At 48.4% G+C, this 272,902-nt stretch overlaps 20 protein-coding genes and 2 long non-coding RNA genes across 68 annotated transcripts in view; 11 read left to right on the plus strand and 11 right to left on the minus strand.

The window, feature by feature from the left end:
- Positions 1–18,166: 18,166 nt before the first annotated feature.
- Positions 18,167–40,406, minus strand: F11R (F11 receptor). Of its 2 annotated transcripts, none has more exons than XM_009185003.4 (11): positions 40,388–40,406; positions 39,698–39,800; positions 23,241–23,309; positions 22,963–23,070; positions 22,574–22,720; positions 22,090–22,292; positions 21,818–21,920; positions 21,582–21,689; positions 21,334–21,346; positions 20,980–21,028; positions 18,167–20,843 (listed from the first exon to the last, which is right to left on the minus strand). In XM_009185003.4, the coding sequence occupies exons 2-11, from the start codon at positions 39,759–39,761 to the stop codon at positions 20,808–20,810; spliced, it is 900 nt and encodes a 299-aa protein (XP_009183267.1). In that variant the 5' UTR covers positions 39,762–39,800; positions 40,388–40,406; the 3' UTR covers positions 18,167–20,807. The 2 variants fall into 2 exon arrangements, with proteins under 2 accessions (XP_009183267.1, XP_009183271.1); XM_009185007.4 differs by lacking the exon at positions 40,388–40,406 and adding an exon at positions 40,020–40,038.
- Positions 40,407–55,437: 15,031 nt separating this feature from the next.
- On the minus strand, positions 55,438–57,073 carry TSTD1 (thiosulfate sulfurtransferase like domain containing 1). 3 transcript variants are annotated; one of them, XM_009185011.4, is made up of 4 exons: positions 56,685–57,065; positions 56,356–56,478; positions 55,720–55,882; positions 55,438–55,633 (listed from the first exon to the last, which is right to left on the minus strand). In XM_009185011.4, exons 1-4 carry the CDS (start codon positions 56,758–56,760, stop codon positions 55,582–55,584), a joined length of 414 nt encoding a protein of 137 aa, XP_009183275.1. In that variant the 5' UTR covers positions 56,761–57,065; the 3' UTR covers positions 55,438–55,581. The 3 variants fall into 3 exon arrangements, with proteins under 3 accessions (XP_009183275.1, XP_009183288.1, XP_009183282.1); XM_009185018.4 differs by having other exon boundaries at positions 55,547–55,633; positions 55,710–55,882; positions 56,685–57,073; XM_009185024.2 differs by lacking the exon at positions 56,356–56,478 and having other exon boundaries at positions 56,685–56,807.
- A 29-nt stretch (positions 57,074–57,102) lies between these two features.
- USF1 (upstream transcription factor 1) lies at positions 57,103–64,885 on the minus strand. Of its 5 annotated transcripts, none has more exons than XM_009185042.4 (11): positions 63,920–64,885; positions 61,323–61,444; positions 60,888–60,937; positions 60,610–60,725; positions 60,170–60,271; positions 59,799–59,994; positions 59,472–59,559; positions 58,625–58,683; positions 58,388–58,482; positions 58,014–58,142; positions 57,103–57,823 (listed from the first exon to the last, which is right to left on the minus strand). In XM_009185042.4, the coding sequence occupies exons 1-11, from the start codon at positions 64,001–64,003 to the stop codon at positions 57,734–57,736; spliced, it is 1,131 nt and encodes a 376-aa protein (XP_009183306.1). In that variant the 5' UTR covers positions 64,004–64,885; the 3' UTR covers positions 57,103–57,733. The 5 variants fall into 5 exon arrangements, with proteins under 5 accessions (XP_009183306.1, XP_009183319.1, XP_009183300.1 ...); XM_009185055.3 differs by having other exon boundaries at positions 60,641–60,725; positions 61,323–61,414; positions 63,920–64,042; XM_009185036.4 differs by lacking the exon at positions 63,920–64,885 and adding an exon at positions 63,863–63,884 and having other exon boundaries at positions 61,323–61,414.
- Positions 64,886–65,008: 123 nt separating this feature from the next.
- Positions 65,009–87,157, minus strand: ARHGAP30 (Rho GTPase activating protein 30). 3 transcript variants are annotated; one of them, XM_003892939.5, is made up of 12 exons: positions 86,739–87,157; positions 78,290–78,392; positions 75,181–75,325; positions 73,561–73,643; positions 73,303–73,410; positions 72,212–72,339; positions 71,579–71,750; positions 71,393–71,496; positions 71,239–71,316; positions 70,264–70,665; positions 67,464–67,729; positions 65,009–67,374 (listed from the first exon to the last, which is right to left on the minus strand). In XM_003892939.5, exons 1-12 carry the CDS (start codon positions 86,833–86,835, stop codon positions 65,755–65,757), a joined length of 3,306 nt encoding a protein of 1,101 aa, XP_003892988.1. In that variant the 5' UTR covers positions 86,836–87,157; the 3' UTR covers positions 65,009–65,754. The 3 variants fall into 3 exon arrangements, with proteins under 3 accessions (XP_003892988.1, XP_009183291.1, XP_009183296.1); XM_009185027.4 differs by having other exon boundaries at positions 67,635–67,729; positions 86,739–87,093; XM_009185032.4 differs by lacking the exon at positions 78,290–78,392 and having other exon boundaries at positions 86,739–86,846.
- Positions 87,158–88,195: 1,038 nt separating this feature from the next.
- Positions 88,196–106,867, minus strand: NECTIN4 (nectin cell adhesion molecule 4). Of its 2 annotated transcripts, XM_003892940.4 has the most exons (9): positions 106,776–106,867; positions 97,124–97,483; positions 94,642–94,932; positions 93,546–93,666; positions 91,809–91,957; positions 91,416–91,572; positions 90,919–90,994; positions 90,426–90,500; positions 88,196–90,086 (listed from the first exon to the last, which is right to left on the minus strand). In XM_003892940.4, the coding sequence occupies exons 1-9, from the start codon at positions 106,852–106,854 to the stop codon at positions 89,862–89,864; spliced, it is 1,533 nt and encodes a 510-aa protein (XP_003892989.1). In that variant the 5' UTR covers positions 106,855–106,867; the 3' UTR covers positions 88,196–89,861. The 2 variants fall into 2 exon arrangements, with proteins under 2 accessions (XP_003892989.1, XP_021781624.1); XM_021925932.2 differs by lacking the exons at positions 90,426–90,500; positions 106,776–106,867 and having other exon boundaries at positions 97,124–99,574.
- Positions 106,868–107,106: 239 nt separating this feature from the next.
- On the plus strand, positions 107,107–110,827 carry LOC103877306. The gene is made up of 3 exons (XR_636950.3): positions 107,107–107,143; positions 110,228–110,298; positions 110,693–110,827. It is a non-coding gene; the product is annotated as an uncharacterized LOC103877306 (long non-coding RNA).
- Positions 110,828–115,513: 4,686 nt separating this feature from the next.
- On the plus strand, positions 115,514–117,679 carry KLHDC9 (kelch domain containing 9). Of its 2 annotated transcripts, XR_636986.4 has the most exons (5): positions 115,514–115,745; positions 116,007–116,403; positions 116,677–116,836; positions 116,929–117,127; positions 117,391–117,679. XR_636986.4 is itself a non-coding variant. In XM_003892945.4 (4 exons), exons 1-4 carry the CDS (start codon positions 115,877–115,879, stop codon positions 117,555–117,557), a joined length of 1,053 nt encoding a protein of 350 aa, XP_003892994.1. In that variant the 5' UTR covers positions 115,514–115,876; the 3' UTR covers positions 117,558–117,679. The 2 variants fall into 2 exon arrangements, 1 of the variants encoding a protein (XP_003892994.1); XM_003892945.4 differs by having other exon boundaries at positions 115,514–116,403.
- A 214-nt stretch (positions 117,680–117,893) lies between these two features.
- PFDN2 (prefoldin subunit 2) lies at positions 117,894–135,246 on the minus strand. Of its 3 annotated transcripts, XM_031654809.1 has the most exons (5): positions 134,917–135,239; positions 127,482–127,530; positions 119,618–119,706; positions 119,380–119,503; positions 117,894–118,192 (listed from the first exon to the last, which is right to left on the minus strand). In XM_031654809.1, exons 1-5 carry the CDS (start codon positions 135,222–135,224, stop codon positions 118,016–118,018), a joined length of 747 nt encoding a protein of 248 aa, XP_031510669.1. In that variant the 5' UTR covers positions 135,225–135,239; the 3' UTR covers positions 117,894–118,015. The 3 variants fall into 3 exon arrangements, with proteins under 3 accessions (XP_031510669.1, XP_003893000.2, XP_031510673.1); XM_003892951.4 differs by lacking the exon at positions 127,482–127,530 and having other exon boundaries at positions 134,917–135,064; XM_031654813.1 differs by lacking the exons at positions 117,894–118,192; positions 127,482–127,530 and adding an exon at positions 119,809–119,891 and having other exon boundaries at positions 119,475–119,503; positions 134,917–135,246.
- NIT1 (nitrilase 1) lies at positions 135,043–138,165 on the plus strand. 2 transcript variants are annotated; one of them, XM_003892947.5, is made up of 7 exons: positions 135,043–135,143; positions 135,753–135,848; positions 136,104–136,358; positions 136,479–136,582; positions 136,792–136,925; positions 137,080–137,205; positions 137,473–138,165. In XM_003892947.5, coding segments are annotated over exons 1-7 (984 nt in total). In that variant the 5' UTR covers positions 135,043–135,141; the 3' UTR covers positions 137,740–138,165. The 2 variants fall into 2 exon arrangements, with proteins under 2 accessions (XP_003892996.1, XP_003892997.1); XM_003892948.5 differs by lacking the exons at positions 135,043–135,143; positions 135,753–135,848 and adding an exon at positions 135,336–135,510.
- Positions 137,951–149,431, minus strand: DEDD (death effector domain containing). 7 transcript variants are annotated; one of them, XM_031654799.1, is made up of 6 exons: positions 149,131–149,232; positions 147,562–147,594; positions 140,820–141,208; positions 140,521–140,628; positions 140,058–140,204; positions 137,951–139,500 (listed from the first exon to the last, which is right to left on the minus strand). In XM_031654799.1, the coding sequence occupies exons 3-6, from the start codon at positions 141,142–141,144 to the stop codon at positions 139,124–139,126; spliced, it is 957 nt and encodes a 318-aa protein (XP_031510659.1). In that variant the 5' UTR covers positions 141,145–141,208; positions 147,562–147,594; positions 149,131–149,232; the 3' UTR covers positions 137,951–139,123. The 7 variants fall into 7 exon arrangements, with proteins under 7 accessions (XP_031510659.1, XP_031510662.1, XP_031510664.1 ...); XM_031654802.1 differs by having other exon boundaries at positions 140,820–141,203; positions 149,131–149,223; XM_031654804.1 differs by lacking the exon at positions 149,131–149,232 and adding an exon at positions 147,753–148,961 and having other exon boundaries at positions 140,820–141,203.
- Positions 149,412–170,198, plus strand: UFC1 (ubiquitin-fold modifier conjugating enzyme 1). Of its 2 annotated transcripts, none has more exons than XM_031654814.1 (7): positions 149,412–149,523; positions 165,187–165,469; positions 168,347–168,414; positions 168,651–168,714; positions 168,967–169,043; positions 169,468–169,558; positions 169,759–170,198. In XM_031654814.1, the coding sequence occupies exons 2-7, from the start codon at positions 165,347–165,349 to the stop codon at positions 169,837–169,839; spliced, it is 504 nt and encodes a 167-aa protein (XP_031510674.1). In that variant the 5' UTR covers positions 149,412–149,523; positions 165,187–165,346; the 3' UTR covers positions 169,840–170,198. The 2 variants fall into 2 exon arrangements, with proteins under 2 accessions (XP_031510674.1, XP_031510683.1); XM_031654823.1 differs by having other exon boundaries at positions 149,417–149,523; positions 165,275–165,469.
- Positions 170,199–170,796: 598 nt separating this feature from the next.
- USP21 (ubiquitin specific peptidase 21) lies at positions 170,797–177,072 on the plus strand. Of its 4 annotated transcripts, none has more exons than XM_031654715.1 (14): positions 170,797–171,020; positions 171,707–171,848; positions 171,962–172,582; positions 173,377–173,436; positions 173,609–173,729; positions 173,954–174,065; positions 174,258–174,413; positions 174,895–174,959; positions 175,217–175,320; positions 175,503–175,589; positions 175,879–175,957; positions 176,182–176,289; positions 176,376–176,490; positions 176,703–177,072. In XM_031654715.1, exons 3-14 carry the CDS (start codon positions 171,983–171,985, stop codon positions 176,791–176,793), a joined length of 1,698 nt encoding a protein of 565 aa, XP_031510575.1. In that variant the 5' UTR covers positions 170,797–171,020; positions 171,707–171,848; positions 171,962–171,982; the 3' UTR covers positions 176,794–177,072. The 4 variants fall into 4 exon arrangements, with proteins under 4 accessions (XP_031510575.1, XP_017804136.2, XP_031510579.1 ...); XM_031654720.1 differs by lacking the exon at positions 171,707–171,848 and having other exon boundaries at positions 170,831–171,020; positions 171,962–172,321; positions 172,464–172,582; XM_017948647.3 differs by lacking the exon at positions 171,707–171,848 and having other exon boundaries at positions 170,805–171,020; positions 175,879–175,959; positions 176,184–176,289.
- Positions 177,073–177,119: 47 nt separating this feature from the next.
- Positions 177,120–182,540, plus strand: PPOX (protoporphyrinogen oxidase). 12 transcript variants are annotated; one of them, XM_009185201.4, is made up of 13 exons: positions 177,120–177,236; positions 178,175–178,269; positions 178,437–178,571; positions 178,710–178,825; positions 179,319–179,451; positions 179,759–179,903; positions 180,322–180,512; positions 180,989–181,049; positions 181,235–181,353; positions 181,732–181,842; positions 181,942–182,091; positions 182,229–182,271; positions 182,356–182,540. In XM_009185201.4, the coding sequence occupies exons 2-13, from the start codon at positions 178,183–178,185 to the stop codon at positions 182,496–182,498; spliced, it is 1,434 nt and encodes a 477-aa protein (XP_009183465.2). In that variant the 5' UTR covers positions 177,120–177,236; positions 178,175–178,182; the 3' UTR covers positions 182,499–182,540. The 12 variants fall into 12 exon arrangements, with proteins under 12 accessions (XP_009183465.2, XP_009183482.2, XP_031510615.1 ...); XM_009185218.4 differs by lacking the exon at positions 177,120–177,236 and adding an exon at positions 177,330–177,348; XM_009185210.4 differs by lacking the exon at positions 177,120–177,236 and adding an exon at positions 177,714–178,081.
- Positions 182,541–182,631: 91 nt separating this feature from the next.
- On the minus strand, positions 182,632–189,441 carry B4GALT3 (beta-1,4-galactosyltransferase 3). Of its 2 annotated transcripts, XM_009185172.2 has the most exons (8): positions 189,357–189,441; positions 188,372–188,517; positions 187,739–188,005; positions 186,925–187,160; positions 185,809–185,999; positions 185,555–185,677; positions 183,548–183,652; positions 182,632–183,410 (listed from the first exon to the last, which is right to left on the minus strand). In XM_009185172.2, the coding sequence occupies exons 3-8, from the start codon at positions 187,989–187,991 to the stop codon at positions 183,137–183,139; spliced, it is 1,182 nt and encodes a 393-aa protein (XP_009183436.1). In that variant the 5' UTR covers positions 187,992–188,005; positions 188,372–188,517; positions 189,357–189,441; the 3' UTR covers positions 182,632–183,136. The 2 variants fall into 2 exon arrangements, with proteins under 2 accessions (XP_009183436.1, XP_031510625.1); XM_031654765.1 differs by lacking the exons at positions 188,372–188,517; positions 189,357–189,441 and having other exon boundaries at positions 187,739–188,020.
- LOC110741220 lies at positions 188,515–189,951 on the plus strand. Its single transcript, XR_002517061.2, has 2 exons — positions 188,515–188,895; positions 189,324–189,951. It is a non-coding gene; the product is annotated as an uncharacterized LOC110741220 (long non-coding RNA).
- A 12,411-nt stretch (positions 189,952–202,362) lies between these two features.
- Positions 202,363–211,858, minus strand: ADAMTS4 (ADAM metallopeptidase with thrombospondin type 1 motif 4). The gene is made up of 9 exons (XM_003892956.5): positions 210,649–211,858; positions 209,199–209,522; positions 208,813–208,945; positions 208,109–208,279; positions 206,576–206,862; positions 206,281–206,467; positions 205,858–206,033; positions 204,709–204,884; positions 202,363–204,209 (listed from the first exon to the last, which is right to left on the minus strand). Exons 1-9 carry the CDS (start codon positions 211,279–211,281, stop codon positions 203,783–203,785), a joined length of 2,514 nt encoding a protein of 837 aa, XP_003893005.2. The 5' UTR covers positions 211,282–211,858; the 3' UTR covers positions 202,363–203,782.
- Positions 211,859–214,327: 2,469 nt separating this feature from the next.
- Positions 214,328–227,698, plus strand: NDUFS2 (NADH:ubiquinone oxidoreductase core subunit S2). The gene is made up of 14 exons (XM_003892957.4): positions 214,328–215,129; positions 216,098–216,204; positions 219,082–219,272; positions 222,056–222,176; positions 222,346–222,458; positions 222,718–222,792; positions 222,972–223,049; positions 223,193–223,278; positions 223,480–223,599; positions 225,224–225,353; positions 226,286–226,381; positions 226,941–227,024; positions 227,156–227,213; positions 227,452–227,698. The coding sequence occupies exons 1-14, from the start codon at positions 215,035–215,037 to the stop codon at positions 227,487–227,489; spliced, it is 1,392 nt and encodes a 463-aa protein (XP_003893006.1). The 5' UTR covers positions 214,328–215,034; the 3' UTR covers positions 227,490–227,698.
- Positions 227,699–228,231: 533 nt separating this feature from the next.
- Positions 228,232–232,179, plus strand: FCER1G (Fc fragment of IgE receptor Ig). The gene is made up of 5 exons (XM_003892964.4): positions 228,232–228,365; positions 230,940–231,031; positions 231,196–231,231; positions 231,640–231,660; positions 231,806–232,179. Exons 1-5 carry the CDS (start codon positions 228,317–228,319, stop codon positions 231,866–231,868), a joined length of 261 nt encoding a protein of 86 aa, XP_003893013.1. The 5' UTR covers positions 228,232–228,316; the 3' UTR covers positions 231,869–232,179.
- A 3,419-nt stretch (positions 232,180–235,598) lies between these two features.
- APOA2 (apolipoprotein A2) lies at positions 235,599–236,953 on the minus strand. The gene is made up of 4 exons (XM_003892966.4): positions 236,877–236,953; positions 236,631–236,706; positions 236,225–236,357; positions 235,599–235,829 (listed from the first exon to the last, which is right to left on the minus strand). Exons 2-4 carry the CDS (start codon positions 236,680–236,682, stop codon positions 235,712–235,714), a joined length of 303 nt encoding a protein of 100 aa, XP_003893015.2. The 5' UTR covers positions 236,683–236,706; positions 236,877–236,953; the 3' UTR covers positions 235,599–235,711.
- A 2,273-nt stretch (positions 236,954–239,226) lies between these two features.
- On the plus strand, positions 239,227–243,901 carry TOMM40L (translocase of outer mitochondrial membrane 40 like). 3 transcript variants are annotated; one of them, XM_009185353.3, is made up of 10 exons: positions 239,227–239,419; positions 239,738–239,887; positions 240,171–240,238; positions 240,540–240,632; positions 240,917–241,018; positions 241,163–241,268; positions 241,465–241,587; positions 241,707–241,783; positions 241,995–242,097; positions 242,233–243,894. In XM_009185353.3, exons 2-10 carry the CDS (start codon positions 239,773–239,775, stop codon positions 242,370–242,372), a joined length of 927 nt encoding a protein of 308 aa, XP_009183617.1. In that variant the 5' UTR covers positions 239,227–239,419; positions 239,738–239,772; the 3' UTR covers positions 242,373–243,894. The 3 variants fall into 3 exon arrangements, with proteins under 3 accessions (XP_009183617.1, XP_009183610.1, XP_009183624.1); XM_009185346.2 differs by having other exon boundaries at positions 239,228–239,419; positions 239,638–239,887; positions 242,233–243,901; XM_009185360.4 differs by lacking the exon at positions 240,171–240,238 and having other exon boundaries at positions 239,303–239,419; positions 239,638–239,887.
- NR1I3 (nuclear receptor subfamily 1 group I member 3) lies at positions 242,947–255,196 on the minus strand. 9 transcript variants are annotated; one of them, XM_009185292.4, is made up of 11 exons: positions 254,961–255,196; positions 254,741–254,821; positions 250,933–251,075; positions 249,685–249,824; positions 249,061–249,191; positions 246,472–246,641; positions 246,109–246,248; positions 244,636–244,781; positions 244,424–244,552; positions 244,095–244,215; positions 242,947–243,204 (listed from the first exon to the last, which is right to left on the minus strand). In XM_009185292.4, the coding sequence occupies exons 4-11, from the start codon at positions 249,789–249,791 to the stop codon at positions 243,075–243,077; spliced, it is 1,074 nt and encodes a 357-aa protein (XP_009183556.1). In that variant the 5' UTR covers positions 249,792–249,824; positions 250,933–251,075; positions 254,741–254,821; positions 254,961–255,196; the 3' UTR covers positions 242,947–243,074. The 9 variants fall into 9 exon arrangements, with proteins under 9 accessions (XP_009183556.1, XP_009183552.1, XP_009183566.1 ...); XM_009185288.4 differs by lacking the exon at positions 254,741–254,821; XM_009185302.4 differs by lacking the exons at positions 254,741–254,821; positions 254,961–255,196 and having other exon boundaries at positions 244,095–244,200; positions 250,933–251,265.
- Positions 255,197–271,791: 16,595 nt separating this feature from the next.
- The window catches only part of PCP4L1 (Purkinje cell protein 4 like 1), a 25,165-nt gene continuing 24,054 nt past the window's right edge, over positions 271,792–272,902 (plus strand). Inside the window, exon 1 of the mRNA XM_003892968.3 lies at positions 271,792–272,051. Coding sequence (XP_003893017.1) covers positions 272,043–272,051 — 9 coding nt within the window. The 5' untranslated portion in view covers positions 271,792–272,042. The remainder of the gene's footprint in view (positions 272,052–272,902) is intronic.

Raw genomic sequence — 272,902 nt, forward strand, 5'->3', positions numbered from 1 at the left:
TCCAGTGAATAGCAGGTGGAACTGTTGAAGCTGGGACGGGGTGAGATGGCTGAGACACTTGTGTGTGATGAGATCTGACAGTCGGTGAGAAGAGTAGACTGTGAGAGGATGCCCTAGGGTAAGCTTGAGGGCTTCTTGGGTAAGTTCTGTGGCAGCTTCCAGGGCTCGCAGACAAGGTTGCCAGCCCTGGACTGTGGGATCTAACTGCTTGGAGAGATAGGCCACAGCCTGGTATGTGGATCCAACCGGCTGGGCTAGGAGGCCAGTGGCTACCTTCTGGCGCTCCTTGGTGAATAGATGAAAGGGCCGAAGGGGGTTGGGGAGAGAGAGAGAGCAGGGGCAGAAAGGAGACAGTCCTGAAGCTTCTTGAAAGAGTTGGCAGCCAAGGAGGGGTTGGACAGAGGTCCGGTGGGTGTCTCCTTGGCAGCCTGGTAGAGGGGCTTGGCTAGGACCCCAAAGTTGGGAATCCAATGCCTGAAATACCCTACCAGTCCTAGGAAGGACAAGATCTCTTCCGCATCCTGAGGAGGCTGGAGAGTTTTAATGAGGCTTGTTCTATCTGCCGTAAGGCTTTTTGTAGTGGGTGTGAGTAGTATGCCTAGGTAGGTGACAGAAGGGGTGCAAAGTTAAGCCTTAGCCAGGGTAACCCAATAACCTCAGTCACCTAGAAAATTTAAAAGTGTAGCAGTGTCTGCAAGGGAGCACTCCCAGGAAGGACTACATAGTAATAGATCATCTACGTATTGCAGAAGGGTGCTATGGGTTAGGGGGCAGAGGAAGATGTCCCATGCCAGTGCCTGTCCGAAAAAATGGGGGCTATCTCAGAACCCTTGAGGCAAGACAGTCCAGGTCAGCTGGGAAGAAATATGAGTGTCTGGGTCTTCCCATGTGAAGGCAAACAGAAAGTGGCAGTCTGGGTATAGAGGGATGGTAAAGAAGGCATCTTTCAGGTCAAGGACAGTGAAATGAGTGGTGTCAGGGGGAATGCGTGAGAGGAGTGTATATGGATTTGGAACAACTGGAAAGGTAGGGACTACTGCCTCATTGATGAGGCGTAGGTCCTGCAAGAGGCGATAGGCCCCAAAGCTTTTCCATACAGGCAGGATAGGAGTATTGCATGGTGAGTTGGTGAGAACTAGAATGTGCTGTTGGAGCAGGCGTGTAATGATAGGTTTTAATCCCTGTCAATGTTCCAGGGAGATAGGGAACTGGGGTCTAGAGAGAAAGTTGGAAGGGCCTTTTAGCCGGATGCAGACCGGAGTATGGTGCTGGGCAATGATTGGGGTGGAGGTGTCCCACACTTTAGGGTTAATGGGGACTGGAAACGGGAGTGGGGGGTCAGCCTGGTGAGGTTTGTCAGGTGAGAGGAGGGGGAAGAGGAATGTGAGGTGTGGGGAGGAGTTGGGTCGGAAGTGAACTGAGGCCCCTAGCTTGGAGAGGAGGTCTCATCCTAACAAGGGCACTGGGCATGAAGGAATGATAAGAAATGAGTGTGAGAAGAGGGAGCCATCTAGGCGGCAAGACAGAGGAGGAGTCTGGCGGTAGGTGGAGGGAGTGCTGTCAATTCCCATGACTGTGACAGTGGAGGGGTGGCTGGCGCCACGGAAGGAAGGCAAACAGAGTAGGTAGACCTCGTGTCCATAAGGAAGGATATGGACTTACCCGCTACCTGGAGCATGACCCTGGGCTCGGCGAGAGTGAGAGGGGACCCCAAGTCTGGGCCTCTTCAATCTTCGTCAGTGTCGAGGAGCTGGAAGGTGCCTCCAATACCTGGAGGAGGGTCGTCATGTGGAGGCACAGCGACCATCCTTAGGTTGGGGCAGTCTGACCTCCAGTGGCCCATCTGCCGACAGTTCGGACAGGGGCGAGTTGGCTCCTTTGGGTTAGGGCACTGCCTGGCCCAGTGGCCATCGTTGCCGCACTTGAAGCAGGCATCAGATGGCCCTCGGGGAGTACCTCCTTTCTGGGAGCTCCTGGAGCCGGCCGGCCTCAGGGCTGCTACCAAGGCCTGGGTTTGGGGTTGTACCTTCTGTTTTAGCCTGGCCTGTCGTTGGGCCTCAGCTGCTTCTTCCCTGGAGTTGTAGACCTTGAAGGCCAGTTTGACTAATCCTGGATGGGAGTTTGAGGGCCGTCCTCCGCCTTTTTTAACTTTTTTTGGATATCAGGGGCTGACTGAGAAATGAAATATGAGGCCAAGACAGTCCCCCCTGCGGGGGAGGCAGGGTCAAGGCGGGTGTTCCTCGGTCCAAAGGTGTGGGCTGAGGAAGTCATGCTGAGGGAGGAGGGTAGGGGCTTCTTATAGCCTGAGAGGTAGGGAAGTTGGTTGTGCAAACAGGACCTGGGGGGTCTTGAAACTACTAGAGCAGGAGTCGAGTAAGGGTCACGAGGAAGGGGTCTTTGGAAACTGTTAACCGAAACTGCTGTTTACGAACTTGTGGAATGTAGGTGAGCTGCAGGTCATGGGGGAGTGTGGTTGCCCAGCCGGAACCTCTGACGTATGTAAGTCTGAAGGTGTGTTCAAAGAGGAAGGGAAGTCTCGAACAAAGGGCCTGCTACGCCGAGTGGTGCCACCATGTCGGGTCTAGATCCCTGCCTAACAATACTTATCTTATAGGATTATGAAGATTAATAAGGAATAAGTGAAAATTTAGATAAAAAGCATTCTGCAAATCTAATTATTACCACCTTTGGCATGAACAATTACACTACCATTTCCTCTACTGATAATTCTTCAACTTCGCCAGTCTGCCATATATCCTGCTCTCATTAGCAAATTATTCTTCAAACTCTTTTCTCCCCCAAATCCCTCTTCAAATTAAAAAACCTTTGGCAGCCTCCCTTTGCCTACTCAGCCACAAAAACCTTCAACGACCTGGCTGCAACTTCCCTCTGTTCTCTATGACAGGTCCTGGGGAGAATCCAGGGCCAACCTGGCAGGTACACCAGCCACCAGGGGTGTAAAGTCCCAGGACCATGCTATATTAGGCAAAAGTTCACCCAGAGAAGTCAGAAGCAACAGCATAAAGGGGCAACAGGTGAGGCAAGGAGCCAAACTGTAGAGCTCTAGGAGCATCAATGTCAGGGTTAGAGGCAAAGTAAGGACATAAGCCATGTGTTTTCATCAAGATGGGCTCTGTGTGGCCGGGCACGATGGCTCACACATGTTATCCCAGCACTTTGGGAGGCCAAGGCAAGCAGATCACCTGATGTCAGGAGTTCGAGACCAGCCTGACCAACATGGAGAAATCCCGTCTCTACTAAAAATACAAAATTAGCTGGGCATGGTGGCACATGCCTGTAATCCCAGTTACTCAGGAGGCTGAGGCAGGAGAATCGCTTGAACCCAGGAGGCAGAGGTTGCAGTGAGGCAAGATTGCACCATTGCACTCCAGCCTGGGCAACAAGAGTGAAACTCAGTCGCAAAAAAACAAACAAACAAACAAAAAAAAAGATGGGCTCTGTGATGCTGCCCTAGCCAACAACTTCAAAACTCCAGTGGCTTAACATAACAGAGGTTTATTGGTTGCTTATGCAAACGCTGCTGCAGGTCTGAGTGACTCCCAGGGTAACTGTCTCCCATGGAGCAGCTCAGTAACTTTACCATCAAACCTTTTTGATTTCAGAAGGAGATAATAGATCTGGAAGATTGTGCAGGCTTTTTTTTTTTTTTTTTCTTTACCTTGGAAATGAAATATGTTGCTTTTGCTCACAGCCCATTGTCCAAAACTAGTGAAAGTCTCCGCCTAATTGCAGGAGGAATGGTAAATGTGGATGTAGTAGATAGAATCCAAGGATGTCACCCACAATCTCTCCCCTCCCTAAACACACATACCACTCCTCCCTCCCATCGAGAAGAATCCTGGCCAGTGCCCTGGTTCACGTCTGTAATCCCAACATTTTTGGAGGCTGAGGTGAAAGAATCAATTGAGGACAGGAGTTCAAGACCAACCTGAGCAACATAGTGAGACCTTGACTCTACAAAAAATAAAAATAAACATTAACTGGGCATGGTGGTGCATGCGTGTAGCTCCAGGTACCCAAGAAGCTAAGGCAGGAGGATTGCTTGAGCCCAGGCGGTTGAGGCTGTAGCCTTGGTGACAGAGTGAGACCTAAAAAAAAAATTAAAGAAATGGAGTCCATGCCGCACACAGTGGCTCACGCCTGTAATCCCAGCACTTTGGGATGCCAAGGCAGGCAGGTCACCTGAAGTCAGGAGTTCAAGATCAGCCTACCCAACATGGTGAAACCCATCTCTACTAAAAATACAAAAAGTAGCCTGGCATGGTGGCCCATGCCTGTAATCCCAGGCATTCGGGAGGCTAAGGCAGGAGAATTCCTTGAACCCAGGAGACAGGGGTTGCAGTGAGCGGAGATGGTGCCACTGCACTCCCGCCTGGGAGACAGGGCAAAATTATGTCACTAGATCAATTAATTAATTAAAATAAATAAAAGCATACTCAGCCAGGCAGTGGATCACTCCTGTAATCCCAGCACTTTGGGAGGCTGAGGCAGGAGGATTGTTTGAGCCCAGGAATTCGAGACTGGCCTGGATAACATAGTGAGACCCCCATCTCTGTTTTTTTGAGAAATGAAAAGAAAAAAAAAACAACAAATTAGAGGCCTATTCAATAGGTGTCATCCTTAAGCACAGCTGTATCAGTTCATAACACAACCACAGACTGAGTGGCTTAAAGAACAGGAATGTGTTGTCTCACAGTTCTGGGGGCTAAAAATCCAAGATCAAGGTGTCAGCATGTTTGATTTCTTCTGAGGCCTCTCTCCTTGGCCTGCAGATGGCCACCCTCTTGCCATTTATTCCTCATGCAGTCGACCCTTGGTCTGTATTAGTGTCTTACTCTCTTATAAGAACACCAGTCACATTGGATTCGAGCCCACCATAATGACCTCATTTAACCTTAATTACCTCTTTAAAAGCCCCATGTCCAAATACAGTCACACTCTCAAAGGTACTGGAAGGTTAGAACTTGAACCTAAGAGTTTGAGGGGACAATATTCAGCCCAAAACACCAGTGTTAGTGATAATATTTGTTACAATTCTTGACATTAAAGTGTAAAAGGAGGGATCCTATTGAGAAAAATCACGTTCCTAAAAAGAACAAAATAATTAGAGGGAAAAGGCCGTCTTTACACTGCCTCCCAAAAGACATTGAAAGGGGAGAAATCCTTAATCTTAATAATACTTTTTATAATCCCCTTTCTCTTCTCCATTTTTTCCAATCCCACTCCCCTAACCCACAGAATCCTATTGCGCACCCTAGTCCCCAGTCCCCGGCTCTTTGTAATGTAAATTAAGTCGCCTTCCCTGTAAATACCTTGCGCTGGCCTCTCCCAGCCTTTTCAATTCTGCCCTTTCTGTAATTCTGCATCACAAAAGTTCAGAACTGGTCTGGCCGGGATCTACTCTCCCAGAGATGGGAGGCAGTCTCGCAGTCTCGGTAAGGTATCGGAAATGGGGTCGGGAAGCCTGGCGGCGGGAAGGCGGCACCGCCCCTGCACTAACCCCCACCTCCAAACCCTGCGCAAGGAACATCCCCGCGCGTCTCCGCTGCCCCGGCTTCAAGCCCAGCCCACGGTTTCTCCCCGTGCCTTGAAGATGCCACTGGGCTAAGCCTCCTCGCACAAAGATTTGGAACCCACACCTTCTTAGAATCAAGACCTGGGGATTAAAGCCCCTCCACGATTAGGTCCTCCGCCCGGGAGAGCAAGAAGACCAGCGGCCACTTGGTGTACCCCTGGGCCGCATCCAGCGGGGCTCAGCCAGACCCCGAGGTCCCGGTGTTCGTTCCTCCCTAACTGGGACCGGGCGGCATAGCTGGCTTCGTGACCCCAGCGCTTCCCCTTAGGGCCAGACTGGCCCCGAAGGAAGCAAATTAGCGGGACTTAGTCTCCAGCCCCGAGGCCTTGGCTAGCTCCTTAAGAAGCGATCCCCGCGGGATCTTAAGAACTCCCTCGAATTTACTCGCAGGGACTTCAACGTGTGGAAGCTTCCTCTGTCTTTTGGGACTGGAGCCAGGTCAGGTCTGAGTCTCTCCCAGATCCCAAAGACACCCACAACCCTGGGGTACCTGGGACGGTCTCAAGCTTAAGTAGAAAAAAACCTGCATTTCAATGCATTTTCTACATCCTTCAGGTTCCTTCTTTGAGGTACTGCATTTTAAGTCGTAGCTAATTGATAGTAAATTCTGTGACTTACATAATTTGTATTACTTCCTTTCCCACGCCCCAACGAATTTTTGCCTCCATTTGCAATTCAACATGCTTTCACTCTGCATATAAATTTGTGTTTTTTCTATTCTCCCTTGAATCCCTTATAACATTTACCTGGCTCTCTCATACTGAGAGACAGGACTAGCTGGATTTCATAGGCCGACTAAGAATCCCTAAGCCTAGCTGGGAAGGTGACAGCATCCACCTTTAAACAGGGGGCTTACAACTTAGCTCATACTGGACCAATCAGAGAGCTCACTAAAATGCTAATTAGGCAAAAACGGGAGGTAAAGAAATGGCCAATCATCTACTGCCTGAGAGCACAGCGGGAGGGACAAGGATCCGGATGTAAACCCAGGCATTGGAGGCGGCAAGGGCAACCCCCTCTGGGTCCCCTCTCTTAGTATGGGAGCTCTGTTTTCACTCTGTTTCACTCTATTAAATCTTGCAACTGCACTCTTCTGGTCCAGTGTTTGTTAGGGCTGGAGCTGAGCTTTAGCTTGCCCTCCAAAAACTGCTGTTTGCCACCATGGCAGACCTGCTGCTGACTTCCATCCCTCCGGATCCAGCAGGATGTCAGCTGTGCTCTTGATCCAGCCAGACGCCCCTTGCCACTCCTGATCAGGCTAAAGGCCTGCCATTGTTCCTGCGTGGCTAAGTGCTTGGAGCTGAACACTAGTCACTGGGTTCCATGGTTCTCTTCCGTGACCCACGACTTCTAGTAGAGCTATAACACTCACTGCATGGCCCAAGATTACATTCCTTGGAATCCATGAGGCCAAGAACCCCAGGTCAGAGAACAGGAGGCTCGCCACCCTCTTGGAAGTGGCCTGCCGCCATTTTGGAAGCGGCCGGCCCCCATCTTGGGAGCTCTGGGAGCAAGGACCCCAGGCAAGGTTACAAGTCAAATAAGGTCTTTCACCAGTGTTCATTTTCATATTGCTATTTTATATCATTTTCATTCATGATTTGACTTTTTTCTGAAAATTAATTTTTTAACAATGATTAGAGGCAGAATAATTACGATTTTTTCCCCTTTTTTTTTTTTAAATGTAGGGTGTCTCGCTCTATTGCCCAGTGGTGCAGTGGCAGAGATCATAACTCACTGCAGGCTCGAACTCCTGGGCTTCAGCGGGTCTCCCACTTTGGCCTACCAAAGTGCTGGGATTACAGGTGTGAGCCACCGCCCCAGGGACAATAACTGCAATATTAAAGAAACTGAAGTTTCAGGCCCCTGTCCAAAGTCCTGTACCCAAGTTTGTATTTTTTTCTTAAAGAGATCCTCAGTCGGAGCCGGGCTCAGTGACTTACGCCTGTAATCCCAGCACTTGGGGAGGCAGAAGTGGGCGGATCAGTTGAGGTCAGGAGTTCGAGACCAGTCTGGCCAACGTGGTGAAACCCTGTCTCTACTAAATATACAAGAATTAGCTGGGCGTAGTGGCGCGTGCCTGTAGTCCCAGCTACTCTGGAGGCTGAGACAGGAGAATCACTTGAACCTGGGAGGCGGAAGTTGCAGTGAGCGAAGATCACACCACTGCACTCCAGCCTGGGCAACAGAGCTAGACGGTGTCTTTAAATAAATAAATATATATATATATAAATGAATACATCGATCCTCAATTGAATGAACTTCAGGACTGCCAAACCTGTCTTCTCCCCTGCTGCTGCCTGCTAGCTCTGACAGTTTCCATTAGGTAGTTGAAAGATAATTTGTTTTAAGGTAATATTATTCTCACCACAAAGAAATAATATTTGCTGTGATGTATATGTTAATTGGCTTGGTTTGATCATTCCACAATGTATACATGTATCAACATATCACTTGTACCTCATAAATATATGCAATTAATATTTGTCAATTAAAAATAAGTTGGCTGGGTGCGGTGGCTCACACCTGTAATCCCAGCACTTTGGGAGGCAGAGGCAGGTGGATCACCTGAGGTCAGGTGTTCAAGACCAGCCTGGCCAATATGGAGAAACCCCATCTCTACTAAAAATACAAAAATTAGCCGGACGTGGTGACGTACGCCTGTAGTCCCAGCTACTCGGGAGGCTGAGGCAGGAGAATCGCTTGAACCCAGGAGGCAGAGGTTGCAGCGAGCCAAGGTCACACCATTGTACTCCAGCTTGGGCAACAAGAGCAAAACTCTGTCTCAAAAACATAATAATAAAAATAAAAATGTTACACGTGTCCATATAAGAGACCACCTGAGCAGGCTTAGTGTGAGCAACAAGGCTGTTTATTCACTTGGGTGCAAGTGGGCTGAGTCCGAGAAAGGAGTCAGCGAAGGGTGGTGGGATTATCAATTATCATTGGTTCTTATAGGTTTGGGATAGGCAGTAGAGTCACGAGCAATTTTTTGCAGCCAGGGGATGGATATTACAAAGTACATTCTCAAGGGCAGGGAGGGTGTATTGTCACAAGGCCAGGGAGGATGTATTGTCACAAGAGCGGGGAGGAATGTTACAAAGTACATTCACAAGGATGGGGGAATATCACAAAGTTCATTATCACAAGGGTGGGGGAATGTCACCTCACGGTGGCTTGACCCTGGTGCCACCAGCTCAGAGGACCTTACCAAAAGTTTCATACTTGCGTGTGTTTTCTTGTGGCAAAAAATTAAAACATTTAATTTCTAGGATTTTTTTTTTTTTTTTTTTTTTGAGATGTAGTCTCACTCTGTCACCCAGGCTGGAGTGCAATGGCATGGTCTTGGCTCATTGCAACCTCTGCCTCCCAGGTTCAAGCAATTCTTCTGCCTCACCCTCCAGAGTAGCTGGGATTACAGGTGGCCCAGCTAATTTTTGTATTTTTAGTAGAGACAGGGTTTCGACATATTGGCCAGGCTGATCTCGAACTCCTGACCTCGTGATTTGCCTGCCTCGGCCTCCCAAAGTGCTGGAACTGCAGGGTGAGCCACCACACCTGGCCGGGATCATCATTTTTTTTCTACAGAGAGAAAATCAATTGTATCTCTACCAGACAAAACAATTTGCATTTCTATTAATATGAACAGGGATCATTTGCATCACTGTTAGGCTTCTGCATATTTAACTTTTCTTTCTAGAGTTGCAAAACAGTACAAGACAAGGAAGGATACTGACCTCTAGAGAATCAGAAAACCCCCAGAAGCGCCCTCTCCCCTAGTCTAGACAAATCCTAGTAATCCACTGGAAGGATACCTGTATTTGTCCATTTCAGAAACTGTCACAATTTTTCCTTAACAGCAGGAATTTTGGTAGCAAAAAGTCATATTGTTTATTATCACTGTGGGAGCCAAGGCCTCTGGTTCCCTGAAGTTTTCTGAAAATCACTGACACAAGACAGATTAATAGGAAAAAAGGCATACAAAGCCTTCGGAATGAAGACCCAACCTCCCAATGAGGTGCAGAAGCTTATACACCATCTTGAGGTTACAGAAAGAATGAGAGTTTTGATGCTGCGGGAGAAAAGGAATTCTGTTGATGGGCAGTAAGTGATTACTAGAGAAAATGATTGGATCAGGAAACAAATTGTAAAGAGTTTTCTTTGGAATTTAGATGACTATGAGAAGCAGGCATTAACTTGTGAAAAGGTCTGTTCAGGTGTGGTTACATTTTTGGTCTTACAGGCGGAAAAGAAACCTACTGTTCTCCTTGGAGGGTCTGGATCTTAGGCAAATAAAGGAACTTCAGCTTCTTTGGGAGAGACCGTGTGGAGCGGGGAAGGTCAGAGAGACCTTCAGGTTGCTTCTTTGGTTCAGTATGTCAACGTAGTATATTTGGGGGTATCGATTTCTAAGCCCCAACATTACCTAAGTGTATTGTTCCCGATGAGCCTCCCTCCAATCCCTTTTCCCTTGTATCCCAATGGCCGGCAACTTGTGGAAATTCTTCCCAAGGCCTCTAAAAGTGGCGCTTGCTTTTGCCTGGATGCTGATGCAAGTTGTGAATTGCACGCATGAATCACTATCACTGTCCATCCACCTCTCTCTTGTTCTAAAGCATTGAAACGGCACTGCAGAGAGGTGCCAGGTAACAAAGGCTCTCCTTCACCAGCTCCAGCATGGCTTCTAGCAACTTAAGGCCTTGTCCCTAGGAGGACCTCAGCCCCCCGCTTAAAATGCCTGCCTGAAAAAGCTCATTGATGTCAGAAAAATTTACTGTTCATCCCAGCCCAAATCTAGTAATAGATATAGGCCCCTGAACTTCATCTTAGTGCAATTACTTAGAAAGAAAGCTTGCAATTAAAACATCTTTCTCTGCCTCTTTGAGATGTAAATCTTCTACCCAAAGCTATTTTCACTGGGACCAGAGAGTTTCTTTGAAATGCAAACATTTGAGGAAATAAATCTTGCTCCAGCTCCCAACCAGGTGGGTGCCTTGCTCTAACTTGCACCACTAGCTCCTGTCATAAAAATAGGTGCTTATTTCTCTTCTGAACAAGCACCAATTCACAAATCCAGATTGTCTAGTCACATGGAGCAGCTCTCTATCTTCATGCCTATCCCTTAACACACCCCAGCCTTCAAAAGGCCTCCTGCCTTTTTTTTTTTTTTTTTTTTTTTTTTGAAAGTTGAGTTCAGTTCACCTCGGGCCCTCTTCCCTACTGCGATAGTTACTACTTAAAAAAACCTATCCTAGGCCGGGCAAAGTGGCTCATTCCTGTAATCCCAACACTTTGGGAGGCCAAGGTGGGCAGATCACCTGGGATCAGAAGTTCAAGACCAGCCTGACCAACATGGAGAAACCCTGTCTCTACTAAAAATATAAAAAAATTAGCTGGGGGTGGTGGCACATGCCTGTAATCCCAGCTACTCAGGAGGCTGAGGCAGGAGAATCGCTTGAACCCTGGACACGGAGGTTACGGTGAGCCATTGCCCTCCAGCCTGGGAGACAACAGGGAAACTCTGTCTCAAATAAATAAATAAATAAATACCTATCCTTACTTCTTGTCTAAACTATTGTCTGACTTTATTTAGCTTTGACACAGGCTTTATAAGCCCACAAATAACTTTAGGGCAAAGCCTTATAGATTCATCTGAGGCACTGTCTTGAAGCTCTCTAACATTTCTGTGATATGCTCCAAGCTCACTTCCAGCCTATTCCAAACCTTCTTTTTCGTTTTCTACTTCCAGAGACTTTTTCCTTTGGTTAATCACCTTGTAATTCTTAGGTCTGATTCTCGAGCTAGCACATTTCAGCCCCTACAAATAAATGCCTTCTCCCAAAATGTGCAGCACCTTTGCCATGCTACATTCTATTTGTCTTTCTAGTACTATTTTAATAAATATCATAGCTCAAGCATGATCAACCCTCAACTTCTTTATACAGTTATAGGAGTCTCTGACAAGTCTTAGGACAAGCATGTTGTGCATATTTTTTCTTGTCAACTTTTTTTTAATGTGCAAAACATTAACATGGTTCCAAAAGTCAGAACTAGACAAAATGGTAAGTAAACTCAGAGAAGTAATACTCCATCATGTATCTATTTCATCCAGACCTTACCTGCCTCTTGAAATAACCAATTTAGTTTATTTTCCTTCCTGTGCTTGTTTCTGCAAAAATAAGCAAATATAGTATGCTTTCTTATTTCCCCTCCTTTCTTATAAAAAATGTGGCCTCTTTTAAAAAATTTTCTCATAGAGACAGGGTCTCACTTTGTTGCCCAGGCTAGTCTCAAACTCTTGGCCCCAAGCAATTCTTCTACCTCAGCCTTCCAAAGTGCTTGGATTACAGGTCTGAGCCACCATGCCCAGCCGCTTGTTTTTTTTTTTTTTTTTGACACGGAGTCTTGCTCCCCAGCCTTGTCGCCCAGGCTGGAGTGCAGTGGCGTGATCTCGGCTCACTGCACCCTCCACCTCCCAGGTTCAAGCAATTCTCCTGCCTCAGCCTCCTGAGTAGCTGGGATTACAGGCGTGCACCACCACACCCCGCTAATTCTTGTATTTTTAGTAGAGACAGGATTCACCATGTTGGTCAGGCTGGTCTCGAACTCCTGACCTCGTGATCCACCTGCCTCGGCCTCCCAAAGTGCTGGGATTATAGGCGTGAGCCACCGCACCAGGCGCCATTGTTTTTTTTAAATTGAGCAGCTTCCAGAACCTGCCCAGGCTCAGATAGACTGCCTATCAAGCTTTTGAATTTTTGCCAATCAGATAGGTAAGGTTAACTATTTTTATCCCTTCTTATCTCCAGCGAACCAGGCCTGTTACTTAGCATCACTGTTTAGCGGTTCCATGTCAGGCCGGGCACAGTGGCTCACGCCCGTAATCGTAGCACTTTGGAAGGCCGAGGCGGGCGGATCACTTGAGGTCAGGAGTTCAAAACCAGCCTGGCCAACATGGTGAAGCCCAGTCTCTACTAAAAATACAAAAAAAAATTAGCCGGGTGTGGTGGCGGGTGCCTGTAATTCCAGCTACTCGAGAGGCTGAGGCAGGAGAATTGCTTGAACGGGAGGTGGAGGTTGCAGTGAGCTGAGATCCCGCCACAGCACTCCAGCCTGGGCGACAAGGGCGAGACTCCGTGTCAAAAAACAAAAAAAGTTCCATGCCAGGAGAGTCTAGCTCCACCTAGTGGTAGCATATCTAGTTGCAGAAAAAGTACCTTTTCTTCATAGGTGTGCCTTTGTACTTACTTTTACTTACCTACTAAATTTCCTGTTCTTTCCTCGCTAAATGGAAAAAAAAAAAAAAAAACCTGCATTCTAATCTCTTTCCTATGTGTTGCAGCATGTGTCACACTCTCTGAGGGAGGTTTCTATGTGGTCCTTATTGGGCACTTCAACATCTTAAATCATGAGTTGGGCTCAAAGGTAGGAGGAGTGGTGCTGAACTCTAGGATACACTTCTCAACATACCAGAAACAAGGAAATGAGGCTGGCTTGTTTGTTTGTTTGTTTGCTTGCTAGTTTTTTTGCGTGGTGTCCACACACCAAGAACAAAGTGTTGGTGGTGGTAACTTTCAAAAATTCAGGGCCGACCTGAATGGCTCACGCCTGTAATCCCAGCACTTTAGAAGGCCAAGGCAGGTGGATCACTTGAGGCCAGGAGTTCGAGACCAGCCTGGCCAACATGGTGAAACCCTATCTCTGCTAAAAATACAAAAATTAGCAGGGCAGTAGTGGCATGTCCCTGTAATCCCAGCTACTTGGGAGGCTGAGGCAGGAGAATCGCTTGAGCCTGGGAGGCGAAGGTTGTGATGAGCCGAAGTCTGGCCACTGCACTCCAATCTGGGAGAGAGAATGAGACCCTGTCTCAAAAAAAAAAAAAAAAAAAAAAAAGTTGTTCTAAAATGGGTATGGGTATCCCCACCGGTTACATGGCATCTCCCAACACTTCTCATTGGTTTCTCATTCACCCCTTTGTCTTCATTCCTCATTCTTTTGTGGCTGCTCCCAACCACTCTGCCTTCTGCGTTCCTTTCTCCCCAGGGATGTTACAGACCACGACCAAAGGAATCTGCATTTTACAAGTCTGCATTGAAAAACAAATGAGTCTAGCTACTTTTTAAAAAACAGATTTTCAATCATGGCTAATCGCCAATTACCAACCCATCACCTGTTTTTGCACAGCCTGATATATAAAAACCATTTTTACATTTTTTATTTTTTTGAGACGAAGTCTCACTCTCTCACCCAGTGTCGTACTCTTGGTTCACCGCAACCTCTGCCTCTCAGGTTCAAGTGACTCTCCTGTCTCAGCCTCCCAAGTAGCTGGGATTACAGGCACCTGCCACTGCACCCGGCTAATTTTTTGTATTTTTAGTAGAGACAGGGAGACAGGGTTTCACCATGTTGGCCAGGCTGGTCTTGAACTCCTAACTTGAGGTGATTCACATGCCTTGGCCTCCCAAAGTGCTAGGATTACAAGTGTGAGCCACTGTGCCCAGCTGTTTTTATATTTTTAAATGCTTGAAAAAGATTCGATAATTATTTCATGACACATGAAAATTATATAAAATTCACATTTTAGTGTCCATAAAAGAAGTTTCATTGGAACACAGCCATGATCATTCATTGTCTGTGGGTGCTTTCCCAATACAACTGGAGTGGTATCATTGTATAGAGACCTGCAGAACCTAAAAAATTTATTTTCTGGCCGGGCGCGGTGGCTCACGCCTGTAATCCCAGCATTTCGGGAGTCCGAGGCGGGCGGATCACGAGGTCACGAGATCGAGACCATCCTGGCTAACACGGTGAAACCCCGCCTCTACTAAAAATACAAAAAAATTAGCCGGGCGTGGTGATGTGCGCCTGTAGTCCCAGCTACTTGGAAAGCTGAGGCAGGAGAATGGCGTGAACCCGGGAGGCGGAGCTTGCAGTGAACCGAGATAGCGCCACTGCCCTCTAGCCTAGGCAACAGAGTGAGACTCTGTCGAAAGAAGAAAAGAAAAAAAAAAGGAAAGAAAAGAAAAGAAAGCCAACCCTGACCTAGAATATCCAATTTAAAATTAACCATAGACAGCTCTTAGCTGAGGTGCTGCAAAGTTATTTACAGACCTTGCTACATTACGTTTCCAAACTTTGCAGAATACATATTACCACAATTTTTTAAGTGAGAAAACTAAGGCTGACATAAAACTTTGCCAAGAGTCTGGAATTAAACAAGGTCTGTCTGACTTGGAAACTAGCATTTTTTCCAGTACACAACACCCCCTCCTTAAATCTCTGAGGGGCACTACATTCTGAATTAATACAAGCAGTACCCATCCACTGGTCCTAATTTTCTCCCTTCAGTCCATTAATACAGTGTATCTAGACTATAATTTTGTTTTGCCTGAGTCTTTATTCTCTGGGCTTAATGCTGATTCTTTCAGAAGTTTCTACATGACAAAATTTTAGGTCCCTTCACCCTCCAGATCACTCCTCTGAATATATTCATTTGTTGATAATGCCCTTAAAGTTTGGCACTTAAGGCAGAACTTGATGCAGGGGTAGGGTGCCGTCAGCAGAGTGACCCCTAGTTCTAAAAATTCTACGTCTTCCCTACTTTTCTATGAAGAGTTGACTTTTTGAACCCAAAGGCAGAATCTGACTTATTACTATTGAATTTCAATTCAATAAAATTTAATAAACTGGAGTTTACCATTCCTGATTATTTGAATCCTCATTCTGCACACTGATGATGTTGCAATTCCTACTAACTCCTTGCCATCCACAAATATGATATGCATGCCTTCTGTTTTTCATCCCGGTCACTGGCAAAACTGCATTAAGTTTTATCCTTTACTCCAGAAGGTTGCACTATAGGCCCTCCATTTCATCAAAAGCCTCATACTTAATATGCCTCACTCTGTCCAGAGTCTGTTGGGATAGCAGACTCAAGTGAGATTTGTCACACTTCAGAGGAAACCCCAGGCCAAACATCATCACTTTTTTTTTTTTTTTTTTGAGACTGAGTCTCACTGTCACCCAGGCTAGAGTGCAGTGGCGCCATCTCGGCTCACTGTGATGCCTGCTTCCCAGGTTCAAGCAATTCTCGTGCCTCAGCCTCTCGCATAGCTGCAATTACAGGCACACACTACCACCCCACCCAGCTAATTTTTGGTTTTTTTGTTTTTTGTTTTTTTTGAGACGGAGTCTTGCTCTGTGCCCCAGGCTGGAGTGCAGTGGCACGATCTCGGCTCACTGCAAGCTCCGCCCCCCCGGGTTCACGCCATTCTCCTGCCTCAGCCTCCTGAGTAGCTGGGACTACAGACGCCCGCCACCTCGCCCGGCTAATTTTCTTGTATTTTTAGTAGAGACGGGGTTTCACCGTGTTAGCCAGGATGGTCTCGATCTCCTGACCTCGTGATCCGCCCGTCTCGGCCTCCCAAAGTGCTGGGATTACAGGCTTGAGCCACCGCGCCCGGCAGTTTTTTTGTTTTTTGAGACAGAGTTTCGCTCTTGTTGCCCAGGCTGGAGTGCAATGGCACGATCTTGGCTCACGGCAATCTCTGCCTCCCGGGTTCAAGCGATTCTCCCGCCTCAGCCTCCGGAGTCGCTGGAATTATAGGCATGCACTACCACGCCCAGCTAATTATTGTATGTTTAGTAGAGACAAGGTTTCTCCATGTTGATCAGGCTGGTCTTGAACCCCCAACCTCAAGTGATCCGCCCCCTTGGCCTCCCCCAAAGTGCTGGGATTACAAGTGTGAGCCACCACGCCTGGCAATTTTTATATTTTTCATAAAAATAGGGTTTCACCATGTTGGCCAGGCTGGTCTTGAACTCCTCACCTCAAGTGATCTGCCTGCCTCAGACTCCCAAAGTGCTGGGTTTATAGGTATGAGCCACCGCGTCCGGCCCCAGCATTACTTTTAATGTTCTCTCTCCTCAAACCCACATACCCACCTCTACAAAAAATGTTAACTTCTGTTTCCAGCTCCTCCTCCTGCATTATTTTCCATTCTGGGTCACTGAGCAGGATATAGGTTACCCAACCTCCCCTCCCCAGGATCTTAATCCCAGACCTACCATTTGCCTAGGACTGGTTGTGTGAACTTAGGCAAATTCCTTAGCATTTCTCTGCCTCTCTTCCCATCTGAGAAACAGAGATAGTAATAATACCTAGTAAATAAGTTAGCGGATGATAGTAGTAAGAAAAAATGGGCTGGGCACGATGGCTCATGCCTGTAATCCCAGCACCTTGGAAGGCTGAGGTGGGTGGATCACAAGATCAGGAGTTCAAGACCAGTCTGGCCAACATGGTGAAACCCCATCTCCACTAAAACTACAAAAAAAAATTATCCGGGCGTGGTGGCAGGTGCCTGTAATCCCAGCTGCTCGGGAGGCTGAGGCAGGAGAATCGCTTGAACTCAGAGCGCGAGGCTGCAGTGAGCTGAGATCGTGCCACTGCACTCCAGCCTGGGTGACAGAGTAAGATTCAGTCTAAAAAAAGAAAAAAAAAGTTCCATTTCATATCAGATTTTCATAGCTAGTACCAGAAAAGGGGTAATAAGCTGGAAAAGCTAAAGAATTGGATATTTTTAATGTAAATTGTTTTTCTTCATTTGTCTACCTTATTAAGCTGTCTTCATGTACCAAGAAACATACTGTCCCCTCATTCAGAAACAGACTAACTCCATTTTCCTCCACTATCCCCTCCCCTATCCCTGTCCTTGATCTGTAGATCCTGTTAAGACAGGAAAAACAATGTTGGTCAAAGGGTACACGCTTTCAGTTACAAGATTAACAAGTTCTGAATATGTAAGATAGAACATGGGAGGTGATGTGGCTGGGTGCGGTGACTCATGCCTGTAATCCCAGCACTTTGGGAGGCCGAGGCGGGCGGATCACGAGGTCAAGAGATCGAGATCATCCTGGCCAACACAGTGAAACCCCGTCTCTACTAAAAATACAAAAACTAGCTGGGCATGGTGGCGCATGCCTGTACTCCCAGCTACTCGGGCGGCTGAGGCAAGAGAACTGCTTGAACCCAGGAGGTGGAAGTTGCAGTGAGCCAAGGTCGCACCATTGCACTCCAGCCTGGCAACAGAGCAAGACTCCGTCACGAAAACAAAAACAAAACCAAAACAAACAAACAAAAAAAAACATGGGAGGTGATGTATGTGTTAATCGACCATGGCAATCATTACACAAATGTATATGCATATCAAACCATGTTGTATACGCTGAAGAAAATTTAAAAACGACAGGAACAACAAACACATCCTTAACACTCAATCATTTTATCCCAGAGTATGCTGAGTTCATGTCTCAGGGGAAACACCAAAATCCATGGAACTGCTCTCATTTTCTATCTCCTAAATGTCACTTTAACATAAGAAATGTCCATTTTGGGGTTATTCGCATTCAAACACAGGCCAATGAAAAAAGCTAAATTAAAATGTAATTATCAAGGTAATGGAAAGATATCCTAATCTCTTCATTAACAAGACTATCAGGAATATTTCGAATGTCCAATCACTCTAGGAGTCCCAATTCTCTTCAGGTAAGAACTTCAGGATTTAAACAAACTCAATGTGAAAAATAAACATTTATTACAAAAATTAGTTTTGACATTTTAAAGTGAATACAGACAAGGTGTTTTCCAGTTCAAAAGGTCTGTTGTAAGCTATAGAAGTAAATTCCAAGGCTGGTAATAACTGACTCATATTCTTCACAAGTGACCTAGACAACAAGGAACCATTCACCTCAAATTCACAGAGCCATGAATCACCTCTGCTTCTCCATGACCTTTTCCATATCCCTTCTACTGTCTCTTCCAACCATGACACAGAACTGAAACATACTTTAAAAATCTCATCCTTGGCTATGCACGGTGGCTCACACCTGTAATCCCACCACTTTGGGAGGCCGAGGCAGGTGGATCAAGAGGTCAGGAGTTTGAGACCAGCTGGACCAACATGGTGAAACCCTGTCTCTACTAAAAATACAAAAATTAGCCAGGCATGGTGGCATGCACCTGTAATCCCAGCTACTCAGGAGACTGAGGCAGGAGAATGGCTTGAACCTGGAAGACGGGTGATCACACCACTGCACTCCAGCCCGGGTGACAGAGTGAGACTCCATCTTAAAAAAAACAAAAAACAAAAAAAAAAAACTCATCCTTACTGAACCATTTCATAAGCTCTACTTTGTCTAGTTGGATTTCATTTCTTCTGGAAAATTTATTTTTTATTGGCATGTGACCCTTAACCGATGGCTTCATTAGCATTTTGTTTTTCTTTTTGGATCCTTAATAGAAAACTCAGTTGTTAAGGATTTCCAAATAGGATAGGGCAAAGTGGCACTCAGTATATCCTCCACAGAAAGAAAGAAGCAAAATCAAGCCAAGAGGGCCCTTTATTTGTCCTCTTGCTAAGTTAATAGACTGGTGGGATGGTGGTAGATGCAGAAACAAAAATGTAAGGGCAAAGGGTCCAAATGGGGAGGAGGAAAGCAATGATAGCCAGGCCTGTCCTGCCCATTCGCATTTATTCACATGCAGACCACCCATGATCTGGTCTTCAAATTTCTTCTGAACTCCACCCCACTAAATATAGTAGCAGTTACTACTTTAAACTCCTACTAAAGCACTTGTTCTCCAAATGACCTGAGAAATCTCCCCGCCTCAGCTCTGGGACAGTAGTTCCTACAGCCATAGGGAGGTCTGTTAATGTACCTGGCTGGACAGGAGGTACAAGAGTAAGTACTTTCTCCTCTCACTTGGTGGAAGAGGCCAAGGAGATTCCCCAAGTACAGCATCAGCTTCACTCTGAGTACCTTCCTCCAGCAAAGGAAGGCCTGGCCACAAGAGGGCTCTGGAATGAGGGCCTGAAATTCAGAAGCTCTGCCTTGAGATAAGAACCCAGAAGGGGCAGGACCAGGCACTGGGAACCAGCCCCAGGTTGCTGGGAAGCAAGGCTTTGAGGCATTTTCCTGTTGTACAAAGGAGCCCAGGAACCCTCAAAGACTTTTTCCCCTACTTACTTCCCACAAAAAGAGCCTTGACAAACCAAGGTTTTATTTCCAGCAACATCCAGCTGATAGAAACACATAGAAATACAATCTCACCAAAGAGCTAAGAAGCCCTCCAACACACGCCCAATTTCAGCATACAGCTAAGACCGCACAACACATACACAGGCTCAACAAAGAGCTAAGACCACTACACACATCTCCATAGCACCACGAGCACATCTCAAAAGGGTCTGTCCAATAGTTCCAGCCAAGGGAAGGGTGATGGCCTGAGCCACCAGCTCCAGCTTTCTTTTCTATTCTTTCTTTCCCTTTTTTTTTTTTTTTTTTTTTTTTGAGATAGAGTTTCGCTTTTGTTACCAGGCTCCCGAGCAGCTGGGATTACAGGCATGTACCACCATGCCTGGCTCATTTTGTATTTTTAGTAGGGTTTCTCCATGTTGGTCAGACTGATTTTGAACTCCTGACCTCAGATGATCCACCTGCCTCGGCCTCTGGGATTATAGGCGTGAGCCACCACGCCCAGCCTCCAGTTTTCTTTTCTTTAGAGCAGTGGTTTTAAATATTTTTCACTTCACGTTCTCTGAAAATTTACTATGCTCTCCACAACAAGAGCTCCCATTTTCCACAGACACAGTCAATGTCAGTCGGCTTGTATTCAAGAGAAGGACAGGGCAGAGGGACTTCCCATGGGAAGACAGAACAGAGTGGGCCCCAGAGATGGAAGGACCCCAGTGTCATCACCAAACAACCATTTCAGCTGCTCTAGCCTCTAATCCCTACTCTAGAACAGCTGGCCCCGGTCCTCAGTACACAAGGAAAGAGCCCAGAACCAAGCTCAAGATCCCTATTTAAAGATCCCTGCCGGCCAGGTGGGCAGTTGAGTGCAGATTCCTGGGAGCCCCACCATTTTTGCTGTCTGTTTAGAAGGGAAGTCAATGGCATACCCAGGATTCCTGCCTGATCCCTCATAGAAATGGGGAATAAACACTTTAAACAAGTAGGAAAGGAAGGGAGAGAATGAAGGAGGAAGGGGCACATAGTTGACATTATTAAAAACACATCCGAAGAAGTAGGGGGCCGTGTGGGGTGTAGAAGACAAATAAGGCATCCTGTGAAACTACAGACATCAGGGGCCAGAGTCCGGTAGCACCTGAGTGAGGCAAGTGCAGATGACAGGCGGTGAGCCCGACCAGGCTCACACCAGGAATGACGAGGTCTGTTTGAATTCCCCCTGCAGAAATAAAACATCCGGTCAACTCTCAATAGTCTTCTTTAGCTGATAATCCCCAAAACACATAAACATGGACTAGAAATCTCCTCACTCCAGCCCCAGGTAGCCCACCCCTGCCCAGGGCAGGCATACTCACTTCACTTCGAGCACTAGGCTGGCTGTAAATCACCTTCTTACTCGAAGACCTGTGAACAAGCCAGAAGACAGAGACACTCAGCCACCTAGGTGCTTATTACCTCTCCTTGCCAACTTTAAAGGCCAGAACCGAGAATGCTACAGAAGCACAGAGTGCGCAGCAGAAAGGCATGGGTGGGGGGAAACAGGACAGGCCCAGGGCCAAGGGCACAGAGAAAGGGCTGGATATCCAGATGCCTTCCCTCCAAACTGGTTGCTTCCGCCTTCAACCCATTCCCCCGGGCCCACTACAGCTTCAAACGGCATGCATCCATGCTCTCAAACTTGGAGAACCCCAGGACAGCACCTCACTCACCCTTTCTTTGTTCCTGAAAGAGAAGAAATGGGATCATGAGTGACAGCAGGACAGAAGACAGCATGGCTTGGGAAGATGGAGGGGCAGGCCCCCAGCTCTTGGTGTGTGTTAGATGGGTGATCAGTGTTCCTCAGGGGACAACACCCACACACATGAGCACAGTATCAGGGTCAGTACTCAGATGACACCCATGCCAGGCCCTGGGATGGGGGCAGTACAAAGGAGAGCCTCTGGGGGCAGATGCTTACTGTCAAAGTGGCCTCGGCTATAGGCAAACCAGATGCCAAAAATCAAGATTCCCAGGAGAATCAGGGTTACAAGGACAGCTGCCACGATGACCCCCACATTCCGCTCCACTGTGAGACACAAATGAGAAGTCAAGCACCAGGATACTCACTCACGGTACCAACAGGATCACCAATGGCAGGATGAAAAGCAGACGCCGATCCCCACCCCAGGTCTGGGCTCAAGCCCTAACTCTCACCAGCTTCCATGCGCACAGCATTTGATGTCATGGGTGTCCCATACCCATTCCGTGCCTCACAGCTATATTCTCCAGTATCAGAGGCTGACAGGGGATCAAAGACCTGAGGGAGGAAAACAAATTGGCTTCCTGCTTGAAGAAGCAAAATAGCCATTTTTTAATGTCTCCTGACGCCAATCCCAAGTTCACCCTGCTGCCTGTTCTTCCTCCCACTTTTTGGGGTTCTATAACTGCATGCCCCCACACATCTTTCACCACCACCCCATCCATACCAGCTCTCCTGTTGTGGGATTCAGGACATAGGAAGAGTTGCTGAAGGCACGGGTACTCTTGGGATTCGTAGGCATCACAATCCCATCTTTGAACCAGGTGTATTCAGAAGGTGGGGAACCATCTTTTTCTGAGCATGTCAGCACTGCCCGGTTCCCAATGGTGGCAGAGGAGGGGATGCTAACTGTAGGCTTGGATGGAGGCACTGTGGAAGAGAAAGACAGAAGGTGCTGAGTACAGGGTGGGGGCTGCTTGAGTCTAAGTAACCAACTAGAATGGTACCCCCATCTACTCAGCTCAAGCCTCCCACCCTCACCATGCCCCTGGTTGCCACCTAACCAGGGCTTATCCCCTCTCTGGCAGCTCCGGGACTCTGAATAGCCCCACCTGTGGGCATTCTCACCATCAAAGAGCTCCAAAGCTCAGCAGAGCCTGCTATGGGAAGTAACTAACTCCAGGCCCACCCAGAAGATATGTGGCACATACCAAGCACGATGAGCTTGACCTTGACCTCCGCATAGTTGTTGCCGCCTTCCTCAGAGACCATACAAGTATATGTCCCGGTGTCCTCCCGTGTCACGGACTTGAAGGTGATACCACTTGGCAAGAAGGTCACTCGGTCCTCATAGGAAGCTACCACAAGAGGAGGCAAGGGCGAGGACAGAGTGAACTAGAGAGCTAAGGGAAGCTGATGAAGGGGGCATCCAAGGTACGCAAGTGCTCTCCTCTTCCCTCAGAAAGGGGAGTGGGAAGGCCATGAGGACTTGAGCCCCAGGGTATGCCCTGGGATAAGGGCACAAAGCCTGGATCGTAGAATCCAGGCATGATAACCCCTCCACAACCTAGGCAATCAGGAAGGAGGAGAAGCAACTCACCTGTGATCTTGTTATTATAGCAAACGAGTTTGGTGGTGTCTCCTTGGTCAAACTTCCACTCCACACGGGGAGAAGAAAAGCCCGAGTAGGCACAGGACAACTTCACAGCTGCAGACAGGGTCAAAATGAGCCGGAGAAGGAATCAGCAGCAAATACACGAGATGGGGAACAGCCCTAAACTGCAGGCTGGGCTGGGTGCTCTCTAGGTCCCCAGACGGCCGGCAACTACTCACCCTCACACCCTCCAGAGCCACCCTCCACAGCCCCTCCCAACTCACGATTATTCTCAGGAATTCTGACTTCAGGTTCAGAAGAGTGCACTGTGACACTGCCCAATGCCAGGGAGCCTGAGGAGAAAGAAAGAGGTGGGCCCTGTCAGGAGTGAGCAGAGAAATGCCAGGAAGAGGGAGACACAGACCTAGCAGACAGGGCTTCTCCACTCACAGACCCTAAGCGGAAGGGATTCCAGACTCATGCTCCTCCTGACTCTCACACTTTGTCACCATGATCCTAAATGTCTTCTTTAAGTGCTTTTTGCTACAATTGCAGGCTAATACTTCTTTTACCAATGGAAATCTCTCAAATGCAGCTTCTTTTGCTTCTAATTTTTCTCCCTGTGACTCCCAATAATCTAATTAGATTTCTACTAGTCCAAGGGCAGCTTCCAGAATGACATTTCACCGTTCAGAGAAAGCTTCTCAACAAATGATTGCAGCCACTTGTCAAGACAATCCTGGAAGGAAGCCAGCAGGGCTGGAGGCAAGGGATGGAAGGGAAGGGCAGAGCCATAATGAGGATAATAATAATACTCGACATTTGTGGAGCATGTGGTGCTTTTTAAAGTGTTTTTGCATACATTATGACACGTAGCATCATTTGATCCTGGAAACAAGCATGACAGATTGGCAAGATGTGTATTATTATCCCGAGTTTACATGAGGAATTAAGAGTACAAGAAGTAAATGTGCCTAATGTCATACAGCTGGGGCCAGGCCCGGTGACTCAGGCCTGTAAACCCAGCACTTTGGGAGGCCGAGGCGGGGAGGTTATGAGGTCAGGAGTTCGAGACCAGCCTGGCCAATATGGTGAAACCCCATCTCTACCAATAATACAAAAATTAGCCGGGCGTGGTGGCACGCCTGTAGTCTGTTATTTGGGAGGCTGAGGCAGAAGAATCGCTTGAACCAGGGAGGCAGAGGTTGCAGTGAGCTGAGATCATGCCACTGCCCTCCAGCCTGGGCAACACAGCGAGACTCAATCAAAAAAAAAAAAAAAAATCACACAACTGGTTCTAAGGTGAAGCTGGCACTAGAAGTGGGTTCAGATCACCTCACTAGAATATTCTACTCGCCAAACGGAGAAAGAAAAGGTAGTGTGTGCTGGGTGGAGGGAGGGAGGAGCAAAGAGGCTAATTAAGTAATATGGGGGAGGTGCATCAGGGTTCACGGGAGGGACCCACAAAGGTCAAATTAAGAAGCAGTGACTAGGGATTCTGGGACCACACGGTGCAGCTACAAACCTGCACTTACACAATTATTCTCATTCACGTTTTCAAAGTCAAATTCATGAAATATCCTTTTATTCATAGCTTCAAGTCAGGACCCTGTCTTAGATAAATGTAGAATTCAAACACATTTGTTGAATTCAAGTACATTTTTCCTTTACTTAATTATGCATATAACTGAATATGGTCTCTTGACCTCTGAGATTCCCCTTCCTTTCTGAAATATGAAACAGATGTGCTCTAAAGTCCTTTAGGTTCCTTTTTAATTTTGGCATTGATGTTTAGACAATGTCTGTATACATGTATTTCAATCTGACATAATACTACTATGGGCCGGGCACAGTGGTTCACGCCTGTAATCCCAGCACTTTGGGAGCCCAAGGCAGGTGGATCACGAGGCCAGGAGATCGAGACCATCCTGGCTAACACGGTGAAACCCCATCTCTACCAAAAAAAATACAAAAAATTAGCCGAGCGTGGTGGTGGGCACCTGTGGTTCCAGCTACTCAGGAGGCTGAGGCAAGAGAATGGTGTGAACCCAGGAGGCAGAGCTTGCAGTGAGTCGAGATCACACCACTGCACTCCAGCCTGGGCGACAGAGCCAGACTCTGTCTCAAATAAATAAATAAATAAAACAACTGTATTTTTTAAAAAATAACACTATGAATTAGTCCAGATAAGTATTCTGTCTCCCACTTTATAGATGAGAGACTCAAGATATAGGTTACTCCTATATCCTTTTTTTTCTCTTATTATACTTTTTTTTTTTTTCTAAGACGGAGTTTCACTCCTGTTGCCCAGGCTGGAGTGCAATGGCACTATCTCAGCTCACTGCAGCCTCTGCCTCCCAGGTTCAAGTGATTCTCCTCAGCTTCCCAAACACTGGGATTATAGGCACTTGCCACCACACCGGCTAATTTTTGTACCTTTAGTAGAGATGGGGTTTCGCCATGTTGGCCAGGCTGGTCTCAAACCCCCCCTGCAGCCTCCCAAAGTGCTGGAATTACAGGCGTGAGCCATGGCGACCAGTCTAATTTTTTTTTTTTTTTTTTTTTTTTGGGACAGAATCTCACTCTGTCGCCCTGGCTGGAATGCAGTGGTGCGATCTCGGTTCACTGCAACCTCTGCCTCCCAGGTTCAAGAGATTCTCCTGCCCCAGCCTCCTGAGTAGCTGGGATTACAGGTGCCCACCACTACACCGAGCAAGTTCTAACTAGTTTTTTGTATTATTATTATTTTTTAAGATGGAGTTTCGCTCTAGTTGCCCAGACCAGAGTACAATGGCGTGATCTGGACTCAACACAGCCTCCACCTCCCAGGTTCAGGAGATTCTCCTGCCTCTACCTCCCTAGCAGCTAGGATTACAGGTATGCGCCACCATGCCCGGCTAATTTTGTATTTTTAGTAGAGACGGGGTTTCTCCATGTTGGTCAGGCTGGTCTCGAACTCCTGACCTCTGGTGATCCACCCGCCTTGGCCTCGCAAAATGCTGGGATTACAAGCATGAGCCACCACGCCTGGCAATTTTTTGTATTTTTAGTAGAAACAGGGTTTCACCATGTTGGCCAGGCTGGATTTTTTGTTTTTTTAAGAGCTAGGGTTTTGCTACATTGCCCAGGTTGGTCTAGAAATCCTGGCCTCAAGCAGTTCTCCTGCCTTGGCCTCCCAAAGTGCTGGGATTACAGATGTGAACCATCACGCCTGGCCATATAGCATGATTTTCAAAAAAGAAGGGTATAGGCTGGACACGGTAGGTCACATCTGTAACCCCAGCACTTTGGGAGGCCAAAGAGGGCAGATCACTTGAGGTCAAGAGTTTGAAACCAGCCTGGCCAACATGGTGGCCAGGTGGCACGTGCCACCATGCCTGGCTAATTTTTTGTATTTTTAGTAGAAACAAGATTTCACCATGTTGGCCAGGCTGGTCTCAAACTTCTGACCTCAAGTGATCCACCTGCCTCGGCCTCCCAAAGTGCTGTGATTATAGGCCTGAGCCACCACACCCCACCTGCCCAGCTAACTTTTACAATTTTTTTGTAGAGACCAGGTCCCACTATGTTACCCAGGCTGGTCTCAAATTCCTGAACTCAAGCAACTCTCCTGCCTTGGCCTCCCAAAGTGCTAGGATTACAGGCGTGAGCCACCATGCCTGTGGAAGTCTCTTACTCAACTCTCATTAAGAATGCTATTTGGCTGGGTGTGGCAGCTTAACAGCCTGTAATCCCAGCAGTTTCAGAGGCTGAGGCGAGCAGGTCATAAGGTCAGGAGTTTGAGACCAGTCTGGCCAATACGGCGAAACCCCATCTCTACTAAAAATACAAAAATTATCAGGGCATGGTGGCAGGCACCTGTAATCCCAACTACTCAGGAGGCTGAGGCAGGAGAATCGCTTGAACCTGGGAGGCAGAGGTTGCCGTGAGCCAAGATCGCACCGCTGCACTCCAGCCTGGGTAACACAGCAAGACTTGGTCTCAGAAAAAAAAAAGGGGTGGGGGCACTTCTGTTCCAAAGCTGTCTGTGGGATAGGCTGAAGTCTCACCGGGACTACAACGCAAACTTGGCCTCTCCCTCTGTCCAATCTTGCTTCCTTCCCCTCCTTTCCATGGGCGTGGATCCCAAGTGCACCCCCTAATAAATGTCTTGTATGATTATTGACATCTCAGAGTCAGCTTCCCAAGAACCCAACCTATGGGTTGGGTTATTAGCAGCATCTAATTAGACTAAAAACTAGCCTTTGAAATCAACACACATATACACACAAATCACAACATATGAATTTTATGGTTGTTCCTCCACCACTTCTGGGTTTAGCTAAAGTTCTTTGTTGAGTCCTCTCAGATCATCACATTCACACCACATATATACACAAACACAGTGGGCTACAGGCACATTATCCTTTTCTTCATTAATCCTCACTGCCATCACCTGGTCTGGGCTTCTGTTCTTTTGTTTCGAATACATGAACCTCCGCCTTAGTGTCCTCCCACCCACCTCTGTTGCAGGATTAACTATGTCTGCCTGTGGCCTAACTGTGCCAATTCTCCCAAGGTCTACTGTGATGGCCTATCACATCATGAGTCAAGGCCGGCCTTACCACCATGCCTTTCCCATTCACCAGAGGACACCTCAGCCATTCTGGTCCACATTCCCCTTCTCGTTCTTGAACAGGCCCCTGGAACCAGACTGCCTGCATTCAAATCCCAGCTCTGGGCTGGGCGCAGTGGCTCACGCCTGTAATCCCAGCACTTTGGGAGGCGAAGCAGGTGGATCACCTGAGGTCAGGAGTTCGAGACCAATCTGGCCAATATGGCAAAAATCCATCTCTACTAAAAATATATATATATATATAAATTAGCCGGATGTGGTGGGCATCGCAATCCCAGCTACTTTGGGAGGCTGAGGCAGGAGAATCAGCTGAACCTGGGAAGCAGAGGTTGCATTAAGCTGAGATCGTGCCATTGCACTCCAGCCTGAACAAGAAGAAACTCCGTCTAAAGGCCAGGCGCAGTGGCTCATGCTTGTAATCCCAGCACTTTGGGAGGCCAAGGCGGGTGGATCACCTGAGGTGGGGAGTTCGAGACCGCCTGGACCAACATGGAGAAACCTCTACTAAAAATACAAAATTAGCCACGCGGGTGGCGGCATGCCCGTAATCCCAGCTACTCAGGAGGCTGGGGCAGGAGAATTGCTTGAACCCAGGGCAGAGTTGCAGTGACAAGATCGGCCATTGCACTGAAGCTCACAACAACAGAGAAACTTGTCTTAGAAAAAAGTCATGCCGGGTGGCTCTCAAGCCTGTAATCCCAGCACTTGGGAGGCCGAGGGCGGTGGATCACGAGGTCAGGAGGATCAGGACCATCCTGGCTAATTGACGGTGAAACCCCTGCCTTTACTTCAAAAATACAAAACTAGCCGCATGCAGGTGGTGGCGCCTGTAGTCCCAGCTACCGGAGGCTGAGGCAAGAGAATGGCGCGGAACCTGGGAGCGGGAGCTTGCAGTGAGCCGAGATCGCCACTGCACTCCAGCCTGGGTGACACAGCCGAGACCTCGCCTCAAAAAAAAAAAAAAAAAAAAAATTTCCCAGCTCTGTTACTTACTAGGTTATGTTACCTGAACAAGCCACTTGGCCTCTTCAAATCTCAGTTTACCCATCTGTAAAATGGGGATAATAACAGTTTCTACATCAAAGGGCTGTTTTGAGGACTAACCAAGCTAATACTGTACAAATAAAGTGCTTAGAGCAGTGTCTGAACAGGAAACCCCAAATAAGTATTATATTTTATGATTATCATCTGCTCATAGGCCCTTCTGTACACATACTTCTTTCTGACTTCAATGTTTTCTTCAACAAGACATATAAATAAAGCCTGAAAAGTACCTATTCCAGCCCACCAAACCACATCTGCCCTGTCATTGCAGCTGCCTTGGAAAGGCGGCCCCTTCTCTAGAACCTTCACAGATGGACCAGCAGAGCTAGGAGTTTGCTCTCACTGAATCCAATCTGTATCAGGACACTCACAGTTTCCCTGCCCATCCTCCTCATCTATTTTATATTTTCCCGTGCCTTCTCACAGCCCCCCTTTTGCACTTAACCTTGGGCCCATACATACCATACTGTACACACACATACAAATGTCCTACTGATGTACATGGTAAACCAAAATAGAAGGAAATTCCATCCTTTCCATTGTCAAGTTTAATTTTCTCTAAGTTCACAACAAGAAAAGCCACAAAGTTAAAGGCATCAATAGATTTTTGGCCTGCTCAGGTTTTGGGCCCATGTATAGAAAGTCCATTCTCCGGCCAGGCGCGGTGGCTCACGCCTATAATCCCAGCACTTTGGGGGGCTGAGGCAGGCAGATCACAAGGTCAGGAGATCGAGACCATCCTGGCTAACACAGTAAAACCCCATCTCTACTAAAAATACAAAAAATTAGCCAGGCGTGGTGGCAGGCGCCTGTAGCCCCAGCTACTCGGGAGGCTGAGGCAGGAGAATGTCGTGAACCTGGGAGGTGGAGCTTGCAGTGAGCCAAGATGGCACCACTGTACTTCAGTCTGTGCAACAGAGCGACACCCCTCTCAAAAAACAAAAAGAAAAGGAAAGAAAAAAAGAAAGTCCATTCTCCATCCCATTACTGGATGAAGTGCTAGCATTTATTGAGCACATACTGTATTTGAGGCACTGTTGTAAGCATATTATATGTGATATCATTTAATCCCTGCAACAGCCTTTAGAGTTAGGTGATTCTATTGTTATCACCCATATTTACATGGGGAAACTGAGGCCCAGAGTAGCTAAGTAGCTTGGCCAAGGCCACACAGTAAGTGGTAGTGCAGATTCACACCAATGCGGTCCAACTGCAGAGGCTATACAATGCTACGCTACACTATACAGCCTTCCTAAAAATGCAAATCTGACATGTCCTTTAAGCTTTTGATGATTCTACATTGCTTATATGATAAAATCCAAATTTTTCTGCAAGCTAAGAAAGTTCCGATAATCCCTATATTCTGCCAAACACCCACCTCCCTCTCTCCCTGCTGGAAGTGCTGGAAGAAAGTTCCAGCACTATCTGACCTTTTGATAAGGTTATCATCTTCATCACCCACTCTACTGTTGCAATTTACCCTCTAGCAATACAAAACTACTTAAAATTCCTAGCAAAGACTGGGCTGTTTCACAATCTCTGCCTTTGCTCATGCTATTTCTGCTATGTGGAACACCCTTTTCCCCTCTTTATCTGGGCAGCAGTATTCATCCACATTATTTTCTGGAAAACGACCTCCCACATGCCTAGTCCTCACCATAGCCTCACCTAAGCCTCTTTCCTAGGCTTTAATTATCCCATGCAAAACACTGTCAAAGCAATTCCTACATTATAATGACATCATCTGTGTACAAGTATGTCTCCCATAGTAAACCCCAAGCGAAACGGGACCATGTGTTAATATTCTGAGTATCCCACACTTAGCATAATAAAACTGGTACCAGTTGACATTTAGTAAATGTTTTCTCAGCCTGGGCAACACAGTGAGACCCCTATCTCTACCAAAAAAAAAAAAAATTAACCAGCTGCAGTCACGCATGCCCACGAATACTGAGGACACTGTAGGATGTAATTCCTGTAAATTACTATGTACCTGAATAATAATAATGAAACAACCGTGGCAAATAGTATTTTCCAAAACAGCCACATCTATCTGTATATTTATCTCCTCCCCCATGCTCTACTTACATTGTGACTGAGGTGGAATCTAAGTTAAGTTTCCTCCCCATGGGCCCAGCGCGGTGGCTCACGCCTATAATCCCAGCACTTTGGGAGGCTGATGTGGGTGGATTGCTTGAGGTCAGGAGTTTAAAACCAGCCAGGCCAACATGATAAAAATTACAAAAATTAGCCAGGCATGGCGCATACCTGTAGTCCCAGCTACTTGGGAGGCTGGAGTACCACTTGAGCCCAGGAGGTGGAGGTTGCAGTGAGCTGAGATCGTGCCACTGTATTCCAGTCTGGATGAAAGAGCAAGACTCTGTCTCAAAAAAAAATGTTTCCAGGCCGGGCGCGGTGGCTCAAGCCTGTAATCCCAGCACTTTGGGAGGCCGAGGCGGGTGGATCACGAGGTCAGGAGATCGAGACCATCCTGGCTAACATGGTGAAACCCCGCCTCTACTAAAAAATACAAAAACTAGCCGGGCGTGGGTGGCGGGCGCCTGTAGTCCCAGCTACCGGAGGCTGGCAGGAGAATGGCGCGGAACCTGGGAGGCGGAGCTTGCAGTGAGCCGAGATCGCCGCCACTGCACTCCAGCCTGGTGACACAGCGCCGGTATCTGGCCTCAAAAAAAAAAAAAAAAAAAAAGTTTCCTCCCCATGAATCTGGCAGGGTCTTATGACTGCCAATGGCAAATTATTAAGAAGTGGCAAATTATTAAGGTTGGGCCTTACATGCATCTTCACACTAAATTCTAAAATAAATAAATAAATAAATAAATAAATAAATAAATAACCCTATGAGACAAGTACTATTGAAGTACTATCGTTACCATTTCATTTTACAGATGAATAAACTGAGGCTTAGAACAGTTGACCCAGGCCAGACACAGTGGCTCACACGTGTAATCCCAGAACTTTGAGAGTCCAAGGCGGGCAGATCACGAGGTCAGGAGTTTGAGACCAGCCTGGCCAACGTGGTGAAACCCCATCTCTACTAAAAATACAAAAATTAGCTGGGCATGGTGGCAGGCGCCTGTAATCCCAGTTACCGAGAGGCTAAGGCAGAGAATCACTTGAAGCCGAAAGAGGTGCGGAGGCTGCAGTGACAAGATTAAGCCGCTTGCACTCCCGCCTAGGGTGGACAGGAGTGAGACTGGCTCAAAAAAAAAAAAAAGGCCGGGCGGTGGCTCAAGCCTGTAATCCCAGCACTTTGGGAGTCAGAGACGGGTGGATCACGAGGTCAGGGAGTTCGAGACCATCCTGGCTAACACGTGAAAACCGCCTCTACTAAAAAAAATACAAAAACTAGCCGGCGAGGTGGTGGGCTTCTGTAGTCCCCGGCTACTCGGGAGGCTGAGGCAGGAGAATGGCTTAAACCCGGGAGGCGGAGTTGCAGCATTGAGATCCCGCCACTGCACTCCACCCTCTGAGTCGACACATGAAGGACTCCGCCTCAAAAAAAAAAAGTCCAAACCATATGGCTACAAATAGCAAGGTAGGAATCTTAACCCAACTCTGCCTGATTTTGAGGCTCTAAAACTATTATGCTATATGTAACTTTATTGGACAAGCAAGGAAATCCCATGTATCTTTCAAGATTCTGTTCAAATGTCCATTGATCTATTATACCTTTCCTCAGTCAAAATTAATCTCACCCCAATTTCTAGGCATATAACCTAAGAAAACAATCAAAGGTAGGCACACAGTAGCTCTCATGCCTATAATCCCAGCACTCAGGTTGAGGCGACTGGATCACTTGAGGCTCGTGGACTTTGAGACTTCAACTTGGACTAACATGGTGAAACCCCGCCTGTACCTCAAAGGACACAAAAATTAGCTGGGCATGGTGGGTAAGGACTCTGATCCTGAAGAGCCAGGCAGGCCGAGTGGTGAGAATCACTTGAACCTGGAGGTGGAGGTTGCAGTGAGTTGAGATTACGCCACTGCACTCCAGCCTGGGCGACAGAGTGGGACTCTGTCTTAAAAAAAAAAAAAAAAAATGCATGTACAAGAATATTTTAACGTTATTTAAGTTTTATTGTTTGTTTTTTTGGAAACGGAGTCTTGCTGTGTTGCCCAGGCTGGAGTGCAGTGGTGCGATCACGGCTCACGGCAACCTCCGTCTCCCAGGTTCAAGAGATTCTCCTGCCTCAGCCTCCCAAGTAGCTGAGATTACAGGCACACACTGGGCATGGTATGCCCAGCTAATTTTTATACTTTTGATAGACACGGGGTTTTATCACATTGGCCAGTGATCCTCAAGTGATCGGCTTCAAGTAATCCGTCTGCCTCAGCCTCCCAAGGTGCTAGGATTACAGGCATGAACCACCATGCCCAGCCAATTTAATGTTATTTAGTATAGCAAAGAAAAAAGAGAAATCTAAATGCCCAACAAAAGATGAATAAGTAAATTATGATATAGCCATACTTTAGGAATATTATAGAAAGGACCTTATTTAAAGTATATTTTGGGTCAGGTGCGGTGGCTCACACCTGTAATCCTAACACTTTGGGAGGCCAAGGCAGGTGGTCAGGAGTTCAGGAACAGCCTGGCCAAGATGGTGAAACCCCATCTCTACTAAAAATACAAAAAAATTAGCCAGGTGTGGTGGCGGGCGCCTATAATCCCAGCTACTTAGGAGGCTGAGGCAGAGAATTGCTGGAGCCCAGGAGGTGGAGGTTGCAGTGAGCCAAGATTGTGCCACTCACTGCACTCCAACCTGGGTAACAGAGCGAGATTCCATCTCAAAAAAAAAAAAAAAAAAAAGTATATTTTGTAGGAAATATAGACATATATCACACATTAATTCAAAAAGACTAGCATGAAACACCAGTAATAAGTGTTTATCCCTAGATAATAGAATTACATGTGATTTTATTTTCTCCATAGTCCTTTGCATTTTCCTATTTTTCTACATTGAGCATGTATCACTTTTTTTAACAAAAAGAAAAAACTTATCTTTTTAAAAAGTTACTCTCTTCTCCTCTATGCTCCCCAAACATTCTGTACTTTGTTGACAGCCCGTGGCACACGCTGCTCTGTACTCTACCTAGTCAATATGTGTCTGCAGTTTCTTGAGTTCTGCTTGTATCCTTCCCCAGCTCCCAGCACTACACTTTGCACAGAGGAGGTGCTCCATGAACTGCATCAAAGCACTGCTGACGTGAGAAGATGGTCACAGAAGGCAGAGGCGTCCAGACTCTTAACAGAACCCACCAACAACCATCTCTTGTACATGAAGGGTCAGGTCAGACCCATAACAGAAAAGGACCTACTTCCTTCCACTACTTTACTAAGAAACCTTTAGTTTTTTTCTAGATATCCTGTTAATTATTAGAATTTTCTGGCCAGGTGCAGTGCAGCAGCTTATGCTTACAATCCCAGCACTTTGGAAGGCCAAGGTGGGAGAATCACTTGAGCCCAGGAGTTCAAGACCAGCCTGAGCAACATAGAAAGATCCAATCTCTATGTCTCAGGGATATCAATAACAAAAAATAAAAGAAGAAATACAACATAAAAAAGAATAAAAGAAATTTTAAAAAGAGAGAGGCTCTGATCTCTATAAAAATAAAAGAAAAAAAGAATTTTCTTTGAGTTGCTTGAGTGTTGAGTTTGAATTTATTTATTTATCTATTTATTTATTTATTTTGAGACGGAGTTTTTGCTCTTGTCGCTCAGGGTGGAGTGCAATGGCGTGATCTTGGCTCACTGGAACCTCCACCTCCTGGGTTCAAGCAATTCTCCTGCCTCAGCCTCCTGAGTAACTAGAATTATAGGCACCTACCACCACGCCCAGCTAATTTTTGTATTTTTGGTAGAAATGGGGTTTCACCATGTTGGCCAGGCTGGTCTGGAACTCCTGACCTCAGGTGATCCACCCGCCTCAGCCTCCCAAAGTTCTGGGATTACAGGCGTGAGCCACCGCGCCCAGCCAATTTATTTATTTTGAACTTTAATTTTATGCTCAGGGGTACATGTGCAGGTGTGTTATACAGATGAACTACATGTCATGGAGGTTTGGTATAAAGATTATTTCATTATCCTGCTAATAAGCATAGTACCCAAAAGGTAGTTTTTCTATCCTTACCCTCCTCCCATCCTCTACAACTCAAGTAGGCCCTGGTGTTTGTTGTTCATTTAAAAAAGAAGAAAAAAGAAGAGGAGGGAAGAAAAGAGGGAAAACAGCCAGTCTCTCTGGTTTTCTCTAATAATTCATCCAATCTTCCCTCTGGACATATGAGACTCACAAGACCCTCCAGTTGCCAGGGAGCCAGAGCCCTGCAATATGAAGGATGAGTCAGGGCTTCCTCACCCCACCAGCTATAGCATACCCAGTTTAACTTCATGTTTTCCCCCTAATCTCTAGCACAGTGCTCAGAATATAGTAAACACCAATGTTTGCTGGATTAACAAGTGAATTTCACATTGCAATATAATTAGAACCTGGACCTCCACCCTGGTTTTCCCCTTCCTCCCCACCACTCAGCCTGTAGAGTCTGAAGTAACTCTCATAAGAGTTGGCCTCCTCGTAAAGATCAAGAGGCTCCACTGCGCCAGGGAAGTTTCACAGCTGACAGGGCCTTTCCAGGGGTTGCGGTAGAACAGTTAAGGAATGCGTGGGCAAGAGGAAGGCTCTGTGAGGCCAACAACAGGTGGGCTATGTCTAAACAGCCATCCTTGGCTGCACTTTCAGTGATGTCAATCAGCTGGCTCGGGCCCTCTGAGGATAGCAGAAAGTGGTAATGGCAGGGTAAGACAGGAGCGCTTTCACTCCCTGGCTCCCTCCTGCCCCCTCTGCAGAATTTCCGGTTCTACCTGCTCAGCTCCCCAGCCACCCCATCTTCCCAGTGCAAAGGAAGGTTGAGCCTGCCTACCCAGGACTTACTTCAGGGGCCCGGCATCCACTTCCTGCCAGCCAGCTGCTTCCTCCTGTTCCACCCCTACATTGTGAAACAAATGACGCAGCTGGACTTTAGACAGAAACCCTGCTTATCAGAGAGTCCAGGCAGATGAACTCTGGGTTTTCAATGCCAGGAAAACCCCAGTGTGCGTCTACTCTCACAGTATGTGTTCACTCATACTGCTTTCCACAACCCTCACACAATAGTGAAACCTCATCCTCAATTACGTTGGACGCAAGGTCATCCAGGTCTTTCCTGAATCTCTGAAACAGAAATTGGTTTGAGTTTAGAGATCCCCAGGGTCTCTAGTCAAACCTAACAGATGTGATAAACAAGTCTCATTATTCCTATCACATAAAATGTGCATAGCATTTAAATCTATTTTTGGGTGTGGTGGAAATGTGTGTTGCCCATTTATGTGTCCATAGAACAAGTGCACATTGAACTCAGCTGACTTGGAGGGGGTGGGATGTATCCTAACAGCCAAGGCCACAATCCCTAGAAACCAATATGGGCCAGGTGTGGTGACTCATACCTGTCATTCAGCATTTTGAAAGGCTGAGGCAAAAGGATCCCTTGAAGCCAAGAATTCAAGACCAGCCTGTACAACATAGTGAGACCCTGTCTATACTAAAAAAAATTAAAAATTAGCCAGGTATGGCTTACCACTCATGCTTGCCTATAGCCTCAACTATTCAGGAGGCTAAGACTGGAGGATTGCTTGAACCCAGGAGGTCAAGGCTGCAATGAGGCCAGGCACGGTGGCTCATGACTGTAATCCCAGCACTTGTGGGAGGCCAAGGAAGGTGGATCACTTGAAGTCAGGAATTCAAGACCAGCTTGGCCAAATGGTGAAACCCCATCTCTACTAAAAATACAAAAATTAGCCAGGCCTGGTGGTGCACGCTTGTAGTCCCAGCTACTCGGGAGGCTGAGGCAGGAGAATCACTTGAACCTGGGAGGCAGAGCTTGCAGTGAGACAAGATCGCGCCACTGCACTCCTCCCTGGGCAACACAGCAAGACTTTGTCTCAAAAAAAAAAAAAAAGGCTGCAGTGAGCTATAATCATGCCACTGTACTCCAGCCTGGGCAACAGAGTGAGACCCTGTTTCAAAAAACAACAACAACAAAACGAAACCCCATGATATATATACATATAAGCAAGATGTAGAATATATGTAGTATGCCTCTTTTTGTGTCAGAAAGGGGAGAAAAAACAAGTTTTATTTATATATACTTGTATCTGTAAAATGGAACACTGAAAGAAACATAAGAAACTATTGGGGTTCAGGGGCCGGGCGCGGTGGCTCACGCCTGTAATCCTAGCACTTTGGGAGGCCGAGGTGGGCGGATCGCAAGGCTGGGAGATCGAGACCACCCTGGCTAACACGGTGAAACCCCATCTCTACTAAAAATACAAAAAATTAGCCAGGCATGGTGGCGGGCACCTGTAGTCCCAGCTTCTTGGGAGGCTGAGGCAGGAGAATGGCATGAACTCGGGAGGCGGAGCTTGCAGTAAGCTGAGATGCACCACTGCTCTCCAGCCTGGGTGACAGAGCTAGACTCCGGCTCAAAAAAAAGAAACTATTGGGGTTTGGGGTGAACAGCAGCAATGTGGGAATGAGATACCCCACCGCTTTGATATCATTTTAATTATAACACCGTGTCAATTAACCTCTTCTAAATAAATATTTTTTTAAAAAATCACAGTAGCTCTATCTTGAATCAGAACTGGGCTGGAGACTCCACAAGCCATGATCACAAAGGAACTGAAGAGCAACATCGTGAGGTAAAAGTGGTTTGGAGTGGCCGAGTGCAGGGGTTCACGCCTGTAATCCCAGCACTTTGGAAGGCCTACGCAAGAGGATCACTTGAAGTCAGGAGTTCGAGATCAGCCTGGCCAACATGGTGAAACCCCATCTCTACTAAAAATACAAAAAATTCGCCAGGCATGGTGGTGCCTGCCTGTAGTCCCAGCTGCTGGGGAGGCTAAGGCAGGAGAACCAATTGAATCCGGGAGGTGGAGGTTGCAGTGAGCCAAGGTCATGCTACTGCACTCCAGCCTGGGTAACAGAATGAGCCTCTGTCTCAAAAAAAAAAAAAAAAAAAAAAAAAAAGTGGTCGAGAGCCAGAAGGCAAAGACTAAAGGGCACTGGAATTCCACTGCCACTCTTTTCCTAATTTCAGGTAGAACTAGGAAGTGCCAGTCACCATTTTCTAGTTTGGAGGGAACAATTCACTCCTGGGAGTAGAAGTAGAGGAAAGGAGGAGTAACTCACCAGTCTACAGTTTTGAGGTATGCCTGCCCCTGAAAGGGCAAAGCTAGAAGGGCTTGAGTCAGAAACATCAGTAGGAAACACCGGGACTCAGAGAATGACCCAGATGCAGGGCAATTCTGCCCTGCCCACCCGGAACTCCTCAGTGGTGATACCACACTCATGACAAGGGTGGGACAAGTATTACTCCTGTTTTACAGATGAAAAGACTGAGCTACTGCCTAAGATCACAAACAGGGCAGAGAGAAAGCCAAGCCAGAACGCAGGTGTGGCGGCCCGGCTCCCATTTCCATCCTCATTTGCACTAACCAAATGACTCCCCTCCCCCAATCCCACCCCAGATCTAGCCTGATTTAAAAGTTACAAGGTCAGTTCCTCCATTCCCTGGACATGTCACTTCCCAGGACCCACTGTCCTAACAGGCTAATGCGACATCATCTCAGGTTCCCTCTGCACTACTGTGGCTTGGTTCCCTGAAGACACCTCCAAGCTCAAAATGGTGCTATCACAACCCTTCCAGTGCCAGTATATGATTATTTTAGGATTATCATAAATAATATAGGAAATTAGAAGAAGAAAAAAGAAAGGAAGCAGTGGCAAAGGATAGGGAGGAAGCAGCTCCAGGAAACTTTTAAGCCTGACAAATACTGTCATAGACAAAAACTGTTACAAATACAGTCACTCACCCTGTTTCCTTATCAGTAAAATACAAAGAGGACGAGATATGCCTCTGGTCCAATCTCCCCCAAGGGTTTATGTTGTGATAAGGTACAAAAGAGCAGTCAGTTCATCTAAGGGCAGGGAATCTACAGACACCAGTACTGATTGTAATCATTCATTTATTTAACACTTTCTAAAAAAAGAACCTTGGGGGTGAGGGGAGACTCATGTAGAACACATACTGACACAACTACCCACACAAGGACACGCACACTCAAGAATCAGACAGATAAACACACAGGTGATGCCACAGGTTGACTAACGCACAAACCAACCGACGACACGCTCAGCCCCACACAAACACATCTAGAGACAGAGGCATGCCCTAGCAAGTGAGCCTCATTGTTCCTCAGGAAAGGGAGTTTACAAAGGAAACAAAAACTCTCATACACAGCCAGTGGGAGGGCAGAGCTCTGGCTCTGATGAGAATCAAGCCAACCAACAGATACACTCTCCCCCTGGGAAGAGTCACTCAGTCAACAACACGTATTAAGGACTCCTGTGGTAGTTATTCCAGAAAGGAACTTCGCTGGAACCTCTGCTGCGCTTAGAGAAATTTCAGGTTTCTATTGCATTTCCTCTTTAGACTGTGCACCCAGACATTTTCCCAGAGCAATGGCCGCAATCCAAAGATTCAGAGGAGCCAGAGACTCCTTCAGCAAAAGCTAGGGAAAGAGACTTCCACCCCAGACCACTGCCATTCGATTTTCTCCGAGGACCCTTAAGGAGCCAAGGCTCCCGGTTGCGCAGCGGGGTTCGTGGGTGCGCGTTGGAGGGGCAGGCTAGCCCTTCCCAGGTGCGTGTGGAGCGCGCGCTGGGTAGATGAGTGTGGAAGGGTCCTTGGCCTGACGGCCTTCTGCAGTGAGGACGAGGAGTGTACCTCTGGTGTGTGCAGCGTGAGGGGTACGGTCACAACTCACCAGTGTGGGGGAGGGGAGCCAGCCACTCACCCAGCTGTGAGACTGGTGAAAGAGGGACCAGCCAGGGGTGGAAAAGAGAATTAGGAGAGCGAGGTAGGAAGGTTTCTGAGCTCCTCCCCTCCCGCGGGCTAGGGGCGTGGGGAGAGGCTTCCTCCAACCTCCGACCCGACCGGCCGATTCCTCCCGAAACTCCGGGAACTTACACAACAGGATCGCCAATATGAAGAGGTGCAACAGTTTCCTGTCGGCTTGCGCCTTTGTCCCCATCGCGATCAGGCTCCCGGTACAACAGCCGCCGACGGACTCCTGGGAACAGACACAGCGCCGCAGACTTCAGCGCTGGGACTGAGAGCCAGCCGCCAGGTGGAGCCCCGCCTGGCCCCGCCCTCCACGGCTGATTGGCCAGCTCCCCACCCCGGCGCGTTCCGATTGGAGTAAGGAACCGCCGCTCTTCAGAGCGCGTCACCTCCGCCAGGTGTTACCCTGCCGCCACTCCCCGCCTCGGCGCACTGCGCCTTTCCCCACCTGAGCTGCCTCTGATTGGCCCAGGAGACTGTCGCGTCAGGAGACGAATGCCGCACCTTCAGCAGGTGACGGCCCCCTGATTGGTTGGTGTTCCTGAAGTAGGGACTTCCTGACTGACTGGGTTCTCAGTAGGAGCTGGAGGGCTGAGAAGTACCTCTAAGGAGGAAGTAGGGAAGGCAGTCGTGGTGTGGGATTTATGGAGACGGGCTTGGTTTGTGATTTTGCGTTTGTTTGAATGTAAGTTGCTTGGTGCAACTGCACCTGCAGTTTGGTGCTGCAGAAACTTTGGGCCTGCCTCTTGGCAAGTGAAAACCACATATTAACATGGGAGGGCGGGGGAGAAGACCGGGAGAGAAATGGAATGTTACCTTGACACCATCTCCAAACTGTTCCTCTGTCCACCCCACCGGCAGCATTCACAGGCTTTGAGAGATGAGCTGCGCTGGGAGGAAGAAAGGGAAAAACCAAGGGAAAGGGAGCACTCAATTGGAAAATGGGAGCCTGGTCAGTATAGTCCCAGCTACTTGGGAGGCGGAGGTGGGAGGATGACTTGAGCCCGGAGGCGGTAGTTGCAGTGAGCCTAGATCGCGCCATTGAACTACAGCCTGGGCGATAGAGCCAGACCTTGTCTCAAAAAACAACAAAAAAAAATTTTTTAAACCCACAATAATACGATTTGAGAAAAGCAGAATGACGTTATCTCAAGAAGAAAGTTAAACAGATGTACACAAAACACACCCAGATGATACAAACTGAACTGAACAGGCTCTATAAACATCTTTGGGTGACTGTGGATATGTCCTTTACCCATATTTGATCTGTGAACAGGTCCCTACATTTCAGAATTATTTGTTTTCTCACTGTGACTAATAGTTGTGTGCTGACTAAGCCACCTTTCTTCTATAGACGATGTTGATACTCAAACTTTCTGTTAATATTTATATTGTTACATCATTTTTAATTGACATTCATGCTCAACACCTTTGCTAGTTGTAGTTTCTATTTTACGATGATTTAATTTTAACTGTACTAAGTATATGCAGACTGTGGAAAAAAACTTCCTTAGCATTACCTCATTGCAAGTGAAAAGACCACATTTTTATCCAAAAGAATATTGTTTGACATTTTGCCTTTTTCACCTTTGCTCTCATTCCTTTGTCCCCATCTCTTTGGCCAAAGTTCTGCTTCTGGTTCCATTCAATGTAAACCTGGATGCTTAATAGTCTTGGCCGGGTGCATGGAGCACGCCTGTAATCCCAGCACTTTGGGAGGCCGAGGTGAGTGGATCATCTGAGGTCAGTCTGACTAACATGGTGAAACCTGTCTCTACTAAATACAAAAAAATTAGCCGGGCGTGGTGCACATGCCTGTAATCCAAGCTCTTGGGAGGCGGAGACAGGAAAATCACTTGTACCTGGGAGGCGGAGGTTGCATGAGCTGAAATCATGCTATTGCACTCCAGCCTGGGCATCAAGAGCAAAACTCCATCTCAAAAAAAAAGAAAGAAAGAAAGAAAGAAATTTAAAGTCTTCGAGAAAGGTATATACACTGACAGCTGGGCTCTGTGATATGTGCCTGTAATCCCAGTTACTCAGGAGGCTGAGGCAGAAGGAGAGGATCACTTAAGGCCAGGAGTTTGAAACCAACCAGGGCAACATAGGGAAAAGACTCTGCATCTAAGACATTTTATTTTATTTTATTTTATTATTTACTTATTTATTTTTGAGACGGAGTTTCGCTCTTGTTGCCCAGGCTGAAGTAGCAGACGGGGTTTCTCCATATTGGTCAGGCTGGTCTCAAACTCCCGACCTCAGGTGATCCGCCCGCCTCAGCCTCCCAGACTGCTGGGATTACAGGCATGAGCCACCGTGCCCAGCCTTTATTTATTTATTTTATTTTTGAAACGCTCTTGCTCTGTTGCCCAGGCTAGAGTGCAGTGGTGCAATCATGGCTTGCAGAAACCTCCACCTCCTCGGCTCAAGCAATCCTCCCACCTCAGTCTCCTGAGTAGATGGGACCACAGGCATTGCCACATCCTGCTATTTTTTTTTCTTTCTTTTCCTTCTTTCCTTCCTTCCTTCCTTTCTTTCTTTTCTTTCATTTTTGTTTTGTTTTGTATACACGATGTCTTGCTGTATAGCCCAGGCTAGTCTTGAACTCCTAAGCTCAAGTGATTCTCCCACCTCAGCCTCCCAAAGTGCTGGGATTACAGGCATAAGTCACCGTGCCCAGCCTTTATTTATTTATTTTATTTTTGAAACAGGGTCTTGCTCTGTTGCCCAGGCTAGAGTGCAGTGGTGCAATCATGGCTTGCAGAAGCCTCCACCTCCTGGGCTCAAGCAATCCTCCCACCTCAGTCTCCTGAGTAGATGGGACCACACGCGTTGCCACATCCTGCTATTTTTTTTTCTTTCTTTTCCTTCTTTCCTTCCTTCCTTCCTTTCTTTCTTTTCTTTCATTTTTGTTTTGTTTTGTATACACGATGTCTTGCTGTATAGCCCAGGCTAGTCTTGAACTCCTGAGCTCAAGTGATCCTCCCACCTCAGCCTTCCAAAGTGAAGGGATTATAGGCGTGAACCACCATGCCCAGCCAGAAAATTAAATTTAAAATTTTTTTTAAATAAAAAATTAGCTGGGTATGGTGGTGTAACCTGTAATCCTCTACTCTGGAGGCTGAGACAAGAGAATCACTTGTGCCCAGGAGTTCGAACCTGCAGTAAGCTCTGATTGCACCACTGTACTCCTGCCTGGGCAAAGGAACAAGAAAGACCCTGCCTCTTAAAAATATAAAAATAAATATAAATAAATTTAAAAAGCATGCATTCACAAATATAATAATAGCCATGTTACACTATTGAGTTATATTCCATTTACAGTATACTAAAATGGGTAAACCTTTTATTTTCACCTGAAATACTATTAAATTGGGTCTCCCACATCCTATACTTATGCATTTTTTTTTTTTTTTTTTTTTTTTTTTTTTAGATGGAGTTTTCCTCTTGTTGCCCAGGCTGGAATGAAATGGCGCAATCTTGGCTCACTGCAATCTCTGCCTCCCGGGTTCAAGCGATTCTTCTGCCTCAGCCTCCCAAGTAGCTGGGATTATAGGCAACCATGCCCTGCTAATTTTGTATTTTTAGTAGAGGGGGTTTCTCCATGTTGGCCAAGCTGGTCTCGAACTCCCGACCTCAGGTGATCCACCCGACTCGGCCTCCCAAAGTGCTGGGATTACAGGCGTAAGCCACCGCGCCCAGCCGCATTTCTTTCTTAACCAAAGTACCTTTTTTGTTTATCTCTGTTCAATTTTATATTTTATGTTTTGAAAATATTAATAATGGACAAGTATACATGAAATAATGTTAATAACTAAAATGAAAAAAGTAAATACAAATCGTGTGCACCTCAGTTAATACTATATAAAACATCTGTGTATACATTTACAAAGCATGAAGGTATTTTAGAGCATGCAAGTAATTTGATGTTCATCAGATTCTTTTTCCCATAAAGTTGCTTAAATGTATAATAAATGTTACAATTTCGTTGTCATTGACATTTGTTTTCTTTTTTTTTTTTTTTTTTTTTTTTTTTTTTTTATGGTTTTTTTTGGTTTTGTAGCCCAGGCTGGAGTGCGGTGGCCAGATCTCAGCTCACTGCAAGCTCCGCCTCCCGGGTTCACGCCATTCTTCTGCCTCAGCCTCCCGAGTAGCTGGGACCACAGGCGCCCGCCACTTCGCCCGGCTAGTTTTTTGTATTTTATAGTAGAGACGGGGTTTCACCGTGTTAGCCAGGATGGTCTCGATCTCCTGACCTCGTGATCCGCCCGTCTCGGCCTCCCAAAGTGCTGGGATTACAGGCTTGAACCACCGCGCCCGGCCGACATTTGTTTTCTATAGTCTTTCAAAAAAGCAGATTTGTAAACTACAGACTGATGAGTTTGTCTGCAAAGTAGAAAATTATGGAAGGAATTATTCAACAGCCCCACACACAAAAAAGTAGACTGTGACTATAGACAGTTCAATAGAAATTTTGCAGAGAAGGCCAGCAGAGAAAAGGAGCAACAGCTGTAAGACATGTTGAATAAATGCAGAGTAGGTATTTTGTTTAGATGGAAATGCTTGTATGTTAATAGCAATGATCCAGTAAAGAGCAAGAAATTAATCATGTGTGGAAAAGAGAGGCTAGGCACAGTGGCTCATGCCTATAATCCCAGTGCTTTGGGAGGCCAAGGCAGGTGTATCACTTGAGCCCAGGAGTTCTAGACCAGCCTGGGCAACAGAGAGAGACCCCTGTCTCTACAAAAAAAATAAAAATTAAAAAATTAGCTGGGCATGGCAGTGCCTGTGGTCCCAGCTACTCCAGAGGTTGAGGTGGGAGCCTGGGAGGTGGAGGTTGCAGTGAGCCTCCACTGCATTCCAGCCTGGGTGACAAAGCAAGACCTTCTCTCAAAAAGCGGGTGGGGGAAGAACAGTTGTGGTATCAAGTAATAGAGGAGAGAAGAGATGGCATCCTGAGCTCAAGCTGAGGGTTAAAGCAGAGAAAACCACCTATCATAACAAGAGAAGCATGTGGTACAGCTTGTAGATTTGTTGGTGAGAAGATAATGGCAATTTCTTTGATTTCTTCAGAGGTAAACTCATTAGCTAAGAGTGCAGAGGGAAAAAGAAGTTTAGGAAATCTAGAGAGTAGGGAGAAGTGGAGACTGAAGGTACACACTAGTGGCTGGGCTCAGTGGTTCACACCTATAATCGCAGCACTTTGGGAGGCCAGGCCAAGCGGATCACCTGAATTCAAGACCAGCCTGACCAACAAGGTGAAACCCCCTCTCTACTAAAAATATATAATTAGCTGGGCGTGGTAGCTCACGCCTGTAATCTCAGCTACTCGGGAGGCTGAGGCACAAGAATCACTTGAACCCGGGAGACGGAGGTTACAGTAAGCAGAGATAGCACCACTACACTCCAGCCTGGGTTACAGAGTGACAATTTGTCTCAAAAAAAAAAGGATATACACTGGGGAATTGTATTTAGAGGCCGGGCGGTGGCTCCATGCAACCCCAGCACTTTGGGAGGCGAGGCAGGCCCGAATCCACAACATCAGGAGTTCGAGACCAGCCTGGCCAATATATAAGGCCCCTGAAACCCTCTCTACTAAAAGTACAAAGAAACTTAGCCAGGCATAGTGGTGGGCGCCTGTAGTCCAAGGTACTTTAGGCTGAGGCGGGAGAATCACTTGAACCTGGGAGGAGGAGGTTGCAGTGAGCTGGTGTGCCCTGCACTCCAGCCTGGAGTGACAGAGGAGACTCTGTCTCAGGAGAAAAAAAAAGTGCATATCTCTTGGCCTACCAAGTGACACAAGGCATCTCCTGGAGTTAAGAGCCAGTTGTGTCGAGGTGCAGTGGCTCAGCGCCTGTGAATCCTGGCACTTTGGGAGGCAGAGGCAGGTGGATCACCTGAGGTCAGGAGTTCGGGGACCAGCCCTGGCCAACATATAGTAAAACCCTCTCTCTACTAAAAACTACAAAAATTAGCTGGGCATGGTGGTGCATGCCTGTAGTTCCAGCTACTTGAGAAGCTGAGGCAGGAGAATCGCTTGAACCCGGGAGGTGGAGGTTGCAGTGAGCCAAGATCGTGCCACTGCGCTCCAGCCCAGGTGACAGAGCAAGACTGTCTCTCCAAAAAAAAAAAAAAAAGACCCAGTTGTATTCTGTGAATTGTCCCTTCATATGCTTTGCTCATTTTTTAATTAGGATAGTTGTTTTTTCCTGATCCATTTGTACATGTTCTTTATATATCCAAGGAATTAGCTATTTGCGTATGCTCTGAATTGATTTCCCCAGTTTGTTGTTTCTCTTTTGGCTTGACTTCTGTGGACGTGTGTTTCCCATGCAGAAGGCTTTGGCTTGTTTGTTTTGTTCTTTATCAGCCTTTTATGGCTTTTAAATTTTGAGTCATAGTTAGAAATATTTTCACCACTTTAAGGTAATGAAAGAGTTTGTACTAGTTTGTTCTCATGCTGCTAATAAAGACATACCTGAGATTGGGTAATTTATAAAGGAAAGAGGTTTAATTGACTCACAGTTCCACATGGCTGGGGAAGTCTCACAATCATGGCAGAAAGCGAATGAGGAACAAAGTCACATCTTACATGGCAACAGGCAAGAGAGCTTGTGTAGGCAAACTACACTTTATAAAAGCATCAGATCTTGTAAGACATATTCACTATCATGAGAATAGCATAGGAAAGACCTGTCCCCATGATTCAATTTTCTCCCACCAGGTCCCTCTTACAACATGTGGTAATTATGGGAGCTACAATTCAACACGAGATTTTGGTGGCAACACAGCCAAACCATCCATACCAGAGGTCTTCTTCTTAATAGTTTACATTTTTTGCTTTTTTTTTTTTTTTTTTGAGATGGAGTCTCACTCTGTTGCCCAGGCTGGAGTGCAGTGGCACGGTCTCAGCTCACTGCAAGCTCCGCCTCCCAGGTTCATGCCATTCTCCTGCCTCAGCCTCCCAAGTAGCTGGGACTACAGGTGCCCACCACCACGCCTGGCTTTTTTTTTTTTTTTTTTTTTTTTGAGACAGAGTCTCATTCTGTCACCCAGGCTGGAGTGCAGTGGTGGGATATCAGCTCACTGCAATCTCCACCTCCCAGGTTCAAGCAATTCTCCTGCCTCAGGCTCCCAAGTAGCTAGGATTACAGGCGTGCACCACCATGCTCGGATAAATTTTCTATTTTTAGTAGAGACCGAGTTTCACCATGTTTTCCAGGATAGTCTCGATCTCCTGACCTCGTGATCCACCTGCTTCAACCTCCCAAAGTGCTGGGATTACAGGCCTGAGCCACTGTGCCCAGCCAACACCTGGCTAATTTTCTGTATTTTTAGTAGAGATGGGGTTTCACCATGTTAGCCAGGATGGTCTCAACCTCCTGACCTCATAATCCACCCATCTCAGCCTCCCAAAGTGCATAAGCCACCGCACCTGGCTTTTTTTTTTTTTTTTTTTTTTTTTTTTGAGACGAAGTTTTGCTCTTGTTGCCCAGGCTGGAGTGCAATGGTGCGATCTCGGCCCACCCCTCCACCTCCCGGGTTCAAGCAATTCTCCTGCTTCAACTTCCTGAGTAGATGGGATTACAGGCATAAGCCACCACCCCCAGCTAATTTTGTATTTTTTTAGTAGAGACAAAGTTTCTCCATGTTGGTCAGGCTGGTCTCGAACTCCTGACTTCAGGTGATCCGCCCACCTCGGCCTCCCAAAGTGCTGAGATTACAGGCATGAGCCACCATGCCCAGCTGACATTTTTTACTTTCAATCTTCCATCCATTTGAAATTTATCTTAGTATACAGTATGGGGTACAAAACCCATCTGTATATCCATTCACATTGTTTTAATTACTAAGAATTTATTTCATTTCATTCATTTATTTATTTAGAGGCATTCATTTATTTATTTATTCATTTATTTATTTATCTCATTACATTGTCCAGGCAAGCCTCAAACTCCCGGTCCCAAGCAATCCTCCCACCTCAGCCTTCTGAGTAACTGGGACTAGAGTGGTGTACCACGAAGTCCAGCTAATGAATCATATATTCAGGGGAGTCAAATCTTTTGGCTTCCCTGGGCCACACTGGAAGAAGAATTGTCTTGGGCTACACATAAAATACACTAACACCAGCTGGGCGCAGTGGCTCATGCCTGTGATCCCAGCATTCTGGGAGGCCAAGGCAGGTGGATTATTTGAGGTCAGGAGTTTGAGACCAGTTTGGCCAAAATGGAGAAACCTTGTCCCTACTAAAATACAAAAATTAGCTGGGCATTGTGGCAAGTGCCTGGAGTCCCAGCTATTCGGGAGGCTGAAGCAGGAGAATCACTTGAATCCAAGGAACAGAGGTTGCAATGAGCCAAGATTGTGCCACTGCACTCCAGCCTGGGTGACAGAGTGAGACTGTCTCAAAACACATACACACACACACACACACACAAATCTTATAATGTTTTAAGAAAGTTTATGAATTTGTGTTGGGCTGTATTCAAAGCTGTCCCGGGCCACGTGTGGCCCACAGGCCGTGGGTTGGACAAGCTTGATATATATGAATAGCTGGTGGGGCTTGCTGCCCCTCGTTGATGTTCTTTTTCAAGCTTTTCTGGTTATTCTTGTTTTCAACTAAACATCATGATATATTTACAAAGTTGAGTTTTCCTATCCAAGAACCTTTTTTTTCTTTTTTTTGAGATAGAGTCTCGCTTTGTCACCCAGGCTGGAGTGTAGTGGCACGATCTCAGGTCACTGCAACCTCCGCCTCCTGGGTTCAAGCAATTCTTTTGCCTCAGCCTCCCTAGTAGCTGGGATTACAGACATGCACCACCACGACTGGCCAATTTTTGTATTTTCAGTAGAGACAGGGTTTCACCATGTTGGCCAGGCTGGTCTTGAACTCCTGACCTCAAGTGATCCAACCGCCTCAGCCTCCCAGAGTGCTGGGATTACAGGCATGAGCCACCGCACCCAGCCAAGTCTTTTCATTTTTACAAGTCTAATTTTAGGTCTTTTTATTGTATTTTTACCATTTTCTTCATACAGGTCTTGAACTTTCTTGATAAGTATATTCCTAGTTATGCAAAGGAACGATGACAATTACGAATCATGTATAGAGTCTAAACTGAATTAGGAGGAAAATATGGGCATGAGGAAAGTAATAAGTTGTAAAAATTTGGTAAGGTAAATTAATTGAAGGACTTGATAGGTTCAAGAATATGATTAGGAATAGAAATGCTAGCAGAATGAGCTGGGAGGATTTCTTATTGGGAAATACCATCAGACCTAGTTTCTTAGGACTTTCTATTTTCTTGGCTTATCTTCACTTTAAAGTCTCTGGCCATGAGCTCAACATGTATTTTCTTTGAATTTTAAAAATCTGTTTTCCTGTAGTCTACTTCTTGTGTCTAACTGTGCTTAGTGTTTTTTTCTTTTTCCTTTGGTTAATATGAATTTCAAGGAGGCATGATCTATTATTTCTCATGTAAATACTAACCAAAATTGAAGTGGTATAGTTGTACTAATATCAGATAAAATGGATTTGAAGGTAGGAAGCATCCCCAGGGATAAAGAGGGACACAGTGAGAAAGGGATCAATCCAGGAGGGAAGCATAACAATTCTAAATTTGTATACATCAAATAACATAGTCTCCAAAATATGTAAAGTAAAACCGGCAGAACTAAAAAGAAAAATGGACAAATCCAAATCATAGTGAGAGATTTAAATACACCTCTGTAAGTAACTGATAGAACAAGCAGAAAAAAACAGTAGAGATATAGATTTGGGCCAGGTGCAGTGGCTCATGCCTGTAATCCCAACACTTTGGGAGGCCGAGACGGGTGGATCACGACGTCAGGAGATCGAGACCATCCTGGCTAACACGGTGAAACCCCGTCTCTACTAAAAAATACAAAAAAAAAACTAGCCGGGCAAGTTGGTGGGTGCCTGTAGTCCCAGCTACTTGGGAGGCGGAGGCAGGAGAATGGCGTGAACCTGGGAGGCGGAGCTTGCAGTGAGCTGAGATCTGGCCACTGCTCCCCAGCCTGGGTGACAAAGTGAGACTCCGTCTCAAAAAAAAAAAAAAAAAGAGAAACAAAGAAAAAGGGAAGAAAAGGGAAGGTGAGGGGAGGAGAGGGAAGAGAGAAGGAAGGCAAAAAAAAAAAAAAAGGAGAGATAGATTTGAACAACATAACTAGTAAATTGGACCTAACTGACATATATAGAACACTGCACCCAAAAGCTGCAGAATACATCTTCTTTTCAAGTGTTCAGTGACTATTTACAAAAACTGGCCATAAAGCAAATTTCAACACATTTTAAATGATTCAAATCATACAGTATATATTTTCCTACTACTCATATGAAGGTACTCACCTTTCATATGCCAGGTTATAGTTTCACTGTTGTCCATACAATAATAAACAGTCCATCCTCTTAGAGAGCTCAGGCTATTTTGCTCCCCCTCACCCCACTCCCCACCCACTTCAATAAGCTGGTCTAGAAAGCTTAGTCTACAGTGGGAAGAGCCATGCAATGTGGTAAGTGCTACAACAGAGGTACATACTTTATTTTTCCCATGTCTTATGTCCTTCACGGAATTCAGTTATATAATTTTATCTCGTTATTGTTCTCCCCTCTCCTTCAGTTTAAAAGCCATCTTGATGAGAACAACAAGTCTTATGCCAAAAACCTTCTTCTAATTCTTGTGAAATTCAGAATGGTACAAAGGAGACTGGAAACTTCCCAAACAGGGAAAATGGCACGTAAAGGCCAGCGTCAGGAAGGAGTAAGGCCTACTTAGGACACGAAGAAAACCAGCTTGTGGGGAGCAGCCACTGGAAGATAAGTTTGGAAAGGCAAAGTGGCACCAGATCTAGACTACAGATTGCTCAAAAGGCCAGGCTGAGACAAGTGCTTGAGCCACTAGACAACAAGGACCTATTATAAATGATCAATTCTGACTGATAAGATAAAAATGTTATTTTAAGATCAGGCAGGCAGTGATTCTTCAGAAACGCTGAAATTAGAAGATTCTGAAGGTCGGAAGGCTAGTGAGGCTCAGCAGACACCTACTGAGAAGTCATGTTTGAGGCACTGGAGGTAAGAAAGTGAAAGCCAGGCCCTGCCTTTGAGACGCTCACAATCAATTAGTAGAGACAAACAAACGAACAACAAAAATGTGGTGTAATAAAAATGATGACACAAGTTTGTGGTAAATATAAACCTGGGATAGACAACATAGGATGAAAGGGCAGAGTTTAATTTAATATGAAAAGGAAGGTGTAAGGCAAGAGAAGTGCATATAGCTGGTAAACTCCAGGACTTCAACCTCACCTGCTGAAATAGTTGTGAGGAAAGGGAAAGAGAATTTTAAAGGGCAAGGTAATCACTTGGAACAGCCTATCAGGGTTATGAACCAAACAGCTAATGAAGGAGAAAGAGGAATGTTCTCTTAACGTTGATCAAGCCAGAGGGCATAGTTATGTAATGAGCCAGGTCTGTTTATTTCCAGGATTCTCTCTAAACCTCATCAGTTATAAAACTGAAGAAAGCAGCCGGGCGTGGTGGCTCACGCCTGTAATCCCAGCACTTTGGGAGACCAAGGCAGGTGGATCACAAGGTCAGGAGTTCGAAACCAGTCTGGCCAATATGGTGAAACCCCATCACTACTAAAAATACAAAAATCAGCTGGGCGTGGTGGTGGGCATCTGTAGTCCCAGCTACTCAGGAGACTGAGGCAGGAGAATAACTCGAACCCGGGAGGCAGAGCTTGCAGTGAGCCGAGATTGTACCACAGCACTCCAGCCTGGGTGACAGAGCCAGACTTGGTCTCAAAAAAAAAAAAAAAAAAAGGAAACAAACAAACAAAAGAAAAACTGAAGAAAGCAAATGGTCTAAGTTGACAGGCCAAGAAGGGGGCTTGAGAGCTACCTTTTTTTTTTTTTTTTGAGACAGGATCTCACTCTGTCACACAAGCTGGAGTGTAGTGCATAATCATGGCTCACTGCAGTCTCAACCTCCCAGTCTCAAGCAAGCCTCCTGCCTCAGCCTCCTAAGTAGCTGGGACTACAGGTGTGCACCACCACACCCAGCTAATTTTTGTATTTTTTGTAGAGACAAGGTCACACTATGTTACCCAGGCTGGTCTTGAACTATTTGCTTCAGGCAATCCTCTTGCATCAGCCTCCCGAAGTGCTGGTATTATAGGCATGAGCCACCACACCTGGCGAAAAAACCACTTTATGGTGATAAAAGATAAAGTGGTTACCTAGAAAGAGGGTAGGGTGGGATTGACTAGAAAAGGCCACCTAGAGATATTCTGGGGATTTCGGTGTTTGAGATCGTGTTTAGGGTGATGGTTACAAGTGAGTATACTCAAAATTCAGTGAATTGAATGCTTAAGAATTGTGCATTTCGGCTGGGCACGGTGGCTCACGCCTGTAATCCCAGCACTTTGGGAGGCCAAGGCGGGCAGATCACCTGAGGTCCGGAGTTCAAGACCAGCCTGGCCAGCATGGAGAAAACCCATCTCTATTAAAGATACAAAATTAGCCAGGTGTGGTGGTGCATGCCCATAATCCCAGCTACTTGGGAGGCTGAGGCAGGAGAATCACTTGAACCCGGGAGGCAGAGGTTGTGGTGAGCTGAGATCGTGCGATTGCACTCCAGCCTGGGCAACAAGAGTGAAACTCATAAATAAATAAATAAATAAATAAATAAATAAATAAAATAAAGACTATTCCAGTCGGGTGCAGTGGCTCACGACTATAATCCCAGCACTTTGAGAGGCTGAGGTGGGCAGATTACCTGAGGTTGGGAGTTCGAGACCAGCCTGACCAACACAGAGAAATCCAATCTCTACTAAAAATACAAAATTAGCAGGGCGTGGTGACACATGCCTGTAATCCCAACTACTCGGGAAGCTGAGGCAGGAGAATCACTTGAACCCGGGAGGTAGAGGCTGCAGTGAGCTGAGATCGCCCCATTGCACTCCAGCCTGGGCAACAAGAGCGAAACTCTGTCTCAAAAAAAAAAAAGACAATTCCAACTGGCCCACTATCCTACAAGTGTACCTTAATGGCGAGTTTGTGGGGGGCTGTGACATTCTTATGCATATGCACTAGAATGGGTACCTGATGGAAGAACTGAAAAAGTTGGGGATCCATTCTGCCCTTTTAGATGAAAGGCCAAGACTCCAAGTGAGGGCGCCTGGGCCTCACTGAACAGAGAGAGAGCCTGTTCATGTCAGAGACTCCCTGCCAGAAAAGCCTTACCGATTTTGGTTTTCATTACTGAGACAACAACTGCTTGCACTGATCATTTCAGTTCATGAGCAGTCTGGTGATTTTAGTTTGTCTGGTGTTTGGGTTAAGAATATTTTACTGTGAATTTAAGTACAACCACTGCATTGTAATTAATGCTATATTATGATATTATTGTAAACAAAATTCATTCTTATATTGTCATTTATTCTTTGTCCGATTCAGGAGTTAAACTAGGAGCTTTGAAATCATTATTATTCATGACCCCTCTGCAAATGTGTCAGTCTGCAAAGACAGTATCTCCCCCTAAATTTTGTGTAGCTTCTTTTGTCATGGAAAATGGACTAAAAAGAAACTGTGATAACTGGGGAGTTATTTTTCTAAAATAAACTGCTAACCACAGGTTAAAAAAAAAAAGAAAAAAGAAAAAAAAAGAATTGTGCATTTTATTTTATTTTTTTATTTTTTTTATTTTTGAGACAGAGTCTCGCTCTGTCACCCAGGCTGGAGTACAGTGACGTGATCTCGGTTCACTGCAACTTCTGCCTCCTGGGTTCAAGCAATTCTCATGCCTATGCCTCAGCCACCAGAGTAGCTGGGACTACAGGCGAACACCACCATGCCCAGCAAATTTTTGTATTTTTAGTAGAGACAGGGTTTCCCCATGTTGGCCAGGCTGGCCTTGAACTCCTGGCCTCAAGAGACCCGCCCACCTCAGCTTCCCAAAGTGCTAGGATTACAGGCATGAACCACCAAGCTGGGCCAAGCAAGAATTGTGCATTTTATTATAAGTAAATTATGCCTCAATAATAATAAAATGCTATAACCAAATTATAATAAAGAGCTGGGGAGGGGAAAACATAAGACTAAAAGAGTTAAGACAAAACAAAGAAGGAAATAAGGCCCCAGAAGAAACTTCCCAACCTTTCTGAAAACCAAAACATTTTCGGTATTTGGGGAAAGGGTAATTGACACTATTTGCCAGACTCTCGGTTAGACTCTTTCATATATTTCAACTTTATCTCCAAACTCAACAATGTCTGGCTAAACTCATACAGTAATGTGGCAAGATGAGCCCAGGGAGAAAGTAGGATAGCTGTGTGACAGGGAAGCTGGACAGCCCAGATGAATAGCAGATTTCATTGTGTATGGAGTGCCTACTATGAGATAAAAGATGTAGGAGGGGCCAGGTGCAGTGGCTCACTCCTGTAATCTCAGTACTTTGGGAGGCAGAGGCAGGCGGATCACCTAAGTTCAAGACCAGCCTGACCAACATGGTGAAACCTCGTCTCTACTAAAAATACAAAATTAGCTAGGTATGGTGGCGCATGCCTGTAATCCCAGGATGGATTACAAGAGCGAAACTCCATCTCAAAAATGAATGAATAAATGAATGAATGAGGGCTGGGTATAGTGGAGAAGGCAGATGGGAAGAAAAGGACGTGAGAGAAAGGCAAGGAATGCAGGAAATGTGTGAAAGTTCTTCAGAGGCATGAAAACTCAGAAACCTGGATTCATTTCTGACTCAATCTTCTCTTCCACAGATTAAGGAATACATTTTCCAAAAATCAAACTTAAGAGGTAAAAACTCTGCCACAAAAATATTTAAAATGTATTGTGCATCAAACTATACACTATATTAGAAGGAAGTCGTATACCTACTGTGTAGTGCTGAATTTTGTTTCAGTAAGCGTGCATAATTTCATCTTTTTAACCAATTAAATTTTGTTTTTTTTGAGACCAAGTCTGTCTCTGTCACCCAGGCTGGAGTGCAGTGGCGTGATCTCGGCTCACTGCAACCTCCACCTCCTGGGTTCAGGCAATTCTCCTGCCTCAGCCTCCCAAGTAGCTGAGACTACAGGTGTGCACTACCACACCCGGACACTTTTTTAATTTTTGGTAGAGATGGGGTTTCACCATGTTGGGCAGGCTGGTCTTGAACTCCTGACCTCAGGTGATCTGCCACCTCGGCCTCCTAAAGTGCTGGGATTACAGGCCTTAGCCACTGCACCTGGTCAACCAATTAAATTTGTTAAATCCAGTATAAGAGATCAGTGTTGATAAAAACCGAAACCTGGTTTTGGTGGCACAGGAAAGGCTCCTCATGCCTGTAATCTGTGCATGACACATCAGTAGGGATGAAGGGTGCTATCCATTCCCTCACCCAAAGGCCTGGGATTGCCCTTTCACCTCCTCAATCCATAGACAAAGCAGCCATAGACAATAACCAAAGTTCACAGCAGCCAGCCAGTTGGGGCCATAGTTTGCTGACCTCTAAAGCAGTGGTACCTGCTTCTGGCTGCATATAAGAATCACCCCAGGGGCCCATAAAGCCACTAATGCTCCGGCTCCACCCTCCATATTCTGAATTAAAAAATAAAACAAACAAACAAAAAAAACTTGCTGATTCTGATGTGCATTCTGGGTTGAAAACAGCTATTCTAGAAGTACTGTACATTGTAGCCTCTCAGGAAACTGCTAGAATTTTGCATGTGGGGAGTGCTAGGGGAAGCAGATGAATGCTGAGAAATGATGATCCAGGACTGAATTGAGGTCTAGATAAAGATTAGAACTGTTTTCAGTCCACCTGACACATTAAGTGCTTCCAATACTTTGATTAAATGTTCTTTATTTGATGCTTTTGTGTACACAACACTATAAGGAGTTGCCCAACTCACCAAGTCAGCCCCTTCACACCCTTAGTTAAGGTGGCCATTAAGGGGCCAGGGGGTGGCAATCAGTAAGCTGCCTCCTGCCTAACCCTCTTTCTCCAACCATTCTCTATAGGCCCCAGCGTAGTTGCGAGCCCTGTGGAGATAAAGAAGGGTGAGAGACGGACAGGAATGACAGGTAGTCCCCATCACCTCCCAGCTAGCAGCCATACCTCCCCGTACCCAGTGTATCCAAGACTCCGGGCCAGTTGCATGGCCTGGAGGCCCCGCTTGCCCATCTGACAGAAGAAAATGAGATGCTCATCTTCCAGCTTTGGCTTCTCAGCAGAGTACAAAGCCTGGAAGGCAGCTGGCTCCATCTGCAGAGCACTCTCCAACTCGGACACTGGAGGAGTGGAGAGGGTAGAAGGGAAAGCCGGCAGTTTGGCACTCAGGTTCGGAAGCTGGGCCTGGAAAGGCTGGGTCCCGGGGGCCCCCAAACAACATATGATAGCCATCCCCTACCCCCACCCCAATTTCAAGAACCAGAAACTAACGACTTTTGAATGCGAGCCACTCCCCAAGCCGTGAGGAGGCGGGGCGGGATGCTCCCTCAGGCGTCCAGACTTGGGGAAGTCAAGAGAAGCTGGTCTGCCCCTCTCCTCTCCACCTGCTGTCTTCTCAAACTGGATGGGCCAGTTCCGATGCCAGGATCCGCCTCCTATCAGTCCTTCCTAGGAAGCTGAGGGCTGGCTCCCGGGAATGCAGGACCCCCATAATCAGTGCCTTCCCCATTCCATCCTAAATGAGGTCCCACTGGCAAAGACCCTCCTGAACAGCTCTATTCCACCACCTGGGCGTCCCCTCTCCACCCTATACCCGGGATGTTGAGCGCCCCTGGGATGGTCCCAGCTGCCGCCTCCTCCCGAGAGCGCACGTCGAAGAGTCGGGCCCGGCCGGAGGCTAGGAGTGAACGGAGTTCAGGGAGCGAGACCGTGGGCGCTGAGGAAGGGGCGCGACAGCCTTCAGGAGAAGGGGCCTAGGAGTCATGGCCGCCACGGTATCCCCTCACCTGGCAGCGCCCCTCCCTGGTAGGGTATGCACCAAGACCCCTCAACCACGCCCCTTCGCTCCCCCACCCCACTCCCTGCCACACCTCAACTCAGGGGGCCAAGAGGACCGCGGTCCCAGGCATCCCCCGCAGGTACCTCCAGCCATGGTGCGCGCAGCAACTGCGAGTCTCCGGAGTGCGGCCCCGGCCCGCCCTCTCGTAGCCTGCAGCATCTCCCACTCGCTCCCGGAGCTGAGACCGGATCCGGAAGCGAGGGCACCGCCTCCCGCACCGCCCCCCGCACCGCCCCCGCAGCACCTGTTCACGGCGCCTCTAGCACCAGTCTACTGCAGAAGCCCTTAACATTCTCTAGCGTGGGCCAAAAACGACAGACCTGTCTGGCCCAGGTACCAGGTCTCCGGGTAATAAGTGCAGGAGCAGCACCCCACCCTGAACTTAGCACAGCCCTTACTGGTCAAAGAGCAATGCCCCTCCCTTCCAGCCTGTGGCCCCACAAAAGGAAGAAAAACAGACAACTGTGGCTTTGAACAAACCCCCACCCCAATTTCAAGAAAAAAAAAAGGAAAAGGAAAGAAAAAAAAAAAAAGACCCCCATAAGGGGGAAGGCCCCAAGTGGACCCCTGCCTGTTGTTCTCTCTGGCTTCAGAGACGTCTGCATAGGCCTCAGCTTCTCGCTGGCCAATCTCCTCTTCATGGGCACCAGCCACTGCTAAACACCCTTCCCCCACTTCTTGTGTAAGCTTGCTCCCCTGAGCCACAGGGTGCACCTCTAAACCTCAGCTCCAGGGAAAGGAAGAACCAATGGAAGTGCCAGAGTCCTGGGGCAAGCCAGAGCATCACCTGTCAGCAGACCTCTGCCGGGCACTCTAAGCAAGTACAGGACAAGCCCCCCAGTTTAGTGTGTCCAGTATCCAGCATGGAGGCAGCACATGCATTGTGCGAGAGGAGCACAAGGGCCCAGGGGTTGCATGGTGGGGGTGGGCAAGGCTGTCAGTGCACCTCCACATTGTGTGTTTCACACCACTGCAGGCTGCCATATCACAGGGCCTCAGTTCAAGGACACACCTTCTGAACTTCCCCCTGTCCCATGCCAGAAGTGGGCAGTGAAGGAAAGGGGCACAGGATTAGGCTGTTGCTCCTGGGCTATCTGCAGTTCTTGGGCCCAAAGCCCCTGAATCCCCATAGTTAGTTGCTGTCATTCTTGATGACGACCTCTAATCCGTGGTGCCGCAACTGAGCTCGAAGCAGCAGATTCTTGTTTTTAAGATCTTCCACCTGACAAGGGAAGGAGGCAGTAAAGGAATGGGTAGTAAAGTTGGCACTACCAAGCCCCTGAATGTATTCAGACATCCACTGGTAAGGGGAAAAGATGAAGCCCTCTCCATGGAGAACAAAGTAGAGGGTGTCAAACTGGGTCAGTGGCTAGCAGAGCTGAGAAGGGCTGCACTGGGGGTAGGAGTCTGACCTGTTGTCGAAGCACGTCATTGTCCAGCTGCAGTTGGTCAAGCCCCTGCAGTTCTTCAGACAAGCGGTGGTTACTCTGCCGAAGCTCCTGGATATAATCACAAGCTTTGGATAGAATCCCACCTTTACTCTGCAAGATAAGGTCAACAAAATCAGGACTAGGATTTCAGATACCCAGCTTGCTTTCCAAAAGTAGGTTCCTACTTCGGACCTCATTTTCCTCTAAGGAAGGTGGTATAATATCTCCCAGAGATACAGGAACCTCAGGGAGAGATAAGACTACCGTCATGTGTGCCCCTCTTTCTACCATTTCTGGAAACAATACCAGGTGACAGAATTCAGGCATCCTGCCCACTACCAGGGTCTTTCCATGACCTGGCCAGACTTGGTGCTCTCCATGGAGCAGTCTGGGATTATCTTGGAGAGCTGCACGATCCAGTTGTTGATCTTGTCTCGGCGGCGGCGCTCCACTGTGGGGCAAAGTGGAGGACAAGGTGACTCAGTGAAAACTCGCCACAAGTCCCGGGGTAAAATTACCTAACCCTCCACCCCTCAGACATCACTGCTGAGATCACACCAGACAGCTCCTAGCTCCACCCAGATCATACCTACCTTCATTATGCTGAGCCCTGCGTTTCTCATCCCGAGTCGTCCGGGGAGCTTCTGACTTCCTGACAACAGAGCCCAGGGTGGCCAGAGTAAGAAGACAAAAGTACATGATTGGAGTTTGGGGTTAAGGAATTATACAAGATTTAGCAGGTACTAGGACCACTTATGGGTAGCTGGGTGTGTTGTCTTACACCTGTAATCCCAGCATTTTGGGAGGCCGAGGCAGGCGGATTGAGGTGAGGAGTTTGAGACCAGCCTGGCCAACATGATAAAACCCTGTCTCTACTAAAGATACAAAAATCAGGCCGGGTGCGGTGGCTCAAGCCTGTAATCCCAGCACTTTGGGAGGCCGAGACGGGTGGATCACGAGGTCAGGAGATCGAGACCATCCTGGCTAACACGGTGAAACCCCGTCTCTACTAAAAAATACACACACAAAAAAAAACCTAGCCGGGTGAGTTGGCGGGCACCTGTAATCCCAGCTACGCGGGAGGCTGAGGCAGGAGAATGGCGTAAACCCAGGAGGCGAAGCTTGCAGTGAGCTGAGATCCGGCCACTGCACTCCAGCCCGGGCGACAGAGCGAGACTCCGTCTCAAAAAAAAAAAAAAAAAAAAAAAAACAAAAACAGATACAAAAATTAGCCAGGGGTGGTGGTACACATCTGTAGTTCCAGCTACTTGGGAGGCTGAGGCATGAGAAACGCTTGAACCCTGGAGGCAGATGTTGTGTGAGCTGAGATCACGCCACTGCACTCCAGCCTGGGTGACAGAGCGAGACTCTGTCTCAGAAAAAAAAACAAAAAACAAAAAAAACACTTACGAAATTTGAGAAGAAACAAGTGTCACTCACGGGGAATAAGGGTGAGTCCTAGGGGCAATTGAGCGCTGGCTTCCTCCCTGCAGTACTTCTTGTGGTGACATCATCACAAAGAATTGACCTGCGAAGATGCAGGGTAGGTTCTGTCAGGACATGGGTAGGAACCTCACCAAGCCCTGAGGTGAAGACCCTGGGCCCCTCCTCTAAAAAGAACACGTTAATAGAAGAGCAGCCCCGGACTCACTGCCTGCCCAGATCTTAATGATCACTAAGAGTCATGAGTGAAGGCTCACTGCCTACCAGTCATGTCCCACAGCCTATTCTAGCCCTTTCAGCCAGCATCCTCATGCAGTATCTCACCAGTGCCAGGAGGGGTCGCCTGCCCCAGCAGTGCCTCTGAGCCCTGGGTAGTAACAACAGCAGCTGTACTCCCCGATGTGGTACCCCCTGCCCCATCTCCCACTGCCGTGCTGGGGAAGTAAGTATAGTGCGTCTCAGCAGCTGTCCCCTCCGTGTCAACTGCATCATCACTGGTGAAAGCACCCTGGATCACCGCCTGAGAGAGAGAGAGAGAGAGAGAGAGAGAAACATCCAGGAAAGGAGAGCCTAGTGCTTTGGGACAAGGCAGCCCTAGACGCCTCACTGTTTCTAGCTTCACCCCCATCCTACTAATACCCTTCCTCATCTTACTTCTCAGAACTCTAGTCACCTCCCCAGCCCATACCCTGTACCTGGGTCATGGATTGAGTGGCAGGGTAGCCACTGATGGCACCAGTTCCCTCAGTTTGGCCATCCAGCTGCCCCTCAGACACCTGGATCACCCTGTACATCACCTAGAAGTGTAGAGGAAGGCAGAGGAAGGGAAAGAGAGAATAAAAGATTAAGTGTTGGGAATCCTAGGGCCCCTCATAAAGCTTCCCTTGGATAGGGCCCCAAAACAAAGTCCTTCAGAGACACGGATTGAGCCATTCTCCCTTCTCTCCCCACACAGAGGTTTCAGCATACACCTAACCTCACACCAGTCTCTACTGCAGTATCAGCACCCCCCTCCCCTGAAACAGTCCACTCTTTCAACTCATCCTCCAAGCCAGGTCTCCCCAAGACATGTTCAATTACCTCCCTCAATCCCAATCCCAAATAACACCTGCAGCCACCTGGCCCCCTCCCTTACCTGGCCCCCATTCTCAGTTCGGAAGACGTACTTGACGTTGGGGTCAGGGAAGGTGGCAGCTGACTGGATGCTGGCAATAGCCACACTGGTTGGGTCTTCCCCAGTAGCCACTGCACCTGAATTAAAAGAACAAAAGAAAAGTCTGTGAGTTAACTGGCTTTCTATCCCCGTTCCACGTGCATGTCACTGAAGGAGGAGGATGCACAGGAGATGGTCTGGTGGGGGAGGAAGGGAGGCCATGATGGGTTCTTAGTCTTGGTTCCGTCTCTAGCACTCACCTTCCTGAATCTGCACTGTCCCCTCTTCCGTTTCAGCTGTTTTCTGCTGCCTGTTTGTGGTGAAAGGACAAAAGGAAGAGTATGGGAAGAAGTCAATGAGAAGCTCACCGGCCCAGTAACATATGGCTGCAAACTCATTGGCATTCCCAACAGAAGCTGAGTTAGGTTAGAATAACAACTAGTGTTTGCTGTTTACTATGTACATAAGCACTAAGCTAAGTACATCACATGTACTCTTATTTAATATTAAAAACAACACCATGAGATAGATAGCACTACTTCCATTTTATAGATGAAGAAACCAAATCACACAGTAAGTGATAGAGTAGAACCTGAATCCAGGTCTGCCTGACTCCAGAGGCAGTGCTCTTGGCCATTTTGCATTCTTCCAGGCCACCCATCTTTCATCCCAGACCCTACCCCTTCTTCACTCACCCCTTCATCTCTCTGTGAGGGGGCACATCCGAGGAACTGGTCCTTTTTTGGAAGTCTTTGTATCTCCTATTCACAGGCCTGAGTGCTAAGTCCTGGTAGAAATCATGAAGTTTGCAGTGAGTCTAGGAAACAGAACAGTATCTCCGGTTCTAGAACTTAGGTTCCATGAACACACAGCCAGGAAAATAACCCAGTCATCTGCAGGGGACAATCAGCCTCCACCATACTGATGTTGAGGACTGGCCTACAGTGACTGAAAAAGCAACTCTACAAATAGTGTTCCTCGTCCCTCCATTATCACTCCAACTCCTGGTAGAGAGGGGATAATTATACTGGAAGACAGAAACAACGCTTTTTTTCGAGACAGAGTCTCGCTCTGTCACCCAGGCTGGAGTGTAGTGGCGCGATCTCAGCTCACTGCAACCTCTGTCTCCCGGGTTCAAGTGATTCTCCTGCCTCAGCCTCCCAAGTAGCTGGGATTACAGGTGCACACCACCACGCCTGGCTAATATTTGTATTTTTAGTAGAGACGGGGTTTCTACTAAACCATGTTGGCCCGGCTGGTCTCGAACTCCTGACCTCGTGATCTATCCACCTCGGCCTCCCAAAGTGCTGGGATTACAGGTGTGAGCCACCGCACCTGGCTGAAACAACACATTTATCTTTTTTTTTTTTTTTTTTTTTTTGAGACAGTCTTGCTCTGTTGCCCAGGCTGGAGTGCAGTGGCACAATCTCGGCTTACAACCTCCGTCTCCTGGGTTCAAGCGATTCTCCTGCCTCAGCCTCCTGAATAGCTGGGATTATACACGCCCACCACCATGCCCGGCTAATTTTTGTATTTTTCAGTAGAGATGGGGTTTCACCATGTTGGCCAGGTTGGTCTGGAACTCCTGACCTCAGGTGATCCGCCTGCCTCAGCCTCCCAAAGTGCTGGGATTACAGGCATGAGCCACCGCACCCAGCCAACAACACATTTCTAAATGGATCACTATTAAAGCTATTATGACCTGCCATGATGGCAGCCTCATGGGAATCAGGAAGGGCCATGTATTGGCCCCACCATCAAAAAATACCGTGTCATGGACACTGATACTTCTTCCAGTTTCTCAGCCACATATTGTCCACCAAGACATTTCTGTTCTCAAACCTAGGAAGAGGAAATCTCAAGCCTACTACCACTGGAAGAATGTCCCTGACCACAAAGACTAGACTTGGCCTTTGGGCCCCATTCTACTGACAGGATTCTTGTTTTGGGGTATTCCGATTTATATAATCTGTTAGAAACCCTAAAGCCCAAGTGGATCCTCTTCAAGCACCCTCTATTTTATTCATCAAGCCTTCCTGTAGAACAACACAGTTGCTAAAATGTTGCTATGACAACTCCAAATCAACTGAGCCTCAGCAAGAAGGGGAAAAAAAAAAAAACTAAAAAACTAAAAAAAAACAGGGTTCTGAAGAAGAGACAAAGGGGGAAGAATCCACCTACAAGCTCTGCCTTAGGACCCTGACACCCAGCCAGAGGGCAGGAAAAACAAAGAGCTGGGCAGACATGCCTCCAGAAAGAAACAGCTACACAGTACAAAGCAATAAGATAATCCCAACACAAAAGGGGCAAGATTTTTAGAAATTCTCTACCCATAAGGTCCTCCAAACCTTTCCTATCCAAGGAAAATTTTCAGTGGATAAGCCTTGGAAAGACCGCGTCCGAGGAAAATGTTGAAAAAGGAACTGAAAGCGAAACCGTCCAGAGGAAGTAACGCTGCAAGGAGATCCCAGTCGATAAGGGGAAGTAACACTAGTGTTTTGGGACCACCTACATTTCCATCTTCAAACCTGAAGAGGAAATGCCCTGCGAAGCTTGCCGCGCTGACTGCAGGGGAAGGCAATGAAATAGAGGGCCCGGCACAGGAGGCATCTCTATTGGCCACAGCTGTCAGCCGGGGCAGTCTCTGAGGACACCCAGCAACGGGGTCAGGGTACTTATTCAAATCTTAGTTGGACATCCGGAAGCATTTCCTAGGCATTAGGGATCTGTGACACGGAAACTGGAATGGGACGTTGTGATGGGCACGCTCAGGCCAGAAGGGCCCAGTAAGAGCCCTTGCTAAGTCTGGACACAAAGGGAAAAAAATCTACTCCCGAAAGAAGTCAGGCGCCTAGACCTTGCCTGAGAATGAGGCGTCTCCCTGCAGGCTCTCCAACCAGAAGGCGCTTAAGGAGCTGAGCGCCCGCCAGGCGCGAGCCCGGGAGCCTGCGCCGTGACCCGCAGCCCCGCAGTCTAGCCCCGCGCCCCAGCTGCTCCGCGGAGGAGGCAGGAAAGGACATCGGGGACTAGGGGGCTCAGACGCCCGGTGCTGGCGGCTGCGGCCCGCAGCTGGACGGCGCAGGAGGGCTGGGACGCTCGCGCTCGGGGGCAGGGAGTTTGGCCCACAAAGCAGGGTAGAAGATAAAGAACCAGCACAACACCCCCCCCCCGCCCAAAACAAAGGCTTCCTCCCCAGCAGTGTTCTCTAACCACAAAAAAGGAAACAAAATCAAACCTGCCCTGCCTTGCCAGTCCACCCAGTTTCCAGACTTCTGCCCGGTCCTACACTCACCGGCCAAGGCCGTCTCAGCCGCCGATTTTCTCCAACTGTGTTCTCCCTCTCCCGACCTAGGTAGCTCCATAGACAGCTGCTCATGCGCACTTGCAGCCCGCAGCCATGTTGGTGAGGGGCGGAAGTGTCGCTCTCGGCCCGCCCACAAACTCAAACTCAGAGCCGCCCCACTTCCGCTCACTCCATCTTGATGAGAGCTGATGTTTGTGGGTTTTCTGTGAAGTCGGGAAGAAGCCGTGTCCTGGAGTATGTAGCTGAAGCCCTGGCCACTTTAGACAAGAACGGGAAAGAGACGACTAACTTGTACTGACATCTTAGTGCTGGCAGGGCATTTTTTCATTCCAGGAAAAAAGAGAGAGAATCCAGCTGAGATGAAGGGAGGGACGTCTGACGGAGGCGCCATCTTTAACAAGGGCTATTTGGGAGGCCATCTTGGCTCAGGGCGTCTTTTTGAAAGATTACCTACCTGCTAGAGATTACGACCTATCAGGGCATGCATAGAACTGGGTATGTTCCTTGTTATTCTCGTCGGCAGTCACTAACCCAAAGACCCCAAAGCTTCTAGTTTTCTAAAGGCTCACACTTTCTGTGACAGGAATCTTGATTCCTGTTCTTCTCAATCAAGACCTACCCTGAATGGATTTGGAGTAGTGTGGTATAATGGGAAAAATTCAAACTTGGGGACGAGGCAGATCCAGGTTTCAAACCCATCTCTGCCACTTCTTACCTCTGAGACCTTTGGCAAACATTTTGACTTAATTGAGCCTTAGTTTCCTCATCTATAAACTGGAGATACTAGCACCAACCTTCCAGACTTATGTGGATTAAATAAAATCAAGGACACAGATTTTACGAGCACAGGATACTTAGTCCAGTTCCTGGCACATAATGAGCATTATGTAAATATAAGTTTCTCTTCCTTATTTCGTGACCACCATGAACCTAGCTCTAGTTTCTAGCCACTAGTCTCCATGACAACAAGTGAGGAAGAGCACCCAAACAACAAGAAGAAAAAGAATGTTTTGCCAAATATATGAAGATATAATAGCTATCACCAAAGACTTTAATAAGAGTAATGAGACTCCACACTACGTGTAAAAATACAGCTTTTATTCTGAGACATTGACCTTCACTAGAGTGGGACCTATGGCCCCAACCTGGCTGGAGAAGCAGTCCCAGGGCCTGAGTGACACCATTTCCCTTTCGTGAAATAGGAAGAAGTTATTCTAAAGGAAAAACGAGAGCCCAGAGACATCTGTACAGGATCTCTCTTGCACATGGTGACTGGAGGCAGAGGGTAGGGAGCTGGAGAGGAGTCCAGTCCCTCCAACAAATACTGAGGGTTTCAAAGAGCTTCCTGAACGTTTCTCTTAATCTGGATCTAAAAAGGACAGAAGGTATCTAAGGGTCCAAGAGCAGAACAGGAATGGGCAACTCTAGAAGTGTTTGTGTATGGAAGGCCCTAACCTGGCCCTGTCCCCCGTCTCTACCTTTGGCTTTCATGAAGAGAGATTCATAGCTCAGAGGAAGGGAGGAACTTCTCCAGTCTTCACTTTAAGAAACTCTTTTAACTTTTCTGCCTACCTTATGTTCCCTTTGGCCAGTAACCCACTCCCTGGGAACAAGATCTTGTTGACTTTCTTGGGAATCTCCTAAGAGATAAGTGCTTTGTGTCTGAGACAAGGCAGTGCCTCCCACAGTCAGAGAAGCTGGAGGGCCAAAGCCTATAGAGTTGGGCACTACAGCTGCTTAGACTGCAGAAGAGACAGCTAGTCAGGAACCCTGGAGATTCAAGACAACTTACTGGTCCCCTTTGCCCAGGGCTGTGGTCCTAATCACAGTCCCTCACCTTTCTCAGGGTTAGCCTGTGTTTCAAATGCATACGATCGGCGCTGAGGGGACAACAGGGTGTCAGGAACTTGGGGTTCTCTGGGGGGCAGACTAAGACGACTCCGAGATCCAGACCCTTCCGTGCCTTCAGGTGAGATCTCCAGGCAGCTAAGGGGCCGAGGAGAATGGGCAGAGATCATGCTACAAGGGGAGTTTCTGGGGATGAGGCAGTAATCTCCACCCTCAGTACAGGTCTGGGTTCGCCGAACTCCCTGAGCCTCAGTCCTTTGGCGGTCCCGGGCTAGGGCCACAGCAGCATCAAAAGAAAGACTACCCCCATTCCTCCAAGAGGATCGAGAAGCTCGGGCCCCCCAAGCCCTTTCTCCAGGAGTCGCATCAAGCCGGCCAGGCCTCGGGCTTGGATTTGCAGGTGCCACATGAATCTTGCTACACATTGCACTGGGCATCTTGGCAAACTGTGGCTTGGGGGGCACCACAGGCACAGAGCGGACCTGTTGGACCTGAACCAGAGTAGAAGCTAGACGCATGCCCACGCCACCCAAGCCAAGGGAACAGGGACATAGACAGCCGTCTGAACTGGGCTGCCCCTCAGACTCCTTCTCCTCTGACTGGGGTGGCTGTGGGGCTGCCTCTTCCATCTCAGAAGAGTGAGGATTGCCCTCTTTGGCACAGTCAACCTCCAGGGACTCTACACCTGAGCCTTCAGAGAGGGTACCCTCTTCTAAATAGTCCCCTCCAGCCCTCTGGTCTCCCTCAGCCTCTCCATCCCCACTCTCCCGTTCCTTGCTGACCTCCCCTGCTTCTCCTTCAGTTGCTGCTTCTGGGCTTCTGCTGTCTTCACCATCTCCTTGGTCTTTTCTTGCTTCATACTCCCCCTTCCCCCTCTGTCCTTTGTCCTCATCCTCTCTGACTCTCTCAGCCTCTTGTTTGTGTACAACTTCCCATTTCTCCTCAGCAACTTGATCTTCCTGGGCCCCTTGCTCCAGGTCCCTTTCAGCTTCTACCTGGGCTTCCTTTCTTTGTTCAGCCTCTTTTCTCTCAATTTCTTTTTCCTTCTCCTCATCTGTATACTGCTCTTCTGGTTCCTCCGCACTTTTAGCCTCCATACTGTCAGCCTTCTTCTGACCTTTGGACTTCTCTTCCTTGGCCTCTGTCTCTTCCCTACTCCCTTCTCTCAATCTGACTTTTGTCTCTTGGCTTCCCCCAGCCTCCCCTGTATCCTCACTGGCCTTTCCAGCCTCCACCTTGGTTTCTGGATTTCCCTCTGCCTCTTCCCTGATGTCTAGCCTGCCACCAGGCTCAGCCTCCTTGTCCTCCCCAACTTCCCAGCATGCCTGCTCTTCCCCAGCCTCTCCCGGAGCCTGCCTTCCACATCCTGCTGCCTCTCCCTCCAGACTCCCTGCACCCTCCCAGATTGGAGATTTAGGTCCCAGAAGGGGACTTAGGTCATCATAGGCACTCAGGAAAACTTCCTCCCCATTTTCCTCCTCAACTTCAGGCCTGGGGCCAGCGGAGTCCAGGGAACAGCAGCTGGGGGCCAAGACAAACTGTGCCTCATCCAGAGACAGGTCATCCAGGGGCGGCTCCACAGAGAACTCCTCCACCTGTAGGCACAGCGTGGTGGCTCAGGACCAGAAGGCCCTGTCCACACTTGACTCCATGCCACCCCCAAACCCAGCACGGCTCTCCTTACCTGAGGCCCAACTCCCAGGAGCTCCTCCAGGTAGCCCATCCCAGGGTCGTCCTCCCCAGGGGAGAAGGCTGCTCCTGCTGATTCTGCCTGGGCCACCTCCCCATCCTCTGCCCCCACCCACTCAGGTTCTGAGCTGCTTGAGTCCTCTAGGAAGGAGAAGGAGTCCTGCACCTCCTGGGACAGGGAATCCTCCAGGGCAGGAGCCAAGTCGTCTGTGCCTGAGTCTGCCAGGGGACTTGAGGCTGGACTTGCTTCCAACTTTTCATCTGTTGGGGGAGAAGTAGTCCCAGGAATACAAAGGTCAAGCCCTGACCCAAATGTGAGTCCTCCTAGCATTGATATAGCAGGGGCCCAGCACTCCCAGCACTGCTACTCTGAATGACTGATCCTCTCAGACCAATGTCCTTAATTATTGGCTTGCTACCTTAATTGAGACCCTGCCAGGTGCCAAGCACTGTGCTATACATTTTACAATGCATTGTCTTATTTTTTCCTCAAAACTATTATGTGGGGTATTGTCCTCATTTTACATATGAGGAAACTGAGGCTCAGAAAAATTAAGCAATTTGTCTAAGGTCATGTAACCAATAAGCAGTACAGCCAAAATTTGAACCCAAGTCTGCTTAACTCTGTAGCCCATGTTCTTACCCACTATCCTATCCTGCCTCAGGACTTCTCATGCGTGACACTTTGGAAACTGGAGGCAGAGCAAGGATTAGATCCTAGCTCTGCTACTTCTACCTAAATAAATAGCAAATTGATTAACCTAAGTCTCAGTTTCCACTGCTGTAACATAAGGATGACAATACCTGTACAATATCCTGTCTCACAGAAGAAACATACGGATTATGAGAAAATGAAACAAGCTAATTCCTGCAATCATAGCACTTTGGAACTTTTTTTAAAATGATCTTACTATGTCTCCCAGGCTGCAGTACAGTGGCACAATCTCAGCTCACTGCAACCTCCACCTCCTGGGTTCAAGCAGTTCTCCTGCCTCAGCCTCCTGAGTCTCTGGAATTACAGGCATGCCTTACCACACATGCCCGGCTAAAGATTTTTTTGTATTTTTTTTTTTGAGGCCAGGTCTGGCTCTGTCGCCCAGGCTGGAGTGCAGGCAGCGATCTCGGCTCACTGCAAGCTCCACCTCCGGGTTCCGCCGCCATTCTCCTGCCTCCAGCCTCGAGAGTAGCTGGGACCCACGAGGCAGCCACAGCAGCGCCCGGCTAATTTTATGGCCCCGTGAGGCGGGGTTTCACGGGTCACCGATCTCGTGAGCTGTGATCCAGCCATGGCAGCCTCCCAAAGTGCTGGGATTACAGGCGTGAGCCACTCACCTTGACCTGTATTTTTTTTAATAATAGGATGGGGTTTCACCATGTTGGCCAGGCTGGTCTCAGACTCCTGACCTCAGTGATCACCCGCCTCAGCCCGAGGTGCTGGGATTACGGCGTGAGCCACGTGCCCGGCCCTAGCGAATTGCGCGAAAATAAACTCTTTTTTTTTCCTTTGAGACAGAGTTTGCTCTTATGCGCCCAGGCTGGAGTGCAGTGGAGTGCGATCTCAGCTCCTGCAACCTCTGCCCCGCCCAGGTACAAAGCGGATTCTCCTGCTCGGCCTCCCAAGGAGCTGGGACCACAGAAGCCTGCCACCACACCCAGCCAATATTTTGCATTTTAAGTAGAAATGGGGTTTCATCGTGTTGGGCAGGCTGGTCTCGAACTCCTGACCTCAGGTGATCCACCCGCCTAGGTCTTGCAAACTGCTGGGATTACAGGCATGAGCCACTATGCCCAGCCAGTACATAATAGAAGCTTTTTTATTTTTGGTTTTGTTTTTTTTGAGACAGAGTCTTGCTCATCACCCAGGCCTAGGTCGCGGTGGCAGGATCTCGGCTCACTGCAAGCTCCGCCCTCCTGGCTTCCCGCCATTCTCTGCCTCCCAGCCTCCCGAGAGTAGCTGGGACTACAGGTGCCGCCACCACAGCTGGCTAATTTTTTGTATTTTTAGTAGAGGCGGGGTTTCACTGTGTTAAGCCAGGATGGTGCCAGGTCTCTGATAGCCAGTGATCGCCCATGCCAGCCTCCCAAAGTGCTGGGATTGCAGGCTTGAGCCACTGCAGCCAGCCTAATAAACTCTTTTTTTTTTTTTTTTGAGACAGAGTCTCACTCTGTCTCCCAGGCTGGAGTGCAGTGGCGGATCTCAGCTCACTGCAAGCTCCGCCTCCAGATTCGCCCATTCCTGCCTCAGCTCCGAGTAAGCTGCAGTTCTGAGGCATCCATGCACCTCACCCGGCTAGTTTTTGTATTTTTTAAAGTAGGAATGGGGTTTCACGTGTGTTATGGGATAGTCTTGTTGATCTCCTGACTGACCTTGCTTGATCCATGCCTTGGCCTCCCAAAGTGCTGGGATTTAGGCTTGAGCCCACAGCGGCCTATAAACTCTTGATAAATGTTAGCTGATAGTATTGATGTTACTGTTGTTATTACCCATCTATCTATTATATATTCCCACATTTGTCTTTAGTAATCCCTGCTGTATGTTTCTCACACAAGCCCCTATTCTTGGGTACATCAATGTTCTGAAGGCTGCTAGCGATCTCCTCTCCATAGATTTCACATAACCTGATAATATTACTGAATTTCCCCAATCCTGAATCTAGGGAGGCAGCTGAAGGTAACCACCCCAAAGCCCAAGGGCTGAGGCCTCTGCCCTTCCTAGGGTGGATCTTCCAGCATCAGAGCTTCAGCCTAGAGTTCTAGTCCTCTTTCCCAGTCTTGATCAATCAATGGGTCCTCACCTGGGGGGCCAGGGCCAAGGCCAGGGCCAGGGCCAGGGCCAGAGGCAGGGCTTGGCCGGTGCTGTAGAGCAGGGCACTCAAGGCCACGGGTGAGCCTGGCCAAGGAAACGTTAGAGATGATGTTCGGGGGCACATTGAGGATAGAGGTGATGTGTAGTGGGAGGTTGACATTGTAGGGGTCTGAGATGTGGACACCAGCACAGCGCTCTGCACGGCTGCTGCCGCCAGCCCGGATGGCTGACCGCCCAGCTCGTGGTGTGCCTGGTTCAGAGTTTGTGCCACCCAATGCTGCTGCCTCAGGTTCCTGTTCACCCTCTGCTGCTTCTATGGAATCGTTCTCCAAGCTCTCAGGCAGCAATGGGCTTGGCCGGGGGCTGCTGGGCCCCACCAGCCCCTCTGGCTCTGTGGAGAAAAAAGAGGGCCAGGTAGGCAATGGCCTAAGCTCCAGGGGCCTAGACATCTCAAGAAGGCTCTGGAGAATGCTCTCTGCTTTCTCAGGCCTGAGAGCAAGGACAGCCTGGAAGGCACCAGGCCCAGCTTCTTTTGATCACTACTGCAAACTTTTCACCCAGCCAGTAGGTCAAAGATCACCTCACCTTCACATACCTAGGAAACTCCCCTCTTTCCCTGCAGATACAGTCACTGGCCATCGTCACCACCACCACCACCACCACCACCACCACCACCACAACCACCACCACCACCACCACCACCACCACCATCACCACCATCACCACACACCCATGCTGTCCCTTCCCATATGAACACTCATCAACAAACCCATAGATTAGACAGTGAGCTCACCATTGTAAACATAGCGTTCAGCTATGTTTACAATGTGACTGATATGTAATAGGTACTCATTAAATATTTTTCGAAATGATTGAACACAGTTGGCTGCATGTTCACACGCACACACAAGCCCATGCTGGTCACATAGCACACACACATACAGAAATGCACCCCTATACTCACCATCACTGGCCCCAGCCGCAGCACTCAGTGAGTCCATGCTTTTGGCTGGCCGCAGTGTCCCCTTGTTGGATTTGTCCTCTGTAAGACAGGGATGTGGGTAGAGCCAGGGCCTTGTGCACCCTCAGCAGAGCTCCCCCCATCTCCCCAGACTTACCCCTGTCCTCAGCCCCCCGTGGAAGTTTACGCTTAGTCTCATGGCCAGAGCGACCTAAATTGAAGATCGACCTCCACTTCCTGACCTTCAGAGACCCCTTCCTCCTACAAAGAATGGAGGGGCATAATTGGAGGTTGGAACATGATGGTCAGTGCTGGGGAGGAAGGCCCAGGAAGGAGGCCTTACTTGTGCTCTGCAATCTCAATGATAGTGTGGTAGGGCCGCATCTGTGGGGGTCCATCACCAGCCTGCAGGATGCTAGGCAGGTGATAAGGCAGGGGCCTGGGCATAAGGTCCTCAGGGCTGCCTGATGCCCGGGTCCCTGGAAGTGATCGCCATCCACTCTCCACCTCACCACCTGGGAAAAGGAAAGGAATTGACCAGTGAGGAACAGAGCCAAGAGAGGGACCTCAGGCACCCAATCCTTCATCACCCCTCACCAACTACCAGGTTAGGGATACATTCAGAAGCCCCTAGAGACAGTACCTCCATGTCCATCACCTCAAAAGAGTACCCTCATGGACAAAGAGGGCCGGGAGATCCCAGGACGTTGGCCTGGTGGGCTGGGGGTGGGTATGAGCGATCACTAGCCTTGGGAGCCAGGATGGTGACTCAGAGGTCAAGCTATGCCCTAGACTGACAGCAGAAGAGGTCTTCTCAAGTCCTGACTGCACCGTTATCTCCCCAGGGTTCTCTCCATGTGACCACTACCAACATCCCTGTATGAGAATCAACTGAACCAGGTGATCTGCAAGGCTGTCTATAACTGACTTGACTCCCCAAACAGTGGCATATGTGGAGGGCAGGAAAGACACTGACCAGAGAGGGCAGCACCCCCAAAGAGCTGGTCCACGTGTGTGAGGATGAACTCCACGACGATGGATTGCACCCGCACCTCCATGAAGGCTGCTGTCCCATTGAAGCCTGAGGCCTCTATGTCCTTAGACCTGTGAAGATGTGGGGTTATTCTCCCCCTCAGCCCCACCAAACTTCCCAATCCAGATTCTCCCTGAAAATACTTTATTCTCTCTCTCTCTCTCTCTCTCTCTCTCTCTGTCTCTCTCGAATGACCTTAACTCCATCTCTACCTCTTAAATTGTATGCATTATTCTTCCAATTCTCAAATGCTACTTGAAGACTTCCAGGAAGGAAGCCTTCTTGGACCCCTCCTCAGGATTAATCTCTATTTCCTTTGCATACCAGGGTGTCTAGTTTATAATGAATTTTATGGTGAATTACAGGACTTCTCATAATCTGTCTTGGACCACAGTAAGTGATATGCACAGTGAGTGCAGCCAACAGACTGCAAGACGTTTTGCTCAACAAACATTTGGCCTGAGACTGGGCACAGTGGCTCACACCTGTAATCCTAGCACTTGCACAGGGAGGAGGTGGGTGGATCACTTGAGGTCAGGAGTTCAAGATCAAGTGAAACCCTGTCTCTCTACTAAAAATACAAAAATTAGCCAGGCATGGTGGCTTATGCCTATAATCCCAGCTACTCAGGAGGCTGAGGCACGAGAATCACTTGAACCTGGGAAGCAGAGTTTGCAGTGAGCTGAGATCACACTGCTGCTCTCCAGCCTGGGTGACAGAGCAAGACTCTGTCTCAAAAACAAACAAAAAAATTGACATGGAACTATTATGTTCCAGTCCCTGAGCTCAGTGACACACTGTAGGAAAACACAAAAGTCCTGCCTTTTAGGGACTTTATTTGATCACAGAGAAGGGACTAAAATGGATGGGGCCCATCTGACCCAACATAATCTTGAACCTCCTTTTCTCACTGGGCTTCGTGAGCCCCACATCCTTCTCCAGTGTACCCATACAGTCACACCTCATCCTGGGAGCAGCCTCCCAGAGGCCAGTGCCTCACAGGATCCCCATATACTGCTCACACAGGCACCTACCTCAGCAGGTTGGGAGCCCACACTATGGCCAGGTTGCGAGCATGCATGTTGGTCTGGGCACTGAATGAGGCCATGTGCACCAAGTGCCTCATGAGGAACTCCAGGGTCCTGCAGAAAGCGGGGGCAGGGATCACACAGGGAATGCACAGGGCAGGCATTAGGGCTGGGACCTGGGAGTCAGTAGGACCCAGTTAAGGCTCCGGGCAGAGAGTGAATGAGTTGTCTCAGGTTGCTGGGCGGATGTGGAGCGCCACATACCTGTAGTTTGGGACAGGGAGTTCTCGAAGCACCTCTAGGATCTTGACCAAGCGCTCAGGTTCCAATTGCACTCCTACAGCCTCCTGATTGAGAAGGGTGCAATAAGCAGGAATCAGTGATCCAGCAATGCCCCTGCTTACTCCCCAGAGCTCCTAACCAAGTTCTCAGGAACAATGAGCACTGGACTCTGTGCTACCCCATCCTACATCATCTGTAGTGCACTGACATGGTAGAGAGAGCTCAGAATTTGAGGTCCACAAAGATGGCAGCTGAATTTTGGTTATGCCACTTAATAGCTTTTGTGAACTTGGCAACTCGCTACCTTATCATCCTCCATCCGTAGAGCTCTGGTACTGGGATACTTCAGTGGTGCCACCTTGTGGATGCCCCAGGGACCACCGAGTTGTTTCAGTGTGTCCAGGAAAGCCGTCTCCCACCCCAACCTAGCCAGTGTGGACTGAGCAGGGTGCTGCTAGCATTTAGGGTCTCTCAGTGCTGTTGTGCTCAATAAAGTGCAACTTATTTTTAAAGTGTTACTCAATTCAAAATAGCATATTTTTCATGTGTTTTCACATTTAAAAGATGTTCAGGCTGGGCACAGTGGCTCACACCTATAACCCCAGCACTTTGGGAGCTGAGTTGGGAGGATTTCTTAAGCTCAGGAGCTTGAGACAAGTCTGGGCAACACAGCAAGACCTTGTCTCTACTAAAAATTTTAAAAATCAGCCAGGCGTGGTGGTACACGCCTGTAGTCCCATCTACTCAGGAGGCTGAGACAGAAGGATCACTTGAGCCTGGGAGATCGAGGCTGCAGTGAGCTGTGATCACACCACTGCACTCCAGCCTGGGTGACAGGAGACCCTGTCTCAAAAAACAAAAAACAAGCTGGGTGCAGTGGCTCACACCCGTAATCCCAGCACTTTGGGAGGCCAAGGAGAGTGAATCACCTGTGGTCAGGGATTCAAGACCAGCCTGGCCAACATGGTGAAACCCTGTCTCTACCAAAAATACAAAAAATCAGCCAGGCATCGTGGCAGGCTCTACAGCTACTCGGGAGGCTGAGGCAGGAGAATCACTTGAACCTGGGAGGCGAAGGTTGCAGTGAGCCAAGATTGCACCACTATACTCCAGCCTGGGTGACAGTGTGAGACTCCATCTCAAAACAAAAAAAAGAAAGAAAAAAGAAAAAAATCAAAGATGTTCAACACACAATTACAGTGAATGGAGAGACATCCTTGAAAAAATTTGACTTCTACAAAGTATTCTCATTCTCTTAAGTGTAGGGAAGCTCTGGTCTATGTGCTTTCCAAGGCCCTTCCAGCTACAACAATCTGGCCTCTACCTCCCCAAGTCTCACCACTGTGCTGTGTGCAATCTGCAGGCCTTAGAAGAAAGAAGGACATAGCAGAGGGGGAGTGAAGAGAAGAGGGATGGGGCAGGACAAAGGTAGTAGGGGCTAGGAGATTTCGGGAGGTGGGGTCTTTTCCCCAGTAAGTTTTTCTGTGGTCTCTTTCATTCAGGATCACTAGGACTCTGGCTGGTATGTGGCACACCTGGGATGTCAAAACCAGGCTGTCCACCCCTAAGCCGTGTCTTCCACCCCCTTGCCTCTCAACTCACAGCAAACTTGTCATACAGCCGGTAAGTGAGTAGGGGATCTGGCAGTTCTCTGAAATAGGCCTTGCACAGGGAGGAGACGCAGTGAATGTCCTGGAGGTAAACATCCCGACGCAGGTCTGGCTTCCGCTCTGACTCAAATTCCTGCCTGGGGAGGCACAGTGTGGTCAGGAGTGGTAGGGGTTGGGGTGATGTGGGGAGAGGTGGGTCCCTGTAGAGATGGGTCCCGGCATGGTTATGGGTCAACATGTATGGGACTTGGAAGGAGAATGTTGGGACACGTACACGTATAAGCTAGTAAGTATAAGGTATTGCATATGTTGACACGTAGATGTGAATGTGAGGATGGGTACATGTACAGGTAAGTGGATCGATGCATGAACAGGGATATGTTAGGGAGGTAGCTGTAGATATGTGTAACAATGCAAGGGTATGTAAGAGTCAATAGGGTATGGTCCTAAATTTGTGCCACTGGGTACGTGTAAATATGGGTGGGTATAACTCTTAGAAAGAAACTTAAGTGTAAATCTTTATGTCCTAGGATTAGGCAACAGTTTCTTAGATATGACACTAAAAGCACAAGCAAACAAAAAAATGGATACATTCAACATCAAAATTAAAAACATTTGTAGCCAGAAGTAACTATTAAAAAAGTGAAGACAACCCACAAAATGGGAGTAATATTTGCAAACAACATATCTGATTGAGGGTCTAGTATTTGTAACATATAAAGAACTCTCATAATTCAATGATTAGAAAGACGAATAAGCTAATTTTTTTTTTTTTTTTTTTTTTTTTTTTTTTTTGAGACAGAGTCTTACTCTGTCATCCAGACTGGAGTGCAGTGGCACGATCTCGGCTCACTGCAGCCTCCGCCTCCCAGGTTCAAGCGATTTTCCTGCCTCAGCCTCCTGAGTAGCTGGAACTACAGGCACCCACCACCATGCCAGGCTAAACAAATAAGCCAAATTTTTAAACAGGCAAAGTTGGCACCATAGGAAAGGGGGAAAAATGGGCAAAAGATTTGAAAAAACACTGCTACTGCTCCAAAGAAGATATGCAAGTAGACAATAAGCACAGGAAAAGATGTTCAACATCAGTACCTATTACAGAAATGCAAATATAGGCCAGGGAGGTGGCTCATGCCTGTAATCCCAACTACTCAGAAGGCTGAGGTAGGAGGATCGCTTGAGCCTAGGAGGTAGAGGTTGCAGTGAGCCATGACCATGCCACTGCACTCTAGCTTGGGTGACAGAGTGAGACCCAGTCTCAGCAAAAGAAAAGAAAAATAAGAAAAGTAACTCAAATATAAATCACATTGAAATATCAGTTTACATTTACAGGGATGGCTATAATAAAAAAAGGTAGGCCAGGTGCGGTGGCTCATACCTGTAATCCCAACACTTTGGGAGGCCGAGCCAGGGGGATCACCTGAGGTCGAGAGTTCGAGACCATCCTGACTAACATAGAGAAAACCCGTCTCTACTAAAAATGCAAAATTAGCCAGGCATGGTGGTGCTAGCCTGTAATCCCAGCTATTCAGCAGCCTGAGGCAGGGAATGCAGCTTGAACCCATAAGGTGGGGTTGTGGTGAGCCAAAATTGTGCCATTGCACTCCAGCCTGGGCAACAAGAGTGAAACTCCATCTCAAAAAAAAAAAAAAAAAAATTAACCAGGCGTGGTGACATATGCCTGTAATCCCAGCTACTCAGGAGGCTGAGGCAGGAGAATCGCTTGAACCCAGGAGGAGGCTGCAGTAAGCCAAAGTCTCACCACTGCACTACAGCCTGGAGGCAGCAGTGCAGGAGGAACTCACATCACCAAAAAAAAAAAAAAAAAATGTCCCACCCAGGCCAGCCCAGGGTGCTTGGTGGCTCCGCCCTGTAATCCCTAGCACTTTGGGAGGCTAAGGCAGGCAGATCACTTGAGGTCAGGAGTTCAAGAGCAGCCTGGCTAACAGAGTGAAACCCCGTCTCTACTAAAGATACAAAAATTAGCTGGGTGTGGTGGTGTATGCCTGTAGTCCCAGTTACTCGGGAGGCTGAGGCAGGAGAATCACTTGAACCCGAGGAGGCCAAGAGGCTGCAGTGAGCCAAGATGTACCACTCCAGCCTGGGCAGCAGAGAACTGTCTTAAAAAAATTGCAAAAAATTAAGACCAGCCTGGCCAACATGGTAGAACCCCCATTTCTACTAAAAATACAAAAATTAGCCAGGCATGGTGGTGTGCACCCATGGTGGTGTAGTCCCAGCTACTCAGGAGGCTAAGGCAGGAGAATCACTTGAACCCAGCAGGCAGAGGTTGCAGCTGAAGCCAAGATTGTGCCACTACCCTCCAGCCTGGGCAGCAAGTGAGACTCTATCTCAAAAAAAAAGTAGAAGTATCCTGGAGTTACGTTGTGATTGTGCCTTTGTCCTATCTAAAGTAAATATACTATGTGACTAGTATGTGAATACACTAAAAACAACTGAATTATACATTTTTATACGGTGAATTTTGTGATATGTAAATTGCATCTAAGTTTTTTGGTTTGTTGTGAGCGAGTCATCTTATCCACCCTAGGCTGAGGTGCAGTGGGGCGCGTCCTTGGCTCTCTTGCGCGGCCTCTGCCTCCTGGAGTTGGGCAATTCTCACTGCACTAAAATCCCAGCTCTTCAGGAATTGAAGTGTGTGCTGCTAAGCTAATTTTGTATTTTTAGTAGAGACAGAGTTTTGCCTTGTTGGCCAGGCTGGTCTTGAACTCCTCACCTCAGGTGATCCACACACCTCAGCCTCCCAGAGTGCTGAGATTATAGGCATGAGCCACTGCGCCCAACCTAAGTTGTTTTTTTGTTTGTTTGTTTGTTTGTTTAAGTCGGGCGTGTGTGTGGGAATGGTGTATATGAGAGTGGAGTTTGTATATGTGTGTGTGTGCTAAGTTGGGGGAGGGACCATTGTCTTCACCTTTCCCGAGGGGTTGTTAGAGACCTCCCTGGGACCTTACCTAGCATCTGTGTTTCCTTCTCCCCACTGCCTCTCACTCCCCGTCTCTGCTGTCCTCAGCAACTCTTACTATGACCTTCTGGCTCCCTGGCCTCCTGGTCACAGAGCCCTCCCACTCTGTTTGACTCACCGAAGCTTCTGGATGTTGGAGGAGACCCCTGAGAGGCGGTAGATCCCATCCACCACTCCATACTCCTCCACAAATTCTGCACAGCTCTTTAGCACCTGGGGCACTGGGGACACAGACGGGGCAGAGACACAGAAATCAAAAAATCTGGGTGGTCAGAGACTGCACTGGGTCTGAGAAATGGAATTTCTCAGAGAAGGGAATTTGGTGAGACCATGGGCAAAGCCCATGGAATAAAAACTCATCAGAAAGATTCTTACAGGTCATCAGCTTCAACCTGCCAACCCCTCTACAGTATCTCTGCTTAGTGGGTCCTAAAGGTCCTGGGAGGTCACTGCCTCTTCAAACTACCCCAGTCAGCCCTTTGTTAGAAAGTTCTGCCTTTGTTAAAGTGAAATTTGTCAGGCTGGGCTCAGTGGCTCACGCCTGTAAGCCCAGCACTTTGAGATGCCAAGGCGGGTGAATTGCTTGAGCCCAGGAGTTCAAGACCAGCCTGAGTAACATGCGGAAACTCTGTCTCTACAAAAAATACAAACATGAGATAGAGGTGTTGTAGTGGTGCATGCACCAGTTCCAGCTACTCAGGAGGCTGACATGGGAGGATCACCTGAGCCCAGGAGGCAAGGGCTGCAAGAAGCCACACTCTGGCCTGCTAGGTGGCAGAGTAGAGATCCTATCACAAAAAGAAAGAAAAGAAAGAAGAGAAGAGAAGTTGTCTTTCTTAGACCATGTCTTGATGGCTCATAATTCTTTCTTTAGGGAGGGGGCTAGAGTGGGGTGGATCACAAGGGTCGGGAGTTGAGACCAGCCTGACCAGCATGGTGAAACCTCTCAAAACAAGAAACTACCAGGCATGGTGGCTGCCTGTAGTCCAACTAAAACTAGGGCAGGAGAATGTGAACCCCAGGGGTGCAGGTTTGGTGAGGTGAGAGATCTTGCTCAAATCTGGGCAACAAAATGAAGAAACTCAGATCTCAAAAAAAAGGAAAAAAGAAAAGAAGCATCTGTAATTACTAGTTATTTTAAAGAGGTAATCTGGATTGGTGAGGGAGAGCAGAGGAGGCCAGAGTCCAGGGACTTTTTTTTTTGGGAGCAGTCTCACTCTGTTGCCCAGGCTGGAGTGCAGTGGCGTGATCTTTGCTTACTGCTGGCCTCCGCCTCCCAATTAGCGATTCCTCCTGCCTTTCTCTTTAGTAGCTGGAATTACTGAGCACCCACCACTATGTCCAGGTAATTTATATTTTAGTAGAGACAGGGTTTTTCACATGTTTGGCGCCAGGCTGATCTGTTCTCCTCATTAGCCACCTCAGCCTCCCAGAGTGCTGGGATACAATTAATGAGCCACTAACCGACTCTTTATATGTATTTCTATCATTTTATCTTAAAAATTAGATATTCTGGATGACAGACCTTTGACAATCAAATACAAGAATATCTGAAAAAAAAAACTTTAAAAATTAGATGTTCTAGTCCCCATTTTACAGATAAGAAAACTGAGGATCAAAGAAGCACAGGCAGGAGAATCACTTGCTAGAGGCAGGACTCTAATCAAGGGTGCAAAAACCTGTACTCTTTCCCAACCCCAGGCCCCCTCCTGTTACTAGACTGTAAGCTTCTTAAGGACAAAATCTAAGTGTGATCCATCTTGTTATTCCTTATATTATCTGACATGGTGTCTCATACATGATAGATCCTCAAAAACCAGGTCAGGCACGGTGGTTCACACCTATAATCCCAGCACTTTGGGAGGCCAAAGTGGGTGGATCACATGAGGTCAGAAGTTTGAGACCAGCCTGGCCAATATGGTAAAACCCCGTCTCTACTAAAAATACAAAAATTAGCTGGGTGTGGCAGCGCACGCCTATAATTCCAGCTACTTGGGAGGCTGAGGCAGGAGAATTGCTTGAACCCAGGAGATGGAGGTTGCAATGAGCCGAGATTGTGCTACTGTACTCCAGCTTTAGTGACAAAGCAAGACTCGACTCAGTCTTTAAAAACAACAACAACAAAAAAAAAACACCATGTGTTGAAACCCATCTCCACAAGGCCATGTAGTTATCTTTCCAAAGCACTTCCCACTTTAGATCCTTTGCCTAGCATACATCCTACTCTGCCCCACATTAATCCCCATTGCTTACCTCACAGATACAAAATAAAATATAAACTCCTCAGCCTGGTATGTAAGACCCTTCACAAATCGGGTCCAGACACCATTTCAGCCACAGCTCTAGACAATTCCTTCACAAATCCTATGATGCAGCCCTTTGCTAGTCCATTAACAAGCCTTGGTACCATTACTCATATTATTCCTTTGCCTGGAATTACCCTCCCTATGACTCTGCCTGGTGAACTTCTATGCATTCCTTAAAACACATCTTGGGCCAGGTGCGGTGGCTCACACCTGTAATCCTAGCACTTTGGTAGACCAAGGTGGGCAGATCACTTGAGGTCTAAAGTTCGAGACCAGCCTGGCCAACATGGCAAAACCCCATCTGTAATAAAAATACAAAAATTAGCCTGGTGTGGTGGCATGCATCTGTAGTCCCAGCTACTTGGGTGGCTGAGGCAGGAGAATTGCTTGAACCTGGGAGGTAGTGGTTGCAGTGAGCTGAGATTATACCACTGCACTCCAGAAACCGGGTGTGATGATGGACCCTGGCCCCAAAAAAACAAAAATAAAAACAAAAAAGTACCATCAGAACATAGTCTCCAATTCTAAACCTTTTTCTTTTTCTTATATCTATATTATAACTCCACTACAGTCTTTGTTCATGTTTTTGTTTTTGTTTGAGCCAGAGCCTGAGCCTGAGATGCAGTTTCACTTGTTGCTCTGGAAGTGGGAGCACGGTAAATCTCTGGCCTACACGCAACCTTCAGCCTGAGGTTCGCCGACGCCTTTGGCCTCAGCCTCCCAGTAGCTGATTACAGGCAGCTGCCACCATGCTCAAACACTTTGTATTTTTAGTAGAGACGGGTTTCTCCTGTCTCAAACCCCCGACCTCAAGATCTGCCTGCCCTGGGTTCCTCCCAGCTGGGATTACAGGCATGTGAGCCACCACACCCAGCTTGTTCATGTTTGTATTTGAGTAGCACTTCCTTATGTTTGTTGCATTAGTTTATTTTATATTTATACCTCCCATGGCACACATTCTCCTAACATCTAGCAATAATGCTTGGAAATAATAGAGCAGCTAAATAAATGTTTGTTAAAATGACTCAGCAATTCAATTCACTATGAGAATCAGCCAACATCCCTTGAGAATTAATGGAGAATATTAAGCAATGAAAACATTGGTCCTATTAATCTAGGACTCATTAGAGAAATGCGCCTCATATATCAGTGTCAGAAAAGCTTTGCGTTTTGGCATGGCAGCTCATGCCTGTAATCCCACAGTTTGGGGAGGCCAAGGCAGGTGGATCACTTGAGGCCAGGAGTTCAAGACCAGCTTGGGCAGCAGCAAGACCTCTCTACAAAAAATAAAAAAATGAGCAGGGTGGCTAACACCTGTAGTCCCAGCCACTCAGGAGGCTAAAGCAGGAGGACTGCTTGAGCCCAGGAGTTTGAGAGACTGCAGTGAGTGATGATGGCACCTTTGTGCACCAGCCTGGTCACCAGGAGGGGCTGCAAAGGAAGGGAGGGGCTGGGAAGGGCTGGGAAGGGGAAAAGAAAGAAAAGAGAAAAAGAGAAAAGAAAGAAAAGCAAAAAGGAGGGAAAGGGAGGAGGGAAATAAAAGAGATATGAGAGAGAGGAAGGGAAGGAAGGGAGGGAAGAGAAAGGGAAAAGTGGGAAAGGGAAAAGAAAGGAAAGGAAAAGGAAAGGAAAGCCGTTTCTCCTCTAAACCTAATTTTTTTTCTTATGGGCCCATTAGTCTTGCACTTGGATTGGTGTTTGTTTATTTACTTTATGCTGAGTTGGGGCTTATCTAGCACCTGTTTCAGTCTCCTGAGTAGCCAGGACATGCAGCCACCATGCCCCGCTAATTTTTGTGGTTTTAGTAGGGATGGGGTCACACCATGCTGGCCAGCCTGGTCTCGAACTCCTGACCACAAGGATCCACCCGCCTCAGCCTCCCAAAGCACAGGGATTACAGGCGCGAGCCACTGGGGCCTGGTCTTATAGTTTACCTCTCTTTTTTGAGACGGGATTCCCGCTTCTGCTTTCCAGGCTGGAGTGCAGTGGCCGGATCTCAGCTCACTGCAAGCCCGGGCCTCCTGGGTTCACGCATTCTCCTGCCTCAGCCTCCCAGTATTGACTATAGGCGCTTCACTCGCTAGTTTTGTATTTTTTAGTAGAGACGGGGTTTCACTGTCAGCCAGGATGGTCTCTGACCTCCTGGATCTCAGGATCCGCCTGCCTCGGCCTCCCAAAGTGCTGGGATTTGAGCCCACTACTCGCTATAGTTTAATTTTTTTAACTACTTCAGGGAAGCCTGTGGTTTCAATTCTCTAAGAACCATATAGGAACTAAGCATATAATATGCATTCCTGTGCTGATCTTTCTCTCTGTTTCTTCAAATCCATTTATTCTAATTTTGTAAAGTTTTAGGGTTTTGAAAGTCATCCAAGCTCTTTGTTGAATAAAGTATGACAGAAATATGGAATGGTGAAAATAATCAGTAAATTCACTAACCCTAATCTTTTCCTTTTTCTTTTTTTCTTTCTTTCTTTTTTTTTTTTTGAGTAATTTGAGTTTCACTCTTTGTTGCCTCCAGGCTGGAGGCAATAGTGCAATCTCTAGTTCATCAGCAACCTCCTCACCTCCCAGGTTCAAGAGATTCTCCTGTCTCTAGCCTCCTAAGTAGCTGGGATTGGTGGTGCCTCACTACCTGCCTGGCCTAATTTTATATTTCTATGAGACAGAGCTCTCCATGCTGGTCAGGCTGGTCCTTAACCCCAACTCAGGCAGTAATCTGTCCACCTTCGCCTCCCAAAGTGCTGGGATTACAGGAGTGAGCCACTGCTACCCAGCCCTTTTATTTTATTTTATTTATTTATTTATTTATTTATTTATTTATTTATTTGAGACAGAGTCTCACTTTGTTGCCCAGGCTGGAATGCAGTGGTGCAATCTTGGCTCACTGCAGCCTCAGCCTCCCGAGTAGCTGGGACTACAGGCGCACACCACCATGCCCAGCTAATTTTTGTATTTTCACTAGAGACAGAGTCTCACCATGTTGGCCAGGCTGGCCTCAAACTCCTGACTAAAAGTGATCCACCTGCCTGGCCTCCCAAAGTGCTGGGATTATATGGAGCCACCAAAGCGCCCCAGCCAACTACAATCTTCAACTCCCTTATACAACCTGGCTTCCAGACCCTTCATCCTCCTGCACACAACAGCCAGGAGTTGGGTGGGATTAGGGAAGCATCTAGTGTGCAAAATTTAAGGAAGCAGTTATTCTCAGGGCCATGCAGATGCCAACCATGCCCATGCACAGTCTTGAGTACCTCCTTGAGAATGAGGCACCTAGCGGCCCAGCGTGGTGATGCCTGCGGCTGTAATCCCAGCACTTTGGGAGGCTGCTGGAGGCAGGTGGATCACCTGAGCCTAGGAGTGCCCAAGACTAGCCTGGGCACATGGCAAAACCCCCGGGGATCTACTAAAAAAAGTATAAAAAATTAGCCAGGCATGTGGTGCGCGGCCTGTAGTCCCAGCTTACCTATGAGGCTGGGAGGTGGCAGAATTGCTTGAACCTCGAGGCTGTTGCAGTGAGCTGAGATGGTGGTGCTGCACTCCAGCTTGGGCAACAGAGCAAGACTGCATCTAAAAAAAAAAAAAAGAGGCACCTAGGGCAATTGTACCACACTGAAAGTGAGTGCTTCCTTAAATTTTGCACCCTAGTCACGTCTCTTGCCTTGTCTTAGTCTCAGCCCTACAGTTCACCATCCATCCTTTCAGTACCTGCTCCCATTTTCTAGGATCCCACTGACTGTGGTTCCTGTGCATTGAATGTGTGTAGAGCAGGGCAGGCCCTCCCTACTTGAACTGCTGCTGTAATCTTGGGTGCCTAATGCTAAACCAACTCTTTTGACTCATAAATAGCCTGCTGTCACTTAAAAGCACATGTGTCTGGAACGGGGCGCTTGAGCCACCGCGCCCGGCTATGTTTACCTCTTTAACCACTAGGAAGCTCAGAGCCCACCTTTAAGAACCATATAGAACCACATAATATGCATTCCTGGGTGCTGATCTTTCTCTTCTTGTTTTTCCTTCAACCATTTATTCTAATTTTTTGTAAAGTTTTAGGTTTTGAAAGTCATCCCAAGCTCTTTGTTGAATAAAGTATGACAGAAATATGGAATGAAAATAATCAGTAAATTCATCAACCCCAATCTTTCCTTTTTCTTTTTTCTTTCTTTTTTTTTTTGAGATGGAGTTTCACTCTTGTTGCCCAGGCTGGAGTGCAACAGTGCAATCTCAGTTCACTGCAACCTCCGCCTCCCAGGTTCAAGAGATTCTCCTGCCTCAGCCTCCCAAGTAGCTGGGATTACAGGTGCTCACTACTCTGCCCGGCTAATTTTTATATTTCTAGCAGAGACAGAGTTTCTCCATGTTGGTCAGGCTGGTCTCGAACTCCCAACCTCAGGTAATCTGTCCACCTCGGCTTCCCAAAGTGTTGGGATTACAGGAGTGAGCAACTGCGCCCAGCCCTTATGGGGGAGACCAACATGATCAGGGAGGATAAATTAACCAAAAACACAGATCTGTCTGCTTTCATTTTTTTGTGGAAGTTAGGTTAAAGAGAGGAACCACACCAGCCTCTCTCTGTCCTTCCTTCCACTTTCCACCTCTCTGTACCGGGAAGACCTGGGGGATAGAAGGGGCCACCACTGCTACTCTGGTGCCCAAGATAAACCCACCCTTGGGTTCAGGTGAGGTTCTGGTCTCCTGCTCTGGGATTCACCTAGGATCAGGACTCAGCAGTCAGATGTCTGTCCCCTCTAGAGAGCATGCCCCTTCCCTGCTAGGAATGCAGGAAGAGGCCAGGAGGGTTATAGGAGCAGGGTCTGGGCTGGCTATGGGTTCAGTGTTTCAAGACAGGGTTGGTTGGTGGGCCACAGGAAAGGGCAGTACCAGGAAAGGCTGAACTGAGGGTTTGCATTGAGCAGGGAGGAGAACATCATCCCCAATTAAATCTCGTGGTCCTTGGCTAAGAATCACAGCTCTTGAGAGGAGTCCCTTAGAAAGGAGTAAGTCCTGCACTGATAGCTGTGCCACCTCCACTCTGCCCAGTGAGAAGAGGAAGGCCAAATAAGCTCGCTTCAGCTGTTTAACACTCTTCCTTGGGGTGTGGGCTTTCCCTTAACCAAGGGCAGTGGGGATAGGGGTCGTCTCGAGGGAGGAGAAAAGGGGAAGGAGGTGTCTGGGGACGCAGGGGTGGGGCTAAGAGCAGGAAATGATCTGGGAACCACCATCACCCTCCCTCCGCTGCAAGCACCACAGCCCAGAGCAGAGGAGGGGACAAAGAGGAAATGACAGATTGGGGTGGGGTGGGATGGGGTGGAGTGGGGAAAGAATTATGCCCTTCTCTAGGAGGAGCTTGAAGTGCCAAAAACAAGCTGGGCTGGGCAGCGAGGATACCTGGGTTCAATTTCAAATTGAATCAAGAAATGATTTTGAGCGACTGCTCCATGCCAGACCCCGTGGTGAACTTGATATTGTCCCTGGTCCTTCTGGCTTCAAAGCCCACTCTAAGCTAACCCAAGGAGGGAGATGGGTGAGCTCCACAGAGAGCTCCACACCCACCCTCCTTTGCACCCTCCACCTCCAGCTTCAAGCCAGGCCTCACGCCCTCTCTTTCATTCTTCCCCATTTCAGCAGCTTCTCCCCTTGCCCCCCACTTTGAACCTGTTTCTCTTTTGCATAGGGAGAACAAGAGAATCACAGAGACTGGAGGCAGAGGCTATTTCCAGCCCCACATCCTCCCCTGCAGCCCAGCAAGGCTGCGGTGGGAACAGAGCCCATGACCTTGTCCTTGGGTGTTCTCCAGCCAGGAAACCACCGGCCTCAAGGGCCATCTTGAGACCCTTCTGGGGCCATTCTCCTGTCTCCTTTCATTCAGACCTAAGGATAATCATTTCCCCTTCAGTCACTCCTCTCCTGACCCTCTCACCTCACCCTCCCTCTCCTGTTCCCAGGCACCTGCCCAATGTTTCATCCACTCCTCCTCGGTTTCCAGTCTCTCCATCCTCCACCTCACTGCTCCCTGGGTGCTCAAATTCTTATCCCCTCAGCCACCCCATCCCCAGAAAGTTACACAAGGGAGCCGCCCTGCCTTCTTCACTGAGACACATTTCCTGTCTTGCCCACTTACAGGTCTCTTGAATGGTGACCCCAGGCCACTGCCCCTTCCCCAGGAGAACCGGAAACTGCTTCTGCCCTTCAGGCTGCATCGGGCTGCAGACACCCAGTGCCTCCCCACCCACCCCGCAGAAGCTGAGCCGGCCTCCTTACCCTCCTGGCCTGAGTGCTGCAGGTGCTCCTGCAAGTCGCACCCAAAAACCCGCTCCTTCGAGCTGCCTTTCTTCTTTCCTTTCTGCCGAGACTTCATGGCCAGAGCCCCAGGGCACTGGCCCGGTCACCTCTGTCCCCCAAGACCTGTGCCCTACCAGTCCCCCATGGGATCCCAGCCAGCTGCTGGGCTTGGCCCGGCCCCAGGGAGGCAGGGCTCCCAACTAGGGGGTGGAGGGTGGCCTGGGCAACGGGCAGCAGCTCCTGCCCCTGGGGCCCCGGCCACACGGAAGTGGCTGTTGAAGAGGAAGCTACCAGGACCCTGGCAAGAAACAGTGTCCTGTGTCTCGTGGCCCAGCCTGGCACTCGCCCTCCTCGCCCCGCTCAGCTTTAGGGGGCAGGAAGCAGTGCAGCTCCTTAACCCACTTCCTGTTAGAGCATCTTTGCAACCACAGGGCCTAGGGTGGGGGAGGTAGCTGACATTCACATCCTCACCCATTGCTTGGACTTCGTTCATTGGTCAGGGAAGGTGATGTCAGAGCCCTGGGGTGGGGTGATGGCGTCTGGGGTGTAAGCAGGTGACTGACTCCCTTAGAGACCAGAATTCTTGGGTCCAAGACCTGGGGCTTGCCTTGGAGCAAGGTGACACAGGGCTGTAAAAAGCACACGCACAAGGGAGGATGCCTGGGTTCTGCCTCTGATGGGTCTAGCACCTCAGTCAAATCACATTACTTCACTGAGCCTCAGTTTCCACACCTAGGAAAACGAAGGGAGAAGACTAGAGGACCTTTAAATGCTCCCACCTCTAAGAGTCTGTACAACTTATTTAACTTGGGTTTCAGTTTCTTTACCTGTAAAAAGGGTACACTGCTGCCTATTTCACATAGCTGTTGTTGAGTCTCCAGTACAATAAGGAATTCAGGCTGGGCTCAGTGGCTCACGCTGTAATCCCAGCACTTTGGGAGGCTGAGGCGGGTGAATCACCTGAGGTCAGGAGTTTGAGATCAGCTTGGCCAACAGGTGAAACCTCGTCTCTACTAAAAATACAAAAATTAACTGAGCGTGGTGGCAGGCGCCTGTAATCCCAGCTACTCGGGAGGCTGAGGTGAGAGAATTGCTTGAACCTGGGAGTCGGAGGTTGCAGTGAACCAAGATCGTGCCACTACACTCCAGCCTGGGCAACAAAGTAAGACTTCATCTCAATAAAAAAAAAAAAATGGAATTTAAAACACTTTGCAAACTAAGGCACTGGCCATCCTCGAAAGGGTTCTTAGCTCCACTCTCCTACCTGGGGACTCTCAGAGATGGCCAAAGGCCTTGTGGAAGCCAATTCTTTCCCTATCCCTCCCAGCTACAGGCATCCTAAGTCCTCCCCTACTTGGGACTACCAGAAGGATGGTACCAAGACAGAGAGTATGTGACTCAGAGCTTACACAGTTCAAGGGGCAAGACAGGAACCAGACAGAACAAGTTTTGTCTGTTTATTTAAAAACAGAATATCATTTTATGTACAAATATGCACATATTTACATAAAATGTACATATTAGGATCTTAGATCTTCAGGCTCCACACTCAAAGTCCTAGGCTGGCTGGGGAATGACGGATGGGAGCCTTTCCTTTATGCCAGAAATCCAGCAGATTTCAGACTAAGAAGAGTTTGGGTACTAAATCTAGGTATTCTGGCTGAGTGTATCTGGGTGTGCCAGCTAAAAATAAACCTCATTGAACTCCAGCCCCCACCCAGAGAAACATCCAGAAGAGCCTTGAATTAGTGATCCAACACCCAGAGGGAAAGGCGACATTCTCACCCCTAGCACCTCCGTCACCTCACCTGAACTCCTACTCTCTCAGTCTGTAATCACTGCTCTCTCTCTCCCCAACACCACCATTGAACAGGAGCCCTTGTCACCAAGTCCAAGCAACTCCCCAAGGTAGCACAAACAACTGTGGATGCAACTTTACCTTACCCAGTAACCACTAGGCTCACATCCCTAATTCCAGACTCCACCAGCTCTCAGGCGCCCTCCCAAGGGGTTGTCTGCATGAAGATGCCTTGGAAGGAGCCCCTTTCACAATCACAGGAATTAACCCCCTGGTGTTGGGGGGGCCTCACTTTAAGCAATCCCAGTAGTAAACATTGGATAAATCTAAAGCCTTTCTTTAATTTTTCTTCTCTTAGTAAAGGATTCAAAGCAGGCACAGTGGTATACACCTAAAGTCCCAGCTACTAGGGAGGCTGAGGCAGGAGGATTGCTTGAGCCCAGGAGTTCAAGGCCAGCCTGAGCAACATAGTGATACCCCATCTCTAAAAAATAAAAATAAAAATAAAAATAAAAATAAAAATAAATAAAAAATACAACTAATGGAAAGGGCAAGAAAAAAAAAAGAAAAAAAATTAAAAATGATTCGGAGCAGTATTCCTGCAAGAAGCTCCCGGCGCATGTTTATTTACAGAAAATATGTACATGCAGCAGGCCCAGAGGCCACCAGAGGGCAGAGGGCTTCTGTAACAGTTCAAGCCTCTGGCTGACCCCGGGACTGGCTGCTTCACACTTGCCCCCATGGCTCCCAAGTGGTAGGAGACAGGTTCCCTCACACCGGAGGCAGATTTCAGGTCCAGCTATGCCCGCACACCTGGGTCTGATCCACAGTCTCCACCTCTCACCTCCAACCTCTGCATCATTAATACTGCTCTGGGGTCTGAGAAAATACCTGCTTTTTCAGGCAGAGGTCACACACAGCCACACGACACACATGCCAAACCCTGACAGTGTTGCCCACGCAGCCACTCAAATCCTGTGGCACATACACCATAGTTCACTTGACTCTGATATGATAGCACAATATACACCACGGACACAGTCACCCCTCCACACACACACAGTCAGTGAACACTCACACAGGCACACATGCACACACACAGTGACCTGCATGCATTTTGGGAGAGATTCAATCAGTGGAGCCCTCCCGATGAACAGAAGGGTTGGAGGTAAAGGTCGAGCAGTCAGTGGGATGGGGAGCATCTTCTGCAAGAAATGGGGGTGTTTAAGGAAGCCCCCAAGATGAGCTAAAATCTCCCATGTCAACAGAAGGAGCCAGGCCTAGGGAAGGGAGGCAGGCCTGGGTCAGACCAGGTGTCCCCGCCCATTGATGTAGATGCCATTGCCTGTGGGCTTGGCCCGTAGGGTCCCATTCTCCTGAACAAAATGGTTCATGGCCTGTTTGATGCCTTCATCCTGATCTTCCTCCTCCTCGGTCCGCCCAGAGCCTGGAGACAGCAGTTCAGTCTGTGTTTCGATCTCCCTCACCGTGGTCAGCGTGGAGTAACTGCGGCCCTCAGGCTCTTCACTCTGGAGACCAAGGGCAGAGGGCAAGTCAGGAACCAAAGCAGGGTGGCTGGACATGCTGGGGCACAGCTGGGTCATGGTGGGATCAGAGGCCAGGCACAAGCAGGGGTAACGGTTGCCTCAGAAGCATAGGGGCCCAGAGATCGGGGACCAGGAACAAGTGTTAGGCATGGGGAGGGGGAGACGGGAGAACAAAGATGTAGCAGAGATGCGGTGCTGGGCTGCATGAGCCAGGGCTAAGGCGAGAGGGACTGGTAAGTGGGCTGCTGACGCACCATATCTGGGACCAGGACAGGGGCCCGAGGAGAGTGGTGGGGACACCGGTGGGGCCGGGGGCCTCACCATCACAGAGCAGCTACTGTTGTCCTTGAGACTATCAGGGTGGCCCTCGGCTCTCAGCCCTACACTCTCCTCCGGCTGCAGGGCCCAGACATGGGGGAGTTAGAACAGGGCTCAGCCTCCTCCCCTCAGCCTCTTCCCCTCTTGTCCTCCACCAGCCTCCTCCCTACTCACCTGTCCCCCAACCCAACAGGTCCATTCTCTTGGAAACAAACATCCTCATTTCCCCACTGCCACCCCAAACCCACCCTGGAAGCAGAACTGATGGTGGCTTCCCAGAGAAGGCCCTAGGCCAATGCTGAAGGGAGCCTTCTGGAGCAGCCCTAGCAGACCCAAAGCAACTACACCCTCTCAACTCTACCCTAGCCAGCCCCAGCTGTGAGTCAGTGGCTGACCCAGCAGAGAGCTGTGCGCCTGGTCTGCAGAGAGGCCCAGGCACAAGCAGACCCCAATGTGACCACACTCCTGCATGCGTGCACCCGAACTTGGCACACACCTGGCTCCTGGGGTCCGTGTGATGGGAATGCAGCCTCCGGATGGAGTTCTCCCTGGTCAGGGTCAGCTCCTCCTCACTGGGAAAGACACACCCTTGTCAGGAGCTGAGGGTAGCGGCAGCCTTCCAAGGTGAGCCTATCCTGGCTGAGCCTAGTGAGATAGGCCTGGAGGGTGTGGGTGCCGTGCTGGCCCTGCAAGTGTGAGTGTGTGGCTGCAGATGGCAGTGCAGCTGAAGAGCATGTGTGTGCTGTGTGCGTGTGCATACTTGGCGACACCCAGGCACATGGATCTGACCCTCACTAAGGTGGAAGGATTGAGTGCTCCATCTGTGCTCCAGACCCTTAGCTCCTCCTCAGCCCTAGAAAGACCCTGCCCACCTCTAGTCTGAAACTCCTCAGTTTTCAGGCCACCCAGTCTCCTCGGTCCTGGCCCACCTCCTGCTATCCTCTTCTTTGTTCTCAGCTTAGTTCTACCCACCCAGGAGTGCCCAGTACTCACTATTTCTGGGTCATCTGCTGGGCCTTGCGCCGATGGTATCGGGACATGAGCACCACCACCACCACCAGAAGGCAGAACAAGAGTGCGGCGATCACACCCACCACCACCACCGAGGCTGACACTAGGTCCACCTGCTTCCCAGAGTCTTCCTGGGGGTCTGCTGGAGACAGGCCACTGTCTGAGGTGGAAGCCTGCAGCCACAACCCACCCCAGACCTCACAGCTCCCCTACAAAACATCTAAAACCACACCTCAGTTTGACTCTCTGCAAAAGACACACAGTCCAGCCCCCACTGAATAAACACTTGCCCAATTCACTGTCTCTGTCTTGCTTCCCGCTGCCCCCACCAAGCCCTTGGCCCAGGTCCCTTGTTTCTTCTGCCCCGGTGCTTACCAAGAACATCCACAGTGACCTGAGAATCCCTCGAGGAGAACTCATTGCTGACATGGCAGACGTAGATGCCACTGTGCTCAGTGGTCAGTGGGGGAAAGCCCAAAGTGTCCCCATCCACTCGTACCCCACTGGGCAGAGGCCCATCCAGCCTGGAAGACAGGGAAGCTGAAGGGTGCCAGCCCGGAAGGGCTGAAGCCACCATCACCCAACGTGTCCAGACAGCTCTCCACCCTCCACCCCCATGACGTCACCCAGAGCCGCCGGCTGTTCCCACGGTGTCCCTCCCTCCACCAGGCAGGTCTAGGCAGAAGTCCTTTCTCCCTGCTGCCCAGCCTGACCTGGGCACCCCCTACACACACCCGGGGAAGATCCACACGTGTGCCATCCCACATGCTTCCACAGGCATCACGTCATCCAACACTGGGTACCAGGTACACATGTTATAAAGTCCACCCAACAGGACACTCCACTCCTAGCTGGGTGTAGAGGCAATTGGAAAATGTGACTGCCTGCTCCAACACCCGTGATGTTGCATGGCAGGATACATGAACATAGCCCCAGGCACAAGGCCACATGCATCGCTCATATGCTTACATGTGAGAACATGCCCGTCATGGGCTCACACACATGTGTACCCAACCTCTCCCTGACTCTCTAGATATTTCAGACCTTGGAAAAAGGCCAAGGATGCCTTGAGGGAACTGGAGGTAGTGGGTGTTTTCGAGGTGCTGGCAATATTGTGGTGGTTATAGGAGTGTTGGCTTAACAACTGCAAAAAGACACAGCTGTCTTGTGCACTTTATGCATTCACATAAATATGCAAAATATTAATATCGAAATATTGTGTTATATTTCACAATTTAAAAGTTAGACAAGGCCAGGCATGGTGGCTCACGCCTATAATCCCAGCACTTTGGGAGGCTGAGGCGGGCGGATTACCTGAGGTCAGGAGTTCAAGACCAGTGTGGTCAACATGGTGAAACCCCGACTCTACTAGAAATACAAAAAACTAGCTGGGCATGCTGACGCACACCTGTAATCCCAGCTACTTGGGAAGCTGAGGCAGGAGAATCTCTTGAACCTGGCAGGCGGAGGTTGCAGTGAGCCAAGATCGTGCCACTGCACTCCAGCCTGGGCAACAGAGTGAAACTCCATCTCAAAAAAAACAAAAATAAAAGACAAGGGCCAGGCATGGTGGTTCACGCCTGTATTCCCAGAACTTTCAGAGGCCAAGGTGGGCAGATCACGAGGTCTTGAGATCGAGACCAGCCTGGCCAACATGGTGAAACACTGTCTCTACTAGAAATACAAAAATTAGCTGGGGGTGGTGGCGGGCGCCTGTAGTCCCAGCTACTCAGGAGGCTGAGGTAGGAGAACCACGTGAACCCAGGAGGTGGAGGTTGCAGTGAGCCGAGATCGCGCCACTGCACTCCAGCCTGGCAACGGAGCGAGACTCTCTCAAAACAAAAATAAAGTAAAAGACAAAAAATTTAAGGGCTTATCCATTTATTCCCTACTAATGACCATGTATCTTAGATTCCCTGGGCAAGCCAATAATATATGGTGACCATGCATATTCTTGCACAATGAGTATAATAATACAAAAGATGTGAACACATACCCCAACTTATTTGGGGGCTCAGAATATATTGTCCCATCCCATAGCGAGTATACCCTGGCCCTGAGAGGGCAGGAACCTAGTCTCAAGTTAGGCCTTCCCCAGGCTCGGGCCCTTACCGTGTCCAGTTGTATGAGGGAGGGGGCTGCCCTTCACTCAAGCACTTGAGCATAGCTCCTTCTCTGCCAACGTGCCACAGATTTTGGTCTTCAAGGCCCCTCACAGAGGCCTCAGCAAGGACTGGAATGGGAGGTGGGAGGAGAAAGAATGGAAATGATGCCTTTGATCATGTGGTACCTCAAAGGGCTCTGCCCCCACCCCACCCTGCCTGAAATACCCTCCCTTGCCCTTCTCCATCCTACTCATCTGCTGCCAAACCTAGCTCAGCCCCACCCTGCTGACAGTTCCTGGCCACACTGTTCCCTCCCCTCTCTAAGCTCAGAGAGTCTATATTGGTTTACCTGTACAATGAGGCCATAAGTCCCTCAAGGTAGTGATCCATCACACATTTTCTGGATGTCCTGTGTTGCCTAGCATAGTGCTAGTCACAGAACAGGTGCTGAATAAATGTTGCCTGATTCTTCAAAAGTGTAACAATCCTACTAGTTCGTTCATTTCTTCAACAAACATTTGTTGAGGACCTACTTTGAGCCAAATGCTGAAAACAGTCTTATCCCCTCCAGAAGCTTGAAATCTAACACTGGGAAAATAGTATCTACCATTTACCAAGCGCCTTCAATGCGCTAAGCACTGTGTGAGTTGCTCTGCGTTCATAATTTCTAATTCCCGTCAAAACCATCTAAAGTTGGTATGAGTTATAAATAATTATACTCATTTTGCTGATAAAGAAAATGAAGCCTAACACAACTGAATAACAGCTGGTAAGTAGAACTAGGGCTTGTCTAAGTTTATCTGTTTCCAAATCCTAAACTAATATTTTAGAAAGTGTTTTCAATTCCATATTTATAGTTGATTCTCCCAACAACCCCGTGAAGCAGGGCAATCTCCTTTCTAAAGATAAGGACACAGAAGCTCAGAGAGGTCTATCCTCTGGGATCGGGCTCCAGGTCTTCCACATTTGGACTAGTGCTCTCTTACACACTGTAGCCTCCAGGACCCAGGTTGACCAGCCCGGCCTGGCTCAGGGACCTATGGCGTCCCACCAATCTGCTCAGAACCCCTTGGGCCTCCCTATCCAAGCATCCAAGTACTTACAGGACACGTGGAGGATGTGGGTGATCCTTTGGTCCTGTAGCAAGCCAGGATGGGACACCACACAAGTCAGTGGCTGCCCATTCATGCTGCGGCTAGGCACCAGGTGGAACTCTGAGGTGACAGCGGCAGAGCGGGAGTGCTTGAAGGAACGGCTGGACGTTGTGCCTTTGACCTCTGTGTCCCAGGTCACGCTGGGGGCTGGGCTGCCCTCAGCTGTGCAGGAGGCTGCCAGGGTCAGGCCCTGGCCCTCTTCTAGTGCTGGCCCAGGATTCAGTGAGGGCAGGGGAGGCACTGAAAATGGGGAAAGGCAGGGGTCACAGGTCTGCACAACCCCCGTTAGGAGGCCCCCACTCATCGCATTTCAGTCTTGTGCAAGTACAAACTTTCAGGCCCCCGGGCCGGGCACGGTGGCTCACACCTGTAATCCCAGCACTTTGGGAGGCCGAGGCAGGCAGATCACGAGGTCAGGAGTTCGAGACCAGCCTGGCCAATATGGTGAAACCCTGTCTCTACCAAAAATATAAAAAATTGGCCGGGCGTTGTGGCGGGTGCCTGTTATCCCAGCTACTCGAGAGGCTGAGGCAGGAGAATCGCTTGAACACGGGAGGTGGAGGTTGCAGTGAGCGGAGATCATGCCACTGCACTCCAGCTTGGGCGACAGAGTGAGACTCCGCCTCAAAAAAACAACAAAAAATACCACAAAACAAGTTTCAGGTCCCCTTTCCTTCTCTTACTTCATGGAGACACAGATGAATGGTAGAAATTGAGGTGACTTTGTATCCTTCCCTACTGTGTGAATTTTTTACAATGAACATAGGTCATTTTAAAAAATAAAAATAATGAAGTAATTAAAAAACTAACCAGATATCATCTACATAATAATAATAACCACCTCCTAGTAAGCACTTACTATGTGTCAACTATTATGCTAAATATTTTATAAATGTTATCTCAAATTCTGTCAACAAACAGTGAGTTAGGTATTATTATCTCTATTTTCCAGATGAGGAAACCAAAGCACAAGGAAGTTAAGTGACTGTCCCAAGTCATCAGCTATTAGGTGACAAAGCCTAGATTTACACTTGGGTTTTTTTTTTTACTCCAAGGCTGATGTTATTAACTTATATGTGAATAAAGGGGAACTATAAAAACCTTTATTGTATTTATTTATTTATATTTATTTATTTACTTTTGAGACTGAGTCTCCCTCTACCGCCCAGGCTGGAGTGCAGTTCCACAATCTCAGCTCACTGCAATCTCCGTCTCCTGGGTTCAAGTGATTCTCCGCCTCAGCCTCCTGAGTAGCTGGGATTACAGGCACGAGCCACCACGCCTGGCTAGTTTTTGTATTTTTAGTAGAGATGGGGTTTCCTCATGTTGGCCAGGCTGGTCTCGAACTCCTGACCTCAGGTGATCTGCCCACCTCAGCCTCCCAAAGTGCTGGGATTACAGTGTGTGAGTCACCTCACCCAGCAAAAAAACCTTTATTTTTATCTTCAAAATATTAACACAGAATGGAAAAGACTTGACCATAAGTCCAGAGTTGACCACAAGTGCCCGCAATATAAAGTGATGGTTTAAAAAGTGATTGTGGCCGGGCGCGGTGGCTCACGCCTGTAATCCCAGCACTTTGGGAGGCCAAGACAAGCGAATCACGAGGTAAGGATATCGAGACCATCCTGGTTTACACGATGAAACCTCGTCTCTACCTAAAATACAAAAAAAAATTAGCTGGTCGTGGTGGCGGCGCCTGTAGTCCCAGCTACTTGGGAGGCTGAGGCAGGAGAATGGCGTGAACCCGGGAGGCGGAGCTTGCAGTGAGCCGAGATCGCGCCACTGCACTCCAGCCTGGGCGGCAGAGCGAGACTTCGTCCGAAAAAAATTAAATTAAATTAAATTAAAAATTTTAAAAAGTGATTGTGATCTCAGACCACATTCACTGAAGGTCCATATCAAGGAAGGTATTAGCCCCACTGGCCGCGTATGGCCACACCATAGCTGGACCTGTGTCCACACTCAGGACCCACATTGTAAAAAGAAAAAAACATGGAGCACAGGATGGTGAGAGAGGCTTTGAAACTGTCTTTGGTGGAACTGTGTCAGGAACCAGTAAGTTTAGCTTGGAGAAGAGTAGATTTGGGTGGGGCATGACAAAGGGCCTCTGCTTTTGGAAAGGTTGTTGTACAGAAAAGAGAATAAACCGTGCCATATTGCCACAGGGCAAAAGTAACAGAGGGAGTTTCATGTCGTCGGAAGGAAGAACTTCCTAATAAATGGAATCTTCCCCAGCTTTTGGGGTTACTTGGAGAGAATTTCTGGATTGGGTACAAGGATAGCTAGCTGGATGAAGCTCCCTCACCTGAACAGGACCCTGTACATTTTATTCCTGTTCTACTTCTGCCCCATTCATCTCTGCAATTCCAATCTCTGCTTCCCCCTGCATCCACAGCAGCTCAGACTATCCCCAGAGAGCCCCACTTACCCAGCACTCGCAGCCGCAGCCGCGCCTGGAAGCTGCCGGCGGGGAAGGTGCTAACCCGGCACTCGTACTCGCCCTCGTCCGCCTGCACTGCGTTGCGCAGGAGCACCGAGCCGTCCAGGGGATTGCGTGGAGGCGGCGGCTGCTCCACGCGGCCCTCGTAAGCCGGGCTCACATGAAGCCCGTATTTGGAGTGCAGTAGCGCTAGTTCCTGGGCGCCTTCGCCCGCGTCCACCCGAGCCCATGCCACTTGCCCCACTTGCTCGCCGGAGTCCCCTCTGTAGAAGCAGGGCAATTTTGCGTCCTGGCCCAGCACCACAGTTACCACGTCTGAGGTCTCCAGCTCACCCGCGGGGCACCGGCCTGCAGGGGGCAGACAGGGACAACCACGATTAAGGGTGCTGCCAGAGCTGGGGGAGCGCATTCATAATGATAATGACAGCAAAGGTGGCCGGAACTCCTGAAGCATTTTGTGCTTGCAAAGCACATTCAGTTCATTACCTTATTAAATCTACAAAACATTCCCAAGAGGTAGGTGTTATTATCACCATTTAACAGATGAGGAAACTGAGACCCAGAGAGAGGAAGTGGCTTGCCTAAGGCCACACAGAGATTTATGGAAGACTCACACCCTCTTGCAGCCTAGGATTGTATCCTGAGCAGTTGCAAGGTGGGAGGTTGTAACAGAACAGGAGACCCAGCCTCTGCCCTCAGGGAGCTCACAGTCATCAGGGAGATGGAATTTATGCACAAAGAAACAGGGAAAGCCATGAACAAACTTTCAGAGGAGGTTCAACCCACCAACCAGGAAAAAGTGGATAGTTTCAGAAAGTGTGGCCGGGAGCCACGGCAAGAATCCAAAACTGTTGGTGTCTGGAATGGGTCACATAGGGTAGGAAGGGTCTATTCAGTAGGCCCTTTGGAACATTCTTTTCATGGCTTGAAGATGAGAGACCTGGATTCCCATAGCTCAGGAAGTGTTCCATGTGGGAGGAAAGGCATGAACCAAGGCTCAGAGGCAGGAATGAGCAAGCCACTAAAGACAGAAAGGGCCCAGGTCAGAGGCCCAGAGAGATGAGATCAGAGCAGGCACACAGCAACGGGGTCAGAATTGTAAGCCAGAATCAGAGGACAAGGGACAAAGGGCTAGTATTCTGCATCTTAATGAAACCCTCAGGAATTCTGGAATCAGAACTATCCATCATGTTACCTTATCTGCAAAGTAAGGATCCACTCCTTGCTCTCATGGGACTTGAGGTCTGCTCAGGAGCAAGAGATACATATGGAGACACATATGGAAACATGTGATGATGGTTTCTGATTTAGTGCTCAGGAGTGTGTTATAGGCCAACTGTGGGATGGGGCAATCACTATGGGACTGAATCATTTGGGAGGGCCCCATGCATGAGTTGGGTAGGATTAGGAGGCAGAGAGGCCTAGAAAGGCATACAAAGTCAGGGACCACGGTGAGCAAACACCAAGGAGATGGAGAAGGTGGCTTGTTCAGGAAGCAAAGAGGAGAGGACTCAGCCTAATACAGGGTGTGTGTGTTGAGCAGGAGTGGAAAATATGGTTGGGGCAGGGTGGGGCCAAATCACCAGGGAACTTCCATACGAGCAACGGAATTCAGACTTGGTCAAGAGGAAATGGGGAGTCACTGAAGGTTCCTTAGCAAGGGAGTGCCATGAGCAAGTGGTGAGGGGCAGTCACTGCAGCCTGGGCACAGTAGTGCTAGGAGGGGATAGGAGGGGATAGTTCCAGGGGGAGATTTGACAGGGATTTGGTCACTGACCAGAAAGAAAGATGAAGGAGAGGAAAGACTCAAAGACAGCTCCTAAATTTCTAGGATGAGTAACTTATGAGGGAGACAGGGCCTGAGGATGTTCATTGTTGGGAAGAAATAAATTTGGAGTCATGGAATCAAAAGTGAAATATGGGGATTGGGGCCTGGGAGCAGAGCAAAGGAACATGCTGGGATGGCAAGAGCTCCTTGCTTTGGAATGCGTGCCCCAGCAATCCCCAACAGTGTGTTGTCCCTGCCTCTGCCCAGCAAGCCACACACCTTGTTGTTCCTCACCTCTGCTCACACAATACCCCCTGCCTGGAATGCCCTCCTCCCTATGTCTGGTAGCGCCTACTCATCATTTAAGACTCTGCTTAGGCATCATTTCCTCCAGGAGTCCTCCCTCCTCCCACCCCCACCTCAGGCAGCATTAGGTGCCCTTCCTCTGTTCTCCTCATCACCCTGCTTTCACTCCTGTCACAGCACTTTATCCCTGTTTTCTGGGCCTCACGTCACATATGGAACCATTGTTTCTGATTTAGTGCTCAGTGGTATGTGGGTTCCATCAACATTTATTGACCGACTGAATGAATGAACAGGTGAATTAATAAATGAGAGAGACAGAAGAAAAGTGTAGAATGAGGAGGAACAGGCTGGGCAGAGTGGCTCACACCTTTAATCCCAGCACTTTGGGAAGCTGAGGCAGGCAGATCACCCAAGCTCAGGAGTTTGAGACCAGCCTGGCCAACATGGTGAAACCCTGTCTCTATTAAAAATACAAAAATCAGCCGGGCGTGGTGGTGGGCGCCTGTAGTCCCAGCTACTCGGGAGGCTGAGGCAGGAGAATTGGTGAACCCAGCAGGTGGAAGTTGCAGTGAGCTAATCATTCCACTGCACTCCAGCGTGGGCAACAAAGTGAGATGCTGTACCAAAAAAAAAGAAAAAGATAAAAAACAAGAATGAGGAGGAACAAGCATTGGGCTGGCCAGGGAGGAGCACACTACATGGTAACCCTGGGGCGGAGGCAGGATAGGCTGGGCTAGCTAGCTAATTGGGTTCACTGGCAAAGGGAGCACCTCCAGACTGGACAGGGGAAAAAAATAGGAATGGAAGGAGGCAGGCATGAAGGGAGGAAATGAAGCTCCACTAGAATGGATCAGAGGGTTTTAGTGAGGCAGCACATAGAGCACAGGAAGGGGTTCCTGTGGCGCTGCTACCAGGAGAGGGAAGAAGGATGCTGTTGGGTGCTAAGAGGTCCCAGATGGGACAGGATAGACCTGCAGGGCCAGATACCAGGGCCCTGACCTGCCTAAGCTAATGTTGGTCCCACCCAGCCCAGCCTGGGAGTCCAGCTAACCACCCGCACCCATCTCAGGCTTCTTCTCCTCCTGGCACTGGAAAGAACAGGGCTGCCAAGGAAGGGCTGCGAGTGAGCTTGGGTAGGGATCTCCAGCACCACATATCCTCTGCTTCAAACGCTGTTGTCTGTGAAGGTCACAGGGATCCCAAGACCTGCCCCCCTGGGATACTCAAACCTTTCTAAAGACTATTTCTGAAACAACATCAGATGGCATATTTTCCAACCCTATTCCTATACTAGTCAACCACCTGCTGCCTCCCCACCACTAATCACCTATATTTCCCTAGGAAAATACAATACCTTCTTAGGGTACAGCAGGCATTAGATATCCAGCGCATGCCTGAATCTCAATCCTCCATGTTCTCACCTGTGAGTCGATGATCCCCACCCCTAGGGGACAAACTGAAGCTTCTCAGACCGAGGAACCCAGTAAAACAGGAAATTCCTTTCTGGGTATCTCCCACAGATCCTCATTGTTCTAAATCCACTATTTAGTAGGAACATCTCAGCCTGAGGCAACACCCTCCTCCAGTTGCATACCCCTCTACCACCCTAGGGTACAAGAGAAGAGAAAATAGAATTTGAGCCCTAGAATCCCTGTCCTTGGCTAAACAGACCCAGGAGTCCAGGCTTCCAGGCCAGGGCAGGCCAGGACTGCCTCCTCCTTCTCTCCTCCACCCAATGTCAGCCTGGCGTCAGCAAGATGATGTCATCAGACCAAAGGAGACACATTGCCTGCCTGGTGAGGTCACCTTGCGGGCATGTGATGGCCAGGCCAGGCCAAGCCCACGGACCCTTCTGTTGCAAATTGTTTGCTAAGGCTGGTGCACTTGGGCTGGTTGGACACTCCTCCCTCTGACCCTCCCACCCCTCCTCCCTGGAGCACCAGGACGCTGGTCAGGAGCCTTGGTGACTCAGAAGCTGCTGCACAGCAGCAAGCCTAGCCACAGCCACCACCACCTTGCGCAAGGGAGAGAACAGGCCCAACTGGCCAGACGGGATCCCTGCCCTTGGCCTCCCCCACCCTGGCCAGGCCCCCACGGGCCTCTTTGGAGCCCAGCCCTTTGTGTACCCCGCCCGCTCCCAGACAGGCCCTCCGTTCCAGGTTTGGGCTGGCTGTTCCCCACCCTATGCCTGGGTCTCAACTTTCCTTTCCATGTGAGCCTGGCCTCTGATCTCAGGAAGGGAAACTGAGGCTGGCACTTGCTGATACCCAGCCATCAAGAGCATCTTTAAGGAAGTAGGTTTTCTTTATGAGGGGCCTTTCTCCATCAGGATCCCCTGCTGGGACTTACAGGTGTGAATGTAGGAGTACTAGAGATGGGTGTCTGAGAAGGAGGGAGTAGGTATGAGTTTTTTGTATATGGGAGCTGTGGCTGAGGGCCTGGCCTGTCTTAGTGCTGGTTCAAAAGCATGTGAGGCTATCTCCTTGCATAAACTGGTGGGTGTTTGGCACATATATGTGTTCATGTCTTATCTTAGGGGCATATATGTACTTACTTGTCTGTGTCCAGAGGGAAGAGCTATGTACCGGTATGTGTGAACGTGTGTGCACACACGATTCCGTGTGCATGTCACACCCTCTGTATGCATGGAGTGCATTCTTGTCTGCGGAACTCTGCACACATAGTAAATATTTTGCTGTCGGTTTATCTTGGCTTCCGCATGTCTCTCTGTCTCAGCTGCCCTTGGTCAGTGGTATGTGGCTCTGAGCCTTTGCCTCTGCATCCTGCCTGGAATGTCACCCCCAGCATCCCTCCCCATCTCACCCCAAGACTTGAGGACAGATTCATCTCAGGCTCAAGGTGGAAGTACCTAGAGATGAGGTCACTGTCCCTCCAGGTGATGGGAACTTGCCATTAAGGACTCCCCAGCAGAACAAAACAAACGTTCCCTTTCCCCTTGCTCCTCAGGTTCCTACTAAAAGGACTCCCACATTTCTCACCACTACCCCCAGCCACTCCCCTGGGTCCCTCAGCAGCTCTGGCCCCCGAAGGAGGCCTCTCCCTGGAAATCTCTGTCAGGGTTCTGCTGCTGCCACTACCAGAAAAACCAGCTCTGGTTCCAGACCTGGGTAAGGGTTGTCTGGTGTGGGTTTGTAGGGAGTGAGGGGAATCCTGCCTGGGGCTAGGGGGAGGGGTCCAGGCTGTCTAGGGTCTCATGCTCCTTTGTTAACTCCTGCCTCCCCTTACAGCAACAACCTCCACCCGAGAGCTGGAGTATGTGGGTGAGTTTGGGGTGAGAAAGGACCTGGGAGGGATGCACCGAAACTCCCCATCCAGGACAGGTGACACAAACAACCCAGCAAACCCCTTTCCATCCACTCTTTTCCCCATAACCTTGGCTTTGGAGTGCTAAGGAACTTTAAAAGCCAGAAGATTCCCTCTCCACCTTCATTCGCCTCCCTCACTTACCCCCCATTGTTCTAAGCCCCCCAGCTTAGTGAGAGCTTCCCAGCCTGGGCAGAACGCCCACCCACAGATTAGTGTCTGGGGAGGGGGGCCACACAATCACAAAGGGAGATGAGAACAATGGGGAGGACAGGCCTTGAGGCAGCCCCGGCTCTGGCCCAGACACAGCTCCCAGCACAGATAAGTCCCCTAAACCCCCCGGAGCCAGAGTCTGAGCCTGGCTGAGTCACCACAACAGCCACACTGTGGGTGGGAGACCCAGGATTCAGCTTCTCCCAAACTCCTGAGATCCTAACCCCTGCTCCACACTGCCCCTCCACCCACCATGGCTTGCTCTGCCCCGTCCCAAATCACAGCCTCAACTCCAGCTCTCAGGACACACCAGATTTAGAGGGAAGGGGGTGGGGGTGGCCAGAAAACTATGAGAAAATCTCCCGAGGCCAGAGGCTACCTGTTCCAGTGAAAGAGTGACCTCAGCCACCTTCTCCACAGCCTTCATTCAGGAGGCATGGCAGATGCCTCCTCAGTTCTGAACTTCACTTCTTTTTTTTTTTTTTTTTTTTTTTTTTTGACACAAAGTCTCACTCTGTCACCCAGGCTGGAGTGTAGTGGTGTGATCACGGCTCACTGCAACGTCAGTCTCCTTGGATTCTGGCAATCCTCCCAAGTAGCTGGGACCACAGGTACACCACCATGCCTGGCTAACTCTTGTATTTTTTGTAGAGACAGAGTTTCGCCAGTTGCCCAGGCTGGTCTCAAACTGCTGGGCTCAAGGGATTCACCTGCTTTTGGCCTCCCAAAGTGCTGGGATTACAGGCGTGAGCCACCACGCCTGGCCCCCTCCTCATTTTAGATTCTCTTCCCAAATTTAGACGCTAGACTCCTCTACTCCCTTCCCTTCTGACTTCATTCCACATATCACCTCCATTGCTTCTCTCTGCCTAGACTTCGGTCAGAGCAAGGACAAATTTTTGGAGGCCAGAACATCCAATCATTCTCTTCTCACTGGGTTTGTGCCCCAAAGTAGCGAATCCCCATTCACTTTGCCTAGAGAACCCCCAGATCCTGAGGCTCTGGTCCACCTGATAGAATCATGAACTCTAACGTCCTCATCACTATCTCTGTAGCTAGGGTCTGCTTGGCCCAGCCTCCTTAAACACTAGGGTGGGAACAAGGTCACTGAGGTCACAGGGCTTCCCTGGGATTCTCCCAGTTCTCACCACCTCCCTTGCTGGCTTTCCCAGGTTTGGGTAGGTCCTACAGGAAAGGGCCTGCCCCCCTCTGTAAACAGGAGTAGAAAAGTAAGGATGGGCCCCTCCCTTTTGAGGAAACTAACCTGAGACAGAAAGCTGATCCTAACCCCCAGAAGGCAGACCTCAGAAGGCAGAGCACCACCACTCACCCTCTGGTCCTGCAGGGCTCCTGAACCCAGACAAAGAGCTAGGGACTAGGATCCTAATGGGGGAAGGGGTGTCTCATGGATTTGGGTCCCTCAGCCCCAGGGCAAGAGATGGGGGAGGGAGAAGGGAGGAGACCTCACCCGGAAACTCAACCCATTAAGGAGAGACAAAGAGCTGTGGTGCTGAGGCGCCTCCCAAGCCTGGGCTCCTTTCCCTGTCAGGGGTGGGGCAGGGCCCTGGGGCTCAGAGCTCTAATGGCCCAGGATTTGGGTGGGGGGTGAATTTGCAGTAGGGCCAGGAAGGCAGTATTCTGGGGAAAGGTACGCTGGTACCCTCTGAGAGATGGGACCAGAACCCCTTTCCTCCTCCTATCTCCACAACTAGATCCAGTGACCTTTCCAACACCGCAGCACCCCACTTCAACCAGGGCTGGAACATCACAGAGTCATCGTATTTGAGCTGGAAGGTCAGTAGAGATGATCTGGTCCTAGCTCTTGGTCTACTGAAGTCTGGTTTCATCACTGCCCAAGGTTACCAAATAGATTAATAGCGGAAACGGGATCTGGACCCAAGACTCCTGACTTCCCAGTCCAAGGATTTTTTTCAGAGACATGAAACATTCCAGATTCCTGGGGGCCATTTAAGAGAGTCTATATACAGAAGAGCCAGAATGGGGGTGGTAGTGGAGGTAGGACCATCTGATCCTCAGGCTAGTAGTCTCCAGCCCCCAGAGCAACCTCAGCTCTGTGCAGCGGAGTGCAGCGGAGTGCAGCGGAGTGGCCTCCTACCAGCTACCAGCTTCCTGGGGCAATCTGGAGCCAAGCTTCCTCCCTTACTGTCAGGGATTGCATGAGGTCTAACTAGAAGGGGGTCTCCTTTCCCCTTCCCTGGGCTTCTCTTAGTAAGAACAGTTTTGCCATCATGGAAAAGGAAGACAAAAACCATGTGATGCAGTCACCATTGCATCTCCAGCATCTAGTATCCAGGCTGTATCCAGTGTGCATTCAAATGTACTATTCTTCAATGAACTTAGAATCAGAACACCAAGACACTAACCCTTGTCATACTCCTAACACTGAGCAGAGATAATCAGGGATTCCAGACATAGTGACCTGGCCTGGGGGGCTGGGAGGGAGCATGAAAGGGAAGGACTACACTGGCTCTTCTGGGGGCACTGCTGGAAGCTGGGGTTGGGAGAGAGAGATTGGCTCCTCAGTTCAGAGTCAAAGGAAAGAGATTGTGTGTGTGTGTGTGTGCGTGTGTGTGTGTGTTAACTCCTAACATTGAGTTATCTTGAAGATCTCACTTGCCTATCTCTCTCAGTTTTTTCATCTGTAAAATGAGAGAGTTGGAGTGGTAATCTCTTTGATCTCTTCCAAGTCCTGAGATGGCATGACTCCACTCTTTAGGTGTGGGTAGATCCCACAGGAAAGTGACTGCTGGTTCCCCGACTCCAGCAACTAGGCTCCACCTTTTTGGCCTAAACAAGTTGAGAAGGATTATCTGGAAAATGGGAATTAAAATACAGGTGGTAGGGGACTGTGAGGAGATGGCAGGGGTAGGAGCTGAGTATCCTACCACTGGAGGCTGAGCCATGACCTATCATAAAATCAGAGTGGGAGCAGCCCATACCTCCACCAATCCACACATCTAGGCCTTATTCCCCTCCTCAAAGCTTCGGCTGGAGATGGAGGTGGGGGAATCACTGCCGGATCTTGCTGGGCAACAGAGGCTCCCTTGCTACTGCTCCTGGGCCCGAGAATCAAACTGTCCTATCCAGATCAGCCCCCATCTTTTGAAGGAGAAAGATTTCTGTTACTCATTACCCTAGGAACAGCCTATGGAATCCCACTGAGTCTCACTGTGCACACACACGCACACACACTCTCCTCTACTCTGAAGATTATACATTCCTATAATTCATATTTGTTGTATATACATTAGACAGACAGGAGGTGAGGAGTAATACAAGGCATCTAGTTAAGAAAATGGGGGAACAGGAGATGAACAAAAGGGGACCACATCCTATCTAGATGGTTCCCTATCTTAGACCCCCCACCCATCTAAACCCCCTTATTACCACCCTGGCACCTAATACTGTGTCCAGGGAAAGGGAGGGGTAAGAGTGACAGGCATTCTCAGTTCTCCTATAGTCCCCAAGAGGTGCCCCAGTCCTGGTGCTCTAGAACATCATGGAGAGAAGAGAAGGAAACAGAAATCCCCCATCCACTCTGTGGGCATCAGGCTTCCAGCACCCTGATGACTGCCGAAACCAGCTGAGCCCTGAGTCAGCCCCAGTTCCAGGCAGCTGTTCTAGAGCCCAGGGGGTAGGCCAAGGCACCTCCAGGAAACCCTGGGGTGAAAAGAATCCTCACAAGTCCCATCTCCCTGCCCACCTGCACTGGGTCTCTATTCCCCAAGACAGCTCAGGCCTAGGCAAGGCTTTGGCAGAGGTGTCAGGGATCCCAGACATAGTGACCTGGCCTGGGGGCTGGGAGGAAACACGAAGGGGAAGGGCTATACTGGCTTTTCTGGGGGCACTGCTGGAAGCTGGGGGTGGGAGAGAGAGACTGGCTCCTCAGTTCAGAGTCAAAGGAAGGAGAATGTGTGTGTGCATGCATGTGTCTATGTGTTTGTGCATGTGTGTCAGTGCCGGGTTGGGCTCAGAAGCAAGTGTCCTGATGGTTCAGGCAAGTCCTACCTGTAAACGATGCCAGCAGTAGCAGCAGCAGCAGCCAGGCCTCAGGCCCCCACATCTCGGCTCCCAGGGACAGGGGCATGGTTGAAAGGCAGACTGCCCAGCGTTTCTGAAGTTCCACTGAGATCTCCCTGGGAGCCAGCTGCAGACGAATAAGGAACTGACCCAGAAGGCAGGAAGCTGCAGAGTTCTTGCCTCTCGTACTTGGGTCTGTACTGGGGGACCCAGCCCCGGCCCCGTTCTACCCACCCAGCCGTAGCTACCCCCAAGAAGCCGTGATCCGGAGCTCCGAGCTCCCCCAGAGCTGCTTCCCACGCTGTGGCCAACAACGACGGCAGAAACCTGGGAACCTGCTCAGCAGGTCAGAACAGGTGCGTCTCTGGGGGCTGGGCCTGGCACGGAGACTCAGCAGCCACCGCCCCCACGGCCTGGGCTAGCTAATGGGCGCCAGGGAGGGAGGGAAGAAGGAAAGGACCTGGGTGGGGGCAGTGGGGTCCCATCCTCAGCTCCAGGCTTTACCTGCGAGTATGTGGAAGGGGCTGTGAAGGGAGAGGCAAGGGCGGGGGCTAAGGGAGGCCCAGGGTACCAGGGCAGGCCGGGATGAACAGGGGCAAGGCCCTTGTGGGTAGAAAGGAACCCAAGCGTCCCACACCCCAGCTAGCCTTGCTACCTCCTGGGGGCCTTGACAAGTTCCCGGATCTCCTGGAGGGTCTCAGCTTTGGAGCCACAGAATCAGAGAAGGCCAGAACTGAGGAGGAAGGAGTCTGTCAGTGCTGGGCTGTATACTTCATTCTTCAGATGAGAAAACCAAGGCCCAGAGAAGGGGAGGGACTTGCCAGAGGACACACAACTTAGTCTCATGGTTTGCTCAGACACCTCTATCCCTGAGGTAGGGAAGTAGTTCAAAGACCCCTGATAAATAACTTACGTAACTCCTCTAATCCCAACTCCATATGGGAGAAGCCAAGGAAGTGGCCAAGGAATTAGCCCTAGGGGTTCCTGGCTTCCCTATCAGGGCCCTCTCTCAGCTTCAACATCTTGTTACCTGGCCAGGAGTCCCAAAAGCGCAGCAGCACAACTTGAATGGAGACAGGTTCCTCTCTAGGCTCTCCATGGTCATTTTACCCAGTGTATTCCTACGTCATTAGACAAGACCACATGTCTGGACTTTGCAAGGACAATCTTAATTTCAACGAGCCCTGTATTCCTATAAGTACACTCATCCTTGTCAGACCACATGTTTCCATTCTGAATGCATAAAAAGTGACCGCCAAGTTACACAAAACCTTACTGGCCTCCCTGGGATAGCCAGAGGAAGAGGGCATATTCTGCGCTCACTGAAAATTTAGTGAAGGGGAGAGGCAAGATCACTTGCAGACTAGGGCTAAAACAAAAACCAGGTAAATATAGAGATAGATGTGGGAGAAGAAAAAAAAATAGGTTAAAGTTTTGCAATAGGACCCTTCCATCTGGAGGAGGCAGAGAGGAGGAATAACGAAGCCGTAAGCAAGAGTTTTTCTATGTAGATTTTCTACCACACCATCCCCACCAACTCTACCTGTCAAACTCTTATTCATCTTTCAAAGCTGACCTCAAATGCCACATCTTCGTGAAGCCTTCTCTGCTCCTCCCACCCCAAATTAATCTTTCTTCTATTCTTCCTCAGCCTTTACTAGTCCTTTTATTATAGCTTATGTGCTCATAATTTGTGCACATCTTATCTCCTTAACTAAATTGTAAGCTTCAAGTCAAAAAAACATTGATTGAGGCCTGCTGTGTGCCAGGGATTCAGTCAATGTATTAAATTGTGGGACAGGGCAAGAGTTGTAGCCTGTGAACTCCTTGAAAGTTGGGCTTATTTTATAATCTTGTCTCAGTCTTCCATGCTAGGACAGGCCACCGCATTTCATGGGAACTGACTACATTTTGGTGGAGGCATGAATTTCTGAATAAATGAGTTGTCCAGATGGAAAGGGTGGTGAAGTAGGATCAGTAAAGCAGAGATCCCGACTAGCTGTGAGTTACTGTCCTGAACTGGGGTTGTAACCTGTACTTTACTCCTGTCACTGGACTATGACCCCAACTCTGGCTCTAGATCCCAACCGTCAGCAATGACCACGGCAGTGACCTCTTCTTCAGGGGCTATTTCCTGCAGGTCAGAGGCTCTTACAGGCCAGGCCAGATGCCAGAATTCCCCAGTTTCTCTCTGCCTCCAACCCCTTCCCCTCTTCAGGTCCCCACCTGTGCCAGGGGAACAGCCCCACCCAGATGCTGCTTTGAGATCCACTGTGGCAGGGGTGGAGTAGGGCCAGCGGGAATGGGAGGGGGAGCATCCTGTGTTATAATTATAATTATCACACCTTGGATCCTATCGCATGCTTTCGGAGGAGCTGCTTTCCTTCCCACGGATTCACCCCTCCAGGTACAGGAAGCCACAGGAGAAACTGAGGCACAGGAGTGGAAAAGCAGTTAGTTCACAAGATGGGTATCCAATCTCCTTCAGCCTGTCCATTCACGGTATACCCCTGTGAAAGTGCTACCAGTCAGGATGTCTCTGAACCCCTGGTTAGGCCCCTTAATCACTCACCCTGAACTCTAGCCATACAGAGCATGGAAGGGAGGCAGAACTGTCCAGAGGTGGAGTTAGGGTATGGCTATATTCATTTTTTCATGGGTATGTTTGGGTCCCAGTAAACACCAGATGCAGCCTTGAAGTAGGCTAAGGGTACCACAGGGCCTAAGAGGGAGTACTAGAGTCTAGCAGCCCAGTCCAGGCCTTTGACGGAGGTAGGGATCTCTCTCTCTCTCCTCATTTCACAAATATCTATCTCAAGTCCCACTGTCTCCTCCCTCCCCTCAGCCCTGTATGTCTCACAAGGGCCATGCTCTCAGAGAATATGCCCTCAAACTTAGGTCTCTCTTACCCTCTCCTAGCATGAAGGCTGGGGAAGGCATATTCTAGGATTGAGGCTGGAAGGAAATATTGGATGAGGAAGATTTTCAAGACCAATGCCTGGTATCCTGGTTCGGTTCTCCCTTCCATATTGAATTCTCATTCCCCACATGCCTCACTCCTACCCTCTTCCTACCCATATTGTGGACCCTAAGAATGAGAACAATTCAAGCCGTGATAGTGTCTTTATCATGTACACGCCTGCACCCATGCATTCCTTCAACAGACATTAAGTGAGTACCACTATGTGTCAGGCTCAAGGGAGGAGACCAAGACACATAACACATAGTCCCTGCCCTCAAGGAGCCCTCAATCGGGAGAGTCAGACACAGAAACAACTGTAATATGCTATATCCCACCATCGTGTGCTCCCTACGTATCTCTGTACATGTACATGCTATGCACATATGTGGAACTGTCTCTGTGTGCACAGCAGTGGATGTTCTTCATGATCTGCATGCATCCAAGCGTCCACTTATACCTGTCTCTGTCCCCATGACAGGCTGCACGCCTCAGCCAAACCGGTTGGAGTGGGTTGTGCTGAAATTTTTGTTTGTGTCAATGGGACTTGAGGTGAGTCAGGGAGGGACAAGGATGGGTGGGGTGGTGTGGGGGAGAAGAATAGTGAGAGTGAGGGTCAGATTGAGTGGGGGAGGGAGGGAGTGGGCCCAGGTGGGAAGGGGTGGGAGTGAGGGTGGGGTGCAGGAGGATGAGTTGGGGGTAGGAGTAGATGAGAGAGCTCCTTGGTGAGTAATATCCTGTCTGTCTGTAGTGAGGTCCCAGGTCAGAGAAGAGTCAGAGGCTGGGGGAGAGTCCCTTGTGCTTAGGGAGAGAGGAGGGTGAAAAATAAATCAGAGTGTAACTAGTTGGAAGCATGAGTGTGGATAAAATATTTATGATCCATTTCTGTACAGCTTTGTCTCTGTGATAAGCTATTCCTGATCTGCTCATTGCAAACTTTCTGCAGTTTGTACAGAAAGGTGTTGGGGAGCTGATGACACAGTGAAAGATTACCAATATGGGCCTTGATCTCGCCCGCCAGGACCGAGGCTTCAAAATCACTCCTCCTGCTCTTCCCTAGGATCACTCCCCCCATCCATGGAGGTATGGGCATACCCCTATACAGAACACAGGGGCTCCAGCAGTTTTTCCACCCCTAGAAAACACCTTTGCTCCCCTCCAGATGGAGCTTCACTATGCTCAATATCAGGATGGTGGCCTTCTGTTTTCTAGGAAATTACATCAAAACATTGCCATGTGCTATGTTGTTCTTTGCCTATCCTGCAGGCCCACCGATTCCCCAATACCCAGCCCCATTCTTTAATGATAACCACATTTCTTGGTTGCCTAACAACCCTTGGAGCTCAGGGGACTGAATTTGCTTGTTCCTCGAGGGCCCTAAAGCTGGAGTGTGCCATCCAGGGGAGGAGGCAGTTGAATGCAAGGCATATTCAGGTCCTGATTCTCAGTAGATCCAGTTGTGTGCAGAGCCCCGTCCTCCTTGCACTCACCCCATGAACTTTCCAAGTTTCCATGAACACACTACCATGAAATCCAGGACCAGAGTATGGGTTAAGACACAAATGTCTTTGTTTCGACACTAAGACCCCACTGTAGGGAAATTCTACTCCCTGGAAAGGCCCTATGTATTGAAGCTCACTCAGGTCCTCATCAAAAATTGAGACCTTATGACTGTGCCTGAGGACCCCAAACTGGTGCTACAGTTCTAGAAAGCAGCCAAAGGGAAGAAGAATGGCCACTTCTGGAAAGTTCTAAAGCTCCTTGCAGGAAACTCAGATGGCTGGCTCTGTCCAGCAGGAAAAAAAGGGCAGTAACCCAGAGAGAGAAAAACGCAAAAGTCGGAACAGTGATAGACAGATCTCAAGACACAGTGAGAAAAATGGAAACTTAGAGACAGAAAAAATACACAAATGCTCCTTGACATTTATGATGGGGTTATGTCCTGATAAGCCCATTGCAAACTGAACATATAACTTGAAAATGTGTTTAATATACCAGTCGCTAGCCCTAGAAAATATCAAAATTCAAAATTCAAGTATGGGTCCTACCGAATACATTATCATTTTTGCATCACTGTAGTTAAAAAATTGTAAGTTGGGTTGGGCACGGTGGCTCACATCTGTAATCCCAGCACTTTGGGAGGCTGAGGCGGGCAGATCATGAGGTCAAGAGATTGAGACCGTCCTGGCCAACATGGTGAAACCTCATCTCTACTAAAAATACAAAAAATTAGCTGGGCTTGGTGGTGCGTGCCTGTAGTCCCAGCTACTCAGGAGGCTGAGGCAGGAGAATCACTTGAACCCAGGAGGCGGAGGTTGCAGTGAGCCGAGATTGTGCCACTGCACTCCAGCCTGGTGACAGAGCAAGACTCCGTCTCAAAAAAAAAGAAAAGAAAAAAAAGAAAAAGAAAAATTGTAAGTTGAACCATCATAAGTCAGGGATTGTATTGGACACATACACACACACACACACACACACACACACACGAGTTATTGAAGGGGGAGAATTCAAAGAGACAAAGTGGCTGAAGTGGCCAAGACAAAATCTGAAACAGAGACAGAAGGACCCGAAGAGAAATTTCTGGTTGCCATGATTACTGAAGTCCTTCTCTCTTCTGCGTCAATTCCCACCACTCAGCAATGACCCAATGATACTTTCCTATTCAACATTGCCTACTCCCTCAACAACATAAGCTCCTCCCCATCCTTATCCCACCTCTCCATCATTCTCTAACTTGGCTGATTACCACTCCCCTCCACCCTAAAGCCTGCTTACAATTTCACCTTTCTCTCAATCTCCTAGCTTACATCCAGTCAAAGGAGCTCTCAAGATCTGACCTCATGCAGTCTCTTTGCCTGATCATTGCTCTGTCCTTTTGTCTATGTCTTTATTCTGGCTGAGTTGAGAGCAAAGAGTCAGAATTGGGGCCAGGATGGCATAGGGCCAGGAAATCAAGCTGTGTGAGAAATAGAGAAGGGTCAGGGGACAGCAGAAGAAGAGTCAAAGAAAGGGCCTGAAGGATGGGGACAGCCTGGGAGACACAGGCAGAGGGAACTGTGGGAGTCTTGAGAGTGCAACTAAGACCCTTTGGTGCAATTGTTGGCTTTCTTTCTTTCTTTCTTTCTTTCTTTCTTTCTTTCTTTCTTTCTTTCTTTCTCTTTCTTTCTTTCTTTCTCTTTCCTTTCTTTCTCTTACTTTCTCTCTCTTTTCTTTCTCTCTCTCTGTCTCTCTTTCTCTCTCACTCAGTCACCCAGGTTGGAGTGCAATGGCACAATCACAGCTCGCTGCAACATAAGCCTCCCAGGTTCAAGCGATTAGCTTGCCTCAGCCTCCAGAGTACCTGGGACTACAGGCATGCACCACCGGCTGGCTAATATTTTTTTATTTTATTTTTATTTTTAGTAGAGATGGGGTTTCCGCCATGTTGGCCAGGCTGGTCTCGAACTCCTGGCCTCAAGTCCACCACCTTGGCTTCCCAAAGTGTTTGGGATTACAGAGGCCGAGCCACCACACCCAGCCGTTGTTGAGGACTCTGTATGTACTGAATAAAATGCCTAAGAGAAGAGAGAGATGGTTCAAGGGTCAAGAAAATGGGGCTAAGGGAGGGAGAAGATAGAGTAAGAGCTTTGTGAAGGTTTGAGGCAAGGGGCCATAGATTTGGGGCTAGGACAGACATCTAAGGCTAGGTAGGAAGCTGGGTGCTTGCTTGCTAGAGATCACATAGACTGTTGGCCAACTGAGACAAAGCCAACATCAGAGGATCACATCAGGATTGTAAGACTTTCAGGATATCCAGTCCCTGCTCTCATTTCTGGACAGAGGTTGTCCCTGGATATTATCAGCAGGTGAAAGCAGGTTTACAGCCCTGGCTGCCTTTTTCCCTGTCTCACAATTTTCTCTCAGTTCTCCCTTTCACTTATCTTAATGCCCTTTCAGTTTGTATCATTGACAAGGTCATTATAGACCACTGCAGATGCTGTCCTGCGGTGTGAAGCATGTGTCATGCAAGTCCAGGTTGGCTGGCTTGCTTTCTTCCTCTCTCTGTTTCTCTCTTTCTGGCTTCTCTTCTCTCTCCTTCAAAATATAGATTTGGTTCAAACTAACCTAAGAAAGTAGGAGTCCTAGGCAGTTCCTCTCCCAGGGTCTTGGGATGGCAAAGTAATGGACAGATGCTTCCAGCTATTAGGAGGAACTGGAAGCATCTAGGTCAGAATTGGAGAGGGTACAGCCAAGGAGTATGTGAGGTTCAAGCTCTATGTCTAACTAAGATGCCTACTGCTAAGGACTCAGAGTCAGAGAGGAAGCTGGGAGAGAGGAGCTGGAAAGGCCCCTGGGGTGGGGAGTTCCCATTTCTATCCAGGAGAGACAGAAAGTAAGTCTGACAGAACAGCCAAGACTTAGGCAAAAGCAAGAGACTAAAATGGACATATAGGCCAATAAGGTTTAAGCAAAATTGCCCCACCCCTAAGGCAAGCCCTTGCCTAATCCTAGGAGTATGACAGATCTGAATCCAGCTGTTGGGAGGTTAGCCAGTGAGAAGCCTGAGGGAAAAGACTGACTTTTAAATTTCAGCCAAGGACAGTAAAAGTCAGTGATTTTTTAGGGATTCTTACCATGATTTTTGGAAAACTGAGAATACTGCCTGTCATACTCAGGGAAAGCTATAGTTGGGAGGGCAGAGACTTTCAAAGCTATTGTTGAATCTTGGCTTTAAGGCACAGGTGGGGAACAGGTCCTGGTAATCTTCCTGTCTCTATAACTGTGCCTTTCCTGCCCATGCCATCCCCATGCTGTGTTCTCTGAGGACCAAGAGTTGGGAAGAGGAGGGGAAAGCCCTGTTGTGCTATCAGACCCTGCATTACATGCCCATCCTCACTGCAGCCCTGGCCACTCTCTCCTTTCTTCCTTTTTTCTTTCTTTCTTTCTTTCGACAGGGTATCGCTATGTTACCCAGGCTGGTCTTGAACTCCTGAACTCCCGGCCTCAAGTGATCCTCCTGCCTGGCCACTCTCTATGGTCTCAGTATCTCAGGGATGATGGGGAGCAAGGTGATGTGTAGAAACCAAAGGCCACAAGTAGCAGTCATCATTCCCACTTACAGCCCAGTCCCAGAGGACACAGATCCTGTTTTTGCCCCACCCCAGCTGTGTTGGGAGGAAAATTCTGTCTGTATTTCCTCCTTCAGCTGAAACCAGTAAGCTTGTATCTGGGCCTCTTCAGTTATCACTTGGTCCTTGGGGACAGAGTTAGTATCTGGAACCTGGCTTAAATAAAAGATATCAGGGAAGGAAGGGTAGGGGTCTGTTTTTCTCATTTTCTCACTTTTCCCCCACTTCACCCTTCTAAGGCTGCGTGGGTTCTCTCTCTCTCTCTCTGTGTGTGTGTGTGTGTGTGTGTGTGTGTCCCCTGAGAGACTGGGTTCTGCTACCCTCTAGTGGCCAGAGCTGAAAGGACTCTCCCACCCAATCAATCGGGACCTTCTTTGGGAATAAACCAACAGCCTATTTGATGAATGACAAACTGAGAAGGCCTAAAGAGAAACAATGCCTTTGAGGGTCGGGGCATAGTCGGGACTAGAACCCAGGTCTCCCGTCTCTCGGGCCAGTGCTCAGTCCACTTTCACCTCCCCCACCCTCTGACTTTTGCTTCTCCTTCCTTGCTCATCCCTGGGGTGGTTAGCCGGAGTAAGAAACCCTGAAGCCAAATGATCCCTTCCGGCCCTAGTGGAGCAGCACCTGCGCCTCAAATGTCATAATCGCAAATCAGTTCACAGCTGAGATCACAAGGGTTTATTCTGAGGAGCCGACTGTCCTCCGACTTTCTGAAGTTAACAATCTTGCAGGATTTTTATTGACCTGGTACAGCTACGGTTCTCGATAGCAACCCAGGTGTCCTGTCTCCACGGTGACTGCTGCTTTGCGACCTTCGGTTTGCAGCGGTCGCACTGCAGCCGCTGCAGTGGTTGCTGGGCGACGGCGGAGAGAAAGCCGGGGCTTGAGGTGGGAACCCCGGCTGGCGTCTGGTAGGGGGAGGTTCCCGGGGAAGCCCGCGGAAGGCGAGGTGCCTGGCCTGCCATGTAGGGGCTCGTTCCAAGCCGCAGACCCCACCGCCCTTCCTCTCCCCGGGGCCCATGGCGGTGGCCGTGCCCCCGGGTCGGGCCGCAGACTCAGGCTGGGCCTGGAGGCCAGTGGCGCGGGACGCGCTTTTGGCTAGGGCCTTCCATTCATGCACCGAACTGCGGGGACGGTTCTATCTCGTAGGTGGTCTCCTAGCAGGAGGAACGAGAGAGCCCAGCAGCGATACGGTGGTCTTCGACCCGGCGAGGGGCCAGGCCGTACGATTGGGATCCCAGGGCAACCCCCCGCGCAGTCACCACGACGCGGCACCCGTGGGCGGGCGTTGGCTCTGCGTGGTGGGCGGCTGGGACGGGTCTCGCCGCCTGGCCACAGTGACCGCGCTGGACACAGAGCGCGGTGTGTGGGAGGCGTGGACAGCGACCCCTGGTGACTGCCCCCCCACCGGCCTCAGTAGTCACACCTGCACCCGCATCTCTGACCGAGAGCTGCAGGTGGCTGGCCGGGAGGGCGGTATCCACACTCAGCGACGCTATGGAAGCATCTACACATTAAGGCTGGACCCCAGCGCCCGCACCTATTGGTATGGCACCCCCTGCCCAAAACCTTTCACTCTCATCTACACTCTGGAAAAACAAAAGCCTAAACATTTCTCAGGCAATTTATCCACGTCCTCACCCTCGCACCCTCCGAACCTACCATGTTTAAGCTAGCTGAGCTCTCTACAGTATTACCCTTCCTCTCATCCCACCTACCGCACTGCCCTATGCCTCTTCTCCATCCATCCTTGGCAAGGGCGGTGGCACTTACATTTTCCAGAAAACCCACTCAGGCCTGAATTTCTGCATGTCCACAGCTACAAGCAAGAAGGCTGCCACATAGCCTCACGCTCAGGTCACTGTGCGGCCCTGCTCCAAACTCCTGGACCCCATCCAGGTCATCAGCTATTGCTCTTCGGAGGTTGCAACTTAGCTGAACCAGAAGTAGCGAGGCATTGGAGTCATGGGAAAATAAAGGTATTAGCTCCCCACACATCTTGTTTAGGATGGGAAGAGGCTGAAATTGTGATGCCCAGGTCTCTTCAGACAGTGCTTTCTTTCTCCCCAAGGAGGAACCACCTGTTGCTCCTCATTTGATGGAACAGCTTGCAAGGCTTGTGAGCAGTGGGCAGGGGTCCCAGAAGGGGCCCCATGGACTACGGCATCACTCATGTTCTGTGGTTGGGCCCTTTGCTGTGCTGTTTGGTGGAGAAACTCTGACCAGAGCTAGAGACACCATCTGCAATGATCTCTACATCTATGATACCCGTGAGAGCCAGACTAATGGCTGAAGGGGGGAAAGGTGGGAAGATGGGGGAAGCTGAAGACTATAGAAAGAGGATGGAGTGATGGGGTAGGGAGGATGAAAAATTAGTTGACAGGAGTTAAAGGAGTACACAGAATATTAAGCATTTGAAGAGGCCTACAAATGAAGTGAGCAGAAAAACAGTGGGCAAGCCCTTGGTCGTGTTGTGTTCTGTGAATGACAAAGTGCTACTGCCTCAATAACCACCCTCTGCCCCATCCAACAGGCACATCTCCTCCTCTGTGGTTCCACTTCCCCTGTGCAGATCGCGGGATGAAACGCGTGGGCCATCGCACCTGCCTTTGGAATGATCAGCTTTACCTGGTTGGGGGTTTTGGTGAGGATGGCAGGACAGCCAGTCCACAGGTGTGCATTCTGGACTTCCTTATCTAAATAGTGCCGAGACACACCACTAAGCCTCGTTTTGTTTTGCTTTGTTGCAGATCTATAAAGCATTATCACCAGAGCTATCTGCTTCACTTCAAATGCTTATTAAATTTCAATCTGAGACTCAAGATTTGTCTCTGAAATTTTTGGGGGGAGGGGGAAAGGCAGTAAATAAGTGGACATACCTTTATTTGCAAGGAAAGGATAAAATAAATATGGGTCCTATTCTCATATTATGAGTCATTAACCTGATGGAAACAAAAACCACAAATCATATGCTGTTCCATGTCTCAAAACAATTTCCACCCCTAAGTGGGAGAAAACTTCAGGCTACAGCTAAGCATTCTGACCAAAACATTTAATTAACAAAAAATATTACAATAGCAGAGAAAATAATAATAATAACAATAAAGAGAAATCAGAAGTGGGAGTCAGGGTAGAAAAAAATGCAAAGGCCTTGGTCCCTAGGAGACCAACACTCCAGCTGAGCTGGCCTTAGCCCCAGCCCCTTCTGAGTTTTCCTTGGCTGCTGGCTTCTCATCTTCTCCCATGAGACGAATGTTGTGCTTTTCCCGGAATTCATTTAGTTCTTTTCCTTTTGCCTGAAGCTGCTGTGTCAATGTCTCAATGATCTTCTGTATCTAGAGGACAAGTGACAGGGATTATATAAGGAATTCAGGACTCCTTTCCCCCACCTGGAATGGACTATGGCTGGAGGAAGTGTTAACACGTTTAACCTTACCTTTAACCAAGTAGAGGAGTCCAGATATTAAAATTATTCCTTTCTTGAAAGCAGTGGTTTATACACTTTAATGTACTTAGAATCACCTGGGCTGTTTATTTTTATTTTTTACAGAGACAAGTTCCCACTATGTTGCCCAGGCTGGTCTCAAACTCCTGCCTCAAGCAATCCTCCTGCCTCAGTCTCCCAAAGCACTGGGAATACAGGCATGAGCTTATTTTTATTTTTTCATTTTTTATTTTTATTTTTTTTTGAGATGCAGTCTCGCTCTGTCGCCCAGGCTGCAGTGCAGTGGCGCAATCTCGGCTCACTGCAAGCTCCGCCTCCCGGGTTCACGCCATTCTCCGGCCTCAGCCTCCCAAGTAGCTGGAACCACAGATGCCCACCACCATGCCCAATTTTTTGTATTTAGTGGAGACGGGGTTTCACCATTCTAGCCAGGATGGTCTCGACCTCCTGACCTCATGATCTGCCTGCCTTGGCCTCCCAAAGTGCTGGGATTACAGGTGTGAGCCACCGCGCCCAGCCTAGCTTATTTTTAAAATGTCACTTCATGGCACTCCCAAAGGTTCTGATCCAGTGGGTTCGGGAAGCGGCATTTATAAATTAGTCCTTCAGGTGATTTTGATTCACATACCAGTGAAACACACTACGAGAAACACTAATCTAACCCCAATCCTCCCACCCCAATTCAGCCAGGTCACAGAGCCCACAGCAGTCAGCAATTCCTCTTGTCTAAGAGTTGGCCTTAGCATAGCATAATGAGCATAGGCTATTTTATGCTGTTGTCCTTTTTTTTTTTTTTTTTTTGAGATAGGGTCTTACTCTGTCACCCAGGCTGGAGTGCAGTGAGGTGATCACAGCTCACTAAAGCCTCGACATTTTAGGCTCAGGTGAGTAGCTGGGACTACAGGCACATGCCACCATACTCAGCTAATTTTTTGTATTTTTTGTAGTGATATGGTTTCACCATGTTGCCGAGGCTGGTCTCGAACTCCTGGACTCAAGGAGTCCACCCACCTTGGCCTCCCAAAGTGCTGGGTTTATAGCCACTGTACCCGATCCTATTCAATGATTCTTGCTTACCTGCTCCTTGTTGTTCTCCAAAGCAGGCAGCACCTCTTTGACAGTTCGCTCCACCAGCACTCCTCCAACCATGCGGTAGCACTTACGAGTTTCATCTACCTCCTTCAGTGTATCGATCACTAGGCTGGGATAGGAGAACAAGGCAGGACCTGAGGATTCAGCCCCACTCTACTACAAATCCCCCTCACGGAGTAGCCCATAGAACTGTCCTACTGTTTGCTGCTCCCTGACTTCTCACCTGTGCTCATTCAACTCCATCTCCAACTCAGCTGCTTTGGATGCCAGGCCTCGCTGTTCCTGCCGAAGGCGGTTGAAGCCAGCAATTACCTAACAAGGTGAGAGAAGAGATGAAAGAGGGGATAGTGGAAATGGCAGAGGGTCCAGATAGCACATAGGGTGGCAGGCTTTAAAGCTGTAGTGGGCACCTACCTTGGAAAAGGAGTAGAACCACAAGTTTGCGATTTCGACCTAAAATTTTTCTGGAATTCCATTCACCAAACACGGAGGGCCTACTGAGGGATATCATAGAATAGATTTGGCCTCTGGCTTCTCATAGCTTATAGTTTGTTGGGAAACAGGCATTTAATATAATGGAGGCCAGCTGCGGTGGCTCACGCCCGTAATCCCAGCACTTTGGGAGGCCAAGGCAGGTGGATCACGAGGTCAAGAGATCGAGACAATCCTGGCCAACATGGCGAAACTCCATCTCTACTAAAAATAGAAAAATTAGTTGGATGTGGTGGTGTGCACCTGTAGTCCCAGTTACTTGGGAGGGTGAGGCAGGAAAATCGTTTGAACCCAGGAGGCAGAGGTTGCAGTGAGCCAAAAGAATGGGGGTGGAGAGCTACTGGAGTACCTACAGGGGAGCCTAGACTTGCAGTGAGGGCTGTCAGGAAGGGCTTTGTAATAAGAAACTCTTGTTTGGGTCTGCTCAGTATTCCATCCATTGGGGAACTGCCCCTCCTTAACTTGGTGTGGTTCTTTTGGGGTTATTAACCACACGACCCCTGACCCAGGGGCAGTGACCTACAGAGTCTCTCTACAGGAATTGGAATTTTGCAGACAAATGGGTACAGAAGACAGCTGGAGTTAAGATTCCTATTGGTTCTATAGAGATGACCTTCCATTCCTATTCCTAGATTCCCTAAAGCTGCCCCAGTTCTTGAACTTTGTTCAGTCTATTTAGCCTTTTTTTTTTCCTGTTCAATTCTGTGAAATACCCACTATTATTCAAAAATAGCCCTTAAAAAAAAAAAAAAAAAGACCCAGGCGCGGTGGCTCACGCCTGTAATCCCAGCACTTTGGAAGGCCGAGGTGGGTGGATCACGAGGTCAGGAGATCAAGATCATCCTGGCCAACATGGTGAAACCCCATCTCTAGTAAAATACAAAAAATTAGCCAGGCATGGTGGCGTGCCTGTAGTCCCAGCTACTCAGGAGGCTGAGGCAGGGGAATTGCTTGAACCCAGGAGGCGGAGGTTGCAGTGAGCCGAAATTGCGCTACCGCACTCCAGCCTGGCGACAGAACAAGACTCCATCTCAAAAAAAAAAAAAAAAAAAAAAAAAAGAAAGCTGGTCAGAGTTGGTTTCTGTATCCTATAAACCCTAACTGATACACGCTTCCTAAGGGATAATGTAATGGTCTTAAATGAAACCTGAAAAATCAGAGTGTGGGGAAAACAAATGAAAAATATGAGGCTCAGAGACAAAAGACCAGGTTTCAGGTTCTGCCTCTGCTACTTTATTGGCTCTATGGCTGGGACAGACATTTAACCCTGTAGTTCTTAACCACGGCTCTATGTTAGAATCACCTGAATCATTTTAAAAACATGAATAGTGGAGCCTCAGAACAACTACACAACTACTGGGGGTAAGGCCCAGGCCTCAGTATTTTTAAAAAGATCTCCCACACAATTCTATTGTGTAGTGTGAACTGAGAACCACTGGATCAACCCCTTTGAGACTTAAGTTTTCTTACCTGCAAAATGCAGATAATGATTCCTACTTCATAAGGTTGTTGTATCATGTGAGCCAATGAGTGTGAAACGTCTTTGTGAACAGTGAAGTATATTAATACTGTCATGGACTTCTCTCCAAGTCCAGAACTGCCCCTTTAGACTCTCCTGGCCATCTGACAACAGTGGACTCAATCCATTCCAACCATTACCAAATCTCTCACTCCTATTTGTAAATATCATCTCCAGTCACACAGCCAGAAACTTTGCCCTAATAAAGATGATTAACCACTTCATCTTTACTAGGGTCCCATCTCTTTCTTTTTTTTTTTTTTTTAAGAAAGGTCGCACTGTGTCACCCAGGCTGGAGTGCAGTGGCGCAGTCACAGCCCACTGCAGCCTCAATCTCCCTGGGGTCTGGTGATCTTTCTGCCTCAGCCTCCCATGCAGCTGGGACTACAGGTGCACACCATCTAATATTTTTGTAGAGACAGGGTCTTCTTATGTTGCTTAGGCTGGTCTCAAACTCCTGGGTTCAAGCGCTCTGCCTGCCTCAGCCTCCCAAAGTGCTGGAATTACAGGCATGAGCCAACATGCCTGGCCTGGCCCCTTAGCTCTAGATCGCCCTCTGCAAGGATCATATACAGCAAATATTATCCAAATGGCTGAACTGCACCACCCTTATATCCCTTCTACTGCCAACAAACCAAGGAATAATACTTCACCAAAAACTTGCCATTCCAGCAACTTCCTCCTTTCTCCCATCTATCACCCCTTCATCTCAATCTACTTTATCCATTCATTTCAACAAATGCCTTGGAAATCTAACTGATCTACAGGCTGTTTTTCCTTAACCTTCATTGCTTATCTCAAAACCATCCCATTTATATTAGCTTTTTCTCTAGAAAAAGCTAATTCCAGATCAAAATAATTCCATCTAAAAAAAAAAATTATGACTAAAGCAGATTCTAGATGTTCCCTTAGCACCCAAATGATCCACTTTTCTGGATGTATGTTGTTAAATACATCAAAGAAATCAGCTTAAGTGTCTAAAATTTCTGATGCCCCAACTTTTAACTCCTGGGCTCAAGTGATCCTTCTGCCTCAGCCTCCCAAGTAGCTGGGACTACAGACAGACATGTGCCACCACAGCAGTTATTTATTTATTTATTTTTTTTGTAGAGATGGTCTCGCCATGTTGCCCAGGCTGATCTTGAACTCCTGGCCTCAAGCAATCCTCCCACCTCAGCCTCCCAAAGAGCTGGGATTACAGGCAGCAGGCTGGTCTCAAACTCCTGACCTCAGGTGATTCACCCACCTCAACCTCCCAAAGTGTTGGGATTACAGGCATAAGCCACTGCACCCAGCTGAGATTTTTTTTTTAATTCCGACTTTTCTTCAACATTCTTGCTAATAACTAATTTCCTCTTGTTCCATTTTATGAACTTTTAATCAAATACCAAACTAAAATCTACTTAAACATGTGAATTATCCACAGTTATTATGGAAAATTTCAGCCATAAGTGCACGTAAAGGAAATGAAATCTCTTAGCAGCTGATATAGTTTATGTGTCCCCTCTAAGTTTCATATTGAAATATAATCCCCAATGTTGGAGGTGGGGCCTGGTGGGAGGTGTTTGGATCATGGGGGTAGATCTCTCATGAATGACCTGGTTGCCATCCCCTTGATGATAAGTCAGTTATTGATCTGAGTTCACATAAGATCTGGTTCTTTAAAAGTATGACACTTACTCCTCTTTATTCCTCCTGCTCCCACCATGCATGAGACACCTGTCCCCTCCCTTTGCTTTTCATTATGATTGGAAGCTTCCTGAGGCCACCCCAGAAGCAGATGCCACATTTCCTGTACAGCCTACAGAACCATGAGCCTATTACACCACTTTTCTTACAAAGTATCCAGTCTCAGGTAATTACAGCAACACAAGAACAGCCTAATACAGCAGCTAACTGCAACTTAACTGTAGACTATATGCAAAATAAGCCAATATTAAGCCATTTCTGGGGGCTGCCAGGTAATGGAAACAGAGAAGTTATCCTCTATTCCCACATTTTTCCTTTTAAAACACAACTTTTCTAATGGTCTTGTCCCCTATGGCTAGGACCTAATTATCCTTCCCTTTCCTTATTCCTTATTCTCTTTAAGTTGTCTGGTGTAAGCACAGATTGACACGTCAGTGTTGCGTCTCCCAACCCTATTAAATCATCATCTATGTACAATTTTTTTCTTTTCTTCTTGAGACAGGGTCTTACTCTGTTGCCCAGATGGAGTGCAGTGGTGCAATCATGACTCATTGCAGCCTTGAACTCCTGGGTTCAAGTGATCCTCCTGCCTCCACTTATACTAGTAGTTGGCATGACAGGCACCCATCACCACTCCTGGCTAGTTTTTTTTTACTTTTTGTAGTGATGGGGTCTCACTCTGTTCCCTAGGCTGGAGTGCAGTGGCATAATCATGGCTCAATGCAGCCTTGAATTCTTGAGCTGAAGCGATCCTCCCACCTCAGCCTCTTGAATGATGGGACCATTGGCATGTGCCACTATGCCCAGCTAATTTTTGTATTTTTCTGTAGAGACAGGGTTTTGCCATATTGCCTAGGTTGGTCTTGAACTCCTGGGCTCAAGCGATCCTCCCATCCTAACCTCCCAAAGTGCTGGGATTACAGGTATGAGCCACCAAGCCCATACCCTATTGATATATTTTTAAAACCTGCTTAACTGAGGCCGGGCGTGATGGCTCATGCCTGTAATCCCAGCACTTTGGGAGGGTGAGGTAGGTGGATCACGAGGTCAGGAGATCCAGACCATCCTGGCTAATACGGTGAAACCCGGTCTTTACTACTAATACAAAAAACTAGCCGGGTGTAGTGGCACGTGCCTGTAGTCCCAGCTACTTGGGAGGCTGAGGCAGGAGAATTGCTTGAACCTGGGAGGCAGAGGTTGCAGGGAGCCGAGATCGTGCTACTGCACTCCATCCTGGGTGACAGAGCGAGACTCTGTTTCAAAAAAAAAAAAAGTTTAACTAATCCTCTGCTGTTGGAACATTTAGGTTGTTTCCAATTTTTCTGTAATAAACAGTACTAATATAAAATCTCTTTGGACAGGCCTGGCACAGTGGCTCATGCCTGTAATCCCAGCAGTTTGGGAGGCCAAGGTGGGCAGATCACTTGAGGTCAGGAGTTCATGACCAGCCTGGCCAACGTGGTGAAACCCTATCTCTACTAAAAATACAAAAATTAGCCAGGCGTAGTAGTGCACACCTGTAGTCCCAGCAACTCGGGAGGGTGAGGCAGGAGAATCGCTTGAACCCGGGAGGTGGCGGTAGCAGTGAGCCTAAGATCGCACCACTGCACTCCAATCTGGGTTACAGACTGAGATTCTGCCTCAAAAAAAAAAAAAAAAAAAAAACAAAGGCTAGGTGTGGTGGCTCATGCCTGTAATCCCCGCACTTTGGGAGGCCGAAGCAGGCGGATCACCTGAGGTCAAGAGTTCGAGACCAGCCTGGTCAACATGGTGAAACCCCATCTCTACTAAAAATACAAAAAAATTAGCTGGGCATGGTGGTGTGCACCTGTAGTCCCAGCTACTTGGGAGGCTGAGGTGGGAGAATCACTTGAACCCAGGAGGCAGAAGTTGCAGTGAGCTGACATCACACCATTGCACTCCAGCCTGGGCAACAGAGCCAGTCTGTCTCAAAAAAAATTAAATAAGAAAAATTAAAAAAAAAAACAAGGCTGGGTGTAATGGCTCACCCCTATAATCCCACCACTTCGGGAGGCCAAAGCCAGTGGATCATTTGAGGTCAGAAGTTCAAGACCAGCCTGGCCAACATGGTGAAACTCTGTCTCTACTAAAAATAATACCAAAAAAATTAGCTGGGTGTGGTGGCACATGCCTGTAATCCCAGTTACTCAGAAGGCTGAGGCAGGAAAATCACTTGAACCCAGGAGGCGGAGGTTGCAGTGAGCTGAGATCATGCCATTGCACTCCAGCCTGGGCGCAAGACCAAAACTCTGTCTCAAAAAAAAAGAAAAAAAAAGGAGAATCACTTGAACCCAGGACATAGAGGTTGCAGTGAGCTGAGATCATGCCACTGCACTCCAGCCTGGGCAACAGAGTGAGACTCCATCTCAAAAAAAAAAAAAAAAAAACCAAACAAACAAAACAAAACCACTTTGGACAAATAGTGCACGATTTATAGCCACTTTTCTTGAATTTCTTGAATGGTATTCAAAAGTAAGGTCAATAAGTAAAAGGGGCATTAGTATTATTACAGCTTCCATTGCATGTCGCTTGAAAGCTCTCCAAGATGACCAGATTAATTTATATTGCTACCAGCAATATCATGATTATATCTCTTACCCTAGAGCCCTAATGGTAGCTTTTATTATTTTTGTTAATTTAATACTTTTTAGAGTTGGAATGTAACTCCAGAAACCTTGGAATCATCCTTGATTCACTATCTATATCAAATTAATTACATCTGTACTACTATACCCTCCTTATTTCTATACTGTCTCCTGATTTGCCCCCTTTAATCCACTCCCCACACTGCAGCATCAGTGACCAAAAATATAAATCTAACCAATTATTCCTATGCCTAAAACCTTCCCAATGCTCACAGGATAAAATCTAAACTCCTCAAAAAGTCCTATAAAGACCAGGTTCCAGCTTACCTCTCCCAATCAGTCATTCCCTCCACATCTTAACTCAGCACTCAGTGTTCTAAGTCACTGGTAGTTTCTCTTAACAGCTGTCTTCAGGCATCTGCATAGAATCTTCACCCTACCTTTGGTGTACTTTCCCAAACCTCTCTCATTCAGTTTTTCTCTGCCTAAGTCTAATTCTTTCTTCAGGTTTCAACTTAGATTCTTCTGGGAAGCAGAAGAATCTGGCCATCTTCCACTCCCATATGTTAACCCTTTCTATGTGCTCACATGTAAATGCATATTAGTTACTTAAATAATTTGACAAAATATTTTCTATGTATATTGTGTTATTTTCCACCATGCAGACTGCCTTCTATTATCTTCTTTTAAAATTTTAAATATACAAATGCAACCTATTTCAAAATATCTATTTCTTTCATAGTCCTACTATAATCTGCCTTCCACAGTCTCAACAGTAAAGGAACACCCATTATATGCCAGGCACTGTGCTAGACTATCTCACTTAATTCTAAAAAACAAAAAAGACTGTAAGACCTGTAGCTTCAATCTGTAAAGGAGGAGACCAAGGCTGGTGGAGTGTTGTATGGTGGTCAAAATAACCTAGTGTGGGTCCAGGCACAGTGGCTCATGCCTGTAATCCCAGCACTTTGGGAGGCAGAGGTGGCCTGATCACTTCAGGCCAGGGGTTTGAGACCAGCCTGGCCAACATGGTGAAACCCTGCAGATCACTTAAGGCCAGGAGTTCCAGACCAGCCTGGCCAACGTGGTGAAACCCTGTCCCTAATAAAAATACAAAAATTGGCTGGGCATGGTGGGGGGTGCCTGTAATCCCAGTTACTCGGGAGGCTGAGGCAGGAGAATCGCTTGAACCTGGGAGGTGGAAGTTGTAGTGAACCCAAATCGTGCCATTACACTCCAGCCTGGGTGACAGAACAAGACTGTGTCTCACAAACACAAAACAAAGCAAAACAGTGTGGGACGGGCGCAGTAGCTCACACCTATAATCCCATCACCTTGGGAGGTTGAGGCAGGCAGATCACTTAAGCTCAGGAGTTCGAGACCAGCCTGGCCAACATGGTGAAACCCCATCTTTACTAAAAATACAAAAAATTGTCGGGTGTGGTAGCTTATGCCTGTAGTCCCAGCTACTCGGGAGGCTGAGGCAAAATAACTGCTTGAACCTGGGAGGCGGGGGTTGCAGTGAGCCTACATCACACCACTGCACTCCAGCCTGGGTGAAAGAGCAAGGCTCCGTCTCAAAAAATAAAAAATAAAATAACCTAGTGAACTGCAGAAATCACATCTGTATCCAGGTTTGTCTAATTCTAAAAATCTATCTCTGTTAATATATTATTCCTGGCTTATCAAATATTAATTTCTTAGCAAATTTATATTCCTGTTTTCTTTTTTGTTTACCATATAGTTTTAATAATTTTAGGAAAAAAATCTATAATCATTACCTTTCTCTCCAAAATGTCCTTGGGTCTTCTTACATGACATTTACTCTTACTGGTTTCAGTGGAATAGAAGAGGTAGAGAATTACCATTGGATGAACCTGGAAAAGCATGATCTGGGATACTGCTCCACTAATAACCTTCTTTTCAGTTCAGTGCCCCCTTTTCTGGAGAACATACTCAACTCTCTGTCAAAGAAAACTTTTTGACCTTATTACTCCATCAAATAATAGTACTCATCCCTTCTCTTCATGAAATTTTTATTTATTAATTTTTGTAGAGATGTGTTTTTTTTGTTTTGTTTTGTTTTTTTTGAGACGGAGTCTCGCTCTGTCGCCCAAGCTGGAGTGCAGTGGCACGATATTGGTTCACCGCAACCTCCACCTCCCGGGTTCAAGCAATTCTCCTGCCTCAGCCTCCTGAGTAGCTGGGACTACAGGTGCTTGCCAACACGAACACACCCGGCTAATTTTTTTTTTTTTTTTCCAGTAGAGACAGGGTTTCACTATGTTAGCCAGGATGGTCTTGATCTCCTGACCTTGTGATCCACCTGCCTCAGTCTCCCAAAGTGCTGGGATTACAGGTGTGAGCCACTGTGCCCGGTCCGAGATGGGGGTCTTACTATGTTGCCCAAGCTGGTTTCAAACTCATGGCTTCAAGAGATCCTCCTGCTTCAGCCTCCCCAAGTACTGGGATCCAAGGAGCAACAGAGTAAAGTGGAAAGAACCCAAACTTCCTATTCTGACCTGGGTTGAAATCCCAGTTTTGCCATTTACTTGCTATATGACTGAGTTACTTTCCTTGTTTCCACATTTATAAAATGGACCTAATATACCACAGGGCAGGATTTCTCAACATTGTCACTACTGACATGTTAGGCCAAATTATTCTTTGCTATAAGGGCTGTCTCAGGCACTATAGGATGTTTAATCCCTGGACTATACCCTCTAAAAGCCAGTAGCAACCCCTTTAACTTGTGACAACCAAAGATGTCTCCAAACATTGCCAAATGTCTCCTAGGAAAAGATCATGCCAGTTGAGAACCACTGCTATAGGGTAACAATGAGAACTAACTGAGATAATAGGTCAAGTGCCCGATACAATGTAGATCTTCAACTCCCCTTTGGTTTCCAGGTCCCTTCAGTTCTCCTTCCTATCTCAAGCCTCCTTCTTTCTCCTTTCTGAAAGTTCTTCCTCTTTCACTCCTACAATGGCCACAGGATCTAAGATTCTATTCACAGCACTTCTTCATTACCTTATATTATTTTTGAAATTATTTTTTATTGATTCATACTCATTCATATTTTCATGGTATATGTGATAATTTGATACATTCATATAATCAAATCAGGGTAATCTATACTATTTCAAGTGGCATTCTTAGCTACTTCTATAGTTCCAGCAATTGCCTTTATTCTAATTGCCTGCAAAACCAGGCCTTTTCAGAAATTTTAGTCCCACATTTACAAGTTAGAAGAAGGAGCTTTTCTGTGCCTGACAGAAATGGCTTAACATCAGACCATGACAAGTTCCTTCTTTTCTGAATGTTTCTTCACCAATGAAATACATATTAATACCTGCCTCACAGAATGCATAAGGATTAGTTACTTCTTTTCTGATGTTTCTTCACCAATAAAATACAGATAATACCTGCCTCACAGAATGTCGTTTAAGGATTAAGTAATTACATCAAGAACTTAGGACAATATCTATCATATAACAAGTTTTCAATAAATAGTAGCTGCTATTACAGATCATCTCCACCTAAATGTCCCATGGATATCTTAAACTCATGTTGTTCAAAGCTGAAGTGATCTTCTTATCTCTTCTATTTCTGCTACTGACATCACTCTAGCCCTCCTGGTAGGAAACCCTAGTTTCATCTTTTGTTTTGTTTTTAAAGATGGGGTCTCCCTATGCTGCTCAGACTGGTGAAACGTGGTTATTCACAGGCATGATTATAGCACACTATAGCTTCAAACTCCCAGACTCAAGTGATCCTCCTGTCTCAGCTTCCTGAGTAGCTGGGACTACAGGCACTTGCCACCATACCCAGGTTCATTTTTTAACATACCATAATCCCATCAACTGCCAAATGTATTGCACTTACTTCAGCAATTTCTCTTAGGCTCACTGACATCACCTTAGTTCAGATGTTCATTACTTTCTTGTCTGAACATTGCAATAGTCTTCTAAATGATCCTATTTTTAGACTCCCCATATCTACTGTACATACTAATTTAATCTTCCTAACACTTACATGACATAGAAAAATGTTCAACATATACTATTAGGCTTAAAAAACAGATTACAAACCAGTACATACTGTAGTATAATCCTAATTTTATAAAATATGTAAAAAAAAAAAAAGCCCTCCTTCCATCCACACATATATACATAAAAAGATAAAAGAGGGGGAAAAAATCTCTCAAAGGATATACTCCAAAATGGCAAGAAAAGTTATCTCTGGATAGTTGGATTACGGGCAATTTATTTCCTGGTTTGAACTTTTTCCTGTATTTTCTACAGTTCCAACAATAAATGTATTATTTTATGTAACAGTTAAACAATTAATAATATAACATATATCCTTCTGTGGCTTCCTCACTGCTTATGTTAAAAGGTCACAAATTCTTTGCCCTGCACTCAAAGACCTCTATGGCCTTACTCAACTACTCTCCTCTTATATTCCCTACTTTCTATTCCCACTGCTACCTGTTCAAATCCATCCACTCCTTCAGGATTCTGCTTAAATATCTCTAATACAATCATGGCATAAGTGGAAAAAATAGGTCTACCTGATTCTTAAGTCCCTCATTTAAAAATCCTGCTCTTCCAGTTACTGACCTTGGGCAAGTTAACTAAAACCTCTGAAATTAAAATGTCCTCACCTATAAATGGAGGACAATACAACCTACTTCAAATGGCAGTAATTAAATAATATAAGGTAAGCCTGAGCGGTGGCTCAGCTCATGCCTATAGTCCTAGCACTTTGGGAGGCCAAGGCAGGTGGACTGCTTGAGCCCAGGAGTTCAAGACCAGCCTGGGCAACATGGCAAAACTCCATCTCTACAAGAAATACAAAAATAAGCTGGGCAGGGTAGCACATGCTTGTAGTCCCAGTAACTTGGGAGGCTGAGGTACAAGAATCACCTGAGCCTTGGGAGGTTGAGGCTGCAGTGAGCTGTGATCACACCACTGTACTCCAGCCTGGGCAACAGAATGAGACTCTGTCTCAATCAGCAACAGAAGGTAAAACAAGTTAAGTGTCTAACACAATGTGTTATTTTCTTCCATCTTGTTTGTAAGGGACATACATGGCTCAAATTTGCAGCAGTGATAAATCTTGCAATGTTTTACCCAGTGTTCTCTCCAGAATAAACAAAGGCAAGAGAATGTTAATCAAGGAACAGCCTCAAAACTCAATTATTACACTTCCTCAGTTTCCTGAGGGAAGTCTAAGAGCTTCTCTTTAGCTCCCCTAAACAGTGGTTCCACTCTTGTTCTACTTATTTTTTCACTTTCTGTACAAACTATGGAAAGTGATCATTTTCATACATAACCATGGCTTTATCATCCATAAACTCAATTCTCAAATCTGTATCTCCAACTCAGATTTCTTTCTGTATCTCAAGATTTAAAAATCAAAGTGTCTACTGAATGTTTAACCTGGTTGTCCCACAAGAAAACTAAACTCAAAATCCTAAAATAAACTTTTATTTCCCTCCAAATTGTCTGTCTTCCTACATTCCCTATGGCACCATTATCCACCAAAGACAGAAACCTGAGAGACATCTTATATTCCTCTTTTATCCCCTTTTCTCCATATTCAAGTTCTGTAATCCATCTCAAACATTAAGTCCCACCTGCATCCCAAACATGCCAGGCAGTCTCATGCCTTAGTGTTTTGGAACACATTATTCCCTCTACCTAGAAAATCTTCCACTTCCTTCTTTGCTTGACTAACTTCTCTCATCCTTCAGAATTGAGCTGAAGGATTTTCTCCTCTAGAAAACAAAAGCCAACTAGCATTTACTAAACACATACTATATTCTAATCACTGTGCAAAACACTTTGCATGCATTGTCTTGCCTAATACTCTAAATTCAGTCACAAGGTAGGTACTGTTATGTTTCTACAGATGGGGGAGGCCAAAATGTAACTCATGGGAGGTCATATATAAATAGTAAATAGTAGAAATGAAATTCAAACTTAGGTCTGACCCTAGTGCATTAAGAATGCTCTTAGCCACCCTACTATACCACAGCTTCCCTTTTCCAGCCCCTACCCCCACAATCCTACAACCTCGTGATTAGTTAGGGGTCTCTCCTTTAGCTGCCATAATGAACGGATTGTGCAACACACTATAAATCTTTAATGTTTGGTTTGTCTTTTCTAAAATAAGTCTGTGAGTAAAGCACTTTGAAGACAAAGTCTATTTCATTTACAATAGTCTCTCATTATCCAGAGTTATCCAATGTCTGAAAATAAATGGAAAATTCCAGAAATAAACAATTCATACTTTTTGTTTGTTTGTTTTTTGAGACAGAGTCTCACTCTGTTGCCCAGGCTGGAATGCAATGGCGCAATCTTCGCTCACTGAAACCTCCGCCTCCCGGATTCAAGCGATTCTCCCTGCCTCAGCCTCTTGGGTAGCTAGGATTACAGGTGCCCGCCACCACACCTGGCTAATTTTTGTATTTTTAGTAGCGATGGGGTTTCGCCATGTTGGCCAAGCTGGTCTCGAACTCCTGACCTCAGATGATCCACCCACCTCGGTATCCCAAAGTGCTAGGATTACAGGCGTGAGCCATGGCACCTGGCCAACAATTCATAAGTTTTAAGTTGCACACTGTTGTCAATTGCGTGATGAAATCCCGAGCCATCCCACTCAGGATGTGAATCATCCTGTTGCCCAGCCTATCCATGCTGTATATGCTACCTGCCCTTTAATCATCAACATCTCCTGCTCAACATTATCATGGCTCAATGATCCAAGATCATCTACAGCAGATGATTCTCCTTCTGACTTATCAATAGTGGCCTAAGGCTATATCACAATGCTGTCATTCACCTTACCTCATCAGGAAGGCAGTTTATCATCTCACATCATCACAAGAAGGGTGACTACAGTATAATAAAATATTTTGAAAAAGAGAGACCACATTCATGTAACCTTTATTATATTGTTATAATTGTTCTATTTTATTAGTTACTGTACCTATTATATAAATTAGACTTTATCATAGGTATGAGAAAAAACAGAGTTCAATACTATTCCAGGTTTCAAGCATCTACTGGGGTCTTGGAATATGTCCCCCTCAGATAAGGGGGAACTACTATATCTGTATCGCTGTACCCAGCAGACTGCTTGGCCCATGGTAGCCTTAAAAAGTATTACGGGGAGCCACACAAGGTGGCTCATACCTGCAATCCCAACACTTTAGGAGACCAAGGTAGGTGGATCACCTGAGGCCAGGAGTTCGAGACCAGCCCGACCAACAAAGTGAGACCCCCCCACCCCATCTCTATCAAAAAAAATTTTTTTAAATTAGCCATTCAAAATGGCTTATTCCTATAGTCCCAGTTTCTCAGAAGGCTGAGTCAGGAGGATGGCTTGATCACCCAGGGATTTTGAGGCTGCAGCAGGCTATCATCACACCACTGCACTCAGCCTGAGCAACGAAGTGAAACTCTGTCTCTAAAAAAAAAAAAAAGTATTGGCCGGGCATTGTGACTCATGCCTGTAATCCCACCACTCTGGGAGGCCAAGGCAGGCGGATCACTTGAGGTCAGGAGTTTGAGATCAGTCTGTCCAACATGGTGAAACCCCGTCTCTACTAAAAATACAACGATTAGCCAGGTGTGGTGGTACACCTGTAATCCCAGCTACTCGGGAGGCTGAGGCATGAGAATCGCTTGAACCTGGGAGGCAAAGGCTGCAGTGTGTCGAGATCACGCCACTGCACTCCAGCCTGGGCAACAGAGACTCCGTCTCAACAACAACAAAAAAGTATTAAAAAGTATTAGGTTCCTTTTCCCTTCCCCCACCTCAAGTCAGAAACTATATTCCATAGCACTTTATGCTTCTCGTAGGACACTTATCTTCCGCCTCATATGAGCATTTTGCTTCCTTATTTATCCCACCAGACTATGCTCTTGGAGACCAGCATGGGCAACATGGTGATATCCTGCCTCTACAAAAATTAACTGGGCGTGGTGGTGCAGGCCTGTAATCCCAGATACTCGGGAGGCTAAGGCAGAATTGCTTCAACCCAGGAGGTGGAGGCTGTGGTGAGCCGACATTCCGCAACTGTACTCCAGCCTGGATGACAGAGCGAGACTGTCTCAGAAAACAAAAAATAAATAAAAATCTTTATGCTGATACATCTGCCTGTATTAATTGTTCAACAAAAACTTAACCTATAATCAAGACAGCTGTAGGCCGGGAGCGGTGGCTTACGTCTGTAATCCCAGTATTTTGGGAGGCCGAGGTGGGCGGATCACTAGGTCAAGAGTTCGAGACCAGCCTGGCCAATATGGTGAAACCCCGTCTCTACTAAAAATACAAAAATTCGCCGGGTGTGGTGGCGCGCGCCTGTAGTCCCAGCTACTCGGGAGGCTGAGGCAGAAGAATAGATTGAACCGGGAGGCGTAGTTTGCAGTAAGGCGAGATCGTGCCACTGCATGCACTCCAGCCTGGGCGACAGAGCAAGACTCCGTCTCGAAAAATAATAATAATAAAAAAACAGCTGTTACCTGTTTTCATTTCTATTGTGTAGATTTCCTCCCAATCCTATTTTTCCACTTAGCAAAACACGGTTCCCAAGGAACAAAGGGTTTTCTGATTAACTTATCAAACGCTTCTCGATGCTAGCCACTGGGGAAAATGCAAACTCGGATTAGAAAGGGATTTCTGGTCTCTAAAGAAATTCGATCTAGTAAAGAACTCTCGAATCAAAATAGTATATAGAACACTAGGCTGTTCGAGTATGAGAGTCACGTGGCTCTGCAGCGTGACGGCGATTGTCAACGTGGGTTCAGGATCACGTAACAGACTACACAGCCAGCCTGTTAACTAATCCTCTGGGGTTAGTTTCGAGCTGTCTTGCCCAGCCATAACCTGTTTGGAGGGGCTGAGGAGAGAGAGAGAAAGCAGCAAACCATCTTCCCTCAGACTTGTGCATCTTCCCAGACCCTGCATGTCAGGGCTTTCCCCTTGCTGAGGCTCACCCAACACCCCAGGGAGGCGTGGCTCTCACCCACCCACCCGTCTACCTCTCCGAAGGGGCTCGGCTAGCTTTTCCGGGGACCCTTCCCTCTCTAGGTGCCACGCACATGTGCTACTGGAGTAAAGGGCTGCACAAGCCACAGGCGCCCCCTTCTCGCCAGTATTCCAGACGCAAGTGGGCACCCTCCTTCGCGTTAGCCACTCCTCACCTGCTCTGCGGACACCGCCCCCTTGCCCGCGCCGCTCCCGCTGCTCTTGCCGGCGCGACCGCTGTTCTCCGCCATCTTCGCCGCCCGCTGGGTTTCCGGCCGGCGCAGCTCAGCCCCCGCCTTGCGTCACGTCCGGCCTGCGAGTTACCGCCCACTCGCCGCGGCGCTTCTGGCTCCAGGCCGGCCTCCGGATCCGATCCTGCTAATGGTTTTGGCCATATCTTCATGTAGGACCTACTCTCTGTCCCGTCGACCGCAGTGAATCCCACCTGCGGTGCTTTAACTTGTGCAACAGAGATGCTGCCCATGGCGGGGAGGGATGGGCCAACTGGAGCGGGCGGCGGGAGGGTGGAGGGCGGGTCGCGGCTTGGGGCTTGGGTTCCTTTGCCCCTTGCCCACCATGGAGGGGTTGGACACGAGGGAGGGCGAACTTTCCCCTGAGAGATTCTGGGGAAAGGGGAAATAAGCTTCGAGTCAGTAAAACTGCGCAAGTGCACAGTCAAGAAGAGAGTCTTGGGAAAACCAAGGATAGTTCCCGGAAATGACTTTTGGACTGCGGAAACGTTTGTCAAAGGAAAGGGGCTTCAGTTTAATGTGAGATCATTGGAAGTTGAACTATTCAGGCGGCGAGCAGAGCCCCTTCCTCCATCTTCCCACTGTATGATCTTGTCCCTTAGTACATAATTTCTTATACAGTAAAGAGCGTTTTGAAGATTAGAAGGGTTTTACTGGGAGGGCCCTGATTCAGGCTAACAGTATAAAGAGAGAAGTCAGAGAATCCTAGAAATTTATTGCTTGAGGAAGGGGTTGGTGTTCTCATTTCTCACCTTCTTCAGGCTGAGCTTCACCACCAGGCCTCCTCACAGATTCCTGTCCCTTCTGTGTCCCGGACTCCGGATACCTCGACTTTCAGTACCTTGTGCTCAGCCCAGGTAACACGTTTTGTTGTGTCCTCAGTGCCTGGCACTTAGATGCTCAAGTTTGTTAAATGGATAGTGGGAGACACAGGAGTGTCAACTATCCACACATTTGATTGGTGAGCCCTACTAGCCCTGGGTCAACGTGCCCTGTAAGAGGATAATCAAAAGGAAGTCCAGCTTTCCTACCTCTCCACTTGAACCTCTTAGCATTAAATTTATGTTCCCCCGTGTTATGAAATCTGAGAATCCTGCCTATGCTATTTACAGGCCCAGAGCCATGGCTATCTCCTCTTCCTCCTGCAAACTGCCCTTGGTGGCTGTGTGCCAGGTAACATCGACGCCAGACAAGCAACAGAACTTTAAAACATGTGCTGAGCTGGTTCGAGAGGCTGCCAGACTGGGTGCCTGCCTGGCTTTCCTGCCTGAGGCATTTGACTTCATTGCACGCGACCCTGCAGAGACGCTACGCCTGTCTGAACCACTGGGTGGGAGACTTTTGGAAGAATACACCCAGCTTGCCAGGTATCAGGGAAAGAGCGAGGGAGAGGTAGAATCTTAGTTGGACAGTGTCCCTGGATTGCCAGATATGAGGGTAGAGCCTTGAGAAGTCAGTAAAGAGTTGTCAGTGTCCCTTCCACCCAGGGAATGTGGACTCTGGCTGTCCTTGGGTGGTTTCCATGAGCGTGGCCAAGACTGGGAGCAGACTCAGAAAATCTACAATTGTCACGTGCTGCTGAACAGCAAAGGTGAGACTTTATAACCCTTTAGCCTGCCTCTTCCCATGCTCTTCTACCTAAACTTAGATTCTCCAGAATTGTTTCTCAACTCTTATTTCCTTGACCCAAGGATTTAGGGGTGTTCCTACTTCAGTTCCTAGCCTATAAACTATCTCCTCGGGAGGAGTAAGCAAGCTTCTAGAACACCAGCACTAAATATTCCTTCTTTCTTACTGTAGGGGCAGTAGTGGCCACTTACAGGAAGACACATCTGTGTGACGTAGAGATTCCAGGGCAGGGGCCTATGTGTGAAAGCAATTCCACCATGCCTGGGCCCAGTCTTGAGTCACCTGTCAGCACACCAGCAGGCAAGGTGGGAGTTGTGAAAGAATGAGGGAGGGGAACAGGAATACTCTGAACTAGCGGTAGAGGATAGAAAGCCCTAAGAAAGGGGGTAATGGAAGTATGACTAGTTGCTGTGACAAACAGAGCAGGAAGACTACTAAGTAGGCTGTTTTTCATTCCAGGTTGGTCTAGCTGTCTGCTATGACATGCGGTTCCCTGAACTCTCTCTGGCATTGGCTCAAGCTGGAGCAGAGATACTTACCTATCCTTCAGCTTTTGGATCGGTTACAGGCCCAGCCCACTGGGAGGTAAGACAACATGTTTTTGAAACATAAGGGCCTTTTAACCTTATCCTCCCTGCTTGGCCCTACCAGTTAAATTCCTTCCCCTTTCCACCTAGTGGGGAAACTCATTCCCCAGATAATTCTCATGTTACAGAATAGTTAAAATAGTAAATCATTCCCAGGCAATTATCAGAATAGTCACAATGGGTAGATTGGTCTGTAATGTCCCTCAACTGTCACTTCCCCACTATTTGCTACATGTACTTATGTGAACACACATTTCATCCCCAGGTGTTGCTGCGGGCCCGTGCTATCGAAACCCAGTGCTATGTCGTGGCAGCGGCACAGTGTGGACGCCACCACGAGAAGAGAGCAAGTTATGGCCACAGCATGGTGGTAGACCCCTGGGGAACAGTGGTGGCCCGCTGCTCTGAGGGGCCAGGCCTCTGCCTTGCCCGGATAGACCTCAGCTATCTGCGACAGTTGCGTCAACACCTGCCTGTGTTCCAGCACCGCAGGCCTGACCTCTATGGCAATCTGGGTCACCCACTGTCTTAAGAGGACTTCTGTGAATTCAGACCCGCCCCCACCAGCCCCCACCCCGCCATTGTGAGCTGGTGCTCATGTGACTTGGAGGCAGGACCCAGGCACAGCTCCCCTCACTTGGAGAACCTTGACTCTCTTGATGGAACACAGGCTTGGCTTCTTAGGAAAGAAACTTTCACCTGAGCTTCACCTGAGGTCAGATTGCAGTTTCAGAAAGGTGGCATTTTATATAGTCATTGTTTATTTCATGAAAACTGAAGTTCTGCTGAGGGCTGAGCAGCACTGGCATTGAAAAATATAATAATCATAAAGTCTATGTCTGGACATCGCCTTTGGGAACTAGAAGGGGAGTTGGTATTGTACCAGCTGGACTAAGCTCCAGTTCTAGACCTGGCTCATTCAACATGCGTCCCTACATAAATAAAAGTGCAACACTCAGTGCATGTCCCAGCCCCATTCTCCCAAGCATGGGAGTGGGCGTAGGAGTGGAGGAGGGGGAAGGAAAAAGGAATTACTTCACTTTCACCTATGATGCCCTTTGCCCAAGCCAGAAGAAAGCAAAGGGGAAAAGGGCTGCAGGGTACATTATTTATTTTCACTTGAACATGGAAAGAAAGTGTCACACTCCCCCTTCCCCTTTATAGGGGGAGTGTATTTTAATCAGCAACCTCTTCTCCATCCACCCTGTCTATGTGTGTACACATATACCACCACAATTGGGAGGCGTGACTCAGCTGACCCAGTCTTCTTATCTGTTCCTCCGTTGAAGAGGGTTTGACAAATGGGTAAAAGGAAGGAGCCACATCAGGCAGAGGTTTCAAGCCACGGAATGGAGGAAAGGCGGCAGAGAGGAGCAGCACCAGAGGCCAGGAGAGAGTGGAAAGGGTCACAGCTTCTTTGTTTTTAAAAAATTCTATAATTTGGAAGAGGGTGGCGATTAATTTTCAAAATACACTTCAGAGTCCCACCTTCCACACAGCTCCCTTACTCACAGCCCTTTGGTTTTTTTAGACAACATTTAAGAGCTCTCATAAAGCCAGAAGTATTGATAACTCCTTAGTGCACCCAAAAGCAGTGTTCACATCAATCCCTTACAAAGACTATGTGCTGTAGACTTCGCTTCTCCCTATACATTTGTCTTACGGCTCAGTGGTAAGGTAGCTGTAGAGACACACATTAGGGGGTAAATGGAAAAGGGAAACAAAGGGGAAGCCCAGGCACATGGGTGCAGGGAGGGGAGGGGAACACTTCCACTTTCGTCTTTTTCTTTAAAAAAAAAAAAAAAAAAAAAGGCAGGGGTGTGATTGGTTGGAAGGGTAGAGAACAAACCCCAGAACAGTGTAAGCTCCAGAGATGGGTGATGGGAACAGTCCCCAAAGTGAGAAGAGGGAAAAGGTCAGGGTAATGCTTGCAGCATCAAGTTCCTCAGGAGTTTCTGTCGGCCCAGCTCATAGTCCTCCTCGTCTACATTTACCAGCAGCTTGATGGCTTCATGGCCCACAGCTTGCTTGAGGGAGTCTGTGATGAAGACACCTTTAAGTGCCTCTAATAAAGAGCCATTGATGTAGTCGCGCCAGAATGCGTCGAGGTAGGTGAGCTCAGAGAACTTGATGTCACAGATGATGGAGCCCAGGTCCCGGGACTTGAGGATGGTGTTAGCCTGGTTAAAGCGCTCAAACTGGCGCTCAAGTGGGTCCTGCTTGTTAGAGAAGACGTTGCCCTGCAGAGCAGTCTCATGCTGGCAGTACTCAGCCCGAACCCGCAGTCTGATGTCTGTTGGAAACAGAAGATAGAGAGCAGAAGAGGTTACAGTAAGGGATGAGTTTACAACCCAAGCTTGAAAACTGAAAAGCACAGCAGAATAAAAAAGTAGGGAATATCACCTGACAGCTTCTCTACCTCTTCCCCAGGACTATTTCTATGTATCTCTGAAACGCTTGCCTGAATGCAGGAGGTTCCCTTAAACTGGACATGCCCAGGTCAGCACTGTTCCCATTACCCACAGGTAGCAACTTGCTTATAGGAGATAGTTTCCTAATTACCAGGCACAGAAGTTCATTTTAATACTCTATCTTGACTTGGTTCATCCTACAATAAGGATGTCATAACAACATCCCTGTGATGTAGTATTAACTAAGAAGAGTTGAAATGTACCCTGCCACAGTCACAAAGAGCAGTTCTTCCACCAGACACCAAACCATTCAGCCTCACTTTGCAATGGCAATCAAAGTGAATCTCACACTGAATAGCATAAACTGGCTAGTGTCCCAGCAGTTCTTTATATTCTGCTTCAAGTCTGCTCCACCTCTGGAACCCTTGAACTTCCTCACCACATGTCTGCTTTTCCTTGGGATCTGGTGTCACTGACTTCCGGCGTTTTCGCTGGCTCCCAAGTGTGGCTCTCCCTCGGGCTGGCCGCTTGCTACACATCTGAGGACCCGAAGTGGGGCAGCACACCACAGGATAGTGGGGAGGCACTGACCAGAAAGTAAAAGGGAAGAAAACACAGTAGGGTAAAGGCAGAAATTCAAACACTTCTCTTGGAATGAGGAAGGAATCATTTAGACTTAGCACTAAAAGCAGTGGAAATAATGTGACTTGAAAAGACATAATGTGAGAGCAAATACAGGACCTAGGAGAAACATCAACACCTCACCTGATTTTTTTTTTTTTTAATGGGGCAAGATGTGGGGCACAGCATCCTTTCATTTAAGCTGGCAAAGCCCAGAATGTGATGGGATCAGTGTCCTTTTACTTGATGATGGAAAGTAGGGGGAGTTAATGTCTTCTCACCTGTTTTAGGGGGCTGGGGAGGCCTTGGTTCTGGATCACTGAGGGCTCTGGGGGTCACATAGCGAATTGATGTCTCCTCCAGATATTTGTCTACAAGATCAGGGCACACTGTAGGAGGAGAAGTAATCATTCAGGAAAATATATACCCTTCCCTTCTGTCAGTCCAAACCCCCAATGGGCCTCACAACTTACTCTAAGTACTCCCCAGGGTCAATGTGTCTTCCCCTTTGGATGCCTATGCTGCTCCTTCCTGGCCTCCCACAACTCTTCCCTGATTCTAGCCCCTAATACATCCTCACCAGCCCGTCTTCTCTTGAGGGTGACATAGGGCAGCAGGTCGTGGCGAGTGATGATGCGCAGCAGCTGCAGCACCTGGCGAAAGTTACTTTCATCACAGCGGCCCTGGCGCTCCAGTGCCAATAAGAAGTCACGTCCATTTCGGATGAGTCCACGCTCGTGGTCATCAATGACATCAACAAAGAGGAAAGAAAGCACGCGAACATCTCTGTGTGTCAGATGAGTGCCCACGATGTCAAACATGCGGTGCAGGCTGTACAGCCCATGTTCCTGCTCACCATGCTCTTCTGGCCACACCTGGCTTGCCCGCCGCTTTAGGCCCGCCATGCTGGGGGCTCAGGTACGCAATGCTTTCCAGAATCCCTGCTCAGCAGCTGCAATCCACACTGTACTGAAAGGGCAGGGAAAGAACCGATGAGATACTCAAGGGCAGGAACTAGTCTTAGGCATTCCCATATTCCCAGTCGCTAATAATGCCTGGCACAGTATAGTGCTTTATACATGTTTATTACATTTTTTAAAGTGTTTGTTTACAAATAAACACTGGCTGGGCACAGGGGCTCACACCTGTAATCCCAGCATTTTGGGAGGCCAAGGCAGGAGGATCACTTGAGCCCAAACATTCAAGACCAGCCTGGGCAACATATGGAGACCCCTGTTTCTACAAAGAAAAAATTAGCTGGGCTTGGTGGTACACGCCTGTAGTCCCAGCTGCACAGGAGGCTGAAGTGGGAGGAAGGCTTGAGGCCAGGAGTTCAAGATCAGCCTGGGCAACATATGGAGACCCCAGTTCCTACAAAAAAGAAAAAATTAGCTGGGCTTGGTGGTACACGCCTATAGTCCCAGCTACTCAGGAGGCTGAGGCAGGAGGATCACTTGAGGCCAGGAGTTCAAGGCTGCAGTGAGCTATAATCCTGCACTGTAGCCTGGGTGACAGAGTGAGACCCCCATCTTGAAAAAAAAAAAAAAAAAGAACTAGTTTAAATTCTGACTGTTCTCACTGAAAAGCTGTGTAGCTGTGTGACCGTAAGCAAGTCACTTAACTCCAAATTCTCAGTGCTGTCATCTGTAATCAGGGATGAATGAATCTATACCTCAGAGTTGTTAAGAATCCAATGAGAAAATACATGCAGAATCACTTGGTAACCCTTACATAAATGGTTGTGAAACAGATTTCAAAGATACAAGCATCCTTGGCCTTTGCAGCCCAGAATCATCCCTCCACATTTTTCCTACAGTCCAACCACATCCAGAAACGATAACTGCTCAGAAAGTTTATCAATATTTACCAAAACTCATGGATTTAAAATAACATTTATTACGTTTCTACAATAAGCATTCTTGTAATTCTGTGCCATTTGTACTCCCTTGATCGTCATACTATTTGGCAATACCAACTTTTTTTTTTTTTTTTTGAGATGCAGTCTCACTGTGTCACCCAGGCTGGAGTGCAGTGGCACAATCTCGGCGCACTGCAACCTCTGCCTCCCGGGTTCAAGCGATTCTCGTGCCTCAGCCTCCCAAATAGCTGGGATTACAGGCAAGCGCCACCATGTCTTGCGAATTTTTGTATTTTTAGTAGACACGGGGTTTTACCATGATGGCCAGGCTGGTCTTGAACTCCTGACCTCAGGTCATCCGCCCGCCTTGGCCTCCCAAAGTGCTGGGATTACAGGCGTGAGCCACTGTACCTGGCCTTTGGCAATACCAACTTCTAAGCTTTCCTCATGGATGTCATTTACCAATCCCCTATCAATGACCAATCACAGCCCCACATTCATTATATAGTTTGGCACTTGATTCACAAAGTTCCTCCATCATTATGGGCTATGGTTAATAATAATGACACAGTCATTAATCAATTTTCAAATTCAACAACTTTCACTCCACTCAAGTCACTCATACTTACTGCTCCACCAGACAGCACCATCCAATACTGTCCACTCTCTGGTCACAATCTCCAATCACACAATCAATTCTAAATTCCTGTTAATGCTACTTCTAGATATTTCGTAAATCTGTCCTACCTTTCCACCTCCACTGCCATGGTTCAGATTACAATAATCTTTCACCTGGACTACTGTTACTTTAAAAGTTCTCTGCAACACCAATTTTAACCTACCTAAATCCATCCACTGCCGCATCCAGTTCAGTAAGCTGTCTAAAGTCCACAACTGACCAAGTCACTTTCCTGCTTCAGACCCATTGTTGATAGCCCCTTCCTTATCTATAAGAACACTGCAAACTCTCTCTTTTTTTTGAGACAGAGTCGCTTTGTTGCCCAGGCTGGAGTGCAGCGGCACAATCTTGGCTCACTGCAACCTCCGCCTCCCCGGTTCAAGTGATTCTCCTGCCTCAGCTTCCCGAGTAGCTGGGACTACAGGCGCACGCCACCACGCCCAGCTAATTTTTGTATTTTTAGTAGAGACGGGGTTTCACCATATTGGCCAGGCTGGTCTCGAACTCCTGACCTTGTGATCTGCCTGCCTCGGCCTCCCAAAGTGCTGGGATTACAGGCGTGAGCCACCACGCCTGGCCGAACACTCCAAATTCTTTACACACACATCAAGCCTTCTAAGATCAGGCCTACCTTCCCAACCTCATCTCCCACCACATCCACTTTTTATTCTCTAACGTTATCAATTTGTTTATAGCTCACATACATCATGCAATTTGTTTCTCTATACCTTTTTCTCTTTGCTTGAATGCCCCTCTCCCTTCTCTATTCCACACCCCCATCACTCTTTTTCAGATGGCTAACTCCTACTCATTCTTTAAGAGTCAGCTCAGATGCCATCTTCAAAATGCATTCTCTACACCCCCATGCTGAGATAAGTAGTCCTCTTCCGTGCTCTTATTGAACACTATGCATATCTCTTTTACACCATTTATCACCATGTACTAAAATTATTTGTGTATTTATTATCCCATTAGATCCTACTCAACTCATAGAGGGGCTATGTCATATTCATCTTTATATCCCTAGTGACTAGTAATGGACAGAGCCTCAAATATAGTAGGAGCAACCCACTGTTGAACTGAACTTAATCTCCAAGAGATCACCTCCAGCAATTCCAATTAAGAAACAAACTCACAAAATTCTGAGAGGACCCCATTAAAAACAGAGATACAGGTAACTCAGTTACCATGCATATATTCTAACTAGCCATAGCCTCCTCTGCAATGTCCAGAACTACCCACACCATACCACACCACACTACCCTACTCAACAATAAGACAGGTTGTTCTGTCCATTTATACAAAAAGGAACTGAGGCTAGACTAAGAAACAATAAAATAATAAGCTGCTTTGGAAAAACAAAGCTGATAGAGACTTGGAAAGCTGAAGAGTAAGTAGGAACTAGTCCTCTCTTCCTCAGATGAGAAACTAAAATGAAAGCACAGAGAAACTCATTCCCTTAAGAAAAGGGGAGGTACACTCTGGGATCACTTAACCCTATACCATGGGTTCTGACATGTAGAAAGGAAATGTAATCCATATATAATTTTGAGAGCCCAGATGCCCCACCCAAAGCATGGAAAATAGCTATTCAACTGTAGACTGGTATTCCTTGTCTCTTCCTCTCGATTCACCTGTTGCTGTCACTGGGTACAAATGAAGGTGCTAAAGGAAAATAAGTTATTGCTCATAGCAGGCAACATGAGAAAACTGAGCCTCCTCAGAGCCCCTGTAACTTCTCCTTGTTCCCTATCCCACCTGTTCCCTTGGGCCAGCTGTTGATTATGAGGATCTCAGATAAAGCAGATGGGTAGGTTTCACATTAAACCAACCAGAAGAGCCAGTTGCTCCCCAGTTCCCAAATTTAAAGTGTGCTTAAACCCGAGGAAATGAAGAAACACTGTCCCCACATACCCTCACAATGGAAAATGAGGCAAAATACAGGAAAGCACTGCGGTCCTAGTTACGCATCTATGGATGTAATTCTATAAGCTTCAATCCCTTGAAGTTAACTCCCTACATTTGAGAGGAAACAGACACACTAGCCACCTTTAAGTCCCAGATCCCAGGCTAGATCATCAATGTACTAGGAATTATAAGAGCTTTTAGGTCAGTGGTTCTCAACCAGGGGCAAATTTGACCCCTGGGGAATATGTCGCAATGTCTGGAGACATTTCTGATTATCATGCCTGGTGGGGAAGGGGACTGCAATCAGCACATAATGAGTAGAAGCCAGGGATATTTAGAAACATCCTATAAGACAGGTGCAGTGACTCACGTCTGTAATCCCTGCACTTTAAGAGGCCAAGGGGGGAGGAACGCTTGAGCCCAGGAGTTTGAGATCAGCTTGGACAACATGGTGAAACCCCATCTCTACAAAAAATAAAAAATTAGCCAGGCGTGGTGGCATGCACCTGTGATCCCAGCTACTTGGGAGGCTAAGGTAGGAGAATCGCTTGAGCCTGGGAGGTCGAAGGTGCAGTGGGATGTGATAGCGCCACTACACTCCAGCCCAGGTGACAGAGACAGACCCTGTCTCAAAAGAAAAAAGAAACATCCTATAATGCACAGAACAGTCTGCCACAACAAAGAATCATCCAGCATAAAATGTCAATAATGCCGAGGATGAGAAACCCTATTCTAGGTGGAGCATGATGAAGGGTCAAAAGAATGCATGTCACTTTCCACACTAGATCTAGAAGAAGCCATTTGGTCCCCCCAATCCAAACCCATCAAACAACATTCCAGAAGAAAAGAAAAGCCTATCGGACATACACATTCATTTAACTCCCAAGTCTAACTGCACTAAGGTGTTTCATGCCATTCCAACCTTGGGTCCTCTGTCACCTGCTGTTGCCATTCAGCTGAAGAACAGGTGGTAGTTCTACACCCACTTCTGCCCCATCCCAGGAGGTCTACTTTGACCTAGTTCAATCTGGAGTTCTGTGGGGATATTAGAAATGTAATCCTCTGCAAGACAGATACAAAGGATCCTGCTCGTAAGCCTCAGGGCCATCTTTAAAGTCTTGAAACTGGATGAGTAGCAGACTCCTTGTTAGGTCACTAATCAGACTTATATTGCTTATTCAGTGAAGCAAAACATAGAAATATGTAAGTTCCTCAAGGCCATGTCCTTGGGAGAAATATGAGGATACTGTCATGCAGGTTAAGGGGCAGCCCTCTTCACTTAATGCAACCCAGATAAGGGTTCCAAGAATCTATCTAACTTTAACATTAAAAGAATGTGATGAGGCCTGGCACGGTGGCTCACACTTGTAATCCCAACACTTCGGGAGACCAAGGCAGGACTGCTTGAGCCCAGGAGTTCGAGACCAGCCTGAGCAACATGGCACAACCCCATCTCTACAAACAATAAACAAAAATTTCCTGGGCATGGTGGGACATACCTGTGGTCCCAGCTACTCTAACGCACCACTGCACTCCAGCCTGGGGTACACAGTGAGACCTTGCCTCAAAAAAAAAAAAAAGGAAAAAGGAAAAAAAATGTGATGAAAGTTCAGCTGATTAGTAAAATTAGAAAAGAAAACATGACCAATTTCTTCTAAAACCAAAATATACTCAGATTTCTGTGGCAGTGAAGCAAGGGAGCTCAACTTAAAACATACAGAGATCCTAGATAACAGGTATCAGAATGGTGAGGAGAATGTAGCCCTCTGAACAGAAGATTAGAACTAACTCAAGTCTTGGTATCTGAAACACTGCCAAATACCAAGAGACAAAACTACAGCACACAGAAAGTCTTGATCCCACTGACTGGTCTGGCTCTATGTGAGACAGTAACACATGAATTCTCCCCTACAGTTTCCCAAGAATAATTGATTCTGAGGAATTGCTGTATTTCCTGGAGTTTTACTTTTTTCTTTAGAGAAGTCCAAGTCAGCCAAGGGCCAACAGACAGTCTATAGGTATCTTCAGGATTTTCTCCGGATTGGTCTTTCTCTACTATGTTTCTACTTCCAAGCAAAGTCTGGTCTCATCCCAACCAGGAATAGCTGTAGTTTTTGAGGTACTTGGCTCTCTCAGAAGCCCTTAGGGGAAAGCCACGTGAAAGAAATAAAAAAGAGTGCTGTCTTGAAATGAAAACGACAGTCATCTTTTCTGAACAGGGATGATATTTGTAATTTCATAGGAGAATTAGAGATATCTGACTCAGAAGTCCTCAGAAGAAAAGTCATTTGTAGTTCTTTTTTGTAGAAGAACTACAAAAAAAGTGGTGTCTTGAAACTTGAAATGAAAACTACACAGAAAATCTTAAAGATGGTTAAGAGTACATTCTTGCTCGTGGAACTAGGAAATGTAATCAAATATCTGGAAGTCAAAATTACACAGTATGTTTTCAAAATAAAGATGCCAGGAACTCCCCAACAGCTAGAAGAGAAAGTGAGAGGAAAAGTTTCCCATGGAAGGAAGGTGTCCCAGCAACCCTCCAAGGGCAAAATTTAGTAGACAATGTACTAGAATACAGCCTTCCATATGTTTGGGAAAAAAAAAAAAGTTTCAGAGCTGACCAAGAAGACTAGACAATAACAAACCAAAGCTGGGGGATTGTCCCAAGACATCTAAATCTCCTTCTCTTTTCCCTCCTATCTCCAATTAACTGAAGTAACAGTGATTACAACAGAGCTCATGCACTCAGATGGGTGAATGAAAACTCATTTTCCCTGGCATTCTCCTCCTCATTAAGGGACCCAACCTCAAAATAACTCTCATGCTATTTCCATTCCCTTCCATTGTTTGAAAACAATAAAAAAGTTCCAGACTTACCTCCGCAAGAAACTTAATTTCCCAGGTCTCTTCCTAGCACAAGTTTCACAGCCAGCAGCAAAACAAAAACAAATAAGGAGAGGAAAATAATTAATTTTCAAGTTTTACTTTGAAACCTCGAAGGCCCATAGAATTAGACAATCTCGTTGCAAAAGTACGCAGACAAGCCTAAAGACATTTAGAGAACTCACCCCCAACAAGTCTCCAGGCTTCCCTAACTCTCTATTAGTCAATTTACAAAAATACCAACTCCAAGAATTTCTAGTCTCAATGGCTTGCGGTAAGAAAGCTCCCAAATTTAAGAACTTCTGGGAAAATCAATTACCCTCTGGCACCTTCTCATCTTCCTCCACAATTCCTTATTCCTATTTTGTTACAATATTAATGTTAACTTTCATCTTCAGAAAAAACTGGGAGGCAAGTGGTTACAACAGACCAGCACTATCCTCCAAATTCTACCTTTGGCCCTTTCCCTTAACTAGCACACAATGAGAACAAAATATCTAATGGCGCAGCATCCACTCATACATCTATGTTTCACCAGGGAAAGTTTTTCTACATACAGTATCCATGTTACCCCCTCCCTTCTAGACTTAAACAGCAAAAGGGTCTGGAAACTACAGCACTCATTTAATTAGCCTGTCTAGATGCCACTCTATCTTTTGTCTTTCCCTCCTCAGACTTCCAGAGCCTCCACCTTAGCATATAGGGTTCCAATATAGCCATGTCTGCTCCCCCACTCTTTTATTGCTAATGCTAAAAACTAGAAAAGTCCTTTGCTCCTCCACACTTGGACGACACCGGCTTCCCCATTTTCCCAAGCAGGAAAAACAAGGGAACAGTAAGCTAGGGAGTCTTTTGGAAAACAAACCCAGTTGAATTCTCATCCAACCCCAATTCTGCAAACCCACATGACCATTCCCTTCTGCCCTTCCCACCCTCTTAAAAGCTAAGGACCTGGCAATTAGAATTGGCTGCAACTGATGCTGCTTAACTCTGTTCTCTCCTCCTCTCCACCGGGGAAAGGGAAACCCCCGAACCTCTATCACCCGTGCAGCTCCACTGTCCTATCTCCCATTCCACTCCTTCTTCCCAAACTTTCTTCCTCCCAGTCTCTCACTTTCTCCATTACCTCCTCCCACCGACACTCTCTCCATTCCCCAAACCTCCGTTCTCTCCTTTTCCACCCAAATTCTCCCCTAGGCCCTTCCCCCTCCCACATCCAATTTAACACTTTCGAAGCCCCTCAGAATCGTCTAAACTCCAATTCTGAGCTTTCCCCACCTCCTCGCAACACCCCTCATCAGAGTCCAGTCCTCCCTCCAACCACATGCCACAGCCCCCTTCCCCTTCACACCCTCAGCCTCTCCCTCCTGCTCCTACCCACTTCAATACGAGCGGATCGCAGCCCCACTCCCCACCTCGGCCTCTCTAATACCCCTGGCTGGGCCCAGACTCAGCCCTTGTTTACGCCCCTCCCCATGCCCTCACTCCTCGGTCTCGACCCCTGCCCTCTCCCGCAGTTGCCATCTCCCCTGCACGCCCCCCTCGGCAGCTCCCCTCCCCCACCTCTCAGCGTCCCGTCACCTCCCTCTCCTGAGGTTCTCAGGCTGGACGTCGCCACCGCCTCCCCCTCCACTTTCCTTCCCCAAGCCCTTTGCGGCCCCGCCCGGCCCCGCCCCGTCCCGCTCGACTCCCTCTCCCCATTCCGGCCGCCCCTCCGCCTCACTCTCGGCTCAGGCTCGGCGCCGCCATATTGGATCCATCCGCGCCGCTCTCCCGGGCCTGTCTCACGGCGCCGCATCCGGGCTCCAGCCGCCGCCGCCGCCGCCGCCGCCGCCGCGGGCGTGGGGGAGGGGAGAGGCGGGCGGGGGTGGCTGCATCCTGAACGGCGCCTCCCGGAACCCGGCCGGTTAGTGGCGGCTTCGAGGCCATAGTGAGACATGAGCCGCAGTAGCCATAGTAAGTGAGGGCAGCCTGGCAACGGCATTAAGCGGGGAGTGGATAGCTTCACTTCGGGAGGAGAGATAGGGATTGGCAGCCATCTTGCTTTGGGGCAAGCTGGCAACGCCGGTTTTTCTTGACGGCTGCTTAGGGCGGTAATAAGGAATGGGAGAGGATAGCGTTCTTGAATGTGGAAACATTGGTGGCGCCACAGCTGGCTGGTGGCCACTGCAAGACCCACTGAAAGGCTGGGATTGGCAGCCATGACTCATAAGGGCGGAATAGCACGGGGATCGGTTTGTCTGGAGAACTTGAGTGAAGGGTCAAGTTCTGGATTTCACCTTTCCTCTGAGCTTCCTGATAACCCGGACGTTCCGTAAACCCGGATCCGGAGCCGAAAGCGCTGCTCAGATCCCGTCTCGGAATTCATTCGTTCAGCATTTACCTTTTGAACGCCAGTTTCCTGTAGCAAGTGTCGCCTAGCTGATCCGTGTAGGGCTGTTGGGAATTGGGGGTGGGGAGGATGGTGCGGGTACGTTCTGGAGCTGCCAACAGCCTGGTGTGGCTTAAGAAAGAGGTAATAGATAGGGGAAGACCAGAGTATGCGAAGCCTTGTAAATTAATTGATTTTTATTCTTAAAACTTTTCATTGTCTTTGAAGAATCTCAACAGAGGTGTGAACAATTTTATGGCATTTTAGATCGCTGCGTGCAGTGTGAAGGATGAATTGAGGGGACAAAATGAGAATCAAGGAGAGCAGTTGTGAGGCTCTTTTCCAGGCGTCTGCCTGTGAAAGGGAGAGTGCGGATGGGGAGATACAGATTGGATTAAGAGGTACCAATGTTGTGACTTGGACAACTGGGGAATAATGATACCATTTTCTTTCTCGTTTAGGGGGAGATAATGAGTTTTAGGTGCCCCTGGGATATTAGCTAATGTGGGTTGGGAACCCAAAAGAAAGGTTTGAGGTCTGTGTGCATGTGCATATAGATGGCTGTTGAAGCCATGAAATGGGCTGGAGAGAAAGATACCTGCATTTGCAGAATAGGTTGAGGGAAGCCGAAAACAGAACACTGAGAAGGGGCAAACCGAAAGGAAAGAAAACCATAGAGAACTATCAAGGAAACTGGTTAAAGCGTTTAGTGTAACAGAGAGAAAGTAAAATGTGAACTAAAATATATCCATCAGGGCCGGGCGTGGTGGCTCACACCTGTAATCCCAGCACTTTGAGAGGCCGAGGTGGGTGGATCACTTGAGGCCAGGAGTTCGAGACCAGCCTGACCAACATGGTGAAACCCTGTCTCTACTAAAAATACAAAAATTAGATGGGTGTGGTTGCACATGCCTGTAATGCCAGCTACTTGGGAGGCTGAAGCATAAGAATTGCTTGAACCCAGGAGGCGGAGGTTGCAGTGAGCTGAGATCGTGCCACTGCACTCCAGCCTGGGCACCAGAGCAAGACCCTGTCTCAAAAAAAATAAAATAGGCCCAGCACTTTGGGAGGCCATGGTGGGCAGATCACTTGAGGTTAGGAGCTGGAGACCAGCCTGGCCAACACGTTGAAACCCCGTCTCTACTAAAAACACAAAAATCAGCCAGGTATGGTAGTGTGTGCCTGTAGTCCCAGCTACTGGGGAGGCTGAGGCACAAGAATCGCTTGAACCTAGGAGGCGAAGGTTGCAGTGAGCTGAGATCGGGCCACTGCATTCCAGTCTGGGTGACAGAGTGAGACTCTGTCTCCAAAAAACTAAAATAAAATAAATAAAATGTATCTATCAGATATTGCAACAAGGGCCAGGCACAGTGGCTCACACCTGTAATCCCAGCACTTTGGGGGGCCTAGGTGGGTGAATCACTTGAGACCAGGAGTTGCAGACCAGTTTGGCCAATGTGGCAAGACACCATCTTTACAAAAAATACAAACATTAGCTGGGCATGGTGGTACACACCTGTGATCCCAGGTACTCTGGAGGCTGAAACACAAGAATCATTTCAACCCAGGAGGCGGAGGTTGCAGTGAGCGGAGATTGCACCACTGCACTCCTGGCAACAGAACAAGACTTTGGTTTTCTTGTAAATAAGTAAATAAATAAATAAAAAGGCTGGGTGTGGTAGCTCACACCTGTAATTCCAGCACTTTGGGGGCCGAGGTGGGCCGATCACCTGAGGTCAGGAGTTCGCGACCAGCCTGGACAACATGGTGGAACTCCCACCTCTACTAAAAATACACAAATTAGCCAGACATGGTGTCGGGCACTTGTAATCCCAGCTACTTGGGAGGCTGAGGTGGGAGAATCGCTTGAACCCAGGAGGCAGAGGTACAGTTAGCCGAAATTGCACCATTGCACTCCAGCGAGACTCTGTCCCCCCAAAAAAGATATTGCAACAAGGAGGTCATTTAGGAAATTTGGAGAAAGCTGTTTTGTAGTTATGGTGGATAGAAACCAGATTGAATTGAGAAAGCACAACATACAAAGACAGTTTTTTCATGGTGTTGATGTAAAAAGGAGACTAATGGTAGGGTATTGCAGGAGGGAGAATTCCAAAGAAAGGAAAGAAGTTTTAGGTATCTGTGAGATAGCTAGATAGATATGTCCTAGTGGCATGTTTAATATACAGATCTAAAACTTAAGAGGAACATATAAGTGGAGGAAAAAAGCAAGCACACAATACATATGACACATTTACACATGCATTAAAAAATTATGAAGAGTGGGCCTAGGAGGGATGAGACATACTTTTCATTGTACATCTATCTTTATTGCTTGAAATTATTTTTCTATGCACATCTTATAGAAAGCTACTTTTTTTTTTTTTTTTGAGACAAAGTCTTACTCTGTCACCCAGAGTGACAGTGGCACGATCTCGGCTCACTGCAACTTCTTTTTTTTTTTTTTTTTGAGACGGAGTCTTGCTCTGTCGCCCAGGCTGGAGTGCTGTGGCCGGATCTCAGCTCACTGCAAGCTCCGCCTCCCGGGTTCCCGCCATTCTCCTGCCTCAGCCTCCCGAGTAGCTGGGACTACAGGCGCCCGCCACCTCGCCCGGCTAGTTTTTTGTATTTTTTAGTAGAGACGGGGTTTCACCGTGTTAGCCAGGATGGTCTCGATCTCCTGACCTCGTGATCCGCCCGTCTCGGCCTCCCAAAGTGCTGGGATTACAGGCTTGAGCCACCGCGCCCGGCCTCACTGCAACTTCTGACTCCCAGGTTCAAGCAATTCTGCTGCCTCAGCCTCTCGAGTAGCTGAGACTACAGGCATATGCCACCATGCCTGGCTAATTTTTTGTATGTTTAGTAGAGACGGGGTTTCATTATGTTGGTCCGGCTTGTCTCAAACTCCTGACCTCATGATCCACCCGCCTCGGCCTCCTAAAGTGCTGGGATTACAGGCATGAGCCATGGTGCCTGGCCAGAAGGCTACTTTTTAGAAAGTCCTATGATCTATAGGCCAGAAATTCTGAAACATCAACCTTTCAGTGATAATTGAAGCCATAGATTTGGATAAGCGCGCCGGAAAAGAGCTGAGGGCTAAGAAGAGTGCCCTGGGAAATTCCAACATTTAAGGCACAAGTAGAAAAAGAGCCCTTGGAGAATCTTTGAAAAGGAACAGTGAGTGAAGAAGAAGAAAACCTGGGCGATAATTATCACAGAATCAAAGGGAAGAGTGTTTCAGGGGGGTGGATGTTGAAAGTGTCAGATGTCCCCAGGAGGCAGCTAATAGGAAAGGTGCTTTTACCTCTGAACCTAGGTTTCTTGGAAGCTTAGCACAAGAGTCAAATCCAGATCTTGAACCTTTCCCCAAGTATCACTGGGCAGTACAACCCCCAGGCTATTCTGCCCTTATGCATCACGGCTGCCAGTCCCAGTCTTTCAGTGAGTCTTCAAGTCAACATCAGCCAGTGCTGGCACCATCAATCTTAGTACACGCAAGAATGCTACCCTGGCTGGGTGTGGTGGCTTACACCTGTAATCCCAATGCTTTGGCCAGGAGTTCAAGATCAGCCTGGGCAACATAGTGAGAGACCCCATCTCTACAGATTTTTTTTTTTTTTTAATTAGCTGGGTGTGCACTTCCCTGTAGTCCCAGCTATTTGGGAGGCTGAGGTGGGAGGATCACCTGAGACTGAGGAGTTTGAGGTTGCAGTGAGCCCTGATGGCACCATTGCACTCCAACCTGAGTGACATAGTGAGACTCTGTTTCAAAAAAAAAAAAAAAGAAGAATGCTACCTTCTTCCAGTCCTTACTATGGCCCTGAAGCTGCCATCAACAAAAACCTGTTTTCCTAGAAAAGGTGAAATTAAGGAATTGAAAGTGGGAGTATTAGTTTGAGTTGGAGGTCAGGAACTAACTGTAGTTTTCATGGGTTTTTCTAAAACCTCCCAGGGTGATAGTAAGAGCTGGCACAAAGAGAGGTTATTTAATAGGTGCTGAAGGCTGGGTTTGGAGGATCACTTGAGCCCAGGAGTCTGAGTCTGCAGTGAGCTGTGATTATGCCACTGCACTCCAAAAAGAAAAAGAAAAAAAAAGGGTGCTAAGGGGCAGTAAAGCCAGATGGCAGAAGCTTCAAAGGGAGAAGAATTTTTGCAAGAGGATGGAAGCACAGTGGTCTGAAAGTAGCAGTGGGTAGCAAAGAGAAAGCTGATACCTTGCCACCCCTTCCTACAGGAGCAAGAATAAACAGCCTCTAGCACGTTGAAGGGAAAAGGTGTTCATTAATTGGGAAAAGTCAAAAATTTCTACCTCACCTCTGACCATGTTTTCCTCTATACCCACTGGAATGCTTTTCTTTTGTAAACAGCCTCCCTTATATATTCATTGTCTTCGCAGATTGCTCCTTAGCTTTTCCTAAACTTTTTCTAGAGGAATAGCCATCAGGACAGAGGTAGCTCTGATGTGTGAAATGCAGATGTAATCCATATAAGCCCGCAAAAAAGGCAGACACAGGCACTACTTCTTAAAGTAGAATAATATTCTCTCTCCATATGCATATTCTGAAATGGTTTGACACCTAGTAGTCTTGGCACTGTGATGGTAATTCTTTTCCATGAACCCACCTTTCCTCTCCAAACCTAACCCAGTTCCATTCAGAGGATTACAGAAAGCTGAGGATTGCCTTTTCTAGTCATAGTATGATGTCCAGTCTGCTTATTGCAGCCAATGGGGAAAAGAACAGATCGCTTTCTTCATTGAGAATGGAAAGCTTAGCCGGGCATGGTGGCTCACACCTATAATTCCAGCACTTTGGGAGGCCGAGGCAGGAGGATCACTTGAGGTCAGGAGTTCAAGACTAGCCTGGCCAACATGGTGAAACCCCGTCTCTACTAAAAAAATACAAAAATTAGCTGGGTGTGGTGGTGGCATGTGCTTGTAATCCCACCTACTCGGGAGACTGAGGCAGGAGAATTGCTTGAACCTGAGAGGCGGAGGTTGCAGTAAGCCAAGATTATGTCACTGTACTCCAGCCTGGGCAACAGAATTGAGCTCTGTCTCGGGAAAAAAAAAAAAAAAAAAAAAAAGGAAAGCTGAAGGAAGGGCTGAGATTTGCCTTCATTAGGCCTTCCAAAGTAATCTCTCTTCCCCTACAGGACTCACAGAACGCAGTTCTTTTCCCCTGGGGCCAGACTTCAATGACCAAATTTTCCAAATTCCAAACATTGGGACAGTTGCCTGGCCAGCTGTTCCTAAACTAGTCAGTTTATTTGGAGGGATGTTTTCTGCTTGGGGAGGCCTGGAAGTTCACTCTTTCAACATGAAGCCATAAGATCATAATGCCAACAAAGAGAGCTGTGCAGATTCCCTGAGCTAAGCCAAAGGGACCTCCTGTGTAGAGATGGGCACCCTCATGTCCATCACTGAGAAAAAAATATTTCAAACAGTTTAGGGTTTTTCGTTAGCTATAGCTAGATTGCTGTTCCTCCTTAGCTTAAACTATACATCATCTGTACAGTTAAAACAAAAACTTCATCTCTTGCCTTATGAACCACCCTCTCCTTGATTCAACTAAAAACTTGGGAGAACTTCCTCTGAGAAGATTGAGAACGCTGTGTAGAATTATCTTGTGGAAGTCCTCTGCTTGTTATGTTTCTTCCTTTACATTAGTTCGTATCTCTTCCTCAGCTGAGAAAACATCCCTCCAGCTTTCAAAGACTGGCCCCTTCAGTTCTACCCTGATGCCCATCCTTTTCTACTTATCAAAACGCTACTCCCACAGTTACCTCTTCCTTCACTGGAATCTGTAACCTGGAACCCTTAAGCTGTCTCTCCACAAGCTCACATTTCCACTGTATCCTTAACTGTAGTTTTCAACTCCCTGTAGTTCTCAGTAATTAGAAAGGCCTTTTTACTATCCTTAGATAAATCTCTTTGTAACTTCCACTTATTGGTTCTGTTTTTTCTCTCTGGGTCAACACATCATAGCCACATGTCCCTACTAAATATTTTTTTTGCAAGTCAGTGGTACAGTAAAGTTTAGAGTAAAGCAGATCTGTTCTCTTTCTTGATCTGAATACTCTATTAAGGCTGCTTGTCCTAGTCCATGTTCCTTCCCAGCTCTACGAGATTAATCTTTTCAAACCAGATATTCCCTTAAGGAAGTCTATATCTTACTAGCACTAGCCCCTTGTCACAAGTATCCTCTTGACTCTTCCAGGGCCACTCGGATCCCTGTGTCCCTACCAGAGCTTTACTCTTCGGCTTTACCCTGCAGGGACTTGCTGACCTGATGATCTGATCTACTTCTTGGTTTCCTATTAACTCTAAGCTGCGGCAGTTACTCATTTTCATCCAGGCATTATACTACTGACTCCTCCTAATTTCAGTTCAGATTCGAACCTAGCTGTAAGTCCTTAGCTAGAATTCTGGCTTCTATGGCTCCTAAATAAAAGAGTACGGACCTCAGCCATGCACGGTGGCTCACGCCTGCAATCCCAGCACTTTGAGAGGCTGAGGCGGGTGGATTGCTTGAGCCCAGGAGTTCAAGAGCAGCCTGGGTAACATGGCCAAACCCTGTCTCTACAGAAAAAAATACAAAAATTAGTCAGTCATGGTAGCATGTGCTTGTAGTTCCAGCTACTCAGGAGGCTGAGGTGGAAGGATCACTTGAGCCTGGAAAGCCGAGGTTGCAGTGAGCCAAGATCACACCACTGCACTCCAGCCTGGGTGACAGAGCCAGACCCTGCTGCCTCAAGAAAAAGGAAAAAGAAAAAGAGTAGGGACCACAGTCAGTTGCTGAATCCTAATGATCTGCTGTTCAAGTCTCCTCAACCTATTCCCTTTTCTTCATTCCCCAGCTCTGACCCTCACTAATATGACAGGCAAGTTCCTTAACTTCTCTAAACTTGTTTTCTTATCTGTGAAAGAAATATAACATCCACCTCACAGATCATTGTTCTAATGATTATATTAAATGATGTATAGAAAGTGTTGCACAGGTCCTAGTGCTCCATAAATGTTACCTAATATTTATTATTGTATTATATATAACAAATTTCACCAGGTTTCAGAAATTCAGCAGGCTCTTTATCAGTGACTCTCTGCTGCCCCCATGGGGATGACTTTTTCCAAGTCATTGGTTATTCCAAAGACGGTAACATAAAACAACCCTGTCTCACCAATCCCACCAGTTAATTAGAGAATTAACCAATTTTTCTTTGGGCGGTTGTTCAATTAAATAAAAATGCTCTTATATTCTAGACCATTCTCTAACTTTTTATTTTTTATTTATTTATTTTTTTTGAGACAGAGTCTCGCTCTGTCGCCCAGGCTGGAGTGCAGTGGCGCAATCTCGGCTCACTGCAAGCTCCATCTTCTGAGTTCATGCCATTCTCCTGCCTCAGCCTCCCAAGTAGCTGGGACTACAGGCGCCCGCCACAATGCTTGGCTAATTTTTTGTATTTTTAGTAGAGACAGGGTTTCACCGTGTTAGCCAGGATGGTCTCAATCTCCTGACTTCGTGATCCGCCCGCCTCTGCCTCCCAAAGTGCTGGGATTACAGGCATGATCCACTGCGCCCAGCCTAATTTTTTCAAATAACATAACAGGCCGGGTGTGGTGGTTCATGCCTATAATCCCAGCACTTTGGGAGGCCAAGGCAGGTGGATCTCTTGAGGTCAGCAGTTTGAGACCAGCCTGGCCAACATGGAGAAACCCCGTCTCTACTAAAAACACAAAAATTAGCTGGGCATGGTGGCAGTCGCCTGTAATCCCAGCTACTCCAGAGGCTGAGGTGGGAGAATCACTTGAACCCTGGAGGCAGAGGTTGCAGTGAGCTGAGATCATGCCACTGCACTCCAGCCTGAGCAACAGAGTAAGACACCATCTCAGAAAAAAAAAAAAAGATGCACTGCATCTATGATGTTCTCCTAATCTGTTAATCTAGTAACACTGACAAGAAAGGAAACTCATTGAGTCATTTATTTTTAGTTTAGTTTAGTTTAGTTTAGTTTAATTTAGTTTGAGACTGAGTCTCACTCTGTTGCCCAGGCTGGAGTGCAGTGGCACAATCTCAGCTCACTGCAACCTCTGCCTCCCAGATTCAAACGATTCTCCTGCCTCAGCCTCCCGAGTAGCTGGGACTACTGGCGCCTGCCACCACACCCAGCTAATTTTTGTATTTTCAGTAGAGATGGGGTTTTACCATGTTGGCCAGGCTGGTCTCAAACTCCAGACCTCAATTGATCTGTCCGCCTTGGCCTCCCAATGTGCTGGGATTACAGGCATGAGCCACCGCGCCAGGCCTGAGGAAAATTTTTAAAAAATAATTGAGACTGTTATGGTGACACCACCACCAGAAGCTACAAGCAAAATACTGATAAACTCAACCTCATATGTGAAAATTTTTCACATTGTTTAAAATACTATGAACAAAAGCAAAGACAAATAACAAACTGGGAAAAATATTTACTACTCATCACAAATGGCTAATATCTTTAATATTAATATTTTTTAAAAAATACAAATCAGGCCGGGCGCAGTGGCTCATTCCTGTAATCCCAGTACTTTGGGAGGCCGAGGTGAGAGGATCTCCTGAGTCAGGAGTTCAAAACCAGCCTGGCCAACATGGAAAAACCTGTCTCCATTAAAAATACAAAAAGTAGCCAGATGTGGTGCAGGCACCTGTAATCCCAGCTACTTGGGAGCCTGAGGCAGGAAAATCGCTTGAACCTGGGAGGTGGAGGTTGCAGTGAGCCGAGATCGCACCACTGCACTCCAGCCTAGGCGACAGAGCAAGAATCTGTCTCAAAAAAAAAAAAAGCTGGGTGTGGTGGCTCAGACCTGTAATCCCAGCACTTTGGGAGGCTGAGGCAGGTGGATCATGAGGTCAGGAGATGGAGACCATCCTGGCCAACACAGTGAAACCCTGTCTCTACTGAAAACACAAAAATTAGCTGGGCATGGTGGCGGGCACCTGTAGTCCCAGCTACTCAGGAGGCTGAGGCAGGAGAATCGCTTGAACCCAGGAGGCGGAGGTTGCAATGAGCTGAGATTGTGCCACTACACTCCAGCCTGGGCAACAGAGCAAGACTCCATCTCAAAAAAAAGAAAAATGAAAAAAAGATTGGGCATGTTGGCTCACACCTGTAACACGCCCAAATCCCAGGACTTTGGAGGCCAAGGCGGGTGGATCACCTGAGGTCGCGAGTTCGAGACCAGTCTGACCAACATGGAGAAACCCCGTCACTGCTAAAAACACAAAATTAACTGGGCGTGGTGGTGCATGCCTGTAATCCCAGCTACTCTGGAGGCTGAGGCAAGAGAATCGCTTGAACCCCGGAGGCAGAGGTTGCGGTGAGCCGAGATCGCGCCATTGCACTCCAGCCTGGGCAACAAGAGCGAAACTCCGTCTCAAAAAAAAAAAAGCAAATCAGTAAGTAAAATAAATAATAATTTAAAAGGGGGAAAGGAGGTAAGACTTTACAGAAAAGAGCTGGGTGTAGCATGCACCTGTATGTAGCTGCTTGAGAGGCTGGATCCCTTTGAGCCAAGGAGTTCGAGACCAGCTTGGGCAACATAAGGAGATTCCATCTCTAAAATAAATGAATAATAATGAAAGAATGTACAAAACAGGAAATACAAATGGATACTAAACATATGAAAAGATAGTAGGCGAGGTGCAGTGGCTCATGCCTATAATCTCAGCACTTTGGGAGGCTGAGGTGGGCAGATTGCTTGAGCTCAGGAGTTCGAGACCAGCCTGGGCAACACGGCGTGAAACTCCATCTCTACAAAAATATACAAAAATTAGCTGAGCATGGTGGCATGTGCCTGCTGTAGTACCAGCTACTCAGGAGGCCGAGGTGAAAGGATCACTTGAGCCTAGGAGGCAGAGGTTTCAGTGAGCTGAGATTGCACCACTGCAGTCCATCCTGGGTGACGAGCAAAACTCTGAAACATAGGTTTCACTGTATATTCTTTTGTCCTTTTTAAATTTGGGGCAGGTGCATGTATTACCTACTCAGAAGTAAATATTTTAAAACCTAATGTATGTAAAAGTTTGTTCTCATGTTATCGTATTTGTGCTTTCCCTGCTCCCTCCTTGCCTGCGTGTTTAATGTATTCATACTAAGAGTTCCAGTTCAAAGGCCATCAGCCATATCTGATTCTCTCAGGCATAGTTACTCAGACAGTACTTTGTATATCTCCAGAATAGGGATTTCTTATTTTATGGTAATTGTCACCATATTAGTTTCTCTTGAAGTCCCATTAATGGTTAAATGCAAAGTCTGTAGTTCCAAAATCCCTAAGGGTGATACCAATACCACAGAAGGTACTGTGCATACCTCAGCCCATTCAAGGGAGGGGGTTAGAGTCCCTGAAGCTCTACTGTGCTTAATGCAGAACCACCAGGCTTTCCTTGTGTTTTCAGAAACAGGTTCAGTATTGATCACTGTCTGCCATTTAGGGCCTGCTACTGCTTCCAATCCCTCAGATCCCTGCTGCTAATTTAATATTGGTCTAGCGATGGTAGAAAAGTATATCAATTGGTTAAGTGTGTGACTTCTAGAGCCAGGCTGTGCTCTGGATTGAATTTCAGGTCTACCATTTAATTGCTGTGTGATAGGGCTTTTTTTCATTCAACTTGTGCTTCAATTTCTTCACATGTAAATGAGGATAATGAGAGTACCCACCCCAGGGTTATTGCCAGAAGTAAAGGAGCTGATGTTTGTAAAATGTTTAGGACAGTACCAAACACATAATAAGCACCGTATAAATGTTAGCTTAATATTATAATTATTTTTACCAAGTGATTCTAAGTGTGAACCCAGTTTCTCATAGCATAAGAGACCAAGCTATAATTTACAATAATTCTTTGTTGAAGTCTCCGGGATAATTAAAGGTAATAACAAAAGAGAATAACTTCCAAAACTGGCTCTCCATCTACACTAATCTTCTATAACATGGCTTCCTCCCTATAGCAAAGCCATCATTTCTTTCACCATTCTGAGTTATTTTCCAGCATATTAGAGTCCAGACCAATGCCTTAAAGAACAGAGGAGCTGGGCGCAGTGGCCCATGCCTGTAACCCCAGCACTTTGGGAGGCCGAAGAGGGCGGATCACGAGGTCAGGAGATCGAGATCATCCTGGCTAACACGGTGAAACCCCGTCTCTACTAAAAATACAAAAAATCAGCCAGGTGCGGTGGCGGGCACCTGTAGTCCCAGCTACTCAGGTGGCTGAGGCAGGAGAATTGCTTGAACCCAGGAGGCAGAGGTTGCAGTGAGCTGAGATTGCGCCACTGCACTCCAGGCTGGGCAACAAGAGTGAAACTGTGTCTCAAGAAAAAAAATAGGCCGGGCGCGGTGGCTGAAGCCTGTAATCCTAGCACTTTGGGAGGCCGAGACGGGCGGATCACAAGGTCAGGAGATCGAGACCATCCTGGCTAACACGGTGAAACCCCGTCTCTACTAAAAAGTACAAAAAAATAGCCGGGCGAGGTGGCGGGCGCCTGTAGTCCCAGCTACTCGGGAGGCTGAGCCAGGAGAATGGCGTAAACCCGGGAGGCGGAGCTTGCAGTGAGCAGAGATCCGGCCACTGAACTCCAGCCTGGGTGACAGAGCGAGACTCCGTCTCAAAAAAAAAAAAAAAAAAGAAAAAATAAGGTGGTTTTCCAAAACTATGAAACAAAAACAACATGCAGCTTTATAAAGACAGCTTTTCTGGTGCTTACTTTATGTATCGAGATACTCATTGATGTTAAAAATATTGATTGAACATTTAATCTGTGGCAGATGCTATAGTAGGTTTTAGGAGCACAGCATTGAACAAGATAGATACACAATCCCTACCCTGATTGAGCTTCTAGGCTATCAAGACAATTATACAATTAATAAAGTGTGATGAGGATGAGTAGTTACCATAGAAGTATTCTCAGGGATAGAGGTCTTCTGCCTGCACTTGAACAAGAGCAGCGCTATATTGATTGTTTTTATAGTTTGGGACTCCAGGTAAGATTTTGTTTGTAAACCTGGCTTTACTACCATATAAAAGTTTGAATACTGCCATTTATTTATCTGAATTTTATCCTGACAGCCTATTATGTAAATGAATGGCGACTGTGTATATAGTTATAACCACATAAGCTTTTTTTTTTTTTTTTTTTTTTTTTTTTTTTTTTTTTTAATTGAGACAGTTTCACTCTGTCACCCAGGCTGGAATGCAGTGGTTCAATCACGGCTCATTGCAGCCTTGACCTCCCAGATTCAAGTCATCCTCCCATCTCAACTCCCCAAGTAGATGGGGACACAGGTGCACGCCACCACATCCAGCTAATTTTTAAACTTTTCATGAAGACAGGGGTCTCTCTATTTTGCCCAGGCTGGTCTCAAACTTCTGTGCTCAAGCAATCCTCCTCCCTTAGTCTCCCAAAGTGCTGGGATTATAGGTGTGAGCCACCATGCCCAGCCTTATAAGCCTTATTATCCTCATTTTATAGTTGAGAAAATACAGTTAACAGAGTTAAAGAACAGAGTTAAAGTAACTCTTTTTATTTATTTATTTATTTTGAAACAGAATCTCGCTATCTATCGCGGCTCACTGCAAGCTCCGCCTCCCAGGTTCACACCATTCTCCTGGCTCAGCCTCCCGAGTAGCTGGGACTACAGGCGCCCGCCACCACACCCACCTAATTTTTTTTTGTATTTTTAGTAGAGACAGGGTTTCACTATGTTAGCCAGGATGGTCTCGATCTCCTGACCTTGTGATCTGCCCTCCTCGGCCTCCCAAAGTACTGGGATTACAGGCATGAGCCACCGCGCCCCGCCAACACTCTTACTCAATATTGTACTGGAGGCTGAGCACGGTGACTCATGCCTGTAATCTTAGCACTTTGGGAGGCCAAGCGGGGTGGATCACCTGAGGTCAGGAGTTCAAAGCCAGCTTGGCCAACATGGTGAAACTCCATCTCTACTAAAAATACAAAATTAGCCCGGTGTGGTGCTGCACACCTGTAATCCCAGCTACCCAGATGACTGAGGTAGGAGAATCGCTTGAACCCAGGAGGTGGAGGTTGCAGTGAGCTGAAATCATGCCACTGCATTCTAGCCTGGGTGACAAGAGTGAGACTGTCTCAAAACAAAACAAACAACAACAATAACAAACAACTTACTGCCACAGGCTGGAATGATTCACTGAATAAACTGAAATAAACATAAATAAAATAAATATATTTTTTAAAAATTTGGTCTTACTTTGACCCCCAGGCTGGAGTGAATTGGTATAATCTTGGCTCATTTGCAATCTCGACCTCTGGGGTTCAAGCGATCCTCCTGCCTCAGCCCCCAAAATAGTTGGGACTACAGGTGCGTGCCACCACTCCAGGTTAATTTTTGCATTTTTTGTACAGATGGGGTTTTACCACGTTGCCTAGGCTATTTCCAAACTCCTGGGCTCAAGCCATCTGCCCACCCCGGCCTCCGAAAGTGCTGGGATTACCTGCGTGAGTCACTGCACCTGGCCAAACAGGATATTTAAATCCACAATTAATGTGTTTAGGGTTCAAGCGATTCTCCTACCCCAGCCTCCCAAGTAGCCAGGATTACAAGCGTGCGCCGCCATGCCTAGTTAATTTTGTATTGATAGTAGAGAGGGGTTTCACCAGTCAGACTGGTCTGGAGCTCCTGACCTCAAGTGATCCACCTGCCTTGGTCTTCCAAGGTGCTGGGATTACAGCCTTGAGCCACCGCGCCAGCCAAACAGGATTTTAAATTAAAGCCAAAATTGCCAGCGCGGTGGCTCACGCCTGTAATCCCAGCACCTTGGGAGGTCAAGGCAGGGGGATCACCTGAGATCAGGAGTTCAAGAACAACCTGGCTAACATGGCGAAACCCGGTCTCTACTAAAAATACAAAATCGGCTGGGCGTGGTAGCACATGCCTGTAATACCAGCTACTCGTGATGCTGAGGCAGAAGAATCACTTGAACCCGGGAGGCAGAGGTTGCAGTGAGCCAAGATTATGCCATTGCAACTCCAGTCTGGGCAACAAGAGTGAAACTCCGTCTCAAAAAAAAAAAAGCAAAAATTAATGTGTTTAGATTTTAAGACCAACTGGAATTTATTTATTTATTTTTGAGACAGAGTCTCACTCTGTTGCCCAGGCTGGAGTGCAATGGCCAATCTTGGCTCACTGCAACCTCCCAGGTTCAAGCAATTCTCCTGCCTCAGCCTCCTGAGTAGCTGGGACTACCGGCGCGTGCCACCACACCTGGCTAATTTTTGTATTTTTAGTAGAGACGGGGTTTCACCATGTTGGCCAGGCTGTTCTTGAACTCCTGACCTTGTGATCTACCCGCCTTGGCTTCCCAAAGTGCTGGGATTATAGGCGTGAGCCACTACGCCCGGCCTTGGAAGGTAACATTTTGCAAAAGGATTACTGAGTACTGTGTGCCATCCACTGGGGTTAGAGAGACAGGATTCCTTCCTAGATTAGTTAATTCCAGATCAAAACATGTCTAGGGGACTGGGCCAGGTGGCTCACACCAGTAATCCCAACACTTTGGGAGGCTGGGGCAGGAGGATCGCTTGAGCCCGGGAGATGGAGGATGCAGTAAGCTATGATCGTACCAATGTACTCCAGCCTGGGCAACAGAGTGAGACACTGTCTCAAAAAAATAAATAAATAAAAAAGTCTAGGACTCAGTGAATGGCTAGACTAAGGCTCAAATCTTGCAGTGATGTGTCTTTAGATTCTGCATGGTTTCTAATCTTTATCAGGAGTTAAAAACACACTTTAACAGGATAACTGCATCTAGAGGAAAAGTTCTTCGTAGAGGAAACACATGAACTGCTCGTTTTAGGAAGGCAGTGCCTTGAAAAGTGCCTTGGGGTTGGGGGCTGGGGGAGAGATAGCTTTAGGAGAAATACCTAATGTAAACGACGAGTTGATGGGTGCAGCAAACCAACATGGCACAAGTATACCTATGTATCAAACCTGCACGTTGTGCACATGTATCCTAGAACTTAAAGTATAATAATAATAATAATAAAAAGAACTAACTAAATGAAAGTGCCTTGAGCAGCCTAAAGTTCTAAGAGCTTTCCAAGTTTGGGAAGGTGTCCGGGTTTTCTGCGATTACTTCTCTGAGCATGAACGGAAGTTACCCTTTGTGCCCTCTGCGGTGATTTTAATGATAGGTGTCATATATAGGTCTGAGTAATCTGTTTACATTCTGTTCTTCTCGATGCAGTCACAAGCGGGTAACTAGGTGACAAGAAAACAAAGATCTTATTCAAAAGACAAGTCTTACGGCAACCCAACGTCTCATATTCCCATAGTAAAGATGGCGGCGCCTTGAGGTAAGCTACAGGCAACACCACTTCCGCGTTTCTCTTGCGCCCTGGTCCAAGATGGCGGATGAGGCCACGCGACGTGTTGTGTCTGAGATCCCGGTGCTGAAGACTAACGCCGGACCCCGAGATCGGGAGTTGTGGGTGCAGCGACTGAAGGAGGAATATCAGTCCCTTATCCGGGTTAGTTGTGTTTCTACAGTCTAACGCGTAGCAGAAGGGTTGGGAGACATCAGGTGTCCTCAATAATACGCTCCGTGTGGAAGCCGCTTCCGGTTTTTAAGTTTAACGCCCAAATTCATAGAAATGGGACTCTTGCGGGGTTCGGGGACTCAGGAGGGATGGTGGGGAGAGGGCAAAAAAGACTCAGGTGAGTTTCACAGTGGGGCCAGACCTTGCGGCTAAAAGCAGCAGTTATTTTAGGGATACGCTTCCCCGGAAGGTGACGTGTCTCCCCGGCTCCAGGTGTTTGTTCAACTGGATGTAGGAGAGGTGGTCAGAAATCCTCAGGGCGCCAACTCCCAGTCCCAATCTCTCTGCCCCCTCTTTAACTCTTCACTCTTTTTTTAGGGAGTCTCGCTCTGTTGCTAGGTTGGAGTGCAGTGGAGCGATCTCGGCTCACTGCAACCTCCGACTCCCGGGTTCAAGCGATTCTCCTGCCTCAGCCTCCTGAGTGCCTGCCTACAGGCACGCGCCACCACACCCAGCTAATTTTTGTAGTTTTAGTAGAGATGGGGTTTCACCATGTTGGCAAGGATGGTCTCGATCTCCTGACCTCATGATCCTGATCCACCCGCCTCGGCCTCCCAAAGTGCTGGGATTACAGGCGTGAGCCACCGTGCCTGGCCTCACTCTTCACTCTTTCAAATCACGTTAGGGCTGAAAATTCAAGTAGGTGTTAAACTACAGAGAGTTGGGGAGTTTAGCTCATAGTTAGAAACGCTCTTCTCAGCTCTCTCTCTTCTGTGGAAGGTGAAAAAAGTTTGTCTTCCTTGTAGTTTCTGTCTGCTTCAAAGACCAGCAGTTCTAGTTCTCCTGCCTCATGTATTCATTCACTAAAAAAACCAAAAAATTACTGTGCACCTAGGGAGGAGATACCAAGCCGAATAAGGAGGAACTTACTGAGGTAGACAAAACCAGATCATTATAATACAGTGTTTAAGTGGAGAAAGAGACAGATGAGACAGATATGGATAGATATAAAGCGAGAAATGGCTAGGATGGTTTTTGTTTGGTTTGGTTTGTTTTGTTTTGTTTTGTTTTGTTTTGTTTTTGAGATGGAGTCTTGCTCTGTCGCCCAGGCTGGAGTGCAGTGGCTCTATCTCGGCTCGCTGCAAGCTCCGCCTCCCGGGTTCAGGCCATTCTCCTGCCTCAGCCTCCCAAGTAGCTGGGACTACAGGCGACCACCACCACGCCCGGCTAATTTTTTATATTTTTAGTAGAGACAGGGTTTCACCGTGTTGCCAGGATGGTCTCGATCTCCTGACCTCGTGATCCGCCCGCCTCAGCCTCCCAAAGTGCTGGGATTACAGGCGTGAGCCACCGTTCCTGGCCATGGGTAGGATGTTTTGAGAGCATAACGGGAGATATCCAGTTTGCATTTGGTCAGGGAAGGTTTCCTGGAAGAGGTAATGCTTTAGCTGAAACTTAAAGAGTAAACATAAGTTAGCCTGTTAAAACGTAAGAGTAGAATGACATTCAAGCCAAAAGGAACAGCATGAGCAAAGGCATAGAATCTAGAAACGGCACAGGCACCGCCATGATGTGTTTGAAGAAACAAAGTAGCTCAGAGTTGTTAGAGCATCAAATGTGAGGCAGAGAATGGTAGACAAAGCTAGGAGACAGGTTTGAGCACTTGAATTTTCTCTTGGAGGCTTTGGGATGCTGTTAAAGGATTTTAAGCTGAGAAACAACATGGCCAGGTTTGGGTTTAGATCAGTTGCATTGGCAATAGGGGAAAATACAATTGACAGGGACAAGACTGAAGGTAATAGACAAGTTAGGAGGCTGTCCTTAATCTCAGCAAAACAAAAGGCAGTCTAAACTAGGCAGTTGTGAAGATAGAGAGGAGAGGTAGATTTGAAGAATATTCAGAAGGTAAAATTAGCATGACATCATGGATTAGTGTAGTAAGGGAGGGATAGGGAGGGTCAAGGATGATTCCCAGGTTTTTGCCCTGGGTGAATGCTCATACTGCCACCTGAAATTCATACTTCAGGAGGATAATTCTGGAAGTGTATCTGAAGAAATATTATAAATTCCAGATGGAAATGCTGAGTTTGAAGTACCTGTGAAATGAAGGTCAAACTGTCAACATACAGTTGGATACTAAAGGCTAAAGTTCTGAGGAAAGAGCTGGACCAAAGATAAAAATCTGGGAGTTATTAGCATGTGGGTGCTAGTTGAAACCAGGACTATATGAGGCTAGAAGGAAGGGAGTTACCCAGGGAAGGAATCTACCATTAAATGAGTTGTGGGCTGAGGGCAGACACTATCAGAGAAGTGAGAGAAGAATCCAGATGATATCTTCAGGTCTTTTGTGCTTGCTAAATTGAGTGAAGCCCAAACATTCTGTTCTCTGTTCTGGACAAAACCCCACTTACCAGTATAGCCTTGTCTTCAGCATTGCTAATGTTAGAAAAATTAGGTAAACATATTAAGAAAAAGTAACCGGCCGGGTGCAGTGGCTCACGCCTGTAATCCTAGCACTTTGGGAGGACAAGGCAGAGATGGATCACCTGAAGTCAGGAGTTCGAGACCAGCCTGGCCAACATGGCAAAACCCTGTCTCTACTAAAAATACAAAAATTAGCTGGGCATGGTGGTGCATGCCTGTAATCCCATCTACTGAGGAGACTGAGGAAGGAGAATCGCTTGAACCCGGGAGGTGGAAGTTGCAGTGAACCCAGATCGCGCCACTGCACTCCAGCCTGTGCGACGGGAGCAAGACTCCATCTCAAAAAAAAAAAAAAAAAAGGTAACCACATACTTTTCTTTTGAGGAGAGGGGGACCGCCCTTGGCCCTAACTACTCTCTCAAAGACCTCATTCTCTGCTTTCAGTATGTGGAGAACAACAAGAATGCTGACAATGATTGGTTCCGACTGGAGTCCAACAAGGAAGGGACTCGGTAGGTAGACCCTCCTGGGAGGTGTGGGGTGGGAGTCTTATATGAGTTAGGCAGTTTGGTATCCTAGCGCCCACTACCAAAGCTGCCCTGTCTCATGTTAGCTGTCTCCACTCCCACAGCTCCAGAGTTCCCCAGTTCCCATCCTATGAGTCTCCCAGGCTGGTGGCCTAAGCCAAGTTGTCATTTGAGTATTGGAAGAATAGGCAAATTGGACTGAGGTTTGGTCTTTGTTACAGGTGGTTTGGAAAATGCTGGTATATCCATGACCTCCTGAAATATGAGTTTGACATCGAGTTTGACGTGAGTGTGATAGAGTGGGAAATATGAAGGTTAGTAGAAGGGGAGGGATTAGATGATTGGTAACAAGATATCCTTTCTTGAGCATAAGCATAAGTTATAGTTACTCATCTCCACGTCCAGAATCCTGGTATGGATGTGCTGCTTGGGGAGTTTTACTTAACATTTCAGTTTATCCAAGAAATATGTATGTCTGATTATATTAGTTCCTTTCTATCCTGATTCTGTTTTATTAAGGTTTTATACTTTCTCCAGATTCCTATCACATATCCTACTACTGCCCCAGAAATTGCAGTTCCTGAGCTGGATGGAAAGACAGCAAAGATGTACAGGTAGGACTGAATAGGAGATGGCAAAGAGTCAAAGAAGGCCTTAAGGAAGAACTTCGTGGCGGGAGGGAGATCATCAGGAAAAATAGCTAATGGATGCTTGGCTTGATGTCTGGATGATGGGATGATCTATGCGTAAATCACCATGGCATGTTTACCTGTGTAACAAACCTATACATCCTGCTTGTGCACCTCTGAACTTAAAAGTTGTAAGGAAAAAAAAAAAAGGAAGAACTTTGGAGGCAGAGATTTTTCCAGGGTCTGCTGGCCTAGTGGGGTGCCAGGCCCTCCTCTGCTGAGCCTAGGCAAAGTACTTAGCTGACGTTGTTCTCAATTCTGATCACTAGTAGTCTTCCTATGCCCCCGAGGCTGCTGTGCTTTATGGTAAACTTTGCATGTCAACACCTTCTTCATGTCCCTCTCATAGGGGTGGCAAAATATGCCTGACGGATCATTTCAAACCTTTGTGGGCCAGGAATGTGCCCAAATTTGGACTAGCTCATCTCATGGCTCTGGGGGTAAGTTTTGTGTATTTGGCATAAAAGGAGGAAGAGGGGCTTAGGCCCTGAGCATTATAGGAAAAGCAGCTAAGAATAAAAGGAATAACAGTGTTGTCCCTTAAGCATGTCCCCCCAGAATCTGTCTCCAGGAGGGAGCTTCTAATGGAATAAGAAGCATTGACTGGTAGTAATCTCACAGGATTTTCCTTGTATTGCAGCTGGGTCCATGGCTGGCAGTAGAAATCCCTGATCTGATTCAGAAGGGCGTCATCCAACACAAAGAGAAATGCAACCAATGAAGAATCAAGCCACCGAGGCAGGGCAGAGGGCCCTTTCATAGGCTACGATACTGTTTTCCTGTGCATCACACTTACCTAACTGCTTCCCCGGACACCCTCCACCTCTAGTTGTTACTAAGTAGCTGCAGCAGTCATTGCTGGGGGAGAAACAAACAAACACCAACCAGTATTGCTACTTAGTTTCTAAGGCTGCACAGGGAAGGGAAAGACTGGGCTTTGGACAATGTAGAGGTAATTTATATCCGCCCCTAGGTGGAGCAACATGCGATCCTGGAGGCATGGGGGTAACTGAAAGTGAGTACATAAAGTCTTTCTGGTTTCTGGAGATAACCCATCAATAAAAGCCGCTTCCTCTGGTAGCCTGTGGTTCTCATTGGGAGCTGTTAACATAGGGCAAATGGGCTAAAACCTGAGGCACATGAACAGCTACGACGGGTTGGGCTAGGAGGGAGTCGGAAATAGGGGATGCTGTGGTCAGGAGTGGGAATGAAATGTTGACTATTCCCCCTGCTGCTCAGATCTGCCTTTGTCCTTTAGTGGTAAGCCATGCTTCGCCCTACTGTGTTAGCCTGCAAGAAGTGGTTTTGCAGGACCAGCACTTCCCGCCCTCCAGGGATCTTCCCATTCCTCTGTGAAGTGCTAGATGCTTCCCCACTGGTCTGCGGGCTGGACCCAGGCCTGCAGCTTGCCACACTTGCACCCCTGCTGTTTGGGAAGGATCTGTGCTATAAGCCTCGCAGCCATACTACGACTGTCAGATCTCCATCCCTATGGGCTACAGGATGGGGCGACGACACCCTATACCTCAGGGACTTGCTTTGGAGTCATGGATTAAAGAGCACTCTGGGCAGCGTTGAGAACTAGCGACCCTAAACTTGGCTGCGTTTCCATGGTGTCGATCGCGGAGCCGTGGGGCGGGCTCACGCAAGCGCCAAGGGGCCGGGTGGGAGGAGTTCGAGTGTGGATGCGCAGGCGCTTTGAGAGACGGTGAAGCCGGTGGCCGGTGGTCGGGCGGGACCAACAAAGATGGCGGCGGCCCCTGCGGCGGGAGCGATCTGGGCAACGGCTGCGGCTAAAGCTGCAGCCGGGCCCACTGAGGGGCTGCACGGGGGTAGTAGGGGGTGGCCCTGAACTGGGGCCTGGCCCCGGCTGGCCTCTCCCGCCGCCTCATCGGGGGACAGGTACGGGCCGGGGCGTTATGGCATGGCGGGGTGTGGGGGGGCGCAGAGGGAAGACTGCTCCAGACCCGAGAGGACACTCCACAAAGGCGCGTGGGGCCCGGCGGGGCCTGGGAGAACTGGGCTGGAGGGACAGCATCCCTGGACCGCGGGGAATACGCCGCCGGATTCCGTAGCCAATCAGCGGCCTCGGCCTTTCTGCCCTCGAGGGGGGCGGACCCGGCGAAAAGCCCTGCTGTGGTGGGAGAGGTGCAGAGATTAAGGGTCAAGGAGTTGTTCATCCTGCATCCCCGACCACTGCCTTCTGAACCTCGACACCATGTCGGAGGTCGGAGGTGGGGGAGGGAATGGATCGTAAGTCCCCTATTTAGTCTGCTTCATTTGCAGCCCAGAGAGACAGGGATTTGAGGATGGAGGACTGTCTTTTGGGCTGTTATTCTTGCATCTACACTACCATTTGGCTAGAGATCTTAAGTGACTCGAGGCACATCATACTTTACTAGCCGGGTATGGGGTCCTATGTTACGTTAGAGCCGCCATAGGAGTTATCACTGGCTTTTCAGTAAAGCTGTATTCTGCAGGGAGGGGACAGGAGTATAGAAAGGGTCAAAGCCATGGGCTGCTATCTTTCATTCATTTGTTTACTCAATATATACTAAGTATTTACTTTGTACCAAACACGATGCCAGGTACTGGGGATACATACGATGGCTGATTCGATAGATCTGGTTCCTGCCCTCAGTGCATATACTGCTCCCCACTTTCGTTGATGTGGTAGTGGTGATGACTGAGCCAACCTAATGTGGAAATGAGAGGACAGCAAGATTGTGGGTATGGAATGGGGCAAAGCAATAAGGGAAAATTAGTGTGGCAGGGTTCAGTACAGCAGCCTGGGTTCCCATTTCCCCCCATATTCAAATGCTGACACTCTCTTCTCCTCCCAGGTCCAGCCTGTGGTGTCCACAATGCCCCAAGCCTCTGAGCACCGCCTGGGCCGGACCCGAGAGCCACCTGTTAATATCCAGCCCCGAGTGGGATCCAAGCTACCATTTGCCCCCAGGGCCCGCAGCAAGGAGCGCAGAAACCCAGCCTCTGGGCCAAACCCCATGTTACGACCTCTGCCTCCCCGGCCAGGTCCCCCTGATGAACGGCTCAAGAAACTGGAGCTGGGACGGGGACGGACCTCAGGCCCTCGACCCAGAGGCCCCCTTCGAGCAGATCATGGGGTTCCCCTGCCTGGCTCACCACCCCCAACTGTGGCTTTGCCTCTCCCATCTCGGACCAACTTAGCCCGTTCCAAGTCTGTGAGCAGTGGGGACTTGCGTCCAATGGGGATTGCCTTGGGAGGGCACCGTGGCACCGGAGAGCTTGGGGCTGCACTGAGCCGCTTGGCCCTCCGGCCTGAGCCACCCACTTTGAGACGTAGCACTTCTCTCCGCCGCCTAGGGGGCTTTCCTGGACCCCCCACACTGTTCAGCATACGGACAGAGCCCCCTGCTTCCCATGGCTCCTTCCACATGATATCCGCCCGGTCCTCTGAGCCTTTCTACTCTGATGACAAGATGGTGAGGACTTGCCACACATGTGGCCTTCATGCCCATGTTCCTCTGTGCTTTCCTGCCATCCTCTGCCTTTCCCGTCCCCCATTTCCCTGAAGTTCCTTTCTCAGCCCTTCATTACAGCAGTTTGGACACACCTCTCCCTTGCTTAAATACCCTTGAGCCTCCTAGACCCTTTTTTGGGTTGTTGGTGACTCCCCAGCATGGTGTGCCCAGGGTTCCCAGGGAATTAGCCCAACTATTCAGAATTCTTCTTTGGGTCCCCAGGCCCTTACTTTCCCTTGTTGCACTTTCTCTACTGGGACTTTGCCTAGGCCTAATTAATCTCTGGAGCTAAAGAGAGGCGAGCTCAGAACATCTTAGCAAATGTGGTTGCACATTTTCTGAGCTAAGTAAGCTAGGCTGATTGCAATTGGAGCCAGCAGCAGAAGGGCAAGAAGGGGCCACGGGTGCAGGAGGGGGTTTTGGGGGCAGAAAGGTGGGAGTGGTGAGCAGCTGGGCAACCATGCCGGTGCTGGGGGAGTTGCCCCAGGAGCTGCAACGTCGGCTAGCTGAGCAGAGGAGTAAGTGGGCAACAGGTGGGACAGCCATGGCTGAGTCCGTGGTACATTCAGCTGTGATGGGCTTACTGCTCATGACCAGTGAGGTAGGGAGACTAGAATACCTAGTGAGGGGAATAGGGTAGAGTTTGGGGATTAAACATGCATGGGATGGGGGAGGCAGTGGGCAGCATGCTGTCGAAAGGTTAAAGTGCTTGGTAGGATATATAAGAACTTGCCGATTGTATTCTGACCTTCCAGGCTCATCACACACTGCTTCTGGGCTCTGGTCATGTTGGCCTTCGAAACCTGGGAAACACGGTGAGAGCCATTCTCCTGTCTTTCCTCTCTAAAAGGAATGTGAAATGGTGCTGGGGGTGGGGAAAACCCGTGAGCTTGGGGAAGGCATGTGGAAGGAGAGCTCTGAGGCTCTTCTAAGGCTTCCTGGGTAGTGGTCTGGAGAGATAACAGCAGTGTCCCTACTGCTCTCCAGTGCTTCCTGAATGCTGTGCTGCAGTGTCTGAGCAGCACTCGACCTCTTCGGGACTTCTGTCTTAGAAGGGACTTCCGGCAAGAGGTGCCTGGAGGAGGCCGAGCCCAAGAGCTCACTGAAGGTGGGGCAACAACTCCTGCTCCCTCTGTTCAAGTCCCTTTTTCCCCAACCACTTGCAGGTCCATCTGCCAGTACTGGTGGCCCCCAGCCCTTAAATCTGGCAGTTGTATCTACTTTTCCCAGTGCCTACTTTCCTAAAGGTTATTTTCTGCCCTCTGAGCCACATCTTGCTTGCCTCTTCCAGACATTAACCTTTGTTTCCCTTCCCTACTCCCATCCCAACAGCCTTTGCAGATGTGATTGGTGCCCTCTGGCACCCTGACTCCTGCGAAGCTGTGAATCCTACTCGATTCCGAGCTGTCTTCCAGAAATATGTTCCCTCCTTCTCTGGATACAGGTGGGAGAGCTGGAGGCTATGGGATTTCTCTCTGGCCATGTCTGGGGGTAGGGCCAAGCAAGGGCCCTGGCAGCATTGTTCTGAGCTTTGAGATGTTCTTCATCCAGGAAGTGGGGACCGATATCTGGGCAGGGAATAGTGTCTGTGGACTAGGAGGGGAGTCAGTTGCCCATACTCTTTGTCTGGCTGTAGCCAGCAGGATGCCCAAGAGTTCCTGAAGCTCCTCATGGAGCGGCTACACCTTGAAATCAACCGCCGAGGCCGCCGGGCTCCACCAATCCTTGCCAATGGTCCAGTTCCCTCTCCACCCCGCCGAGGAGGGGCTCTGCTAGAAGAACCTGAGTTAAGGTAAGGGTCGTTCCCTCTACCTCCTCTCCCCAGTAGTTTATCAGCAGCGTTTACACTTCATAGAACTGAACTAGTCAAGATGGAAGATGTAGGGTCCAGGAAAACCCTTTAGTATAGAAAATAGTGTGAGAAGCAGCGTAGAAGTAGAAGGAAGGAAGAGGGGGAGTCTAAGGGAGCAGATGGAGGCAGAAGATCATGCTAGGGATGTCACCAAATTGAAGAAGGGGATAATTAATTTACAGGTTGAGGAAGACAGCATATTCTTCCCTTGTGTACAATCCTTCCTTTTCCTCTCACCTCAGATTTCCCCAGAAAGTTCACTGAGGCATTCATTATTCCTTTGACTTTTCCTTGAAATATAGGGAAGAAGCAGGGGTGTGGGTGGGGTGTAGGGCTCTGTGGGTCGTTACAGTGGGTGTTGGGGGTGCCCAGTGTTCTTGCTGTCTCATGGATGCTCCCCACTTGCTTTGATCTGTGGTAGTGATGATGACCGAGCCAACCTAATGTGGAAACGTTACCTGGAGCGAGAGGACAGCAAGATTGTGGGTATGGAATGGGGCAAAGCAATGAGGGAAAATTAGTGTGTGAGGGGGGTACAGGCTTGGGGGGAAAATTGATACTATCGAGGGGTATGGGAAGAAGACTGGATGATGCAAATGTGAAGCTGTGTGAAGAGTTGATTAGGAGTGTTGGTAGTGGGAAAGGAAGGGTCAGGCAAAGGGGCAGAAAGAGATAGAAATCCGAGAAATCATCTCATAACATCCAACAATGACCTTTTCTCCTGTCCCTGTGCTTCTGTCTAGACCTGTTTGTGGGCCAGTTGAAAAGTTGTCTCAAGTGCCAGGCCTGTGGGTATCGCTCCACGACCTTCGAGGTTTTTTGTGACCTGTCCCTGCCCATCCCCAAGGTGGGATTCCAGAGGATTCCGGGGTGGACAGGACAGGGGCTCTGTGACCCAAGCCTACCCACCCCCAGAGTGTGGGCGGGAACCCTGTGGGTTTCTGGAGCAGAACTGAAGCCTGGATTGATTGAGAAGAGTTGGAAAAGGAAATTCAGAACATGTTGACCTTTCTTCCCCTTTTCCCCCAGAAAGGATTTGCTGGGGGCAAAGTGTCTCTGCGGGATTGTTTCAACCTTTTCACTAAGGAAGAAGAGCTAGAGTCGGAGAATGCCCCAGTATGTGGAGGTTCACAAGGGATATAGTAAGGGTGGGAGACCTGGGGGGAGGGGGACTCCATGTGGATAAAATGGATTGCATGATGCGTTAATATGGGGAATAATATTTATGTATCTGGGTTTGTGTTGGAGTCTCAGATATGTTCTAGTACTCCTAGAGCAAAGGGGAGAAGCCGAGAGGATCCAGCCGTAATGAAGTGCATACGAAATTTATATGTGGATTGGAGTGTCAGAAAAGCCAATTGAGGTTAGGAGCACATTAACCTAACACTGTTTGCCACTTATTCAGGTGTGTGATCGATGTCGGCAGAAAACTCGAAGTACCAAAAAGTTGACAGTACAAAGATTCCCTCGAATCCTCGTGCTCCATATCCTAATCTTCAGATTCTTACTTCTCTTAGGATACCTCCCATACATTCTCTTTCCTCACCCTCCATGTTTCCAGAGAATTGAATTTTCCTTAGGAAAAGCCTGCCACCCCCTTTTCCACAAGCTACTCCCAGTGTTTTGGGAGTGGGGAGAGGACAGCTTTCAGGACAGAAGTCCCCCTCAGAGGCCCACTGCTCCCAAATGCTCCTTAACCAGGGCTTAGATCTGAATCGCTTTTCTGCCTCCCGAGGCTCCATCAAGAAGAGTTCGGTAGGTGTAGACTTTCCACTGCAGCGACTGAGCCTAGGGGACTTTGCCAGTGACAAAGCCGGTGAGTCTGGTGGGGAAAGTCCTAAGGAGCCAAAGGAGTGGGGGCACAGCTCTGATTGTAGAACTTGATCATCTCCAACCCCGCAGGAAGTCCTGTATACCAGCTGTATGCCCTTTGCAACCACTCAGGCAGCGTCCACTATGGTCACTACACAGCCCTGTGCCGGTGCCAGACTGGTTGGCATGTCTACAATGACTCTCGGTGAGAACAGCCTCCTATTTACATCTTGCCCCATTCCCACTCAGCCCTGACACCCTCCCCTTCTATGAAGTCCCAGGAGAGCAGAGTGCCAGGTGAAAGGAGAGGCGGAGGTCTTGCCTGATCTCTTCCTGGATGCTCTGAGGTTCGGTCTTGAGGGAGAAGGGAGTAAACAGTAATGACCACAACCCTTTCCCGATCTCCCTTTTTCCTAGTGTCTCCCCTGTCAGTGAAAACCAGGTGGCATCCAGCGAGGGCTACGTGCTGTTCTACCAACTGATGCAGGAGCCACCCCGGTGCCTGTGACACCCTCTCTAAGCCCTGGCACCTGTGAAGCCCTTTAAACACCCTTAAGCCCCAGGCTCCCCGTTTACCTCAGAGACGTCTATTTTTGTGTCTTTTTAATCGGGGAGGGGGGAGGGGGTGGTTGTAGCTCCATTATTTTTTTTATTAAAAAATACCCTTCCACCTGGAGGCTCCCTTGTCTCCCAGCCCCATGTACAGAGCTCACCAAGCCCCTGCCCGTGTACAGCCCCCAGACCCTCTGCAATATCACTTTTTGTGAATAAATTTATTAAGAAAAAATGATGTGCTTATTTGTATTTTTGCTTAGGGAGTGACAGAAAACTGGGCCTAATTGGAGTCTTCCTGGGACCCAAGTTCCCTCTCTAATAGGTGGGGGCGCTCTCAGATCCAAGGGGGAAGGTTTCGGAGATGGTGCTGGAACCGGACCTGTGCCCCCCAGCAGTGTACGTTAAGCACTGGGAGGAAAAAGAGGGAAGGCATACTTGAGGCTGCGTGCAGGCTCTGGGGCGTCTGGTTTGGTCGGCGATGGGGGATGCCGCTGTTGACAAACACTGGGTACGTTGCCGGGTGGCCCTAGCTCCCGTAGGCCCGGTCTGTTGCTAACATCAAGGAGCTGTTTATGGAGCCACCTCCCAGTGGACTGGCTTCCAGTGTCCCTATCTATTCTCCCTACGACCAAAGCTCCTGGGGCCTTCCCTCTAGGGTTGTCACCCTAGCTGGACCTGGGAAACTTGTGCTGGGGAACGCTAACTCCAGCATTAAGCGCTCGTCGCCTTGGTCCTGAGGAGGGCAGTGCCGGGTAGAGCCGCTCACTCCCAGCTCGGAGCTGACGCGGTTAACCTCAAGCTCTTACAGCTGCCGTCGCTCCGCCTCTGCCAGTTCAATGTTTTCATTGGTGAACGTGATCCGGGACCTTCCAGGGCCTGCCAATCCAGATGTAGGAGAAATATGGTCAGGCGCGTGCCGCGCGACAGAGTGGACGGAGAGTAGGAGAGACCGAAAAGGCTGGGGGGGGGGAATAGCGGATTTGAAGCACTTTTTGGCCTACCGAGGCGTGGCAGACAGAGCGCCTCAGAACTCAGGCGTACTGCCCGCCGCCCCGAGCCCTGCGAGGGCCGATAGCGAGGGTGTGGCCCTTATCTGCACCCAGCGGAGCGCCGGCGGGGTACGGTCTTAGGACCTCGACCTCCTTCTGCCTCATTTTTTCTCCTCTCTTGTGGGTGAGTCCTGGCCCCTGGACTCACTGTTCCACCAGCCCATCTGTGCACACTTAGTTTCCCTTAAAGCAGTGAGTGACCGGAGATAGAACGCAAAACCGGCGGGGCTTCTGGAGCGCAGGGTGTCCCCGGTCTGCCTGTCCATATCGCCCCCTTTCCCCCAGGTTTCCCCATGGGCCGGACCGTGGTCGTGTTGGGCGGAGGCGTCAGCGGCTTGGCCGCCAGTTACCACCTGAGCCGGGCCCCGTGTCCCCCTAAGGTGAGTGCTCCAACTGTGCCAGAGGGAGCTTCATTTAATGCTCTTTTCCCATTTCCATCAAAAGTTAGATGGATCCTGGCCCTCTGAATGTGCCTCTTCCCCTCCCCTCCTGACCTATCCCCGGCGGCTACAGGCGGTGCTGCAGTGTCGCTCCCTCTTGTCGCCAGGTGGTCCTGGTGGAGGGCAGTGAGCGTCTGGGAGGCTGGATTCGCTCTGTTCGAGGCCCGAATGGTGCTATCTTTGAGCTTGGACCTCGGGGAATTAGGCCAGCGGGAGCCCTAGGGGCCCGGACCTTGCTCCTGGTGAGAGGCTTGTGGGATGTCTAGGAGAGAGGTTGTGGAGAGGGCTTCCATTGGGGAATAGAGTTTAGAGGGGGAAGTATGTTTGGTGGGTCAGACCTTCCCTTAGTTTCTCCTCTTCTGAGGGCCTGTGGAGAGCAGGTTTCTGAGCTTGGCTTGGATTCAGAAGTGCTGCCTGTCCGGGGAGACCACCCAGCTGCCCAGAACAGGTTCCTCTACGTGGGCGGTGCCCTGCATGCCCTGCCCACTGGCCTCAGGTAACACCAGCACCTCCGCTGCTTTTACTGTGCCCTCATCCTCATATGCCTTCCATTTCTTTCTCTTTTTTTTTTTTTTTTTGAGACGGAGTATCGCTGTCGCCCAGGATGGAGTGCAATGGTGCGATCTTGGCTCACTGCAACCTCCGCCTTTCGGGCTCAAGCGATTCTCCTGCTTCAGCCTCCCGAGTAGCTGGAACTACAGGTGCCCACCACCACGTCCGGCTATTTTTTGTATTTTTAGTAGAGATGGGGTTTCACCATATTGGCCAGGCTGGTCTCGAACTCCTGACCTTGTGATCCGCCTGCCTCGGCCTCCCAAAGTGCTGGGATTACAGACGTGAGCCACCGTGCCTGACCTGCCTTCCATTTCTTCATCTCCCTGTCAGCCTTCCCAGCAAAAGGAAGCCAAATGAGTGGAAATGACCCCAGCGCCTGAAGCTGGGGAGGTATGTCAGGGAGCTTCCCCCTCACTAAGTCTTTCTCCATGCAGGGGGCTACTCCGCCCTTCACCCCCCTTCTCCAAACCTCTGTTTTGGGCTGGGCTGAGGGAGCTGACCAAGCCCCGGGGCAAAGAGCCTGATGAGACCGTGCACAGTTTTGCCCAGCGCCGCCTTGGACCTGAGGTGACACTTGCCCAGAGGCCCCAAACCTCTTCCCTCCTAAACCAGCTGCAGAGCTCCCTGTTCAAATCTACCACGTAGGGGCTCTTCTGTATCATTTGGAGATGCCTCTTCTCTTCATATCCCACCCCCTCATAATTCCCAAAACTCATTATTGGGAGTGAAGGCCTTCACTTCCATCCTTCTGTCATAGTGGGAATGTCTCCCAAACCAAACCCTATCCCACCCCCATTCCCTACCAAATACGGGCTGTGGAAATCAGTCAGTGTAGATTATTCTTTGGCTCCTTAGTCCCAGTCTCACCCTTAAGGTGGCGTCTCTAGCCATGGACAGTCTCTGCCGTGGAGTGTTTGCAGGCAACAGCCGTGAGCTCAGCATCAGGTCCTGTTTTCCCAGTCTCTTCCAAGCTGAGCAAACCCATCGTTCCGTATTACTGGGCCTGCTGCTGGGGGCAGGTGAGGGGGGATTGATTCAAAGGGTGAAGATATTAAGGACTGCCAAAGTGAGGGAGTGGGGACAAAGGGTGCTATTCAATGATTCTTTTTTTCTTTTTTGAGACAGAGTCTTGCTCTGCCACCTAGGCTGGAGTGCAGTGGTGCAATCTCAGATTGGCTCATTGCAACCTCTGTCTCCCAGGCTCAAGCAATTCTCCTGCCTCAGCCTCTTAAGTAGCTGGGATTATAAACATGTGCCACCACTCCCAGCTAATCTTTGTATTTTTTTTGGTAGAGACGAAGTTTCACTATGTTGGCCAGGCTGGTCTCAAACTCCTGACCTCAAGTGATCCACCCGCCTCCGCCTCCTAAAGTGCTGGGATTACAAGTGTGAGCCATTGCATCCAGCCTCAATGATTCTTCTTTGCTTCCTCTGCAGGGCGGACCCCACAGCCAGACTCAGCACTCATTCGCCAGGCCTTGGCTGAGCGCTGGAGCCAGTGGTCACTTCGTGGAGGTCTAGAGATGCTGCCTCAGGCCCTTGAAACCCACCTAACTAGTAGGGGGGTCAGTGTTCTCAGAGGTCAGCCAGTCTGTGGGCTCAGCCTCCAGGCAGAAGGGCGCTGGAAGGTAGGGGAACCCCTGGAGTGTAATGAACCTGTTAGTGTGTCCATCTTTATCCAAGTGGTTTAACTAGGCCAGGGCCAATAGAACTGGAGTTCCTCGTTGTTTTCGTGCCTTAGAAGCTACTTAGACATGGGCTACCCCATAATCCTAGGCCCTATTTGTGAACCTTCCTCAAAGAGCCTATGCAAGTCTGTGGATAGAAGTAGTACTTATAAGTGGCTTAGAGATAGGGGAAAGAACCCAGCTTCGCTGAACATTTCAGAACAGCCACACTGGCCTGTCTCGTCCACTTCCTGGAGTACACAGAGAAATGATTTTTTTTATGAAGTCTACACAGTTACCCATTCTCTTCATCCTGGGTCAGTACAGTCTCCCCAGCCACATGGGTGCCTGGGAAACTGAGAGTGAAGCACCAGAAGTCTCTTTTCACTAATCAGATTCTCATTTTCTGGGTCTTTCAAATGTTTTCATGCTCTTAGGTATCTCTAAGGGACAGCAGTCTGGAGGCTGACCACGTTATTAGTGCCATTCCAGCTTCAGGTAATGGGATAGCCACCTTCCCCTTCCCCAACCCCTACCAGTGAGAGGCAAAAGCTGTACCTTCCTGGGTCAGCAGGACCACACCATGCCCCTGAACTGGTCATCTCTATGGGAGTCTAATCCCAAAGAGGACTGACAACTGTAATGGGAATGCCTCCTGAGTCAGGCCTCTGCCTGATCTCTAGTGCTTAGCGAGCTGCTCCCTGCTGAGGCTGCACCTCTGGCTCGTGCCCTGAGTGCCATCACTGCGGTGTCTGTAGCTGTGGTGAATCTGCAGTACCAAGAAGCCCATCTGCCTGTCCAGGTATGATAAAGGGATGGAGAGGCCGGGCATGGTGGCTCACACTTGTAATCCCAGCATTTTGGGAGGCCAAGGTGGGTGGATAAGGAGGTCAGGAGTTTGAGACCAGCCTAGCCAACATGGTGAAACTCCATCTCTATGAAAAATACAAAAAGTAGCCAGGTGTGGTGGCTCATGCCTGTAATCCCAGCTACTTGGGAGGCTGAGGCAGCAGAATCGCTTGAACCCAGGAGGTGGAGGTTACAGTGAGCTTAGATCTCGCCATTACACTCCAGCCTGGGTGACAGAGCGGGACTCTGTCCCCCGTCAAAAAAAATGGGAAGGAGAGACAGGCTTAACTAGAGCCCTTTCCTTCTGACGCATGTATGTCCTTCTCTCCAGGGATTTGGACACTTGGTGCCATCTTCAGAAGATCCAGGCGTCCTGGGAATCGTGTATGACTCAGTTGCTTTCCCTGAGCAGGATGGGAGCCCCCCTGGCCTCAGAGTGACTGTGAGAGGAGGAAACTTTGCCTAGTGGCATTTCCAGAGGGCTCCTCTGTGCTCCAGTGTAGGCAAGGCCAGACTGATCAGTGCTATATTCCCTCCCTAGGTGATGCTGGGAGGTTCCTGGTTACAGACACTGGAGGCGAGTGGCTGTGTCTTATCTCAGGAGCTGTTTCAACAGCGGGCCCAGGAAGCAGCTGCCACACAATTAGGACTGAAGGAGCTGCCAAGTCACTGCTTGGTCCATCTACACAAGGTAAGTTGGGATAAACTTCCCTCAGCTCTCCACTGAAGGCCTTGAAGACAGGGACTGGAACATTTGTCACTGTATGTCAGCCAAGGCCTAGGACATCAATAATAAACTTTTCCCTGCATCCTCTCCTCTCTTCTCAGAACTGCATCCCCCAGTATACACTAGGTCACTGGCAAAAACTAGGTAAGTTGGGAAAACAGCTGGGCTGAGGAGGGCCAAGGGCATCAGACCCCCAGCTATAACATTCCTTTCATCCTTTCCTTCTAGAGTCAGCTAGGCAATTCCTGGCTGCTCACAGGTTGCCCCTGACTTTGGCTGGAGCCTCCTATGAGGGGGTTGCTGTTAATGACTGTATAGAGAGTGGGCGCCAGGCAGCAGTCAGTGTCCTGGGCACAGAACCTAACAGCTGATCCCCAACTGCCACTCATGAAAATAAAAATTGCTGGAGCTTGGCTTGGTCTGGCTGTTCTATCACCTATAGGCATAAGAATGCGGGGGAGCAAAGAGGCAAAGTGTGCCTGGGATGCAGAAAGTAAGAGCAGATGCAAGACAAAGTCCTTTATTAGAAAATATATCAAAATCCCAGCCCTCTGAGCCAGGACCAGAAGGGGGAGCTATTCCAGCATGGGCAGAAAATGCCCAGGGAGGGGCTTCCTTCACCAAACAACTTCCCGGGAACCATAAATAGAATAAATATTCACAGAGGTCCCAGGAGAAGCCAGATCACTCTTCTCTTTATGGAAGAGGAAGGGGCTTGGGGTCCAGCCCTGCTCCTACCCTAGCGGCAGGGACTCCCAGGAATCGTCACATAAAATCATGACATCAAGGATTCACAGTCATAACCCCCACAGGAGACCCTAGAGAGAGGGACCCCTCAGGTCTACGGGAGCCCAGCTCCAGTCCAGCAGTGAGGAGAGGCCCCTTCCCCCTAGCACGGCACCAGAGTTCAGTTCCTCCGCATCCCTCTGAGAACAGTGAGGAGCTGAGGGTGGGGAGAATACAACCCCATGAATTCGGTTTCATGATTAAGGTAGGCAGGAAGGAGGAGTCAGTGTGAACCTCGGAGGGCTGTGTGGTTGGCAGTAGGTGGAGGCCCAGGCCTGGATGGGGGCCGGCGTTGCAGCATCTCTTGACGGAAGGCTTGGGAGGAACCAGGTGGGTAACGGGGCCCAGAAGGAGCCCGAGGACCCCGAGGGTCAGTCCCAATGTCTGCTGTGATGTTGGTATAAAGAGGCCCCAGCTCTCGAGCCAGCAACTGGTATGTCAGTGAGTTCATCCCATCTTGCGTCCAGGAATTCTGGGTACGGACCAGGAGGTCAAATCTGAGGGTTAGAGGTTGGAGACTAAGACCCAGAAAAGAACAGCCAGAAATCTAGGGACCTTTAGGAGTTTCCTGGCTAGGGGTACAGAACCCTAAGGATTCAGTAACAATTCCCAGGCAGTCCTTCCTTCTTCCTACCTGTGGGGATTTTCCTCGTTGCCCTTATCTCCTCGGTGCTTCACCATCTTATAGTGTCCTACAGATGTGGGGGGCCGAGAGATCTTCATCCCAGCCAGGCGCACCCTATGGGAAAAGTGAGGGGATCATGGGGGATCCAGAGTAGAAGAAAGCAAGGAAGGGATTAAATGTTTCTGTACACAAAAAAACAACTACTACTCAGTAGGCAAAAAAACAAACAAACAAACAAACAAAAAACCCTGAAGTCAAACAGAAAGAAGAAAATGGCTGAAGAGAATATAAAAGCTGGATGTATCCAAATCCTCAGGGCCCAGTGCCAGTCTCCCTAGGGCCTTCAAACAGTTGGCAAAGGTAGGTTTGTACCTACTCCCTTGGCTTCCTAAAGGGCTCCTAGGAGCTGCCCTTGCAGTCTAGGAAGGATGCCGAGAGAGGCCATTCTGTTAAAAGGATAAGAAAAGCCTGGGAGTTGCAGACCCAAGCTCAGCAATTCTTAGAATAGTGACTGAGCTACCCCAGCTTATCTCCCACATCCCCCATGTTAAGAAAAAGGTAGGCCAGGTGCAGTGGCTCACACGTGCAATCCTAGCAGTTTTGGATGCTGAGGCAGAAGGATCACTTTAGGCCAGGAGTTCAAGACCAGCCTGGGAAAATAACGAGACCTTGTCTCTAGGGGGAAAAAAAACAATGAAAGAAAGAAAAGAAAAGGATAGAGCCAGGTAATCAGGACCTTGAAAGAAACAAACTTCGCGGCCGGGCGCGGTGGCTCAAGCCTGTAATCCCAGCACTTTGGGAGGCCGAGACGGGCGGATCACGAGGTCAGGAGATCGAGACTAGCCTGGCTAACATGGTGAAACCCCGTCTCTACTAAAAAAATACAAAAAACTAGCCGGGCGAGGTGGCGGGCGCCTGTAGTCCCAGCTACTCGGGAGGCTGAGGCAGGAGAATGGCGTAGACCTGGGAGGCGGAGCTTGCAGTGAGCTGAGATCCGGCCACTGCACTCCAGCCTGGGCGACAGAGCGAGACTCCGTCTCAAAAAAAAAAAAGAAACAAACTTCAAGGCCGGGAGCGGTGCCTCAAGCCTGTAATCCCAGCACTTTGGGAGGCTGAGACGGGCGGATCACGAGGTCAGGAGATCGAGACCATCCTGGTTAACACGGTGAAACCCCATCTCTACTAAAAATACAAAAAAACTGGCTGGGCTGGTGTGAGGGCCTGTAGTCCCAGCTACTCGGGGAGGCTGAGGCAGGAGAATGCGTAAACCGGGGCCGGAGCTTGCAGTGAGCTGAGATCCGACCCTGCACTCCAGCCTGGACGACAGCGCGAGACTCCGTCTCAAAAAAAAAAAAAAAGAAAAGAAACTTCACATCTGACACACAGAAGCATGGAGTGCAGATGGCCTGGGAAGGAACTAGAAGCATACTTATGTATATTTACAATTCACTGGGTATTTCACACACATACAGAGGATGAAAATTCAGAGATGTCATCACAGAGGACACAGGGGGAACAGAGGCAATTGGTCCTGCATACCAAGCCCTAATATTCATACCACAGACATGAAATTGGGTCAGCTGAGGCTGAAGGTCAGAATGTTTCACATGCTAAAAATGAGTTGGCCCTGTGCCAGTGGCACAGGCCTCTTACAAAGTGATTCTGGGAACACAGAGCAGAGCCCCTCTGTCTTAACCCCATAGGAAGTGGTCTGGCTGGAACCCTAGCAGAAGGCAAGACTAAACTGTCTCTGGGCCCCTTTCCAGTTCTGGAATCCAGCGATACTATTTCCTATTGATCTTATGTCCTCTCCCAAGAACAAACTAACCAGAAGATACAATGGGCAGCAGCATGCAAGCCTGCTCTGGGTATCCTAAAAAGACTAAGGGAAAGGAATGGGCTCAGTGCAGGACCAGGGAGCTAAAGGTTAGTGTTGAAGGGATATGGCCCAAGGTGGTCTTAGAGGACAGGGATCCAGACTGGGGTCAGGAGGGAAGAAGTGGCAGGAAGTCTGACCTGGTAGCAATGTCATCATCCTCACCACCCCAGCCCCAGTATTCATTGGGGAAGCCATTCATCTTCAGGTACTGGTCAGGAGTAAGCGCCGAGACTCCTCCGAAGTACTGGGGGTATGGGAGGCTAGGGAGAGAAAGATCCTTGCATGCCCCAAGTCTTCTGGGGAGACATCCCCAACCACAATCGCCTTGACTCTCCTCCTTCCACAGGATGGTAGGCTTCCCTGTTTCCCAGTACCCTTCCATGCTCTCTACCTGTATCCAAACTTGTTCATAGCAACAGCAACATGGCGGGGTCCCCGGGGGTCACACACATACAGATTGTGGTCATTTTCTGGCAAGAGGTCCACATCATGCAAGAACAGGCAGTCCCACTCTTCATCACGCAGGGCCTCTCGCACCCCAACATTGAGCAGTTTTGCCCTGTTAAATGTTCCATTTCCAGCCTGGAAGATAATGGAGGGGGACCAGACTATGTCTGTAGTGGCATAAAGAAGACGGGGCTAAAGAATAAAAGTGAAGGCCAGGCACAGTGGCTCATGCCTGTAATCCCAGCACTTTGGGAGGCCAAGGTAGGCGGATCACAAGGTCAGGAGATTGAGACCACCCTGGCTAACATGGTGAAACCCCATCTCTACTAAAAATACAAAAAATTAGCTGGGCATGATGGTGCACACTGTAGTCCCAGCTACTTGGGAGGCTGAGGCAGGAGAATGGTGTAAAACCCGGGAGGCAGAGCCTGCAGTGAGCCGAGATCGCGCCACTGCACTCCAGCCTGCGCAACAGAGTAAGATCTCAAAAAAAAAAAAGAATAAAAGTGAAAAGAGGGAAATCAAAGTGGGGTGGAGGGCAAGGAGAATGAAAAAGAAAGACTATCTTTTTCATTTTTCCACTTAGTCATTTGACAAATCTTGCTTCTGTATTGATATGGGCCTGATACTTAGATGCTGCTGTCTAACATTTAATCCTGACAATCAGCAACCAACAATGGTGTGGTGTGGAACAGGTGGTATATTAGTTATCTTTTGCTCTTTTCTCATGTTAGATGTTTAAGTATCTTGCTCAGAGTCATACATGTTAACAAGTGACGGAACTAGAATTTTAGCCCTATCATGTCCAATTCCAACTCTGCACAAGCCATTCAATAAAGGAAAAATCACAGAAGAGTGTAGGACAGTGGGAATAACCTAAGCAGATTAAGGGGAAGTATGGGACTAACAAATTTGGAAGAACAGTGCCAGGTGCTTCTCCACACTCTAACAGTCTGGCCCTCTTAAAATTATTCTAGGGACCCATTAGATGAAAGTGGAGTGGCATGTGCTTGAGGCTTCCTTAGAAGAAAGAAAGTCAAAAAGGTGGAGATTGGGGTACCTGGTGGATGACATAGATGCCATAAGCAAGCTGCTGGCGCTGCAAGAAGGGGTGCAGGTGGTAGAGCAACAGGCGCAGGTGGTGCTCCCGGGCACGATGAGGCACAATGATGGCTGTTCGGGAGCGGGGCTCACAACCTGCAGGGCGGTACCGGCCCCCTGGTTCTACCCGGGGATTCCGCTCCACAATCTCTGCCAGTGATGGCACTGGGCTAAAGGACACCGACACAGGACCCACTGTTGGGAAGGAATGGCAAGTAGAGGGATCAGAGAGGCAAAGAGAAAAGAATCAAACTAGGGTCTGGGAATACCTCTGGCACTGGCAGTCTGGTTCTGGGGCTTAGTTCTCAGGGCTCACTCAGAAATCTCACATGCCTTGGATTCCCCATCACTGGGACAGCTCTACAAAGGCTGGAAGGTGCAGGATCCTTACCTAGCCTTCTCTTCTTATTTTAGGGTTGCATAACTCTCCTGTCTCACAGGGTTGGAAGCTATAGTTGAAGGCTGGAGAGAACAGGACTTGCAACTAATTAAACCAGGGCTCATCTACAAGGAAAACAATTCCTAGCCTGGGGCAGGAAGAGCCCATAAAGGGGCAAGCAGTAGAAAGTAAAAACCCAATAGTCTAGTCTAAACTCCAAATTCAGAGTCCACTCTATCTCAACCTCAGCCCTCTATCTCAACCTCAGCCTACCTGCAGAGTCCATGATCCTCTTCTAAGTTCCACTTCTGCCACTCCATACCTCCCTATCCCCAAGCCTCCCTGTCCCCGCATCTTGTCCTTCCTTTCACCACCCCCTTCCTCCTGCACTCACCTAAGAGAGGAGATCGTTCTGGACAGTAGGGCAGACCTTGAGGAGCTGGAGGACCCCCTGGGGCCCCAGGAAGGTGACTGAGGTTACTGTAGACATCACGAGGGTGAGAATAGTCAAATGTCGGCCCCTGATCTCGGCCAAATAGGGCACTGAGACTTCGGAAGCCCCCCAGTGACAGGTACATCATGACAGCCAGCTGGGAGCCCACAAGCAGGGCCAGCGTGCAAGGCCGCTCCAGCAGCCTCCGCAACATCCTGGGGGTGAGATCTAGGGAGGGAGAGGGGAATTCTGGGGCTAGGCAGGAAGAGAGCAAGCCAGCAGAGAGGTCAGTAGGTAGGGTTGAAGGTGGTGCCAGGAGTAAAGAGGAAAAAGAGGCAGAGAACAAAGTCACAGAAGGGAGCACACAGGTGCACAGTCACGCAAGGAAACAAAATAGAATGTAACCACCAGTAACCCTACCACCTGTCACTTCAGCCCAAGTTTCACTCTCCTCTACCTCCCCCGAAACCACTCCCACCATCTACTGTCAGTCCTCACCCCCAAAAATGTTTACATCATTCAAATCTCATGTGCATTCCAGAAGGGTCTCTAGAGACCCCTCTTCCAATTTTAGAGGGGAAGAGATAGACTCACGTAGGTTCAAGCTGTCTTCTTACGGATCATGGGGGCTCCAGGGGGTCCCGGGGGGACAGAGATGTGAGGCATTATCTAAAATTGGAAATGTCACAGAGGGCAGAGAATGGCTCCATCCAGCACTCCAGCAGCGAATCTGGGACCAGCTGGAACAGAAGTGGTAAAGGATAACTAGCTACCTGCACCACCAGAGATCAGGATCAGGGTGAAGCTGGTTTCCCAGCAGGGGAAGTGAAGGAAAGTGGTTGGAAAGGAAGAGGAGGAGCAGGAGATGGTAGGTCCCTCGCCTCTCTCCCGTGCTACCCTGGAGTGATAAGTGTCAGGTTCATACTTAACCACCCCCGTACCCCTACCCCAACAGGACAGATTGGGGAGTGGGGACAGGGCAGCTAATGGAAACATTGTTTCCCCCAGGCCAAGAACCTGTTCAAGTGGCAACAGAGTCATGACAGGACCGTGGAGTGACCTAAGGAGTACTCAGGGCGAAGTAGGAAACAGGCTCCTTCTGCTCTTCATGTGCCTAGGTGCGAACTCCTCAGGTGCAGGGACCGTGACCACCTGGGGGCTGTAAGCGAACAGCCCCGAAGCTCGGCGGAGAGTAGGGTGGGGGTGGCGTCCTCCACCTTTTCTACCTTTCCCCTGTTCTAGCGGGGGTGGGGAGGAGGGTTACAGCTGAAGAGAAGGGGTGAGGGAGAGCAGGGGCAGAGACAGTCAGGGGTGGCTGGAAGGGCTCACCTGAAGGGGCGTGGTCCGCGCTGTGCAGGGGGTTAAAACCCAGCTCTTTCGGAGCACGCCCATCCTATCCCAGTCTCTTGCTTTTGCCCTACCTTGCAACGTGAGCCCTCCCGGCCCCCGTCCATACTTCCACCTAGGACCCCGTCCCTGCTCAGGCTCGTCTCCAGGCGTTACCCAAAGCTTCTCACTCTCTCGAATGCCCAAACCTTTATCCCAGGCTTCCCCGCCCACGCGTCCCCAGCGAACATACCTGGTCTTTTGCTGCCTGTCGTCACCGCCACCCCAACAGCCGGGCAGGCATCGCTGTCGCCATCTTGGAAGCGGGCGCTGCGGGGGCGGGGCCTCGCGTCACGGGGCGGGGCCTCGGGGCTGAGCCACCCGGGCTGACTAGGCACCCGGTCCGAGACATCGTGTGGTCCGGGGCTTGTGCGGGAGCTGCGCCCGAGCCTACCCGCCTCGAACGCGTTGCAGGCGACGCTTTGGGAAGCGGGTGCGAGGGCTCAACTCCACTACGCAGACTGCTAGTGGGATTTCATTTCCTGCCCCTCAGATTTGTAAAAGCAGAAGCTCAAGCCATTCATTTTCCTCTGGGCCGAGACAGACCAAGAGGCTAGTGAGCCGGTTTCTGGTGCTCCGCTGACCTCGTTATCACCCGGGGGTTGGCTGAGCCCTCTCCCAGTGTGTCAGTGACACCCCCTGCAGCCTACTGCCACTTAGTATCAATAGTTCCTCACGCAGGCTACAGCGTCGCGGACCGCTCTAGAGCATTTTTGTATTCCCATGGTATCCCGCAGGCCTGGAAATAAAAAACGATTAGTTAATAAAACAATGAAACATTGAATGTGGAGGGAAAGGCAGCGTCTTCTTTAAAGTAAAATTGTGTTTCCTCAGATATTAGAGTAAAATGGATGCTCCGTTAACATGTAATATGTTTACGACAGACACTACCCCTAGCATACTGTGTTCCTTAGAAGCAGATGTTCACGCTGAAGAAACAGAGACTTGAATAACTCACAGAATCTGCCCCAAAAGCCCATGGTCTTGTGTATCTTGTATGGAAGGAGGGATGTAAACAATATAAGGTGATAAATATGCTGGCCTAGAAGTGGCAACTCATTCATACGTGGAGATTCTAGAAAGGCTTCCTGGAAGTGATAGCTAATGGGAAACCTGAAGGACTTGTCTATAGCATATCCTTCTGCTTTAAAGGTTCTGTTTTCATGGGAGTTATTTTACAATTCATGTAGGTAACTGATCTGTATGCAAATTCTGTCCTGTCTGGTAGAGGTTCAATTAACCTGCTATTCCCCACACTGTGCGGAAAAAAAGCAGTTTTGGCCTCCATTTTCATGTTCATTTCTGTTTTCCTGATCCATAAATATGTCCGTTGTCTAGATTTTCTCTTGTATTAATTATAACATCTGCTAGTTTCTTCATGAGTTAAGTGAAATCAACACATGTTCATTTTTTTCTTAATTTCTTTTTTCTTTTTTTTTTTTTTTTTTTTTTTTTGAGACAGAGTTTCGCTCTTGGTTCCCAGGCTGGAGTGCAATGGTGCAATCTCAGCTCACTGCAACCTCTGCCTCAGCCTTCCTGAGTAGCTGGCATTACAGGCGTGCGCCACCATGCCCGGCTCATTTTGTATGTTTAGTAGAGACAGGGTTTCTCCATGTTAGTCAGGCTGCTCTCGAACTCCCGACCTCAGGTGATCCACCTGCCTCAACCTCCAAAAGTGCTGGGATTACAGACGTGAGCCACCACGCCTGGCCTTTTTCTTTATTGTTATTTTTTAATTAAAAAATTTGTAGGCCGGGCGCAGTGGCTCAAGCCTGTAATCCCAGCACTTTGGGAGGCCGAGGCGGGCGGATCACGAGGTCAGGAGATCGAGACCATCCTGGCTAACCCAGTGAAACCCCGTCTCTACTAAAAAATACAAAAAAAAACCTAGCCGGGCGAGGTGGCGGGCGCCTGTAGTCCCAGCTGCTCGGGAGGCTGAGGCAGGAGAATGGCGTGAACCCGGGAGGCAGAGCTTGCAGTGAGCTGAGATCCAGCCACTGCACTCCAGCCTGGGCGACAGAGCGAGACTCCGTCTCAAAAAAAAAAAAAAAAAATTGTGACACGGTTTCACTCTGTCACCCAGGCTGGAGTGCAGTGCCAAGATCACAGCTCACTGCAGCCTCAACCTCCTAGGCTCAAGGGATCCTCCCACCTTAGCCCAGCGAGTAGCTGGGACAACAGCACATCCAGCTAATTGTATTTTTTGAAGACACAGAGTTCTGCCATGTTGTCCTGGTTGGTCTCTATCTCCTGGGCTGAAACTATCTGCGCGCCTTGGCTTCCCAAAGCGCTGGGATTACAGGCGTCAGCCACAGCATCAGGCCTCTTAATTTTGTTTCTCTTTTTCCTTCCTTCCCTCCTTCCTTCCCTCCTTCCTTCCTTCTTTCCTCCCTTCCCTTCCCTTCCTTCTTTTTCTTCCTTTCTTCCTTTCCTTCCCCCCCACCTTTTTTTTTTTCCCCAAATACCCAGTCTTCAAGGGATTTTTTTTTTTTTGGAGGCAGAGTCTCGCTCTGTTGCCCAGGCTGGAGTACAGTGGTGCGATCTCAGCTCACTGCAACCTCCGCCTCCTGGGTTCAAGCGATTCTCCTGCCTCAGCCTTCAGAGTAGTTGGGATTAAAGGTGCCCACCACCAACCCCGGCTTATTTTTGTATTTTTAGTGGAGACAGGATTTCACCATCTTGGCCAGGCTGGTCTTGAACTCCTGACCTCGTGATCCACCCACCTTGCCTCCCAAAGTGCTGGGATTATAGGCATGAGCCACTGCACCTGGCCTATGTGTTCATTTTTATGTTGGTATTGACAAAGACCCTCTCCTTAACCAAACTTTCAACAGGCTCCTCTGAGACCTCTTTTTGGCTAGGTCTTGTCCTTTCACCCTGTCTTGGGCCTGGCTAGCCAGTTATAGGAAGAATCCTGCCAAGTCAGTTTAGGGATAATTCCCTGCCCACTTCTCCACCCTTTATATCTGATCTATCTGATCACCCTCACCTCCCTTCAGGAAAGATCCTGTTAGGTCAGTTTAGCAAGAATCCTCCCAGCCTTAATGTAATTTTCCTTCCATCCACTGACTCTGATTCTGCTCATTGACTATTGCAATAGTCTTCCTTACTGTTTTAGCAAGTGTCAGAATAATTTTTTCTTTAACAGTTTAAGGGTCATAATTTTACCTTTTTCTGAAAATTGCCTTTTTTTTTTTTTTTTGAGACAGAGTTTTGCTGTTGTTGCCCAGGCTGGAGTGCGATGGCACCATCTCGGCTCACCGCAACTTCCACCTCCCAGGTTCAACCGATTATCCTGCCTCAGCCTCCCGAGTAGCTGGGATTACAGGCATGCACCACCACACCCAGCTAGAAAATTAACTTTTAACAGATGGACAGTGTTCCAGGCAGAGGAAATCATAAGGGCAAAGGTCTGGAAATGAGGAAGATATTAGGGAGTTGGGGAAATTAAAACTGGGCCCGCAAGGCTGGACAGTAGAGTGAAGGGAATGAGATGTGAGACTGGAGAGGTAAGCAGATACCAAATAATGAAGGACTCCACAAACCACATTAAAAGAGTTTGGGTCTTATCCACAGGGCAAGAAGAAGGCATTAAAGTGCTGTAAATAGAGAATGCTATGATCAGAACTTTAGGAAATGTGGAGCGCTAATTGAAGTAGTCAAGACCAGAGGCAGGGAGACTATTTAGAAAGTTACTGCAGAAATCCAGGAATAAGATGAAGCTCATGCAGAATAGGTAATAACCGAGGGACTGGAGGGAAGAAAGTACCTTTGAGAACTTTCAGGAGGCAAGCAGGACTTGAAGATTGACTGGATGTGCCAAGTTAGGGAATTGGACTCCAAGAGGACACCCAGATTTCTAATTTGGACCACTGGGTGGTGCCATTTAATGAGAAACAAAACTTAGGAAGAAGCACATTTTGGGGAAGGGGTAGAGATGACAAACTTTAGACATAATGAGTTTGAGGTGCCTGTGAAGGCTCAAAATGAGATAATGCTGGGTTTAAATACAATACCAACTTTGAAACCCATTGGCTGTGTACGGAGCAATACACTCTCTGGATTTCATCTGTAAAATGAACTCTAGTCTTAAGGGGTTTTGTGATCATTAGTGAGAACTATGGAAAACTTTTGAGCACAAATAGAAGCCGAGACAAAGCCTTGATTTTTTTTTATTATAAATTTTTTTTAAAGAGACAGTCTCACTATGTTGCCCAGGCTGGTCTCAAACTCCTGGGTTCAAGTGATCCTCCTGCCGTGGCCTCCCAAACTTGATTTTTTGTTTGTTTGTTTTACTTCTATTTATTATTATTATTTTTAGCTTCTGATATAGTATAACTCAAAAAGCCTTGATTTTTTAAGGATCTCACTGTGTAGTGGAAAAGATAGACTTAAACAGATCATTGAAATGTAGTTCTTGGCCTGGCATCATGGCTCACGCCTGTAATCCCAACACTTTGGGAGGCTGAGTTAGGTGTATCAGTTGAGTTCAGGATTTTGAGACCAGCCTGGGCAATATGGCAAAATTCCCTTTCTATGAAAAATACAAAAATTAGCTGGGCATGGTGGCTCACAGCTGTAGTTCTAGCTACTCACGGGGCTGAGGTGGAAGAATCACTTGAACCCAGGAGTTCAAGGCTGCAGCGAGCTGTGATTGCACCAGTGCACTACTCCAGCCTGAGTGATAGAGCAAGACCCTGTATCAAAGAAAAAAGAGAGAAAGAGAGCAAATGTGGTTCTCCCAGAGGACCCTTCCTTTGAGCTTCTGCTCCTCCATTGCATCCTGTCTTACAGGACTGACCCTCACTTTCTTTTTTTTTTTTTTTTTGAGACGGAGTCTCGCTCTGTCGCCCAGGCTGGAGTGCAGTGGCGCGATCTCTGCTCACTGCAAGCTCCGCCGCCTCCCAGGTTCACGCCATTCTCCTGCCTCAGCCTCCCTAGAAGCTGGGACTACAGGCGCCTGCCACCACGCCCGGCCAATTTTTTTGTATTTTCAGTAGAGACGGGGTTTCACCGTGTTCGCCAGGATGGTCTCGATCTCCTGACCTCGTGATCCGCCCGCCTCAGCCTCCCAAAGTGCTGGGATTACAGGTGTGAGCCACCATGCCTGGCCTTTTTTTTTTTCTTTCTTTCTTTTTTTTTTTTTTGAGACAGAGTTTCTCTCTTGTTGCCCAGGCTGGAGTGCAATGGTGTGATCTCCAGCTCACTGCACCTCTGCCTCCCGGGTTCAAGTGATTCTCCCGCCTCAGCCTCCCAAGTAGCTGGGATTACAGGCATGCGCTACCATGCCCGGCTAATTTTGTATTTTTAGTAGAGACAGGGTTTCTCCATGTTGGTCAGAATGGTCTCAAACTCCCAACCTCAGGTGATCTGCCCGCCTCGGCCTCCCAAAGTGCTGGGATTACAGGCGTGAGCCACCACACCCAGCCTTCACTTTCTATCCCCTTCTCTATCTAACCATTTTCTTCTTTTTTTAGAGTCAGAGACTCACTCTGTCACCCAGGCTGGAGTGCAGTGGCATGATTATAGCCCACTGCAGCCTTGAACTCCTGGGTTAAGGTGATCCTCCTGCCTCAGCCTCTCAAGTAGCTAGGACTACAGATGTGTACCCAGCTAATTTAGTTTTTTGTGGAGATGGAGTCTCACTCTGTTGCCCAGGCTGGTTTTGAACTCCTGGCCTCAAGTGAGTCTCCTGTGAGCCACTACGAAGGCCTATCTACTATCTTCTGACCATTCCCTTACATTAATTTGTAAGCTCCCTGTTTTCAAGAACCTTCACTTCTGCTCTGTGTCACCCTGGCCACACCCTGGACTTAGTCATCACCTAGAACTGTTACGTTTCTGAAAACTTAAATTTTAATATGCTGGTTTCCACCACAATAGTCTTTCTATATTCTGAATAAATCCTGGGGCCCAGTCATGACACATAACACAATAGAAGAAACCCAGCTTAGTAATCAAAAACTAATTTAAATCTCTACTTAATTTTTCAAGGAAATATCAGAGACAGGGGAAAGGGGCAGTGAATTAGGAGCACATTTTAATGGACAGCCCAATGTCTTTAAAATCCTCTCTCTCGGCTGAGCGCAGTGGCTCACGCCTGTAATCCCAGCACTTTGGGAGCCCACGGCAGGCGGATCACCTGAGTTCAGGAGTTCGAGACCAGCCTGATCAACATGGTGAAACCCTGTCTCTACTAAAAATACAAAAATTAGCCGGGCGTGGCGGCACATGCTTGTAATTCCGGGTACTTGGGAGGCTGAGGCAGAAGAATCGCTTAAACCCGGTAGGTGGAAATGGCGCCACTGCACTCCAGCCTGGAAAACACAGTGAGACTCCGTTGGAAAAAAAAAAAAATCCTCTCTCTCCCATTCAACATTTTCTGCTTGGATGGTATTTCTCCCCAAAACTATCCCTTCTGACTCCCCTCAGCCCACATTGTTTTTCCAGATCTCTCTCCCACTCAGCTCTTTCTCTTACCATATTATCCTCCAGTTTCTGGTTTTCTGGTCTGTTCTCTTTACCTGTTTACCTCACTTTGGTTTTGAATAACATAGAAGAACCTGAACCTGACCTAGCAAACGGAAATCATGCCCCCCTAACAGCCTCCCACCATCCATGGGTTCCCTGCGGTCTTACAGCTTTTGAAACATGTCCCATTCTCCTCACCCAGGCTGGAGGCAGTGGCACACCACAGCCTCACTGCAGCCCCTCCACTTCCTGAGTTCATGGACCTCCCACTTTCTAGGCTTCCCACCTTTCCCCACCTCTGTTCCTTGAGTAGTTGGACTACAGGCATGCACAACCACACCTGGCTCATTTTTTTTTTTTTTTTTTTGAGATGGAGTCTTGCTCTGTCACCCAGGCTAGAGTGCAGTGGGGCAATCGTGGCTCACTGCCACCTCTGCCTCCCGGGTTCAAGCAATTCTTCTGCCTCAACCTCCCAAGTTGCTGGGATTACAGGCGCCCACCACCACGCCAGCTAAATTTTGTATTTTTAGTAGATACGGGGTTTCATCATCTATCTACTAGGCTGGTCTCAAACTCCTGGTCTGGTCTCGAACCAGAGACCGGGTTCTCAAACCAGGCTGGTGTCGAACTGCTGACGTCGTGATCCACCCGCCTCGGCCTCCCAAAGTGCTGGGATTACAGGCATGAGCCACTGCACCCTGCCTTTTTTGTATTTTTTGTAGACACCAGGTTTCATCATGTCCCCCAGGCTGGTATTGAACTCCTGGCCTCAAGTGATCCTCCCACCTTCGCCTTCCAAAGTGCTGGGACTACAGGTATGGGTCACTGTGCCCAGCCTTACTGCTTACTTCTAGGAGTGACAGACACCTCCTCCAGAAACACTTCTCTGACCTCATATTCTGTGCTAGGTGCCCCTCCTTGATCATGGCACCTATCACACAGGTCTGAAATTTTTGTCCTACCTGACTGTCTCAGCCACCAGATTGTGAACTCTCTGAGGATTAGGACCATGTCTTTCCTTTTATCATCCCTTCAACGTAAGCCAGAAGTTTTTGCACAAATTTACAAAATGGCCCTTATATCTGACCTAGACAGTTCCTTGGTATAACTGTTTTCTCACTCTAATGCAGGCTAATGCAGGGGTTAGAAGTTGGGGAGCAGACAAAGGAAGAGATATAAGAAAAGGAGAATTGGCCTTTATTGACCACTTACTAAAAACCAGACACAGTGCCAAACATTTACATCATTATATTCTTAAGTCTGGACCTCTCTGTAAGGCAGGTAATAGTACACACGTTTTATAGGTAAGGAAACTGAGATTTACACAGATCAAGTAATTAAGGTTGCATCATTACATGTAAGTAAGTAGCAAGGCTTAGATTCAATTTGACTCCAAAAATCCATGTCCTTTCCACATGCTGTGGAATGTTTACAATGTTTACAACCCATTGGCTTATTTATTGAAAAAATAAATGGGATAAACAGTCAATTCTCAATGCCAGATTAGGTCAATTAATATTTTACTCTTCAGATCCATTTTCAAGTGACAATTCTTATGTTTTCTGCTCCCTACTGTTTATTTGCATCTAGATTATCAAGAGAATATGTTGACCAGGCACCCTGGCTCACACCTGTAATCCCAGCACTTTGGGAGGCCGAGGCAGGCAGGTAAGTTGAGCCTGGGAGTTCAAGACCAGCCTGGGCAACATGGAAAACCCCATCTCTACTAAAATTACAAAAAATGAGCTGGGCGTGGTGGTGCATGCCTGTAATCCCAGCTACTCAGCAGGCTGAGGCAGGAGAATCACTTGAACCTGGGAGGTGGAGGTTGCAGTGAGCCGAGATCACACCATTGCACACTAGCCTGGGTGACAGAATGAGACTTTGTCTTAAAAAAAAAAAAAAAAAGAGCAAGTGCTAGTGTGTCTCTATGAACTTGGATGTGTGTATGTCAACGTGTCACTGTTGGTGTGGGTGTATGGGGCCTGTTTGTTGTCCCAAGACTGTGAGGGATACTTAAATCTACTTCCTCCCCTCCCTTTCCTTCCTAATGCTACTTAAGTACTCTGGGTCTGTCCCCATGTAAGATCCTGCCTGGGGAAGTTGTTCAGTGTTGTTGCTCCCCCGCCTTCCCTGACCCCCCTCTTTCTGAGCATTTTTAGCACTGGTGGTTTCCTCCAGCTGTCATCTGGTTTCTCCTGGTGCCAACGATTTTGGCTTTGCCCCAGCAACAGTCAATAGGGAAGGTATTCAATTGGTTCAGAAACATCCTCTCAGCCAATAAAATATTAATACATTGAAATTCACTTTCTTCTCCCTTCCTCCCCCACAAGCCCTGACCAATGAGATGCTAGTTTTGTCACCTACTACCAATCTGGTATTTTAGAAAACAAAATACTGTAATACTGTATGAAGATTACAGAAATGGGACTAGAGATGGAATAGAAGTGTAAACGCCTATTCCACAGCACCCTCCAGGAACCCTGGCTATCCCACCTCCATTACAAAAATAGTGGCTGGACAAATGCCCAGATTTCCTCTGTTCAAACCACAGAAGCAGAGAATCTCAGGGGCAGAAGGGGCTTTAGGAAATTGGCCCAACCTATTGCTTCAACTTCCTCCCCCACCTCAAACACATACTCATGCACAACACTTGCCATCTCATAAAATGGTTGTCCAAACTCTTCTTGAACTTCTCTAGGGACAGGGCACTCAGTCCCTTGTCATTCAAGGCCTTTTCTTTTTCCATTTCCTCTTTTCACCTCCAGGACCAGATATTTGAATTGTTTCAGTGCCTCCTTACTTCCTATTATTACTGTTTCTGTTCCTCCTTATATATCTACACCCCAGCTCAGGCCCATGAAGGCAATAAATAGGCAGATGGGAAACAGAGCTCATTGTGGCTCCTACAGGGAGATATGTGCCCCACCACAACCCCATCCCTAGCAAGAACTTGTTGGACTCCTATTAGGTAAAGCTTACCTACAACCTGGGTCTTGGAGGGGTGGTAAGGCAGAGACCATTCCAGAAAGGGGTCAGGCCTTGCCTGGGATTGAAAGCTGAGATGCCCATTGATGGGCATCTCTTTGATGAGCTAGCTCTCTCTGCCCCTCTTTCACTTTAGCTCCTGTTCACTTACCCAATCACAGAGGTGGCCCCTAAGCTCAGTCTCATTCTCAGAAAAACTTATTTATGCCAGTGAGAACCTTACTTGGTGAGCGAAGGGCTTTCTCTTAAAATAACAGGCAGAAAAGTGATTTAAAAGTGAATCTACACCTGTAGTCCCAGCTCCTCAGGAGGCTGAGGTGGGAGGGTTACTTGAGCCCAGGACTTCAAGGCTGTAGTGAATTATGATGGTGACACTGCACTCCAACCTGGGCCACAGAGCGAGACTGTCTCAAAAGAAAAGTCCAGGTGTGGTGACTCATGCTGGTCATCCTAACACTTTGGGAGATCGAGGTGAGAAGATCCCTTGAGGCCAGGAGTTCAAGACCAGCCTGGGCAACATGATAAGACCTTGTCTCAACCAAAAAAAAAAAAAAAAGTAAATTAGCTGGGTGTGATAGCTCATGCCTGTAGTCCTAGGTTCTCAGGAGGTTGAGGTGGGAGGGTTGCTTGAGCCTGAGAGTTCAAGGCTGCAGTGAGCCAAGATCACACCACTGTACTCCCGCCTGATCAACAAAGGGAGACTTTGTTTAAAAAAACAAGTGTATCTCCGTGAACATTAAAGGAAGGTGAGAAGGGCTATCATGATGACCTGTTCTCCAGGGCCCAGCCCAAGGTAGCCCTCCATAACCCTCATAGTCTATTCAGTTCAGGGCTCGTTAGGCTCTTATCTTCTAGTCCCTTTTACTGTCCCATTGCTTCCCTTTGGGGGGAAGGTGGAGTGGGAGCAGTATACAACCTCCCCGGCCCAGAATGCAGTGTGAACCCCTTTAGAACAGTCATATATAGGCCAGGCACGGTGGCTCACGCCTGTAATCCCAGCACTTTGGGAGGCCAAGATGGGCGGATCACGAGGTCAGGAGATCGAGACCATCCTGGCTAACATGGTGAAACCCCATCTCTACTAAAAATACAAAAAAAAATTAGCCAGGTATGGTGGTGGGCGCCTGTAGTCCCAGCTACACGGGAGGCTGAGGCAGGAGAATGGTGTGAACCCGGGGGGCGGAGCTTGCAGTGAGCTGAGATCGTGCCACTGCTCTCCAGCCTGGGTGACAGAGTGAGACTCCGTAAAAAAAAAAAAAAAAAACAGTCATATCTATTGTTTGCATTTGTACCTTACATCTACTTATCACAGAACTCTGCTCATTGTACCATCAACTCATAGTATCAAGGTCCATAAACATACTATCTGTGGTCTCATTTTGCTCACTAGATGAAACGAGTAAAGATCACTCTTGTCTTGTCTCCATCTTTTTCAGCCTGGTTGGTAGGAGGACCACAGGAGGGCCAAGGGGCCAAGCCTAGCACTGGGAACCGTGTTTACTGGAGAGAAGAGAGTGTGGGCAGTCTTTCCTCATTGCTGCAGAGGAAGCAGGCGCTGTGCTGGCTGGTGTAGAGTACAGGGTGCGGTGTAAGACACTGCCTGGTACAGAACTTGATTAGCAAAGCCCAGCTCCAGTGAGCATAGCACATATAACCACTACAACCTCCATGGCCTGCCTCAACCCCATAGTCCCAGCTTCACATTCCAAGCAGTGTTTGGCATCCCAGCTAGGGGCTGCTATGGCAGAGTGAAGTGCCTTTGGTTCCCCCATTCTTCCTTCTTCCACCTCCACCTCCACCTCAGGGTCTTCTTTACCTATAATTTCTCCCTCAACCCCACATCAAGTACCTTCCCCAATCCCTAGCAGTCTTGCTTCTGCCTCTCAAAACTCCAAATTCTTGCAGGGTCTACCTACCACCCTTGCCCATCCCTGTTCCATCCATGACACACGCAGGACTGCCCAAGTTTTTTTTGTTGTTGTTGTTTTTTTTTGAGATGGAGTCTCACTCTACCACCCAGGCTGGAGTGCAGTGGTGCAATTTCAGCTCACTGCAACCTCCACCTCCCAGGTTCAAGCAATCCTCCTGCCTCAGCCTCACGAGTAGCTGGGGCTACAGGCACTTGCCACCACACCTGGCTAATTTTTTGTAGTTTATTTAGTAGAGATGGGGTTTCACCATGTTGGCCTGGCTGGTCTTTAACCCCTGACCTCAGGTGATCCACCCACCTCAGCCTCCCAAAGTGCTGAGATTACAGGTGTGAGCCACCATGCCTGGCCCCCTTTTGTTTGTTTTATTGAGTTGGTGTTTTGGTCTCTCACCCAGGCTGGAGTATAGTGGCACGATCATAGCTTACCATAGCCTCGAACTCCTGGGCTCAAGCAATCCTCCTATTTTAGCCTTCCAAGTAGCTGGGACTGCAGGTGCCACCACGCCCAGCTAATTTTTCAATCTTTTTTTTTTTTTTTTGGTAGAGATGGAATCTTTCTATGTTGCCCAGGTTGGTCCCAACCTCCTGGCCTCAAGAAATCCTCCTGTCAAAGTACTGGGATTACAGGCGTCAGCCATCTCATCCAGCCCCAAATTCTCAAGCAAATGCACCTTGCCCAGAGGGAAAATTTAGTCCCTCCCTCTCCTCAGGCATCAGGTATTCTGCCATTTTGGGGCACCTGGCTCCCTCACCTCAGATCCTTTTCCAGGTTATTCTTCTTGCCTTCTTGCCTATTTCCTGCCAAACCACGTCCTGTTTTTTGTTTTTGTTTTTGTTTTGAGACGGAGTCTCGCTCTGTTGCCCAAGCTAGAGTGCAGTGGTGCGATCTCGGCTCACTGCAAGCTCCGCCTCCCAGGTTCACACCATTCTCCTGCCTCAGTCTCCCGAGTACCTGGGACTACAGGCACTCGTCACCACGCCCAGCTAATTTTTTTTGTATTTTTAGTAGACACGGGGTTTTACCATGTTAGCCAGGATGGTCTCGATCTCCTGACCTTGTGATCTGCCCACCTCGGCCTCCCCAAGTGCTGGGATTACACGTGTGAGCCACCGTGCCCGGCTGTTTTTGTTTTATGAAATTTTATTATAATCTCCCATCTTCTAGGCATTCTGCTGAGTTTATACTGGCAGATTCTGGAGACCCCATTCCATCTTCAGGTAGTCACAGGGGTAACCTCTCACATGGCCATGGCTATAACCTTTACTATTTTGAAAATATTCTAGCATTTGTTCCCAGAACAACTCCGTGGGAGTAGATACTATTAGTCCCATATGAGCAATCTAAGGCTTAGCAGCAGTGACTTACCCAACACCACTCAGCTAATAAGATGCCGAGCCCCAAATCGAATCCAGACCCGCTGGCTCCCACTCCAGTGCTCTTTCTACTGTTGTGAAACCCAGACCCCTCAACTATCACCCTTATTACTAAGTACTCATTTGTGTTGATGCAGTTGTTCTTGTTATCTGTTCTTGTTATCCTGCACCTTCATGTTCTTGTCAATTGTATTCGTAGCCATGTGTTTACTATGTCTCCTTCCTGTGATTGGGAACCTCCAGAGGTGAGGGATGAAATTTTCCTTTCTCTGTTGGTCCCTCAGAACCCAGGATAGGGGTCTGCCAACCAAAGGAACAGACCCTGAGGATAAAGGCAGGCACCATGGATGTGGATCTTTGCCACCTTCAAGTGCATATAGAGAGTGGATGTGGACAGATGTTTGATAATAGTAAGTAACAGCGCTGCCATTTGTTAAGCACTTACTAGATGCTGAGCATTATGCTAGTTCTTTATTTACATTATTTAATCCTCACAACAAACTTCTAAGGGAGGTCTTATTATTGGCAAATGAGAAATCTAATGCTCAGAGACATGGAGTTAGGATGCAACCACATCTGTCTGACTCCAAAAGGATCATATAAATAGCAGAATTCAATTTAGATTTTAAAAATATGTACCGGGTGTGGTGACTCACGCCTGTAATCCCAGCACTTTGGGAGGCCGAGGCAGGTGGATTAGCTGAGGTCAGGAGTTCAAGAGCAGCCTGGCCACATGGCGAAACCCTGTCTCTACTAAAAATACAAAAATTAGCTGGGCATGGCTGGGCGCAGTGGCTCACACCTGTAATCCCAGCACTTTGGGAGACGAAGGCAGGTGGATCAACTGAGGTCAGGAGTTCGAGACCAGGCTGGCCAACATGGTGAAACCCCGTCTCTACTAAAAATACAAAAATTAGCCGAGCATGGTGGTGGGTGACTGTAATCTCAGCTACTTGGGAGGCTGAGGCAGGAGAATTGCTGGAACCTGGGTGGCGGAGGTTGCAGTGGGCTGAAATCACGCCATTGCACTCCAGCCCTGGTGACAACAGCGAGACTCTGTCTTAAAAAAAAAAAAAAAAAAATTAGCCAGGGCGTAGTGGCGGAAGCCTGTAATCCCAGGAGGCTGAGGCATGAGAATCACTTGAACCTGGGAGGCGGAGGATGCAGTGAGCCGAGACTGTGCCATTGCACTCCAGCCTGGGCAACAGAGGGAGATTCTGTCTCAAAAAAAAAAAAAGAAAGAAAGAAAGAAAGAAAAAAAAAAGATAATCCCTCACTCCCTGAAGGCCCACCCTACTATCCTTTTCTTTTCCCAAAAAATAAAATTCAGGAAGAGGAAAGCAGAACAGGTTGTACCTCATACATAAGCACACACACATTTTCACACACACACACACACACACGCGCGCGCGCGCACCACTTATACCTATCATCACCACCCTGGATTTCCTAGCCCCAGGGTGAGGGCTATGAGGGGTCAGGGGTCAGGTTCCCCTGGACCCTAGTCCTTGTTCCCTTCCCTGGTGCTAAATAAAAGTGAATAAATACTAAATAAATACAACTGGGGCCCAGGCCCACCCTGCCTTCCCCCTCCCTCCTGTGACCCGCAGGGCAGGGGGGGCAGTTTAGATGGAGGGCTGTCTGTCAGCCCCTTCCATCCACTAACCCGTCACTGCCTCCCAGGGCAGGAAACCAGGGCAGGGCCAGCCTGCACATTAGGGTGAGAGGAGTGGCAGGTCTCACACCCGCAGCCCCTCCCCACTGAGTCTTAGCATGAGGCAGCAACAGAAGCTCTCTCTTTCTCCCAGCTAAGTCCGAGGCCCCGGTGCCCAGAAAGGGCAGCCGGGATAGTGAGGTTATTTCCTGCCCGCCCAGGGGCGCCGCCGAAGGATCTCCAGAATCTGTGCTCTTCGGTGCAGCCAGTCCTGGGGAGTGGGGCGTGGTGTTGAAGGGGTTGGCCGTGGCACAAAGAAGCTGTATCGGAGGCGTGCATCCTGGGGGTTGCCAGCCACTAGGACTTGCAGTGTCAAAGGCTGGGCCAGTGGCCCATGGCCTGACAGTGTCTCTGAGGCTGCAGTGGCTCCGCTGTAGCGCAAGCTGACTGCCCCAGGTAGTACCACATCTGTGGGGGAGGGCATCAGTGTGTATTCACCATTGAGGGCGTAGGAGCCATCTGGCAGCTTCAGGGCCAAGTAGATGCTCCGGTGGCCAGGGTTTCCCTGCTGCCGGACAAGAATGTGGGTGGCCCCTGCGGGGATAGTGACCACACTGTTGTATCCGTACCTGTGTGGAAGGAGTAGATGGAGAGCTCAGGATCACCGGAATCCCCTCAGCTTTCTGAGCTGTGTTTATGTGACTGCATGTGTGTACATGTGTAGATGGTTGTCACCCCTATCCTATATGAGCTGTTCAGTCTGGATCAGAGCTACATGCACATGTGCCCTTTTGCCTCTTATCTCTGGACCTTTACACCCACTGCCCCCTTATTGAGGTGCCCTTCCAAGTCCCACTTCCTTGGTACCTGTCTAATTCCTACCCTCCTTCTGAGACTCAGCTCAGAGGTCACCTCCAAGGAAGCCTTCCCTGATGTCCACAGGGGCACTCACAACACCCTGTTCCGACCTCGGATGAACACATGGGACACTGCACTGTAGCTGCCTACTCATCTATCTCCCGCTAGACTGTGAGCTCTTTGAGAGTAGAAACAGTGCTGAGTTCCCCTCTGCATCCCCAGGACCCAGAATGTCCAGGAAGGTAGAGGGAGGAATGACAGTGAAAGAACCTGAATTTTTTGAAAGAGCCTGACTGCTTGCTGCAGCCAGAACCGTCCCCTCCGCACACCATGCACTTGTCAAACTTCTTCTTGGAGCCAATGATGCGGTCACAGCCAGCATGGATGCAGCGGCCCTGGACACAGACCGAGGAGCTGTCCGGGGAACAGGGGGTCCCATCTACCACCTGAGGAGAAGAGAAAGAACAATGCCGAAGGTTCCTCCTAAGTCAAGAGGGGTTGGTTGGTAAGTCAAACAAGACCCATGTCCCATCAGGGAAGGGATGTCGGAAAAGTTGGATGAAGTAGGGGATGTAGATGGGTGAGTGCCAGGCACCATGTGGGTGATAATCATAACAATAATAATTATTATCACATATAACATCTAGCCAGCATTTTCAGAGCACTAAGTATGAATCACATAGCATGCTAAGTGTTTTACAAACACAAACGTAAATCTCACCACCACTATTTGAGGTTTTTAGGGATGGAATGTTGAGGTTTAGAAAGGTTAAGGAACCTGTCCAAAGGCCACACAAATGGCAAGCAGAGGAGCCAAGATGGGAAGTGCAGGTCTGTCTGGTCCTAGCACCAAGCCCTAAACCTTCATGGCACTGTCCCTAAATGGACGCTAGAGGGCAACCAGCCTGTAGAAATTCTCAGGTTGGGGCGAAGGGAGCAAAACGCTCCTAGGGCTTGTTTTTCTTTGTGCAGCCTTCAACCCACCACCCTATCACAGAGACGGAGTGTAGGGACTTCAGTCATCTCCAGAAGGCCTGTCCATTGAGGGCTGGCTGTCCAGGAGCTGAATGAGGCCAACACTATAATTTGACAGAGAAGCCCATGGAAGAGGGGTCAAGGACTTGCCCCAAAGGCCACACATTCCATTCTCACCAAATGCAGCACTAGAAGATGGGGAGTCAGAGGAAAAGAAACCACAGGAAATAGGATAGGCTAGAGGGACCTACTGGCCAAGTATCTGGAGTCTGGGGCTTGTTTTCCTGATACCTATGTACAGATAAGTCTGAGTGGAATCCTGGACTGGGCTGGCATGGCTGTGGGAACAGGGTTACTTTGGGGGATCTTTGTCATCAGAAAGCAGAGGGAGCACGGGGCGGGGGTGTGACCATAGACAGGGCCTGGGGGTGTCCTGACCCTCACCCGTGGCTCCAGCACGTAGTAGTAGCCCAGTGCCCGGGCCTGGCAGGTGAGTTTGCACTGGTCTTGGGGGGCCACGCCTGTGTAGCGAGGAACCCAGTCCATGGGCCCTGGGAAGCTCTTGAAGAGGTCAGTGCGGTGGTTGTAGGCAGCACACTGTTCCTCGCGGAAGGTCAGGGCTGGAGGGGTAAAACAGTCAGAGCCCCTCCTTCCTCACATCACCCCACACCCCTCCACCCAGCCCCTGAGAGCTCTAGACAGCATAGCTCTGCTCTTCCCCACAGACGGCCAAGGACAATTCCCAGAGGTTAAAGGCACTCCCCACAACAGCAGGGGAATCAACACTCCCTTTGTCTTGCACTCAAGGGACAGTCCTTGTTGCTCTACTGTCCCCTCCCAAGGGCTCCCATCCCTGCTACTCCTCACCTGAGCCAGTTGGGCAGTCCTCAGTGTTGCAGGAGCGGAAGCGGGTGCGGCGGCCCTCACAGTACTTGCCACCATTCCGGGGGACAGGCCTAGTGCAGTCTCGGGAGGAGAACTGGACACCACCCCCACAGGTCCGAGAGCAGTCACCCCATGGTCCCCAGGGACCCCAGCCACCAGCCTGTGGAGTCTGCAAAGGCACAGAATGGAAGTGGGGCATAAGTGAACTCTCTCCCGGGCTTAGGGCTGGTCCCCACACCCCGGGGCCCTTTACCCCACCCCTGCCCTAGGATCTCACATTGAAGTCCCGGAGCTGGTCCATGTGGAGGCAGCGACCACCCATGCAGGCTTGTGCGGGCCCGCAGGGTGTGCCATCGGCCCAGGGCGAGTGTTTGGTCTGGCACATGGCATGGCCATTGAGGTGGCCAGAGCACCAGAGGGCAGCACAGGGTGGTGGCAGCTGTGGACAATGGCGTGAGTCGGGCCCGAAGGTCAGCTGGCACTGGCGGTCAGCATCATAGTCCTTGCCAGGGAAAGTCACGGGCAGATGCAATGGAGCCTCTGGTTTATCTAAGAGACAGTGCCCTGAGAAGGGGGTTGGGGCACAAAGTCAGCAATGGGCTGAGGGGAGCATTCAGGATTGCCAGCAGAAAGCTTAGGCTCCCTGGGGCCTGATGGAGCCTATAAAAACAATCCTAGGACTATAAGAGAATTAAAAATTTTTTAAATTTATAATTTATATTTTAATTACTTACTTTTTTTTTTTTTTTTTCAGAGACAGAGTCTTGCGCTGTCACTCAGGCTGCAGTACAGTGGCATGATCATGGCTCACTACAGCCTCAAACTTCTGGGCTCAAGCAAACTTCCTGCCTTGGGCTCCTAAGTAGCTGGGATTACAGGCATGTGCCATGTCCAGCTAATTTTTTGGAATTTTTTGTTGCCATAAGGTCTTGCTATGTTGTCTAGGCTAATCTCAAACTCCTGGTCTCAAGCAATCCTCCCACCTCAGCCTCCCAAAGCATTGGGATTACAGGTGTAAGCCACTGTGCCTAGCCCTGTAAGAGGCTTTAATGGGCAACTATAATTTATTGGATGCTTATTATGTGATGAACATTGGCTAAATGCTTGACCAGCATGTATTTAACCATGGCAAATACCTATGAGATAGGTACCACTATTATACTTATCTGACATATCAACTACAAACACAGAGAGGTGAAGTAACTTACAGTCACACATCTACACCTGCTTAAAGAACAGAATAAGAGGCCAGGCATGGTTGCTCAATGCCTGTAATCGCAGCACTTTGGAAGGCTGAGGTGGGAGGATTGCTTGAGCCTAAGAGTTCGAGACCAGCCCAGGCAACACAGTGAGACCTCATCTCTATTTTAAAAACAAACAAACAAACAAAATGGAATAATGATAGGAACTCAGTTCTGCCTATTCTAACCAACTATAGAATACTTGAGTTTGCTTCTCATCAACATCTCTGCCTAGTGGCAGTCATCCTGCTATTCTTGCATACCTCACTGCGTGACAAGGTAATCACATCCTTCACAGCCAGCCCATTCCAGTGGTGGACAGTTCTGGCCCTCAGAAGGTCCGTTCTAATTCTACTGAGCCAAAATTCACCTCCTCTAGCTATGCTATTTATTCTGGGAGGAAGTGAGAACTACACAAAGACAGCAGCATTTCTCACCCCTTCCCACACTGCAGAGGAAGCACACTTGGGGGAGGCAATTTGGCCCATGCAGGGTGCAGCAGAAGTGAGAGTGCCCTGGAGGACAGGAATTGAGTCCTACCCAGGGAAAGGTAAGTGCCATCTGCTTACCATAGCCATTGTCCAGGAAGTCAGTGATGAAGCGGGCACTGCAGGGGGACCAGGGCTCCTCAGGATCCACATGAGCCATCACAGGGGCCATGACATGGCGAGAGGTGCTCAAAGGCCCATTCAAACTGATGCATGGCTTGGAATTGTCATGGAGCATGTTGAAGACATGACCTGTGGGAGCAGAGGCCCTGATAGGATCTGAGGGTCCCTTCCTCATGCCCTGAGGGACTCCATCATAAATCTGGCTGCAGCTGTGGATGATCAGATCCATTCCCCACTCACCCTGCCCCCAGTCCCTTTCTTTCTGGTACTCTCAGGGCTCCCAGTATGTAGCCCCATCTCTTTCTCTGTCTCCTCTTCCCCAAAATATACTCCGGGCCCCTCCCTATCCATTTTTCCTTATAGCCAACACTCCCAACTGTGACCCCACCCATTCCCTCTCTGACTTCCCCTCCAAATACACACACACACACACACACACACAGAGAGAAAGAGAGAGAGAGAGAGATCACAGTAGTTTCTACCAACTAATTTAATAGAAAAATGTAAATGTATGTCTACACCTGGAGCAGAGAGGAGTAATAGCCCTATACCTAGGCCTAGGGGAAGAATACCTTGGGGCCCCCATTAACACTGTGGTGAACTTAGTACCCCCTCCCCCACCTTCTCCTCCCTAATACCTTTCTCATCCACCCCCACTTTACCCAGTTCATGAGCTGCAGTGAAGGCCGACTGGAGCCCATCATCCTCCACGATAGCACAGCTCCGAGCCGGGTCACACACGGTGCCCACATCAGCCATACCCAGTGTGTCGCAAGTGGAGACTCCACACAGGTCCTGTGGAGAGGGATCATAGAAGGTGCATAGACAGCCAAGACACCTGGGTCCATTGGGTTGAGATCTAGATTCCTAGGGACCTGGGCACTGAGGACCCAGCACTGTCAGGGCCTAGGCAGCCACACATGGCAGTGTGGCTGGGGCAAGGCACCATGTCACACAACTCCAGGAATATCATTTGCATCATAGTCTATGTAGTGGTGCTTCTTAGAATTGTGCAGTGCATGGCCTGCGGTGCTGACTGGGGCCTCACCTGACGGGTAAACAGAATGGCTGTGTCAAAGTGGTCAGGGTCCGAGTCCTCAGGGGTGTTGAGGCCCCGCTGCCAGGCACAGAAGCTGCGCAGGGTCTGGGCAGCACTGGGCCCCACTTGGGGCCCCTCCTCGCCTGACCCCAGGATCACTAGCCGAGTCACCACCAAGCTGACAGGATTGCGGATGCTTGGGTGCTTGAAGGCCTTGGCCGCTGCTGCCATCACTGTTAGCAGGTAGCGCTTTAGCCCCGCACCGTGGAATGCGGCCATCTTGTCATCTGCTACCACCAGCGTCTCCACGAATCTACTCAGTGAAGCAAAGCGCTGGAGAGAAAAAGGGAGAGGAAGAACCTGAAATAGCCTCTCAGACCCATGGGTTGGTCGATTCTGCAATCCCTCACTTCCTGGGTCTTGAACTCAGCATAGTCAGCTGCCCGCCCCCCACCTCCCCCCCGCCACCCCGGGATTCCTGACTCCTGGCGGGTCTTGGTTGGGCCCTTCCCCCAACACCAAATCCCAGGGCTTTTGTGGTAACTCTGAGGAGTCAGCAGCTGGTTCTAAGAAGGGGAGGAGAAGGGGACGCCACATCCCAGGGCTGCGGGAGCCCCAGAGGTGAGAGCCGCCTGGACTGCCGTCAAGAGGCACTTTGGGGTTCTCCAGGCCTGAGTGTGGCTGGGACCTATGGGACCAGGGCTAGAGGGCTGGGCTGCAACGTGTCTGCCCTGTGTGGTTGGAGGAACGATTCAGTCAGCAGCTAGGGCCAGGGCCAGAGCTCAGCGTGGCGGGTGTGGAGGGAGCGTCTGGTCTGGATTAAAGCTAGAGAGGGAGGAGGGAGGAGGGAAGGGAAGAAGCGGGAGACCAGGAGTGGGAGGGAGGAAAGGATGGAGCTTCAGGCAGCCTCGCAGTCCGGCCACAGTGTGGGAAGGGGATTGACCAGAAAGAGGTATGGGATACCCTCCCTCTCTCGCCACTCCTGCCCTAGTTTGCAGTTTGCCACAGTGATTTTAAAGGCAGCATCAGAAGCCAGACACCAAGCCCTAGGGCCTCAAATCTCACTCCTTTAGCTGGGGGTGAGGGATGAAAATCAAATTTGGGGCAGAGAAAAGAGCCAAGGCCAAGGGGCTGTTAGGAGACCTTTACTGCTGGGGACTGTGCCAGTAGGAGATGCCATGGCCAGGAAGGGGTGGGGTGGGGAGGGGGAGCAGTTATTCCCAGCCCAGAGTCTCTGACCCACCTCTGAGAACCCTCGGTGGGTCTGGCTAGGAGAAGGGTGAAGGGGAGAGGCCTGAGCCTTACCAAGAAAGGAGGCTCATGGAAAGAGGAAAGGCAGGCAGAAGGGAGGGAAGCAGAATGGCCAGAAGTGGAAGTGGGTGGAGAGAGGGTGAATAGGGGTCAGTAGGACAGACATGGCGGGAGGACACCGCAGGACACAGACTCCAGGGCTGCCTACCTTGGCTCTTCGGGGTCTGGGGCTGGGGCTTCCAGAAGGAGCCTTGACGTTGCACATGGGACCTTGGCCGCTGGCAGGACTCTTCCGGCGTAGGATGTGAGCCCCAGGTCCCCCAGCGGAGTTAGGGGTGCCTCCCTCCAGGGGCTGGAGGTGGAGTTCAGCCCCCCGATACTGTAACACCCCTAACAGGGCTCCCCCATCCCAGTGCAGAGATGCCACCGACTCCGGATCTCCATTGATGGTGCCAGTCAGGTAGGTGCCAGGCTCTGCTCCACCCAGCAGCTCAGGCGCCTGGCCCAGGTACTGCACTGTCAGCCCCTCGACCTGCACGCCGGAGTCCTGCTCCAGCTCTAGTAGCAGCGTCTCCCCAAAGGCCTGCAAGCGGCACAACAGCCTGGCAGGGGCGCCTGAGCCAGGCAGGACGCTGCCGTTGAGCTTCTCTGGAAACACGATCTCCTCCTCCCGGGGGAGGGGGCTGGCCAGCCAGGCCGAGGGCAGGAGAGAGGCCAGCAGTAGCAGAAGCAGCCACACCAGCCAGGAGAGCGGCACAATGGGGAGCAGGAGGCAGGGTTGGGCTCCCCACAGCCAGCGCCCCGCCAAGCCCCTCCCGGGATGCGCGCCTGTCTGGGACATGGCACTGGTACTGGCGCTGGGAAGGACTGAGGCCGTCTGGGGCACCAAGTCCTCCACACCCTAGCTTTGGAAAGCTCCTCTCTGTTAGCCTGGGGGCTTGGACTCCTGCCAAGGTCAGAGGCAGTTTTCAGAAGGGCTGGGGACCTTTAAAGGAAATGGAGAAAACTTAGTCCTTGGGCTTGGGAGAGGCGCCCAGGGGTCTGGCTTCTCCAAACTCTCCTCCTGAGCCCTCCTTTCCTGAATCTTTGTCTTTCCCTGCCTGTGTCTTCTGCAGCTTCTCTGGCCTCTCCCTCTGTAGGAGGACTCTGTCTGGGCCGCTTCTGTGCCTGCCCTGTCTCTGCCTTCTTCCGCTGTGCCTTTGTCTCTCTTTCCTCCTCTGTCTCTCTCGTGCCTATGTGTCTGTGGGTCTCCCTGTGGGTTCTCCCCAGCCTCTCTCCGCGCCAGCTCTTTTAAGCATGGTGAGCCTGTGCGATTGATTGGCTGATCTCTAAGCCACTCAGCTGAGCTCTGTCGGTGGGACTCAGATGGGTGTATCATCGCTTCCCAAAAAAATGGGACTTGCCCAGGGGAGGGGAATCTCTAGCAGTCGAATGGATAATAGGCACTGGGCCAGCTGATGACATAGCCTTTTCCCAAACTCCACAATCAGCCCTCAGCTGTCTCTTTCCCTTTTTGGTGGGACAGAGCCCCAGGAGAGGCAGAGAGTGAGGGAAAGGGCCTGGCCAGCATGCACAGATAGGATCACGGTCCTGGGAGAATTTCTGCTCTTATAGTCTAACCTAGCATGGCCTCTCTTTTCTCAAGGCTCCCTCATGCTGCCCTTTGGCCCTAGTGGCTGGTTTCCAGGGCTGCGGGGACTGAGTGAACTGCCTGAGAAAAGAGGGTAGGGAACAGGTAAGGAGACATCAAGAGGGAAGAACTAAGAAAGGAGGTAACTTGACATGGCTCAGGATAGAACTGAGCAACTGGGAAGAGTAAAAGAGGCAGAGCAATGGGGGAGGCAAGGAGACAGTGATCAGGGAGTTGACTGCCCAAAGGTAGGATGATCCTGCTTGGAATGAACGTACTGGAGGCGGCAGATGACAAGGCAGGAGGGGTTAACGACTTTTCCTTTTATAGGCTGATCGAGGGTGGCACCTCCTCTTTTCCAACGTCCCTTCTCTCCCTCAGGATCCCCCTTCCTGAGTTACCACTACCCACCCCCTCCAAAGCCCAGAACATCCATTCCGCCTCCGTTTCCCCCCCAGGGTTCCCCCTCCCCACTTCCTGACTCCCCATTTCCCTGGCCCAGCTCCCAGTAGCTTCCCCCAGGCTTTTGGCCCTTCTCCTACCCACTCCCAACTGCCCTAAACCCTCCCCCAGCCTCAAGTCAGCCAGCCCCCAGCATAGGCAAGACTTGCTCTCAGGAACCCAGATTCATCCAGTATCAGTCTGGGGGAATCCCCACCTGGCTCCCACCACCCACCCCACCTTGCTCTGAGAACCCATTGGTTCCTGGAATATCTAGTAATCTTTTCTTTTTAATTCTCCCTGTGGCAGGGAGAGGGTGGAGGCAGCATTGTGCTTATAGGGAAATTAGGGTACTGGGAGAAATCCATTGCCTGGGGTGGGAGAGTGGCTGGGGAGGAAGAGGTGGTGTTAGGGAAGGAAGCAAATTATTCCTTTGACTTTGGATAGGAGGGAACTCGCAAAAGAGGTCTTGGGTGTGAACTCTCAAGGCAAGGAAGGGTTCAGAAGTAGGGGCAATTTCTGCTCACCCCATCCTCTGGCTGCTTGTTTCCCCAGGAAATCCCCAGGAAGGAGAGTGCAGTCAGCAGTCCCTTTCCTTTCCCAGAAGTGGACCACCTCCTACTGCCTCTATTCCCCTATTAACTCTGCTTTGTCACCTCCTGTCCCCCGCATATCATATCCGTCAGAATACTTCCTTTCCCCCTCCCTTCCTGCTCAGGTCGGTAATACCTGCCCTGGTGCCTGTCACTTCCTGGATCACCCACCCCCTTGTGACTGCCAGACCCACCTCTTGACCCACCACTTGCCTGACCCTGGTTCTAAGCCAAGGGGGCTGGGACTAGAGGAGTCAGACAAGGGATGGGAGACCAGAAGGGGCAGGGGCAAGAGGAGCTATCACCAGAGAACTCTACTGCCCCTTTCCACTCCCCTATTTGAGATGAGGACAAAGGGGGTGACTAAGCAGTGAAAGACAAAGGGCTTTAGAGTGGCTGCAGCAGTGTGTGTGGGGGTGTTGGCAGCCGGGAGAAGGCACAAAAGCTGCAGTGTCCTAGGCAGCCCCTCAGGAGCCCCCACGCCAGTCCCAGCTCAAGCTGCCCCCAGGGCCAAGCAACCCAGAGTCTATCCTGACTTCTCCCAGGCTGGATCAAGGCAAATAAATGCAATCCTTCCCATCCCCCACCACCATGGCCACATTTGCTGTGTTTCAACAATAGACAGAAAGAAGACCCAGGGAAAGAGCAAGGAATGAGGAGAGCAGAGGGACCAAACCTCTGCCCTGGCTCTGTGGCAGCTCCCTTGTCTAGCCCAGGTCCTGGTCAGTTCCCACAGCCAAGGATCTGGCCCCACCCTTTGGTACAGTTCCCATTAGGTCAATTCCCAGGCCAGAAGTCTGGCTTTCCCCTCTTTCTCTGCAGTGAAGAATTCCTCCGTCTCTGCTTCCTGGTCTGTCTGCCTCACCCTGCTGCGCTGCTGGTGGGCTGTGTCCCAGGGATCCTGTCTAGGGGATATCTGGGGAAGGCGTCTTTCCAGGCTCAGAGTTGGAGAGTTGTACAGACTCTACGGGTGGGTGGCCCAGCTGGAGTTGGGCTTAGAGGCAGAGGGAGAAAACAGGAACTAGCCTCTAAGGCTGGAAAAGTCTTTGTCCATACAGAATTGGGATCACACTCCTGGTGCTACTACATTTCCATGCTGTTGGCCATTACCCAGGAGGGCTATTGCAGGGTCAGAAAGACGTTAGGGAAAAGTGGCTGACGCAGGACGGAAGTGGGGTGTGAGGCATCTCTAAGGGCGCTTCCTGGGTCTATGATTCTGTAGGTTCGGGAAGCCTGGCGGATGTCAGGGTCACCCAGAGGACTCCATTCCCCCATGTGGGATGAGGTGGCTCCTACACACCCCGATACTCCCCTCCGCACCACCAATGCCGGTGGCCTTGGCAATCCTATTCTTTTTTGTTTTGGTTTGGCGGGAGCTCTCAGACCCGCCCAGCCCCACTTAGGCTCCTTTCTCCAATCTCAATTTAGGACATCTGGAAATTAGCTGGCTTTCCCGACTCCGATCTTTTGGATTCAGTGACGGGAAGGTAATTGGCAAAGCCTGGGGCTACCCTATAAGGGCAGGGCTCAGATACAATCCGAGAGCAGGACTAAAGCGGGAGGGCGGCCAAGGCGGAAGGGAGTAGGGAAAGAAGCACCGCACGTTTCCGAGATGCGCAAGCGGGTTCGGCGAGAGAGCACGAAGTATTTGCCCCTCGCAGGAACGGCAATTTTCCCTTGCTCGCTCCTAGAAAAGCCAGCCAGGAGCTGTGGGAGGAACCGCCCTCAGTAAAGATGATGGCTGTCACCGTTATCTAAACGCAAGTGAAGCCGAGTCACAGGACCCGGATGTTGTCAGGTCGACGGTAAACGACCCTGCCAGCTTCCAAAAGGGCGGCTTCACTGTGCGAATAGGTGAGAAGCCAACAAGGAGGCGCGCTGGAGTCACTTCCGCCCGGTTCACCTTCCCGCAGTCTGCAGCCGGAGTAAGATGGCGGCGCTGAGGGCTCTGTGCGGCCTCCGGGGCGTCGCGGCCCAGGTCCTGCGGCCTGGGGCTGGAGTCCGACTGCCGATTCAGCCCAGCAGGTGAGATCGAGGGCAGCCCTCGACACACATTCTCCAAGGCTAGGGTTTCTCAGGTTGGGGACGCTTTACTCCCCCAGAAAAGAATAACCCAAGACTGTGACCCCATTGTCCATCTCTGATTTCTTGGGCTACAAGATGCGGTGGCGCCCACTCTGGCGAGGGAGGGGAGAGGGTCTAGAGTTCGTTCAGTCCAGAGGTGAAATCAGCGGAGTGGGAGACTCTGCTTTTTAGCTTCCGTAATTTGAATGCACCTCTCCTGTACCTGAGTAAAACTCAACCAAAGAGCCAGAATGCTCGCTGTCTCTGTCGTTGACCTTGAATAAACACTTTTCTCACGTTCATGTTCACCTGGTTGATGATATCAATACGATGAAAATATAAAGAAGCTAGGATTCCAACCTTGCATGCCCAGGGGTGATGGGTGAAGTTATTCCAGGAATAATTTGTTAGTAGGAATTGAACCTTTAGAGTTCCAGCTTATTTTGCCGAAGCTACATTAACTTCAGATCAGTGACTTGGCATTAAAAAAATCCAGGACACTGGCCGGGCGCGGTGGCTCACGCCAGTAATCCCAGCACTTTGGGAGGCCTAGGCGGGCAGATCATCTGAGGTCGGGAGTTCGAGACCATCCTGACCAACATGGAGAAACCCCACCTCTACTAAAAATACAAAATTAGCCGGGCTTGGTGGCACATGCCTGTAATCTCAGCTACTTGGGAGGCTGAGGCAGGAGAATCGCCTCCTGAGGCAGGAGAATCGCTTGAACTCGGGAGGCGGAGGTTTCAGTGAGCCGAAATCGTGCCATTGCACTCCAGTCTGGGCAACAAGAGCGAAACTCCGTCTCAAAACAAAAACAAAAACAAAAACAAAACAGGACATCCTTCCTGGGTCCCCTTGAGAGTAAATGGGAACACAGGAACCATACACTGTTCAGGCCCTTTGTCTAGGATTTGTCTTTAACTCCCCAGAGGTGTTCGGCAGTGGCAGCCAGATGTGGAATGGGCACAGCAGTTTGGGGGAGCTGTTATGTACCCAAGCAAAGAAACAGCCCACTGGAAGCCTCCACCTTGGAATGGTGAGTGATCAGAGTTGCTATCCCAACCCACACCCATCCCTGACCCCAGCTGATTTCCTTTTCTTTTTGTGAGACAGGGTCTCCCTCTGTCTCCCTGGCTGGACTGCAGTGGTGGGAAAGTGGCTCACTGTAGTCTTGAACTTCTGGGCTCAAGGCAACCTTCTGTCTCAGCCTCCCCAGAAAGCCGCAGCAACAGGCCTGTGCCACCACAACTGGCTAATTTTGAAAGTTTTCCTTTTGTAGAGACAGGGTCTTGCTGTGTTGACCAGGCTGGTTTCAAACTCCTGGCCTCAGGTAATCCTCCCAACTCAGCCTCCCAAAGTGCTGAGATACAGGCTTGAGCCACCATGCCTGGCCTCCAGCTGATTTCTAAGTGCTCTTGAACTCTCTGTCTTAGGCAAGTTTTAGCCCCTATCCTGTTTGTTTCTTTCACGATGAAATTCAAGAGACATAATAGTGATAATAACAGGTATTTGTGAAGTAGAGAAGGAAAGGAAGGATGTTGCAGAAGAAAATAAAGAATGGGTCCCAGTAAATACCCAAAAGTCGTTATCAATGTAAATCTTAATTCCAGCTTTTCCCATGTTCAATACACGTAAGGTTCACTACATTATCTCCCTCTCCAGACAAGGTGGTGGTTTTCCCGTTGGTACCCAAATGAAACCTATGTGAATACAAACCATTTTTTTCGTATCAAAACTAGCTCTTCCTCTTGACTTTTGATTTTGATCATCGGGACCCTCATTCCCCTAATCCCTCAGGATTGAAACTTTTTAGTCATCTTCGGCTGTTTTATCTTGCCCTCCATGTCTATGTCCAGTAAGTTACCAAACTATGTAGATTCTTTCATAATGTCCCATATCTGTTCATCTCTCCTTCTTAATTTTCGTTGCCATCATTCTTATTCAGAGTTATCTTGTATTAGACCCTGATTATTTTAGGAGTCTATTTACTGAGTTTTTGCCACTGATGTTGTCCCCTTTCTATATATCCTATACAATGTCATCACCTTCATCTTCCCCAAACATTATTTTACCATGTTATTCATACTCTTGCTCAAAAACCTTCAGACACTTGCAGTTACTTTCTACAAACTTACAGTAACAATAGCTGAGTGCTTACCATTTGCCAAACATTTTCGTATGCATTATTTTGTTTAATCTTTACAACAGCTCTATGAAAGTATTACCCCAGTTGTGAGGAAAGTATGGTCTAGGGAGATTAAAACTTGATTAAAGGCGGGGCGAGGTAGCTCACACCTGTGATCTTAGCACTTTGGGAGGCTGAGGTGGGCGGATCGCCTGAGGTCAGGAGTTCAAGACCAGCCTGGCCAGCATGGTGAAACCATGCCTCTACTAAAAATACAGAAATTAGCTGGGCGTGGTGGCATGCACCTGTAATCCTAGCTACTCAGGATGCTGAGGCAGGAGAATCACTTGAACCTGGGAGGTGGAGGTTGCAGTGAGCCGAGATCGTGCCATTGCACTCCAGCCTGGGTGACAGAGCAAGACTGTCTCTAAAAAAAAAAAAAAAAAGTTAAGGGCACACAGGCAGATTTATACTCTTTGGGTCTGTCAGACTCCAAAGCCCATGATGAAGAATTTGGGTGGATAAGGTGGGCTCTGGTTTCAAATCTCAACTCTTAATTTACCAGTGAATAAAGCACCTATTTATAGCATTATTTTAAGGATTAAATGAGATAACATGTGCCTGGCACATGTAAGTCCCCTATAAGTGTTCATTTTTATTAATGATATGTACAGATAATTGAATCACTGCCCCCTAATTTGTCCCAATACTTATCATCCCTCTCTTGGAAAGTCTCAATAAGGGTTCCATGGATGTTTACTTCCTTGTTTCTAAGATTTGGCCCATGTTGATTTCATAGCCTGGAATGCCTCTTCTCCCTTCTAGCTATCTAAATCATTTCCTATATTTAAGCTCAGATCCTACCTACATGAAATCTTCCCAGTGTTCTTTCCTTTTTAAAAAAACTTAATGGCTAAGGCACTTTCTTGGTTACTTATAAATTTGACCTCTGTTTGTAGTTTTTCACATGTACTTCTTTCCCAGATTAAAATGTAAGCTTCAGATTAGGTGGGCATGGTGGTGTGCGCCTGTGGTCCCAGCTACTCTGGAGGCTGAAGCAGAAAAATTGCTTAAATCTGGCAGGCGGAGTTTGCAGTAAGCCGAGATGGTGCCACTGCACTCCAGTCTGGGCGCAGCGTGAGACTCTGTCTCAAAAAAAAAAAAAGAGTAAACTTCTTGAGGGTAAAAGTTTGTTTAGTGGGAGTAAGCATTAGGTATACATTTCCTGACTGGTTGGCCATTCATTGGATACATTTGGAGGGCAGTATATCATAGTAGTTAAGATGTTTGGATCCTGGAGCTAAACAGGTTGGGTTAAAATCCTGGTTCTGCCACTTACTAGTTTTGTGATCCTGGAAAAGTCATTTAAGCTCCATGTCCTCAGTTTATCCAATAAAATGGAGATAATGATAGTACCTATTACTCATAACAGTTGTTGTAGGAATTAAATCAATTAAAGTGTCTAAGGTAGTACCTGACACATAATAAAGCTATATAAGTGTTATCTATTATTAAAAAGATATTCTATGCACACCAACTATGAACCATGAAAGAAAGGTATTCTAGGACACACAGAGTGAGTGAGATTCATGATGTCTGTCATCAGAAAGTTTAGATCTTCCTTTTTCCCATCTAACGGTCCTCTTCTGGTTATAGTGGAGATTAGGAAATTAACAAAGTATGCAATGGTGAGTTAGAAGATCTATAGGAAGAGGCTAACTCCCTGCTGTCTTTTGGGGGATCCCAAGGGAATAACCATTTGGCTCTGAACTATTTCCTACTTCTCAGATGTGGACCCTCCAAAAGACACAATGGTGAAGAACATGACCCTGAACTTTGGGCCCCAACACCCAGCAGCACATGGTGTCCTGCGACTAGTGATGGAATTGAGTGGGGAGATGGTGCGGAAGTGTGATCCTCACATTGGGCTCCTGCACCGAGGCACTGAGAAGCTCATTGAATACAAGACCTATCTTCAGGTGTGGGGGGCGAACAGGGGCCTTTTGGTGGGATCTGGGGCTGCTTTAGCCTGGGGCTTTGCCAGTTTGCTCCCCTTAAAACCTGAGGGGAAGAGGGTGTTGAGAGGAGTAACCCGTTCAGGTTACTCTTGGTTGGGTGGATGGAGGGAAGTGGCAGGGGATGCTTAAGTCATCAGAAATTGGTTTATTCAGCAGCAGTGCTTTGAAGCTGGAGCTACACTCAGCTTTTCTCTGGCTGACTTTTTGGCTGGCCCCTTTGCCATTACTTGAGTGCCTCAGTTTCCCTGCTCTTACGTTAGACTAGTGCGTCAAAGCCAGTGTCCCTAGGGGCAGAGAAAGAGAAGAGAGACGTTAACTCGCTAAGATTAACAGCTGATTCTTGTATCTTCCAGCTGTCTACGTTTGTTTTCAAAACATTCAATGAGTCAGAGCAACTGAGAGGGGGTTTATGACAGAGTTTGCCATTTTTAGGAGAATTGTATGACCCAAATCATGAGGGTCAGATTTGAAGGAGTTGGATCTCTAATAGGAATCTGAAGTTTTTTTCTTCATGAAGAAAGGTCCTGATAACAGGATGGTAGGATTAGGATTTAGATCCAGCCCAGTGTCGGGGTGAACAGTGACTAGAATGTGATTCCCCAAGAGAGTCTCAGCGATGACATTTTCTGGTCCCGGAGTCTATGGGTTAACCCCTGTAGCATTAGCCCCTGTCACAGTGACATCAGAATAAGAACAGGCTGTCCCAACTAGTAGCATCTTAGCTCCACCCTCTTCCTGGAAGCTGAAGCTGGTTCAGCAGACAGCTCGGAATTAGCATTTTGGCATTCTGGAGGAAGGACCATTTCTACCTGGTGCTCTGTCTTCCTTAAATACCTCACTCTGGTCAGGTGTGGTGGCTCACGCCTGTAATCCCAGCGCTTTGGGAGGCGGAGAAGGGTGGATTACTTGAGGTCAGGAGTTCGAGACCAGCCTGGCCAACAAGGCAAAACCCCATCTCTACTAAAAATACAAAAATTAGCCAGGTGTGATGGTGTGTGCCTGTAATCCCAGCTACTCGGGAGGCTTAGGAAGGAAAATCACTTGAACCCGGGAGGCAGAGGTTGCAGTGAGCCAGGATCGTGCTACTGCACTCCAGCGCCTAGGCAACAGAGCAAGACTGTCTCAAAAAAAAAAAAAAAAAACCAGATCTCAGCTCACTGCAAGCTCCGCCTCCCGGGTTCACGCCATTCTTCTGCCTCAGCCTCCCGAGTAGCTGGGACTACAGGCCACCACGCCTGGCTAATTTTTTGTATTTTTAGTAGAGACGGGGTTTCACCGTGTTAGCCAGGATGGTCTCGAACTCCTGACCTCGTGATCCGCCCACCTCGGCCTCCCAAAGTGCTGGGATTACAGGCTTAAGCCACCACGCCCGGCCCCAGATATTCTTAAGACTGATTGCCTTTCTCCTTCAGTATCTCAGGTTTTTTGTTTGTTCGTTTGTTTTTTTGCCCTGAAACGGAGTCTTGCTCTGTCGCCCAGGCTGGAGTGCAGTGGCATGATATTGGCTCACTGCAAACTCCGTCTCCTGAGTTTAAGCAGTTCTCCTACTTCAGCCCCCGGAGTAGCTGGGATTACAGGCACGCACCACCATGCCCGGTTAATTTGTGTTTGTTTGTTTGTTTTTGAGACGGAGTTTCACTCTTGTTGCCCAGGCTGGAGTGCAATAGCGTGATCTCGGCTCACTGCAAACTCCACCTCCCGGGTTCAAGCGATTCTCGTTCCTCAGCCTCCCAAGTAGCTGGGATTACACATGCCCACCACCACGCCCAGCTAATTTCTGTATTTTTAGTAGAGACAGGGTTTCACCATGTTGGCCAGGCTGGTCTCAAACTCCTGACCTCATGAGCCACCTGCCTTGGCTTCCCAAAGTGCTGGGATTACAGGTGTGAGCCACTGCGCCCGGCCAGTATCTCAGTTTTTTTATTTTTATTATTTTTTGAGATGGAGTTTTGCTTTTGTTGCCTAGGCTAGAGTGCAGTGGCATAATCTTGGCTCACTGCAACCTCTGCCTCCTGGATTCAAGTGATATTTCCTGCCTCAGCCTCCCAAGAAGCTGGGATTATAGGCATGCACCACCACGCCCAGCTAATTTTGTATTTTTAGTAGATTACAGGTGTGAGCCATGTGCCCAGCTGAGGACTCTTGACAGTGGTATCCTGGAGCTAGCTCATACTGGCTTGCAAGAGTGCAGTTGTGAAATTTTCAGGGGTTTTGTGAGCCAGTTGTTGAACACAGCCATTGTTAGAAATTAATTTATATAAACTTATGATTTAATACATTATATTAAAAGCAAAGGTAACATTAAATATTCAAAGCTCATTACTTGATATATCATTGTACAATAATGTTTTACCACATTGTACTATGCTCTGCCCTTGAGGTATTTGCTTTGAATGTGTCTGTATGGTGAAAATACTGTATAATAGTGTGGTACCCTTCCCAGTGCTGCATTCAGTTACATGATATTGGTAACTTAAAATTGGCCATTGTGGGAGTAGTTTTACCACGGAAATTGGCAAACACAACAAATCAGAGTCCTCCCTCACTTTGGAGAGCCAGTTTTTCAACATTTACCAGCATACTACTGGTTTGGGGGATATTTTACCTGCCTTATTGGGGCTCCTAAAACTAGAAAGGCTTATGCAGCACCAACTTTTGGTGCCCACTGAGAGCAAGGCTTCAGGCAACCAGACTGTGGGCTCCTGAGCCTGTTAGATGTGACCCACATTATTCCCTCTTCCCAGGCCCTTCCATACTTTGACCGGCTAGACTACGTGTCCATGATGTGTAATGAACAGGCCTATTCTCTAGCTGTGGAGAAGTTGCTAAACATCCGGCCTCCTCCCCGGGCACAGTGGATCCGAGGTATGGCCCCCTGGCTTTTTGCACGGCCCACTGTGAGCATAGCACAGTGCCTTTTCCACCTCTTCCCCATTGAACCCAAGCTTAGTGTTCAGACCCCAGGCTCTGCCCAGACCTCTCTGTCTGCCCCAGTGCTTGGCTCCTATATACGGTCTTCTTCTTGTCTTTACAGTGCTGTTTGGAGAAATCACACGGCTGTTGAACCACATTATGGCTGTGACCACACATGCCCTGGATCTTGGGGCCATGACCCCTCTCTTCTGGCTGTTTGAAGAAAGGGAGAAGGTAAGGGAGGGAAAAAAGGATAGGAATAGGGAAGGAAGTGCAGGAAGTAGAGAGGTATAAAGGAGACAGGAGATTAAAAGAAGAGAGAACATGGGAGAACATTTAGAGGGAGAAGGTATGTTTAACTTGGGTTATATTTGTAGAGACTGTATCATGAGGGGTTGGTTGGGCACAAGAAGGTAGAAGGCTGGAGGTGTAGGCCGTCATAGGACCTGGGGGCCTGGGACTTTGACACTGATTCCCAGCATGCTCTATCAAGATGTTTGAGTTCTACGAGCGAGTGTCTGGAGCCCGCATGCATGCTGCTTATATCCGGCCAGGAGGAGTGCACCAGGTGAGCAGGTCCCCGGCTTCCCCAGACGTCCAGCCCAGGCCTATTTTCCCTGTGGCCACTGGAGGGCAGTGCTGGATGATGGAAACTCCAAGCCTGTAGCCCTGGGGGAGGGGATGCTGAGCTGGCTGTCCTCAGCGGAGGCTATGCCATGTTCAATAGCACCTCCGTTTGGCTTCTAGGACCTTCCCCTTGGGCTTATGGATGACATTTATGAGTTTTCTAAGAACTTCTCTCTTCGGCTTGATGAGTTGGAGGAGGTAAGCTAGGAGTCAATGGGAAAAATCTCTCTTTCCCCTACAAGAAGTGCTTGTGGGGTTTTATTCCCCAGTTGTAAAGAAATACAGAGATATTTGAAGAGTGTAAGGAAGAGTATTAACATACCAGTTTTCTCGATCAATAGATGCTGACCAACAATAGGATCTGGCGAAATCGGACAATTGACATTGGGGTTGTAACAGCAGAAGAAGCACTTAACTATGGTTTTAGGTGAGGGGAATACAACTTCTCTCCTTAGGAGTGGGGATGGGAGTGGGGGAGTTCCAGCCTAATATCTTGTCTTTTAAGACTTGTTGGCATCCTCCTAGTCATACCCTGAATGTGAAGGAGCAACAGGGGAGCCTAAGGAAGAATGAGCCTCCTTACTTAGTTTGTGGAGAGTGGCGCTTATTCCCATTATGCTCTCCACAGTGGAGTGATGCTTCGGGGCTCAGGCATCCAGTGGGACCTGCGGAAGACCCAGCCCTATGATGTTTACGACCAGGTTGACTTTGATGTTCCTATTGGTTCTCGAGGGGACTGCTATGATAGGTAAGGCCCCAATCCTTTCTCAGCTGATCATCCAGCTAGTTTCCCCTGCCTCTTCTCTTTGCCACTTCCTTCTTTACCCTACTTCTCAGTGTCTGTGGGAGCTCTTGTGTGTGTTAGATGAGGTTGCTCTCAAAACACTGTCACATATATGGAATCTTACTTATTTTTTCTTTTTTGAGACGGAGTTTCACTCTTGTTGCCCAGGCTGGAGTGCAATGGCACAATCTCGGCTCACCCCAACCTCTGCCTCCCAGTTCAAGTGATTCTCCTGCCTCAGCCTCCTGAGTAGCTGGGATTACAGGCATACGCCACCATGCCCAGCTAATGTTTGTATTTTTAATAGAGACGGGGTTTCTCCATGTTGGTAAGGCTGGTCTCAAGCTCCTGACCTCAGGTGATCCACCCGCCTCGGCCTCCCAAAGTGTTGGGATTACAGGCAGGAGCCACCATACCCAGCCTATGGCATTTTAAAATCTTTACATTATCCTTTTCTTAGATGGAGCTAGCTTTGGCTGCATTTTATAACTGAGAAAGCTGAGGCATAAAAGTTAGGGATTAGCTGGGATTATTCTGCAGGAGTGGTTGAGACTAGAATCCTCCTGATCCAATGTTCTTTCTAGTAGATTCTAAGCTTCAAATTCTCCTCCTGGGTCGGGCGCAGTGGCTCACACGTGTAATCCCAGCACTTTGGGAGGCCAAGATGGGTGGATCACTTGAGGTCAGGAATTCAAGACCAGCCTGGCCAACATGGTGAAACCCCATTTCTACTACAAATACAAAAAATTAGCTGGGTGTGGTGATGCATGCCTGTAAGTCCAGCTACTTGGGAGGCTGAGGCAGGAGAATTGCTTGACCCTGGGAGGTGGAGGATGCAGTGAGCTGAGATGGAGCCACTGCATTCCAGCCTGGGCAACAGAGCGAGACTCTGTCTCAAAACAAAAAACCAAAAACAAAAACAAATTATCCTCTTGTTTTCTCACCCTGAGTCAGATTTGTTACTGTGTATTTTTTGTTGGTCTGTTTGTTTTATTTTTTGAACCTGGTAGCTGCTGTATATTTTTGTTTGTCCATTTGACTCTCACCCATTCTGTGGTCCAAAAAGTGTTTAAGGAGGTAATTAAAGAAATAAATACTACAGGCCATGTTCTGAGAAAATAAGGAGAGGGTTTGGGGAAGCACCCAAGAGTAGAAGCAAAAGACTACAGGGGGCTGGGCATGGTGGCTCATGCCTATAATCCCAGCACTTTGGGAGACCAAAGCGGGCAGTCACTTGAGCTCAGGAGTTGGAGATCAGCCTGGGCAGCAAGGTGAAACCTTGTCTCTACAAAAAATACTCGAATCTGGTGGTGCATGCCTGTAATCCAAGCTACTTTGGAGACTGAGATGGGAGGATCACTTGAGTCCAGGAATTCGAGGCTACAGTAAGCTGTGAAACCTTGTCTCAAAAAAAAAAAAAAAAAGACTGCAGGGTTCATATGGGTGGCGCCAAGCAGAGATGCTGTACTTGGAGAAAAGAGTGGGGAGAGTTGACTTAACCCTTTTGAGGTTGGCCAAAGGGCATCCTTCCCAGCCCCATACCTGCTCCTTTGACTGTTCTTCTCTTGCTCTGTCTCATCTACTTCAGGTACCTGTGCCGGGTGGAGGAGATGCGCCAGTCCCTGAGAATTATCACACAGTGTCTAAACAAGATGCCTCCTGGGGAGATCAAGGTTGATGATGCCAAAGTGTCTCCACCTAAGCGAGCAGAGATGAAGGTTGGCTGCAGGGAGGGGAAAGTGTGGGGTGTTGGAAAGGGGCCAGTGGCTGGGGAGGAATATCCTTGAATTAAATCCTATCTTTCAGTTTTCTTTCTTTTTTTTTTTTTTTTGAGACAGAGTTTTACTCTTATTGCCCAGACTGGAGTGCAATCTTGGCTCACTGCAACCTCCACCTCCCAGATTCAAGCAATTCTTCTGCCTCAGCCTCCCAAGTAGCTGGGATTACAGGCATGTGCCACTATGCCCAGCTAATTTTTTGTATGCAGTAGAGACAGGGTTGCACCATGTTGGTCAGGGTGGTCTCGAACTCTTGACCTCAGGTGATCCACCTGCCTTGGCCTCCCAAAGCGCTGGGATTACAGGCATGAGCCACCACGCCCAACCCAGTTTTCTTTTTATAGAGAATTCACTGTATAATAAGAGATTCTTTTTTTAGTTTTAAATTTTTATTATTATTGTTATTATTATTATTTTTGAGACGGAGTCTCGCTCTTCGCCAGGCTGGAGCGCAGTGGCGTGATCTCAGCTTACTGCAACCTCTGTCTCCTGGGTTCAAGCAATTCTCCTGCCTTAGCCTCCTGAGTAGCTGGGATTACAGGCACCCACCACCACGCCCAGCTAAGTTTCGTGTTTTTAGTAGAGACAGAGTTTCACTGTGTTGGCCAGGCTGGTCTTGAACTCCTGACCTCGTGATCTGCCCACCTTGGCTTCCCAAAGTGCTGGGATTACAAGCGTGAGTCACCGCGCATGGCCATATGAGAGATTCTTAATCTTCCATATTTCTCCTGTTTTATTCTGTATCCTCTCTGCTTACTGACTGACATGTGGCTTTAGTCTCCCAGAGGGTAGAGATTATTTTCTGTGCTGGGGAAGGCCTAGGAGACAGAGTTTGGATTTGGTTTATTGATGCTCCTTTTTCCTCTCTTCAGACTTCCATGGAGTCACTGATTCATCACTTTAAGTTGTATACTGAGGGCTACCAAGTTCCTCCAGGAGCTACATATACTGCCATTGAGGCTCCCAAGGTGAGGAGAGGAGGGGAAGGAAAAGACCATATGTAGAGTAGGTACCTAAAGATTAGATGTTTATCAAGACACTCATTCGGGAGGGGGGAGGGATTGCATTGGGAGTTATACCTGATGTAAATGACGAGTTGATGGGTGCAGCACACCAACATGGCACAAGTATACATATGTAACAAACCTGCACGTTATGCACATGTACCCTACAACTTAAAGTATAATAATAATAAATAAATTAAAAAAAAAAAAAAAAAAACAACCAAACGAGCTTCTGTACTTCTATAACTTAAAAAAAAAAAAAAAAAAACTAATGCTACATTTTCTTTTTGCCTTGTGATAAATGATGTAAAGTGGTACTTGTGATTCACATAGCTAAGTATAAAACACGACAGGCTTAAGAAAAATAAAAATAAAAATTTTATTAATCCCTTCCCCCCAAAAAAAAAAAAAAAGACACTCATTCATCAATGAGAGAGAAAACAGGAGGATGAATAGAGGTTTTGTTGGCAGAGAAAAACACTCTTCCTGTTAATAGAGACACCCAACCTTCTTCCTTGAACAGGGAGAGTTTGGGGTATACCTGGTATCTGATGGCAGCAGCCGCCCTTATCGATGCAAGATCAAGGCTCCTGGTTTCGCCCATCTGGTAAGAATCAATCCCAGTAACTTTAACTCCATTTAATTAAACCTGACCTTGGTTGAGGTTTTTTTGAACTCTTCTTTCTCCTCCCACCTTGCAAGTCTTACCTAACATTGTTGCCATCTCAATCTCCCTAGGCTGGTTTGGACAAGATGTCTAAGGGACACATGTTGGCAGATGTCGTTGCCATCATAGGTATGAGGCCTATTGTGTAGTAGAGGTATCCTAGACAAAGGAGTTGGGGACGCCCACTGGGGACAGAAAGAGAACACTTCCTGTTCACCGTAGGCCATGGCATGGCCTCGGGTCCTCAATCTCTTGAGCACAGTAACAGGTTCTGGATCTTGGGTAACACCACTTTGTTTGTCTGTTTGTTTTGCCTCACAACAGGAAGATAAGTAACACCACTTTTTCCCTCCATCCTCTCACCTAGGTACCCAAGATATTGTATTTGGAGAAGTAGATCGGTGAGCAGGGGAGCAGCGTTTGATCCCCCCCTGCGTATCAGCTTCTTCTGTGGAGCCTGTCCCTCACTGGAAATTGGCCTGTGTGTGTGTGTGTGTGTGTGTGTGTGTGTGTGTGTACATGTTCATGTACACTTGGCTGTCAGGCTTTCTGTGCATGTACTAAAAAAGGAGAAATTATAATAAATTAGCCGTCTTGCGGCCCCTAGGCCTAAACTTCTGGTGTGTGTTTCTCAGTATCTTAGCGTCCTTCACTTGGACTGTGAACCTAAGAGTGTTCATTAACCCTCCATTCCTGTTAGATTCAGTCAGGTCTTTGCAATTTTTCCTGCTCGTCTCCACCCCCTTCTCTGACTCTTGTCCTTTCCACTTCTCTATTCCCCGTTTCCTCTTTCCCCTAGTTCCCTCCTTGCCCAAACCTTCTCAGTGCCCACATAAATTGGTAAACCACTCCAATCAAGACCTGGGGTAAAGTTCCAGTTGGGAGGGAAAGGGCTATAGTGGGGTCTGAGGGAATGTCGGCGGGCAGTTTAGCACCGATAAATCTCTGAACCAGGTGGAGTTGGAAATGGCAGATGTAGACAGTCTTTCCTGAGTGTGAGAGTCTCCTCATTCTATGGGTTAGGAGTTGGTCATTGAAGGGCTGACACTTAAGAGCCGAGATCTCCCAACTCCCTTGGCCCTTCCGGGAGCCGCCCGGTCTCTTGCGCAGGAAGGGGAAGGGGCCAAAGCGTGGGGGAAGGCGTGGCAGGAAGGGGGGGACTCTGTGGTCAGGGAACTGCTTGCTGAGCACAGCTGCACAGTGCTGTCAGAATAGCCGATCTCCAGCCCAAGATGATTCCAGCAGTGGTCTTGCTCTTACTCCTTTTGGTTGAACAAGCAGGTAAGAGGGTTTGGTGAGGATAGTGTGAGCTGGCTCCAGGGTGGAAATCCAGAGCATGGGTCTGAGGGTCGAGTCAAACACAGATGAAGGAAGACTGACAGTGGGCAGGTGGGCATAGGGAAACCCTGAGGCCAGTCCTATCCAGCCCCGACCCAGGGCACTAGACTCATAGTTCCTTCTTTCTTGTTGCCTTCTTACCTCATTCCAGACTTTTCTTCATATTTTTATTACTATTATTTTGGAGACAGAGTCTTGCTCTGTCACCCAGGCTGGAGTGCAGTGGCGCAATCTCTACTCACTGCAACCTCCACCTCCTAGGTTCAAGCGATTCTCCTGCCTCAGGCTCTCGAGTAGCTGGGACTACAGGCACCCGCCACCACGCCCGGCTAAGTTTAGTATTTTTAGTAGAAACCAGGTTTCATCATGTTGACCAGGGTGGTCTTGAACTCCTGACTCAAGTGATCCACCCACCTCGACCTCCCAAAGTACTGGGGATTACAGGTGTGAGCCACTGCGCTCAGCTATTATTATTATTTTAAAAAGACGGTCTTGCTATGTTGGCCACATAGGTCTTGAACTCCTGGCCTCAAGCAGTTCTCCCACCTCAGCCTCCGAAAGCGCTACTGTGCCTGGTTGACTTTTCTCTTTTCAGCATTGATAGAAAGTGGCAGGGGAAGGGTCTGGTTGTATGGCATGAAGAGCTGGTCTGGTGAAAAGCTTCCTTTCCCATGATCAGTGTTTCCCATGGGGTGCATTTGGTCTTGTCTGCTGGGAGCTGATCTCTAGCTGGTTTAATATACAAAGCACCCTTGGCGCCTGTAATCCCAGCTACTCAGGAGGCTGAGGCAGGAGAATCACTTGAAGCCAGGAGGTAGAGGTTGCAGTGAGCCAAGATCGCACCATCGCACTCTAGCCTGGGCGACAGAGAGAGACTCCGTCTCAAAAAAAAAAAAAAAAAAAAAAAAAAAAAAAAAGATTATATATATTTATATATATATAGAGAGAGATACAGAGAACCCTTTAGGAAGGTAGGAATCTGTTCTTGTGCTTGGGAGTAAGGCAAGGATATAGCCAAGACAAACAGACGGGATTGCTTTTTCTATGGGTCATTGCTAATGCTCCATTCTGTCAGCAGTTGATATGAGGATGGGCAGCATGAGATGCTGTTCCAGAGACCTGAGCGTGAGCTGAGAAATAGAGGCAGAAATGGGAAGGTCTCTGCAGCTCTACGGCTCCAGTCACTATCTAAGAATTCCCACTCTTTGTTCACTCTGGGTTGTCTGTGCCAGATTGGGGTGTGTGTGTGTGTGTGTGTGTGTGTGTGTGTGTGTGTGTGGGGCAGCTGGATGTCGGGGAGGAGGAGGTCCGTAAGCTTCAGGGAAACTGTGGAAATTGAAAGACAATGACTGGGGAGGAATTCCAGCAGCCTAGCTGAGAAGGTGGGAGCAAGTATTAAATTAACCACTGGTCTGCTGCTGTGGGATGAGGAGGGAGGAGGCCCGCTGAGGCCCAAACGAAAGCATGGGCTTTAGAGGCAGAAAACCTGCATTTGAGTTCAGCTCTGTCACTTAACTCTGTGGCTCTGAGTGAGTTACTTAGCTTTTCCGAGCCTTGGTTTCGTCACCCATAAAATGGCAATGATGATGTTTCCCTCACAGGGTAGTTTTAAGATTTGTGCAATATCATGTGTGTGAAAGAATGTTGCAGAATAAAAAGTACTTGACTGATGTCAGTAATTGACCGGCGTTAGTCACACGTTCCCTACTGGTCTTCTGATAGGGGGTAAGAGCAGTCTCTGGAGCCCAGACTTGATTTGATTTTTTTAAATTGCACAAAACTTCCCCTCTCAGAGGCCCAGAGAGTGAGTAATAAGGCAGAGTAACAGGAGCTGGTATCCATATAGCTGTGGTCACTCCCCCAGCCTTGTGTTCAGGGCCGAAGGTATCTGTACGGTCTGGGAAAAACAGACACTTTTTTTTTTTTTTTTTTTTTTTACATATTTAAGTGTCTTGTGGCAGGACAGAAAGCAACAAGGCTGAGGCTAGGAGATGACCAATGACAGAGTAATTGCCTTCTCTCCCTTCCCCGGCTCACATCCTTCCTGTCCAGCCCTCAGCCACAGGTCACAGGACTTAGTAGAGACACTTCTGTGGTTTCTTCACTGAAATTTGCCACTGCCTCTCCCTCCCACTACCCCTCTCGGCTGAGGTTTTTGTTTCAGTCGAGTGGACTCAGATGGGTCCCTTGAGGTGGATAAATTGCTCAATGTGGGCCTGAGAAACCCACAATGCTAAAAAGAAAAGGTTGGGGGCTGAGGGGGAAGGCCTCAATTATTAGTCCACATAAGTCCCATCTCAATAGAACCCTCACACTTCCTATCCTAGCCCGAGCCTACGGTGGGGGAGAAGAGGGAAAGGTAAGGGCAGTGGGAGGCCAGAGAGAAACAGAATTTCTTCCCTTAGACGGCTCCCCTCCAGGCTTTGTCCTACCTCCCAGAGCCCCTTCCCTTCTCTCCTCTGAGTACGAGATCCTCCCTGATGCCCCTGACCCCACGGGCACCCTCTATCCCCTCAGCGGCCCTGGGAGAGCCTCAGCTCTGCTATATCCTGGATGCCATCCTGTTTCTGTATGGAATTGTCCTCACCCTCCTCTACTGTCGACTGAAGGTAGCGCTGGGCAGGGAGGGGTAAGGGGCTGGAAGGGGAAGTGGGAGGGGGGCAGCAGCAAGGATTCGAAGAGAAGGAATAAAAGGGGCTCCCTGACAAAGTTTGCAGGGAAGGGGGATGGGCCACTAACTTCCCCTTTTCTGATAACCTTTCCCCCATTCCAGATCCAAGTGCGAAAGGCAGCTATAGCCAGCTATGAGGTATGGACCCTCCCACACCTGGTGTCAACAACTTTTCAGCCCTTCAGCCCTTCTGGGGCTCCAGCCTGGGGTTCCGGGCCTCTGGGAGGGCATGCCTCTCAGGTGCTGACCTGCATACACCTCAGAGGCCTCCCTCCCACCTTACCTAGCCAAGCCAGAAGTAAAATATTCGGCAGGTGACAGGGAAGAATCAAGCATAGAGTGACAAAGAATATGTGAGAGACTTGGATGTGGTATGTCGGGTGTATATGTGTGCTTGTAGCCATGTGAGCAAATAGGCATCCATGGTCCAGAGCATCCATGTGAGTGCCCTCTAGCCCAAGGTGGCTGGCCGCCCACGCCCCATGCCTCCCTGGGGCCCTGGAGAAGCTGTGGGTCTCTAATGCTTTGCTTCTTTTGTCTCTGCAGAAATCAGATGGTGTTTACACGGTAAGTGTGCCTGCCTCCCCTACCCGGGAAGTCAGCAGAAGAGGGTGGGATTTTGAGCGATCTTTGGAAGGGGCGGGGCCTGTGGAGGTGGGAGGGGCCCCTGATGGGCTCCAGCTCCTGATCACCCTTTGACTCCCACCTCTAGGGCCTGAGCACCAGGAACCAGGAAACTTATGAGACTCTGAAGCATGAGAAACCACCACAGTAGCTTTAGAATAGATGCGGTCATATTCTTCTTCGGCTTCTGGTTCTTCCAGCCCTCATGGTTGGCATCACATATGCTTGCATGCCATTAACATCAGCTGGTCCTACCCCTATAATGATCCTGTGCCCTAAATTAATATACACCAGTGATTCCTCCTCCCCGTTAAAGACTAATGCTCAGATGCTATTCACGGATGTTTATATTCTAGTCTCACTCTCTTGTCCCACCCTTCTTCTTTTCCCCATCCCCAACTCCAGCTAAAATATGGGAAGGGAGAACCCCCAATAAAGCTGCCATGGACTGGACTCTATTCATTCATTCATTTATCATATATTTATTCAGTCTCTACTAAGCACTAGATACAGTTTTTCAGTTCCAGAACTCACAGTCTAACGGACTTCAGGGCTATTTTGCTGACTGAGGGATAAACGTTGACTATGGCTGGGGGAGGGATAAAACCTTTGACCTCCAGGTGCTCTGAGGATGGAGCTGGAGCAGGTACTAGTGTGTTGGGAGTCTAGGCGTATTTGGAAACATAAGAAATGACTTCTGTATCAGCATGGCCTTCTGTGTTTGACGATTGAACCAAGGTTGGGTTGTAGGGGAACCTGGGTGTCCCCAGATAGTCACCAATCCAGACAGCACCAATCCAGTACATGCATATGGGAATTAGCATAGCTGAAAAGCCAAATATGCAGAATGGATGGTATGACTAGGCATGTGTGAAGCTCCTAATGGAAGGTTTTATAGGAACAGTGAATTTTCATGGCGTCTGGGGCAAGTGGGAGCTTAGAGGGCCAGATGGGTTAGTGGTAGGTAAGGCAAAGGGAAATAAGTTGGGTCCAAATGGCGGGTCATCTCCCTCAAGTGCATGGGTGGTGGTCAAGGCCCTGTCAATGCCTGTCCTGTTTTCAGAGTTATGAGAAATATTTGCCTGGAAGAATTTAAACCTCAGGAGATGCTGCCAGTCCTACTTGTGACGCACAGTCTTTCCAGAATGGGTCTAGAGACTCCAAGCTTACCCCTGGCATAACCCCCAACCTCCACAGTACTGCACAACACTTCACACTGCACAGCGACTTACACTTTTCAAAGTATTTTCCAGCTCATTGTACCATTTGATCTGCTAATTAACCCTGTGAGGAAATTCAGGCTATTTGAGGTTAATTAACCTGTCCAAGTTCAGCTTGCAAGGAACCGACTGATATCACTTTTGTCTCTGCACATTTTGCCACATGAGAAAAAGCGGATATTGGGAAAGAGAAGGGGTAGTGAGTAATCATGAATGGTGAGGGTCATGAAGGCCAGATGAAGGAGGCTGATCAATATCTGGAAGGAATTGGAGCCATCTCCAGTGTCTGTGGGGGAAAGGTGATTTCAGATGAGATATGAGAAATGAGCCATGGTAGGAAAGTAACTTTTTCTTTTTTTTCTTTTTTTTTTTTTTTGAGATGGAGTCTCCCTCTGTTGCCAGCCTACAGTGCAGTGGTGCAATCTCGGCTCAGTGCAACCTTTCCCTCCCAGGTTCAAGTGATTCTTGTGCCTCAGCCTCCCGAGTAGCTAGGACTACAAGCACCACCATGCCCAGCTAATTTTTTTTTGTATTTTCAGTAGAGATGGGGTTTCACTATGTTGGCCAGGATGGTCTTGATCTCTTGACCTTATGATCTGCCCGCCTTGGCCTCCCAAAATGCTGGGATTACAGGTGTGAGCCACCAAGCCTGACCTGGAAGTAACTCTTTTAAAGATAAAGTGGGAATAAAATTTTATCGGAAAATGTTTCATTTTCCCTTGCTCTGCCTCTTGGGATTGTAAGTCTCTTCCCATCAACCCAGACTGATTTCCATTCCATTTTCATTTAATCCAGGTATCACAGCTCCCAAAGTTTTTCTAGTCCCACATGTCCACCAAATTGGATACTTGCCAGGCCTTTAAATGGCTACCACAGCTACTAGTTCCAGGCTCCAAGATGGCTACCAGGCCAGTTCTATAAATAGTGCCTGGATAGCGGTGGAGGAGAGGCTTGGAATGGGTCTTCCACAGGCAGTGTCTAGATAAGAGGTTTTTTGTTTGTTTTTTGTTTGTTTTGTTTTTTGTTTGTTTGTTTGTTTGTTTGTTGGGACAGAGATTCACTCTTGGTGCCCAGGCTGGAGTGCAATGACACGATCTCGACTCACTGCAACCTCCACCTCCCAGGTTCAAGCGATTCTCCTGCCTTAGCCTCTTGAGTAACCGGGATTATAGGCATGTGCCAACACTCCCGGGTAATTTTTGTATTTTTGGTAGAGACGGGGTTTCACCATGTTACCCAGGCTGATCTCGAACTCCTGACCTCAGGTGATCTGCCCACCTCGGCCTCCCAAAGTGCTGGGATTACAGGTGTGAGCCACTGCACCCAGCTGGACTTTTGTTTTTAATTTAAAAAAATATATTAGGGGGTCTCATTGTGTTTCTCAATCTGGTCTCTAACTCCTGGCCTCAAGTGATTCTCCCACCTCAGCCTTCCAAAGTGCTGGGATTACAGGTGTGAGCCTCGGTACCTGGCCTAGACAAGAGGTTTTAAATGGAGAAATGGCCGGGCGCGGTGGCTCAAGCCTGTAATCCCAGCACTTTGGGAGGCCGAGACGGGCGGATCACGAGGTCAGGAGATGGAGATCATCCTGGCTACAACGGTGAAACCCTGTCTCTACTAAAAAAAAATACAAAAAACTAGCCGGGCGAAGTGGCGGGCGCCTGTGGTCCCAGCTACTCGGGAGGCTGAGGCAGGAGAATGGCGTGAACCCGGGAGGCGGAGCTTGCAGTGAGCTGAGATCCGGCCACCGCACTCCAGCCTGGGCGACAGAGCCAGACTCAGTCTCAAAAAAAAAAAAAAATAAAAATAAATAAATAAATAAATAAATGGAGAAATTAGAGCATTTCCAGGGAGAGGAGCAAACTTGAGTCTTTTATTGTGGGAAAGGGGGAAACACAGTGTTGCCCTGGCTCAGAAGGGAAACGAGGGTCTTGGTTGATAGCTTGGGAAGCTTTCTTTTCTTCATAGAATGACTAAGAGGAAATTCTGAGGGGTACCCTCATTTTCTTTTTTTCTTTTCTTCTTCTTCTTCTTTTTTTTTTTTTTTTTTTTTGAGACGGAGCCTCACTCTGTCACCCAGGCTGGAGTGCAGTGGCACGATCTCAGCTCACTGCAACCTCTGCCTCCTGGGTTCAAGTGATTCTCCTGCCTCAGCCTCCCAAGTAGCTGGGATTACAGGCACGTGCTACCACACCTGGCTAATTTTTGTATTTTCAGTACAGACGGGGTTTTACCATGTTGGCCAGGCTGGTCTGGAACTCCTGATCTCAAGTGATCCACCTGCCTCGGCCTACCAAAGTGCAGAGATTACAGGCGTGAGCCACTGCACCCCACCAGGGTACCCTCATTTTCTATGACATCCAGAAATCGAGGGATTCAGTTTGTGAATTCTTCCTTCCTCTCCTAGTTCTGTGTGCAACGCAAAGCCTCTTTAGTGTTCTCTTGCAGAGTCATGCCCAGCCCGTAGGAGACTCTTTGGGTTTGGAGAAGAATCATGGCACCCTCCCCCTGTCATTTTCATCAGTTGTGTCTTCAATCTTTTCTTCACCCCTCCACACCCAAACTTCTCTCCTTCTAGAAGCAGACTTTTCCTTTTCCTTCCTCTTCTCCTCCCCTACTCCCCTACTTTTCCCAGTCCCCCAAACATACCAGGCTCAGAGCTGGATTCATTCAGCATTTATTGTAGCAAAGAGTGGGTAGGGAGAGGAGCTCCAGGCCTGGCCAGTGGGTGTTCTAGAGGCCAGCTGGGGTTGGAAGACAATGGTCTGGACACCTCACTGGGTGGCAGGTTGTGTTCTAAGTTCCACGAAATAGCTCAAGAAGTTAACCAGATCCGTTCCAGCCTTCTTGACCAGAGGTGTCAGCTGCTCCTTTGACTTTTCAAAGTAAGCCCTGGATAGGTGAGGGGATTAGAGTTTAATTTGAGGGACCCTAGGCACTGGCAGGGGCCTCGGTCATGGTGGGAGGTCAGAGCAGACTGACTCAAGTCCCCAAACTCTAGTGCCTGGTCCATCGCATGGCAAAGCCCCTAGGTGGGAGTAGAGCCAAGACCTTTGCTGGGTAGAGGAACAGACCCTAGAGACTGAAATTCAAGGCCCAGTTCTTGCTGTTCCTCTCTATCTAAGAAACGTGTGGGATCTTTGGGCAACGAAGGACTTTTTCTCTCCAATTTAAGCCTAATCTGCCCTAATCCCCACCCCTGGGTTCAGTCTTCTGTGGGGCCTCTTATCTTCCCTTCTTCCTTTCCACAGTTCCACAGCCCCTGAACTCCTTGCCCTTAGACTTACTTGGCCTGGGCCTGAAGCTCTGGGCTCTTGACCTTCTCCATCAGGTCCTTGCCGTAGTCAGTCACCGTCTGGAAGTACTGAGAAACCAGGCTCTCCACACTTGGTTCCTCTGCCTGTCTCCGAACCAAAGCTCCTGCACACACACACACACTCTTTTCAGCTGGGTCCACAGCAATGAATCTTGGCCTCTTGCCATACCTCTGCCAGTACCCACCCCAGCTCTCCGCCCCCTCCCCAAAAAGGTGTCCAGTCAGATCTTTGGATGGGCTTTCTGGGCTTTAGATAGGGAATGATCTTCCTTTTGAGCCCTCTAGTTGCCAGACCTGGATATAAGAGCATAGGCAGATAGGTAGCTATAACCGCCAGCACATTCTCCCTTTTGGCCCCCTCTCCATATCACACCCACCTTCAAGGCTGCAGATGGTGAGGAGCAGCACAGTTGCTGCGAGCAGCTTCATGTTGGTGACAGTGGGGAAAGCGGCCTAGGAAGAGGGTGGTGGGGGTTGGGGGGGACACTGAAGCCAAATGGGCTTCAGCTCCTCCCCAGAGATCTCCCTACCTGCTGCCCATTTCAACCTGGCTCTCTCCCTCTCCATAACTGAAGCCCAAGCCTCTTTGGATGCTGCTCACACCTCTTGCCTCTTTATCTTACCTAGTCAGCGTCTCTGTCCTTGGCGTCTGTGCCTGCCCTGGCTGGAGAGGTAGGGGCTATATACCTGTCTGTTTACCCACCCCCTGTCAGGTGACAGGAACTATGATGGGTCCAGTGGGACAGGGATTATGTTAGGATAAACAAGTTGGACAGATGGGGGAGGAGAGGACAAGCACATGGAAGACTCATGGTGATGGGGTGAGAGGCAGGGGGTACAGCCCTTAGTGGAGGCTAAGAGGGTACACTTCAGGTATATTTGAGGTTCATTCTTTTGAGATCTGAGGTTCTTGGACTTGAATGCAGCAGGAAGCAGGATTCCAAGTTACTTCTCTGGAAAGCTCTGATATATCAACCCACGGGATACCATCAACCCATCATACCGTGGAAAGCTCATGGTATCTTTATTCCACTGTGGGTAGATCTCATCTCTCAACCTTATCCCACTTTACTGCAATTTGGCAGAGAGATATTGGGGAGCAGAAGAAAGGAGAAAGGAATTGAAATCAGGGACAGGGTTGAGGGCTATGGGGGTTACGAAAATGAGGGTCGGGTAAGAGGCAAGTGTAAATGATTTTGTCCATTTTTGAGTTAATGTGTAATGAGATGGGGAGAAAACAGGAGAGCCCAGAATGACCTGGATGCTGATCAGTGAACATACCCTACCCCCAGTAAAACAAATTCAGAAAACAACTTCCGCCCATCCCCTCCCAATGGAGGGCTCTGGCAGGAAAAGGGGTGAACAAGAGGCTTCTGCCAGGGTAAAGGTTGAAGGTGCCTGGTCATTTGATCACCTTATCAGTTCTAGGCAGTGATCAGCCAATACTGAGTCAGCAGGGGCAATAGCCCTGGCCCTTGTCTCACTCCTGTTGGGGGTAGGGGAGGGGGATAGGTACATTCTCAGGTTCAAAGCATTTGGGTGAAATCAGTTAAATAGATATCAGAAGCATTTGTATCTTTCACCCTTTTGCCCCCCCCAAGCATACTCCCTGAGTATATGGAACATTCCTGAGAGGTGAGAGTGGAGGCGCAGAGCTAATGAGGGAGGTAGTGACCAAAGACCAAGAAATCTTTGTTTTTTAACTTTTGTTTTAAATTCAGAAGTATATGTGCAGGTTTTTTTGTTTGTTTGTTTTCCTGAGACGGAGTTTTGCTCTTGTTGCTCAGGCTGGAGTGCAATGACATGATCTTGGCTCACTGCGACCTCTGTCTCCTGGGTTCAAGCGATTCTCCTGCCTCAGCCTCCCAAGTAGCTGGGATTACAGGCATACAACACCACGCCTGGGTAATTTTGTACTTTCAGTAGAGACGGGGTTTCTCCATGTTGGTCAGGCTGGTCTTGAACTCCCGACCTCAGGTGATCTGCCCACCTCGGCCTCCCAAAGTGCTAGGATTACAGGCGTGAGCCACCGCACCCAGCCTATATGTGCAGGTTTGTTACATACATAAATTTGTGTCATGCGGATTTGTTGTACAGATTATTTCATCACCCAGGTATTAAGCCTAATATCCATTAGTTATTTTTCCTGATCTTCTCCCTCCTCCCACCCTTCACCCTCCAAGACCAAGAAATCTTACTCCATCTTCAATTATTCCCCTGTGGAGCGCTTAGTGCTTGAGGTCAGCCCTTTGGCTTGCCCCGGTCCTGGGATGGAGTGCATTTGGGGGCCAGGCTCCATATTCCTAGATTTTATTTGCCAACTCTGCCTGGGGACTCAGGGAAGGAAAGGTTAAATACAGAGAGCAGCTCTTTCAGCGAATAGTTCTGCTAGAACTTACTGCTCTGCGCCAAACTCTCACACCCGTTTCCATTCCACCAAGTGGGCAAGAGTGGGGACTTCGAGAGATGTAGACCTCCAGAAGAGAAGGGTGGGTCCCTGTTCTAGGCAGTGCTGCGTTTAATGAGTAGTACTCATTTGGAGGTGTGCTGTGGAGGGCTGTGAGGAGGATTTCCCATGGGCTCTTTGGGAAGAGGGGAGCGATAGAAATGAACCAGGTTTCCAAAGAAGTCTTCATAATGGTTCTTTCTGCCACCCTTCACACAAAGCCAGTCTACAAGCTGTAGTTTCACTTTTCTCAAGGGTGAAACTACACGGGGGGAAGGAACTTCAGTGGCCCAAGCTACAAGATGCTCCCTCTAGTGTCTTGCACGCTCACAAATTTTTTCCCGACCTTGGAGAGGCCTAGTGATCTAAAGCCTTCCACTTAAGTCTAAGGGGCCACCAATCAAGGCCTGCCCGCCTCTGCAGCTCCAGGGTTGAAGCTCTTGGGCCGTCACACCTGCCACTCATTTTCTTCCTCCCTTTCCATTGGCTCATGGCAGATAGCGAGGCTTTTTTTTTTTTTAATTTCATTGATTGGGCGGGGCCCAGTCAGGGGTGGGTTGGGTCTTTGACAGCTTTCTTTGCCAGATTCAAAGATGGCGCTCATGGCCACGCTAAGAATGCAGCGTGAAGCTGCAGTTCTGCCATCACTCAAGATGGCTGCCCCCATCAAGATGACCGGGGTGTGCCGGGGGGAAAGGGGCAGCATGATGGTCTGAGATGGTAAGGGATACTGCACCATTGCAGGCCTGGTCTTGGGGCCTGGGAATCAAGAGTAGAGAGACTAGGGAGCTAGGTGAGGTCTGTGGTGGGGGCTAGGATCAGAGAAAGGGAGAGAGGACAAGGGTGACAGGTGGGGGTGAGAGATCAAAGATGGGGCGGGAGTGTGCCTAGGGTTGTCTCTCCATGAGTGCTCTCCTTCCCTACTCTTCCTGTTCCAGGTCTAGCGTCGGACCATGTGGAAGTTTCTGAGACTAGGGAGCTGGATAATGGGGGGTGGGGCCCGTTGGAGGGTAAAGGGGCAATAGCGTCCTTTCACAGGCTAACCCCGGCCCTTCCCCGTCCTCTGGACTAAAATGGGGAACACATTGGGCCTGGCACCAATGGGGACTTGGCCCCGCCGGAGCCCCCGCCGAGAGGAACCCCTGCCCAACCCTGGGAGCTTCGATGAGCTGCACCGGCTATGCAAAGGTGAGAACTTGGCATTGGGGTGTCTCAAGATGAAGGGGCAGAGGAGTGGAGGGTCTTGAATGCTGGATGTCCGGCGATAGGAGCAGGAAAGGGGAGATCACAGCTGGGGCATGCAGCATCAGGGAGGATCAGGTGCCCAAATGAAGTGGAGCATTTCATTGCAGGACTTGAAAGGAGGTTAATTCCTCCAAAGTGTTCCCTGTGGAATTGAAAGGGGAGACTACCTTTTGGGGTAGTGGTTCTTTGTCTGTGCTTATTCCTTCCCTTCCCCTACCCCCTTCAGATGTATTCCCAGCACAGATGGAGGGCGTGAAGCTCGTTGTCAACAAGGTTCTGAGCAGCCATTTCCAGGTGCTCCCACTTCTCTGGCCCCTCCTTACTATTCCCCCTTTCCTGTCCCTGGATCATCTTCTCCTTTCCTTTGTACTCCAGCCCTAGCCAGTCTATGTGGGACAAATGAGGGAGGATGTGGGGTTCTCTTTACCTCCCTGCCTGTGGGACTTGTTGCTTTTAATCCAATGACCCTCTCTGTATATGTTGGAATATTTGGGATTCCTGAGAGGCCCTCTGAATGGGGAAAAGATTAAGGGTGGGATAAGGGATTGAGGTGGAGCAGGAATGCGCTTTTCTCCACTGACTCCTCTTTCCTCAGGTGGCTCACACTATACACATGAGTGCCCTGGGCTTGCCGGGATATCACCTCCATGCGGCCTATGCAGGGGATTGGCAGCTCAGTCCCACTGAGGTGAGGGCTCCACACACCTGGGTCATCTCCCTAAAAGCCAATCTGAGACCCAGGTCTGGAGGAAGAGGAATTGTGTGTGTTATGGGGAGGAATGGGCCGTAACCTGACTTTTGTGTCTCTTCTGAATGGGAGAGGGTAGAGAAACATTTTCTGTGAAGAGCCCAGAGTGTGTCTTTGTGACTCCACCAGGGGGCGCTGTGCACTCTTAATGAAGTTCTATATTTGGGTTTAGGCTGAGTGATGCCATCCGGCTCAGCCTTACTACTGTGTATACCCTTCCACAGGTGTTCCCCACTGTGGTAGGGGATATGGACAGCAGTGGCAGCCTGAACGCCCAGGTCTTGATCCTCTTGGCAGAGCGGCTCCGAGCTAAGGCTGTCTTCCAGGTGACCACAATTCCTGCCTCCGTCCCCTGAGGCACTTCCTCTCTCCTTCATGGGTTTCCTGCTCTGAGGGCTTGGAAGGAGGAGCAGAGTCAATAATGATCATAAAGAGGGAGGGAGATTTTACTTCTTGCTCTTGCCATTCAGACGCAGCAGGCCAAGTTCTTGACATGGCAGTTTGATGGCGAGTATCGGGGAGATGACTACACAGCCACTCTGACCCTAGGAAATCCTGACCTGATTGGGGAGTCGGGTGAGGAACTGGGACAGGGTTCTTTTTATCTTGGCTGCCCATTTGCTAATGTTACTATGCCTCTTCATCTTCTCTACAGTTTGGAGTGTAGAAAAGGAACTTCTTGGGCATGCTGGGGTGGCGGTTATTGGGGGTGAGGGAGCAGGTCTGGGTGTTGTCTCTATGACTGACTCCATGTCTCCCCGTTCCCCCACAGTGATCATGGTTGCTCACTTCCTGCAGAGCCTCACTCATCGGCTGGTGCTGGGAGGAGAGCTAGTTTATCACCGGCGGCCAGGCGAAGAGGGGGCCATCTTGACACTGGCTGGGAAGTACTCCGGTATGGGGCGAAGTGAAGTAGTGGTGGGTAGGGGGGGAAATTCTGAACTTTTCTGGGGTTCCTGGCCTGTGTCATACTACAGTTAACACTCCTTCCCCTCTGTACTTTGGATTTTACAGCTGTACACTGGGTAGCTACATTGAATGTGGGATCAGGCGGGGCCCATGCAAGTTACTACCACAGGGCAAATGAACAGGTGAGACCTCTGATCTCACTCCCCTCCTCGTCAGCAAGTCAGTCGTGAACTTTTGCTCATCTGGACCTCTATCGCCCTGCTGACCTATTTTTCTTCCTACCACGCTGTGTATATATTTCCATGTATGCCTTCATTCTGCTGATCCCCCGTCAGGACCCTTCTGGTCTTCACTGATACTGATCTCTCTCTCATCCTTGCCCATGGTTCTCAGGTTCAGGTTGGAGTGGAGTTTGAGGCAAACACAAGGCTACAAGACACAACATTCTCCTTTGGTTACCACCTGACTCTGCCCCAGGCCAACATGGTGTTTAGAGGTGAGGGTTATTGGGAGACATTTGGCTATGCTGAGGAATGGGGAATGCAGAGGGAGGGAAACTTTACCTTATTTCTGGTGACTATTTCCTCCAATCCCTGTTAAATAACCTAGTGGGTATTCTCTCCCCCAACAGGCTTGGTGGATAGTAACTGGTGTGTAGGTGCTGTGCTGGAGAAGAAGATGCCCCCTCTGCCTGTCACCCTAGCCCTTGGAGCCTTCCTCAATCACTGGCGCAACAGATTCCATTGTGGCTTCAGCATCACTGTGGGCTGAGGTTGTCCAGAGCCAGCCCCCACAGCAGCTGGAACCTCTGAGTCAGGTGCCCTAGGGCCAGAGACTAGGCCCCTCTCCAGAGCCCACCTTGCTGGGTGACCTCTAGGACCCAGGAGCAGAGTGGTGGATAGGACCATGCCCTCCTCAGAACTGGAGCTGCCACAGGGGCAGTTGATGAGGCAGAGGTTTGAGGATCGCCCCTCTGCTACCAGCCCCAATATCACCTTCCCGATGCTCCTGTGGCTCTGGACTAAGGGGAAAGGATTAAGGGGTATGGCTGAATTCCCCCTGGCACTCCTTGCCTCCAGGCTTCCTTCTTCCTTTCCCTTTGGTTAATCCTGCATGGGATTAGCTGACCATCCTGTTTTCCATCCCAGAGTCTCCCAAGGCTGGGAAAGTAGAGCTGAAGGGCTAGATATTGGGTCTCAGAAAGTAGGGCCCACCCATTCCCAGAAGGAGCTTCTTTACCTCTTAGCCCTGAGGCTTCCTCCTTCCCATCTTCTGTGCTTCCAGAGAACAACTTTGTTCCTATGGCCAACCCCACTATCCCCATGACCGCATGAAGAGGCAGTTATTGCTTTAGTCTTTCATTGCAACCACTGGGCTCCCTTTGAACCCGGCCCAATCTTTGGTCCCAGCATTTCCCCGCTCCAGTGTATCCAGGGTGTCCCAGGTGAGCTGGGGAAGGAAGTGAGCCTGGTCTCAGCTGCAGATCTCCTGGAGCAGTGGCATCATGGCAGACAGGCCCTGGATGTGCTGGATTTGGTACCCGTAGGCCTCATTAATGCTCCGGAGCTCAGCCAGCAGGCCCAGCAACTTCGCATACAGAAACCTTTGGAGGAAGTAGTGGGGTTGCCAGGAAAACAGGAGGGAAATAAGGCAGTTGGGAGTCTTGTCTTGAAGCCCTGATCCCCTGAACTATTCCTCAGTGAAGCCAGGTCTGAACATTAGAGAAAATCATGCTCTGGTATGACAGATGATCAGAGGTTCCAAAGGTCCTCCAGGGGGCCTCAGTCTGACACTGTCTTCTCTCACCGTGCTCAGTTTTTTCTGAACCCAGAGCTCTGAGGGCCATGTGTGAAGAAAGTTCCAGACTTGGCCAGAACTCCAACTGTGTGGAATCTGAGGGCCTGGCCTTCTAGAGCAGGTTCTAGAAGGTGGATGTGTTCTATGGTATAAAGCATCCCCTTTCTGGCCAAACTAGCTCTTGGAGGAATGAGCAAAACAGAAGCGGTGCATACCTCAGAGCCTGGATAAATCACAGACTATTGAACCTGGAACTGGCTTTGGCCATGAAACTATGAATTGCCATAACTTCAAGGGAAATGAAAAATCAAAGGAATTGGCCCAATGGCGAGGAGAGGAAAGGCCAAGGGAAGAGAAATGCCTGCATTAGTCTGGAGAAGTTGGACTAGTGAGGTGATGGATGTCATCAATCTCAGGAATGCTATTACCCAGAGCCTCTGAGCTACTACTTTGCATCTGTACTGAATAAAAAGAAAAAAAAATCTGGAAAAAGTGAGATGAAACAGCAGTATCCAAATTCAGTAATTTGGAGGCTGAAACGATGTGAGACAGGGATGGCCAGGGGGAAGGACTAGACCCCAAGATACCTGAATTCACTAAGGAAAGGACAGTAAAAAACATTCCTCCCATGCTCAATGGTTCGCCAACCCCTTCCTGCCCTGGTGTGGCCTCCAAGCCCTCAGTGTCCCACCGTACCGATCCCGGGGCCTTTGCTGCTGGCCCTTGATGTAGCTTTGCAGAGTCAGTGCCATCTCCTCTTGCAGCTGATCAATCTCATGTCTCTGGGTAACTCCAGGTCGGTCTGTAAGATAGGGAGCTGGGAAGGACAAGGTGGGTGGCAGGGGTGGGCCTGCATAGTGCCCCAGGGACCGAGGCTGGGAGGTTTGACAGCTAGGCTAGAAGGCCTAACCTAGTCTGCAGGTTTGACAGCTAGGCTAGAAGGCCTGGGGTGGATGGACTCAAGGAGCTGAATGTTTGGGCAGAGGTGGTGCAGCAAAAGGCTCTGGGCTTTGGGAGATGCTCACCAGGAGAGAAGAGGGCCATGGCAGCCAAGAGCACATACTCAGGCTCCTGGAGCTGCAGTTTTCGTAGTGTTCCATGGAAGTGAAAGAGCAACTCCAAAAACTCTACCTGGAACCCCACTGCGGGAGATACTAAGATTAGGAGCCTCTAGGTCACCTGACCACATACTGTACCATGAGGACACATGCCCCCTACTGCTCTAGCACCATCTCACCACGGGCTGCGTCTTCAATTGTGTAGCGAAGAGGCCCGCAGAGGAAGTTTTGTGTTTGGAGACAGAAAGTAGTATTGAGTACGATATGACAGATTTCCACAGCTGCTCCCTTGAGAAGGGAGATCTGGTCTTCAATGGGCAGAGAACTGTGGAAAGCAGGAAACAAGGGCACTTTTCAATTTTTTTTATTTTAGACAGAGTCTTGCTCTGTCACCCTGGCTGGAGTGCAATGGCACGATCTCTGCTCACTGCAACCTCCGCCTCCCTGGTTCAAGCAATTCTCCTGCCTCAGCCTCCCAAGTATCTGGGATTACAGGCATGTGCCTCCATGTCTGGCTAATTTTTTGTATTTTTAGTAGAGATGGGTTTTCACCATGTTGGCCAGGCTGGTGTTCAACTACTGACCTCAGGTGATCCACCTGCCTTGGCCTCTCAGAGTGCTGGGATTACAGGTGCAAGCCATCGCGCCTGGCCCACTTTTTAATTTTTTGTTTATTTATTTTTATTTTTTGTAAAGATGGGGTCTTACTATGTTGCCCAGGCTGGTCTCGAACTCCTGGGCTCAAGCAATCCTCCTGCCTTGGCCTTCCAAAGTGCTGGGATTATAGGTGTGAGCCACTGTGCCCAGCCGACAAGGGCACTTTATTATTATTCTTATTAATTAATTAATTTTTGAGACAGAGTGTTGCTCTGTCACCCAGGCTGGAGTGTAGTGGCCTGATCTCAGCTACAGCAAACCTCTTCCTAGGTTCAAGTGATTTTTCTGCCTCAGCCTCCTGAGAGGCTGGGATTATAGATGCACACCACCACACCCAGCTGAGTTTTGTATTTTTAGTAGAGACGGATTTTACCATGTTGGCCAGGCTGATCTCAAATTCCTGAGCTCAAGTGATCCACCCGCCTTGGCCTCTCGAAGTGCTGGGATTACAGGCATGAGCCACTGTGCCTGGCCTATTATTATTATTTTTAGCTTTCATTTTTTGAGACAGAGTCTCACTCTGTCACCCAGGCTGGAGTACAGCGGTGCTATCTCGGCTCACTGCAGCCTCAAACTCCTGGACTCAAGTGATCCTTCCACTTCAGCCTCCCAAGTAGCTGGGACTACAGGCACCCACCATCATGCCCAGCTAATTTTTGTATTTTTTGTAGAGATGGGGTTTTGTCATGTTGCTGAGGCTGGTCTCAAACTTCTGGACTCAAGGGATCTGCCGGCCTCCAGCTCCCAAAGTGCTGGGATTACTGGTGTGAACCACTGCGCGGCACCTCAAGGGCACTTTAGATGCAAGCCTGTACTTCAGAGATGGAGAAGAACTCCCAATTCTGATTGGCACAGTTAAAAACAAAGCTGGGAATTCAAGACCTAATGCTTGGAAAGGCTGAGGCACGTGTTAATTTGTTGTCAGTGACTTTTCGGGGTGGATATACAACTTGCTGAAGTGTTTGCCTCCTGAAAGATGAGGGGAGGTCACTCACCGGAAGACAGGCAGGTCCTTGGTAAACTTGATGACTTGCTGTACCATGAAAGTGTTGACGTCTGCGAAGTGTGTGACCAGAGGCAGCACAGGCGCCAGGGTGGGCAAGGGCTGGTGATGGATGAACAGATGAGCTGGAGGCTGCAACGATCAGAACATTAGCTAGAGGCCCTGGCCCTAGGGCCTTCCTTCAGGCCTCGCCAGCCTTATCTTGGAAGAGTTCCTAGCTGAGAAGCCTGCTTAAGGCTGGGGTTCTGGAGATCCATCCTCAGTATTGGTGCATGGCATATACCCCTCTCTCTCAGACCAGCCTTTTTGGGTGCCCTTTTCGTTGTATTCCAACCCAAATCCTGTCGGTGCTCACCCTAAACCGCACAAACTGTTCAAACATGGTGCCCATGTGGCGGGTGTGGGCCCCCAGGAGTGTCTGGATCAACTCTTCTTGCTCATTACTCAGTTGCATAGGTGTTTGCTGTGCCCGCCGCTGGGCCTGCTTTGCTCGCCGCAATGCCAGGGCTTCTGCCGACAGTATCACTGTGCAGGGCAAGAGATCATGACAAAGCTGTTGAGACCAGCAGAGCACTTCTCTCTGCTGGTCCCTGATCTGGGGCCCCTCAGCCACCCTGCACAACGAAGGATGGGGGGAATGGGGGAATTCCTGAGGTTTTCTTGGGCTTGGCTAAAGTCCTAGAGGCTCCAGGAGGCAGGGGGTTCCTATACACTTCCGCCAACCTGTGAAGAACTACAGCAGAAAACTGCACCATGGGAGAGAAGGGAAGGGTGGCGAGGAAAGTAGGAAAGATGTGAGGAAAGGTGCGAGGGCTTTTGGGGAAACAGTGTAGAGGGAAGGGTCTTGATATCTAGAGCATCACCTTATGTGATATTTTAAATGATCCTTCAAAAATAATCAAATAATCCTTTCAAATAAACACTTACCTGGTGTTTTAGCAAAATTTCAAAACTTCTGAGGTTAAATCCCACTGAATGAAACAACCCCAGGATAGTATATATATAATTATATATATATATATTTGTCTGTTTTATTTTGTTTTGAGATGGAGTCTCTCACTCAGTCGCCCAGGCTGGAGTGCAATGGAGCAGTCTTGGCTCACTGCAACCTCCACCCCCTGGGTTCAAGCAATTCTCCCTGCCTCAGCCTCTGGAGTAGCTGGGATTACAGGCACCCACCACCACACCTGGCTAATTCTTGTTTTCTTTCTTTTTTTTTTTTTTTTTTTGTATTTTTAGTAGACACGGGGTTTCACCATGTTGGCCAGGCTGGTCTTGAACTCCTGACCTCAAGCGATCCCCCCACCTCGGCCTCCCAAAAACTGGGATTACAGGCATGAATCTCCATGCCCAGCCTAACTAATCATTTTTATATCTATATCTATATCTATATCTACATCTATATATATATATATATATATTTTTTTTTTTTTTTTGAGAAAGGGTTTCACTCTTGTTGCCCAGGCTGGAGTGCAATGGCGTGACCTTGGCCCACTGCAACCTCCGCCTCCTGAGTTCAAGAGATTCTCCTGTCTCAGCCTCCCAAGTAACTGGGATTACAGATGCATGCTATCACGCCCAGCTAATTTTTGTACTTTTAGTAGAGATGGGGTTTCATCATATTGGTAAGGCTGGTCTCGAACTCCTGACCTCAGGTAATCTGCCTGCCTCAGCCTCCCAAAGTGCTGGGATTACAGGTGTGAGCCACCGTGCCCAGCCCAGTCATATTTTTTAGAAATGTAGACAGGCTTAGATTCCAGTGGCAGGACCAAGGTCACAAAATAAGTAATGTAGATTGAATTCAAACCAAAATCTTTTGACTTCTACAGAAGATCCAAGATCGAACCAAGATCTGGAATTCAGACCAAGATCCTTTGACTTCTACAGTTTCCTTTCATTCTTCCACAGTGAGAATTGTGTGATATGGAAAAAGCAAGTTTGGGAGTCAGGTAAATTTGAGTTTGAATACTGACTGTACAACTTCTTCCTTCTTCTTCTTTTTCTAGAGAGGGCATCTCTGTTGACCAGGCTGGTCTCGAATTCCTGGCCTCAAACAATCCTCTTGGCTCAGCCTTCCAAAAGTGCTGGGATTAGAGGCATGAGCCACCACGCTTGGCCTGCACAAGTTTTTAGTTGAATTAACTTGGGCAAATTAACTTCTGTGAGCCCCAGTTATATCATCCTTTGGGAGCATAGCACAGTTACTTGGTACAGAGAAAACATTAACTAATTCAATTATTGAGCACCTACTAGGTGACAGGCACTATGCTCAAGAGATAGAAAATAAAAAACACATCTGTAATCCGAGCACTTTGGGAGGCAGAGGTGGGCAGATCACCTAAGGCTAGGAGTTCGAGACCAGCGTGGCCAACATGGTGAAAGCTCATTTCTACTAAAAATACAAAAAATTAGCTGGGCGTGGTGGCACACACCTGTAATCCCAGCTACGCAGGAGGCTGAGGCAGGAGAATCGCTTGAACGCAGGAGGCGGAGGTTGCAGTGAGCCAAGATGGCACCACTGCACTCCAGCCTAGGCTATAGAGTGTGAGACTCCATCTAAAAAAAAAAGAAGAAGAAAAGAAAAGAAAAAAGCTAGCCATGTGGATATCTAGGACAAAAGCATTTCAGGTAGAGGGAATGGCAAGTGGAAAAGCCTTGGAGAAGAGTGTGCTTGGTGTTTCTAAGGATGACAGTGTAGCTAGAATTGATTGAGTAAGGGGGAAGAGTCTGATAATAAAGTCTGAAAGGTGTTGTGGGGGAGCTAGATCATGAGATCATGTACTTTGAGATGGGGAGCCATTGGAGGTCTTGAGTGAATACTGACATAATCCGACTAGTTTCAAAAAGAGTACTATGCTTGCTATGTAGAGAATGCACTGTTGGGAACAAGGACAAAGCAAACAGACACGGTCAATGCATTCTTGGGATGTAGGGGGCCACTCACTGTCTTTCCTCATGCCAGCATCTAAGCACTTCTGCAACCTGCAGGCTGGGCAGTGGCGCCTCTGAATCTTGCTGACTTCACAGCTTCCAGCAAAGGGGCAGGTGGGACCAATGCTTTTGCTGACTGTTCTCCTGTGAGACACAGAGATGTTGTTAGAGTCTGGGATGCAGTGGACAGACACATGGATGGGTGAGGGGCTGAGATGACATGGTCTAAAAGACCTGGGAATCTGGTGAAATGGACTAATCTGAGCTGTGCCCAAAGGTCCCCAGGGGTGGATAGGGTCCAACACATCTCAAGCATTTCCATGGCAACACAGGATCACTCCGGAAAGCCTAGTTGATGTAGTACTAGCTAGGTGCATCACAGGCAGTGGGTACATAATAAGTGCTCTTGACTAATGGGCTGTGTCCATCAGACAAACATTTAGCCTTCCCTCTGTTATGCCGCCAGTTTATACAGTGATGTGTTTGACAAGATGTAGGTTGCCATCCACAGGGTAATTAGACTCTCAGATAAAGGAGTAATGTAGCTGGACAGGCTTAGGCACCAGCGAGGGTGTAAAGGCTGACTGATAGGGAGTTTGGTTTGGACGGCTGTTTCCACTGGGGAGGAGACTCTCACCTGAAGAAACCCTTGCAGCCCTCACAAGTCAGCGCGTTGAAGTGGTAGCCTGTGGCCTGGTCCCCACATACCACACAGTTCCTCAGCTCATCTTCCCTACTGGCCATGACATCAGGTGTTGGGGTGGCTGTTACAGACTCCTGAATGTGGGAGGGGTCAGCAGTCAGTTCTGGGCCACGCTTGACCCTTTTCTGTCCCTTCTACAGAGTCTCTTTCCAAACCAAACCAAGCCTGTCCTTGACTTGATCCCCAGCATTATCTTTTGTGTGTTTCTTCTCTTTTTCTTTTTTTTTTTTTGAGACAAGTTCTCGCTCTGTCACCTAGGCTGGATCTCTGCCCACTGTAACCTCCGCCTCCTGGGCTCAAGCTATCCTCCCACCTCAGCCTCCTGAGTAGCAGGGACTACAGGTCTGGACCACCATCTCCAGCTAATTTCTGTTTATTTATTATTATTAATTTTTGTAGAGATGGGGTTTCGCCATGTTGCCCATATTGATTTTTGGTTTGTTTGTTTTGTTTATTTGTTTGTCTGTTTTTTGAGATAGAGTCTTACTCTGTTGTCTAGTGTTACCTAGGCTGGAGTGCATCATAGTTCAATGTAACCGCGCACTCCTGGGCTCAAGCGATCATCCTGCCTCAACCTCCTGAGTAGCTGGGACTATAGGTACACACCATCACACCAGGATATTTTTTCTTTTCCTTCCTCCCTCTCTCCCTCCCTTATTCCTTTCTTTTGTTTTTTGTTTTGTTTTGTTTTGTTTTGTTTTGTTTTCCTGAGACTGAATCTTGCTCTGTCGCCCAGGCTGGAGTGCAGTGGCGCAATCTTGGCTCAATACAACCTCCGCCTCCCAGGTTCAAGCGATTCTCATGCCTCAGCCTCCTGAGTAGCTGGGATTACAGGCACCCGCCACCACACCCAGCTAATTTTTTATTTTTAGTAGAGATGGGGTTTCACCATATTGGCCAGGCTGGTTTCAAATTCCTGACTTCAAGTGATCCTCCCACCTTGGCTTCCCAAAGTGCTGGGATTACAGGCGTGAGCTTCCGCGCCTGGCCTCTTTTCTTTCTTTTTTGTAGAGATGGGATCTGTTATGTAACCCAGGTTGGTCTTGAACTCCTGGGCTCAAGCGATCCTTCTACCTTGGCCTCCCAAAGTGCTGGGATTACACACGTGAGCCACCATGCCTAGCCCCCAGCATTATCTGTACTTTATTGCATTTAGTCTTTGGCTCCCAACAGATTTCCTACCTGCTTATCTTAGGCAGTATATCATCTGCAGGCCACAGAATCCGGTATGGAATGCCTTTCCCCAAACTCCCACGCTGTTGCTGGTTTTCCTCTGATCTCAGGAGTTACCAGTGATTGGAGTTAGGGATTATGACCCTTAGTACCTGGAAAACAAGAGATGTCTGTTTTATGTGGACTTCAGTAGCTCTCAGTGACTGTGGGGTTAGGGCACAGACCCTGGACTCTGGGCAAAGGTCTGGGTGGGAGGTTTTCCCAGCATGACAAAAGTGCTGGTTGGTGGCACATGGGGAGGGACTCTGGTGGGCGGGAACCTTGTGACTCATTGGAAGCTGCTTCTTATTAGACTCATCAAGATTCTCCCTGTTGATGAGTTTAAGGCTACATCTGCAACCTCCTGTGTACAGAGATCCTGAACAAGCTGGGAAGAGAGAGAGAGAGAGAGACAGACAGACAGAGCAAGCTTTTTCACACACAGTATGTCAGTACTAAAAGAAGAGGTGTGGGCCGGGCGCGGTGGCTCAAGCCTATAATCCCAGAACTTTGGGAGGCCGAGGCAGGTGGGTCACTTGAGGTCCGTAGTTCGAGACTAGCCTGGATAACATGGTGAAACCCTGTCTTTACTAAAAGTACAAAAATTAGCTGGGCATGGTAGCACATACTTGTAATCCCAGCTACTCGGGAGGCTGAGGTGGGAGGATCACTTGAACTCAGGAGGCGGAGGTTGCAGTGAACTGAGATCATGCCACTGCACTCCAGCCTGGGCACAGAACAAGTGAGACTCTGTCTAAAAAAACAGAGAGAGAGACTAGGATCTAATTAAGAACTTATGCAAAGAACCCTCTCACTTCCTAACTAGGGAGGGCTGAGAATCAAATCAGAATGACCACAGGGCACAGTGACATGCCCTGTACATCCCCCCTACTCTGGAGATAGGTAGAGGCTGGTTTGAGCCCAGGAGTTTGAATCCAACCTGGGCAACATAGCAAGACCCTATCTCTAATAATAATAATAATAATAATAATGAGCGCTTTTTTTTTAAGTCATTTTTTTTGGCTGGGCAGAGTGGCTCATGCCTGTAATCCCAGCACTTTGGGAGGCCAAGGCGGGCAGATCACGTAGTCAAGAGGTCTGGCCAACATGGTGAAACCCTGTTTTTACTAAAAATACAAAAATTAACCGGGGATGGTGGTGCACGCCAGTAGTCCCAGCTACTTGGGAGGCTGAGGCAGGAGAATTGCTTGAACCCGGGAGGCAGAGGTTGCAGTGAGCCAAGATCGAACCGCTGCACTCCAGCCTGGGTGACAGAGTGACCATGCCCGGCCAATTTTTGTATTTTTAGTAGAGACAGGGTTTCACCGTGTTGGCCAGGCTGGTCTCAGACTCCTGACCTCGTAATCCACCTGCCTCGGCCTCCCAAAGTGCTGGGATTATAGGCGTGAGCCACTGCACCCGGCCTATTTTTCTTTGTTTTGCTATTATGTCTTCTACTTCTTCACTTGCATTAAATTATAATTAATGTTTCTCTAAAGATAAGTTAAAACCCCAAGTGCAGGCTAGAGTCATAAACACACACACACACACACACACACACACACACACAGAGAGAGAGAGAGAGAGAGAGAGGGAGAGAGAGAGAGAGAGAGAGAGAGACTGAGTTAAAAAGATCCTTGTTTAGTTTACCAGAATGAATTGGTAGAACCCCTAATCTCAAGTGGTATAGCATCTAACTATGCATAACTTTGCATTTTGAAATAAACTGAGTTCCAGAGAGCACAGATGCTTGGATCTGTTCCTTGGGAGATGGTAAGAATATTTATGTGTATGTATCTGTTGATGTCTTTGTGACTCTGACAATTCATACTAGTTTATTCAATCAACAAATATTGACCAAGAATCCACCTATGTCTTAAGACACCAGAGTTAAAAGATGAGTAAGATGCTCTCCTACTCTCATTCCCGCTAATGGGGGAAACAGATCTTTACACATATATAAAGAAATAGAGTCAGATCAGTGATGGTGCCATGCATAGAGCATTACGGCACTGAAAAAGTAGGGCGCTTAATTCTGCTTTGGCGAAGGGGTATTGAGGAAGAGGCAGGAGAGGCTTTCTGGAGGTGTGGCAACTGAGTTGACTTTTAAAGGGTAATGATGAGTTAGCCGGGGGGGGGGGGAATATAAAAGGCAGTTCAGGCAGAGGGTGCAGCCTGAGATGGTCAAGAAGCCAGATACAAAAAGGTAGATATGGTAGAACCACAGATGGGCCTCTCTTGCTGGAGCACAACATTTCAGGCTGGGAGTGGGAAGAAATAAGGTTGGAGAGGTGCGATATAAGGCTGAGATGTAGGCAGATCAAAGGAGACCTCATGTGTCAGGCTAAACACTGAGTCCATCAGGAAACTTTGAAAGAGAAAGCTGTGAAATGACATTGTCATATCTATATTCTAGATAGTTTAGTCTGCTGGCTGTTGCATTTGAGGGGGCAGGACTGAAGGCAAAGAGACCAGTTAGAAAGCTATAGCCATAATGTAGGCGAGAGAAGATTAAGCTGGAGCTAGGATAGTGGAAGGATGTAGGAGAGGAGAGGGTTTTGAGAAATACGTGGAAAGTGAAATTATTGGAATTTGGTGACTATTATAATGCCTGGATTAAGAAAGAAGACAAGGAATTAAAGATAACTCCAGGTTTCTGGCATGGGTGACTGAGTGGACGGTGGTACTGCCAACTGGGAGAGAGACTACAGGAGGAGGACAAGGGCCCTCCATACTTGGGTGCCAATCCATTTTCACAGTTGACAATTTACTCCAGTAATAAGTTATCAAGTGTCCACTCATGATTAGCACCAGAAGGAGAGACAAAAGAGAGTCCCTGTTACAGAGACACTTCCAGATTAATTATGAAGACTGAATAAATAAATTGAATTCCTAGGTCTTAAAAGAAAATATATAATCAAACAAATGTTGTGGTAAAGACTATGTATAATATTATAGGTATTAATTGCTCCCTTAATTTATTCTTCTTGTGTACCCAGTATGAGCAGAGTACTATGTAAAATTCCTTGCCTGTGTTAACACTGTAAGATAGGTAATATCGTCATTTTACAGATGAGAAAACTGAGGTTCAGATTGTTTAGATAACTTATACAAGGGCCAATATACCCAACAGTTTATTAGATGACTCCACTTGGATTCACATAGGCACCTCAAATTCAATATGTCTAAAATTGAATTGTCAACCCCCCCACAAACTAACTTTTCCTACATTACCTGACTTGATGACTAGTCCAACGTGAGAAAGTGGAAAGAACATGGGCTTTGGGGTCATATAGACTTATGTTCGAATTCCGACTGGCTCTTGCTAGCTGAATTACTTATTTTTTGCCGCTTCTCTAATTGTTTGCCATGACTGAGACCCAGCTCCATGGGGCTCTGGGAATCAGATATCATCAGGCTGAGCCAACACTGGACCAGGGAAGGGAGGCATACTTCCTCTTCCTACATCAGCAGTGAATGCTTAGGGAGAAGTTAGGCTAGAAAGATGTTCTGGTCCAGGGCTGCCCTTCACCTGGGGCCAGGGATTACACTAAGCCTTGTTCTTCTTGCAGAAGTCCACCCTGAAGTTCTTTGAGATGGGGTTTCCTTTGGAACAGACTGCTTTGAGTTTGCTCTTCTGTGTACAGAAACCCTCCCCTGGCTTCCAGGTCTCTGCTGTAAAGCAGACAGAGAGTAGAATCTGCTGCAGGATGCCCCTGGCATCCATAGTGAACAGGCTTTCAGGGTTAACTGATACCCTCACCCTCTTCCAACATACCTCTTCCAGGCCAGGGTCTGAAAAACACCTGTGAGGATTGTGACCTGATGGGTTAAGCTCTCTGAATTTCAGTTTTCTTTCCTGGAAAAAAAAGGGTTAATAACACTCGTTATCCAGGTTTGCTGTGAAGACTAAACAAAGTAATAAAGTAGTAAAATGTAAAATTCTTTACAGGGTGCTTGAAACATGCAAGGAAATCAACATATATTCATTCTCTTACCTTCTTCCTTTCCTTCCCCTTTTACTGCTGTCTTCTCCCAGATGCCAAACCAGAAATTGGTGAGTCACCTAGTCTCCTTTCTCTCCCTCATTCCCTATAAATGACCAAATGCCATGACCTGTCATTCCTATCTTCTGACCTCTACATGCCCACTACCTCTTAGCTGCGTTTAGGCCCTCATCATTTTCCACTTACTGCTGCAGCAGACTATTCAATTATTCTCCCTGCTCCCAGCCTCATCTCCTTCCAACCCATCCTCCATGCTGTTGCTATTTCTAAAATGCAAATTTGATCGTGTCTCTTCCCTGCTTAAAATTCTTCATTTGCTTTCCATCACCTTCAGGATAAAATCCAATCTCTTTAGCATGTCACATAAAGTCCTTTGTGATCTGGCCCCTATTTAATCACTCTGGCTTCACCTATTCTGTCTCCACTTCCCTCCCCTGACCTAGCACATCACACTTTGGCTCTAGATGTGCTTAAGCATTTAGAGTTCCCCGAACAAGCTGTGCTCACCCACCTCTGAACATCTGCCCTTGTTGTTCCCTCTGGTTGGAATTGCCTCACACATCCTTATTTTCAAACCCTCTTCCCCTCATCCTCCTGATCCTCTTGGTCCTTCAGGCCTGGGTACTGCAGATCACCTCGGTGAGCCTAATAGAGCTACACCTCTGTACACAAATTTGTCACAGCATTTATCACACTGCAGGACAACTGTCTGTTTCTTTCTGACTCTGTCAATCAACTGTGAGTTGATGAAGTCAAGGGCTGCACCTGTCATTTGGGGATCCTTAGGGTCTTATGTACTCCAAGCATATATAATAAATATTTATGGAATGAATAAATGGACTGGGATACAAATTAACATCTGATTTCAAATCCATGCTCTTTTCGTGCAACATCACATGCTATTGTTTGCGAATGAGTACGCTCATTCATTCAATAAATATGTAATGGGTATCTACTTTGTGCCAGGCATTTTGCTAGCACTATCTTCTGAATACATTTCTATTTCCCTTTTAGCTGCTTTCTTTTTTATTTTATTTTTTTTTTGAGATGGAGTTTCGCTCTTGTTGCCCAGGCTATGAGTGCAGTGCAGGCTGATCTTGGCTCACTGCAACCTCTCTGCCTCTGTCTGCCACCTCCTGCCTTAGCCGCCCAAGTAGCTGGGATTACAGGCATGTACCACCATACCTGGCTAATTTTGTATTTTCAGTAGAGACTGGGTTTCACCATGTTGGTCGGGCTGGTCTCAAACTTCTGACCTCGGGTGGTCCACCCGCCTCTGCCTCCCAAAGTGCTGGAGTTACAAGTGTGAGCCACCTGACTCGGCCTAGCTGCTGTCTCTCCAAAGCTTGTTTTTTTTTTTTTTTTTTTTTTTGAGACAGATTCTCACCCTGTCACCCAGGGTCGGAGTGCAGCGGCTTGATCTTGGCTCACTGCAACTTTCGCTTCTGTCTGGTGATTTTCCAGCTCAGCCTCCTGAGTATTGATTCAGGTGCACACCCACCATGCCTGGCTACTTTTGTATTTTAGTAGAGACAGGGTTTCACCATGTTGGCCAGGGCTGGCCCCAGCACTCCCGACCCCATGATCCACTTGCCTCGCCTCCCAAAGTGTTGGGATTACAGGCATGAGCCACTGCACCTGGCCTTCATAGCCAAAAAAATTCCTGAGACATGACCAATTCAGAGGCTGCAGGCGGGTGGCTCACTTGAGTTCAAGACCAGCCTGGCTAACATGGTGAAACCTTGTCGCTACTAAAAATACAAAAAATAGCCAGGTGTGATGGTGGGTGCCTATAATCCCGGCTACTCAGGAGGCTGAGGCTTGAGAATGCCTTGAACCTGGGAGGCGGAGGTTGCAGTGAACTGAGATCATGCCATTGCACTCCAGCCTGGGTGACAGAGGGAGACTTTGTCTCAAAATATATAATTAATTAATTAAAAAATAAAACAAAATAAAATAAAATAAACTCTGAGCCAGGTCTTGTTCTGTTGCCCAGACAGGAGTGCAGTGGTGTGACCACCACTCACTGCGGCCTCCACTTCCTGGGCTCAAGAGAATGAATTTCCTGCATTGGCCTCCCAGGTAGCTAGGACTGCAGGTGCATTGTACCACACCTGGCTAATTTTGTTTATTTTTTGAAGAAACAGGGTCTCACTATATTGCCCAGGGTGGTCTTGAACTCCTTGGCTCCAGCAATCCTCCTGCCTGGCCAGACTCACATTAGTCTTCTAGTCCTATTCCTGACTCCTTTCATACTTCTGAACTGTTCCTAACTGCTGTTCCTACTTGCTATGTTTGCATTTGCTATCTGGCTGACCTCACTCAAGTATCTATCAAGCCAAATATCCAGTCTGGGCCTGTTATGTCCTGTTTAGCCTCCCATATTCTGGCACAAACACTTCTTTGAACAGGAGGAGTTCCTTTCTTTTGAGCCTTATAATCTGGTTTTAATCTTCTTTCTTTAAATTTACCACCAATCTCCTATGGTCTATTGAATTCAATGGGCTTTCTTTCATGTTTCTCCCAATCAACCATCCTCCCTTCTGCTTTTGACCTCCTAACAACTACTTTCTCTTCTTTGAAACTTTTTCTCACTAACCTCTATGATGTTACGTATTCTCGGTTCTCCATTTGTATTTCTAATAGGTCTTTGTTTCTTTCTTCTCTAATTGATCCTTCTTTTTTCTAGGCCCATGAGTTAGGAAAAACTACGAAAACTCTGGAAACTGTGGGGTTTTTTGTTCCCAAATGCTCCTTTTTTAAAAAATTTTGAGACGGAGTCTTGCTCTGTCACCAAGCCTGGAGTGCCGTGGTGTGATCTTGGCTTACTGCAACCTCCACTTCCTGGGCTCAAACAAGCCTTGTGCCTCAGCCTCCAGAGTAGCTTGGATTACAGGCGCCCGCCACCACACCTGGCTAATTTTTGTACTTTTAGTAGAGACAGGGTTTCGCCATGTTGGTCAGGCTGGTCTCAAACTCCTGGTCTTAAATGATCCAGCTGCCTTCGCCTCCCAAAGTGTCGGGATTACAGGTGTGAGCCCCCACGCCCGTGACCTAAACTTGATCTTAACCTTCCTACCCTTCTTTCATGTTCTTCCCTAATGCTTAATTTCTACATGAGGCTCTGGTAAAAAGTAAAAATGTCTAATATTTTAACATCACAGTTCACAGTTTATATGCTTCATTTCGTTTACCCTCATCTCAGTATGTGAATGTCTCCAAAATCTACAACTTTAGTTCCAGGAAATCTTGCTGTTCTTTTTATTTTTATTTTTTTAATTTATTTTTATTTTTTGTAGATATGGGGTCTCACTATGTTGCCCAGGCTGGTCTTGAACTCCTGGGCTCAAGGGATCCTCCTGCCTCGGCTTCTCAAAGTGCTGCAATTACAGGCATGAGTCACTGTGCCTGGTCAAATCTTGCTGTTCTTAGTAGTCACTCTTTGTTATTTTTATTTTTTTGAGACAGGGTCTCACTCTGTCACCCAGACTGGAATGCAGTGGTGCCATCATGGCTCAATGCAGCGTCAACCTCCTGAGCTCAAACAATCCTCCTGCCTCAGCCTCCTAAGTAGCTGGGACTAGAGGTACACACTACCACACTCAGCTAATTTTTATTTTTATTTTTTGTAGAGATGGAGTCTCACTGTGTGGCTCAGGTTGAGTAGTCACTTCTGATGCCTCTGCAGATTACATTTCATTCTGTTCCTTTCTCTGGACTCCCACTGTACTTGCCCAGACTTCTATCAGGTAACCTATGACAATACCATGCCTTTGCATTCACATGACTGTCTCTCCCCTACTACACCATAAGCTGTATGTTGTGTAGGTTTTTCTACCCCAACACTCAGCATCTGTCCTGGTCATAATGTGTGCTTAACAGCCGATGAAAGATTGAAGAATTTTCCCAATTTCCCAATCTTGAATTCCAAAGTCACTGTGAATCCTCCTCTAAATCTTTCTAGTCACCAAGTCTTGTAGATTTCTTATGTCATGTGTTTCTTGATGCTGTGTCTTCTCTTCTGTTACTGTCACTACACTCACCCAGGATCCTACACTTTGTACAACTGCAGCGTCCCCATCTTGGCCTTCCTGCTCTTCGTGTTTCTCTTGTCAAATCAGTCCCATGTTTCTTCTGCAAGAATAACCTAAAGGTGCTATTTGTATGAAGGCTAAATTTAAATTCCTTATTCTGATACTCAGGACCCTGCCATATCTCCTGCAATTTCTCCATTCAAAACCTGAGTTTTCTTTCACCATTTTTTTCTTATTGTCATCCAGATACCAGAGAGACACATCTTTTCCTCCTTCTTCTCTCCTGTTCTCCATTTGTTTATATTCTACTCTTCCTTTAAGGCCTAACCCAAATTTCACTTTCCCCAGGAAGTTTTTGATTATTTTGGTCCCAGCTGATGCCTGTCTTCTTTGACTTATTTATTTATTTATTCATTCATTCATTTATTGAGACAGAGTCTTGCTCTGTTGCCCAGGCTGAAGTGCAGTGGCATGATCTTGGCTCACTGCAACCTTCACCTCCTGGGTTCAAGCGATTCTCATGCCTCAGCCAACCGAGTAGCTAGGACTACAGGCGTGCGCCAGCATGCCTGGCCAATTTTCAGTAGAGACAGGGTTTTGTCATGTTGGCCAGGCTGGTCTTGAACTTCTGGCCTCAAGTGATCTGCCCGCCTTGGCCTTTCCAAAGTACTAGGATTACAGGAGTGAGCCACTGCACCGCGCCTGTCTTCTTTGACTTATTACTATTTCTTTTTTTGGAGACAGAGTCTTGCTCTATGCCCTAGGCTGGAGTGCGGTGGCGGGATCTCAGCTCACTGCAACCTCTGCCTCCAGGGTTTCAAGCGATTCCCATGCCTCGGCCTCCTGAGTAGCTGGGATTACAGGCACCCGCCACCACCCAGCTAATTTTTGTATTTTTAATAGAGGTGGTGTTTCACCATGTTGGCTGGGCTGGTCTTGAACTCCTGACTTCAGGTGATCCACCCGCCTTGGCCTCCCAAAGTGCTGGGATTACAGGTGTGAGCCACCACACCTGGCATGACTTATTGTTATTTATTATTATACAATTTACTGTTGGAGCATAGTTGGGCATTTAGTCATCTGAGGCAGAGATTGGCAATTTATGGCCTATGAGCCAAATCTGGCCTGCTGCCTGTGAGCTAAGAATGGTTTTACATTAATATTAAACATTTTTTAAGGAAGAATATTTTGTAACACATAAAAATTACATGAAATTTAAACTTTAGTGTCCACAAATAAAGTTTTACTAGAACATAGCCACAGCTATTTGTTTACATATTGTCTATGTCCTCTTTCTTTCTTTCTTTCTTTTTTTTTTTTTTTTGAGATGGAGTCTCACTCTGTTGCCAGGCTGGAGTGCAGTGGCGTGATCTCAGCTCACTGCAACCTCTGCCTCCCTGGTTCAAGCGATTCTCCTGCCTCAGCCTCCCAAGTAGCTGGGACTATAGGCACATGCCACCACACCTGGCTAATGTTTGTATTTTTAGAAGAGGCAGGGTTTCACCAGGATGGTCTCGATCTCCTGACCTCGTGATCCACCCCCCTTGGTCTCCCAAAGTGTTGGGATTACAGGCGTGAGCCACCGCGCCTGGCCGTCTATGTCCTCCTTCAAGCTATAAAGGGAGACTTAAGTAGTCTTGACAGAGAACATATGTGGCCTGCAAAGCCTAAAATATTTATCATCTGGTTGATACAGAAAAAGGTTACTGATCCCTGATCTCAGATCTTGAATTCTCTTAATAATCTTCATAGCTGTTTAAGAACTTTGGAAAGGTCTGCTTCACTATAGATGAGCTTTTGACGCTAATTAATGGTTCATTAGAACAGTGGGGGAAGTTGGAGTAGTAGGTTTTATAGAGTGTGTAGGAGCTATCCTAGTTAGAAACTTAGTAACTTAGGCAACTGGATTCCCATTGGAAAGTGAGAGTCAGAGGATTTCAGGTGGATGAGGGAAAAGACGTGATCTTTTTTCCATGTTCTCTTTTTCTGACTTAGCAGAGGAAATGTAAAAGCAAATGGGATCTAGCTACAGAAAGGACTATTTGAGGTCTTACCTGAATCTGGTTGTTGAGAAGAGATCAATGGTTGCTGACTGAGAGAAGCTCTACTATTAATGACACAGTTATAACAGGCAATGAAAGAAATCATCAAAAGGGTATAACTGCTAAAGCTGAAAGTGGCCTTGGCTGACTGAAGCTCTAAGTAGGCTAAGAGGTTTTACAATGCCTAGGAGTATTATAGGCATGATAATTTAAAGGATTTCTTTTTTTTTTTTGAAACGGAGTCTCGCTCTGTCGCCCAGGCTGGAGTGCAGTGGCCGGATCTTGGCTCACTGCAAGCTCCGCCTCCCGGGTTTACGCCATTCTCCTGCCTCAGCCTCCCGAGTAGCTGGGACTACAGACGCCCGCCACCTCGCCCGGCTATTTTTTTGTATTTTTTACTAGAGACGGGGTTTCACCGGGTTAGCCAGGATGGTCTTGATCTCCTGACCTCGTGATCCGCCCGTCTCGGCCTCCCAAAGTGCTGGGATTACAGGCTTGAGCCACCGCGCCGGGCCTAAAGGATTTCTTTAAAGAAGAACAGAAAGCTAGATATTTAGATAAACAAGAATAGCAACTGAAGTTATCGGAAAGTTCATGACTTTTACCAGGTGTTCTATTTCTTCTCATCTTCCCCAATCATATTGTTTCCTTAAAATTATTTAGCATAGGAACTTTTTTTTTCTTTTTTTTGATATGGAGCTTCACTCTTGTTGCCCAGGCTGGAGTGCAATGGCACGATCTCAGCTCACTGCACCTCTGCCTCCCGGGTTCAAGCTATTGTCCTGCCTCAGCCTCCCGAGTAGCTGGGATTACAGGCATGCACCACCACGCCCGGCTAATTTTGTATTTTTAGTAGAGACGGGGTTTCTCCATGTTGGTCAGGCTGGTCTCAAACTCCCAACCTCAGGTGAGCCGCCTGCCTTGGCCTCCCAAACTGCTGGAATTACAGGCGTGAGCCACTGCGCCCAGCCCACAGCATAGTAACTATTTAGTAACAAATTATATAGATCGGATTGTGGGGCCCATCTTTCACATCTGCCGCATACACTCTGACAGAGTCCACTTGGCTAGTTTGGGTACTCAAATATGGACCACCAGATGGTGAGTTGCTACCTGAAATGTGTGAAAAAACAAGCTAGGCTCTAGGAGACAGGACTTGCATATTTTAATGGAAATGATAGGTGCAAGGTCTTAAGAAGTGTCTTTTTAAAAACAGCTTCACAGCCTTGACACAGTGGAGAGCACATTGTCAGACTGAGATTGAATTAATAAACAGTTGTAAATTAACTTTTGTGGGGCATCATTTACCTATTCAAGGGGACACTGGAGACCTTCATTTTGTTGGAGCGAGTTTTTTGTTTTTCACATTGTGTGGGAGGTAGTGAGAAGTGAAGCCTGCTGGACTTCTGGGTTGGGTGGGGACTTGGAGAACTTTTCCGTCTTACAAGAGGATTGTAAAATGCGCCAATCAGCATTCTGTAGCTAGGATTGTAAAATGAACCAATCAGCGGTCGGTAGCTAGCTAGAGGTTTGTAAAATGGACCAATCGGCACTCTGTAAAATGGACCAATCAGCAAGACATGGGTGGGGACAAATAAGGGAATAAAAGGTGGCCACCCCAGCCAGCAGCAGCAACCCATTTCGGTCCCCTTCCATGCTGTGGAAGCTTTGTTCTTTCGCTCTTCACAATAAATCTTGCTGCTGCTCACTCTTTGGGTCCATGCCACCTTTAAGAGCTGTAACACCGTGAAGGTCCGTGGCTTCATTCTTGAAGTCAGTAAGACCAAGAAAACACCGGAAGGAACAACTCTGGACACATCTTGGCAACCTAGATGGGACTATTGCCAAGTGGTGAGTACCATTGGACCCCTTTCACTTGCTAGTCTGTTCTATTTTTCCTTAGAATTCGGGGGCTAAACGCTGGGCACCTGTCGGCCAGTTAAAAGCAACTAGCATGGCCCCCGGACTAAAGACACGGGTGTCAGGCTTTCTGGAAAAGGGCTCTCTAACAACCCCCGACTCTTCTGAGTTGGGAGCATTGGTTTGCCTGGAACCAGCTTTCACTTTTCCTGTACTTCTGGGCTGAGCCAAGGGTCCACAGAGAGGAAACCCATTCAGGTCCGGGTTCCTGACAAAAAGTTAGTTGACCCTGTAGCCATGAGCCGAACTGTCAAAGTCACATTGCCCAAGCAAGACCCGTCCATCTATCCTGTCTATCCTGACCCTTGCCTCCTGGGTTCTAACGCCTGTCAGACAACTTCTTCCCGTGTGTCTTCTCTGAGGCTAGTCCCACTTCTAAAAATTACTCCCTGCCTCTGGTGCTTTTCTAGTTTCTCCTATAAGAATGACTTCTAGTATAAATTTCAGGACTCAGTTCCTTTCTTTAGGCACCCAGGCTCACCAATTAGACATAATTTTTGCCCAAAGCCATGTCAGATGGGAAGACCAACTATCCTTTTAGGATCCCTCCTCAGACAAGCGGGCCTAACAAAGGCTATTCCTAAAGCTAGGATATGGGGAGCCTCAGAAATGATATCCTTCCTATTCATATGATGAGAAGTGAGGACAAAAGGCGTCACTCTTCCAACCCTGGAGATCCCTTTCCTCCCTCAGGGTATGGCCCTCCACTCCATTTCTGGGGCATATCATCTTTATAGGACAGGGGTAAGGTCCCAATACTACCAGGAGATAACACTTAGGACTCTAACAGGTTTTTGAGAATGCGTTGTTGGTAAAGGCCACTAAATCAGATTTTTCTTGGTCCTCTTTGTGGTTTAGGAGGAAAACTAGTGTTTCTGCCGCTGCGTCGGTGAGCACAACTATTCCAATCAGCAGGGTCCAGGGACCATTGTGGGTTCTTGGGCGGGAGATGAAAAACAAACCTTTCAAATGGGAAACACTCAGGCATCAACAGGCTCACCCTTGAAATGCATCCTAAGCCTTTGGGACCAATTTGACCCTCAAATCCTGAGAAAGAGGCAGCTCATTTTTTTTCCTGCACTATGGGCTGACCCCAATATTCTCTCTCTGATGGGGAAAAATGACCACCTGAGGGAAGTATAAATTACAATACTATCCTGCAGCTTGACCTTTCCTGTAAGAGGGAAGGCAAATGGAGTGAAATACCTTATGTCCAAACTTTCTTTTCATTGAAGGAGAATCCATAACTATGCAAAGCCTGCAATTTACATCCCACAAAAAGACCTCTCAGCTTACCCCCATAGGCTAGCCTCCCTATAGCTCCCCTTCCTACTAATGATAAGCCTGCTCTAATCTCCCCTACCTAGAAGGAAACAAGCAAAGAAATCTCCAAGGGACCACAAAAACCCCCAGGCTATCAGTTACGTACCCCTTCAAGCTGCAGGGGGAGGGGAATTTGGCCCAACCCAGGTACATGTCCCCTTCTCCCCCTTTGATTTAAAGCAGATCAAGGGCTGGACATGGTGGCTCATGCTTGTAATCCCAGCACTTTGGGAGGCTGAGGCGGGCAGATCACCTAAGGTCGAGAGTTTGAGACCAGCCAAGCCAACATGGAGAAACACCATCTGTACTAAAAATACAAAAAAATTAGCTGGGTGTGGTGGTGCATGCCTGTAATTCCAGCTACTCGGGAGGCTGAGGCAGGAGAATCGCTTGAACCTGGGAGGCAGAGGTTGTGGTGAGCTGAGATTGCACCATTGCACTCCAGCCTGGGCAACAAGAGCGAAACTCCATCTCAAAAAAAAAAAAAAGCAGATCAAGGTAGATCTGGGGAAGTTTTCAGATGATCCTGATAGGTACATAGATGTCCCACAGGGTCTAGGGTAAGCCTTTGACTTCACTTGGAGAGATGTCATGCTATTGTTAGATCAAACCCTGGCCTTTAATGAAAAGAATGTGGCTTTAGCTGCAGCCTGAGAGTTTGGAGATACCTGGAAAGGGACAAATTCCCTATTGATCAGCAAGCCGTTCCCTGTATAGATCCCCACTGGGACCTTGACTCAGATCATGGGGACTGGAGTCGTAAACATCTGCTGCTGACTTGTGTTCTAGAAGGACTAAGGAGATGATGTCCATCATAACCCGGGGAAAGGAAGAAAATCCTTCTGCCTTCCTCCAGCGGCTATGGGAGGCCTTAAGAAAGTATACTCCCCTGTCACCGGACTCCCTCAAGCGTCAATTGTTCCTAAAAGATGAGTTCATTACCCAATCAGCCACAGATATCAGGAGAAAGCTCCAAAAGCGAGCCCTGGGCCCTGAACAAAATCTGGAGGCATTATTAAACCTGGCAACTTCAGTGTTCTATAATAGGGATGAAGAGGAACAGGCCGAAAAGGAAAAGTGAGATCAGAGAAAGGCCGCAGCCTTAGTCATGGCCCTCAGACAAACCTTGGTGGTTCAGACGACAGAAAATGGAGTAGGCCAATCACCTGGTAGGGCGTGTTATCAGTGTGGTTTGCAAGGACACTTTAAAAAAGATTGTCCAACAAGAAACAAGCTGCCCCCTCACCCATGTCCGCTATGCTGAGGCAATCACTGGAAGGAGCACTGCCCCAGAGGACAAGGTTCTCTGGGCCAGAAGCCCCCAACCAGATGATCCAACAACAGCACTGAGGGTGACCGGGGCAAGTGCCAGCTCATGTCGTCACCTGGGTACATTTAACCATTGTGGGCCAGGAAATTGACTTTCTCCTGGACACTGGCATTGTTTTCTCAGTGTTAATCTCTTGTCCCGGACAGCTGTCCTCAAGGCCCGTTGCCATCTGAGGAATCCTGGGACAGCCTGTAACCAGGTATTTCTCCCCCCTCCTCAGTTGTAATTGGGAGACTTTGCTCTTTTTCTTTTCTTTTTTTTTTTTTTGAGATGGAGTTTCACTCTTGTTGCCCAGGCTGGAGTGCAATGGCGTGATCTCTGGCTCACTGCAACCTCCACCTCCTGGGTTCAAGCCATTCTCCTGTCTCAGCCTCCCGAGCAGCTGGGATTATAGGCCACCACACCCAGCTAATTTTGAATTTTTAGTAGAGACAGGGTTTCTCCATGTTGGTCAGGGTGGTCTCAAACTCCCAACCTCAGGTTATCCGCCTGCCTCGGCCTCCCAAAGTGCTGGGATTACAGGCGTGAGCCACCGTGCCCGGCCAACTTTGCTGTTTTCACATGCCATTCTTGTTATGCCTGAAAGTCTCACATCCTTATTAGGGAGGGACATATTAGCCAAAGCTGGAGCTATTATCTACATGAATGTGGGGAACAAGTTACACATTTGTTGTCCCCTGCTTGAGGAGGGAATCAACTCTGAAGTCTGGGCATTGAAAGGACAATTCAGAAGGGCAAAAAATGCCCACCCAGTCCAAAGCAGGCTAAAAGATCCCACCACTTTTCCTTATCAAAGGCAATATCCCTTAAGGCCTGAAGCTCATAAAGGATTACAGGATATTGTTAGACATTTAAAAGCTCAAGGCTTAATAAGAAAATGCAGCAGTCCCAGCAACACCCCAATTCTAGGAGACTAGTTCAAGATCTTAGACTGATCAATGAGGCAGCAATTCCTCTATATCCAGTTGTACTCAGCCCCTATACCCTGCTCTCTCAAATACCAGAGGAAGCAGAATGGTTCACTGTTCTGGACCTCAAGGATGCCTTCTTCTGTATTCCCCTGCACTCTGACTCCCAGTTTCTCTTTGCCTTTGAGGATCCCACAGACCACACGTCCCAACTTACGTAGACAGTCTTGCCCCAAGGGTTTAGGGATAGCCCTCATCTGTTTGGTCAGGCACTGGCCCAAGATCTAGGCCACTTCTCAAGTCCAGGCACTCTGGTCCTTCAGTATGTGGATGATTTACTTTTGGCTACCAGTTTGGAAGCCTCATGCCAGCAGGCTACTCTAGATCTCCTGAACTTTCTGGCTAATCAAGGGTACAAGGCATCTAAATGAAAGGCCCAGCTCTGCCTACAACAAGTCAAATATCCAGACCTAATCTTAGCCAGAGGAACCAGGGCTCTCAGCAAAGAATGAATACAGCCTATACTGGCTTATCCTTGCCCTAAGACATTAAAACAGTTTCAGGGGTTCCTTGGAATCACCAGCTTTTGCTGACTATGTATTCCTGGAGACAGTGAGATAGCCAGGCCCCTCTATACTCTAATCAAGGAGACCCAGAGGGCAAATACCTATCTAGTAGAATGGAAACCAGAGGCAGAAACAGCCTTCAAGACCTTAAAGCAGGCCCTAGTACAAGCTCCAGCCTTAAGCCTTCCCACAGGACAAAACTTCTCTTTACATGTCACAGAGAGAGCAGGAATAGCTCTTGGAGTCCTTACTCAGACTCGTAGGACAACCCCACAACCAGTGGCATACCTAAGTAAGGAAATTAATATAGTAGCAAAAGGCTGGCATCACTGTTTATGGGTAGTTGTGGCAGTGGCTGTCTTAATATCAGAGGCTATCAAAATAATACAAGGACATGATCTCACTGTCTGGACTACTCATGATATAAATGGCACACTAGGTGCCAAAGGAAGTTTATGGCTATCAGACAACTGCCTGCTGAGACACCAGGCACTACTCCTTGTGTATTTGAGGGACCGGTGCTTCAAATACACACGTGTGCAGCCCTTAACCCTGCTACTTTTCTCCCAGAGGATGGAGAACCAATCGAGCATGACTGTCAACATCTCTTATGACTGCCAACAAATTACAGTCCAGACTTATGCCGCCCAAGAGGATCTTTTAGAAGTCTCCTTAGCTAATCCTGACCTTAACCTATTTACCAATGGAAGTTCATTTGTGGAGAATGGGATACAAAGGGCAGGTTATGCCGTAGTTAGTGATGTAACAGTACTTGAAAGTAAGCCTCTTCCCCCAGGGTCCAGTGCCCAGTTAGCAGAACTAGTGGCACTTACCAGAGCCTTAGAACTGGGAAAGGGAAAAAGAATAAATGTGTATGCAGATATCAAGTATGCTTATCTAATTCTGCATGCCCATGCTGCAATACGGAAAGAAAGGGACTTCCTAACCTCTGGGGGAACCCCCATCAAATATCACAAGGAAATCATGGAGTTATTGCAAAACCCCAAGTTAGTGCAAAACCCCAAGGAGGTGGCAGTCTTACACTGCCGAAGCCAAAGGAGAAGGAGAGGGGAGAACAGCAGCATAAGCGGCTGGCAGAGGCAGGGAAAGACCAGTAAAGAAAGAGAGAAAGAGACAGAAAGTCAAAGATTGAGAGAGGGAGTGGAAGAGACAGACAGAAAGAGAAAGGGAGAGGGGAAAGACAGAAAGTCAGAGAAGGAAAGAGAGAAAGAGAGAGAGAGAAGTAGTAAAGAAAAAACAGTGCACCCTTGAAGGGGTGGCCAGCCCCTCCACACCTGTGGGTGTTTCTCGTCAGGTGGGACAAGAGACTGAGAAAAGAAAATAAGACACAGAGACAAAGTACAGAGAAAGAAAAGTGGTCCCAGGTGACCGGCACTCAGCATACGGAGGACCCATGCCAGCACTGGTCTCTGAGTTCCGAGGACCGAGGACCGGTGCTGGCACTGGTCTCTGAGTTCCCTCAGTATTTATTGATCATTATCTCTACCATCTCGGAGAGGGGGATGTGGCAGGGCAATAGGGCAATAGTAGGAAGAGGGTCAACAGGAAAACATGAGAGTAAAGGTCTCTGTGTCATAGGTACGTTAAAGGAAAGGTGCTGTGCTTTGATGTGTGTGTACACAAACATCTTGGTGCATTAAAGAGCAGTATTGTCGCTAGCATGTCTCACCTCCAACCCTGAGACGGTTTTCTCCTATCTCAGTAAATAGAACATACAATTGGGTTTTACACCAAGACATTCTATTCCCAGGGATGAGCAGGAGACAGATGCCTTCCTCTTATCTCAACTACAAAGAGGCCTTCCTCTTTTACTAATCCTCCTTAGCTTAGACCCTTCACAGGGTGTTGGCTGGGTAATAGTCAGGTCTTTCCCTTCCCAGGAGGCCATATCTCAGGCTATCACATGGGGAGAAATCTTGGACAATACCTGGCTTTCCTAGGCAGAGGTCCCTGTGGCCTTCCATAGTGTATTGTGTCCCTGGGTACTTGAGATTGGAGAATGGCGATGACTTTTAACAAGCATATCGTCTTCAAGCACTTTTTTTAACAAAGCACATCCTGCACAGCCCTAAATCCATTAAACCTTGAGTTAACACAGCACATGTCTGCAAGCACAGGGTTGGGGCTAGGATTACAGATTAACAGCATCTCAAGGCAGAAGAATTTCTCTTAGTACAGAACAAAATGGAGTCTGTTATGTCTACTTCTTTCTACATAGACACAGTAACAGTCTGATCTCTTTCTTTTCCCCACACACCCTATTCCTTTAGAAGCCAGAGTAAATTTAAAACCTATAATTGATAATTGAAGGTCTTCTCTGTGACCCTATAACACTCCAATACCACCCTGTTGTCAGTGTAAACAACAGTGTAGTCCAAAAGCACTGAGGCCACTGACAGCCCGTAGCCTTCCTATCAAAAATCCCTTAACCCAGTAGGTTTCCTAACAGGGAATCTAAATCTTAATTAATTACCATATAAACGTCTAACTAGACCTACGAAGAACTCCCTCCAGGACGGGATAATAGATGGTTCCTCCTGGGCGATTAAGGGAAAAAGACACAATGGGTATTTGGTAAGTGAGAAGGCAACTCTTATAGAAGCAGAGTTAGGATAATTGCCTAATAATTGGTGTGCTCAAACATGTGAGCTGTTTGCACTCAGCCAAACCTGAAAGTACTTACAGAATCAGGAAGGAGCCATCTATACCAATTTTAAGTTAATATGGGCTGAAGGAAGTCTTATTAATAGCAAAGAATAATTGAAATCCCAAACTTACAAGGTTTTCAAGAAAAGTAGTTTGCTAAAAGTTAACAGTGTAACACGTATTATCCTAACTTCTAATCTTGTGGAAATCAGACCCTATCAGTGCCTCTCAAAGCTTCCATCAGCGCAGAGCCATACAACTAATACCCCTACTTATAGGGTTAGGAATGGCCGCTGCTGCAGGAACCAGAACAGCAGGTTTATCTGCTTCATTATCCTACTACCACACACCCTCAAAGGATTTCTCAGACAGTTTATAAGAAATAACAAAATCTATCCTTACTCTACAATCCCAAATAGACTCTTTGGCAGCAGTGACTCTCCAAAACCGCTGAGGCTTAGACCTCCTCACTGCTGAGAAAGGAGGACTTTGCACCTTCTTAGGGGAAGAGTGTTGCTTTTATACTAACCAGTCAGGGATAGCATGAGACACCGCCTGGTGTTTACAGGAAGAGGCTTCTGAAATCAGACAATGCCTTTCAAACTCTTATACCAACCTCTGGAGGTGGGCAGCATGGCTTCTCCCATTTCTATGTCCCCTGACAGCCATCTTGCTATTACTCCCCTTTGGGCCCTGTATTTTTAACCTCCTTGTCGAATTTGTTTCCTCCAGGATTGATGCCATCAAACTACAGATGGTCTTACAAATAGAACCCCAAATGAGCTCAATAACAACTTCTACTGAGGACCCCTGGACCAACCCACTGACCCTTTGGCTGGCCTAGAGAGTTCCCCTCCGGAGGATACTACCACTGCAGGGCCCCTTCTTTGCCCCTATCCAGCAGGATGACCACGCTAGATAGATGACCCCTACCTAGCGTGGTCATCACCCAATTTCCAACAGCAGTTGGGGTGTCCTGTTTAGAGGGGAGATTGAGAGGTGAAGCCAGCTGGACTTCTGGGTCGGGTGGAGACTTGGAGAACTTTTCTGTCTTACAAGAGGATTGTAAAATGCACCAATCAGCACTCTGTAGCTAGGATTGTAAAACGCAGCAATCAGCACTAGCTGGAGGTTTGTAAAATGAACCAATCAGCACTCTGTAAAATGCACCAATCAGCAGGACATGGGCTCAGACAAATAAGGAAAAAAAAGCTGGCCACCTCAGCCAGCAGCAGCAACCGGCTCAGGTCCCCTCCAAACTGTGGAAGCTTTGTTCTTTCGCTCTTCACCATACATCTTGCTGCTGCTCGCTCACTCACTCACTCACTCACTCTTTGGGTCCAGTGCCACCTTTAAGAGCTGTAATACTCACTGCCAACATTTGTAGCTTCATTCTTGAAGTCAGCGAGACCCAGAACCCACCAGAAGGAACTAACTCCGGACACAGTAGGATTTGATGAATCCTAAAATGTCTTCCAACTCCTAAGATCTATGATCTTCCACATCAAACAGGCACTTCACAATTTCTCTGTTCTTTGCGGAAGAACACTGTCCATTTGCTCCAGTCTCTCTCTTTCTCTCATTCTGTCTCTCTCTCTCTCTTCCCATAGCCTTCCTCCCTCTCTTGTGCTGTTCTCTGGTCCACGGTGCTATCTTACTACAAAATCTTAATCTGCAACATCTCTTGGCTTTACCCCTTTCATTCACTGTTTCCTGCTTTCCGCGTACCCTCTTAATTTCCTTCCAGCTCTTCTCTTTCTCAGACTCACACACTCCTTCCATTCCACTCCCCCCCTTGCTTTCTTCGTGTACATCTCCTTCCTTCCTCTCTTTTTTTGCTCCCCCTGGTTCATTTTCCGTCCGCACATCCCCGATGGTCTCCCCCTCCTTCCCGCTCTCTGTCTTACCCTAGTTTGGAAATGCAGCAGACCTCTAAACCTGCCAGCATTGGATGCAAGAGGCTGTCATGCTACGGTAGGAGGAGCTTCTATTGGTCGGGCTGGAGGCGGGTACCGAGCTGAGTATAAAAGATGGGGTCGGAGGCGGCGCGCCGAGAGGCTCTGACAGGACGGGTCGAAGAGGGTCGTCTGGCCGGAGCCGGGCGACGGAGAATCCCGGGTGCCAGCACCAGAGCAGCGGCTCTCTGCACTAACTCGCCTCTCCTGGTAAACCGTAACCCCTGTCGCAGAGCCCGGCAACTCTCAGCTGTCGCCCGCGGAGCCCCGAGGGACCCTCGCCTCACCTGTGCGTGCCGCGCCTGGAGCGCCCTGTGCAGCTGCGGAGATGAGCGAGGTGAGCGGCGCGCCCCCGGGGGTCTCGGCAGAGCTGCGGCGGGGAGGGGGCTGAGGCTCGGGATGCCAGGGAGGCGAGGGAGAGTGAGGCAGACCGTGGCCGCGAAGAACCCTCCAGGGGCGCACCACTGCCCTCCTAGGAAAGCTCTCACCTCCGGGCGCTGGGAAACGATTGGAAGACGGGGTGCTTTCAGTCTCCCTACTGTGAACGGTGCTTTTGGGGGTAACTGGAATCGGCTGTAGAGTCGGGAAGTGGGGATGCTGAGCTCTCGTCATCCCCTTGGGATACTGCCCCCTGCATCTGTCTGGCTCCCCTTACCCCCTCACTTCGCTTCTGTCCTTTCTCTCCTGGGGATGTAAGGCACTCACGTTCCTTACGTAGCATCTAACAAGAACTCCATCCCTGGCCCCTGGGGAGGGCCACTATGCCCCTTTTAGAAAGGTGGTATCCTGCCCTCCATTCATTCAGTCAGGAACGTTGGAGGGATCTTTTCGGGTATTTAGAAGCCCCTGCCAGCTCCTGGGGAAATTTCCCCTTCAAGAATAGACCTCCCTCTGCAGTGCTTGTTACGAACTAGGTCTTCTAGCAGGCCCTGTGGTGTTCATCGTGGCCAGACCCAGTCCATTAACTGATTTACTGTTTTCAAAGAACACTGTTCCTGGGGTGGGGGAGTAGGGGGCCAAAGCAGAGACTTTGGAAAGACATCTCCTATTGTCTATTTGTAGGCACAGTCTCATCTCCAGAAACAAGGATCAGCCTTCCCAAGTGAAGTCAGTCTGGTTACTGGCATCACACGCTTGCCCTCTGCAACCTCTTTCCTAGTACCCACGTCATTATGTTGAACCTAACTC

Source organism: Papio anubis, chromosome 1 (assembly GCF_008728515.1).
Source record: "Papio anubis isolate 15944 chromosome 1, Panubis1.0, whole genome shotgun sequence".
Lineage (NCBI taxonomy): Eukaryota > Metazoa > Chordata > Mammalia > Primates > Cercopithecidae > Papio > Papio anubis.

What these genes read in the sequence shown, in the direction of transcription:
- TOMM40L (XM_009185353.3), top strand. Translation starts at nt 239,773, where the DNA reads ATGGGGAACACATTGGGCCTGGCACCAATGGGGACTTGGCCCCGCCGG. An exon ending in GCTGCACCGGCTATGCAAAG is followed by an intron (nt 239,888 to 240,170) that starts GTGAGAACTTGG and finishes TACCCCCTTCAG; the next exon opens with ATGTATTCCCAGCACAGATG. An exon ending in GGCCAACATGGTGTTTAGAG is followed by an intron (nt 242,098 to 242,232) that starts GTGAGGGTTATT and finishes CTCCCCCAACAG; the next exon opens with GCTTGGTGGATAGTAACTGG.
- B4GALT3 (XM_009185172.2), bottom strand. Translation starts at nt 187,991, where the DNA reads ATGTTGCGGAGGCTGCTGGAGCGGCCTTGCACGCTGGCCCTGCTTGTG. An exon ending in AGAACGATCTCCTCTCTTAG is followed by an intron (nt 187,161 to 187,738) that starts GTGAGTGCAGGA and finishes CCTTCCCAACAG; the next exon opens with TGGGTCCTGTGTCGGTGTCC. An exon ending in GATGATGACATTGCTACCAG is followed by an intron (nt 183,653 to 185,554) that starts GTCAGACTTCCT and finishes CTTTTCCCATAG; the next exon opens with GGTGCGCCTGGCTGGGATGA.
- ADAMTS4 (XM_003892956.5), bottom strand. Translation starts at nt 211,281, where the DNA reads ATGTCCCAGACAGGCGCGCATCCCGGGAGGGGCTTGGCGGGGCGCTGG. An exon ending in GGACTGCCCAACTGGCTCAG is followed by an intron (nt 206,034 to 206,280) that starts GTGAGGAGTAGC and finishes TTACCCCTCCAG; the next exon opens with CCCTGACCTTCCGCGAGGAA. An exon ending in ACTACGTGCTGGAGCCACGG is followed by an intron (nt 204,885 to 205,857) that starts GTGAGGGTCAGG and finishes TCTTCTCCTCAG; the next exon opens with GTGGTAGATGGGACCCCCTG.
- F11R (XM_009185003.4), bottom strand. Translation starts at nt 39,761, where the DNA reads ATGGGGACAAAGGCGCAAGCCGACAGGAAACTGTTGCACCTCTTCATA. An exon ending in CAGAATTCCTGAGAATAATC is followed by an intron (nt 23,071 to 23,240) that starts GTGAGTTGGGAG and finishes CCCTGTCTGCAG; the next exon opens with CTGTGAAGTTGTCCTGTGCC. An exon ending in TGCTGTGCGCATGGAAGCTG is followed by an intron (nt 21,690 to 21,817) that starts GTGAGAGTTAGG and finishes TGTGTCTCACAG; the next exon opens with TGGAGCGGAATGTGGGGGTC.
- USF1 (XM_009185042.4), bottom strand. Translation starts at nt 64,003, where the DNA reads ATGAGCAGCTGTCTATGGAGCTACCTAGGTCGGGAGAGGGAGAACACA. An exon ending in GGCTGAGACGGCCTTGGCCG is followed by an intron (nt 61,445 to 63,919) that starts GTGAGTGTAGGA and finishes TCTGTTTCCTAG; the next exon opens with ACTCACTGCAAACTTCATGA. An exon ending in GACAGTGCAGATTCAGGAAG is followed by an intron (nt 60,726 to 60,887) that starts GTGAGTGCTAGA and finishes CTTTTAATTCAG; the next exon opens with GTGCAGTGGCTACTGGGGAA.
- PFDN2 (XM_031654809.1), bottom strand. Translation starts at nt 135,224, where the DNA reads ATGGGCAGCATCTCTGTTGCACAAGTTAAAGCACCGCAGGTGGGATTC. An exon ending in GGGCGGTGTCCGCAGAGCAG is followed by an intron (nt 127,531 to 134,916) that starts GTGAGGAGTGGC and finishes CACTGAAACCAG; the next exon opens with TAAGAGTAAATGTCATGTAA. An exon ending in AGGACATTTTGGAGAGAAAG is followed by an intron (nt 119,707 to 127,481) that starts GTAATGATTATA and finishes TCACCTTGTTAG; the next exon opens with GTAATTGCTGGCTTCAACCG.
- NECTIN4 (XM_003892940.4), bottom strand. Translation starts at nt 106,854, where the DNA reads ATGCCCCTGTCCCTGGGAGCCGAGATGTGGGGGCCTGAGGCCTGGCTG. An exon ending in ACTGCTGGCATCGTTTACAG is followed by an intron (nt 97,484 to 106,775) that starts GTAGGACTTGCC and finishes TGCCCCCTGCAG; the next exon opens with GCCGGTGCCCCGCGGGTGAG. An exon ending in ACACGGACCCCAGGAGCCAG is followed by an intron (nt 90,501 to 90,918) that starts GTGTGTGCCAAG and finishes TGGGCCCTGCAG; the next exon opens with CCGGAGGAGAGTGTAGGGCT.
- NR1I3 (XM_009185288.4), bottom strand. Translation starts at nt 249,791, where the DNA reads ATGGCCAGTAGGGAAGATGAGCTGAGGAACTGTGTGGTATGTGGGGAC. An exon ending in GGCTGCAAGGGTTTCTTCAG is followed by an intron (nt 249,192 to 249,684) that starts GTGAGAGTCTCC and finishes TGTGTCTCACAG; the next exon opens with GAGAACAGTCAGCAAAAGCA. An exon ending in TGCTGGCATGAGGAAAGACA is followed by an intron (nt 246,642 to 249,060) that starts GTGAGTGGCCCC and finishes TGCCCTGCACAG; the next exon opens with TGATACTGTCGGCAGAAGCC.
- UFC1 (XM_031654814.1), top strand. Translation starts at nt 165,347, where the DNA reads ATGGCGGATGAGGCCACGCGACGTGTTGTGTCTGAGATCCCGGTGCTG. An exon ending in TCCAACAAGGAAGGGACTCG is followed by an intron (nt 168,415 to 168,650) that starts GTAGGTAGACCC and finishes TCTTTGTTACAG; the next exon opens with GTGGTTTGGAAAATGCTGGT. An exon ending in AGTTTGACATCGAGTTTGAC is followed by an intron (nt 168,715 to 168,966) that starts GTGAGTGTGATA and finishes TACTTTCTCCAG; the next exon opens with ATTCCTATCACATATCCTAC.
- KLHDC9 (XM_003892945.4), top strand. Translation starts at nt 115,877, where the DNA reads ATGGCGGTGGCCGTGCCCCCGGGTCGGGCCGCAGACTCAGGCTGGGCC. An exon ending in CCCAGCGCCCGCACCTATTG is followed by an intron (nt 116,404 to 116,676) that starts GTATGGCACCCC and finishes GCATGTCCACAG; the next exon opens with CTACAAGCAAGAAGGCTGCC. An exon ending in TCTCTACATCTATGATACCC is followed by an intron (nt 117,128 to 117,390) that starts GTGAGAGCCAGA and finishes CCCATCCAACAG; the next exon opens with GCACATCTCCTCCTCTGTGG.
- PPOX (XM_009185201.4), top strand. Translation starts at nt 178,183, where the DNA reads ATGGGCCGGACCGTGGTCGTGTTGGGCGGAGGCGTCAGCGGCTTGGCC. An exon ending in GGGCCCGGACCTTGCTCCTG is followed by an intron (nt 178,572 to 178,709) that starts GTGAGAGGCTTG and finishes TGTGGAGAGCAG; the next exon opens with GTTTCTGAGCTTGGCTTGGA. An exon ending in TAGTGCCATTCCAGCTTCAG is followed by an intron (nt 181,050 to 181,234) that starts GTAATGGGATAG and finishes CCTGATCTCTAG; the next exon opens with TGCTTAGCGAGCTGCTCCCT.
- NDUFS2 (XM_003892957.4), top strand. Translation starts at nt 215,035, where the DNA reads ATGGCGGCGCTGAGGGCTCTGTGCGGCCTCCGGGGCGTCGCGGCCCAG. An exon ending in AATACAAGACCTATCTTCAG is followed by an intron (nt 219,273 to 222,055) that starts GTGTGGGGGGCG and finishes CCCTCTTCCCAG; the next exon opens with GCCCTTCCATACTTTGACCG. An exon ending in CCGGGCACAGTGGATCCGAG is followed by an intron (nt 222,177 to 222,345) that starts GTATGGCCCCCT and finishes TTGTCTTTACAG; the next exon opens with TGCTGTTTGGAGAAATCACA.
- APOA2 (XM_003892966.4), bottom strand. Translation starts at nt 236,682, where the DNA reads ATGAAGCTGCTCGCAGCAACTGTGCTGCTCCTCACCATCTGCAGCCTT. An exon ending in CACCATCTGCAGCCTTGAAG is followed by an intron (nt 236,358 to 236,630) that starts GTGGGTGTGATA and finishes GTGTGTGTGCAG; the next exon opens with GAGCTTTGGTTCGGAGACAG. An exon ending in GAGCTTCAGGCCCAGGCCAA is followed by an intron (nt 235,830 to 236,224) that starts GTAAGTCTAAGG and finishes TCACCTATCCAG; the next exon opens with GGCTTACTTTGAAAAGTCAA.
- ARHGAP30 (XM_003892939.5), bottom strand. Translation starts at nt 86,835, where the DNA reads ATGAAGTCTCGGCAGAAAGGAAAGAAGAAAGGCAGCTCGAAGGAGCGG. An exon ending in TGGGGGTGCTGCCCTCTCTG is followed by an intron (nt 71,751 to 72,211) that starts GTCAGTGTCTTT and finishes TCCTTTTCCCAG; the next exon opens with GTGGTGAGGTGGAGAGTGGA. An exon ending in TCCTGGGAGTTGGGCCTCAG is followed by an intron (nt 67,375 to 67,463) that starts GTAAGGAGAGCC and finishes CTGTGCCTACAG; the next exon opens with GTGGAGGAGTTCTCTGTGGA.
- TSTD1 (XM_009185011.4), bottom strand. Translation starts at nt 56,760, where the DNA reads ATGCTGCAGGCTACGAGAGGGCGGGCCGGGGCCGCACTCCGGAGACTC. An exon ending in TGCGCGCACCATGGCTGGAG is followed by an intron (nt 56,479 to 56,684) that starts GTACCTGCGGGG and finishes CCCCTTCCTCAG; the next exon opens with CGCCCACGGTCTCGCTCCCT. An exon ending in CGGAGTCTTGGATACACTGG is followed by an intron (nt 55,634 to 55,719) that starts GTACGGGGAGGT and finishes TTATCTCCACAG; the next exon opens with GGCTCGCAACTACGCTGGGG.
- NIT1 (XM_003892947.5), top strand. An exon ending in GTACCTTGTGCTCAGCCCAG is followed by an intron (nt 135,849 to 136,103) that starts GTAACACGTTTT and finishes TGCTATTTACAG; the next exon opens with GCCCAGAGCCATGGCTATCT. An exon ending in TCAGCACACCAGCAGGCAAG is followed by an intron (nt 136,926 to 137,079) that starts GTGGGAGTTGTG and finishes TTTTCATTCCAG; the next exon opens with GTTGGTCTAGCTGTCTGCTA.
- USP21 (XM_031654715.1), top strand. Translation starts at nt 171,983, where the DNA reads ATGCCCCAAGCCTCTGAGCACCGCCTGGGCCGGACCCGAGAGCCACCT. An exon ending in TGTCCCTGCCCATCCCCAAG is followed by an intron (nt 175,321 to 175,502) that starts GTGGGATTCCAG and finishes CTTTTCCCCCAG; the next exon opens with AAAGGATTTGCTGGGGGCAA. An exon ending in TAGAGTCGGAGAATGCCCCA is followed by an intron (nt 175,590 to 175,878) that starts GTATGTGGAGGT and finishes CCACTTATTCAG; the next exon opens with GTGTGTGATCGATGTCGGCA.
- DEDD (XM_031654799.1), bottom strand. Translation starts at nt 141,144, where the DNA reads ATGGCGGGCCTAAAGCGGCGGGCAAGCCAGGTGTGGCCAGAAGAGCAT. An exon ending in CCTCAAGAGAAGACGGGCTG is followed by an intron (nt 140,629 to 140,819) that starts GTGAGGATGTAT and finishes CTCCTCCTACAG; the next exon opens with TGTGCCCTGATCTTGTAGAC. An exon ending in CAAGGAAAAGCAGACATGTG is followed by an intron (nt 139,501 to 140,057) that starts GTGAGGAAGTTC and finishes TGTTTCCAACAG; the next exon opens with ACATCAGACTGCGGGTTCGG.
- FCER1G (XM_003892964.4), top strand. Translation starts at nt 228,317, where the DNA reads ATGATTCCAGCAGTGGTCTTGCTCTTACTCCTTTTGGTTGAACAAGCA. An exon ending in CCTTTTGGTTGAACAAGCAG is followed by an intron (nt 228,366 to 230,939) that starts GTAAGAGGGTTT and finishes CTATCCCCTCAG; the next exon opens with CGGCCCTGGGAGAGCCTCAG. An exon ending in CAGCTATAGCCAGCTATGAG is followed by an intron (nt 231,232 to 231,639) that starts GTATGGACCCTC and finishes TTGTCTCTGCAG; the next exon opens with AAATCAGATGGTGTTTACAC.